The sequence below is a fragment of the Dromaius novaehollandiae genome, chromosome 8 (genome assembly GCF_036370855.1).
Source record: "Dromaius novaehollandiae isolate bDroNov1 chromosome 8, bDroNov1.hap1, whole genome shotgun sequence".
Classification (NCBI taxonomy): Eukaryota; Metazoa; Chordata; class Aves; order Casuariiformes; family Dromaiidae; genus Dromaius; species Dromaius novaehollandiae.
In genome coordinates this window covers 29,179,711-29,452,336 of record NC_088105.1, presented here as the reverse complement: position 1 = coordinate 29,452,336, position 272,626 = coordinate 29,179,711, and the positions used below count along the sequence as shown (strand labels likewise).

Sequence of the window (272,626 nt, the reverse complement as noted above, 5' to 3'; positions counted from 1 at the left end):
GATAAACAGCAAAGAGTCATCTACTAAGTGAGTCAGACTGCTGTGTATAACACATGAACAGCCAGACAATATCTGTTTTAGTATGAGCAATAGTAAACTGATTTACCTAAAAACAAAGAGTGACGGCTGCAAATATAAAACAAGGACTTTGGAAGCAGCGCCTCTGTGAAGGACTCGCAAGTCTTGGCAGAGGAGCACTTCTACGTGAGCTGCCAGTGTTGTTCTGGGCCAAAGAGCTGGGGAAATTCCCGAGTACCAAGTGCTGGCTAGGAGATCCCATTACCTCTGTGCTTGGCAGCGATGTGGCCATGCCTGGCTACAACGTCCAGTTCTGGTGCCCACACCACAAGGCTATTACTAAAGCAGAATGGCTTTGGAGTCTTATTAAGGGATCAGAAATGCCTTCTAATAACAGTTGGAGAATTGAATCTGTAACACTTTAAAAAGAAGATGTTACGGGTTAAACTGGGCATCACTGAATAATCCTAGAATGAGTGACAAAAATTTGATAGCTCTGCTGCTAAGCAGACAAAGTTATAACAGTATTCAATGGCTAGAGGCTGAACCTCCAGAAGTTTAGAGAAATAAGTTATCTGCTCAAATTCAAGTAAGTTCAGTTCTAGGTTTTCTGCTGTACATTTCATTCTTCCCTATACAATATGCCAAAGATGAAGAAGTTCTGCCCAGTCGGAAGCACTGCTCTTTTAGCTAAATCTCAGCAGGGTCATAATCCCTGCTGGAGGGCTGTGAGCCTTGAAAGGCGATATATATGACACATGATGAGAGGCAAAGATAACTGTAGAGACTCAAGCTGCCATGAGCGTGCGGTGGAGTTTGGCTTTTGTTGTCTGAAAAGTTAGACATGGGGAACGTCTAGAAAATTTGCTGTTTGCACTGGCTGACAAAAGAGTCCTGCAAATGCAATGGATGAAAGATAAGAAACTGGGACTTCCTGGGCATTTTCACAGCAGTTGTCCAAAGCCTGACCTTGGCGCATGCAGCACAGGATGGGGAGCACCACAAAGCAGGGAAGGATCACAGAGCTGCAGAGAGTAGCTGATTAAAAGGGAGTCTGCAAGGCAAGAAGGCAGCACAGCAGCCAGGGGAAGGCTGCAGGGCTGGGGCAAGGCCCCCAGTAGCAGGGCACAGTTGTAAGCAGCCTTAGAAACACCAGTTGTAAAGGTCTGTAGTGCAAGGTAATTCAGCATTTCCAAGTGAGGAGATTTGCCTTCTGAATGGCTGCCCACCAAGGCTGCAGCTTGCATCCAGGCCTTCCACCTCATTCCTTCTCTTTCCCTGCTCTTCCCCCATCCAGCACATTTCCAACACAGGGCCACCTTCCTCCAAGCTCTGCTCCCACCTACCCAGGCACCTCTTGAAGTAGAGGAGTCCATCAAAAGCTCTCCTGGAGGCAGGCAGGGTCCCATCCATACCTCCCATCTGTCCATCCCTTCCATGAGATCAGCCAGGACTGCAGAGGGGCACATGCAAGCAGAGAGCAGAAAGTGCCCAGCAGTTCTAGGCAGGCTCATCTTACCTTTTGGAGAGGAGTAGGAACATCTCTGCACCTTCCTCACGGTCAGTGCTGGAGGAGATGGCACCCCAGCAGCTGGTCCTGCCCTGTCCTGCAAGAGACCCAAAGGGGCGCAGAGATAAGTAGGGGCAGAAGTGACCTGGAGGTCAGTGGCAGATTTAAGTGCTTGACAGAGGCCACCTCACTTTGAACACTGACAAAACTGAGAGCACTAAGCAGGAGCAGATTCAGGAGACCTACAACCAGGCCAGCGTGTGAAGGGTGCAATACCGCGGTGGTTGAATAAGGAAGTGTTGGTGGCAAAGAAGTCAGCAAAGGCTGAGGAAGAGCATGCAGGAAGTTGCTACATGGGGTTCAAGAGCCGTGGCATACCTCTTTGCAGTGGTGTCAGGTCACAGCAGCATTTTCAGCACTCCAGCTACAAAGAAGTCACTGAGCAGAAGCAGCCAAGCATGAGAGAGCTTTGTCAGACCTGGAGCTTTAGGAGGCATCTGCTCAACCTTACTGAGGGGCAAGCAATAGCTGCAAAGACCTACAAACCAGAGGGGCTGAGTGGCTGACTGGGCATTTATAGCCTGCTTAGACACACCTGGGTTAGGCACCTGGGTATTTTGGGAGTCCCCATTAACACCCTTCTGCATATTTGAGTACCAGCATTAAAAAACCTGTCCCTCATGGCCAGAGGCTGCTATTTGACACCACGGGCTAAACACATTGTGTTGGTATTGTGTTACTTTTCAGGGTTGCAGTCAGTGTGGGGCAAACTGTTCATCTGTAAGTCTGTGAAGCCTACACAATCCAAAATGGGAGGCTGTTTGGTCTGGATGATCTGAGAGTATATAAACATGAATTCTGGACTGAAATCAAATGGAAGAAACTGCTAATGAAGTATTCATTATTGGGTGCATCCCCAAAGCCAGTGGTGGAAAGGAGAGCATGCTGTAGGTAGCACCGCACAGGCAACAGTGTCCATTGGCAAAGAGTCAGGCTGGTCATCAAAGAGCTTCAAACTGGGTCTTTGCTCACTAGCTCCTGCCAGTGCCTGGTCAAGCATCCTCTGAGGTCAAAGTAGGGTTGTCTCAGGCTCCTACCAAAGCCCTTCCAAGAGATGGTTTTGCAGATGTTGCCTTCTGAAATGCCTCTTCACCACTGTGTGGCAGCACTGGATACTGGATTTCTCCTCCCTGGCAGTGCCAACCAGACTGTACTCTGGTTTTATGGAAGTAGTGGTAGCACCCAAGGTGCTGCACTCACACTTCTGTACCTGGCAGGGACAGGTGCTCGCGCTTGGCAGATCTTGCTGGAGCCGTTCTCCTCCCTCTCACCACCAGCCAAAGCTGCAACAGTGCCCAGCTGTAGTTAACGCCCACAGGGACAGTTCCTAGTGGAGAGGGCGTACTGCAAATCAGAGCAGCAGCCTAATTTGCCTTCCCTGGTGGGAGCAGGGAGGGCCCTGTGCTACTGCTGCTTCCCAAGCTGCTGCTTAGGGGGTGGGAGGAGAAGACTCTCCTCTCCAGGGCTACCAGCAGTGCTTTTTGCAACAACAAACACACAAATCCTTCAGCTCTCAGCAGTGTCTCTGCTCTGAGAACGCAGGGTTGGATGTTATTTTGTTGGCAAGCCAGAACTTCAGACTTTTCTCCTACTTTTAACTGCCAGCAATTAGCAGTGAGTGAGTAGCAGCCTTGGCACGCATGTCATAGGCTGCTCCTAGCAGCACTTTTGCCTGCCATCGTGCTCTCATGCTCTGGCTTACCAGCCGCAGGGAGCCCCAGTCACTGCCCAAAAGTGCTTGCTGCTACCAGCACTTCTTATATCAAGCCTCATCTTTTCCTCTTTAACTTCAAGCTCCTTGCCCTACCATCTTCTGAGACTACGAGTTAATTCCCTTCCTTCATTTATATTGGTACCTTGAAGGTATTTATAGACTAAGACCGCATCCCCTCTGACTCTTGCCATTTCTAATTTATAAAACGTTAATTCCTTCAGTCTTTCATAACCATGTGCTTTATTCCTGATACTGTTCCTATTCCTTACCTCTATTTCTCCAAATCTTTGAGGGACATTTCCTGTATTATAAACACAGAATGACTTGCACTCAGGCAAATGGACAAGCAATATGAAATGCTGCCTGCACATCTGCTGCTCGGGTCATTCTCCCCATGATGGGGCAAGGACGAAGAGCTACATGCAAGAAGAACCGGTGCACAACCGGCAAGTGCTCTGGCATGATGGGGACAGCAGTGGGATGAGGAGTGGGGGGAATGAGGGAGCGTTCCTGACAGGGTCACACAGGAGCGCATGCTAATGCGGTCGCTGCCATGCACAGCTCTTCCCTGCTGCAGGTGGTGAATGGCGTCAGCTCTGCAATTAACTTAAGCTGCAAGATCATGTGGTGTTAGCTTAGCTCCCACCTATTAGCCTTGATCTCAGTGCTTTCGAGATATCCGAGCTATTTGGTATTTTCTCTGTAGGGTTACGGCTTGCTATTTATGAGTGCTGTATCTCATCTTGTTGCATTCAGCCCACTAGCCGTATTGTTTCCAGACTGCTTCGGATGCATCCTAGTTCATGCTTGGTGCCTTTTGGTGAAGCTGATGTTACTGATGCTACTTCTTTCTCTGTCTAATGAAACTTTAAATACAGGTGCCGGTTCTGGCTCCCGTGATAACGTCACTAAAATTGCTCCCATTCTGGAGTTTCATTTTTATGGTTACTCTCTGAGTCTGTGACTCATCAACCAATTTCTAGCCCACACCAAATTCTTTATAACTATAGAGCTTTTATCTAGTTCTAAAGAAAACTTTATTATAACACTACAACAAAAACTACTCTGAGTAGACTGGCCACGTGGGAGACTAAGAAGCTGGTTGCATAATAAGGACAATCTTTTCAAAAAGGGAAGACCATTTGTTGCAACAAGTAGGGATAGATAGGGTCAAAGCCAGTGAATTCACACCTCTACAACCTCCTGAATATCCCTTTGGGGTGAAGAGAGCATACAGCTGGGCACTTTGCAGCAACCGATTACAAAGCAGCTCTGATTACTGCAGAGGTCCCAAAAATGCAGATTGCTTGTAAGGCTCATGGTGCATCCCACATGGGCTTCCTCATTACCATATTTCCATGCATGTGACTTGCAAGCTCCTTGTGATTCATCCCTGGCGTGAGTTATGTGCAGCAAGGAGTTAGGAGAAGGGAAATTGCTCCATCCTCAGTAATCTTAATGCCACAGATTCCCCCTGCTTGCTCCCCAAATCCTACCAGCTCTTTCATACCTTCTGCCTTTCGCAGAACACAGCGGGCTGGGGAGGGAATTGCAGCCACTTCCTGAATGCAGGCTATGGAAATTCGTATTTTCAAGGGACTGCACTTGAGAAGACTGCAGGTTATTTGAGGAGTTAAAGCTTGAAAACAGGAGGTAGGGTTAGCTTACTCTGCTCCCTACTGACACCAACCCCCTTCTTATTTTGGAAAAAAAGACTCCATGTGCAGATGCAAAGGTGGAGTGCAAACATCCGCTCCTAACGCACTGGAAGGACTGAAACAAGGCTGTGTGTGTAGGGAAAAAACGAACACCATCAGCAAGCTGCTTTACCTGTGAGTTCTCTGCAGGTTTTGGAGCTCCTGGGCAAAGCCCGTAGGCTCTGCAAGGCAGTAACAAGGAGAAAGCAGGAAAGAAGGGGATGAGAAAAAATGGTTTGAAACTTGCCTGCCAGAGAGATGTGGGCAGGTGGTGGGTAGACTCCTGCGCAGCCTTCGCAACCTTGCTGATGATGGGAGGCCCACTTGGCCTTTCCCAGGCCCCAGAGAGCTCCTGCGATGAAGGGAAGATTATTTTTCAAGATTCTCTTCAGAGATTTCTTTTAAAATTCTCAGGCGCACTGTGTCTGGGCCTGCAGATTTACAATATGTAGGTTGAGTTTTGTCAGATACTCTTTTACCATCTCTGTGTTTATCCTTTGCTCTTGGCCTCTCCAGCTGCTCTCTCATAAATCCTCTGCTTCCTGCACAAGAATCCTCAATTTCTTCATTATCATTACTGAAACTAAGTGAAAATAGTTCTCTCAAACCCATAGCACCCTGGAGTCAGCCCAACTCAGCCTTCAGTTGCTGCAGGACTCGGATTTATTCCCTGATTCCTCTGCCCTTCTGTTCTTGTTTTTAAATAAAAATATTAATGCACAAACACTGCAGTGTGACTAGAGCAAAGCTGTCCACATGGAAGATGTTTAAAATGCAGTTCAAGCATGTTAATGGTAATGCTATGTATTATAAGTATAGATCATTTTGGTACCTGCTCATCTTTAAGTGAATCCGCTGTGCTCATACTCTTGACAGATTAATGAATAGGTCATGGTTCTGCCCATATTTATGGACTGCTTTCTTATTTCTTGTATCTTAACTCTCTCTTTTTTTGTTGCTGGATTTTTTTTGCTTTTCTAACTGTGTTTCTTGGCTGTCATTTTATACCTGTGGGTTATCCGTGAATTGCTAATGGGTGAGCTCTGTTCACCAGCACATCACTCGCAGGGTAATACGACATGCATGACATCCTCCCAGTAGTCCATTGCTATGAGTGACAAAACCATCCAGCAGCCAGTTACAACTAATTGGGGACAGGACAAAGGAGCTGGCCAACTGGCTTTGTCTTGCAAGTGAATGCATGAAGGTGGCACCAGCACCTCTCAGGCGTGAGGGGAAATCAGATATGCTGTTGCTGAGCACTCGTGATGTCCTCCCACCTTCTTGGAGATGGACAGCTCGCCAGCTCCACTTGCTGCTGTTCACTAGCAAAATGCCTATGAAAACTCCATGTGTTTCTCTCTTCTACAGGAGCACTTGCTCTTCACTTGGAAACAACAGTGATTCTGAAGCTTAATGGGGAGACCTTGACATTATTAACTATTTCCTGTTGATCCTGTGGGCTGGATTCAGCAGGATGCTGAGCCACAGGACAGAAAGGCAACAGAGAATTTGACCTACGTGTCCAACATAGGTATGTCAGGAATGCAGAGCCATTTAAGACACTTGCATATGTATTTTGCTGTGGGAAAGATTTGGTGCATAGCGGCTCCCAGAGTTGAGCCTTTTGTTGAACCCGTATGTATGGCGTGCTGGCCTACAGCACCTGGAAGCCCAAATGTAGATGCTGAAAAAGACAGTTTTATATTGCTGTGGTTCTGGAGATCACAAAGTGCTCTACAGAAGGGAACAGCCCAGTCTGCTCATCCCATGCCTCCACGGAAACTGGAGCAGGGCTGCTCTCCCAGGATATCCTCCAGTGCTTTCTCTCATGGATTTAAGCAATTGCAGGGTTTCTTTAGGAAAGAATATTCTGTGGTCTATTTTAATCCCTTTTGCTGTGGTAGATCTGACAGGACAGGGCTTTTGCTAGACAGGCACTGCAGAGTATCCTCCTTAGATATTCAGACTTGGTGTTTTGCACTTAGCTGTGCCTTGCACTCCCAGTCAAGCGCAGGCTGAGATCCCCAGTAACACTGTCTTCGGTGGGGCCATGGCTCTGCTACAGCACTCAAAGCGTAATCCATTTCAGTGCCAAATATCTGTCTAGATTTCCCAAGACAAGACCACACGTGGCTCCCTCCAGATCCGTAACAGTGTGTTTTCAGACAGTCCTGCAAAGAAGGGGCAGCCTTTGGACCACGAGCCCACGACATGCTTCGAGGGTCTTCGTCATCATGGCTTTAAGCCTTCCCAGTGCTTTCTTGTCTGCCTACGTAATGCCAGGCAATTTCAGGCTGCAGTAGTTCTCTCCTGAGGAAATACTGGCCATAGATTTAGGAATAGATATTGCCAATAGTATATTGTTTTCATAAATCTCTGTAGATCTGCTCTATATCCTGGAGGCTAGACATTCTAATTATTGCCTCTATTTTATCTAAATTGGCAACAAAGCCATCCTAGCTCAGCTTAGAGCCAGTACAGGTAATTCTGCTAGACCAAATTCTGACCTTTTAAAGTTCATTCTGAAGTGTCGTCTTTACTCTCTGCAGCACTTGCCTAGGTCTCCAGTTCTGCTTTTGCTGAACCCTAGCCCAATTTAAAATAGCAGTCACCATAGCTTCAATACGTCGTACCTTAAAGATGTAGGCAATTACTATGTGAAATATCTCAGGAGCAGGACTAATATCAAAGGGCATTCTCATACCCTTATAACATCCAAATAGCATATTAAAGATCTTGTTGAAGTTAGATTTAAGCTTGTCTCTTCACAGTTTATTTGCTGAAGCAAATGCCCTTCATTTCACAGTGATTTTTTTTTCCTTCTGAGAACCTACCTGTCATACAGTGGTTTCACAGAACAGCGTTCATGTGTCACAGCTGTATTTAAATAATGTAAACCAAAGTATCTCCCTCCTTAAGCTGGTTTCTCAATGACAGATACAGAATTAGCTCCATCTGAAATTTCTTATCCTTTCAATTACTCCCAGATTTTCTGTATTATGTTACATTTTTACTTCACCCATTAGAAGCGGGATTTTTTTGTTGTGGAGATACTACTGAAGTAACTGATCTTTTGAATTTAATGTGGTATTCCTTTTCGAGACAGTCTCAGCCCGACCAGATATCTGAGAATCCTCCCAGGCTGGGCCTATTATATCAAATGTTGTTCCTATTTTGCAGCTGAAATTTTTTTTTATGTAAATGACATTTTGTGCACCAACCTTTAAACTAAAGTGGGGCTTGACTGTTGCAAAGAGTGTGGAGTGGCACGGGGTGAATATCTCCCTGTGTGTCATTCCGTGGCATTTACATCAAAAATAATTTCACAATTAGGAGAGGTTCTCAAGTGGTGCATCTGGATATGATTGTTTGAAATGTACTACCTGGTGCTTGCTTAAAGACAAATGGTGGTATGTGTTAGTATTCTTTTTTATATCCTAGATGTGAAGCAACCTTTGCTCCAGGTTCCTGATTAATAAACTGTAGTCCCCTGTGCTGCTTTGGAACACTGATTTCCAAAGTACTTTTGCCCTTCCCTGGTCCCAAGCAAAGTTCACCCTCCGTCCTGCCAATGCAGGTCACATCCACCTCTTGGGAGGCAGCTACAGCTCTCGCCCCCAAACTCCTCGCGCCGGTGCGTGCTGAATGGCACCACTGCTTGGGAAAAGCTGGCTTGGCTTAACCCTGTCCAATGCTCCAGTTTCAAGGATATTTTTCCAAACTCACCTTCTCAGAAGCATTCACCGCTTCTGGCTGGTTTCTTTTTGGGGAAAAAAAAGAGCAAGTTTATATTCCACAAGGTTTCAGAGAAGGGCATTAAAACATGATGCAACTGCAAATAAGATAGTTCCAAATATGTGTTATTTTGGGTGGATGGAGGCATGGTTTTTTAACGCTTGGCGAGGTTGCTGACTTTTGGTGGATATACACCCTTTTCTTTATCTGTGCCTTGGAAAGTTTCACTGCTTGTGTTGAGTGGTTTTGCCCCTCTGAAAGGGCTTGCTCTGCTGTTATTCACTACACGTGCAGTCTTTTTCTCTTCCTTTGCTGCCAGAAGACACCCTGGCACGACTATGTCACTACCAGAAAGAATTATTTTCCGCTTCATTTATGGCACATTTGACTAAATATGGAACGATTTTTGCCTTGCTTTTTCAACAAAACTTAGCAAATAGGGATTCTTGTCTGTCAGAAAATGTCTTATTTCTGCTTTCTCTTCTTCACTTTTAGCTTTTTGTTTTGGAAACGATGCAGAGTAAATAGCTGCTTATTCTGCAGTGCAGGATTTGGAGCCCTGCATGTACTTGCTGCTGCCAGCCTCTCTCTCTGCTCGTCTTCGGGCGCAGGCTGTGTGCCGTGCAGCCCTTCAGCCGACCCTCTGCCCAGTCTGAATTTCTCCCCAAATGTCTCTGGCTCAGGTTCAGGTTATGGCAGTTTCTCACAGCACTCTGTAACTCATTTACTTAATTACATTCTACATACAAGGCTGTCTGTTATTAATGAGTCACTAAGTTTTCAAAAACCCTATGTTTGAGCTTTAAGATTTAAGCCTGTCACATGTGCATCCACTGATCCGCATCGCGATTAATTATGAATAAAAATGAGATTTTTTTTTTGCCTTCTACATAACATTTTTCTCCTTTAGCTACGGAGCCGCACATGTGCGCTGTGACCTGCACCAAATCTTCAGCCTCATGTGAAAGCTCTCCGAGCCTGCAACAGCGCCTGCTGCCCCGGGGGGCTGGATGGCAGCCCTGGGCCTCGCGGCCGATCCGCGGGACGTGCTGCATGGCCAGCAGCAGATTTCGGTCAGTCCCAGCGGCTCCTGTCCCGCAGACACAGGAGCAATGGCAAACATCTCCAAGTGCTCCTCGCTCTCGCTCCTCTTTGCTGAGCATCCACCTTGCAAGTTCCCCGGTGCAGGTGGGTGTTCGGCTCCTATCTGGCTTTGCTTCAACGCAGCCTCTGCTGCCGGGAAACTTGGTGAGTGCAGTCGGGCCGGGCTGGGGGGGAGGAAATCACATCCTGCTTCTCGAACCTTCTCAGTCTCCTTTTCTGCCATCTCCCAGATTTTGCTGATTCTGCTTGTCTTGCATGGCTGCCTGTGCTTTTGGGAAGCCAGGGCTCCTTTCCGCAGCTGCCCCTGCCGAGGCCCCTCTCCGAGTGGCTCCCCACCCGTATTTCAGTCACACAGAGTCCCCGCAGCTCCCTGCAATGCCAGCTAAATCACAGCCATCTTCATGCATGAGAACCTCTCATTCTTCCTGCCTATTCCCTTGGTTTCCAGCCTCAGTGCAGAGACAGCTCTGACATATTTTGCTTATTCCCTCTCTGATTCTTTCTCTAAGTTTCCTATTCTCATCACAGACTCATTTCCCTGCCCATGCAGGCTCAGAAACCCTCATGCAGAGTCCTAACTCGCTCCAACACCTCCCCTGGCCTCTTCCTGCTCAGAGCCATGGTGTGCAGGCACTCAACAGGGAGATTTTTCTAGCAAAGGAGAGGTTCTCGTTACCCAAAATGGCTCTGCAGTGCCACCCCAGTGACTTCCCCATGCCTGGGCTCTAGCTATTGCCCAGACAAAGACAAGTGGAAAAGCAATTTCATGACAAATTCCAATCTTGTTTCCATTTTGCTTGGTTCCAATGAAAGCTATTCTTTAATTTGCTTCAGTTTTCAAAATCTGAATCTAAATACTTTCTGTTCATCCTCCCTCTTTTTCATCCATCCACATTTTGTCCATCTGAATGTTCATGGATTTTCCTTTCACCCTTCACTTTTGCTTTTTTGAAAAAAAAAATCTGTTTTTCTTTTTCTAGCATTCCAGATCACCAGAATTAGTGCTTCTTTTTTTCCTCTTGTCACTTTTCCAAAGTTGAGGAAGTTTGGCCTGGTTCCAGATAGAAAAGGAAAAGTCACAAGGCAGTCCCCACCCACCATCCTTCTGCTCTGCTCTGGAGCAGGAACGAGCGAAGGGAAGAGATGGGAGAAGAGGGTGGGGAAATAACACACCAAACTTCCAAACTTTTTGATTTCAACAAAATACATACCTTTTCTTAAAAAAAAAAAAAAAAAAAAAAAAAAGAAAGAAAGAAAGAAAAAACAAGGAAAAGGCATCACTTCTAAACCACAGCATTTTTCCACCAAAATGAGACCCTTCAGCCTCTTTGGCTGCAGCCTCCTGGCCAGGAGCAATGTGCATGGTGGGGAGCCGTTGCTTGCGTGCTCGTGTTGCTCAGTTCACCAGCACTGGGGTTGGCAGGACAAGCCCTATCAGCACGTACGTGCTGAGACAGGCTGCAGCACCTTGCTCGCCTGCCAGTGGATGAAGGACCCTTCCCTGAGCGCGGTGCTGGGTCCCCTCCTCACGTCTGGCCCACTACCCCTTCCCCTGCCAGCTGGGTGACTGCCGACCGCATTGCACTTGCATTTTGGTCCATTCCCTTTCACAGTGCCTCTTGCAGAGGGGGACACACGGTGAGCGAGGTGAGGAGGAGGAAGGTGGAGCCAGGAAGGGAAGAGCGGGTGCCAGCGGGTGATGCTCCTGATGCACAGGCACTGATGTCTGTCATTTTGGGCTGAGCAGGGGTGTTCTGGTATGAACCTCAGGTGGGAATAAGGGGGTAGCAACGCCCTGTCTGCATTTAGGTAAGGAGGGCAGCCAGTTAATGCAGGGGCTGTGTGTAATGGCAAGAAGAGGTTGTCAGCCTAGAAGGCGACTCGCTGTCCTGTGCCAAAAAAATCTCACCCCATGGACTTTCTGCAGCTGATACTGCCTTTGTGGTCTGCTGCTTCCCACGTCCCTGCTACCCGGCAGGGCCTCGCAGGGAGCAGGAAAGAGGAGCAATGGCTGGAGCAAGCTACAGATCAAGGTGAAACTCTTTTTCCTTGTTGTGTCAATGCAAATTCACCGGCACAGGAATCAGAGAGCCTGGTGCACAACCTAGGAAGGGCAATTAAGGAAGCCAGGGGTACGATGACCTCTGCCTGCTTCTCAGCCCAGGTTGGGTATCTGTGCATCCTCCAAACTTTGCCAGCCCTGGAGAAGGCTGGCAGGGGTGCTGGGGAGGACTCAGGAGCCGTAGCGGTGCTGGGCGCAGCAACGCCAGGGGCTGCCAACCGTGTTCCCTTCTCGCCCTGCCAGCAGCTCCACTGCAAAGCCTGCGCTTTCTGGTTGCTATTAATAGTGGATCATGGTCCCACTCTCTCTCTGTATGAGTATGCACCATGTTTTATAGCATGAATATGCAACTACCGGCTTTGCCAGCAAGCTGGATCCCCATGGGGGATTTTGTTTGGGATCTGTTGTCTCAAATCAGGCAGCACCTCCCTCTCCATCCTTGTGTTGTACAGGCCACCGCAGGTGTCGGGGAGGAACAGCAGACCCTGCCATCTGGAGCAGGAATGGATGCCCTTTTGGCAGCAAGGGCTCAGGCGTTTGGTGCTTGCTGGGCATGGATGTGGCCCCGACCAGTGGGCCCGGAGGCCTGCAGTGTGTCTTGGCCAGCTGCAAGCTGGAGTAAAGTCCACTATCACATCGGATTGGCAAGAGGCAATCGGGAATGTGCATCATGGGTTTTGATCAGCTGGAAGAATCTCAGTCCTCCAGAGATAAACCAGAAACAGCTTTGTTCCCACGGCGAACAAGCAGCTGCCACTGCCCGAGGTCCTTAGGATGGCACGAATGGGTGAGCTGTGTCTGGACCATGCTTGCGTGGCCTCTGCCCTGACACCACCACCTGACCCAGTGCCGGCTCCTTCCCGTCTGCCAAACGCACCGGCCTCACAGAGAGTTTGGGGGGTTCCAGGCTGGCATGAAGCTGGAGGCTGGGTGATAAACACTGCTGTAATGCAGTGGTGAAAGTGTCATGAATGTCTTGAGGTCAGCACCAGCATCCTGTTGTCCCCTCTCCTGAGCACAATGGGGCTGCGGAGCCTCTCCCAGAATCCAGATTTATATATCTTCCAGAAATGGATTTGCTGCCTTCCCGAGCCAGCTCTTCCAGCATTTACTGCCCTCCTGCTAGCATCTTTTATCTTTTTCCCAGGATGAATTTTTCTAACTTCTGCATTCGGCTTTGAGCTCTTGTGTACTTCTCTGCAAGACTGAGACTACCAAACTGTCAAGAACTCTTCTCACAGAGACCAGGGCATCTCTCAATCTTCTCTTCAGCAAGCTGAACAGTGTGTACACTTCCAGTCTCATACCAGAGCTTGTTTTCTGATGCCTGGATTGTACATTTGGCTTTCCCTTGCAGAATTTCTGTGTTCTTTTTAATTCTGGACACTCACCTTGGAAATAACATCGCAGTGGTGCAATAACAGTGCCATGAGCAGAGGTGAGAATGCTCCCCTAATTCTGTTTGATATCTTCCTTTGTAAATTCAGGGAAGGTGTTAGCTGCTTTCAGTGTGGTGTTGAAATGGGAGCTCATGTAGCGGCAGTTACCTGCAATCATTCCCAAGACTTCTTCTGAGTTGCTGCTTCCCAAGCCCCATCTTGTAAATGAGGACTGCAGTCTGTGCTCCCAGGAGCCTTACCTTGCATGCAACTGTATTCAAACGTACCTAGCTGGATTATGGCCATTTCGCCAGGCAATTTAGATCACACTGGAACAGCAACCCGGCCTACTCGTTATTAACAGCCTTACCAGGCATTGCATCACCTGCAGACTTAGCCATCACAGATTTTCTATGATCATAGGATAAAAACATGTGCAGTGTTGTAACAGGGACCAAGTCCATGAGGGACTGTGCTAAGGACAACTCCATCCACAGTGTCTCCTCAGTAACAACCACACTTTAAGATCTTTCTGTGAGACAGATTTTAGTCCATCTAGTGTGTGCCCTAATAATTCCTTAAAAAGCATGTTTTTTAATCAAAATGTCATGTAGTAGTAAGTGAAATAGTTTGGAGAAATCCAGCTTTGCTATAGCAGTATACTTATCTTTATCAACCAGACCTATAATTCTGTCCAAAAAAGACCCCACAAAACCCCCTAAGCAGACCAGGTGATGTGCAGGTCTCTGGGCCATGCCTTTAAGTTTTTCTAAACACTGGAACTGCACTGACAGTTCTCCATTCTTCTGGATTTTCCCCATTTTTCCAAGATTTGTTAGACTGTAGCATTAGCTTGAGCTCATTCCTTCTAGACTCTTGAGCATCAGCTGTCCGGGTGATCTGCAAATGCTGAATTCGAGGAGATCATGCCTCACATCCCCCATTGTTACAGATGGCAGGATTTATATTCCATCCACAGTATCATCTGGAGATGAATATATCCTCCCGCTTCATTCCAAATACAGAACAGAAATATCTACTAAACATTTCTGCCTTTCTGCACCAGTCACCATCTGGCAAGAGCAGGGAAGAAAACGTAACGCGTGCCAAGCTCGAGTAGTCCCACGGGAAGGCTTGTCCTGTCCAGGCGAGCAGCACACCCCGGTGCACTCGGCCTCCCAGCACCCGGCGCTTGCAGGGCTTCGGCCCCAGGCAGAGCCCGGGGGGGCCGGGGGCGATCGGCGGGGGCCCCTTTGCTGATCGCTCTCCCCACAACTTTGCCCATACCAGCAGGCTAGTACCTAGGAGGCCTGGCAATACTGCAAATTCCCAATTTCACCCTGTGCCAAAGACCCCATTACCATGTAAATCCCTGCGTGACTGAGACCGGAAGGCAGCGAATAGGGAGCTGCCTCATGGAGGAGGCTGAGATAAGGGGGCTTTTATTTAAATTAAGATTTTTTTTTTCCCCAGCCACTAGAAGAACAGATTAAAGCCAATCTGAGTCTTGCACGAGACTGGCTGGGGGAAAATATTGCTAAACATCTGGACAGTGCTTTGAACGCGTTTTCTGGAGTGGAAGTCACTCTTTGTATTTGTCCAAGTCACTCTGTTGTTCAGCTCCCTGTCATGGCCTTAAGTGCCATCTCCATGACTTCACATGGGGTTGGCTCGCTGGCACTTTCCCTATTACTTCTGGTCGCTCCTGGCTGCAGCAGCGATGGCCCAGCGCGGGCGGCCGCATGGCCCTGCAAAGCCAGCCTGCGCAGGGAGCAGCAGCCCCGGCGCTGGTGTGGCACCCCAGCAAAAGGAGGGGACTCCCAGCCTTTCCTCTGATCCTTTTTTCTTTAAATCAATGATGTCCTTTATTTACTTTTTACTTCATACAGCAAATCCAGGGAGGGAGAAGGAGCAGGGGAGAAAAGAGAGGCATTTGTGCACATGCAAGTCCCTGCAGCGAACTCCTATGTGCTTTGGCATCGCTCCGAGGGACGTGGCGCTTCCCTGCTCCGAGCACCCGTCGCTGCTTCGTGAGCTGGAGGCTGCTCGGGGAAAGGCTTTGTTCTGGCAGAAAATTCACTTCCCCCAGCAGTCGCTGCAAAGACCATGGGTGCCAGGTTAGCCTGGCTGCGTCTTCCTCAGCAGCGACATGGAGAGGGCTTGCGATGGTAAGTCATTAATAATTAACCCGACGCGGAGACAGGCATCGCCTGTGTAACAGCATCCCGGACACCTGACACTCGCAACAGACTCCTCACCCAGGCTCCCTTGGCAGGGCCGGCAGCTGGCGCAGGCTGGAGACGTATGGCTCATGAAGGTCATTCCTGTGGCCCTGTCGCCTTCCCCGGCTGTGCCCTAAGCCTCCGTCACCCTCGTGCCTCCATCACCCTCCTGCATCCATCACCATCGTGCCTCCATCACCCTCCTGCATCCGTGACCGTGCTGCCTCTGGGGAACAGGCTGTGCAAAGGGCAGGAGCTTCAGTTTTGCTTTTCTTCCACACTTTGGGATTGCTCCCAGGGGAATTTGCCGCCTCCCCCGGACCTGGCTCCCCAGTCCCTCCGAACTGGGAGCCCACGGCTTGGCAGAGCGCTTTTCTCACCAGGGAAATGGCCCTGCTTCTCCTTGCTCAGGGCAGTGTCCAGGCTCACCCTTGGTGCCCGGAGAAGGGAGGTTTCTGGGGAAAACCAGAGCTGATAAGCCAGCAACGCTGCCAGTTGCCCGGCCTGCGGGGTCATCTCTATCCGCTCGGCCTCTCAGAAACCCCTCCAGCCCATTTTGAGCCCTGGGTCTGAGCATGGGAACGGGGCTGCTGGGCCTGGCCTGCAGGCCCTGCCTGCCCTGGCGTTTTTGGCACACTGCCCCCTCCACTCCAGAGCTCAGAATGAATCTCTGAAATTATGTCAGTGCCTGGTCAGGAAAAAAAGGATTATACGCTGCTTCCTTGAGGAAAGGGACTGCTGGAGGCGCAAAACTGAAGTGGCGACCTCGGAAGAGACCACCCAGGGGTTGCCAGACACGAAGGTCTCTTGAAGATGAAGAGAAAAGGTTCAGGTAGGGGATTAGCAGGTGGGATTAATGGCTCAGCAGCTCTTGAAATGGATCTAACCACCTTTTAAAACAGCTCCGTTGCAGCTCCGTGCAATGAGGAATTGCTCCTTGTCGGGTTTAATTATGCCTCATAACAATTCCTCGTTCGCTGCAAGCAGTGGCTGTCTGCGCTCGCCTCCCCCGGGACGGCCAGGCTGGGTGTCCTCGGTCCCCGCCGGGTGCTTGGCCGTCACCCCCTGGGACGCCGGCTCCAGGGCGGGGGGAGGCTGGAGCCGGGGGTGGGAGCAAAAGTTCATTTGGAAATGCAGAGAAATGCAACTCATCAATCAAAATTCTTTCATCAGTGAAGAGAATTAATTTTAAGCACCATTTGATTTTAAAGAGCTGGAGTCTGCAGCCACCAGAGACTCCAGATCGAGTGCAAATGCAGCTTCTCAAAAGCGAGTGATTGAGAGCTGAGAGGCTGTTATTAGGCTGTTCCCTGGCTCCTTCCCTCCTCGCTTTCCTCCTCCGGCCTCCCCAAGTTGGGGAGGGCTGCGGGAGCCGCTGCCCGGCCACCCTGCCGTCTGTGCAAGGTCGTGCCCGCGGGAGCGAACGCATTCCCGGACTTGATTCCCGAATTTTCCTGACGTTGCCAGGACACAGCGTCCTCACCATCCTCCTCCCCGGCCCTCGGAGGAGTGACCCGGCCACCAAGCACCATCTCCAGGCAGTCTGTCCCCGCGAAGCGCGCGGGCAACTCCTGTGTGGCCACACGTGGGATGCAGGTCCTCCCCGGGCCAGGACGACCCGCCGTGGGCCGCTGAACCCGTGCGCCCACCCCGCCGAGCCAGCACGTGGCTGGGGAGCCTGGGCTGATTTTGTGCGCGCCAGTGTGTCAAGCGACGTTAGCCAGCTATTTCCTTAACAAGTTGCGAATGTTCCCAAACAGTTGTGCTAGATCCCTGCGCGCTGGCTCCCGCGGCGTTATATAAACTGCTGACAGACACTGCAGAGCGGAGATTTCATGCCTTCCCTCCAACCCCCCGAGCAGCTGTGGTGCAGACGCGAGGTAAAGTTTAGCAGTATGGACAGTGCTGCCAGGAGCACCAACAGCTCTGATCCAACCGCGCTTCAAGGGCTTTTCACTTTGCTGTGACTTTTCACGGGTAGGAGAACTCCCAAACTCGCAGAAGGAACCGTGGTCAGTGTTCAAAGGAGCAAGCTCTGCCGGACGTTTCCCGTCTCCTCTCAAACACCATTAAAACCGGAAAAGGAGCTGCTCCAAATCTGACTCAAACGATCTGCAAATGGGACAGTATGAACATGAAAACAGTCATGCTGAGCTGGGCGAAGGCGCTGTGCAGACCTGTCCGCCGGTCTCTGGCTCACAGACAGGCCGTGAAGGAGTGAGCATGGGGCAGGTGTGCAGTGACCCCCCCCGTTGCTCTCCACCCTGCCAAGCAACCATGAGTTCCACAGTTGAGTTGTAAGGTGTAAGAAAATATTTCCTTTTCTTCATCTTGAACCCCTTGCCTAATCATATAATTGGGGTGCCCTTCTTTGTTAGCGAATACCGATGAAGCATGAGGCCACTGTCGGCTGGGTGGTTGCAACTTCACAGACCACTCTCGTGGCCCCACCAAGATGCCTCTTCTTCAAGCTGAGGAGTCCTAATCTATTTAATTTCTTCTCAAGTAAAAATCTCACCATAGCTTGCTCATCCTTGCTATCCTGGTCTGGGTGATGTCTGGCTATACCCGGGCCCTTACTGAGCCGAGGCCACCACAGCTGGATGCGCTGCTCTGGCCAGGAGTTCACTGCACCTTCACGTGGTGCTTGGTGGTGCTTCTGTTCGGTGTTCAATATTGCTGAACATCCCTTCCTTTTTGACCTTAGCTGATGCTTTCAGAGAAGAATCCACGGGAACTCCAAGATCTCTTCTCCGAAGGGCAATTTAAAGCCCTTCACTGTGCACGGGCACCGAGGGTTATTTTTTCAGCGTGTGTGCCGTTTTGCTTCGTCTGGTTGCGTTTCATCTGCCCTCCCACCGCCTGGTTTCTGAGTCCGGTGAGGTCCTTCCGCAGCGCGTCGCTGCCCCTCACGGCCGCGCGCTCAGCGGCACCGCGTCGCCCTGCGCCCCACGCCAGCACCCCGGTGGGGGTGAGGAGGCGAGCGGCAGCGGGCGCTCCTTCCCTGTGGGGCTGCCGCAGCGACAGGCTCCCAGCAGAGATCCTGCTGTGTTTTGGGAGTCAGTGGGAGCTGCAACGTGAATGCTCAACCGGTGCTCTGCTCTCATCCTGCAGCCCCACGTCTGCGCCTCGCTCGCCGTCCCTGCTCCCCTCTGCCGGGGCCTCTCCGGAAGGCGTCCCTGATGCATCTCCCTGCAGCAGCCTCAGATGTTTGTTTTTTTTTTTCCCCTTCCCACCTGGTTTTGCTGCTTTGCAGCCTCCCACCAGGGATCATTGCCTACCTCTTTGCCACCAAAGACACAACCGGGCCACGCGTGTCCGACGTGACCGCAAGGCATGACATGACCATGAGGTCAGGGCAGCCAGGTGAGCAGCTGCCCCGTGGTGCCAAAGGGAAAAATGCGTGTGGATTTTGAAAAGCTGGATGTTGAGCCCACAGCAGGGCAAGGGCACCTGAAGGCCCCTCTTTTGGGGGGCGCCGCTTCCCTGCGGAGCAGGGCGGGAGGGCCCCACATTGCGCCGGGAGCAGGGAGGGAGGGATTTGCACCGGAGGCACTTGCTCCTTGGGATGCCTGGGATGCCTGAGCCTCGGAGGCTGTTTGCACACCCCTCTCTTATCTGCGCCCTGGCGGCAGCGGCGCCGTGGGGCCCCTTTCCAGACAAGCAGGTTCTCGGAGGTAGCGGGGAGCTCAGCGCCAGCCCTGCACCCTCCCCGCAGCCCTGGCTGGGGCAAGGGCAGCAGCGCAGGGGCAGGGGTGACCCTGGGGACGGGGCAGCGCCAGCATCAGTGCAGCAGCGGGGCACTGCAGGCAGCCTGCGCCCAGCATCCTCCCGCTCTGCCTCCCGCTGCCGCCCTTCGCCCATCAGCTCCCTGACTGCACTGCTGCTTCCTCCCTGGGTTATTCCTAAGTGATGTGGCACCCGTTGCAGAGCCCAGAGGAGCCCGCCACTGCCCTCCCCAGGGACGACAGCTGCCCGTTCATCCCTCCCCGGCGTCTGTCTCGCAGCGAGCCTTTGATCCGTGGTGATGCTTTGCCTCTCGCTCCACGACAACTTAATTTCTATAGTAACCTCCTGTGCTGGATCTCGTCGAAAGGCCTTTTGAAAATCTGAATAAACTACGTTGAGTGGCTTTTCTTCTCCCGGCTCTTTCCTGAAGTATTAGGAGAACTCGAATGCAACACGTGAGGCTGGATGCTCCTGTGCAGAAACTGCGCTGGCTAAAGCCTGGCATATTGCAGGCTTCCAGCCACACTGGTTTTAATAACCAACCCAGCCAATTCGCCAAATGCAAATGGTTTCTCTTTCCCTGCTTCCTGGGGTTTCTGGAGACACGGTGTGTTTTCGCTCCTCGGCAGCTCCTCAGCGCCGGAGGGCTGGGGCAGGCGTGGGGCTGGTCCAATGCCTCCTCCCCGCCACAGGGAGACGCGGGACCTCACTTTCTCGCCCCTTGCTGGCAGACTGGCTGTGAGCCTCCAGAAATTGCGATTCTATTTGTACTGAGTATTATCATTCGCATCAGTCCCTGCATGGCCACGGGGCCGATTCGCCACTGGAGATGTCTCTTGACCTTGTAAAATGAAAACGCGCCGTGCCGTGCCTGCAGGGAAGCCCGGCCACCCTAGCACCGCCGGAGCACGGTGATGTGTTTTTGGTCGGTGCCTCGCTGATGCTGCCGGGCAGTGGCACCCCGGTCTCCCTCAGCCTCCGAGCGTCCGGGAAGGATCTTGGTCCGTGCATCCGTCCGCAGGGGCAGCGCCCACCGGGGAGCCATGCGTGACCCTTGCCCAGGGAGGCCACGGCGCGCCGGGACGGGTTTCGGGACTGTTGCTGGCTGCGCTGATCCCAGTGCCTGCATGGTGCACGCCACCCTCCCGGGGCACGAGCCTGCTGTGGGGACAGCGCCGACCCGGCCCTGGCGAGAGGGGCCATGGCGAAGCACTCCCACTCGTTACAAAATTTTAATTAATCTACAAAAATTTCCTGTCTGCAAATAACTCAGACCTTATGAAATTCCAATAAAACCATTTATCACAGCTGGCAATTTGATGCTGCCAGCAGAGCTCTTGGACGCTTGGGGAGTAATTGATAGCCTAATATAATTTTAAATTAGAGTTTGTGTTATTAATTTCAGTCCTCTGAAAACACCTCTTTGTTTGGAATAAATCCTGCGTTTCCTGCTGGCCCGCGGGGAGTGGGCACGCTGCTGGGGGCCGACGGCTCCCGCGTGCTGGGAGCGGAGGGGCCAAAGCCAGAGCAGGTTCCCGAGGCTGGGGTTGCCATGCACCAGGCACAGGCAGCGCGGACAAGGCGGAGTTATTAGTCGCATTCCTGGGAGAGCGGCTCCCGGCACCGCCACGGCGGCTCCTTCCTCCAGGCCGCGAGCCCGGGGTTGCTACTGAGGTGTCTGTGGTCCTTTCCAAGCTGCTCGACTTTCCTGTGCTCCCCCAACCGCTCGTGTAAACGCAGCTGGAGACCCCCAGTACCGCGCCGCCCTGCGGAGCCGGGACGTTTCCCCTGCAGGGTCTCGGTTTCAATCAGGAGCCTGGGCGCCTCGTGGCAGCCAGGCCGGGACACCCTTTGCAAGAGCCGAAGTGGTTAAATACTTGATCTGAGTAATTGCACCTTACGCATCCATTACCTGCAGGCGGATGTGGGATTCCTCTGCTCCCGTCCATCACCCACTGAGTAACATGGCTGCATGTTGCTAAACAGCAATTACGCCCTGCTCCGGGGCGGTTGCTTCTCAGAGGTGGGAGAAGCAAAATGATCCCTGTACTTACGTGGTCCTCGCTCCGTTGTGCACGCTAACGCTTGCAAAAGATGCCGAGAAAATGAATGCGTAATGACAACCGCGGTGTGACAGTCTCACAATCCCTCCGCTACAAGATGCGCTGGTAACTCATCCGGCAAGGGAAACAGCGAGGCGCCGGAGCCCACGGCTGAGCATTTCACACGGGAAGGGATGAGTCACGGCGAGGGCGCTGCACCCGGGCGCCGCGCGGGGCTGTCACAGGGCCCCCAGGCACCTCGCTGGGGGTGGCAGCGGCAGGCATATGCCAGCCGGCCGGGACAGTGAGTTGGGAATAGCGGGTAGCAAACAGAGAGGCTGGCAGGGCACAAGGTGAGAGCAGATTTGGTGTGGTGCATCAGCTAACAGGTGCACTGAGCTTCAAAAGAGCAAAGCACTAAGCAGGTGTGAAGGATCTCACATTTTCAATTCTTTATCCCTTTTTTCCTCTTTTTCTAAGTTGATTCCATGAGGAGCAGCTGTGTGTGGGGACACCAAACCCCTTCTCGGCGGTGCATCCCGCCCGGGCTGCTCTGGGCCCCGTGGGCTGGGGGATGCGCAGGGCAGCATGGCGGGTCCATGCCTGCTCGAGGCCGAGCGGCGCCCGGCCCCGCGGGGCTGTCGCCGAAGGGCTGCTCTGCTGCCCCCGGGGCGCCACGAAGGGCTGGATCTGCCCCCGGTGCAGAGCCCGGGAGCGCCAGCCGTGGCCGCTGCCCCGGGGGACGGTGGAGCGCAGCTGCTCGAGCCCCTTCCCGGGGACCATCGGGGAGCGTGCCAAACGTGTAATTGAGCTGGGGAGCTATTACCGTGTTAAAAATCTGGACACGACCCCGTAATGAGATTTGCAATTTGTCCCGGGCAGGCAGGCAGGCTGCAGTGTACTTTACCCATTAGGGGCCGCATGCTGTTAGCAATCACATTAGTGGGGCCAGGATTTAGCAGCAGGAGAGGAAAGTGCTCCCTGCAGACCTGAGCCGATAGCTGAGTAAGCCAGGCGTCCCTGGGGCGAGGAGCAGCTCTGCCCCCCAGCCCGTGCCCCCCGGCCGGGGCCAAGCTGCGCCGGGCTGCAGGATGCCGAGAGCTGGTCCAACGGCTGCTCGCAGCGCTCACCGGCAGCTCTGTCCCGTCGCAGCGAAAAATCTGCATTGCATTTCCAGTCTGAACGTGCCTAGCTGCAAACCTCCATCCCTTGGCTGTTGCTCTGCCTTCGGCAGGTCCCGTGCACCTGCAGGGACCCTGGCACGGCCCCGGCAGCGCCGCGGGCACTGCTTCCCCTCCCCCCCCCGCAATGCCACCTCGACAGGTTTTATCCCACGGCGGATGGCGCTGAGGGCCGGGAGGAGCCTCCCTTGTGGCCCCAATGCCTCATTTGCAGTTTTTTTGTTGGGATCTATCAGTTAAACAGATTTTAATCTACACAGTCTGGAGCTAGTGATACCACACGGTGCTAATTTGTTAACGCTCTGTCACGTAGGACAAAGCTGAACGCCAAATATTAACTGCAACACGTTGTGCACGACGGGCCAGCGCTCTGCCCCGCTGAGGCTCCGCATTTGCTTCCGCAGCCGCCCCCGCTCGCCGGGGCCCGTGGGGAGGCGGAGGGCGCCTGGGGCTGCTGCGCCCCTGCGGGGGGGCACCTGCCTTCGGAGCGCTGCACCTGGGAGATTATTTATTTGGTGAGTTATGACTTTGTTTTCCCCTGTGTAAATATCTGGGAAGCGCAGCTAATGTGCTGTGCACAGCGGAGGCAATTACAGCCCTTATCGAAGCGCCGCCGTCCCCCTCCATCCCCCTCATGCAAATCAGCCCCGGCTCCCCCCCATCTAAAGGCAAACGCTCACAGTAAATCAACACCATCGAACAGCCCCTGGCTGCCTGCCCCAGCGCCCGGCCCCCTGGCGGGGACCGGCACCCCCCTCGGCCGGCTGCGATTGTGGAGGGCTTTCCAGCTGTGCTGGGGCTGTCCAGATGTGCAGGGGTGAGCCTTCCAGCTGGTTGGGGGTGTCTATCCAGCTGTGCACAGATGAGCCTTCCAGCTGTGCCAGGTGCATCTTCCAGCCATGCTCGGGGCTCCCCAGCTGTTTGGGGGAGGCCTCTCCAGCTGTGCAGCATGGCCCTCCCAGCTGTGCAAGGTGACACCAGGCTGCCCCCCAGCACCCCACGGGAAGTGCCCCACGACCCCACGCAGGCCGGGTACTGACCCCGCAGGAGCTGAGGCAGGAGCGCGGGGCTGCTCCCTCCGGCCCCTCAACACCAGGCAGCCCCGAATCAGCTTCATTAAGAGCCATTGATCTGTTTCCTGCTTAATATATTTTTCGTTTCCAAATGTTTTTTTTTCCAGGCTCCATAGCGTTTGCAGCTTGTACCAATTAAGGCGGCAGCACGCAACGAGCGCTGCAGCCCATTAATTAAACTTATAGGGGGAGATTAAGTGCCCACTCCATTCGTCCTGGCAGCTCTCGCCGAGCAACAGGCGCCCTGGGAACTGGCGCAGGGCTGAGCGCTCGCACCCGCACGGCCTCCCTGCACCGTGGCACCCACGGCAGCCCGCCGGCACCGGCAGCCGCGTGATGCTGCTCCAGCACGCCGGACCGCGGGGCACCTTTCCCAGCACCGGCGGGAAACACGTCTATAGGGATGAGCCAGGGGAGCCGGACCAGCGCGCAGAGCAGAGCGCACGCTGTCGCAGCCCGTTGCCATGGAAATGCTGGCACTGCCGCAAACCAGCAGCCTCCCGCCCGGGCCCCGGTGCCCCCTCGTTGCCCCCTGTGCCCCGGCCCGGCTGGGGGGCCGGGCTTGCCGTGGCGGCTGGTGTCGCAGCCCAGCGCGGCGCCGGCCCTGCGTGCGGACGGGGCCGCGGCATCGCTCCCATCCCGGCAGGTTGGCCTGGGGCTGGGGCAGGAGCTGGGTGTCCTGGCGGAGATGGGCAGCGCCGAGGGAAGCGTTCACTGCGGCTGGGACACGGCTGGTGCCTGTCCCGGGTGGCTCCGCCAGGGTCTGGTAACGCAGGAGCACGTGCTGCAGCAGCTCACTGGTGTGTTTTTCCTCCACCTTCCCTCCTCAGCTCCTGAAACTCATAGAAAATTAATTCGTTTTGAGATCTCTGTCTCTCTGTCAAATACAGCTGAAATCGGATGGTGGATTTGGAAGTTATCAGGGCGCGAGGCAGCGAGCGGAGCAGAGGTGCTGACACTCGGCGGCTGCCTGCCCCGGCGGGCCACACGAGGACGCGGACACCTCGCGGCACCGGGGAGCCCCCGCCGCCCCCCACGAGGCTGCTGCTGCGCGCGGGCGGCCGGTCCCCGTAACCACGCAAGATGGTTCTGCTCACTGATGTCGCAGCCTCCCCGGTGCCCTGCTAAACGCCTGCCCGCAGGTGCAGCCGCCTGTGCCCTGCATGTCCCGAGAGCAGCCCCGGGCCGGCACCGGGGTGTGAGCATCCCACGGCACGAGCATCCTGTGGTGTGAGCATCGCACGTCACACGAATCCGCATCTTCCTGCCTCATTGCTTTTGATTTAGCAGTTGCTACAGAAACTAAAAGTTACAGTTTGGGGAGCAGCTGCATTTTAATTAGTAATTACCAGCAGCGCTGCTCTGGCCCAGCTGCTGCCTGCACAGTCCCGCGGCCACTGGGGCTGCCCTGGCTGCCACCAGGCTCGGTGCTGCCCCCGGGCGCGGAGGGGGCTCAGGCCGGTCCCGGCGCAGGGGAGTCCTCGTACGGCTCCGTCGGCACTGGCTGAGCTGCATTTGGCTGAGCCCTGCGTGGTCCCTCCGGCAGGGAGGCTGGGGTGCCCCGGGAAAGCTGGCCGGGCCGGCAAACCTGCTGCCTCATGTCACCCTCGTTGCTGCCTCCTCACCCTCCCGCAGCCCTCCCGCACCCCTCCTTCGCCCTCCATTGCTTGGGGCACCCTCATCCCTGGCCTGCTACTGTGGGGGGGGTCATGATGGGGAGCCACAGCCCCACCGGGTCCTGCCCCCCCAGCCCCACAGCTGTGGGGTGCAGGGGGGGGCGGGGTCCCCAGGAGCCCCCCCCCCCCGGTGCAGGTCCCTGCTCCCCTGCATGCTTTGCCGCCCGGCCTGCGGCTCCCGGGCCCTCTCCAGCTCACCGGGCCGGCGTTTCGCTTTAACAAGGCTTTTAGGCTTTAGTGCTGCTCGGTGTGACTGGGAGAAATTGATATTTTGAGAATGAGCTCGCGAGGCGCCATGAATAATTCACGCCAGGGGCGGCTCCGTTCCCATAAACAGGCTGCTGAAAAAGAAAGGGAAAAAAAAAAAAAAGAAAATACCGCTTAACCAGGAAACAAATCACCGTACTGCAAAGCCCCAGACCCCGCTCAGCCTCTGCTACAGCTTTAATCTGTGGCGGCAGCAGGGCTGAGGCACCGGGCAGGGCACAGGTAGGGGCCGGGGCTGCTCCGCAGCAGCCGGGGTTTTCGGACGCCGCCAGGCGCCTCTGAGCCCGGCCTGGGGTCAGCAGCGTGCCGGCTCCGCGTGGCCTCCCTTAAGTCTTTATTTCATTAGGCCCCTCGTTAAGGGCAATGCTGGGCCCCGGTTGCCGTGGCGATGGTGACAGCGTGTCACCCCGGTCCCATGGGGACCCGGTGCTGCGGGGACAGTGGGGACGTTGCCTGCTCCTAGGGTCGCGGAGGGGAGCAGCACAGACTGGGACCGACCACCACCGGGGGCTTGAGTCCCCGAGCAGCCCTGCCGCACCGCGAGAATTAGCGGTGATAAGTCATGATCATGCCCTGACGCCGAGCGCTTAACGCCTGCCAGTTCTGCTATCAAAGTGCCTCTTAAAGCCCGATCGCCCTGTCGATAGCAGTGGCGGGGGCTGATGGATCCCTGGCCGCCCGGCCGGGTCGCTCCCGGCATGCCGCAGGCGAGAGCATCGATTTCCCGCAGCGGCGAAGAGGCAAATATTTGAAAAGTGATAAATAAGGGGAGCTGCCGGCTCGGCCGTGCGCGTCAGCGCCTGGGATTAAGGCAACGAGGTGAGACTGCCCAATTAAATCCCAATAAAAATGGCTGCAAATTCAATTTTTCCCCGCATCCATATCCATTTTCAGTGCCGAACGGGGCGGGGAACGGGACTGATAACCTGGGGCTCATCGATTGTCACTGCCGGGAAGAAATCTCGCTGAATTCAATTAGTTTGGGAGACGCGCCGGGCTGCCCCCGCGGTACCCCCGCCGACCCACACAGGGTCGGGGCTGCCTATGGGGGCACAGGGGTGCCCGCGGCAGCCCCACGGGGACCGGGGCAGGATGCGGCCTCAGCGCGCCCCTGGCCCCGCTTCTTCCCCCAGCCCTTTGCGGGGGCGCAGCGGCGGGATGACCCTGCCCGGATGAGCAGCCCTCCTGTCTCGTCGCCTTGGAAACTGAGTGCGGCTCTGCGAAGCCTCCTCCTCCTGCGAGCAGAGCAGCCTCTCGTGCCGGCTTTACGGGGCTGCAGGTGGACACCCCGAGCCGCCACCCTGCAGCACCCCGGCCCTCGGGCCACGCTCGGCCTCCTCTTCCATGCAGCAGCCCAGTTTTGGCTGACACTGCTCCCCACATCCCTGCTCGCATGCTCCCTCCTTGCACCGGTTGCCCCACACTGCAACAGCTGGGGCATTCGGGGCCTGCCTCCACCACCGCAGCGGCCCCCCCACCTTGCTGGTGCAGATACGCGAGGAGTGGGGCGCTCCTGCAGCTCCTCGGCAGCATGGCATGAGTGGGGACCGCCCGATGCCCACAGCTGCGTGCCCCCCACCCGGGGCGCCTGCTCCGCCGAGCCCCCGGCTGCGCCACCCCCCCCCGGGGCCAAGACTGAGACTTGATATTCTGCCTGCTCCCCTGTGCACATCGGCAATTAGATCATAATTGTAATATTTGCATATTCATAACAGATGAAATTAATCGCATTTGCATAATGGTAATGAAAGGGACTTCATTAATTACTGCTTTTTTTCTGGGGATTTTGCATATAAATGGGTGCCATCAGGCAGGTTTAGCTGTTGCGGGCACAGGGTGGGACGGGGAGCAGCGTGGCCGGCCCAGGGCACCACTGCTCCCCGGCTGGGCATCCGGCCGGCACGGGCAGCCAGCACCATGGGAAGGCCCATTTCCCGAGGCGGAAAACCAGCCGGGCAAAACAGGGAGGGAGGAAGCACTTAAATGTGCGAGGACGCAGGGTGATGGGGAGCTGTTGCCGAGCTTTATCGAGCGGCCAGACCACGAAGCTGCCGTTGCAGAAGAGGCTTCTGCTGCCGGCAAAAGCGCCCAGCGTCCTGGTTGCAAGGGGAGGTGAGGGAAAGGATAAAACAGGAATGTAACGCGTAAGAACTGCAAAGCGGGCAGCAACGCGTGTAAGCTGGCAGTTGGCAAATACAGCTGATAAAAGTATCAATGAAACTATTAGTGGCTGGTGGAGTCACAGAGAGTAGGAGATAATTATTGACACAAATGAAAATGGAGAGGAAAACCAACTCCAAGCAATAGCCCCGTCTGGAGACTGGAGAAAGACAACAAAATCCTTGTTCAGCAGAAGTGGTGGGACCACAAAGACAGTAATCCTGCTCCAAGCGTGGCTGGGAAGCAGGCCGACATCTCCATCGCAGCGTGCGGAGGACGGGTAATGTCCTCCACAGGCCTGATGGAGCAGAAAGCAGCAACTTCCGCAGTTACCTCTTTTTCAATGGGCAGGAGCAGGTAAGTCACATCTAAGGATGCCAAGGACTTGGAGTACATCTGACTCCTCGGTGTCCAGCATCCTTCAAAACACAGAGGAAGGGACTTCAGAAAAGCCCTGAACATTGGTCCTGGGGACTGCAGCCTCATGCTACCAGGCACGTTTTTTTCCTGCTCTTCTTGCACAGGGTTCGGTGTTCGCCAGGTTTGGGAAAAGCATCTCTCGAGACGCTGCCGGCAGGCGTGTGACCTGCCATCTCTGCACCCTCTGCACACTGCTCCCACGCACAGGTAAGCGCCCGGCGCCGCTGGCATGGCCCGAAGCTGGGGTCCCCCGTGGTCCCCGGCCACCCCCGCTCTACCCCGGCTGGGAAGGCGCTTCCCGGGGAGACGGGGCTCCTTGCCTTGTTATTGATGGCTCCTTCCCTGCTGCAGCGCTCTCCAGAAGAGGCCTGCAGAATAAATCACCGCAAGAGACAGATTATGGCAGCTAAAGACTCCAAATGAGATGATAATTGCTCTGGTAATGACAGCGAAGACCCGATGCTGCAGATAAGGAAACGTCTCTGCCGTTCTTGGCTGGTGCTGGCGGGGCTCGTCCCGGCGCAGGCGTCCCGTGCGCCTGGGCTGCGCCGGGGCAGCGCGGCCCCCCAAGGGCCAGGGGCTCCCCGTGGCGGGCCGAGGGCTGCGCCACCCGCGGGACCCTTCCCGCGGCAGGGGCTGGGGCCGTGGGGCTGCCGTGGGGGGCCGGGCCAGGCCAGCTGCAAGGACAGGGCTGCCTGCCTGGTGTTCCCGCCGGCTGCGTGTCAGCTCCAATTAGGCAAACTCGTGCACTCGTTGCGAGCCCAGCCAACGGAGAATTGAATTTTAATGCCCTAAAACCACATTACAATCAGCCTGATTAATTAAGCGATGGCTTAACACGGCGGCTGGGCTGTGGCGGGCCAGCCCCGGGGAGGAGCACCGGCGCCGGATGGGCTCCCGCGCCCCACGGCGGCAATTCCCACGCCCCACGGTGGCAGCTCCCGCGGGAGCGCACGGGCGGGAGGGAGGCGCCGACAGCCCGATTGCAGGTGGCTGATAAAATATTTGTGCGGAGTGACAAAGCCCTGGGCTGGCTGGGAAATCGCTCCCTGCCGAGGTAGCTGTTACGGGGCTGATTGGCACCAAGATTATAGGGGTTCAGGCAACTGCTGGGAGCTGACAAAACAGTTGTGACACAGTGCGCGCGGCGCTCGCGCAGGAGCTGCCGCCGGGAAGGGGCTCGCTCTGCAGCCTCGTCCGACCGTGACACATCTATTTGGCCAAAAAGTGTCACCCGCAGCTGAAAAGTTGCTGAAACCCGGCCGGTTCCTGCAGCCAGCAGCAATAGGGACGCAGCGCATAATGGGTGGAAAAGCAGGGAAATTCCTAATTGTCGTAAAGGAGACGTTACACCCGGTAATGCACAAACTGGGGGGAAATGGATACAGAAGCCTCGTGCCAGGGAGGGCCAGGTGGAGCGGGGAGGAACGTCGGAGGCATAATAAGGCCAAAAGCAATCCTGGCACCGCTGTAACTCCTTTCCTCGCAGGAATTGTTGGAGCGCTAATGATCATGCAAGAAAAAGCCAGACACGTTTAACCAATATTTCTGCTCTGTATTTGGAAAGAAGCGGGACGACATGTTTGAATCATGCAAGAGTGATGAAGCCGTCTATTAATTACTGACGGGAATGTTAAACAACATCTGCCAACTCAGCAGGCCCAGGCAACGCGCACCGGCATCCGCAAAGAGTGGGAGGAGAGTTTGGCCTCCTCACTAATTTCCCATAAAATCTTGGAATATCGAGAAAATCCCAGAGACGCCAGGAAACTGGGAGCTGACCAGCGTCACCGCCGCGGAGGGTGCCGGACCGAAACCAGCGAGAAACGAGGAGCCGGGGACGGCAGTGGCATTGGTCCTTGCCGCCTCGTCTCAGCTCCGCCAGGATTTATGGCGTGTTCGGGCTCGGTTCAATACTCACTGATGAAGAATAGTCATAAAGCTGGCGAAGGTTGTGCATTCGTTTCCCATAATATGATATATAGATTTTTACCAAAGCGGTTTTTTGGAAGCTGTAACAAAGCAAGGCCTGAAAGCAGAAATGTGCTAATTAAAGCACCCCATAGACAGCTTCATTGAGACTTTTCGGACAGGGCAACGTGTTTCCCCACATTTCCCACGGGAAGCCCAGTTCCAGCTCCCGGGGAGAGGGGACCAGAGGGCAGATGGGAGACGAGGAGGAGGAGGAGGAAGGGCTGGCCCTGGCGCCAGCACCAGGGCGAACTACTGCATAGCCGCAACGCACCCTCTTCTCAGCCAGTTGCAGCTCAGTTTTGCTAGTGGAAACCCCCATTTCCAAGCAAATGCAGCTGTGTGGCCCTGGGGGAGGCTGTTCCTCTTTTATGAACCTATTTCTTGCCCGACAAACTCCCGCTCGTAACAAACGGAGCTGGAAAAGGTGGCGGTGAAGGGTGCACCAGACTGGACACCTGCAAAGCAGTCAACATCACAGCACAAAAGATGGTAATTAACACCCCCCCCAACTGCAAAAACATGCAGGTGCCGTAAATACCGGCGGAGCACTAAATAAGGAGGGGGGGTGGAATTTGCCCAAAGCTGGGCAGATTGCACCACAGGCTGCATCGGTCAGACAAAGAGCTGCATCCCGCGGGAAACCCTGGAGTGCCACCGCCGCTGCGGGCTGACACGCTGGGGCCCAGGGCGAGGGGCATCACGGCAGGGCCAAAAAGTGCTGAAATTTTGCTGCAGGCACGAGAAAAGGAACCCCAGAAATGAGCTGAGGAATTGTAAAATACACTTTAGAGGGGGATTTTAGCAGCTCGCTTTGAGGAGTTTGTTGGAGAGGAGGCAGAGCAGTATTACAGGATGAAAATACAGGCCAGAAATGAAATGAAGCCCCCAACCCTCCTGAACGAAAGGGGTCTTTATTCTAGGGCGAGAGACCGAGCACACCCGCACACAAGGCCCTCGCTCACGCAGTCGTGGGCAGCACGAGCACCGGGCAGTCAGCACCTGCAGGCTTGGCATGATTAATATGGATGCAGCCTTCACCCTGTCATGAAAATGGTTCACCGGCGCGGCCAGTACCGACTGGCCCCAAACCAGCAGCTTGGTGCTAAAACCCAGGAGACTGAACACAGTCACAGCTCTTGCAGCTGCCTTTGCAAGATGCTGGGTCACACTCGGAATACTTCTTCTGGCCTTTTTTATATACAAAAAGGCTAGAATTTGCTTGCACATAAAAGCTGAAATTCCAAGTCCTAGAAGATGCCAGGACAAGGTTTGCACATATTGCCAAATATTGGGGTGCTTTAGTGTGAAGAAGGGGAGACTGGGGAGCGCAAGACAACAGGCTGCCGCGGCCGCTGGCAGTGGAAGCGGGCTGGAAATCCCGCCAGACCCCGGGGTCCTGGCCCCAATGGCCCGCAGCAGCCGTGGATGGGGAGCAGGAGGGACAGGCTGCCGGGGGGTGTCACCCCCCAGAGTGCCTGCACCCCGGCTGTGGGGGGACCTCTTTCCCCATCCCGGGGACGATGCCCCACTGCCACCGCGGCCCTCAGCGGCCTGGGCACCCTGGCACAGTGCTGCAGCACCCGCGGTGCTGGCTCAGCTACCCCAGAGCCAGGGCAGAGGTAGTTAAAAATACAGAAATGTCAATTTAAATGAAAACGTTTCATAGAGCAAGAGAAGAGGCTGCCGGCAGCGCGGCGAGGGGGGATTTATGCGGCAATGAAGCAGCCCGGCGAGCTGCACAGCGCGGGATTGATGCCGGCCCCGGCCGCCTCCACGCCCCGGCTTGGCCGGCAGCCCCCACGGCGCCCGCCGGGTGCGGGAGCCACTGTGGCCACCCGCCGTCCTCCCCATCGCCAAGGCCAGAGCCTGGTCCGTGCCAAAGTGTCGGCACTGTAATAAAACGTGCAAAAGCTACATTTTCTTTGGGCCGATAAAATTCATGGCGAGCGGCAAAAACCCATCCTGGGTGCCCCAGGGCCGGCAGAGGCTGCAGCACCGGAGCAGGTTTGAGGCAGGCAGGGGTGGCACTTTGCAAGTCCTCGCGTCGGGATGGGGTGGGAAATCCCCGGGGTGACCGAATGCGCCCAGACCGCGGCTGCTCCGGGGGCTGAAGCCGGGCAGCTGCTGGGGGAAGTGCAGGGGCATCCTGGCTGCTTGCCCCGTCCTGGTTCGACCCTGGCATCTCTCATGGCCACTGCAGGGCTGCTGTCAGAGAGGGACCATGCAGCGATGGGCAAGAGGTGGCCACTTTGCCCAATTCCTTTTTTTGGAAGAGGCCACTTCAGGCCGGTTCATATCGCCTTCCTCGTCCTGCTCCTGCCTGCGGCAGGGACGGGCAGGGGGGAGGAGGCTCGGAGGAGGGTCGCTCGGGCACGCCAAGGCCCCGCTCTGCGCCCGGCTCCCCCCGGTACCAGCTGGCTCCTTCCCGAGGGGACAACGATGTGACACTTCTCCAGACAGCGTAACATCGCTCCAAGCCGCTGCGTTGCTCAGGCGAGTCTGCCAGCATCGAGCAAACCCACTGCACCCTGCCAAGCGAAGATGATAAAACACTGGACTGCAATGCAGGAACTGCAGTTATAACGAGAAAATCAATGAAATATATTATCGAGGATATAAAGATGCCATTAACCGCTTCGGCGTTTCACGCCGTCTGTCCCCAGCGCGGCTCGGCCCCTCGCCTGGCCCCGGAGACGCAGCCTGTGTGGGGACGCGTGGCCGCGGGGCGCCCGCGCCACGAGCCCTGGCGCTGCACGGCCGCCCGTCGCTGGGGACAGCTCTGGTTATTGCCGAGCAGCCGAGTCAAGCTTCCTCTAATTGATTAATCAATAGCCTTAATTGAGTAGAGACTCTTTAATGGATAGCTCCGCTTTCCCCTCGGCCTGCGCTGCCCCGGCCTCCCGCCGAAAACCCCGCGCCCCGGCCGGGCCGGGCCGCAGCCGGCGGCGCAGCAGGGCCCCCGGGCTGCCGCGGACCCGGCGCCCGCAGCGGGCCGCGGCCCGTGGGACGAGAGGAAGCATCTCCGCGTAACGAGGCGCCGTGACGGACAAGCTCCCCGGGAAACCAATTAAGAAACCCCCCTTCCCGGGAACACGCCGGCCGCGCCGCCCCCTCGGTGCAGACGGCAGCCCGGGCGGCGGCGGGACGGCTCCGCCCGCCCGAGCGCCCCGCGCAGCGCCCCAGGCCCACTGCCGCCACGCGGTGGCGCCGCGGCCCTGGAGGCGGGGCCTTCCCCGGAGGCCCCGCCCCCGCCCCGCGTAGCCCCGCCCCCGCGGCCCAGGCCCGCCATGGCGCTGCGCTTCTCGGCCAACGTGTCGTGGCTGTTCCCGGAGCTCGCGGCGCTGCCGGCGCGGCTGGAGGCGGCGGCGCGCGCCGGGTTCCGCGCGGCGGAGGCGGCCTGGCCCGCGGGCTGCGAGGCGGAGGCGCTGCGCGCGGCGGCGGCGCGGGCGGGGCTGCGGCTCGTGCTCCTCAACACGCCGCCCGGTACCGCCGCGAGGGGGACGCGGCGGGGGACGCGGCGGGGGACGGCCCCGCCCGGGGCGGAGGGGGCAGCCGGGGTTGGGGAGGGAGGCTGACCCCGCCCTGGGGGGGGCGAGACGCGGCCGTTGGGGGCTGACTCCGCCCCTGGGGGTGGGGCGTTAAGGGCTGAGCCCGCCCTGTGGGGGGAGGCACGGCCGTTGGGGGGGGCTGAGCCCGCCCTGGAGGGGGAGATGCGGCCGTTGTGGGGGGGGCTGACCCCACCGTGGGTCGGGGCACGGCCGTTGGGGGCCCTGGCTTCCCCGCGCACGGTGGGGGATGGCATGTGGGGACTGTGGGGTGCCATCCCCATGCTGAGGAGGGGTGTCCCCAGGCAGGAGTGGGTCCCGCTAACCTCCCCCCTTCTCCCTCCCACCCCGCAGGAGACCCCAACAAGGGCGAGATGGGGCTGGGGGCCGTGCCGGGGCGCCAGCCCGCCTTCCGCAAGGGCCTGGCCATGGCCGTGCAGTACGCCAAGGCTGTGGACTGCCCCAGGTAGGTGCACGGGGCGGCGGGGGAGCAACACACCATGTCCTCCTCGTCCCCTCCTGCCTGCACCCAGGCCATCACGGCCTAGTCGAGGTGGCGCTGGCCCTGGGCACCTGCAGGCAGCACTGGTACACTGTACCGCCTAGAGACAGTCACCCCCGACAGGGGCCGTCCCTTTGGGCATCGATGCCGCACTCGGCCTTCACGCAGTCCCCATGCTGGCACTGTCTCCCCCCTCCATCAGTCACTCTCCTGCCACCACGGTGGTTATTTTACCACCCCTGCTTGCGGCAGAACACTGTTCCAGCACCTCTGCCCACAAGCTGCCCTTTCTTTGGCTCCATCTTGAATCCTGGTTTCCTGGACAGCTCTGTCCTGCAGCTTACACAGCCATGCTTTTACCCCAGTATACATTTGGACAGCAGTTGAGGCCCCTGTTGAGTGCTGTGTTGAACAGGCCAACGTCTTTTTGTAAGGCAGACCCTCTCCCTGCTCCTGGTAGGTATCTCTGCTCCTCTCATACCTTAAAGCAATTAATCTTAGTGTGGGGGAGAGGCAGCAGGCCCCTGTTGGGCCTCAGGTGATTCAGGATGACTGCATCAAAGCACTTCTCTGAGTCACTTGCACCTACTTCAGCTGCCAGCCTCAGCTGTTCCTCTGTACAGGACTTGGCCTTTGTAGCGCTGCACCTTACAGCGCCCTGGGACACAGGGACCTTCCTGTGACGACGTGGCTTTTCCCGCTGTGCCAGCAGTGCCTCCCTTGCTGGGAACAGGAGCCAGTTCCCTTTGCACACTCCCACATGCAGTCCTAAGACAGTTAATGTTTTCACTCAGAGCAGTCCCAAAGTTGACCCTTCATAAGGGTCTATGCACTCATCTTACACTGTAATGCCTCCTGGAGGCTCTTGTCCTCATGTCCTCACAGTCCCCACACGCACACCATTTATACGAGTAATTTCCACTGTGACATCACAACAGTTGCTTTACTGAAGTCCTCACTGATCAAAGTGCAGTAGATACATTGCAAGAGATGCAATTAGTCTGGCACAATCCACTTCAGAAAAACAGTGTTCCATTTTTATTCCATTTACCTCTTTGCATCATTCTTTCCCTCAAAATGTAACCTAAGGCCCTGCCTACAGGATAAGTCAGACTGAGGGCTGCAGGTCATTTTGCTCTGTTAACAGGGAGATGATAGTTTGTTTTGTTTTCACAGTATCCCTTCACCAAATGGTTTAAGATCCTTGTTCTTGCCCTGCAGTTGAGCTTTGTATGCAGCCTGTTATAGCCCAGCAGCTGGCCACCTTTTCTCCTCCCTGTTCTAAACCTTTGGCTGTAGCAAACAACAAGACAAGGCATCCGATCTGCCCTGAGCAGAGAAAGCGTGCCTGCCGTCCATCGTGATGGCTTCAGGGCAGCTCCAGTAGCGAGACCCTATGAGAACTCTGATCTGAACTCTGAATCTCTGGGGTTGGCCTTAGCACGAGGGAGGAGGAGGGAGCTGACAAAAGAGGGAAGAACCAAGGCCTATGATTTGTCACTTAATAGGTTCAAAGATGTTCCTCTGAATACTGAAGGGGGATTGTACAGGCTTGTATCCCTGCAGCTCACCAGAGCCTTTTTTGCCTCCTGTGTGGAAGGGAACTACTTTTGACACATTCTGTGTCTGCTTCCCCATGCTCGCTGCATTTTCTACCTGCAGAGGAAGGTGCATTAGTGCTTGACGACTCAGTCTGGAGACTGCAGCTACTGCCCACGGCTGATCTCTCTGCAGGATCCATCTGATGGCTGGACGGGTTCCTGTGGGTGCAGACCGGGCAGCAGTGGCAGGCGAGATGGAAACCACGTTCATTGAGAATCTCCGATATGCTGCTGACGTCCTGGCCCAGGTAACTAGGAAACGGGTCCTGCTCCATGGGTGCAACTCTTAGGGGACTGAGGGTAGTGAGCCCCCCACCAGGCTGGCACAGGCAGGGAGTGCTCCTGGCCTGCAGCACAAGCCAGCAGCTGCCTGCTGCAGAGGTGACAAGATGCTCCATGGGGTGACATCACTGTGTTACAGGAAGACATGATTGGACTGATAGAGCCCATTAACAGTCGCATCACTGACCCCCGCTACTTTCTGAACACCCCACACCAAGGTAAGGCAGATATCTCTCCCAAAAGTGTCTTTCAAGGGAGGAGGAGGAGCCCCTACACGTTCTGACTGAAGGCAGATCCCTTGCTGCTGCTTGAGTGCAAAGCGAGGAGGTTGCCCTGCCTGCAGGGACCTGCTGTGGGAGCACAGCTGGTGAATGGGGGTTTCAGGGCTTCACCCTGAAGCTCTCAGCCTGGGAATGACTGGCACTCATCTCTTGCACCCTTAGCTGCTGCCATCTTGGAGAAGGTGGGACGGCCCAACCTGAAGCTGCAGCTGGTGAGTCAGCATCAAGCATCTCGAGGGTCCACCTTCCACCAGGGAACCTCGCTTCCCATGCGTAAAGCCAAACTCAGCTCCATGGTGAAGCTGGGTATTAGCAAATACAGCAAGCAGAAGGAGACACCCAGCACAGTGCTGTGAGGGTCACGGGAAAGGTTCAGACGCTTCAGGGCCTTGCAGCCCTGCTCCAGCATCCTCAGCATGTTGTATGCAGGGGAGCCCTGGTGGCTGTGGGCTTTGTAGCCCTTCTTGGAGGTACAGGGAGGGACAGGGACTGCTGCACAGACATCCCCAGCCACTTGCTGCTGAACAGCCTACACTGTCTCCTCTGTCATGCAGGACATCTTTCACTGCCAGATCATGGATGGGAATTTGTCACGCAACCTGGAGACATACTTCCCACTCATAGGTAGGGCACTGCGCCGGCAGGGGCTCCTACACGTACATGGGGCAGGAGTGGCTGAGATGGGGCCCTCCTTTCACATGCTCTGCAGTGGCTGGCTGGGGGTGAGGGGCTGCTCTCAGGTCACCTTGTCCCATGCCTATAGAAGGCTGCACGCACAGTGGCCCTGGGCAGAGCGCCTCTCATTCTCTCCCTAGGTCATATCCAGATTGCACAGGTGCCAGGGCGGAATGAGCCTGACAGCCCTGGGGAGGTGAATTTCCCCTACCTCTTCCAGCTCCTGGAGTCCCTCGGCTATACTGGCTACGTGGGGTGCGAGTATGCTCCAAAAGGTGAGTGGGCCTGCAGGGTCTGAACGCCACTGGCAGATCCCAGCACAGACCAGTGGAGGACTATGAGAAAGGCAGGCATGTCCTAGGGGAGCTGTGCAGGCACAGTGGGCTGGGGGGGCCCACCTGGGGATGAGTACCCTGCCTGCAGGAAAATCAGCTCCAGCTCGCCTGGAGGGGGCAGCAGAAAACCCTGTCTCTCACTGCAGGAGACACAGTGGAAGGTCTGGGCTGGCTGCGCTCGTACTGGGAGAGCCGAGGCCTGCAGCACGGAGAGACTGGAAAGGCAACAGAATAAAACAGAATGAAATCACTGGAATAAAAGTCAAATCAATGGCCCAAACAGAAAGGCAAGTCTGTTCCCTGTTTGACTGGGGTGATTTCTAGAGCGAGGTTAAGAGTTTTTATGTCCTAGTCACCTTCTTAACACACTCTGCTGAGATCAAGGCTGTTCTGCAGGCCTGCAGCAGGTTCTGCTGGGCCAGCACAGAAAGTTGCACTCTCTTCTTCACAAGTACAGTCTGACACAAGTCATATTTGGGGGTGGCTTAGGCAGCACTGGAGGTAACAGGATGACTTCAGGTACACAGGAGCACCTTCACCTCCTCAGTGGCAATTAGGAATTCCCCTGGAATCAGGGGAAGAGGGACGGGCTGTGGGCTTTGACGTCCTGCCTTTTCCATGCCTTGCAGTTCTTGAGGCTGCTGTTGTGCAGCCAAGACACTCATGTCAGAATGCCAAACGCTGCAGGCAGGTGGGGAAAGTGAAGCAACCAGCTGCCTTGCAGGCTCCCTGAGAGGAACCCCTGGTTCAACCTGGGGCTGAGCACAGAGGCCATGCCCCCAAACTGAGGTACCAGGCTTGAGCTGCCTTCACAGGGACACTCCATGCTGACAGAGGGATTGTATTACTGTTGCTCTGGAGCAAGTATGAGACTCCAGTGCAAATCCAGCTAGCCCCCTGCAGCCTCACTTCGAGGAGAGGCAGCCTGCAGGGTCAGGGTTGCCTCTGCAGCCCCTACGGAAGGCTAGCCAGCAGCATACAAGTGGGGAATCTGGTTCAGTTTACTTCACAGATATAGCAATGGCTTTAGTGTACATCTCCAAGAAAAACCTTTCCCCTGGTCCAGTTCACCCTTCCTGTCTCATTTGGTGCTCTCCTGATAAAAGCAAAGGGCCAGAAGTGGGCAGTGCCCAGAGCCCTAAAGTGCAGGAGCCTCTTCACCTAAGGTGAGGTATGCTGCTGCCCCATGCCAGAAGATGCAGCGTGCTCCTCCACTCCTTCCTGGCAGGCAGAACTCATCTGCAGATGCCAAAGCCATGTCCCTGAGAGCCGCTCTGCCAGGCTGCAGCAGCCAAGCTCCCGTCCCTGCAATTCAGTTCAAGTTCATTCAGTGCAGACCCACTGAAAAGCGTGCTGAGGGCCACACCTGCCAGCCAGTGAGCAGTGGAAGTGCAGCAGGGGCTGGAGCCCGAGGGGAGGAGCCACGCTGTCCTCGCACATCCCCAGGCTCCTCAGTTTGGTACCCGTGTGGTAGCGGTGCTGCCTGCAGTGCTGGAGCACAGGTACCAAGAGGCCTGTTCTTCCCCATCGTGACCATTGGCACAGACGTGCAGAGAGGTCCAGTACACGTGTCACTGCAGGACGTGGGCTCCAGTGCTAGAGCAGGCCTGTCCAGAGGTTGAAGCAGGCAGTGTTGATAACTGACTCCAGGTGATGGTACGTGGACACAAGCTGTGGCAGAGGGCTCTCACTGTTCTGGGGCTGCACAGGGAATGGCTCCCGGAAAACCACCGTGAGGCTCTGCTGAGAGGAAGGAGCAGGTCAGGGATGGGGTTATTAACCAGACAAGTACATACCCATGTGCATGGGCACTTACATGGCAGTGTCGGGCAGGTATCAGGAGAAGTCCTAACATGTCAGGGGCACTAAGCTAGTGCCTCCTCCCATGACAGAGCATGTTTAAGCCTCCTCCCATTTGTCCCAGTGAGAATTAGGTGTGAGGATATGCCCACTCCTTCTGCCTAGGCCCCCATGGATCTGCAGATATACAAACCCTGTGTCAGCTGCCTCAGGAGAGGAGGGGATCTTACTGCCTCCAGGGAAATCCGAGGGAAATTTCTTCTAAGGCAAAGAGTAGGAATGCAACAAATGAGGATGGGGAGGAGATTAAATGTAATAACTGCAATTCCAAAAACAAATGCTAGCTGCACCCCTGTTCTCATAATGACTATACTGACAAGGCCAGGCAAGGGCAGAAGTGGACAGAGAATGGGGTTCAGAAGAGGTTACAAAAACTGAAGCACAAGAAAAATGTGAGTGGCTCAGTGCACTCACAGATCAGTGTGGTGGAGGCAAGAGACAGGGGACTGGATGATCTCCAGAGCTGGAATACAGACTTCACATCCAGTAGCCAGGCTCTCCTAACAAACTCCTAAAGCCATGAGAAGAGCTGTGTAACTGCCAAACAGCAAGTGCACTGCCACCGTTTAAGAGGGAAGAGAAAGTGATCTGTGAGCCTGACTCCAACAGCATGCAAGGCTTTAGAGCAGGCCTGGAAAGAAAGAACCACAAAGTAAACGCAGCATTGTTTTACCAAAGCGATATGCTAACCCTAGAGTTCTCTTTGATAATGTAATATTTCTAGACAAAGGAATCATCGTATATCTTATCTGAGGTTCAGAAAGGATTTGATGTAGTGCCACATGGGAAATTTAGGTAAGCTGAAAAAGATAGGAATTAATGCAAAAATTATAAGGTGAAGATGGTAGTGCTGAAAGGGGAAGTAGTAGGCTGGAGAGAGGTTACAAATGGAATTCCTCCAGGATAGGTTTTGGGACGCCCATTGTCTAGTACTTCATAATGAATCTGGTACAAAGATGAGGAGCATGCTGATAAAATTTGAAGCACTAATACAAAAGAGGATTGGGATAATACAAAAAGAAACCATAGAGGCTCTTGAGAGGCCACAGGAAGGGGATGAAAGTTAAGCACAAAATACAAGGTTAAGAACATGAAGGATTTCTGTTACAAGATGGAAGTTCACTGAGGGGAAGTAACAGAGGTGGTAGAGGGTCTGGGTGTATCAGTGACCACAAGCTGACATAATCACCAGTGTGACATAGCCAGGAAGAGGCTAATACCACTCCAAGCTCTACCCAAAGTACCCAGCAGGGACAGGAAAGCAATGCAATTGCAGAAGGCTCTGGTGAGACTCCTCTGGAATACCAAGTGCAGTCCCGGACATCCATATTTACAAAGGCTGGCCTTTAATGAAAAGGGCTCTGAAGGACAGTGAAGTCACTGGGGAAGGGAAGGCCTTCCCTAGCAGTAGAGGCTTGAAGAGCTCAGCTTGCTTAACACAGCAACACAGAGGTAGGAGAAAATTCCACCTTCAGATGTGGAGGGGAATCTAGGGGTCAGGGGAGGACCAGTACCAGCCCAGTGAAGAGATGCTTCAGCTCAAAACTGCCACTAGCATGAGAGAATAAAACTGGCCATGACAAAATCTCAAAAGCCAGCACGAGATGGGAAGGGCTCTTTGCCATCAGCTGGCAGGGAGGCTCTGAGCAGCCTTCTAGCAGGCACCACCTCTTCTGTCTCTCCTATCCACTTTTAAGATGGAGTGCAACTTATTTACAAAGGGATCAGACATGCTGCATTCCTCGTGAGAGCATCGTTGTGGAACTGGATTTCCTGTGAGCCATCCTGCCCTCTGCCTGGAGCACAACTGATGGCAGAGAACTTTTGCCATCAATCTTCAAGCAGGCCAGAACAGGTGCAGCTTTGCTGGGACCCTCACAGTGCGGGTCCCCATCCCTTCTCCCCAGGTAGAAGCAGTCTGCAGCACTAGTGACCGCTTTTTCAGCCAGGCCCAAGTTTGGTCCAGCTTTGGATTGAACAGACAAGGACCTGGAAAGAGACAACTGAGAACATGTTCTAAAAGCAACCCTGTGAGGGAAAAGGGACTGTCAGATGCTGGGACAGTATTTGGGAAAGGTGTCACAAGCTGCTTGACTTGCTATTACTCTCCCCATGGGCACCTGCTCTTGGTCACTGCTGGATGAATTTAGACAGACTCCTGGTCTGAGCAGATATAGCTGCTCTTACATTCTTAAATTCTTACCGTCTTTCCTGAATGGGAGTCAAGAAACACAAGAACGAAGCAATCTGTAAATTTCTGATTAAGCACCACCTGTCAAGAGAGCCACAGCACACATTGGAAAAGAGACAGTAAAAACCCCAGGACAGGGAAAGGAAAACACCAACCCGGGGACGTGCTGACGTGCAGGACTGGTAGCACGATAGAGCAGTGAAAGTGCAACCCTGCCCAGCTCACGGGTGACACTGCCAAACTGTGGGGCTATACACTGGGCAACTGTGGGCATGGTTTTCTGGAGGGTGAAAAGTGACCAGCCTGTCTAGGGGCAGACAAGCAGACACTGCCACACTGCAGGAGCACACACACCACACTGCACCAGGGGCAGAGTGGAGAATAACATCATAGCAGCACCCATGCCCTCCTGACAGCACTCGCCAGGCTCACGCTGCAGGAAGCCACGGCAGGTGGGCCCTGGGCAGGGGCGACAAAGCTGCAGGCAGGTGGCAGACTGGCTCTTACCAGGTACTGGGTGCCGGTTTCAGTGTTGTGGAAGTGCCGACAGCTCTGGGGAAAGCGGCTCAACAGCACTTTAATGAGGCTCTGGTACCAGGAGACCGTCATGGTGAGGAAGCATCCCTGTGGGCATGGAAAAGGTCTGATCTCAACCTCCCTCCAGCCATGGCACCAGCAGCCATAATGCCAGAGCATCCAGACCCCTAAAGAGACATATCCCTCAGAGCTCACTGAGGCACTCTGACCTGGGGCCATTCACTCTCCGTACACAGGTCTGGGCAGCCTCCTCCTTCACCTGCTAGGAGGTATATTCCTGCCTCTGCCTCCTCACCAAGTAGGAAGAGACATGCCCTGCAGGGCCTTCACCTGCAGCCCCACTCCCTCCCCAGAGCACGGCAGCGACTGCTAGGCACCATGCCTCTTGGCCCTGCTGCTCACCAGCTGAGGGTCAACGTCAGCAATGGATTTCCCATGCACGGCGTCAAGCAGCTCCTCCAGCTCCACCAATGAGAGTTTGCCCAGCTTCAGCTTGTCAGAAGCCAGAGGCTCCAGAAGGAAGAGACGCTTCCAGAGGTTGTCCCTGCGGCAGTGGCACTTGGCCAGCTGCACCATGTTGCTGAGCTGCTTCTGGGCTGAGGCCACCTCGGAGGCCAGCAAGGGGAAGAGCGGCGAGGTATAGAAGAGCCCAGGCCCCAGTTTGACTTGTGTGCCCCCTGCATAAAACTCGCTGCTGTCCTCCACGTCCTGCCACAGCTCCCGCTCTGCTGGCTGCTGCTGCCCCAGGCTTGGCTCTGGCTCTGCTGCCTCCCACGCGGCCCGGCCCACCATAGGCTCCAGCACGTCCCGCTGCAAGCGTGGCAACTTCTTGAAGCGCCGCATATCGGCTGTGAGCCGGGGGAAGAGCTCCCGCTGGCTAGTCATGATGACGTAGAAACGCAAGCTGAGAGCAAAGAGACACTTGTGAGCTGGGAAAGGGCTGCTCTCTTCCCAGCTGGGCTGCAAATGAACCATGGGCCTCTCTGTCCCTGCCAGTAAGGGTGTTCCTCTGCCCAGAGGGACAGCAGTGCTGGACAGACACCACACTGCCCAGTCCCCTGCAAAGGAGCCTCCCCAGAAAGCATCACACCTGCTCACAATGTCCCAGACAAAGCTGGTCCCTTCCAGAGCCCTCTTCCCCAGCCAAAACCTTTGGTGATGTGTCCCAGGGCCCTCAGTTCTCACCGGAGCATGCGTCTCTCTGCCTCGCTCTGCTCCTCAAATGGTGCCGCACTGTGACACACCAGCAGGGACACGTCAAAGTCATCGTGATGACGCAGACCTTCAGAGTCCTTGTAGGAGCCCGAGCTGGGAGCAAAGGCATATCGGTGTGAAACAGATCTCAGTTCCTTTCCCCAGAGCTCTCAGCCACAACAGAATTACTGTGCATGAAGGACTGGACACAGCAGGACTCTTTGTAAGTGTAGCAACGGCATGTGTGTACATACACACACACACACACACACACACACACTCACTCACTCACTCACTCACTCACTCATGCACTGCCCCTGCTGGCCATCATCTCAGAAAATCTTGGCAGGACTGCCACCTGGCATTAGAGAGGACAGTATCAGCTTTGCTGGCACCTTGGGGCAGTCTCCCCCCGGCTGTGGGGTGCCAGCCAATCTGGGACAGCTCCAGGTACCGGCAGCAATGCACTCACCTGTTCCAGATAGAGACCAGTGCATATTCATTCTGCTCTGTGCCTGGTGCCCCCTTCTTGCTGTCACTGCCCGTGGCTGGCCGGGCCATGCGCAGGGGTTTCATGTGGTAGGTGTTGGCATGGTCAGCAATGTAGTTGTACAGCTGGTGTGCAGTGATCATGTTGGTGGGTAGGGCCAGCATGCCTAGCGGGGGAGGACATGTTGCTATCACAAGAGTTGCTTAGCACCTGTTACCTGGGCAGAGCAGTGTCCCTGCAAACTACTCTGGGGGACAGAGCCCTAGAGTAACCAGCATCCCCTCCACAACAGGGCAGCCCAGACTTCTAGAGCTGGGCACCCCATGTCACCCTCTCCCTCTCATCTTGCTGGATACTCCCAGGGTCAGGTTTGCTTGTAGAGCACCTGGTAACTTTCTGCCAAGTGTTTTTTTGCTGGCAATCAGCCCCAGACTAATCGCACACCAAGCTACTTACCTTGGAAAACATGGTTGCGGCCAAATTTGGGTATGTCAGGGTGGTGGGCAATGAAATCCTCCAGGAAGCTGGTGAGATGGTAGCCCTGGCGGAGGGTCATATGGGAGCCCAGCAGATACTGGTGCACTATACGCAAGTGGAAGTCATAGCTGAATGAGTGCACGTGCATGAGGTCCCGCACCTTGTCACACTCCTCCGTGAAGAGCATGGAGAGCTAAGGAGGAACAGAGAGTCAAGGCAGGCATGTTTCCAGGCACCTAACACCCTTCTGCAAAGCCTTGCTGACAGCAAGGTACAGCAGAGCTGTCGTGATCACCCTTGCCCCAACACCAGAGCAGGATGCAGCCCAGAAGCCATGTGGCACAGTGCAAATAGCAGACTTGCAGGCCTGGCCCCTGGACCAAGGGATCCAGCTTAGTGGCTCCTTCTACACTTGACCTTGCTACTGGGACAATAAAAACCCCACTGCTGGTCTCCAGCAGCAGCACAGACTGATCGGCACTGCCTTCCTTTTGGCAAGGGGCTCGTCCCCACATTGAGCTGGAAGCCACATGGCTGTGAAGGAGGACAAGGCCTCCTTTCAGCTGAGTGCTGATCTGCACTGCCTAGTCCCTGTGCAGGGATGGGATGCACCAGAGCTGGAGCCCCAGTAAGATCTAGATATACAGGTAGAGCGATTGACCCCTGAATCCCTCCCTCTTCCTAGGGCAGGAGGCAGCACAGGGACCTGGGGGGAGTGGTTGGACCCAGACTCCAGAGATGGGCAGTGACAGAGCTGCTACTGCCCTGTGCTCAGTAACTAGCAAGGGACCCAGGCTGGCTGCTGGGAAGCCAGATCCAGCAGCAGCTGGTGTGTCCTAGCAGGAGCTGCCAGCACATGGCCATCACCTCTGCCCAGCGTGCTAGTCCTTCACAGAGCATTGGCCTTCATGCACACTCCATGACTGTGTCTCTAGCACAACTGCAGCTACTGTGCCAGGGGACAGTGTCAGTGAAGGCCTTGGCCTTGCCCTCATGCCAGGAGCTGATGGTGCCATTTTGCTGTTTCTCAGCTCTTTGATCGCTTTGGGCAACTGACCCACACCATAATCCCTTGGTATAAGAATGGGGGCAAGCAGGGAAAACCAGCAGACAGGAGGCACGGGCACAAAAACACGCTTGCTCTCTGCGCTGCCCACATTGCTGCTGCCATGAGCACCCAGAGGGCAACCAGCACAGCCAGGACCAGCCTGGAGAGGAGCCTGCAGCTCTGACCCAGAAGAGGCAGAGTGAAGAGCAAGAAACACAAGGCGCTGCCCCTGCTGTCCCCATGTGAGCACCCAGGGCCCACCCCGTCCTCCTCCCGAGCTGTGCTGCCCACTGTGGCACATACTGCTACACAAGCCACCACCAGCACAGGAGGCAAGAGGCAGCTCTGGCAGCCAGCTGCTGGGGCAGGAGGGTGAAAGCACAGCCAGTGGGAGATTCAGCCCTGCACTGGCAAGTCCTGCTGTGCCCAGCATAGCAGTGGGAGGAGAGGACGTACCGCAGACTCAGAGACGGAGCTGGGTCCCATGCAGCTCTTGCTGCGAGCTCTGGCTGTAAGAGTGCCCTGATGGAGAGAGATGCACAGCCAGTGGGAAGGGGGACAAGGCACTGCCCAGCCCTGTCCCTGCATCCAGCCTGCCCAGGGTGGGACACAGGCCCAGGGTGGGACAAGGGGAGTAAAGAGGGCACAGGAGCCCAACTGCCCCCCACCTGAGGGAACTCTGGTCTAGTCCTGGCATGTGGGAAGGTCAACCAGGCCCCTGCAGCAAGCCCCATTCCTCTTGTCCACTGCTCCTAGCATTGTCCCCTCCCACTGCAGAACCAGGCAAAGCCTTCTCCCAGATCAGTCAGAGCCAAGACATTCCCTGCAACACTTGGTAATTCTGCCCTGTGTATAGGCAGGTTCCCTGGGAAAGGCTCAGCAGACCCTCAGGAACTGCCATGAAGCCCCAATGTGCTCTGGCTCAGGACAACCGCTCTTTGCATATGTAAGACGCAGTCTTGCTAAGAAGCCACCTTGGGAAGGAGAATATGGTCGTGCAGGACCTCCTGCCTCAGACAGACTGGGGGCAGCCAGCCCCTAGGCAGCCACTCAGTGCCTTGGGGACAAGCAAGAGAAGGTGGCACCTTGACACACCACAGAGAAGGGAGCAGGCAGCCTCGTGGTGCTGTAAAGCAAGGCATGGAGGTGTTAAGAACCAGGGCTCATGGTGCAGAAAGGGATCTCCTCCAGCAAAGGGCAGCCAGCCATGCTCACAGCCATTCTGCTTCCTCCTTGCTCAAGGGAAGCAGAGAGCTGTTGGCTTTCCATGCATTGACTTTTCTTGGAGCAGCCATCTGCCAGAATTGCTCCTATTCCTTCCCAGACTGCTCCCTCCTGTTCACCCAGCTAGGACAAGAGTCACTCTTTTCCCAAACTTCCCACATTCACTGCACTTTTGGTTTGCTTAAGCAGCACCCCATGAAGAGCAAGTGGCTGCTGAAGGCTCTGCGTGGTTCTGCTTTTCCAGGAGGGAGCAGAGCTCTCCAAAACTTGCTGCACCTGAAACGGCCACCCTGTCCCAGAGATCGCTGCCTCCCCCGAGGCAGCCGCTGGCCCTGAGAAGTGTCGGCTATGCCTGCAAAGCCATTACCTGGGAGTTCACAGACTGGCCCATGGGGATCCGCGAGCACTCCAGCGCATACTGCTTCACACAGAAGTAATAGCCCTGGAAGACAGAGCACACTGAGCACAGTCCAGGCCTCAGGCTTCTCCAGTGAAGGAGAACAGCCCCTGCCAGGCTGGCTGCACCCCAGACTGTGCCTTCACCATCTGGATTAGGTCCCAAACGCTCTTGCTCTGGGCTTTCTCTCCCCTCCTGTCTGAACCAAGCAGGTCCAGAGGGAGACCAGGCAACACGAGGCTGAGCACAGAGTACCGTGCCTGGTGCTCAGTCCTCACCTCTATGTAAGCCCCACCCCAGGCAACTCTTACTGCCCTTGGCCCTGCAAGAGTACCCCTTGTGGACCCACAACCCTGCAGGACTGTGGAAGAGGCAAGATGAGAAAGGGAGAATCACATGTCCCTGCTGTGCCCCTTCTCTTACCACTCACTCATGCTGTGTCCTTTGAAGATGTCCCCCCCGACCTGAGACTATATTTTGTTACTTGTTCTCGCTCACCTGGAAGGCCAGCTCCATCAGCACAATCCCACCTGGCAGAGCTCTCTGTAGATGATAGGTGGCAACAGCGGGGCTTGTGCTCTGGGAAGAGAAGGACAAAGCTGGAGAGGCTCTGAGGCACACAGGAGCAGCCATGCTCCAAGGAGGAAGGCAGCCCAAGTGCTAAGGAGGCTCTGTGGCAGAGGTGGGAATGGAGGTGCCTGGTCAACTGAGCTCCCTCACTGGAGGGAGAAGAGCAGGTATACCAGAGCTGGCTGTGGAAAGAATTCCAAAAAACTAATAAATAGCCTTCATGAGAGCACACTAGACATGCTCCTCCCTTCACCTCATGCCTACCCAAAACAGGGTGTCTCTAGGTTTCTGGGCTGTGGAATTGTGGTTAAGGGGCAATGCTGCCCGCAGAGCCTCACTCCCACCTCTCCCTGATGAGAGCTCCCCAGACCATCACACCCACATGAAAGAGCAGCTATTAGAGGCAGCCAACTCAGATTTAGAGATTAGCCACAAGCAAATTTGTCTGCCTCCTGCCGAGATATTCCAGTGAATAACTCTCTTCTCATTTTAACTGGAAGAGGTTGTCTAGCTCACAATCCTGTCAGCAACAACAGCGTAAGCAGGTGTCCAGGGAAAGGTCAGAACAGGGCAAGCAAACACGATGGTCTCCCATTCTCCCTTAGTGATTTCATAAGCCACAAGCAGCTTCTGTCTATCTAGTGATTCTAATGGATTCCTCTTCCATGTCCTTACCTATTCTCTCTTGAGCCCACATAAGCTCTTAGCATTTATAACACATTTTGACTGCTGCATGAAGGAACACTTCCTTCTACTCTGAGCTTGGCTCCCACTAGTTTCATCTGATGGCCTCTAGGTCTTGTATTGGAAAAGACATAGGAATCAATCCCTTTCCAGGTCAGCTGTGATTTGGCAGAACTCTATCCTGTCCCTCCCTGGTTGCATCTTCTCTAGAAATGAAGAGCCACAGCTTGCACAGTCCCTCCTCACAGTGGAGCCATTCCAGGCTCATCTTTGGCCTGTTGCCCTCCTCCTATCTCTTCAACTCCAGTTTCTCATGTTCATCTCACTCTGACAAAAGATCTTTCTGCCCCCAGAAACCTTCTCCCCGTAGAAACTGAGGCATCTCTGACAGGTAAGTCACCAGCATCCCACCCAAAGACAGCTTTCCTGGCCTCAGGTCACTCTGGTCCTCTTCCGAGCCCTCACCAAGTTATTGCCATCCTTTTGGGATCTGCATTGGTTCCACCCAATCCCACAAAGGGGTTCTCAGGGCTGCCCAAAGTCAGGCAGGAGGGGGAGAAGGTCTCATGTGGCCCAACATCCCAGAGATGGTGCCGGTCTAGACAGACCTTTCCTGCTTGGATCCTTTTGCTGCCCTTTCACATCCTTCCCACCTTAAACTGATTCAAAAGCCAGCCAGAACTACCCCACTCCACAGCCTGACTTCCATCCCAGTTCCACCTCTTTGGCAGCACATGCACTCACCTTTGGACTTCCCTCAGCTTTCGGCTTTGTGTAGGAAAAGGACCCTCTCCCCTCCACACCCATTGCTGCCAGAGCTCGGATCCGGCTTGTACTACTGCAAACAACAGCAGAGAGAGCCTTGAGCATGGGGCCAACGGTCCCTGCTGTGCCAAGCCAGGGGGTAGCTCAGTGTGTCAGCTGCTCTCTAACACTGGGACTCCCAGACCATTACTGACCTGCGAGTGGTAGGTGAGGGCGGCCGCACCTGGACCAGAATGAAGCCCATGCTCTGCAGGTACTGGATGTATTGCTGCAGGAAGGCATTGCACATTTCTTGCAGCCAGGGCTCCTCCTTCAGCTTGCAGGGCAGCGCTTCTGTCGAGTCACAGCTGTGGCTGCGATCCCTCCCTGAAGCTGTAGAATCATTTGAGCGGTGGCGCTTCTGGAAAAGAAAATAACTTCCTAAGGAGACCTGCTGCGACTGGCCCCAGCAAGGGACACTCGCTGGGATACCACCAGCTGCCCTAGTCAAGTGGAGGGCAGACCTTCCCTCTGCTGGAGAGCACTAACAGCTGTTCCCTTAAACACTGTCCTAGTGCGCATGCTGAACACAAGATCCAAGACTTACCTAGCCCCTGACTGACCTAACAGCACTGTAACAGACTGCAGAGAAAGGCACAGTGGTAGAAGGGGATAATCTGCATCTCCCACTCACAGAATGGCTTGCACAAAGTCTTACTGCCTCGTGACTGGCTCACCCAAGGCTCAAGAGCACCTCAGTTCCTGCTGTCCATGTAAGAGTCCAATCCCCTTACGAATCCTGGTGACTTCTCAGGATTTAGTGCTAGCTCAATAGCACAGTTACATGATATCAATAGTGTTTCCTTTTCAGTGTTTTCAGTTCCCCTTTTGATTTCTTTGAATACTCTTTCTCTTGTGCATGTGAGACACTGAGGTTGCTTTTGCTGATTTCCTTACTTCTTTGACATATTTCTATCTGCCCTTTCATTCACCTCCCCCAGGAGTAATCCCTTTACCTGGGTTCTCTCCAGCTACTCACTGACCATCTCTTGAGTCCCTCTAGTTCAATGCCTTTGTCACAGGATGCTTGGTCTCACACCTACTGTCCGGATGAAGACATTAACCCACTAGTATTTTACAAAAGCATTAGAGTATTATTCATAACATTAACACCCATTTCTCACATACTCTAAGTGGTTTGCCCTTTGCATGCAACTGTCCAAGAATTGAAGGGATCCACTGAGCTGTCTGCCCTGTTTGTACAGGTTCTGCAGCTAGTGTACAATACAGGAGTTCAAATTTCTCTCCATATCGTGCTGTTCTATTAGGAACCAAGTCCCAGCTGCCATAATACCACTCATTTCACAGGTTATTCAGGTCCCTCTCGAGTTCCTTGCAGTCTTTTTCTGTTCAGACCAACCTGAACAGCTATACAGCATTGCAAAACTTGGCATCTTGTATGTACTATGATAAATTATCTGAAGATACAGAACCCAGCACACAATCTTCATGCCCCTGCTGCCAGGCTCTTCATATTGAATAGCCAATTTTCATTTTGCTCTGTTCCAAGAACAAAGACAAGTTTTCATTCTGTGATGGTACTTTTCCTTTCTCTTGTGAGTGCTCAATTTCTGTAGCAACCTCTGCTGAAAGACCCTGTCAGAATCCTTTTGACACTTAGATTAATTACAACAGCCTGTTCTTCCCTTCTGACACACATACACAGACCATGAGCGACTGGGGCAGGATCTGCACTGGTTAGACTCTGTCGGGTTGCAACCTGCTCAGGATTCAGCTGGTTTGTTTCTAATTGTTCCAGCTATTTGCTGGGTGCAGGCGAGGTTTATCAGGTCTGGCTGCTGAATGCCTACAGGCAGGTTTTGCTTCCCCACTTGATCAGTACTAAACAGCACTCTCTGATGGCTCTGCTAGACTGAATTCCCTGGGCAGCAAAGGGAAGTCAGTCTTCCCCAGGCATGGCCTGGCTGCAGGAAAAAGGCTCTGAGGACTCAAAGATTTTCTCAGTCTCCATCTTCACCATTGTGGGAGCCCTGGGCTAAGAATGCAAATTCATCCTGTAGCACAGGGGTGAGCTCAGAGCGGTCCTGTCCTGGGAAAGGACTGCAAATCCATCCTTTGCCCCTGTGCACAAAGCCCAACTCCACTGACACTCACCTTCCCCTCCACCTTGCCCTGCTGGTCAGTCTGAATCTGCTGCCGGAAGGCCGGGTCAAAGAGCAAGGGGGTAGCACAGTAGTGAACCAGGCGCGAGGACTGCTTCAGAGTCTCCAGGTCTGCCAGCTGCTTGACACAGCAGAAGAGAAACATGGCTATAGCACACATCCCTCACCAAGCCTAGGAACAGGCGGTCTGCCACACCACCCTGCTGCTCGAGTGGTGATTAAGCTCTGCAGGCATCCCTGCCCCATTTTATAATCCAGCCAATGCTGGGCAGTGAGGTCCTGTTCCCAAAGCTCTGTGCTAGAGCCCAGAAGCCCAAAAAGTTCACGCAGAGCGCTCTACTCCACAGCCAAACACCAGCCCCAAAATGCACCCTGCTCCGAGCTCCAGTGTTTCCCCTTGTCACAGGAGGCCTGGTGCTCCTAGCACCCCACAGGAGGGCCCAGTCTGCCCTCTGCCTGCCCTGGTTGCACTCACACTGATAGGCATGTTGGACTGCGCCGATCTCTGCTGCCAGGTCACAAAGAGATTCTCAATCTTCATCTGTTTCTCCAGCTCTGGAGGAAAGAGAGCAGACACAAGAGTACCAAGCCACAGCCCCAAGTAGTGCCATTCCCCTTCACCCACATCCTGCCCACCTCACACTCTGTGTGGGCCATACCCCATCCCCTTACAGCACCCAGGTGGGAACAGCTGAAAACTGTCTCCACTGCCAGGACTCTTGTTCTGCTCTTTCTGAGCTCCTTTGACAGGAGTAGGCCTGGGATGAGGCAGTTAGGTGGGCTCCCATGACAGGAGAGCCCTTGCTTTACCTTTCCTCTCCATGCTCTTGATTTCCAGGAATTGGGCCCCATGCCGAGACACAGGGTCAGAAGGTCCCAAGTCAGGCCCATGGGGTATGCGCTTAACAGCAGTAACGTCCCGTAGAGCTTCGTCAAAGGGCACCACATCGGGATGGAAATGCAGAGATGGCAGACTGCGTGCAGAGCTGCTCAGCCAGCCTTGTTCCTTACTAGGTGGGGGGCTGGAGCTGCGGATCAGCGCATCCACCTCCAAAGTGGAGTTCAGGAAGGGGTTTGGCTCCTAAAGAAACAGACACAGCCATGAAAGCCTCCTTACTGCCAGCCTGGGAGCAAGGATCCACAAGAACAGAGTAAACCCAATCTTGGCCATCTGCAGCCATCTCTGTTGGCCATCTCTGTCACCAGCACTAAGGAGAGCAGACCATGCCCAAAGCCCTGAGCAGGCCTCTGCCCAGTACAGCCATAATGTGCAGCAGAAAGCCCATTCTGCAGCCTTGTCCACCCTAAATATTCCAGTCACACATGAGTGCTGGCAACAGCAGAGCCTGCATCCCTCTCTGCCACTGGCAGTCTCCTAGAGCAGACAGGAGCAGCCTGGGTGGGCATGGCCACAGGCGGACTTGTGAGCACCTGGGGATGCCTTGCCAACTGGCATGCAAAAGCACAAAGTGTCTGGAGCCTTCCTAAGATCACAGAGCTGCCAGGACAGGCCCCCCATGAGGGCAAAAGGACTGTCCTGCCTGGCAGGTTGCCCTACCTGCTTGCTGTCCTCATGCCACGGCGTGTCCATGAAGCAGTAGTGGTGGAAGAGTCCCAGCTTCTGGCTGAGCAGGCAGTGCACGATGTGAGACCGAGCATTCTGCCACTGCAGCAGGCGAGTGAGTGAGCAGTTCAGGTTAGCCCCCAGGTCTGGGGACCAGTTGTAAGTGTAGAGCGTCAGCTGGTGGGAGAGAGGAGGAGAAGGGAGGGTGAAGGGTCTGCTCAGAGAGGGCCTGCACAGTGACCTAGGCTGTGCCAGGTGCTCCGGGTGGTACTTGCTGCAGCTCCAGCTTGTTTCACATGGCAAGGTTGGGACTAAGATAGTTGCAACAGCTCATCGGCAACACTCCTGTTAACAGCCACAGCTGTGTGCTGCGGTGCTTCCTGTACTGGGCAGCACAAGTACCTAGGCTACCATGGCAGATACTGCATGTCTCCATGGGCCTTGCTATGGGAGGCAAAGGGCAATTACAGTCCACAGCTGGGTGGCTGGAATCAGCAGCAGAGAGGGCTGCTGCCTCCCCAGCACTCCTCACAGCACCGCAGGGAGCCCCAGCTCTGCTTGCAGCATGAGCAGGAACTTCCTGCCCAGCTGCTTAGCAGGCACCAGCCTGAGGGAGGCCAGCTGCCTGCAGCAGTGCTCTGTCCCTTGTCTTCCCAGCCCCATGCCAGTCAGGAGCGGCCTGGCTTTGAGGAGACAATATCATACACGCACAATTGTTACCTTTTTGTCGACAATCTCCATGAAGAGGAACCTCTGCCGGGGGGCCAGGTCTCGCCCAGAGAGGCTTGGGTCAGACCCTCTCTCTGCCGAGCTGAATTCCATGGCCTCGAAGCGCTGAAGGCCTTTGTGAGCTGGAAGAAGCCAGAGTTAGTATCCTCGGTACCAATCCATCCTGCTATTACATCCCACACACCACTGAGGCAGCATGATAGGACCTCATGCCTGAACAGTACTGTTCAGCTCACCACTCTCAAAGGAACATGGGACAGATCCTGACCTGCACCAGGCCTGCTATCACACAGACTGCCCAAGATCTCTCAGTCTATTCAAAGCTACATGGCTTTTTTGCCCCAGTTAGTCCTGCCTGAGGCTATTCTAAGAGCTAAGGGGCTATTGCTACCCGTTTCTTGGCATGGCCTACTACTATCTCCCCAACAGCCTATTTGTTACCATGACACAGCTACAAGAGACGTTTCCTCTGCAGTACCATTTGCAGAGATATGGACACTATGAAACAAATGCAGTCAGTGCTCAAAAGTATAAGGAAGTTTCTCCTTGCCGGTGACTGTGTGGAACAGCCTCTAAACAGAACTGCCAGGGACAGAAAAGCAAGCTCGGCCCATTTGAAAAGGGGGCCTACATTGTGATTGCAGGTTGTAGTTGTCATTCACTGACATCTGTGCTCTCCCCAGGTCACTTCTCGTGTGCCTAAATACGCTGAATATCTGAATAAATCCCAGCTTCCCAGATAACAGGTTTGGCTTCTGCTTTTTCCCTTTTCTTAAATTATTTCCACCATTCCCTGCACCACCTCTTAGCTGAAAGGCCCATCCTTGCTACTGGCTGGGCAGTTTCAAGCAACTCACCACACTGTCCACCTTGGCTTTGGCCCTGTTCTTCTAGAAAAAGCAGAGAAAGCAGAAGATACACCATGGCCCCAGCACATTTCTAATTTCTCCCATCCCACAAAACATCTCAAGTGTTAGCACCATGCAGACAATCGTGAAGCTAAACTGAACAGAGAAGAGTACAGCCCATCTGCCAGTTGCAGGCTTCTCAGTGGTGCAGCTTTGGCGTTAGAAAAGCCCTAGAGCAACCAGATTAGACCTGACTATGGTTGTGCACGGTGGGTCCTGCCACAGCATCACCACCTGGAGCCCTTCCACAGCCAGGCCATTTTGCTTGACGTTTAGGAGCAGCAATTGCTCAAGTCCATCACTCCAACAGCACCATGCTGAACAGGGACTTAAGTCTGAACCTACAAGCAGGCAGAACTGGCTGCTCCTCCTCACTGCTGCTGTCTGCAGGTAGAGACAACATTAGCTTCCCAGAAGAAGCAGTGCCCAGCTTTGCTGGACCAGGCAAGCCAGGCACTACCTGTGCTGGGACCCAGCCTAGGCATGAGAGAGAAAGGGGTCACAGCAGCGTGTGTCCCTGAGCATTTCCAGCTCAACATTTCCCAGCAGGGCAGCCCAGTCCCCCAACTCATGTAGCTACACTCCAGACAAGCCTATCTTCAAATCTGCTGTGCTCTGCCAATAGAGAGCAGGAAGGTATGAGATAGCACCCAGGAGTGCAGGCCACACTGGTTTCCAGGCTGTGAGAGGTCAGCTTGTCTTCATTAAGTTGCCAAAAAAGCCTCTGAGGAGCGAACAGAGCACAATAATTGGGGGACAGGAACATTCTTGTTCCGGTCCCATGCACACCAGGAAGGTCCTGGATTGCTGGTCCCCAAAAAAACAAAGACCCAGCTCTGCTGAGCCCCAAGCACTTGCAGTGAGCAGTGCCTCATTCCGCTGAGGACTGCATGCACGGCTCCCCCGAGCCATGCCCAAAGGAGGGGCTTGCTCTGTACACTTCTACTGACATACGGGTGGTGGCTGTCTTGTGAAAGACCAAGTCAACAGGTCAGGATGTCAGGCCATTGTCAAGACACCTACAAGCACCTCACGGGTGGGACAGATGATTCAAACAGCTTTCTCAGAAGGCCCGAGCTGAACCCATGGTGTTACATGCTGAGAGCTTACTAGTGCCCAGGACTTCCCAGGTCCAAGTGGTATTGGGAAGGACTAGCATAGGGGAATATACTCACTGCATCCATACCAAGGGATGGGAGCTGCAAGGTACCATCAGTAAGGTCTTTTAGTTAAATGTGACCAAAGGATTAAGAGCTAATACTGCTCCAGCATGGACAAATTTTGGGCTGAGCCTTTTCCATTTATTTCAGAAAAAGAAGTTCCTCCCCACCACATGGAAGGGGAAGATGGACAATTTTTGTGCCTCAAGGTTGAAACACAAAAAATAGAGCAGCTTCACTCACTTCAGTCCACCTGGACTGAAAGGAGCACCAAGCAGGTGGTAGATACAATGGGTCCATGCCAGCCGTGGCCTAAGAGACTTCAAGGGCCCTCAGTGCTCCTTGTGAGGAGCCAAGGAGAAGCCCCTCGACAGACAATACACCAGCAACGTTTGGCAAGGAGAGACAGCTCAAAGCCACACGTTAGGTACCTTGTTTGAGGCTGCATGCCTGCATGGCACCAGTACTACCCAAAGAGGTGAGCCATGCTTTACAAGCAGAGCACAACCATGCTGGAGCAATGTCTCCTCTCAAAGAGGAGCCTACAAGGCATGTCTAGTGAAAAACAGGCTGACAGGAAGACATGGACTATTCCTTCTGGGAAGGCTGTGCACTGACAGATAGATAGGATGCAGTTCCTGATCTTTCCCAAAGTCCAAAATCTCTCTAGGAAAACCCTTGAGTGGAGGAGGGACTGAAGAATGCCTTGAAATAGGCAGTCATAAGCAAATCTGAGAATAAGAGCAAAAAATCTGAGAATATCTGAGAATAAGGACACAAGAGCTGACAACAGACAACCTACTGCCCACCTCCAGTCACAGGCAGTCTCTGCAAGCACAGAGAGGCACCCTGCCCACATATCGCCCAACCTCAAAAGCCCCCAGCACCCAGCCCCACAGACCTTGGCCAGGTACTCACCCTGCTCAGTGCTGCAACGCCACTGGTGGAAGTTGCGCCCCAGCAGAATGAAGTGTCTGACGGCTGCGGGGCGAGGGCTGGCGCTCTGGCCAGGTTTATAGGGCAGGAAGGCAGTGCCCCGATGGTAACTGCAAAGGAGAGCACCGAAGACAGCTGATAAGCAGAGCCACAGGAGCAGAGGCTGGCGCAGCTGATCAGTGTGTGCTGGCCCTCAACAGCGCCCTACGAACCGCACAACTCACCAGATCCGCTCGAACACCTTGACAGTGGTGTCGCTTGCCAGGGCAGTGACCAGGCTCACGACTTCCACCAGGATGGAAGACAAGAGGAAACGGGACACAATCTCCACTGAGCACTGCTGCACCGATGGGCACCCTGCATGGAAGAAGCACCATAGGACAGGCACCAAACTGCCCCAGAGCCAAGCCCTGTCCACCTGGACAGTGGAGAGGGCAAAGGGAGCTGTCGCTGCAAGCTCCTGCCTTGCCTGGGTCTGAGGCAGGCAGAGCTGGAGAACTAGGACTGTATGTGGAAGAGCAGGAGGAAGAGACAGGGGCTAAAATATTCCCTAGTTTCAGGCTCTGGCCCATGAACTGGGACCTGGACCAAGCTCCCTGCATGCCCTGAGCATGGCACTTCATTCCCTCACCCTTTCTTCATTTCTCTGTGACAAGGACAGCTCTACCTGCCAGCAGGAGCTGTGAGAGCAAACACAGAGGTGAGAGGTACCCAGAAGGCGGCAAGGGGGCAGCCACACATACCCCAACCCTTCCACAAAGGGCATCCTACCTCTGTTTTGCTGCCTGCTTCCTCCTCCCTTCTGTATGGTGGGGATCTCCCACACAGCTCCACAGCTCCAGAGTACATTACAGGAGCTCAAACACTCGTCCCTGCTACATCTGAAGCTCTACAGTTACTGCAGCTGCCGCAGGGGTCCACCTCCACAGCAGCTGCTGCTGAGTCCAGCAAGCCCTGGACTTTGAGCATGGCAGATGCAACTATAGGCTTTAGTACATTTGTTCAGCTGCAAAGATACATGCCAGGACTCCTGCCAGGGCTTTGTAATGATGATGCTGGCCCTGAAGCCAGTGGGACTTGTGGGGTTTGGGCAGAGACAGGGTACACAACCAGGTAGAGATCAGCAGCGGATGAAGCGGGGTAGCTCAGTGCCGTAAGAGGACTCGCCCTCAGAGCTCGGAGAGAAGGGCCCATCCCCAGCCCATCCAGAGGAGCAGGGGCCTGAGATACATACCCAGGTGGTGCATGAATGCCATCAACTGCTGGCAGGTTTGATTGAAGAGTGGGTGCACGGTACCTACATCCCCTTCCTCCAACTGGCAGGCTCGGCGCCTGGAGGAAAGTAAGGGAAACACCAGGTCAAAGCCTGCAGTGAGAAGGCACAAAGGTGGAACAGTCCCTTCCTGTCACCAGGGCAGTGCACCCTTTTGGGGTTGTTACAGCCCTTGAGCTTAGTACCTCGAGGACAACAGGTGTTGTGTAGGGCCCTACAGTCTAGAGACAGGGATGTCTGGCATGGAGAACCAGCAGTGCTCCCACTAGCACCCTAGCAGAAGGACCAAGACACCTAACTAACTGAGTAAGGGAGAAACAGCAAGGAAAAGGGACACGGTCCAGAGGGATAAGATGCATATAGAGCAAGCAGGATGTCAGGCTGAGGAGCGCTGTACAGCAGGCAAAGGGGAGCAGCACCCCCACTGCTGGGCCCAGAGGCTGTGCTTACCTCTGCGCCTGTTCCAGTTCAGCTGTGGCTGTGGCCCGATCCTGGCTCAGGTGCTGCTTGACGCTCTCAGTCTTGTGCCGCCGCCGCGTGCGAGCCTCTTCTGGCCGCTCCAGCACAATGTCGTCAGTAGTCTTGGGGCTGCCCAGCTCTGAGGACTCTGCCTTGCTCTAGGTAGAAGGAGCGTTTAAGCCTCTGAACATCCACTGCCCAGCTGGCACCCTGCTCTCACATCCCCCACTCCCAGTCTGGCCTCCCTGCCCCAGCCAGCTCCCTACTCTCCATTCCTCCCGGCCTGATGCACCACAGGGGCCTCCAGGGCCTGCTTCCCCTCCATCCCTCAGCAATGTTACCAGCATGTCCCAGAAGCTGCGGCGTCCCAGCTTGCTCGTGGGTGTGACAGGCTCCCCAGGACTGGATGAAGGGGTAGAGGTGAAGTGCAAGGGTGGAGGACAGCCCCTGCCAACCCCACCAGCAGCCATGGCCAGGCCCTTGGTCTCTGACATGGTCCTCCTAAGGCCTCCTGTGGAAACAGTGCAAATCAGACTCTGCAGTCTCTCCTGCTGTGTTGTCCATCCACCCATGCCCCTGCATATGCCACTGTGGCTGGCCAGACCCTGGCTGGAGAGAAGCAAGCCCTTGGCAACATCTAGCAAAGTCCATCCTTATCTTGGAAAGCAGAGACAGATCTTTAAAGGCCTCTTCCAGCCCTATTTTCTATGACACTTCTGCCCCGAGACATCACGCAGCACAGCATGCACATGAGACAGTGGCTTCCCTCCTCCCGAGCCCCCGAGCCCCCCAGCCACGAGTCCTCCTCGGCACAGGCCCAGATCCCGCAGGCGGGAGAAGCAAGGCCTGCCGGGGAGCCGGGGTGGCTAGCCCGTCCGGGCTCTCACCTGCAGAGCCCAGCTCCTCCAGGTCCGTGGCGCCCAGGGGGCAGGCGACCTCCACGCAGAGCGGGGCCGGCAGCATGAGGAACTCCATGACGGCATCACAGAGAGCGTGGCGCAGGGCTCCACGCAGCTTCTCAGACAGCTGCAGCAGGCTGATGTTCCCCTTTTCCCAGATATCCAGGCGCACCAGCACACAGGGCTCTGCAGTGAAAGGGCAGTACTGCGCTGCTCTGCTCCCCACTCTCGGCAGCCCTTGCAGGGGCCCCAGGGGATGCAGAGGCAGTGGTGCACCAGCAGCTTGCAGCCTGTTTTGCTCCGTACCTGAATGCAGGGTGCCTGTCTCTGGCTGGTGCCGGCTAACCGCAGTGAGGCTCTCGAAGTCAGTGTCCTGCAGCAGGCCCACAATGGGGGAGGAGGAAGGCAACTTCGAAGGGTCAGGCCTCTCCCCATGGGGCAGTGAGGTGGGGCTGCCGTTCTCATCCACAAACGTCAGGGCAATGCACGCGATCCCTAAAAGGAAGAGCCTCTGTCAGCCCAGTGCTGGGCGCACCCCAATAAGTCCTGCCTATGGCTGACACAGCAGCGTGGGTGGCCACCCAGCACCTGCACAGTGGGACTTGGGATCATCCTGTCGCCGCCTGGGTTGCAAAGCTGCACAGTGCCACGGGCACACGCGCGCAGCAGGCAGGCAGGGCCCACAGGAGGGGACGCAGCCAGGGGAGAAGAGGCTAGCTGTGCCTATGGGGAGCGAGGGTAAGAAGCATGGTGTGCTCGGTGCAGTATCGCTGTCACTCCAAGAACATCTCTCTTGCAGCATCACAACAAGCTTTCACCTTGCTCTTCAGGAGCTTCTCTGGTTGCCCAACCCTACATGCAGGAGGGGAAGTATCTCTGCTCACTCCAACAGGGCCTTTATGCAAAGTGATTCCCCCCGCAGGATGGGGCCCACCATCCCTATTTTCTCAAGGGACAGAGTGCGGCCAGAGCCCAGATGCACTCTAGCAACCCTCTCCAGGCCATGCAGGACATGGAGTCCCTGTGGAGGAAGACTATATGCATGATGCCTTGTTGCACACTATCCTCATAGCCCTCTTTCCACTGCACTCCTGTACAAGGTTAGGTGCCTCCACCACACCTACTAGCATGGTGGGGTACAAAGCAGGCTAGCACCCTGTATGAGCCATGAGTTGTTGCAGAGTAAAATCCAGGCCCTGCCTACTGCCTCACTACACTAAGCCCCACACATGCACAACAGGGCAGTTTGGAGGCACAGAGCTGCAGTGGCGTGCTCGCTTTGCAGCCCATGTGCTGCACACCCTGGTCCATGCAAACAGGAAAAGCCTCAAGAACTCTCACCCAGTCCAGTATGGACCTTCTCACACCACACCTGGACAGCAGAAATAGGAGCTCACTCCCCATGACCCACTTGCTGGCAAGGGTACCAGGGGAAGCAGCAGCACTGTAGAGTTGTGAGGTCCAAACCTCACGCTGGAACCTGGAGCTAGATTCTCTCACTCCCCTTCAAAACCTCCCAACTGATTAAGCCAGCACTCAGGGGACTGAAAGGCAAAGCTGTCCCAACACTGCCAAAGCATGACATGTCCAGATGTGAGCAACCTTGGCCCCAGCTGAGCCCAGCCAGCATGGCATTGCTGAGCTCAGTCCCTTCTCACGCAGGGAACAAGAGCGGGAGTGGCATCAGACTCCACTGCTCCTGCACAGCTGCCAAACTGCACCTGGCCAGATTCACTGCACAGTGTGCAAGATGGGCACTCTCTCCATGCTGCGATAAACCCAGCCCCAGCACTGATACATCCTTGCTGCTAAAGGAACAGCAGCCTGTGGCTAGTCTGATGACTCTCCCCAAGACAGGCACAGGAACAACCCTTTATTCAGCAAATGACGGAGAAGTTTGTAATTTCCTAGATATCAATGGCAGAGAGGACTGGGATTTCACCCAGCCTCATTCCCCTTTGGACAAGGGCAGAGCGCCTCACTCAGCCTCTCACTGCAGCAGGGCACCTCTCTGGGATGTGGTGTCAGTGCAGTGCTACCAAGAGCAGCAAATCCATCTCACATCACAGCCAGTCTGAGCTCTTCCAAGGACACTTGTCCTCTTAAACGGTAAGGAGTACAAACTCCTCATCTGTCTGGCTTGACAGTCAGTCCCAGGCCAACCAGAACAACAGTGAAGGCTCATCAGATTCTTCCTCATGTAGGTAACTGCAGACCAAGTCATTCCCCCCTTCTCCTCAGGATAAGCTCCCGGACTAAGCCCCTTCAGCCTCCCCCTCTCTGGCAGATCGCAGCCATTCCTGTAACTCTGCTCTGCTTCAGTCCATCTTAAGTGAGGACAACCGAGCACAGCATCTCACAGCTCCCTCCTGCTGGGACACATGCTCCCAAGAGGGAGTGCCCACAGAAGTGCTTTCACAAGCAGGCTAGGTCAGCAGCCACAGGAGCAGATGCACGTGCTCCCCCAGACGGAAACAATTTGCCAAGCAAGCACCGAGCACACAGCACCCCGCCGCAGGCTCTGTCCCACAGGGCAGAGATGACGGCTGCCCCTGCCCTACCAACAGAAAGGTTCACTTCCCCCAAGCAGGGAACAAGGCTTCTGGTCTCATTATGGGAGCAAAGAGAAGTGGAAACGCAACAGCTAAATTGCAGGTAAGAAACAGCAGGACCCTTGGCAACAGAAGACACCTGCTGTGTGCTAGTCCTTCTCCCAAGGTACTAACCCTTACACCCCTTAGTATCCCAGTGATACCGCCAAAGACTGGGGCACCTGCAAAATGCACCCAAAGGGCTCAGTGCTGGCTGCTTTTATCATTTACATGGTGATACACAGTGTTAAACTGAGGTTAGGACATCTCTCTTGACAGGGTTTGGCCACTGGTAAAAGTGGAGAGCCTCACTTTACTGGGCTGTGACCACTCAGAACTGGCTATCTTGGAACACAGCCCCTGGGAAAGTTATGATGCTACTCCCTGGAACATGAAACCACAGCTGAAACATCAAGACCCTTGCCTTCCTCAAGAAGGAGATGCCTGTTTGGATCCGTGAGAAAAAAGGGTGTAGATTTTTGGAGTTCACTGCTTGCAAGCTAACAGGGCAGCACGCTAGCCTGCAGCAACCTGGGATGGCAGAGCTGCCATCCCAGGGCAGCAGAAGCTCTTTGCTCATTTATGCGGCCAGCAAGAAAGAAGAGGCTCAGCTGAACAGGGACACGAACGCGCACACACACAAAGGAGTCAGAGCTGAAGCCACAACATCAAGAAGACAAGAACAGCAGGGACCAGAAGGGCCAGGGAGCTGCATGGGAAAGGAAACCAGAGCAATTCCCGGAACCAGAGGTGCTACCTTGGAAGTGGGAGAGTGGAAAGAGATGGTGCACAAGGTCCGACATGGTACCTACATAACAGAAGAACATTCAGACAGTGCAAAAGGGACACAACAAAGGACACAATGACCAGGTGACAGGCCACGTTGCCTGGGTACAAGATGACAGGACAGCCTGCTGCAGGATGGGCCCTATCAACCCTTCCTCCAGCAGCTCACAAAAAAGGACAAGAGCACTGCCCCCACAGCTAGCACCTGGTTAAGCACAGCATCCAGCTATTCCTTCACAGCAAGGCTCCTGCAGCATGTGTCCCTGCTCCCACCTCCAGCCCCATGGCTTCACCCTCAGCTCTTCCAAGTCGCTGTGCCTCACACTTGCTGAGGTCTAGCTGCATCTTGCCCAATAGCTAGCACAAGCTAGGGCTCCTTCCTAAGCAAAAGGCCAAGCTCAGCAAGTTACTCCATGGGAAGCCTTAGCCCCACTCCACCACACATACAAGGGCACAGAGTTTCCCAAGCACACACCCTGCCCACCTCCCAGCCACTGGAGGAACACACTTCCCTGACACTGGCTCTCCTCTGCCATTCAGGGCTCTCCAGCGCGGTAAAGCAGCCCTCTGACGCACAGCCCCGTGCCCCATTCCAGCGAGGAGTTGTGCACAGTACCTTTGCCACCAGTGCCTTGGCCACCCGGCTTGTTGTACAGATAGAGGTCCTGGTCAGGGGTGCTACCACTGTTGTGGAAGTAGTGCTAAGGAGAGTAAGGAAGAACAGTGACAGAGACTAGAGCACTCGTCTTAACTGTAAGCAGAAGTCCACGTACATGCAGAGCTCACCCTCAGGCCTGTAGCAAGCAATCCAGACTCTCATAAAACATTTGCTAGCACATCCTTGGCCACTGCTGGGCAGACAGAACCCTCCTACAGCTCTGTCTGGAGTTAAAAGGCACTACTCATCTGGCCATGCTGAGGAGGTGGACAGCCACTCTCAAATGTATCAATCCTGACATTTCAGCCCTTAGACCTGAGGGAGCCATGCAAAGAGCTAAGCTCAGCCTTAAAAGGGGCTCAGCACTGAGAGACACCCTCCTTGGAGAAGACTCTGGACATGAGCTTGTGGCTGCTATTTTTTGCACAGCAAGTGATCACTTGTGTCAAAGCAAGGCATGTTCAAGTTTACAGGGGCTAAAAAGGAACAGCTCACAAGTCCTGCCAAATTCTTCCAGGCTTCAGTGCTTGGTTCATCCCTACCACTACATGGCACAGTCAGGAGCATGAGGCAGGTGGCTGAGCTGCCCCAGTTAATGACCCCAGGAGCAGGTGGAAGCTGGGCAGACCTCTGTCACACTCACAGCCCTTCTCACCTTGAAGTGGTGCTCCACATTGCTGTCTGTGTACTTCGGGGTGTGCAGGAAGATGAGCAGGTTCTGGCGCAGATAGTAGGCCACGGCATGCAGCCAAGGCAGGGCAGAGGAGGGCAGTGCAAACTGCAGGACCTCTGTGGGTGGCGTCCCAGGCGGCTGGATAAACTGCACAGAGGGAAGGCTTTAATACTCAGCTGAGACCTAGGAGCATGATCTGGGGCTCTGATATTGATCTGAATTACACCAGCTGGCTGCGCGAAGGGAAAGCGCAGGTTGTAGAACCTAGGCCCATACACAGGGTCCCGACGGATGTGGGCAGATGTTCCAGGGGTATCACAGGGAGGCCCTGCCACACTGCAAACCCCAGCAGAGGGGATCCCTCCCTGTCTTGGCACCCATACAGAATACACCTCAGCGAACACTCGCCTAAGCCAGCCCAAGAGCTGGGAGTGGGATGGAGCAGATTGCCCTGGCCTTCTCTCTCCCAGGAGAGGAAAGGGTGAGACACGTTACAGGCTCTGGGATGGGCAGAAGAGCTGTCCAGGGAGGTACCTCCACATCCGCTGGGGTCAGCTTGCAGTTCCGCACCAGCATCACAGTGATGATATCCAGAGTAGCCTCATCCAGGCGCCTCCGCAGCACTTTCACCAGTTCATCTGTGATCTCAGGCCCTGACAGGGTAGCAGAGGCATGAGTAGCTTTTTCATCCCACTAGGTAACAAGGACTACAGCCATCCCTCCCTGTCCAGGATATGCTACCCTTTTGGATACTTCCCACAGGGAAAACATCTTTCCCCACCATCAACTTCTTCAGGTGTCTTTTTCTACCTGTCACATAATCACACAAGACTGCTGGCACAGCAGGCAAAGGAGAGGCAGTCTGGCCCAGAGAAAGTTGGCATAAGCCACTTGGCCTGCAGGAGTTTCCATCCTGGGCCGTGGGTCCTTTCTTCACACCCCACCAAGGCAGAAAGGACAGCAGCTCTAGGCTAAGGAACAGCAGCTTGCTCAGGAGGGAGACACCCTCCTTGCTCTTCAAGCAAAGAGGGTAGGGACCAGAGTTGTGTTCCCCTGCTTTACAACAGTACAACTCATCTGCTGCTACGCACTGTAACACTTACCTGCTGGGGCAACACCGTGAACCATCAGCTGGATGTGCCTGTCTACCTGTCCCACAGGGCGGGCAGAGTCCACACTGCGGCACGAGGCTGTGTCTAAAGACGAACGAGAGCCCTGGAGAAGCAAAAACAGCCACATGGAAGCAGTTTCCACGTGAATCTTAGATCCAACATTGCCCAGGGCTGCCAGCAAGGTCAGGCAGAACCCACCCACTGCTGCCCCACTCCCCACATCTAGAGTATAAATCCTACCATATATAAAATCCAGGTTGCTGGAACTACTGAGGTCTCTGCCCCCGCCCAAATACCCACCCTTCTCTGTTCCAGGCACGTACCCTGTCACCCAGGGAGACTCATGTCTACTCCCGCAGAGCAGCAGGCTCACCATTAGATCCTCAGGGTAAATGGGCTCCTGGCTGCGTGTCAGTGCCAGTGAACGAGATGCTGGACTAAGGACGCTCTCTGCTTCCCACACCTTCCCACTGTAAGTGGTTTCAGTGAGTCTGAATATAGGAGAAATACATGTCAGCCTCCATTCCCAAAGTCAGTGGCACCATATCTTTGCAGACAATTCATACCCTTCTTGCCCTCCCCATGCACTTCCAGAGGATCAGTCCTTATGACAAGGCGCTTGTGCAAAAATTGCTGACTCCCTCACAAAAATCATCCTTTCTCCTCCCATGTAAAGGCTGGGCATAGGGAGAATAAGAGGAGCATAGCTCAGACTCATATTTGCTGCTTGGGTCACAGCAGGGTCCCTGACCCTGGGCAGATGCTTTCTGCCCTGAGGAGTTCACAGTGTAGTGTAACACATGCAGCAGGGCAGGGTCAGGCTGACTTCTTACCGGAGGTAAAAGACAGATTTAGTGGCACGTTCCTGGTAGACAAACATATTCTTCCTGTTCACCACGGAGAAGGCGTTGAGCACTGAACGAAGAGCCTGGATAGCTGTGGGCAACATGGGATGTTAGCTACACCACACACCCCTCTCTGTTGCACCAATCCAGCCAGAATCAAGGCCCTCAACACCAACCCTGAGGGAGATCCGGGACTGTACGCACCTCGCGAGACCCCCATATTGGGGCCCATCTTGAGCCGTGAATGCACATGGATGAGGGTGCTCCACACCACATCGCAAGCAAAGTGCCCTGGCATGAACTGCATAGTGGCAGCCAGGTAGTCCCGGGGCTGGTAGCTCTCCTCTACGGAGTAATCTACGAAGCAGATAACACATAGCTGGAGCCACAGCATGTAAGTCACTGTCTTTTTAATCTCATGCACAGGCAGTAGAACAACTGCTGAGGCATGGTCAAGGGGAGCACTCATACCATCTGTGGGCAAGGCACGCTGCCTATAAGAGGTATAGGGAGTTTCACTCTTCCAGATATCCTCCTCGCTCTCTGCCACCAGCAATGAGTTGCACACATGGCTGTCGTGCAGGTCCTGCAGCAGCAAACGCTGCAAAGAATGAGAAAGGATTGGATCTGTTGCTTGCACAGCCCACAGAAGAAGATGGCAAGGGAGAGGGCTTAAGGCCAGACTGGGCCCCTTCCACTCTGATCCCAAACTTGGGCTCCACCAGCTGAACTGGCTACATGGGCCCTGCTCTGAGCCGGGCCTGGACCAGATAATTTCCTGAGGTCCCTTCCCATCTAAGCTATTCCACGATCAGCAGCCCCGCCACAGCCCTCTGAAGATCTGTTACCTGATTAACGACCCTGCAGATTTCACTGATCTTCTTCACCACCAACTGGCTGAGACTCTGGCACTCCCCTGGCTGCTCCTCTCCTGTCTCTGCTGTTGCTGCCTTCTCCACACTCAGGCTGCTTTACAGGAAGAGTAAAGAGTGGCTGGTCAGCAGAGCATCTGAATGACACCTGTCCCTGCATACTGGGAGCAGGAATGCAGCTGGGAATGATGGCTACTTTCCCCATATGGAGCACCAAAGTCTAATCCTGCCAGCTCCCCACCCACATGGGGCAAGAAGGAGACCTCATCCACAGAGACAAGAAAGTGGCAAAAAGGTCCCAGTACAGAGAAGTAGCAGCCAGGCAGGAGGACCCTCCTTACCGTGTGTGATAATAGACCTCCACTCGGTCCTGCTGGATTTTTATGATCAGCCAGAAATCTGGCATGAGGGGACATCTGGGTTCCTGGTCACTCATCAGTGCTTCCTCATACTCTGAGTCACTGCTTCCCCCATCGTAACCTGCAATGAATCCTTGCTTCAGTCCCAGATCACCTGCTCTCAGGGCACAGCAGGCTCTGGGAGATAGAGCTGCTCACAAGCCCTACCCTCAGACCTTGGGGTCACCCCACAGTCCCATATGCTTGCCCGCTGCTGTTCCGGTGCCAGTGTCTGGCCGCATGCTGTCTGTCACCCTGCCCTGGGAGCAGCAGCAGAGCAGAGCCCTATGACAGGAGACTCACCCAGATGGTCAGAGTCCATGCTGCCCTGGCTTGACACCAGGCTCTGCACCCGGCTGGGACGCTGCTTGCTGGAACCTACAAAGAGAAGAGGAATATTACACCACACAATAACTAGCTAATGATGGCTGCACTGGGGATGTGGCTCACCCACATATTACTAGGGTCACCAGAGACTTCGCATCGTTACGGACATCAGTGCAGCAGCACAGCCTCGTACCCTAGGTACTATTTAGCAGCAAATTGCCAGGGCCCTGGTGAGGGAGAGGAGACCTCTAGTCCTGGGCACCTATTCTGGTATTCAGGGACTGGAGCAGGAGCAGCAATCAGGTTTTGTATGCTACAGCCAAAGCTAGGCCCTTCCCTTATACTCTGCTGCCAAGGCAGAGGAACATCCCACCCATATTCACAGCTCCTACCTTCCCTGCCCTGGGTTACAGAGTCAGCCAGACTTGCTGCAGATGGTGTCACTGATGGCGATTTCTCACTGTTGCCCTTTTCCGAGGATGAGGATGGCAAGGATTGTATGGTTGTCTCCAGAGCTGCCTCCTCTAGGGAGTCGTGGCCAGATGCTCTGCTCTGCTCAAGGCTCAGTGCTTCCCTTGGGACCTGAAAACAAACCAGGGCTGCATGAGTGACCAGGAAAGCAGGAGCTAAAAAAAGCCCCATCATCATCCTGCATCCTTCCACTTTCAGCTACTAGAAGTCCCACCCCTTCCCACCATGCAGACCATCTTTGTGTCCCTCACCTCATCCTGCGTGTGGCTGCCTCCACCTACAGGGTTTCCTGTGTCCGGCACAACGTTCCTCTCACTCTCCGACCACTCCCAGAGACCCCGGGCTTCCTCTGGGAGGACACAGCTTGCATGGGGTAGCTCCGAGCCCTCTGCCTCAGCTTCACTGCTCCCCTCTCGGCCTGCCTGGCCCAGAGCTGTCCTACTGTCCCCTCCAGCTGGCTGTTGTAAGCAGGGTGTCCCCAAAGGGTTTGGAGCTGCCCGCCTGGAATGCAGGCGGCTGATAGAGATGTAGTGATAGTCACTGCCTTCTGCATTGAGCACGTAGCCTGGCAGAGCCATTCTCCTGAACTCCTGCAACACAGGGAAGAATAAGCATCCTGCTAGCTGAAGGCATGGCGCTGCCTCAGGGCTCTCTCTTTACCTCCTTGAACTTCTCGAGAGAGTGCTCAGGTCCAAAGACAAACTGGAGCAGCACCACTTCGCTGTGGCAGCTGGGCCGCCCCTTGGAGTTATAGATGTGGGTGGCCACCCGGTGCAGGATGGCAGCATTGATGACTTGCGAGTGGCGCAGTGCAGACACAATTTCATCATCCAGGAGCCAGCGAATCTGAGAAGAGAAGGGACACAGAACAAGACCTAGGTGACCTGCACTTGCAAGGTTGCCCCAATTCCGACCCAAGTCCCAGCAGACCCAAAAGGCTATCCCTTTCATCACCTATGTCCCTCATCCCCTTCTGACTGTCCCTAAGAGAAGGGCTTCGAAGATGTCTGCCTGTCGCACCCCAACCGCAGCAAGAACTTTGTCAGGGTAGTCCCACACTTCTGGACAGCACAAGGCCAATGACTCTGTGACACCAGCAAGACCTGAAAACCACTTCAGCTGACAAAGGCTACAGCCTGGAGCAGGCTGCAAAGCGTGGAGCAGCAAATGTGTTGGGGCCAGGATGCTTCAGCTGGAAGCAAGAAGTAGGCAAGGTATGGCTTACCTCATTCATGGTGGCTTCAATAGCCTGTCTGTGCACTCCAGGGAGGTTGGAGAGTGCAGGGTGCCTAGGAGAGAGGACAAGAAGAATCAGCCATTCTCATTCATGCAGACACCTCAGTGCATGGGCAAGAGCCCATGAGGTGCTGGTTATCCCCACAGTGCCATACCTCTCATCTCCTGTAGATGGGAGCCGGTCCAAGTTGTGCATGATATCCTCATCTGAGCGGAAAGAGGACGGCTGCCCTGGAGAGCGGGTGAAGGACACACTGCTCTCCGAGGTGCATCTGCCACAGGAGAGAAAGTAAGCTGAACATCAGCTTCTGAGCCAGGAAGGAGAGAGACACAGGCTCCAGAGAGGGAGTAAGGGTTCCTAGAAAAGGTGAGCCTATCCTGGAAAAATCTTAATTTTCTTAGGGCTGTGGCAGGCTCTGCAAGGAGGAGAATCCCCAGAGTCTCAGTACGCGGAGCCTGCCTGGCTGGGAAGGGCAGGTGGAGGATGGTTGAGCAGCTATGCCTCTCCCAACTTACCTGTTGTGGAGAATGTCTGCATTCACAACTTCTATCTCCAGGGGCAGTGTTAACACAAAGATGTCCAGGGTCACACAGAGGTCCCCCAAGTCAATGGTGTTCAAGCCCTGGCAGCTTTCCAGGCAGCCCAAGACTTCCCCTGGGGAGAGATCCCAGATGAAGGGGATCATGCAACAAACAGCTCTGCTTACACATGTACTTTGGCCTGGTGGCAAGTACAGAGACCGCAAGAAGTGGCTGCCTGCACACCAGAACAGGCCACCATTCTTCACAATGGACAGTCTTCATGACTTGACCCACAGGAACTGGGAAGCCTGGTGAAAGAGCCCTTGCCCGATGTTGGGAGACACGGGACTCCAGCACAGCGAAGGCTGGCCCAAAGGGAGAGCTATCCAGGACACAGTATGCCTGCTCTGAAGGCTGCTTGCCCAGCAGGGACTTGACAAGGGCCCTATTGCCTCTTTCCTTCACAGCAAGGCTTGCTCTTACCTAGACAAGTGGGCAGGGACTGCACAGGCATGGAACTGTGCTGACTGCGCAGCTTCACTGAACAGGTGAGGTGCACAAAGAGTGGGGGCATCTCCTGCTCCAGGAACTCCTGCTCATTGAGCGAGTCCCCTCCCAGCACACTGAAGGAGTCATCATCCTGGTTCACCGTGTTGGAGTCTGAGAGAGAATCCGTGTCTGGGAACTCATGCTCCAGCTTCTCGCGATACTCCACCTCCAGCTCTGGGTCACTCTCTGTGGCAATGCAGCACCCAGACACAGTTCCTGCGAACACAGGATCCCCATTGGCAAACCAGGTCCCCAGAGACCCCTTCAGACACAGTGGAAGCCAAACTCTGATTGGTATTATCACAGTGGGACAAGAGACTTTTTCTGTTGCAGGGCAGAGCAAGCAGATTTTACCTTCCTCAGCCGCCAGTTCTGCCTCTGATCCCTCCATGTCCTCACTGCCTTTCCTGTCTGTCTGATCCCGAGATACCTCCTCCTGACAAGAAGAGAGGAAGTGTGCTGCAAGTAGGTACCAAAACCACACCAGACAGTGAATTAGGCCATCCCTGGACCCCCCAGCTGCTCAGTCCGTCCAGAGATCTGCCAGCCCAAAGTTCAGATCTGATGACAAACAAGGCCACTACTCTCCACAAGGAGCAGGTGCCTTGCCAAGGCAGCACCATGCCTACCTCCTTCTTGGCTGATGGTGGGCAGTAGAAGAAGTAGTGAGGATTTGATGGCACTGGCTTGAAATGTAAACTTCCAATTTCCAAGAACTTTTCCTAAAAGAGAAATGAGAACCCAAACATGAAGCACATACTCCACTCCACCCTCCTGAGGGAGCCAAGTTGAGCCCCCACATCCCTCACCTGGATAATTTTATGCAAGTCGGGGTGAGCCTGACAGGGCTGCCCAATTTCCAGCAGTGAGAGGGGAAACTCTGAACAGCAACTGGTGCCCATACTGCTCTTTGGCTCCTCTGTAGGGCTAGCAATGTTGTGGGAGTCCTGCTCACTGTAGTCCTCCATTTCCGCACTGACAGGATTGCGGACGGGTCAAGCAGGCAGATTGGGAAACAGGAATAGTTATATGTATTATCTGCCCAAGCATCCCACCTCTGAGTTCCCCATGACTCCTCTCTGTAAACATCCCTGTGATTTACATGTCACCCACAACCGCCCCTCCTACAGCCCCCAAAACCCTCCTCCCACCTGCTAACCCAGATAAGCAGATAAGCACTCAGGCTGTCTGAAGCCAGGCAGAGGCAGTTTAACCACGCTGATCCTGTGGCCAAGTACTCTACACCATGCTACACCCTCCTCAGGAAACAGAGACAAGTGGCTGAGTACAGGGACAGGCCTGGAGCAATCTGAATAACTAAATAATGTGGGAGGAGCAGTAGATTTGGGAGCAATGTGTCAGAAGCTTTGCATCCTTCAGGACTGTTTACACAGTCTGAGTTGGGTAGGTGAGCTGTAACATGTTATAAACCAAGAAAGGTTTCCATAGTTTTCCTCTAGCAAAGCAGCAGTTGAGAAAGACTTCGTCTGACTTCCAAAACACTGAGCACTTCTCAAAATCAGAGCATCATCTCACTGACTTACAATATGAGAGGATATAGGATTGGAGATTCCCAGCAAATGCTAGTATATTTCACATAAAGAATCAAGGATAATCGAGTGCAATCGGGGACAAACAACCTAAGAAGTGGTTCCTCTGACAGACAGCACACTGAGGCAGTGCATTATTTCCCCCTTAGTTTCCAGAAGCAACACAAACCTCAGAAATATCCTAAGCAATAGCAGTACAGAAACTTAGCATCAAGCATATTCCAATTCTGCCTTGATATTTCTCTTGTAAATGTGTTTCCAGTGTTTTAATCAAAAACTTGGGACTTTATTCATTAGGAAAACTTGCTATCACCCATCATTTCCATCAGTCCACAGCATTCTCAAATGAGTCAGGCAGGGGAAGATGAGTAATTTTTCCAAAAACAAACCCAAGTGTTACTTGCATACAAAACGTTGGATACCCTCCAGCTCAGGCCAGACTCAGCAGTAGCGAGCTAAGACTGCAAGAGTCAGGTAAAGGATTCATGTCACTGGGGATCATAAAACAGAGAAGTCCTTGCAGATACTGTACCAGCTTATAGGTGGCTCTGTTAACCCCTGCCCTACAACATTCCTTCCAGCAAGCAGCAGAGGATGCTTGAAGAAATCTATCGCAGACCAATGTTAAGAACAAAAGCAAGACCTAGGTAGGTCCCTACCTGGATTCAGAGACCAAGACACCCCGTTCCCTGGAGCTCTGCTCCTCTTCTTGCTCTATGCAGCCCACTTGGAAGGTGGCAGTCTTGTGGTGTGCTTGGAAATGTTGGTGGCTTTCTCGAAAGGAGCGCACATGGCTGCACACCGTCAGCAGAAAGTTGGTGATATCAATCTCTTGGAGCAGCTCCTCACAGTAGTCCATGGCTGTGAGCAGGTCCTGGGAACTGATGCTGTGGGACTGCTGAAGGCTCTTGAACAGCCCTATGGATCAAACACTGTGCTCGAGTGCCCCACTGCGAGGATGCAAGCCCATGGGAGTCACACAAAGGTCACGTGCTGTGCAGTGAAGACAAAGTCTTCACCCAAGTCCCAGCACTGGGTTGTGGTCAATGCAGGGGTTGGGAGGCAAGACTCAGCCAAGATGCCTAACGCCAGGTGTAAATCTGGGGCTGACCCACACCCAGTGTCCACCTTGAAGGTGACAGACAAGGCCACAGAAGGGAATCCCCCTCCACAGCACTGCAGGGCATATGTCCAGGAACAGCCTGTGCAAGGCCCACCGGGAACGTGCAGAGGTATCTTTAAATCCCTCCTTGCAGGAGATCAGTCCCACAGCTCCTCCCCTTGCCCAGTGTAAGATCACAGGAAAAATGAGACATGGCTTTCTTGGAAGAAAAATCTAGGGTCCAGCCCCAACCCTGGCTCAGTTCTCATCACGCTGCTCCTCACCTTTCACATAGCACTGGTGGGAGTGCTCCTGCAGCAGTGTGCAGTAACTCATCAACTCCTTATGTTTGTGGTCTAGCCAAGCAGCAGCAGGAGGACGCTCCAGAGACTGGGACCTGTAAAGAGGAGCCACAGCAGCCTTCAGCACAGTTAAGCACATTTTAGACTGCAAACAAGCACTGGTGCCAGCAAAGCAGGGCCCTGGGGCATGCATAGGCAGTGGCTGCTGTGAGCTAGAGAGGCCAGGCCAAGAGGACAAGGCAGGGCTTCAGTGAGTCTCTTTGTCAGGGATGCTCTTTTGCTTTCTGTCTGGGAATCAAGTATGGTTGGCATTACCTGAAAAAGATATCCCGGGGAGGACGGTGTGTCCGTGGGCTGACAAGCTGCTCTCGCAACAGCTCCAGAGAGCAGCTGTAGATGTAGATGGGGCAGCGAAATCGGCGGCACTCGCCTAGCTCAGGTTGTGAGTTCTGGCGGCAGAAGGAGATATGTATGTCTCTCCGTGAGGGGCCACCCTGTTCTCCAGAGTCACGGCCCACTTCTGCAAAAGAAACAATCTCAAATAAAACCTTTGATAGGTTCCTCATTCCCAGCCTGAGAGGTCACGGCCTTCACAGAAGCATCCACATGCAGGTACTGGCTTTAAAAGGTGCTCAACACCCAAACCCCAGGGCCCTTCTCCTCCCCCAGTGACCAACTGCCCAGCCCAGTGCCTCAGCCACACTGATGCCCTTCCCAGGCAGCCATGAGCATTCACCTCCACCACCACCCTCCACAGCAGCACATCTGTCCATCCCCAGTGCAGGTCTGATTGACAGCACCAGGGCTGCATCACCAAATCCCAGGTACCTCAAGACACTGCCTGTGCCCTTCTCCCTAATATGATGCACTGCTAGCAATGCCAGTCTGGATCACCACGTGGTGGTCGCTTCCTAGGCAATCCAGTACTGCTGTTCCCGCTAGCCTCTAACTACCTGCAACTTCCCTGCCCACAGAGAGTGGGCCCTGGGCCATAACCAGCAGTCAGATCACTTTAGATCCACCCCTCCATAACCCCATAAAAGTTGGCTGAGGCTTTCATGTCCTGATCCTGACTCTGCTGACTGCCAGAAAGAAGCTGATAGGCTTAATACTGTTACCCCAGCCTGCGCAATACCAGGAGTTCGTGTGCTTAGGAATAGCCAAGGACAGGCCTTGCCAGAGGGCATTAGCTAGGTGCTGCCCTGAGGCCAGTACCATGGGCTGGCGTTATGCTGAGGGTAGGTAATGGTGCTGCAGCATCCCCTTCTTCAGCCTCAGCCATGCCTCGCTCTGCACAGACAGGTCCCAGGATATCTGCTCCAGCTCTACTCTCATCTTTTGGAGGTCTGTCCAACCCACAAGCCATCAGCTTCTGTACATCTGGAGGAAAAAAAAATATCACCCTCTGCTCAGCGAGAACCATTTAACCCACCCATCCACATTCCCAAAAGGATAGAGATATCGGCTACCTCTGTGCATGGGAACAGTTCCAAAGAATGCCTCCAGCCACAGCCTAGCGGCCTCCACCAGCAGCTCCATGAGGCAGGGGAAGACAGGCCAGGCGCAAGGCCCAGAAACAGGGACTCTCCCCAGGACACACCACCAGTAGCCTCCTTGCTCCATTCAATAATCCCAGGCACTCCACATGGGAAAAGGGTCCAGTGGCCACAACCAGCAAACTATTCAGAGCCACATCCCCTGCCTGGAAGCAGTGAGCAGGCAGCACCACATACAGGGAGAGAACAGCAAGACATTCATCCTTTCAAACCACTCTCTGCCTGGCCATATGGTGCAGAAAGGCTTGGCCTAGACTGCTGTTCGGTTTTCCCTCCATCCAAGAAGAGCTGATTCTACTTTTGCTCTTTCCTTGTGGAGGTCCTTCCACCATGGCTTCCTCTCCCTCTCCCTGACAGCAAGCCTCACCTGAGAAGGTGGCTGGCAGAAAGGTGAGGAACACGTGCTGCGGGTTGACCAGCTTGGCATAGCATCGCCACTGCGGGAGAAAAAGCCCAGCAGTGTTACACCGGGTCACGTCGTCCTCAGGCAGCTCTGTGTTGCCCAGGCTCTAATGAAAGAGCACAGCTAAATAAGCTCATAGCACATGGTACAGGACTACCCTGGGGCAGTTAGCAACCACACAGAGGAAGTTCCTCCAAGACTGCTGGCTGACACAGCACTGAAATCACCTCAGGCACCCCCAACACCATTCTCAGAACACACTGGCTCCCGGAAATACCACACGCACAGTCTGGGGTTGCTGATCCAGCCTTGCTGGGGCTGGTTTTGACCTCCAGGCAATGGCTGCCCACGCTTTCCGAGCTCTTTACAGCAAATCATCAGTGCTGCTGTAGCAGGCTAGGCCCACAGCAAGTGCAACTGCCCACATACCTACAAGGCCCCTGCCTGCTATAGCAGCAGGCTATAGCTCAGACTGCCGTCAAGCATGGGGAGAACATGAGCCATTCAATCTGTTGTCAACCCTTATGCAAATCTTCCTGCTCTGCAACAGCAGCTGCTTTGTCCTCAGAGGGAGCTCAAGAGAGGGACAGCAGCACAGCGATACCTGCAGAGTACTTGTAGAGCCAGTCATATCCCTGGTGCCATTGCTGCCAGCAAGGTGATACGATGCAGAAGCATCCTGCTGCTCCAGGGTCCCAGAGGCTTTCAGGGTTTCTTCTGAAACGAAGCACAGAGAAACCAACCTGAGAAACACCAGCTGGGAAAGTTATCTGAAAGTAAGGCTTTCTGAAAGTTATCTAAAAGCAAGCTGGAGATACCCCAGCTCCCGATGCCCCTGCTGCCACACTCCTGGCCCTTACCTCGAATTACAGGGAGCATGAAGGGTGGCTGATGGCCATCACGGTCCCGCTGCAGAACCTGCTCCATGAAAGCCATGTGATCAGCGTCAGCCATGGGGATCTCCCGGTCACTGAGATCATGCTGCAGGCAGCCATGGAAGAGGTTTAGTAGCATTTCATTGGGCACAAACGAAGAGTCCTTGGTCACCTCCTCATTCTCTGCTCCAAAACAGAACCATGGCAGCTTCAGAGACAGCATCTCCACAGCCACCACCTGCCCAGGTCCCTGTGCAGCCCTTTGCAAAGAGGCACTTCCACACAGACAGAAGTTTCCTCCGGCACCTCTGCAAGGCTGACTTGGAGGATGCTGAGGAAGCCACACAGTGCCAGCATCATTTGCTACCCTGCCCTGACTCACTCTGCTACTGTAACTGTTCTGAAGACGTTTGGGCTAGAGACAAGAAACCACCAACACAGAGCACTGACCTAGGTTTGAGGCTTGCAGAAGCAACTGTTCCAAAACACACATCACCACAGGGAAGACAGCACTATCAATATATCCACACCACCCTGGGGCTACAGAAATGGGAAGAACAGCACTGAGCTACTGCTAGGAGGTACTGCAGCTCCCACACACCTGCTTCCCAGGGAGATATGCACAAAGAGCAGGGGGTCCATCCCCACAAAGGGAAGACAAGAGAAGGTAGGTGGTGACTTACCTTTTGTCAGCATTAGGAAGAACATTTCAACCTGCTGGCACCTCGGCAACAGCTTCATGAGGTTGAACTGGAATGGGATCTCGTGTACTCGGAAACCAGCACCCATGTCTGGATCTACAACAAGAATTGGGAATATAACATGCCTGTTGGCACTGCAACATAGAGCCCCACTCCTCGGTTCACCTCCATGCGCATGGTGCCAACCCTAAACACAGTGCAGGTAGCACAAGTGAAGGTACACAGCAACACTGCCCCAACTCCATCTGCTTAGGAGGGCAGAGGGACAAGAAGGGTGAATGTGGGGAAGGTCAAAGCCTAGCAGAGAGCGTAGCAGGCTGTGAGCTACCTACAGAGAGGTACCTTGGTGCAAGAGTCTCAGGGGCTTATTGCCACCTTCACACAAGAATGGCCTGGGAGCCATGAGGCCCTACACAGCTCAGGCTGCCTGCAGCAGAGCAGGACCCATGGCAGCCAGGGAACAAAGCACTTTACACCGGTGTTGCAGGGAACACTGCTGGAGAGCAATAAGTGTGCTGGGAGCCGGAGGCAGCCCACGTTACCAGAGCAGTCAAGTACAAGGCCACCCCAGCTCTCAGAAGAGATCTCCCATCCAGCAGGCTCTGCACATCCCTGCAGACATTGTCTGTTCTGTCTCTCAGGGAAAGAGTCTCTGTCCTCCATGCCCTGAACTTTCCTGGCCCTATCCCCCTCCCACAATGCCAGTGATGTGATCTGACGAGGTTCCTTCAGGTCCTTCCTTCAGCCTTTAGGATGATTCCAGCTCCCTCAAACTGAGTCAAAACCTGCTGTGCTTTCCAGCACAGTGCAAGCAAGATCTAGGATGGGGTGAACTAGTGACAAGAAGCTTAAGTAGTAGCAATGTTTAGGCTAGACATTTGGGAAAAGCTCTAAAATTAGTGAGGTATCGGAACAGACTGCCTGTCAATGGTGAAAACCTCCCATAATCCTGGAGTTCTCATTAAAATACATCAGTCCTCTCAGATGAGGGACACGATCCTGCCATGAAGGAGGAAGATGGACCAAACATTTTGAAGTTCCCTTCACTCTCTCCATGTGCTCACAGAGCACTCACAGAGTGTTCAGAGATGAACAGGACTGCCAGAAGGCAAGCGTCCCATGAACAGTTAAAGGATTCAGAGTTTCTGGAGAACAGAGAAGTTCTTTCTTTGCATTGTTCGCATTTCTGTATTCACTCGCTCAGGCATATCCTGCCTATCACTGCATGGGTGAGCTCATCTTTGAGAGAGGAATTCACTTTAGCAAGCCAAACACATGGAGACAGTGAACATAACAATTTTCCCTGAACCCAAATGCTCCAAAAGCCAGACCTATCCAGTCTGGGCAGAAAGCCTCAATGCTTTTTTGACCTTCACAGGATGAAGCCATCCCTCTGGCAGTTTATCACAAATGCTACAAAGTGGCTTACAGCCATCGAAGTCCAGAGTGTCATTGTCAAAATACCTGTTCAACCTCCCTGTGGCTTCAGCCACGCCCTGGGACATTCAGGGCTTAGCTGCCTCTTGCTCCATCAAACCTGCCTGGACAGATATGCTGGACTCACCTTCAGTGGCTTTGGCGTCAGAAGAAGGGCAGACCCACTCCTTGTTCTGGCACAACTGGCTGATGTACTCGAAGGTCAGCATGGTGGCAATGCAAGCAAGGTCCCGTGGATAGAGCTGCAATAACAGTCAAGGCTTAGCTGTACACAGCAGCATTATTATCCCCAAATGCAGCAGAAAGCAGTCTAAAGGCAAGGAGAGGAAAGGCCCACAACCCCATTCCCTGACCTCCCTTACTCTCACTCACTGCTCCCTCCCTCTCTTTCAGCTCTTCACCTCTTTCCACCTTGCTCAGCAGGTGTGTTGGCAGTCCTGTCCTGTCCAGGGACACCCCTGCCTTCACTGGAATGGCTCTTGACAAAGTAGTTCACTTTTTGCACCTATCCCAGAGCAGCACTGCACTGCAGAAGCAACTTCCACTCAGCGGCCCAGTTACCCATTTGGAAATCTCAGCCTCCTTTGTTTCTAGCACTCCCATCTTTTCTGGATCTCAGTAATTCATTTGCAGTGTTGAGGTGCACCTGCAGCAAACCCCTCTTCCTCCATGAAAGAGCCCACACCCTAACCCCTGCAAGGACTCACCGCTTTAGGTATTTTCTGGTAGGGCAAGCCATGGAGATGCTTCCAGTTTTCAGCAGTACTATGGACGTGGCCACTCTGTGGCTCCACCCAGCACTCAGTGACCAGATTCAATTCTGTGTCCACCTCAATGGCCTCCACCTCTGTATCATTGTCATCATCTGTGGAAAAGCTGAAGAAGAGGCACAGGATGAATCCTACAAGATGTCACAGAGCCAGCAGCCTACTGTAGCTCATCTTGGAGCTGGAAGAGCAGCGCACCAATTCCTGGCTTGCTTGCAGAGCCCCAGCTGATAAGCAGTCCGTGACAACTAGCTGTCCCCTCCCTGTGCTTGGCAGAGCTGCCTGGAGGCCTGACACCACAGCCACCCACTGGTGATTGTGGCTAAATGCCTGGGGACTCCCCCCTCCCCACATTACCTGAAAAGGTAAGCCTGGAGCCATGCCCCCCACTGCCAGCTCTTCCTGGGAGTCAGGTCATGGCCTCACCTGTCCTTGGTGGAGGTGGAGTGCGGGGGGAATAAGATGTACTGAACGACACAGGTGTGTTTCTCCCTGCTGCCACTGCTCTCGCTCGAGCCGTCAATCTGGAAGGAAGACTCATCATTAGCCTGGCCTGCAGCAACAGCCCACTCCTACTCAGTGCCCCATTACACAACATGGCTCCATCCCCCAATGCCATTTTCATTGCAGAGGACAGGGAGCCTGCACCTATCCCAGGAGTTCCTCCTGCACAGCCTGTCACTGCCAGCAAAGCAGCTCCCTAACAGCAGATGAAGACAGGAAAAGCCCTGACCCACAAGCTGCTTTTTTTCCCAGGGGAGCAGGCACATCTTCCTACATAAGTCAAGAGCACGTGCCAGGAGCTGATGGGAATCTCACCAGAGGGTGAATCCACCTCAGAAGAGGCAGCAAAGGATCCTCTCCATGCTCTTGCATCCAGGCTCACCTGTATTGGCAGCTCCAGCACCATGTTGATAATTCCTTCCCCACTGGATGCAAAGTGGAAACCCTCTGATAGACGGACTCTGGCAACAGAGAGAAGCAGTCAGAGTTGGAGGATTTCTCTACCAGTACTGCAAACCTTAAACACATGAATGACTGTACCCTTCACCACAAAGTGTCACCATTCCCAAGACAGGAAGGTACGCACAGAGAACGGGGAGACATGGCACTCTGCACAAGACAGCCTCTGTGAACACCAGCACACCCCAAGCACAGGAACACCTCCTGCCTTTTCATTTTCCTTCCAGGACTCTCCTTTTCCTCAACTGCAGCAATAGAGCTGGGTAAAGCACTGGCTGAAATAGCTTTAGAAGGTGTATATGGGATCTCTTTGTACCTCTCTACAAGCCTTCAATGGGTTTTCATAATAAGGCTTTGGATTTACCCTGCTTTCTCTGCACCCCCAGGACTGGCTGGAGGAAGTGCTCTGTTCGGGCATACAACTTACTCCGTGAGCGTGGAGAGGAGCTGGGCTACAGCTGTGAGGGGAACAGCTGGCGCCAGCCCTGACTGGACGCTCCAGATCCAACGCTGGTGATAGAAGTAGCGGGACAGTGAGGCCAGGGTGGAAGAGGCAGTACGGTTGGCCACCATAGTGAGTGGGCCAGACACTGGGGGATGCTCCAGATTGAGAATGAAGGGAGCGCGATAGTCAGAAGGCAGCTTCTCGTACCTAGGAGGTGAAGAAGTGCAGCTTGGTGAGGTGGAAAGGATGCCCTGCTCAGGGCTGGAGCTGTCTGGATTCACAGCCTGCTTGCTGGGCCTGCAACAGAGCCCTCCAGCAGCAGAACATGACTAGCCCAGTACAGGATCAGTACCCCCTTGAGAAACTAGGTGACTAAAATTTTTTCTGCACATAGTTACTAAGAGCAATAAACTTGCCTGGCCTGCAAGCCCCCCAGCTGCAAGTTGCAGCCCTCCCAGGCTATGGCCACCATTGCTAGCGTGCAACACAAACCCATCCCAAAAAGCACAGGCTTCCCAGCACTCCCATCCTGCAACTGGCATCATCATCCACAGACCCTTCCGCCCCCCTGCTCCTGGGGTAACAAGGAATAGGTTTACTCTGCAGAAGGCTGTGCTGACCACCCTGCGTTACTACCGTTACTACCTGATAAGTAGCTTTTCCAAGGGCTTGTGCAGCACTACGAGGCAGGGCCTATCTGAGAAGGCTGACTGAGCCCCAGCCACAGGTGGAGACTTGGAGGGAGAACTACTGCCAAACATTTTCCTCTTTGCTTTTGGAGTTGCCTCTTTGCTCTGGACCCTGTGGGGAAAGCGGAGCTGCAAGATTCGGTCCCGTAACTCTTCCACTATCTGTCATGGCAGAAGCAAAATATAAGTATGACCACCTTTGTCTCGAGACATCAGCTATTCAAAATAAGCTTCCAGGACAAGAGCATGACAAAAAGGTCTAGCACACACCTCAAATATACAGATGAGCAAGAGTTGAAGGTCATTTTACTTGTGAGGCACTAGCAAGACCAAGATCAAAATGCCACGAGGCTCTCATGACCATATTTCCCTTTCATCACCTTTGCTCAACACCTTTTAATTTCCATTATCACTGCAGGCAAGCAGGAGGACAGCAGCTTTCTACCTCTCTCCTCAATATCAGTTATTTCAGTAACTTTCCCCATCATCATTATCCATTTTCCAATGAAAGGACTATCCTCTTTCCAAGGAAAGGGCTATAACCCAAACAGTAAGCACAGGTCTTTTCTGCATTGCCTCCTCCATGGTTTCATACTGATAATATTGAACTGCTGATGGTGTTTAAGCTCCTAAATCCAATTGCACTATTTTGCAATTATGAACACTGGATTCCAGCTGCCCTCATACTGGTTTGGTCTCCACAAAGCCCACAGGTTTTCTCTGCCCTTACAACCTAAATGACTTGTGCCAGCTGCAGATATTCCCAGCTCACTACCTGCTGCTTTTCCAGATGAGTTTCTTATCCTTTAACTAATAAAAAGATTGGGGAAAAAACACACCTTCTGCTGCAATGAGAACAAAACATTCTCTCAATTCCCTTGCCTTGCTTCCAAGACAGTTCCTATTTATGACACCCATTCCTACTCCAATTTTATAGTTGCCTCCTATATAGAGGCCTGTAACAGGTCTTCTGAGTCAGATTGTACCAGGTGCTATCTTTCCATTAAATATTTGGGAAATTTTAACTGCTGAAGGCAAAAAACCTGCTCCCTTGTAGAAGGCAGGCTGAGTCCCACTGCCGTCCTCCACCCTGGGTAACTACTCAGCCCTCTGGCAGGCAAAAAATAGATTATGTATGATACAATTCATGATCTGCAACTCCTGGTGTGATGATCTGGAGCTTGCGCAGAGCTGCAGAGTGCCTATGTTACACATTCCCCATAAGGCAGGTGTTCGCTTGCACCTGCCAGAGGGAACTCCTTTGCAAAACCTGTCACTTGGTGTTACCAGCCTACGTGCTGGCTCAGTAAACAGTACCAATGCCTGCATCCCCTAAAGACATGAAAGGGCAGATCCTCCAGACTGCCAGAGCACTCAGTCTTATCTGGATTCATTCCCTCAAAAGAGATGGTCCTTCCCACATTTGTCAGCTTTTCTCCACACCAATCTAATGATAAAGCCGAGCAAGGCAAACTAAAAATTTATTTCATGAAGGCAAAAGATCAAGGTTTAATTACAAACTTCCTGTTTATTAAAAAAAAGTTCATAAAGGTTAATAACAGGACATCTTCTTCACATTTACTCTTTTACCTAAGAACACTTAGACTTGCCTCAACCATCAGAGCTGGAGAAACAGTCAATACAGTAATCTCGCCTTCTGAATCTGACTGGGGCAGCCCATTTCTTTTGATGCAAACGGGATTTTAAAAGCCTATCCAGCAGACATGCATCTCTTTAAAGCATTTCCCAGGTATCACGGTTCTTTCCCTCTCCACACTGCTCGTACAGGGCACTGTTTGCTTTTAACTCTAACTCCTCCTTGTCCTAATGATATAATATACATACACAGTTCACCACCTACTGAAACAGATAGCTTAGGGAACATGTAGCACATCCATCACAGAGGCTTTTACAGACAAGTCAGACAAATATCTGCTCTTCCTGACTGACAATATTGATTGTGCTTTGGTTGCAAGGATAGACTAGATAATCTGAGAGTCATTTCAAGCCCCACAATTCTATTAAACAGTGGCAAAGGCATTTGTTTGACCAGCTATTCTACTGGTCTTCAAGTCTCCAGATTTAGACCTTTCATAGACTTAACACAGAAAGCGTTGTCCAAGCTGCCCCTTTCTGTTACAATAAATTCCCACCCCTCTCAGCCCCAACATAGTAGTTAGTTGTTAGAGGATACCTGGGCACAGTATTGCCTGTAGACCTACCCACCACTTCCATTTCCAGAGCTACTTGCTCTGCTCCCACCCACACGTCTACATCCCCTCCCACCCCAGGAAGCAGTCAGCCACCTCTCACCTTGTTCCTGGCCTGCGCAGGTGTGCCAATGGGGAAGCCCAGCCGGAGAACCATGCAGGGAGCTTTGGAGATGATCCGCACCACATAAAATGAGGAAGGAGTAGGATCCTCAGAGCTAGGGATGAGGGATTAAGCATGGAATGAACCAATGAGATAGGACTGAAACAGAACAGATCTTGCTACTCTACAGTGTCAGACCAAGCAGAGGCCTGCTCCTCAGAGCTCAACAGCCCACATAACTTGGCAGCAACGTAAGAAACCACCAGCTAGCTTCTCTTTCTCTCAGGGATGTGCCTGGTGACAGCAGCAGCAATTCAGGACACACAGGGTTTCTTATCTGCTTGTGCTGCCCTTATCATCCCTGCCAGACATCTGCTTTTGGCCCATCAGAGCATACTGGGCTAACTGGATCTTTGGCCCAATTCCCCATACAGGACTGCCTTAGAGCCACTCACCCATGCATGAGTTTGACGTAGGAGTAGCCTTCCACTAGCACGAAGCTGCTCCAGTCCCGCAGCAAGGAGGTGAGTGCTGAGTGAGAGATACGGCACTGGATGGTGCTGTAGCGGCCATTGTTGCCCGGCGTGTGCAGGTGCTTGGGAACAGGCCTGCAGAGTGTGGCAGCAAGTCATTAAACCCCATCTCCCCAAGCTTACAGGGCACTTTGCCACATCCACTCCAACTCTTCCTCTGTCTGGTACATCAGTCTTCTGCTTCGTCCACAGCAGCCCATATCCAAGCATTTCCCCTATCTGTGCCTGTCAGTGAGGGTCACACTCCTTGGAAGCGCAGGGATCTTGCTCTCCAGTTTGCAGAGAGCACAGCCTTGTATGGTTTCCGTCTCCCTCCATGCAATACATGGCTATTATTCACGTAACTCTGCAACTAGGACCAGCCTCCAGAAAAGCAGTGCTTTGGGAAAGATGTTTTCCAGCAGCAAACAAAAACCTAAGGGATAGCTCCAACTGGAAAGTCCATACTCCCTGCAATCAGGGAATTCAACCCCAAAAGGGACTTGAAAAATAAATTTATCCTCCTGAGAACAGCCTGCCTCTTGACACTGGTGTTTTCCCAACCCACCATCCCTCTCGGATAAATGAGCCTTCACCATCCATCAGGTTCAGCTCGCAGAGCCTTTCCCTTGGCTACAGGCACCTTCAATACTTAAACTAAACTTCTGCAGCTCTGCAGCTGGACTGAATTGGGATACAGTTTCCACAGTGTTTGGCTGGACAAACGAATGCCTTGATTCCCCAAGACTGGTCTACATTGTGGGTGGAAGCTCAACCCTACTAGTTACATACGTGTCATGTTCCAAAAGGAGAACAATGCGATGCATGTGCAGCCACCTCTGCCAGAAGTTGGCATCCATGGAAAGGATAGGCTTCCAGTAGGAGGCAAACTGGGAATGGCTCGAGTCAGACCCACTGTGCTGCAGGGACAACACCTGAAAAAGTGAGAGGGTAGGTAGGAAGGCAATGTCCAGGAAGAAACTGGTCCCATATAGAGAAAGCAGGAGTTTCTCTAGGGGGTAAATTGTGTAGGCCTAGAAAGCTAGCCACATCCCTTTCAGCAAAATAACCGAACTTGTTCACATTGAAACAGCCAGTACAATAAGCAAAAATAAATTAGGTTCCTAAAATGTCAAGTAAATTGGAAAATTAACTACTAAGCATCAAGGAAATTACAGAAAAGATGACATAAGCAATGGTGTACTTAGTGATTGTGAGGAAGATACATGGCTCGTGTTAGCTGAGCAATTAAACACTGAAATAACTCACCTGAGAGCGTGTATGTAAACAGCGTACCAGTGGCACCGAGCAGCTCTAATGTGCTTGTATGGTAATACTGCAATTCCACCAACTATAGTACTGTGGCAGATGCAGAAATAAATGGGTGGCTAGCCATAAGACAGGATACTCCAGATATACTGTGGGATATATATCCACATACAGTGTAAAATTCACTGTGTAAACTTAAAGGAGTAAAGGACTTAAGGGACAAAATTTAAGGGACAGTTCCCGGGAAATGCTTTCTCTCCCTCATCACCCTGTCCTAGCTTTGATATCTGTTAGTCATTTTCTTCTGCTGATGCCAAGGACGCTGCCAGCAGGAAACAGACAATACGCTAGCACTTTTTGCTCAGTGAGTTTCAGTGAGTTCAAATTTCCCAGTGGAAACTGTTAGCTCATATTTTGTTTCATTTCAGCTATGTCAACAGCAAATCTCTCTGTTATACTTTTCACATGAATGCTCAGAGGCTATTAAAGAACATCCATTTAGCAGGTCCTATCTCCACCTGATGTTGCTGACATACACAACCAATGCACAAGGCTGTCAGCAGCAACGCCTCACAGGTGAGGTATCCACTGAAAAAGCACGGCAGAAATAAGCATGTCAGCCTCCCCATCAGTGTCACACATCACATCACAACAGGAGAAGGCTTCACAGCATGCTTAGGAGACTGCTGTGGGGCTTAGAGGAGGAGCTGCAGCAAAAAAATACATAGGGTGATACCTCACAGGGAATACAATGTTGGACGGGATATTCACAGAAACTGCATTGCACCTGAACTCTGTTACTAAGCAGTACAAAGAGCAAGAGATGAAGACTGCAAGTTACAAAACACCTTGATTGCCTGCTGGGACTCAGCATGCCCCAGCACAGTACAGAATAGGCAGGAGGGACACCCCATTCCACATGAAAGGGGACAGGGATGGGACATACCGGAGTGGTGGAGCCTGGGGGGATGTAGAAGAGGGGCACACCGTTCTTGGTGCTCTCAGGAATGGTGAAGTGTTCTGGGACGGTGTCAAAAGACTGCAGATGAACCAACATCTGATCTGTCTGGTTGATGCTGAAAGACAAGAGGCAGTTAGTCACAAGGGCCTGTGCTTTCCCCCTCACTGCCGCAGCCAGCCCAATGCCTACACACATAGCATGCTCCCTATGCACTGGGAGCCCCTCCACACCAACACAGCTTTCTAGCACAAAGCCAAGATTCAATGCCTGACTGTAAAGAGCACGTTAAAGGGAGTTCAAGTGTAACAGCCTAACATGCAAGTTGGATGATGAGAGTTGGGAAAGGAGCGCTAGGAAAGGAACCTGCAGAGTAACAAAGAATAACAGTCACCCTAGCCAGGAAAGTCTATACCCTGCCGGCCCAGCGATCCCAGGAGACATGAGACAGGTAACAGCTGTCCCTCTTAACGTGACAGTGCAGGCTAGCTACTGCCAATGAGTCCCTTGCACTGGCAGCCTTCACAGCAAGGCAGCATTGCAAGATCATAACACCTACATGAGATGGCAGGCTGAGAGTTAGGGTTGCATCACAGGATCAGGACTCAGGGGCAGCAATACCTTATCCATGGGGCAATTTACAGACTAGATCCCAGGCCAGTTAAAGTCTTTTTCTTGGCTAGCAGGCAGGCCTGTCACAAACAGTAACTCTTTCTCACAGCACACTCCTTTGGGACCTCGGGTGGGGATGGCTGACTGCACAGCTCATGCCACAATATGCCAAGAAAAGAATTTCTCTGTTGCACTGGACTATGGGAACTGCTGGGATGGTCTGGCTCACCTTTGCAAGGTGTTCCAGAAGCGCCGGATGACTGTAGTGCGGTACAGACTGGTGATGGGCTTCCTCATGGTGCAACTGATATCATGCAAGATGTCATAGCTGCCCTCCATTGTCACCTCCACCCATGTGCTGCGCTTCAGTGGGTCCAAGGGCCAGGGTGTCACAGCTAAGTATTCTATCCTCATGTTATGCTTCCAAAGCAGCACTAGTTTCACCTCCAGCTGAGACCCACCTGCATGGAAGCAGAGGAATAAGATCAAGTGCCTATTTTGCATACATCTGAGCTTCATCTCTGACCAGGGACTCCCGAGTACAGTGAGACTGCTGGATCACTGTAAGGAGAACAAACTAATGTAACAGCTGTCTGCTCTAGCTGAAGTCGTTCTCTCACCTCTCCAATAGAGGGAGGCTTTGTTTGCACAGTAGCATTTGGGGAACTTCTTTAAAATATACATGTAGTATCCCTACTGCAGAAGGCAACCGAAACTTGGAGAAGGTGCTGACATTTGCAATGGGCTCAGTTCTTCACAGCCTCAAAACTCTGTTGCTCTGCACTGATGTTCAGGACCTTTAAGCTACAAAGTTTTCTTGTGCCTACTCTGCACAGTTATCTATCCCATCGCAGAAACATGGATATCTGGATATGATGGGCCCAGATCATAAAGAAACTGGAAGATAAAGCCCAATACTTGAATTAAACTCCATGTTCTTCCTGTTAGGAGAGCACTTTGTGCAATCTTGAACTTCAAGCATGAAAGCTTCTTACAATGCTTTATCCTCTTCTCCTCTGGTGCTCCTGAAGTTAAGAAGTATCCGTTCATTCATCCGTTCTTCAAAATGTACATCTTTATCTCTTTCTTTAAACTCGCCATTTTGCTTCTAGCAAGGCTAATGGAAACACCTGACTGCAAACCTCACTGAGCCAGAAGAGCAGAAAACTGTCACAGTCCTGCTGACCGTGCCTGTGTATTTGTACCAAAACAACACAGTGAAACACATGACTTTCTATGAGTGCCACGCTGCTGTTTCAACTGCTCAATCATCTATTTTGATGTCTAGCCTGCTCTATAGTTTGCCGGACTTGCAGCATTTGTGAGATGAGTGATTGGATGTGCTGGAATGGTCCAAACAGGTCATCAGCCTGGATCCTATGCTTCCTGCAGAGTTGCATTTCCTGCTGTCACAGGCCCATCATGCCATCCCCTTCATAGGCTGATTACACTCCATTTTAGGGTCAATTTGCTTTTTGCTCCCACAGTCTCTACAGAGAGGCTGTCTCAGAGTGTTTAGAAGAAAATTTCCAGAGTACATGCCCAATTAATGCCTATTTGTTCTCTTCCTGAAATTGTTTTTATTCTGATAAACTTCATTTCCAGAGAACTGACAAAGAATGGACACCAGGGGGAGAAATCCTCTCCAAACTGAGCTCTCACCGTGCAGGTTAAACCAAGCCACAGTCATCAGTCCAGGACAGGCTATCTATTCCCCTTAACAGCTTCCATCCTGTCTGCACCTCAGGAACTCACCTTTCCTGAACAATGATCAAAGGTATAGGTGATAATTTCACCCGAGGTCTTACTAGGGTTTTATTTAAGGCCACTAATACTTTCCACAACGGACTCCCTGAATTACTATAAATGCATTTGCCAGGGTTGTGCCGTTTGTTGTTTCCAAATAGAAACTTAGTATATCAGAGGGGCTATGCAAGAATTTGTAGATTCATGTCTTGCATTTCATACTGTCAAACTGCATCTCATTTCTATTGCTCTAGTACTCATCCATTGCTTTCTGCACAATATTTTGGTTCCCATAACAAAGCCTCCCTATTTCATCAACAGCAAACATGATAAGTAAATTCCTACATTTTTTTGCCCAGATCATTAATGACAATATTTCCTACTCCCACCTGCATTTCCATTAGTCATCCTGGCTTTGCTTCTACCATCCAACACAAGCAAAACAAAAAACACAGGCAAAACATTTGCTTAGTTTGAGGCCATACCTAGATTAATCTTAGCCTGTTCTTACAGAAAAGCAGCCTATTTCTGGTTCCTGACTTTATAGCTAATAAAAACTCTTCCTGCTTTGATTTCTTTCATGAGGTCCAGCTTAGGTGTTTAGAAGTTTCACTTTATCTTCCCAAGTCCTGACCTTCACGACAGCCATTCTCAGTGGCCAGCTTGTGCCCAACCACGTTAGGTAGTGGACTGATTCATCAGGTCCAAAAACTGTCCTCAGGGCTCTCCTCATCTCCTCAGCACATAGTGGTAAAAAATGGTCAGTGAGATTTTGTTTGTTTGGTTGGTTACAAACAACAATCCTCTGACAACATCCCAGGAAGAAACAGGAGTGGTAGTGAGCTCCAATACACCCAACAGCTTCTCAGACAGAGCTTCCCTCTCTTCTCTATACTTCCCAGTTCCCCCCCTTTCACAAGAACTTGTGCATTCCCAACTATGGCAGGCTTTTAGACACCTAAATAACTGAAATCAAATAGTAAGGGGAAGCAGAGCAGTAATAAACACCACACACGACCTCTGGGCACCTCTGAGCACAAAGCTAGTTATTTATTCTGTTCTGCCCTTGGCAAAGTGAAGCAGAACAGTGACACTGTCAAAGTCCACAACAGCACTTTCCCCTCTTGATTCACAGCCACTTGCCTCCTTAAGTTTTGGCAAAAGCTTCTGGCAATCTAGGTTAATTAGCTGTTCTCTGTTATACACTTCTCTACAGAGAGGCCCAGAGAGCCCTCATTAGCCAAGCATGCTTTTCTTTGCAGAGATAGTGCTGGATGTCTAAATGTCCTGGTCTTTTATAAATTCTACTTTAAGATATTAGTTCAACCAATTTTTCTGATCACAGCTGGCACTTCCTCAGGCCCCTTTAGTCTTTCCAAAGTGTGAGTTACATTATCAACTACTGTTCTGAAGATTGTATAGCTCAGATGTTTCATTTTTACATTCCTTCCAAAAAAACTTTATGAAAACACAAAGAAACTATTTCTGGCTCAAGGAGTCCCCGAGCTGCAAACAGCTGGACAGTGCTCAAGGGGAGGAAAAAGAAAAGGAGAAAGTATGTATTGGGAGTAAACATGTATGTTTACCCTGTTCTTACTCTTCCCCATGCACCTGCCCTTAGTTACTTGTCACAGACAGTAACTCCAACCCAGTAAAGAACTTCTGTACTCTGCTCTTGTAAGATCAAAAGCCCAACTCACTCGGTCTCCTATGAGTAAAAGGAGGCAGTAGGACACTTAGGAAAAAGCACAGGAGCAGGGTAAATACGCAGTGATATTCTTCCAGGCTCCAGGAATTTGCTGCTTGAGTATATCCTGAGCCAGAGCTTGTACCTGTATCTTTGGGCAAAAAGGCATTTAATGAACCTCTCCTCCCACTGTCACCAATTTGTCTAATTGCTTTTGAAATGATTCACACTTGCACTTTCCTCCAGCATTTCTACATGGGACTTCGCAATCACCAAAAGCACTTCACCATTGTTGCCAGATTAAAGAAAGGCTCTTTCTCCACTGCCCTCCAAGCTGCAAGTGAATTGGTCCATAGAAGGATAAAAGGCACAATGATGAACACAGCTTGTAAAGGAGTGGACTTGTCAGAATGTTTCATAGACATTGCTAGACAAGGAGAGTGCCAGGAACCTAATCTGCCTGGACTTAAGCAAAGTATTTCATGTTGCACCTACAGGAGATTAGTGAAAGCGGTCTGCAGGCATTACCAGAAGAGCTGTCTCAATGAGAAATCTTAGTAGATTCTTACTTTCAATATAATCATCCTAAAACAAGAAATTCATGGTATTCCTGGAACATTAGCTTCAGAAGCTATCCCACTCAATATGATCATCAGCAAACTTTGGACAAAAACTAAATTTATATTCATTTAGTTTGTAAAAAGTATCAAGTCAGGAGGAACTGCAATCATAGTGAGTCAACTACGTAGACTGGAGCAGTAGATTGAGATGAACTTAAGAGTACTATTATGTGAAAAATTGCACAATTAGAGACTAACTAAAAAAAAAAAAAGTCCAGCAAAAAATAATGACTCATCAGCTGGAAGCAAAGGTGCATGAAAAACACAGGGATTTTTGAGCTAACAATGTAATGCAATCATGGAGAAAGCTCATGTGATTCCTGGTCTATCAGATACAGTATTTTACTTCAGAAGCAGGGAACTGTTAGCATTACTCAACAAGGCAATGATAAGACCACATTTACAGCACTCTTATCAACTGTTTTCAAGAAATACGAGCCCAAATTGTGAAAAGTGAACAACCAGGAAAAAAAAAAAAGTGCTATTAAGGTAAATGAAGAGAACAGAAAGCCTGCCCTTGTAAAAGGTGACAAAAACATTGGCTTGCTTAACCTGGCAAAAGGAAGGTTACAAGGAGAAAGGCTTTCTTCCTAAATATATTTGTACAGTGCCAGAGAAGGAGGATACAAACTTAATTCAAAATAATAAAGTCAAACATGTCTAATTTGGTCTGAATGAGTTTAGAATGCAAACCAGAGAAAGAACAATGATGTTCTGGGACAATCTTCCAAGCAGAACAGTGGTGCAAGACACTTCAGTAGTTTTAAGGTGGATCCCAGTAAATTCACACAAAACATCATATGGCAGGTTTGAAATCACCCTGGAGTTATAACACAGACCTTGATTTTCTGATATAAAATCTGTTCTATGTACTAATATCCTTGATATTAGTAGATAGGATACAAGGATATTAGTACAAAGGATAGTGAGGACCCTGGGTTATCATGTGTTGAACACATTTATACAGTGTTTAATGAATTACATCCCCCAGGGTTTCTGCTGGTCATTGCAAAGATCAATAACCATTTCTTCCTTTGCCTTGCAACTCGTAACTGGTATCTGGATTTTCAGATCTCCCCTTCAGTTAAAACACTAGTCACTATTCACAGCTGGAGATGGTGAGTTTTACTGTAACCCCCTGTTTGGGGTACTCAAACCCCTTGAGGGCCCTGACTAGTGGCTAGTTCTCTCACTCCAGGTGCCATAACAATCTCCATCAAGGAGACTGAATGACACAGGACTACTGAATGTTTTTATGTTCCTCTAGTAGCGGTCAAGATCCTGGGCATTTTCACCTAGCAATTCCCTTGATTCCCCCAATTTCTTCCCTTGGAACACTATAACTTGGAGATTTTTAATCTTTTGTACTAAAGGGCTCAACTTTGTGCTAAAATTTCGGAGTGTGTTCTGGCATAGGACTAGAGAAAGGATGAAACAAGGAAAATGAAGAGGAAAGCCCAGAAAAATGCAAAAACCCAAGGTCTGTTCCTTGTTTCCCTGCAATTGTGAGGACTCATTTCCGAGATGCAGAGGATCACAGTTTGTCTGTCCCCAACTCATGCACATGTAGCCACAGAGGATCAGCCCAGCAACTGCACAACTGTGCGACTGTACCGGGCAGTCCTGTGCCAGGCAGCTGTTGATAGAAAACAACCTGAACCACAGTCTGGGGAAAATGGCTCCTTCTTCCATCACACAGCCACTCTGCTGAGATAGCAGAGTGCTCTGCTCTGCGCAGCTGGGAACAGACTCCTATCCAAGCACCCAGCCCCCATCACAGTCCAGTCACCTTTTGTGATGTTGACCTCACGGATGCTGTAGCCCTCGCGCAGCCGGACTGAGACAATGCTCACAAGGTCAGCGTGCACCTCCTTTTCGGTGTGCTTCTTCCTCCTCATAGCCAGAGCGGGGTTGCTGCTTACAGACACCAGGTGCTCATTGAACAATCTGTGCTGCGACACTGCAAATCAACAACAGACAACGAGGTTCATGAGGGAGCATCTCCCCCACTCCTCTTCCTACAGCAATGGCTCTCCCAAGGTGCTTTACAAAAGCTGCCTAAGACTTACTGGCCTGAAGAACAGTGCATCCCTCAGGCACCACTTATACCCACTTATTGCTGATTCTGCAACACAGCAAACAGGTCTGCTAGTGTGACAAAGAGGCCTGGGAGAAAGACAGGGTGGAGTGACAAGCCCTGATACCTATGGGATGGCCTTTGCAACAAGGCATGCAGTTTTCCATTTAATCTAGACAGACAGGAACTGTACAGCTGTTGCAATAGCCACTGCAAACTTTTGGGCTTTAATCCTTTCCCTGAAAAACCTTAAGTTCCCAAGTGCTTTCTAAAAAGTGTCAGGATGTGGAAGCCTTTAGCCTAAACCATTAATACCTCGTCTTTTAATGATGCAACATTTCCAGCTCCCAAGCCAGCTCTCTTCAAACTTTTCACTGTATGTGGTTTCTGCTGCCAAGTTAAACAAAGCACAGATGGCATCAGAAATTCACCTAAACATGAAAGAACGCTTCCAGGTTTTACTTGTAACTAGTCTCCCTTGGCATACTCTCGGCCACTGATATGCACAAAATAAGAACAATCACGAGAGGCATTCTGGCTGGTTCTCAAGGGCCTAGTTTTTCAATCCAAATTGCCCCTTGCAAGCTTGATCAGGACAAACTCTCCAAAACGCCCCCATCTGTGAGCTAGCCAGTGAGGGGAAAAGGTTGGAACAGAGACTCTCACCCCTCCACGCTACAACGTAGCAGCCCTAATTGCAGTTTGCTGAGTGAAGCCCAAAGAAAGGGGAGTGGTGCAGAATGGGACTTTAGTTTTCCCCAAATTCCTGAACCCAGGAATCAGGAAGGAAGTCACTGATTAGGCAGCAGGACCCAGTAGCACTCTCAGCCTTCAGGAGGCATGGAGCTGTGGGGTCCAGTATGCTGAGCACTCCTCAGGACCCTCCTTCTCACACAGGCACAAGCACGCAACACTGCAACACTCTTGTCAAACCACACATGCTGCTGCCTTTTCCTCCTCTCCATAATACTCACGATGGCCCAGAGGGGACAAGGGGAAATATCAGCATAACCCAGCCTGTGGGGGTCACCCCAAAGAGAGGTGTTGCAAGACATCCATCTGCTGGAAGGAGGACATGCACACTCCTCACCGCAGTAGTATTCTGGATTCAGGGACTCCCCAGTACGCAGAAAGGAGTACAGCAGAAATGCCTTGTGATACACATTCAGATCGAGGCTTAGGGGATCCAGCTCAGGGCACGTGGAGAGGTAAGCACCAAAAGTGGCCATGGCGATGAATTTCATCAGTTCCACATTGGGAACGTGGCCAAAGCTGCAATCATACGAGTAGACACCGCCTACCTAAAAGACAGATAAAGAAAAGACCCGTGCAAATACTGCAGTGCTGAGGACATGGGAGAGAACATGTACAGGCAGAGACCTCAGACAGGGACAGGAGTCCCCTCTCCACCTTTGGAGGTGAACGCTACTGAGAGCCACTCACCTCCCTCCCTCTGGCAGGCAGTAGCCCCTCCACTCCCCACTAATGTTGGACATACCTGTACAAAAGAGCAGGCCACAGTGCCACTGCGAAGCTGGTTGAGTAGAGTTTCACAGACGGCCACATCAGGGACGCTAGTCACACCATCCGTAATTACTATTATACCTGCAAAAGCAGCAGCATCTTAGAGCATCTTTCACCTCGACCAGCTGCCACTCTGCCGGTACACCCACTTGGGCTGTGCAGATGACATTTAGGCCTGGCCAAGTACAAAGCAAAACCCTGTGGCTAGCTCAGACTAACACCAGCAGCTTCCAAGACTTGCTGGAGCTGGCAAACCTCCCGACTGGGTGCAGCAAAGTACTCAGCCTGGGCACAGCTCTGCACATCCTGCCCTGCCCTGAGCAGCAGTTGCAGCTGTGCTTCCTTGTAAACTCCCTAACGCTGACACATGGTGCTTAGCACAGCATTGCTCTCCTCATTCCCAAACAGAGTGCAGAGCAAAAGTTGCTGTTGAAATTTCATCCCTACCTGAAGGGTCCATGTACCAGTTCCTGTAAAACTCGTCTAAGCCTAAGACAGGAGGAACACAATCATCCACAAACAACTGGGCACCCCCAAACGCAGGGATGAAGCCAACCTGCACTGGAGTTGGACGGCAGCAACTGCAGCGCCAGGATACCCTGCCGGACCATGCTGACGAGGCCTACATCAGCCGTGACAACAGACACGCTGGGCTTCCTGCCCGATGGCTCCTGTGCGTCACCAGGGCTCTCTTGGCTCAGGGGCGACAAGTCCACCTGGCAAAGAAAAAACACATCAGCCAGACTTTAGCCTAGTTCTAGTTTTCATTCTCCCAAACAGCCTTCAGTATAGCAGCCCTATGGTCTTGCAGCCCTGGAGCACTTCAGCAGGCTCCACTTTTAGCCTTAATTTCAAGCCACTCTCAAAGTCCCAGTCATTTGGACTCCTTACAACAGTAGGACAGAGCTGCCTTGGGGGTAGAGGAATGGGACAACATACTCAGAGCTTTGTTATAAGCTTATTTTTCACAGTGGGCAAATACAAGACAATATGTGGTCAGTCAAGTTCATTTGTAGAGCTTCAGATAAAGCAATTCCCAACTAAAGAGATGCTGAATACCTCCTTTTCCCTTGTCATTTAGTAGAAGCTGCAGATATTCAGCATCTGCTCAGGTAAAGCTCAGGAATGCTCAAGGGACTGAGGCAACAATGTCTCACTGCAGCAGACGGGGTAAGGAGCTTCCAAACAAAGGACAAAGCCTAGTGCCTACACACTTAACTCTGTGCAAACAGCACTAGCCATGCAATGCTGATATAAGCAAATGCAGGTAGGCTTTTCCCCTGTCTTCTACAAAAAATGTCCCTCAGGCAAAGCATGAAATTTGTATAATTACACATGTGAGGAACCTACTGTGTTTACAGGCCCCTCATGTCCAGTGGGCTCTGGCAGTTCCACCCTGTAATAAGCTATTGCTCCATTTTTACTTCTAATTCAGAGAATGGGTAGGAGACCCTCCCTTGCAAAGGGGATCTGAGCTGGGAAAAAAAAGATCAGAACAAACTACATTTTTGTTCTGCACAAATGGGAAAAGCCAATGGCTGTGAGCAAAAACCTGACTATGACCATTTTAATTTGCTGGATGCCTTAAATTCAAGCACCTGTTGACAATGACACAATTGATGTAACTACAAAAGTTTCAGTCTCTGCCTTCCCCTGGGGCCTCCCACCTCCACCCACAGCTTATGGCAGGATCTGCCAGTCCCTCTGGCCTGGTAGTACATCTCTTTCCTCCATTTGCATAGATGTTATAGGGTAGTTGAATATATGAGAACTACTGCAGCAAGCAGGAATGCAGGAATAAGAAGCACTGCAAAACACCAGTTGGACACACTGCAAGCCTCTCTCTGTTCCATGACTGACAGAGTCTTAATATTCAGAGGTATAAATATTTTTCAGCTAGAAAATGAGATTTATATCACTTCGGAAATGCAACTGCCAGAGGTCATCACTAGCCTCTTGCTCATGTGATTTTGATTTTTTTTTTCCTTGAGCTCAAATTCTACAAGCTAATACTAATGGACTAAATAACCTCAATCAGGCCAGCGATGCCTATGACTACAAGAATGCCCATAGATATCACTCATTTATGTGAGCACTGCAGTATCACAATCCAATTTTTTCATTCTTTGTTTCCAAGATCAGGGGACGATCTTGATGAGAAACCCACAGACAGCTGAATCCCTACAGAGTCCTGCTTTAATTTTCACCCAAAGCTGTATTTTGTAGTGCTATCAATAACTTGCTGATACCTATAGCCTTGACTAATAAAAACATCTTCTACAAATTTCAAGGAGTATTTGAAACTCTGCAGGCTGTTTATTCACCTTCATGGTCAGTTTTTATGGTAACAAGGAAGTATTTTCATTCAAGATTGTAACAAGGGCCAACAGCATATTCACAGCTATTTATAGATTAATGATACTAGCGTAATCACCTCTCCCACCACCTTCTTCAAGCAGAAAGCAGCCCTAGAAGGAAAGAAATCCTACAACAAAGGAGTCAGGTTGCTTTACTATGCAATAATCTTGGACAAGGAAAATGTTCATGTCAGTCCTTCTCCTAAATGCTTACTGCTTCCGCTTCCTCAGAGTTCATTTCTCATTACTGGATCCCACAAAGTTCTCTTACAAACTCCTTGGTTGTTCCTTCTCCAGACCTACATTACTGTTCCTCTCATTGCCAGCCCACCACAGACGGGCCACAGAGTGCAGATCTCCAGTGAGCCAAAAACCACCAACCTCCTCTGCCCTCCTCACCTGTGGTTTCGGTTCATATTGCTGCTGGAGCATCTCCGCCACTTTGTTCTCAAAAGTACATAGTTGTGTGTACACCTGGTGCAGAAAGGCCTCTCGCTTCGTCTCATCCAGCTGACAGCCCTGGAATAGTACCTGGTCCAGGGATACACACAGCAACCAAGAAGATAGTGGTTTAGAGTACCAGCCCCCATAACAGTACATGGGAATGCAATTCTCACTGGGGCGTTCAGGCACATCCCTGACAAAGTACAGGTAAAGCACGTGCCTTTTCCTGCTTGGGGCCAACTGCCTGCATGCAGTGACGTTTCATGGCATCTGCAGCACTCTCTGCAGCAGATGCCTGCAACACACTCTGGGAATCTCATTCATGGGTAAGCTCTTTCTGCTTTTTTTTTCTTCTTTTTGCAGTGGTCAGGAGAAAGCAGAAGTCTTTAACTCTGATCTCATGTTTCTAAGGAAGGCCTGTTTGTTTTTATTTAACTCACCTATAGACTGAGCCAATTATCTTCCAGTAAGTGGCCAGAAAAAGGAACAGTTAGTCAAAATAAAGAAAATAAAAAACGTGACTGGGTGTTACAGAAGACGCTGAGTGATGTCAGAGACAGACACTGTCAACACAGAAACTCTCCAAGCTGACAGGCAGGATACTTGTGCATTGTGCAAGCTATCTCTGCCCAGATCCAAAGCAATGTGCAGACAAAGCATTCAACACATGGCAGGGATGCTGCTTGTTATTGTGACATTCCCTCAACCTGAGATGGGCACATAGTGACATGGGAAAAATAAACAATTACAACAGACACAGGTTTTCTTGGATGAGTTACACACATACATGCCTTTTCCTCCACAAAAAGAACACATAGCTTTTTCAGTTACGTCCAGAGATGACAGTTACTGGCCAAGAAAACGGATTTTGGAACAGATCTAAAGAATAAGAAAGTACCAACTCTGCGGTGCTCAATTCAGTGTAAATAGGGGACACACTGAGGCAAAGCATGGTGATGTCTGCAGGACAGCTGGGCAAGATTACACACAAATAATCATTGGCAAATGGGGAAATTCCTGCCACGCTTACTTTCACAGCACCTAAGAACTGACCAAGGGGAGGGCCATGCTCTTCAAGCGCTGTACAGACCATTAAAACTTGCAGCCTGCACAGAAGGCTTGGGCAGAGGTGGACCAGGGAAGGGAGAGGGAGAAAACAGATCCAGGTTAAACAGGATCATCTGTTTACCACCCATTTTCCGTGGTGTTAGCAATGCGATGAAACACACCATCAGAAACGGGAAAATGATGTGAAACTACGGCGAGGTGGAGGGGACTGATACAAGAAGGATAAACTTCAAAAATCCCTACTGGCACCTTAAACCAGAACCTGCTCTGTCTCAAGTAACTGTGAGATTACTGGGGCTGGGCTGCTCTCTCCTGCAAGGAGAAACATACTCATACTGGCGCAAAAAGAAAGTAAGGTTTGTAGGAAGAGGTAATTATCTTTGAATAAATCACTGCTACACAGTTGGAACAAGCAGACAAGCTTTTGGGCACACTCTCTTCTTACATGTTTCAAGCTAATTACAACAGGCCAGAGGAATTATTTAAACAGAAATTTGGAAAACAAAAAAAAAGCATTAGCCGCAATATGAGGGAAATATTCATTGCAACCTAACTCTGAGAACATGCCTACAGGCAGCATTCTCCACTGGGCCCTGCTCCCCCATGAGAAATCTCTGCTTCTTGCCCAGAAAAGTTGCTGATGTATATGCTTATTGCACTAGGCTGCATGTTTTAATGAAAAAAGTCTACAACAATGCATTTAACAGAGCCCAGCTAAACACATTCCCACTTCCCTTTGTGTTCACGGGCAAGCAATACAGCAAGCTGCTCATGTGCGGAGATGCGCCAAGGGAGAGGCTAGATTTTACCTGATGGGACTGCAGGCCAATGATGGAGGAATATGCCTGGATGGTCACAAAGATCTCTGGCTGGTAAATAATGTCCGAACCAGGGATACGAAAGGGTCTTAACAATCCCACTAAGCATCGGGAAAGAGCATGAAACACTTCATCAAAAATTATCTCCCCTGTTGAGTCATCCTACAGAAACAGAGAAAGGAAACTTAGCTTCTTCATCTGCCTGGACTTTCAATCTCATTGATGGCTGCCCAACCACACACACATAAGAGCAAACACCCTTCTGTAACAGTAGCTGGGCTAAAATGACAGCTCTCGGTAAGCAAAGGCCACACGTGAAGCATCCAGTAGAAATACAGGAACTGCCAGTAAGCTGCCCAGCTAGGAGCATTTCATGCCTCACTCCTGGGAAAGCAAGCCCTCTGCAAAAGCTAAGGCTGATGTAGAGAGGAATAAGCCTTCTCAGCAGAGAGAAACAAGTCCAGCCTTTCAACACAGAGCACCCCAAAGAGGCAATCTCTGCACTTACCACAATCCCTGTGGAAGGGCTCAGGTCAAGTTCAATCACAAACCGGTACTGGCGGGCCAGGAAGGTGACCCGTGTCGAGGGCACTAGGAGATAGGGCCTAGGCTGGACAGGCTCATCCGGCTGCCACCCATTAGGCAAGATGCTGAGAACATCCAGTTCATTTTCTGACTTCACCTATGTGGAAAGGTTAATGGTAAGTGAGAGAACATCAAGCCACGCCAAATGTATCAAAGCAAGAATCAGAATAAAGAACACGATTAAAACCTCCTGCAGGGCCTGGCTGCTTGTGAGTTGCGCAGAACCCAGAGCCAGCTGGCCACATCAAGATGTGCCAACACCCACCAGCTCAGGGCACCAACTCACCAGCTCCGGCTCAGGCACAGCCCAGATGACCTGGTGGAGTCGGCTGAGGACCCAGGCAAGACGCACGTTGCGGGAGATGCGATAGTCTTTCTTCATCAAGAGGAAGACATGCCCTGCTTCCTCCACCTGCAGTATGTGGGGCACAGCAAGCCCCCAGGTCACCCCAGGGCTCAGCCAGCCCCCCAGAAGAGGGACGGGGCTGGCACTTGTGGGGGCCGGCCACTGCAGACGCCCCCCAGCACCTCCTCAGCAGGCCTTTGCCAGCGTCCCGCATCCGCCCCCAGGCCTGCCTCAGCCCTCGCCCTCCCCACACTGCACCAGCCACACGTTGCCCCGCAGCCCAGCCCAGGCCCCCTGCTCCTCTCCGCAGCCCTGCCCCCTACACCCCTGTACCCCCACAGGTCCCGGTCACCCCCACCTCGGCCCAGCCCCCACGCCTCGGCCCCCCACACCCCGGTCACCCCCGCGCCTCAGTCCCGCCCCCCAAAGCCCCATTCCCCCCAGCCCGCCCCCACCTCCGAGTCGCCCCGCTCGGAGGCCGCCATGTCCGGCCGCCAGGCAGCGGCCCCGCCCCGCGCCCTCTGACCCCGCCCCGCCCTTCCGCGCTGCGCGCCCTGACCCGGAAGCGGAGCCCTCCCGTGGCAACCGCCGCGGCGCCGCCATGCAGGTGAGGGGCCCGGCCCGGCCCGGGTAGCGGGCGGGGCCGCTGGAGCTGCCGGTTGCGGCTCCCGGGTCTCGACTCTGCGCTTGTCGCCCGCGCTGGGCCCCGGGGAGGCGCGGGCCGTGGCGGCAGTAGGGCCTGGCTCGCGGCCGGCCGGCCGGCAGCCAGCGGGGGTCGGCCCCGCTCAGCAAGCGGCGGCTGCTGCTCCGCGTCGCCGCTCGGCCGCGCAGAGACGGCAGCGTGCTGAGGCGGGCGGGCGGGCGGCAGCGCTCGGCCCTGGTCGCCGCAGGCCAGCCGGGGAGCCGTGGGTCCGGGGCTTTGCTGCGGGCAGCCGTCTCTTGCTGCGTGTGTGTAGACTGAGCGGGCGTGCAGGTACCGGGGTCTCCTGCCCTCTTAGCAGCAGGTGCAGCCTTTGGTGAGAGTGGCTACAACAAGGTGGACCAAAGGTCCGTCTTACCCCTGCATTTGACGCTAGGCAAGGGGCAGGTGCCCAGAAAAAACTGGGAGCAGAGTGAGCTTGAGGCTGTTCTGTGCAAACTCTTGCTAGAATATCCCTTGTGTTTAATAGCTATTGACAAGCTCTCCTTCACAGAAAAAGGATCCAGTTACTTAGCATCTGTATGTCCAATGGAAAAGAGTTTTTAGCATCTGTAATGTCCAATGGAAAAGAGTTGCACAGGTTACTGGTAGGTTAACGGGCTGTAAAGAATCACCTTCTTTGCTTTGTTTGAGCCTGCTACCTCCTGGTTTCATTTAAGTCTCATAGTTATCATACTAGAAAAGAAGGTGAAAATGGATTGTTGTGCAGTTCCTCATATATCATCTCTCCTCTTTTCTGCCACTTGCACAAACTGGTCTTTTTTCTGTGTTTAGTTGCTGTACCTATAGAAGCTGATGCATGTCTTCAATCATTTTTGTTGCCTTTCTTTATACATTTTCCTACCATATCCTTTTTGAGATAGAGCAACAAGAGTTACATGCAACATTCAAGATGTAAATAAAGCATACATTTATACAGTGATATAATGATGCTTAGTTTTATGTTCCTTTCCAAATAAATCCTATTATTACTTTTGTTTCCTCCACTGATTTTTGAACTTTGGTGTAATGTTTTCAGAGGATACTTTGAAGATCTTGGTTTTGAGTGATAATTTTATCAGTTAGGGGAATGTCATTGTTTATGAAGAGCTAGATCCTTTTTTTCCTTTGTTTTGCCACATGTATTGCTTTATGTTTACCTACACTGAATTTAACCTTTACCTTCTAGTCACTCAGTATCAGGAGGTCCTTTAGCAATCCCCACCCTAAGCCCTAACTTTACTACTTTGGAGTAATCTAGTGTTGTATAACAAACTCCTTGAAGCACTGCTTGAGTATATTGTACGCCTGCAATAGGTACAGCGCTTTTTGGAAACACTGATCTTGTTGCATACATGCTTCACAGTGCTTGCATCTGCTTACTGCCCTTAATGGCTTTGGAGAGAGCCTCTGGAGGAGGCGCTGCTGTGAGAACAATGCGTGTGCAATATGGTTTCATCCATCCTCTTGAGGGCTTCTTGGATAAGCGCAGGCAATGGGCCAGATCAATTGCTTCAGATTCCTAATCCTGGCACCTCTGCAATAAAACACTGGCTATCAGCCCAACTTGTAATACAGTCATTGATTAATTATCTTGCAGAAACACAGTGCACACAACAAGTTACAGACTCATTTCTTAATGGCACAGGAACTGCCTAGTATCATCACAAGATGGAGGAGAACTATAGTGCTTTACTCTTCAGATACAACACCCAGCAATCCGCTTGCTTGGGATCGGATTCTACCAAAGTTGACTCAGCCTTTTTTTCAAAGGTGATTAAGTGAAGTGAAGTCTGGTCAGTGTTTTCTAAAGAAACGTTTTACGCTCTTGCTAGATTATAAATGAAATAGAATAATCTCACGTTCTCATGAATGTAGAACATACCTTATAATCCCTCCAGTGAAGCTCATGCTAGTCCAGTTCACTTAAACAGAACAACAACAAACCCCATAGCAAGCATGCAAACAGACTGATTCACCTTGTCTGCTTTCCCTTGGCATTTCCTTTCTATTATTTGATTGTACTGTTCCACCCTCCTAGTGGATTATTATTCTACAGTCCTTGACTTACATTAGCAGTTTATTAGGGCTGGAACTTTAATTATGTTTTGTCCAACTCTTCTGTTGTATGAAAAAGTAAGAATAGATAAGATTCTAAAGGGTTTTTGCAAGAGTCAAGGATCCGTCTTGGTATCTTTGGCAACAGATTCCCTGTGCTCTGATACTTCGTTTGTTAGCATCCTCCCTCACCCAGGGATTTTGGTGGAAAAGGTATTTGACGACTGCAGTTCAGGCAAAAGGCAGGAGGTGATCTGTGTGTGTGTCCAAGTTCTCTGTGGTCCCTGTTACAGCAGTGCCTCCCACAACTGCTAAGGGACAAGTAAAATGGGAGCTTCTAGTTTCTGTAGCAGCTAGAAATGGTACTTGGCAGGAAGAAAGTAAAGAATGAGGTGAAGTGTAGAAACCGGAGTTTTCAGGCCATGGACCTGATGCTTGTTTTGCAAATGGCCATTTTGGATGAAGACATTACTGTACCCATGTTTGCTAGCAGGAAGAGTTGGGTGAATGCTAATCTACCTAGAGCTGGGCTGGCTTAAACAGCTCACAAAGGTGGCATTAGCTAACTCTGATGACACTGTCTGAGGAGGTAAAAAGAAAATGCAAGTGGTGATATCTTCACTGTGCTCATCTGAATCTTAATGAGGACAGCCAGCTGAGGGTTTGTCTCTTGCCTGAGTGTTCTCACTGAAGGAGAAGAGGTCAGTGTGAGAATAGGATTTTTATCTCCAGGGTCTCTGCTTCCTTCCCTCAAAGAGGGTTTGGTGTATAGGAGGGCTGTGAATACATGCACGTGGACCCTGCTGGTCCTTGGAAAGGTGGCCAGCTTTGTCCTCATCCCTGTCTTTCCTGCCTTTTTTAGAGAGAGGAAAAGCAGCTGGAGCTGACCCTGGAGGCGCTCATCAGCCAGGTGGCTGACCTGAAGAACTCTTTCGTCAGTTTTATCTACAAGCTGGAGAATGAGTATGACCGACTCACGTGGTAAGGCCCCTTCCAGAGTTGGGGGCACAGTCCATCACTGCCACAGCTGTTTCAGAGTCTGCTCTAAGGACCACAAAGTATAATTAAAACCCACCAGCCTATTGTCAGTACGCTTAAATTTACTTTTCACACTTCTACTGGTGGAACCACTTAACCTCTTCCCCTAGCAAAACAGCTGTAAAACATTTATTCTGTGCTCTACAGGAATAGGGTCATGCCAAAACCTTTTAGCCTGGACACTTTTATGGTAACTCATGTAGTTGCTTGTGTCCACAGTGACTGGAAACTTCTTGGACAGAATATCTTAGACCTGCGTATGCTATAAAATGACCAGCTGATCTTTCTGTATTTCTTGACCTTTCTGACTTTTTCTGGCTCTGGTATAAACGGAGTTCTTGTACCTGTATGCTGGTTCTGCATGTTTTACCAGATAGTTTGAGAGACTTGCAGGGTCACATTCCCTTCCTGAAGGAGCATAAGGACGATGTATCTGCAGCTTAATAAACCATACAGCATCTTCCACAGTGTCTGTCACTGCAGCAGAGCTTCTTATAGTTAGTGTTGCAGAAGGCAGGAGAGGTGGTGAATCCCTGGAAGAAAACAAGCTGAAGGAGACTTCCCTGATGAGATTATACATTATTTTGCTTCATTATCTGTTAGTCTGAATAACCAAGCTAAAAATAGTATCTCTGCTCACTGTACTGCTTGGGAGTTAAATTGTCTCTCAGACCTTGCTTTAGGATCATTCTGGGAGAGTTACAGTGATAAGGAAAGCATTGCTTCTGTGTGTGCTACTGACATCCCAAACACCTGACCCTTCCAGTGGTACCCGCAGTGTCCCTAAGCTGTTAGCAGCATCGTCTCTGGGGACTGGGATTTGTCCATGCCTGCACATTCAGCCCTAGGTTTTACTCTTTACTCTCTGAAGTAGACTCACTAGAGGAATACTAATGCTATTTCCTCACTTCCCAGCTATTTGAGTGAAGAACGAGTAAAGGCCATCTCTAGTATCCCTTTCCATGTTCTGTCCTCTTTATTTATTTTCCCAGGCCTTCAGTTCTGGACAGCTTTGCGTTGCTCTCAGGACAGCTGAACACCTTGAATAAAGTGCTAAAGCATGAGAAGACCCCACTATTGCGAAACCAGGTTATCATACCCCTAGTGCTGTCTCCAGATCGTGATGAGGAGATCATGGTAAGAAACTTCTCTCTGAATGATGGCCCTGGCGTACCAGAATGTGCTTTTGTAGCTTCTCCAGCTTGCTATTCCTTGTGCTTGCCCTTTCCTCAGCTCTGGGTGTAGAAAAAGAAAAGATGATGAGCTGTTCTGCCTGGGAGCTGCTTTGCTGGGGAGCTTTCCCCTGCAAACATTTGCTCTGGATACGCTTTACAGGAGGTGTTCCTGTTCATAAATATGTTATTTTCATTATATCAGGGCCCGAGGAGCTGTAGTGTCCCCTTGTGTAACCAGGATGTCTCCTCGCAAACTCTTTATTTTCTCTGCCATAGTTGTGCTATTTCTGTCAGACGTCTGCACCTGGCTTTGCATTGTTTGTCATCAGATGAACATGGGGTGCATTACAGAACCTACAGTGTGCATTTAGTCTCTGACTGAGCATGAAAATGTTTCAACTGATTGTGGCTGTGCTAGCAGGCAGCAGGTGGGACAGCACTGCAGGCCCTCATGGGATGCTCTGACTAAATGGACACAGTGCAAATTCCTAGACAAATAGTTGAAACTTCCTAATGCTCCATGGATCAAGGTTTCCCCTGCAGCATGCTGCTAGCCTTGTTCCTGAATCATGGCCTGCACTCTGGTCTTGAGCTGTTTGAGTGCTGGGCTGGAGGAGGGGGCTCTGAGTGTGGCTTGTCCAACTATTGCAGCGGCAGACAGAGGGGCGTGTGCCAGTGTTCAGCCATGAGGTGGTGCCTGACCATCTTCGAACTAAGCCTGACCCCGAGGTGGAGGAGCAGGAGAAGCAACTGATCACAGATGCAGCTCGAATCAGCCCTGATGTGGCACAGGTAGGGGAAGAAGAGTTTGTTGCTTTTGTCTCTTTCTTAGTCCAAGGGCACAAAGTTCCCTGCTTCTCTGGCTCCAGTGTTCTGCCTCCTTCACCCTTCCATTTGACAGTTCTCTGTTTTCTATGTCCTTTTCTGTCTGAGATTTCTCCAGCTGACTCCAAAGCTTGGGTTTCTCTGCAGTCTCCCAAAGCAGGGGTATGCAGCCCGCTTCCTGTTCTGCAGGAGGTGCCATCAGACCAGTCAGAGAAAGGCAAAGGCTATCCCCTCCTTGTAGTCCCCTCCTGCATACGCTAGAATGGGGCTCTCGAGGCTCTGCTACTGAAATGCTAATGTTTGATTACACTGACCTTGGAGAAGAGAAAGCTTGTTCACTTACTTTGCTGGCTTGTACTGGGTTGGAGATATCCTGATGGTTTCTGATTGTTTTCATTTTGCAGAAACAGATCCAAAGTCTGAACAAAATGTGCTCAAATCTGCTGGAGAAAATCAGCAAGGAGGAGCGTGAATCTGAAAGTGGAGGTATGAGGTGGAAGTGGGGTACAGGGTCCAAGCAGCAAGCTTGAGAGAGCAATGGCAGAATGGGAAAAGCAGAGAGCCTAAAGCATGGGGAATGCAGATGAGCAGTACAGATGAAAATGTTCAGGAAGATGCAAGACTGGCTGTCCTGTAGCTATCTTATTTGAAAAGGCATCCTGTGGGTGGGTTGTGTTTTACTTGTTCTTAGCACTGTGCTCTGTGACCTGTGTGTGGCAGAAAGTCATTCCAACCCTTTGCCGTACACCTCTTCAGGGAAGTGATAAGTGCTATCTTCAGTGTTTATCAAGAAAACATCTTGATCAACATGGATTAAAATAGTTATGAAATTGCAGTCAAATGTTAGGTGGCTAACAGGTTTGCCTGTTCTTTGCAAAGCAGCAGTGAAGCTGATGATTTGAGGATATATGAATGGAGGCTGCTGGAAGCAGTCCTTTTGTTTAAAAATAGTCACTACCACATCACGTCTCCCTTTAGATATGGAGAGAAATGGCAGCACTATCACCGAGACATATATGATTAGTCCTGTGTTGCTGACCCAAAAGTTTTCTGAGCAGATAGCTCAGAGTTCTCCATAAGAAAGGGTTTTAATGCAGACCCACTGCAGGCAACATCAAACTCGCTGTCACAGCCCAAAGAAATATATTTGTGGAAAACAGAATTTAAGAGTCACAGGACACTCTTATAGACACTATGCTGCTCAAGAGCCACAGAAAGGGGATTGTTGCCTTTGAATATCTAAAACTCAGTGCTTATTACCTGCTATAGGACTCAGCATGGAAGAGCCTTTAGCTGAAGCATTCTTATGGGTGTAGAGGAGGTGGCTTCCTCTGCCCTCCTCCCCTCAGCAGTGTATGCCCTGCTCTTGGTGGGAAAGCTCTTGGAACCTCACTGTCCTTGGATTTTGCAGCTTCTTTGATCCTGCTGAGACTCTTGTGGGACAAACTGTTAGAGGCTGATCTCTATCACATGCACCAAACTATTGGAAAAGTAAATTCAGGAGCAGCTAAGCTAATTTTCCGCCTTCTTTGCCAGAATGCTCCAAAAACCATTTCTTTTTCTACAGGTTTACGACAGAACAAGCAGACTTTCAACCCTGCAGATACCAATGCGCTGGTAGCAGCTGTAGCCTTTGGGAAGGGATTGTCAAACCGTCGACCCCCTGGCTCGGGGGCATCTGTCCAGTCAGGTCAACCAGGAGCTGGTGCAATCATTGCAGGGGCTTCAGGCATGCAGCAGGTCCCAATGTCAGGTGCACCGGCTCAGCAGCAGCCAATGCTGGCAGGAGTGCAGATGACGCAAGCAGGACAACCAGGTAAATAAGTAGTATATCTGAGAGTGATAGAAATGTAGGGAGCAATAGCATATAGTAAATGACTGGATTGAATAATAGCACATTACATTTCTATTAAATGTGAAGTGAAACACATGGGCAAAAGCAGTTCAACTTTACATATCCGATGCCTGGACTCTAACCTACTTACTTGTATTTGGGAAATAGATACATGATATAATAGTTCTGTAAAGACACCAACTGGATGTTCAACTGGAGCCAAAAATGTAAACTGAGCGTTAGGAATTATTATAATATAGTCAGGCTGTTGTATAGATCTGTTGGGCACCCACATCCTGCAATATATGTAGTTCTGATCTTTTCTTTTTGTAAAAAAAAATATAATAGAACTGGAAAGGCTCAGGGAAGGGTGACAAAATGGTCAAAGGTCTGGAAAGGCTTTCATATAACGGATGACTTCAGAAAACTATGACATTTCATCCTGGAGAAGACAGAGTTTGGGGGTAGGGAGAAGAATGTATGGAAGTCTATAAAATCTCAAACTGTATAGAGCAGGTGAATGGGGAATGACAGTTCACAATTTCCCATGATACAGGAAGGAATTGCACCAATGAAAATACCAGCTCATGGGTTTAGGACAAAAAGGAGATACTTTTCTGAATACTAAATAATGAAACTGTAGAGCATATTGCCTAAGTGAGTGATAGATATATAAAGTTTATATGGAATGGAAGAGTAAGTAGGTACATTTCTGCATGAAAAATCAGTCAATGGCTTATAATCAGGATGACCTCATCTCTGACTCAAAGTCCCTGAGCCACAATATGTTGGAGGCTGAGTGAGTATTCTGCAGAGGCATCTCTACTGGCTTGCCCTCTTCTGGTATTTGTCTGTAAATATCCTCCATGAGATGCTGTCAGAAATGGGTTTGGCCTGGGCGACCTGCAGACCTAACCTTGTGTTGTTATTCTTATGTTCATGTTAATTGGGATTCTGGATATTGGATATTTTAATTGGTGTTTTCTTGCCTGCATAATGACTGCGTTGTTCTGAAATGAACTGGAGGAACAATATTAATCCTAAGTTAATGATGTATTTATGTTACAGTTAGAAAGTAATTTCCACTGTGATTTGGAAACAAAGAAGGCCCCTGTGATTTTTGGCTGTTTACCCACTGACATTGTCTCCAGGATGAGAAGACAGTTGCTTCTGTGCATTGAGCTGAGCACAGTGGTAACAAGAGTACTTGTCCAGCCTGTGATACTGTGGTGTTCCCTTTTGATAAAAGCAGCTGTACTGGGTTTGGCCAAAGGTCCCTCTATCCCATCATCCCATTCCTGATAATGGCCAAAAGTGGAGGCTGAAAGAATAAAAGAACAAAATATTCCTTGGGAGACACCTTCAGCAGTCACTGTTTAGGGATATTTTGAGCTAGAGTTTGCGTTGAGACCAGTGGGTATGGTAGCCATCAATTTCTGTAGTCGCTTTGTGAATTACAATTTTGACTTCTACAACGCCTGTGGCAGTATGTCCCATAGTTTTATTGCATGTTTTGCTTAACATAATTTCCTTTTTGTTTTTAAAACTTTTGCCTGATAATTTCACTGGTTGTTTCCTTTTTACTTGTGTTGTGAACAACAGCGAATAACCCTTCCTCATTTACCTCCTCCATACTAGTTTTAATTTTTTGGAAGTCTGTGGTGTTGTCTTCCCTTTGTCCATCTATTTTTTTTTTTTCAGCTAATGAATCCCAGTCTATTTAATGTGTGTTTGTCTGAAAATTATTATATAACTTGGACCATCCTTGTCACTCTTTCCTGCACCTTTTCTGTATGTTTTCAAGGCTGAGAGGACCAGAACTGCTCAGAGCATTCCAGATGTCGGTGAACTGTACAGTCCTGTTCACTATTCCTTTTGGAGGTCTAACAGTAGTTGTCTACTGATTTTTAGCAAGCACTGAAGTGATGTCAGATTACCTGCCAACTCATTGCAGGCAGTGACCTGCCTTGTATACGTTTGAAAAAGTTTATTAATCTTTATTCTGTTAGCCAGTTCTTCATCAAATCTTTTTTTTTTTTTTGGGGGGTCGTCACACTATAGTTTTAATTCTCAGAAGTTATCTTTTTTTTTCTGTTCTAATTTGGGTATGCATTCCACTTCCTGAAGGAGTGTCCTTTGAATATCCCTGTGTGCTGTTCCTCAATCACTGTCCTTTTGTTTATTTTTCTGATCATCTTAATTTTGTCTGGCATGGTACACTTACCCTAAGCTGCCTATATGATGTCTCTGAACACACTCCCATGTGTGACTGGTATCAGTGAAGAGTAGTAATGCCCAAGAGGTGAATGTGGTTAAGAGAAATTAAGAGATCTGAGAGAGGTGTAGTAATTTAAATATAGGCACTGACTATAAAGTTATATGGAAGAGAATACAGGTTCTTGTGTTTGCCTCTCTGAAATTTAAATGGGGAGCAGTCTGGGTTCTTATCTCAGTGCTGCTATCAGCAACTTCTGTGAGCCTGAAAAGTCCCACAGTCCTGTAGGAGCCTCCTGGCAATAAGAAAGGCTTGATTAGGATTAGGATGGGAGAAGGATAGAAATAAGGGGGGTGGAACTGACAGGAAATGTCAAGGCAATTTTTCAACAGATTTCTCAGTAATTTGTAGGAGAGATTGATTATGTTAGATGACAGACTGGAAGATGCTGCAGCAAGTAAGCCTAGTGTACTACCTGGAGTGGAACAGAAGCCTTGACAGGACTGTTGTGCTCCTTGCATGATTCTCAGCAAATGTTCTTTCTGATTCTGCACTGCTTTTTCTTTTTTATCTCTCCAGGAAAGATGCCGAGTGGCATAAAAACAAACATCAAATCTGCCTCAATGCATCCATATCAGAGATGAGCTGAGATGAACCAGACCCAGAGAATAGCAGTTACCAGCATTGTTCCTGCTGCAGTCACCACACCTGGATTCCTTCTAAGACTTCTGAGTGTCTTCACATACCCCCATGCCATATCCAGGGAGCTGGGGATTGTAAGACCCCTCCCTGGGTTTTATTTAGTGCTAGGTGGTTTGTGCAGAGCTACTGGTGGCTATGTCTCCTGGGGATGAGAACTCCCCTGTTCAACCAGAGCAGTGGGCTTTACTTCTGATATTGATCCCATCTTCTTCAGGTCTGGTCGAGAGGATTCCTCCTCTCTCCTGTTACAGCACCTGAAGAGCTGCATAGAGCACTCTTCTCCTGGTTTCTGTTTGTCAATTCAGAAAAGACGTTCCTACTTTATTGCCTCTTGTCAAATAAAGACCATGTTCTGTACACAGTATGACACTGGTGTCTGTCTCTCAGGTCATAAGGAGTCTCACTTCCCTTTGAGTAAGGCTATAAAGCATCTCCAGTCTAAATTACACAAGAAATGTTGGCAGCTGAGTGCTCGAGCTATGGGCTTATGCATACAGACCTGTTATAAAGTGAGTCAGCAGGGTACAAACACAAGCAGTAAACATCTTGTTCGTTGCAAACCCGTTATGACTATTCCCCAGAAAGCCAAGTACTGGGAAAGACTATTACAAGACTCACAGCAAGAAGAGCAGCATTTCAGGAAAAGCACAGAGCTTTTGTATTCTGATGCTGCTGCAAGTCTCAGCTGGATCTGATTTCACTTTCATAACTCTCTGCTTCTGTGTTTCTCTGCCTCTGTGTTCCTATAAAGTTTCTTAGCTACTTTAGGATTAATCCCCTTCTTCAGAGAGGTATTTCATTCAGCTCCAGGCTGTGCCACCCCTGAATTAGCCAGGCTGTAAAAATATGGCCCATTTCTCTTTGGAACTGGACATTATGAAGCTGTCCCTGTTCTACATTCTGTCCTTGAGCTGTAACATATCATCTGCCCAATAAAAGATTCCTCTGAGAATAAAGGGTGCAGATGCATGTCCACAAAGCATGTCAGTACATACAGCACTATCCTAAAGACAACCAGCTCGCCTCTTGCTGCTTTTGCCTGGGCTTTCCTTTTGACTTGTGGTGAAAGCCAGTACTGTATTTCACTCAATAGCATTTGTCAGCAGTCTTAAGGGTGAGGAAATCTCCACTCAGCAGATACAGCCAGTGGCTGCTCCTGTGCTGCTTGTCTCTGAGCTAATCAGATCTAGCTTATTTGTGGAGGCTGTGGACTGTTCTCCCAAATCTAAACCTTCCACAAAACTGTGACTTGGGCAGTAGCTGTCGGCCCATTTTGATTTGTAGAACCTAGAAATTGCCCGGGGGAGGCATGGACCTTGTAGTGAATTCAAGCCTGTTCACCAGGAGATGGCTTTGCTAGCTACATTTTGTGGCCCCTTAGAAGTAATCTTTGTTTTACTGAGGTTCTGCAGTTTGTATCTTGAAAAGCAGTGAGCCAGGAAGTAGAAACTTCAGCTGGAAGTACAAACAGCTCATAGGTAAGCAAAGCAGCTCCTCCACAAAGAGCTTGGCTACGTGTCCGCGACAGCAACAGCCCAGCCAGACTGATGTGACTATTTTTTGCTCCTGTCGCACACGGGCTCTCCTTGGAGCCAGCAGGGAGCTGGTATGAAGGCAGGGACACGCTGCTGGCTCTGCTGTGAGGCTTTTGTGCAGTGCTTGGAGCTGAGGAGAGCCCAGAGGAGCCCACCGAGCTGTGCCCTGTGGCAGGCTGAGCACCACGTGGATTGCTGTTCCCTGCTCTATGTCACATCCCTGCTGTGGCTGGGAAGGAAAACAGAAAACGGTCAGAGGAGCTTGTGTCACTCGTGGTCTGTGGTCTCCAGTCGTGCATGGAGTCACAGCACTGGGCTTCGCTTTGGCCCCCCAGACTGACTTCGTTACAGAGCCAAAATGTTTCCGAGACGCCTGTAGTAACCAAGGCCTAGAGCTGCCAGGAAGGGCACAACGCATCCGGCCTACTGCTCCTTCTCTGAATTAACGCCTTTTCCATCCTCCTGCTGCAAGCACGGCATGAGGCCAGCCTGGCGCAGCGCAGCCGCAGCGGGGCCGGCCCCAGCCAGCGGGGCAGAGGAGCCGGGGGGTCGCAGCACCTCTCGGGTGCTTCCAGCCGGGGTTTGGAGCTAGTTTCCCACGGACGCGGCCCCGGCGGATCCAGTGCGCTGCGGCTCTGCGGCAGGCGGGAGCTGCCTGCCGCCACTGCTAACCTGGTTCTCCTGAAAACGCCCCCGGCGGGGCAGGCTGGACCTTTCACACACTTGGCTGGGAGGAAGGGAAAGACGGGCAGGGTTTTTTCCGTAGATTAGCGAGTCGGAGCGGCCTGGTAGGCTGAGCCGGTGTCACTTCCTGCGTGACACAGGCGGTGGGGCTGCCCTGCAGTAATTCTTGTGTGTATCAGAGCACCGCGGTCAGGAAAACAGCTGATCTCGAACTGATATGTTTCTGCTACAGTGACTGCTAGGTTGTTCCAAAGGTCAATTACTGGCACTGTAAAATGCCTGCTCCTTATATTGAGGCTGTGTTTTTTTAATTCCTGTTAAGTGGCTGGCTCTTCTCAGCCAGGGAGGGGCCCTGGAGCTGTTGGTCCCACAGAGAGGAATTATTATGATCAAATAATACACGATGTTATTACGATCAAATTTTCTTCATCCTTTATGATAGACTGAACTGCTGGAGCTTCCGGAGCCTTTTGCTTTAAGGCATATTTTCTGTTTTCCAGTCTTTGGCTCTCACCCAAACCTCCTCATGTATCAGTGTCCTCTGGGAGCCGCGGACGCTGGACTTGGACGCAGCACTCTGGCTGTGGGAACAGGAATGTCAAATGCAGATTTGCCTCAACCTCTCATCCCATCTCTGCCAGCGCGTGAATGCGTAAACAGGGAACGTGAACAGGCCTTTTACCCAGGAGCTCACATTGGAAAGTCATGGTCTGCTGATTGTCACTGTGGCCGGTAAGTCCAACAGGGATGCACCGCTCCCGTGCAGGCACTGGGAGCACCCCCTGCGCGCACAGGACACCCTGCCGCAGCGCGTCCTCGCAGGGTCTTCCCTGGCTTTGCCTAGTCCCTCTTTAAACCTGTCTCTTCTCGGTGGGGTATTTCTGGCAGCGAGGAGGCTCGGCCCCCAGCTCAGCCTGCCTCTCTGGGCCGCAGGTGGGTTGCAGGAGCGTGGCTGAGAGCACAGGCTCTGACTTACCCAGCCGGGCTGAGTCTAGCTCCCCAAATCCTCCCCTTGGGCACCGTTCAGGCTCCAGTGCAGACAACAGACGCATCTTGCCGTGCAGCCCTGCTGCTCAGATGCTCCCAGCAGCTCCAGATCGCTGGCCTGGTGTCTCTGCTCCTGGCCATGCCCCGGTTCCCGGGACTGCACGCTTTATCAGTCATTCCTTCGTTTCCTTCCAGGGCTCTATGCTTTAGCATTCCTTCTAGAAATACATCGCCTGTGCCAGTTCCCCCGGGAGCATCTCCTCTCATAGTTGGCCAGGTCACAGATGTCCTTGTTCCTTGATCACACATGCTGCAGTACAAGTCAGATGTTTTTCAGATATTTAAGAATATAGAGTGGCGCAAAAACTATCGTGTCAGTTTGACAAGTTTATTGTCCGTAAATTGGTATTTGTATTTCTCTGCTTTAAGTCTTTATCAATACGGTCACATTTTTCAGACATTATTTTGCGTGGAATGACTGTCTGACACACCTGTTTACAAGGGCATCCTATTTACTCTTTACAAATGCTGGCACAATATTAGCTTTCTTCTGGTTCTCTGGAGCTTCTCCAGTTTTCCTTGCCGTATTAGACATCAGCATTAACAGTTCAGATTAAAAAAAAAAAGAAAAGATTTTTTTAAAACTTAAAGATGTGTGATACCTGGACCTGCTGAGTTTTTAACATTTGCCTTATGCATCTGTTGCTTAACATGTTCCTGAGTTACCATATCAGTGGAAAGCGTTTCACCCTCGTGACATGAGTGCTTCATCCGGCTTCCTCCCAAATGCCGGAGAGCGATTTATTGCCTTTCCTTCCTGCGCTGTGATCACCAGTCCCCCCAGTCCCACCTCGGACTGCACTCCACTGCTGGCTCATCCCTGCAGCCTGCTCTGATGCTGCGCTGCTCTGCCTCTCCTCTAGAAGTTGTGAAGTTGCGTTTATTGACATCATCTCAGAGGATCTCTCTGCCATCCATAAACAGCACAGCTAACATCTGCCATGGTTTGTTTTCTTGTCATGGCCCAAGTAAGAAGTGCATACAGGTGTCTCGTTTTGATAAAAAAAACCACACACACACACACACCCAAACACAAGTTTTTGTTTGTTTTTTAACCTACACATTTTTTAAGTAAGTGTGTGTCATTATATCTTTACAGTAAAGGTGAACTATGCCAGGCTTGAGCGGGGAGCGCGGGAGACTGTGCAGGCAGAGGGAGGGAGATGTGGCCACGAAGACCGGTGGGGCAGCTGAGAGCAGGGAGCTTTTGAAGCTGCTCATTCACAGCGCTGAAGCTAAGGCAGGGAGGCAGGGACTCGCCTCGGGCTGACGGGCTGGGTTCGAATATTTTTTGGTGTAATGATCTGACCTTTCTGACAGAAATGTCTGGAGCCAAAGGAAATGTATTCTGCTGATTGGGCGGAGGGAGTCTGATCCCGTTTTTACGCTAAGAGGAAAAACAATCATGCATATGCTGCCAAAATGCAAAAAGCTGAGCTTAGCATCCTCGTTGCTCCCAAAGCGGCTTCACCTGTGCCTCGAACAGGGAAGCCCAAGCCCACAGAAACATGGGCAGCGTGTGCCTCCGAAACGGGAACTGAAACACCCGAAAACAGCTCGTAAGTCAAAGGCACAAAATGAGAAAAAATGGCATAGTGGGGGAAGCATGAATGCCTGGGCCAGCTCTCTGCTTTTCCCTGCGTTCCCCTCATGAGCTTGGTAGCCCTGTGAAAGCCAGATTATTTCTTAAGGATAGCTGATGTCTGAAACCGAAGATACAGACACTTTGGAAAAATCCCATGGAGCTCGCCCTTTCAACCAGCTGCATCAATCTTCATCTACCTTAGAAGTAAAATGTCGTCACTTTGTACCTCACATAGATGCTGTGGTAGTATGTGCTCGAGAGATGGGATGTTTGGGTGTATTTGTAACATGCCATAGGAATAATTCAGACTGAATGTGACTCCTCAGTGTATTTATTGTCCTCATGACAGTGCAGCGTGCTGGCTGCATACAGGAACATGGCCTTGGTGCTAATCGTCACGTAAAAATTGATAACCTTCTGCAACTTGTTCAGGGAAAACCCTGTACATGAGGGAGTGCTCCAGACTAACGCAGAGTGTGTTGGCTGGCCTTTCTGAGGGAGATGCTTTTCTTTTATTCTTTTTTTTTAACATGCTGGGGAGTGTTTTGTGAAGGAGATTGCTGCATGTATTTTTCTGACTGAGACATATTTTCCAAGGTCAGGAGATCAAGAATTGTGTTTTCTGCAGCAAATATCTTGCCGATGCTACTCAGATACTATCACTGATTTATCCACTTATCTTAAGGCTTCTCCCTTTGCTATCTGAGTGTTGGAGCAGCTTCTGCATCAAATTAGCAGTGGTGTAACACCCTGTCGTGCTTCGTGGCATGACAGCTCCATTGCCTCTAAACAAAGACTGTGCTCCAGGGCAGTTTTGCCTGGTTTTTTTCATTGAGGGTTTGCTGGCCATGTTTTGGGCCAAAGAGGCATCATCACTCCTTGTGGGTGCTGTCCCCTTGCTGGAGTCAGGGTCCGGCCGGGTGGGACGTGAGCGAGCTCCCATGTTCTGCTCTGCTGCACCAGAGGTGGGACTTGGGTACCGCAGCTAATGCAGCAGCTAATATAGAGCCACTTGCTATCCCCCAGGCAAAATGCGTTCTGCTTAAGTGCTGCTGAGGAGCCATCACGCTGGCACGCTTGTTTTCATGTATTTATGTACCCACAGTCATTGCAGCAACAGAAACAGCCGCAGCTCATCATCGCCCCAGTTCGTTCTGCTCCAGTCAGCAGAACGGCGCGAAGGTCGCGGCTCGGCTGCGCTGGGCGGTGGGTGACCGTGCCACTGCACGCAGCCCCACGCCGCAGAGCTGCCGGGCTCGGCAGGAGCCAGGACGCACGGGCCCACGGCAGAGGGAGCCGCATGGTGGGACCGCGGCCCCGGGCTGCCGGACCCCCGTGGGAGCTGCCCGCCGATGGGGTTATCCTGCCTGGCTGAGCAGGGAATGACTCACATGCAGGCTCTGCTCCCACTGTCACTCCTAATCATTTGCACCTAGGGAATTAAAAAAATAGGAACGAACCTTGCGGCCTCAGCAGGCAGCTCCAACCCACACGTGGAGCACGGGGCTCCCTCTCCTCCACCTCTTGGTGCCCTGTGCACCCCACTGTGCCTTGCCTGAGGTCAGGCAGCTTGTCCCACGCACAGGGTGGGCATGGGGATATGCAGAGAGGCTTGTGATGCTCACCATGAGCACAACATTTTCTGGAGAGGTGACTACTTGCAGGAAGGAGAAAGGAGAAGGGAAACGCTGGGCAGGCCTGGGAGGACGGTGCCGAGCCACCACCGTCGCGGTGGTGCCCCACCGCTGGCAGCCTCCCCCTGCAGTGTGCAGCCCCGAGAGGCAGGCAAAGCCCAGCCCCGGCCAGAGCTATAGCATGGCCTCGTTTCATGGAGAAACAATCCCTCTTTGTGCCGCCTGCTCTCCCAGCACAATCCCCTGCCCTGACAATGTCCTTTCTGTGGCTGAGTCCCTGCGCAGCGAGCAGGAGCGGGTTTGGCCCTGCCACCCCCCGGCCAGGGCCGCCGCACCAGGGAGCCTCGGGCTGCGCAGCCTTTGCAGGAGGCTCTGCGGCTGTTTCAGGTAAACTCAGGGGCAAAGGCTTCCTGGGAAAGTCTCCTCCATGGCCTGGGGCACTTAGGAGGTGTTTTTCTTCCAGGTTTATTGGCTCCATAGCCATGCAGGGGGCTGTTGCACAGCAGGTGTTAGGAGGACAGCCCTGGGACGTGGTGGCAGAGCATGGCACGCTGGCATCAGGTCATCACACCTGACTGTAACCTAAACTCACCGCCGGGGGTGGAGAAGTTGCCAGGCTTTGCAAAGCTGCTCTCTCAACCTGGGACAGGCTGCTGGAGCCCTTCCACTCCTGTGGGCGCCACATCACGAAGACAAAATGAAATGGCTTCAGATGTAAAGGGTGACTCTGGGGACTACCCAGGGCTTTCTCATCACCTATGTTTTCTCTGGTCAAGTGCATTTATGTGCCTATGAGACACCCTTGAAAGCTCCTGCTGAGGGGGGCAGCTTTTGGGTCCCTCCAGAGCCAGAGCTCACAGAGCCTCATCTCCTGCCAAGACGTGTCGCATGTGGACAGGCACAAATGTTTGCACTGGCGATGAAGGACTCTGGTCCTGCTGCATATATTGAATTCCCAAAATCTCCTGACCCTTTCCAACCTCCCATCAGTCCTTTTTGGGACTGCAGCAATAGTCACTTTTGTCTGTGTATCTCACGGAGAAACCTTGCTCCAGGCGCAGATGTGGAAGAGCAAGCTTACCGCCCTCGTTTCACCAGGCCTTCAGTCTCCTGGCTCTTTGCTCCTGCCATGGCTCTGCTGCCTTCTCCCCAAGCAGCCCAGGGCAGCGCCATCCCCACCACACCAGCACCAGGACGCTGGACACAGTGGTCCCCAGGCCACGTGCGATCCTGCTGCCTCCGGCAGCCATGGCCATGTCACACCAGCAGCTGAACTCACGCAGGCAGGGCTCTGCTGTCAGCAGCCGTTGCCAGCTGGTTGTGCAGGGGGGACGAGGCATGAACTTGCAGGGCCATGAGCAGATGCTGCAGCACGTGGCCTGGTGTTTGCAGCCTGCCCGGAAAATTATCTTCAGAGGGGGACGAGCAGGTGTGTGCTTTGGGCATCAACATTATTGCACAAAGCTATTTTGCACGGGAACAAATGAAGATGCCTTAGCAGGCCAGAGCAGGCATGAGACCTGTCTGTGGAGGGCCCAGGGGTGTCTCATACTGCTTTCACACCTGTGGAGTTTGGTGTCAGTGTTTGTGCTGGGGATGATGTTGGCTTTTATGCGGCGGTTCTCATTCTGGCAGGAAACCACATAGCCACCTGTGCTACCCACCCAGGCTGATAGGCAAAGTCCGAGAACCAAATATTGCAGGATGAATATCTGCTTTCAAAGCATCTGTGCCCCAGGCACACCCCCACGGTGCCAGAAAGCTTCTGGGTGATGCTTTTGCCTTTGCTTCTATCTCACTGTCTGCCTTTTTCCAGGTGATGTTTTAAAGTGAAACTGGTGCCTCAGGTTACCCCAGGGACTTTGAGAGGGGTCATTTTATGCCTGCTGGCTACAAAAATGTTTTGAGTTGTTTCCTGGTAGCTTTAGGGGTTTTTAGTGACCTCTCATTCCAGGACTGAAAATATTTCCCCATCTTCTGACTGAAGGGGAAGAGGGTAACGTTGACAGCGATGGGCTAATTGGCCTGTACTGCCAGGATGATGTAATCAGGGTAAATAACAGGATGCAAGTTTGCACAGATGAGTCACTAATGTTGATATCAACCATGGCAGGAGGCTGCACATCAGCCTGAGCTTAGCCAAAGCATGTGCACTCCCCCATGCTCTATCTGCCCATCTGGGTTTGTTGAAATCGTGAGCCAGTATTATGGCATTTAATGGTCCTGCAGGCTCTGCATAGTGATCGCCTCCATTTTCAGTGGCGAGGGAAGCCTGTCCATTCCCTCAGTACTACACAGCGGTGACACAGGAAATCTGTGTGGATGTTTTTGAGCTGTCAGCATAATCAGCTTGTCATTTTTGGTCTTGGAGTTACAGAGAAGCTGTGCAGCAATGACATGCCGTTGATGGTGCTTTAGGGTCCAACCCTGAGGAGAAAGGGTTCAAACAGCATTGGAGACCCACTTTAAGTTCAGTGTTTTTATGGGACCACATGCAAAATCCCTGGCTTTTCAGGATTCAAAAGAAAAAGTTGGGGGAATCTAGAGATCATCTTTTCAATTCCTATGTATAATTAGGTAGGTGAATTTGCTAATTATGTGTCTAAGATACCACTGAAGAGTGCAGGACCAAGTGTACATGTGTGCTGACTCCACATTTATAATTGTCTTTCAGAATTTTGGAGTTGAATAGTGTCAATATTTTTGCTGCATGAGAAACTCATAATGCAAGTTTTGAGTATGTAACAAAATAAACTCATAGCTATGAGTTCAGTGAATGATAAGGAAATACAGACTTATTGTACAAATCAGACATGGTCTAAAAAATATTTCTGTTCCACAGAAATCCAACATCTTGAGAATTTCTGCTTCTGCAATGAAAACCGAGAAACCGCTCATGGAGCAGACTGGTTGGTTGTAGCACTGGTGGGGCCGAACCTTCCTCCCTCGGCCAGCTGTGGGTGACTCGCCGTTACCCTGCAGGACTGGCGGTGGCAGAAAAGGTGCAACACGGAGCTGCAGGTGCAGCTGCAGCAGGGCTTCACCCTCTACACAAGAAATTCTCCTCGCTAATCCCTAAGGTTGTAGCCTTTCACTGAACTTCATTCCTTCTCCATTGCTTAGTTCCTCGAGACCTTCCCGTCTGATAGTCTGATAACCCTCCACGCGGGTGACGGCTGCCGCAGCAGTGCCTTCAGCGGGTGTTGGCGCACACTCGCCCAGAGCGGCAAGGGGAGAGGAAGGGTGTCCGGCCCTCGAGGAGCACGGAGAGAGGCACAACAGGGCAGCGGGACGGAGGAGGGCAGATGCTCCCACTCGTCCGGTTGGCCTCCACGTTCAGAGGAGGCGGATAAGCAATGGGGGAAGGAGCCTAAATTCCCAGAAGTGGGAGCCCAGCGTCTGAGACAGGCTGTGGGCAGCCCCAGCAGCCAGGGCGGTTTGCGGGGAAAGGCTGACAGGAATCCCCTGTTTTGGGGGATTTGCTCCATTAGGTGCGTCCTGCTGCCGCGTTTCACCAAGGCCGGCCCTGGGCCCGGCCCCAGCCCCCTGGCAGCGCTGCCGGCGTCCCCCGGCCAGCAGCCTCGTTGGGGCAGGCCCAGATGGTGCTCATGGGGGCCTGTGCTGCTCGGGGGCGGGGCTTAAGGTGGGGTGGGCGGGGCATACATTGGGGTGGGTGGCGCTATGGGAAGGGGTGGGGCTTGTGGCAGGTGGGGCACACAGGGGCGGGGTTCTGGAGAGGGGGTGGGGTTGGGGGCAGGGAGGGGTGGAGCACTCATGGGATGGGGTGGGGCTATGGGGGAGGTGCAGGGTTTGCAGTGGGGCAGAGCACATGGGGTGGGTGGGGCTAGGGATGGGGGCACCTGGGCTGTGGGGCAGCTCGGCCCTGCTGGCCCCACTGGTGTGGGGTCGTTTGGCTGGTGGCTGTGGTAGCTGGTCCTGGGCGCTGGGGCCAGGCACTGGGCGCTGTCTCACGGCGCTGCTCACTGCAATGGGCAAGGCTGCTGCTGAAGGACTGGTCTCACTGCAACGTCTGATGGCCAACATTAAGAGATACAGCTGATTAGGCAGAAGTTTTGGGAGAAAGCCAAGCCACCAGTTTGGGGAGTGTAAAGAAAGCAGAGCAGTAACTTGGGGAGTCTGCAGGGGGATTTTGTGACTTTTTTTTAAGGGCAAGGACGAGAAAGCGGTGGCACCTATGGCAGCGATGGAGAGGACCCAAAGAGACAGCACAGGCAGTGACGCCAGCTGTCCTTGTTAGAGCACGTGAAGGAGCAGGGGGTTTCGGGGAAGGAGGACTTGCGAAGCGGCGGTGCTGGAGCTCCTGTGGCAGCCCGTGGCCCTGACACTGTGATGGGAAGGGGCAGAAAACTGAGGAACAGCAGCCATGCATTGAGCGTGTGAATGAGGAAAGGCAGACATCTAGACAAAGGTAACCCATCAAAGCAAGTGACCATGAGAATTAAAAATAACTAGTAGAGGAGAAATAACACGGAGAAATATATCTGGTGTATCGGAGAACTAAGAGGAGAAACAGAAGATGAGGTTGCAAGGGAAAACTGAAGAGCAAATGCCCCACAGGAATAATGGTGGAGAGAGCAGATACAACAGGGAAATAGAGTCCAAGGCTGTGAGAGAGAAGAGGATGAAACTGCATTCAGAGCAGAAGAAAAGTGAGCAACCTGGAAATCAGTGGCAGTAGCAGGAAGAGGCTTGGCTGTGTAATTTGGGGCTCACTGTCAGGGCAGCCTGCCAAGCCCGCCAACAAGGGTGGATCTAGGGGAGAAGGAATGCTTGTAGAAAGCTCAGAGATTTGGGACATGAGGTTGAAAAGTATCTGCTAGGGAGTGGGAAGGAATCCACCGGTGATCTTGCATTTCAGGACAAATGACATAGCAAGATTTTCACTGAAATGAAACAAGAATCGATTAAAATAGACCAATGGTTCAAAATAAAAGGAGGACAAGAAAGAAAAAGAAGTGGTGCCTGTATTTAAGAAGGGAGAAAAAGTGACCAGACAGCTGCATGCTTGTCAGTCTGCTGTTAATAGTATTCAATTAAAGAGTAACTCATCACATGAATGGGAAATGGAAAGTGGGTAAAATAGTCTATTATGTCTGACTAACCTGATAGCTTTCTCAGAAGAAGCTTTCTTCAGAAAAGGAAAACCAATAGGCCAGAAGTGGACTCCAGGGAAGCAACAGATCTGTTGGGAAACTTGGTGAAGATGGTAGGGGCAGAGATGAGTACAGGAATTTAATGTGATGAGGAGCTGGTTTAGGTCAAGATGGAAGCAGAACCTGGTGAAAGAGAGCACAGCGGGATGTACAGAAGGCTAGCAGTGAAGTTCTTCAGGCATGGTCTGATAAATTTATTAAGGACTGGCACAAATATTTGGAGCATTCTGATGAAATCTGCTGGAATACAACGTTGCTAGGCATTGACACTGTAGGAGAGCGAAGGAACACTGTACCACCAAGAAAAGGAATGAAAGTCACCAGGAATGCTGTTCTTTGTTTTTGCCTTGGGAACTTGTGAGCTGCACGCACCTGAAGAAGAGAAGTTAGGAGAGTAGCTTACCACAGAGCGCCTCTGAGCTGCCACCGCAAGGCAGAAATGATAAGGGCAAACGCTGCCTGTGGGTGTATCCAGATGGGGAAATCTCATCAGGTGAGTGTCAGTGCCCCTATGCCAGGCCTGGCAAAGCCTGGGAGCACTTCTGGTCACTCATCTTTGGTGAAGCGAACTTGAATAGCAGCTTGACCAGAGGAGTTACCAAGGCAGTAGGTACAGGGACAAGCTGGCTAATGAGAAAATGCTGGAAAAACTTGATTGTTTAGTCACCCATGTAAAGGCTGAGAAGAGAGAAGCTCGCTGTCTACAAACACATTGGAGCATAAATACCAAGGCTGAGGACCTATGTAAGATAAAAGACGATTTTGGCACAAGAACAAATGGCTATTAACTGGCTGTGAATCAATTTCAGCTGGGAATGTGAAGATGATTCCTAACAATTCTGGAACCATCTTCAGATCAAAGAAGCGAGAGTCAAAGCCCAACGTCTTTTTCAGATGAAGCCTGATAAGTGTGTGTAGCCAACACAAGAAGTGGTGCTGGAGATGACAAGCAGGCAGCCTTTGGGTCTTGAGAGTCCTTCTATTCCTACATGCTCGTGGTAGCCGGTGTGGTCCCACTGGGAAAAATGAGTGTGTGCACCATGTCTGTTGAGCTTGTTTCACAAAAGCGTGAAATTGGAAGAGCCCTCCTCAATCACCAGGCTCAGGGCCTGCTGTGGACACCTGGCTCTTGCTAAGACGTGAGGACCAGCATCTACAACTGCACAGGAGACCAGGCCCGGGCTGGTGAACCATGACCAGGCTGCTGCGCCGCTGCAAGCCGACGGGGACAGCAGTGCAGCGGCTCCCACCAGACGTGCAGGCAGCGCCCCCGAGCTGCTCCCCCCGCTGGGCGCCCCTAAAAGTCAGCCAACCCCCTCAAGCCCCCCCAAGCCCAGACACCCCCCCCCCATCCCCCGCCAAGAGCGGCGAGGGCGCCGCGCCGCCCCTGCCCCCGCGGCCCGCCCACCAGGAGTGGGCGGGGCCGCGGTGTGGGCGGGGCTGCTGCGCAAGCACCGATTGGCCTCTGGCGGCGCGCTTCGCCCTAAGGGGGCGGAGCGCTGCCCCCGAGGCCAATCGGCAGCGGCGAGGGGGAGGGCAGCACTATTTAAGCGCTGGGCAGCGGTGGCGCCGGTAGAGCGGGGTGCGGCCGGCGGTGAGTGAGCGCGGTTGGGGGGGGGGGGGGGGGTGCCGCGCACACGTGGTGGGGCCCTCCCGGGGCAGTGGTGCTGGACCCGGCCCGGCCTGGCCCTGGCTGCCGGGTGGGGCTGGGCTGGGTCGGGTCCCCCAGGCCCATGGGAGGGGGTGCTGGGGGGGGTGGGCTGCCACAGGATTTGGGGGGTTGGAGGTGTATCAAGTGCCTGGGAGGAGGCATCTGAGCTTGCTGCCAGGTTAAGGGTGTGGGATTTTCCTTGTCCACTGTGGTCGTGGCTCCTGTGCTTTGTGGGCCTTTATCAGAGGCAGCTCCCACCCTGCTAAAGGTCAGTGTGTGTCACAAAGGCCTTAGTGGGCTTTACTGTTTAGCTGCTCTAGGCTGGTGGCTTTGCCCAGCTGTGAAGGTGGACCCTGCCCTGGCGAGGCCATACGCTGCCTTGGCAGTGGAGTGTGTAGGGTAAATGGCCTGTGTGTGTGTGTGGTGGGTGTCTGCATGTCTGTCACCTGTGAAGTGTTGTCTGCTCCAGGGCATGGGAGGAGACAGGTGGTGTCCCCTAGACAAACTGCACTGACACTGTGGGTGAGTTTGTGGAGGGATGAGTTTGTGGAAGCTGTAGCCTTGTGGATAAGGAGATCTGGGTGTCGCAACCTGCCCCTGCCAGGTGATGAGGCAGCGAGTGGCGGGGTGGGGTGGCTGTGGAGCAGGAAGGGCGCTGAGCGGGCAGCTGTCGCCGCGGAGGGGAAGATGACTGTCAGCCGTGCAGATCGGCTCAGAGGGCCGGCGCCATGCGTGCCAGCCTGTGTCAGAGCAGGAGGATAAGAGTGGGGGGTTCAAGCTGCATCATCAGGATCTAGCTTCTCCCTGAGGCCGCTTCAGGGATCTGCAGTGCACCTCAAAAACAGTGCTCTGGGGCTGTGTGCTGCTTCCCTCAGTGCTGCCTCCAAACAGGAGGGATTATTTTATCCCCTTCCGGTGACAGGGGCCACCACCATTTGTTATTCCCTGCTGCCCTACGGCATGGTGGGGGCCCTTGTACTCCAGCCATCGGCTCTTGGCGTGGCCGTGCTGGGGACGGGGTTGTGGCTGCGGCCGGCACAGCCTCCGTGCTGTTGGAAAGGAAGGTGTTTGAGTCATGAGTCTGCTTCCTGTCCACTCTGCTGCATTCAGATATGGCTGTTATACAACTTCAGGGAAGGTAGAGCACTATCGTGTTTGTTGGCACTTCTCCTGAAACTGGAAGTGACTCTTAGAGGACTGTTTTAAGCATGTGCCGTGGTGTGCCGGTGTGGCCGGGGCCCATCCTGGTGCTCCGGGGGGAAGCAGGGAAGAGGCCATCTTCAGTGCTTGCCGGAGGGCGCCAAGGTTGTTGGAAAGGCCTGGAAGTGACTTAAAAGCAGTGGAGGGATCTCCCTGGGGAGGAGCGGCAGCGCAGGGCAACCGCGGCCCAGGCAGGGCCGTGGCGCCACGGGGAGCCGCTGCTGCGCAGGCTCAAGGCAGCAGCGCCGCGGGGAGCTGCCACTGTGGGGCCCGCGGCCTCCCTGGGGTGGCGGTGCCGGTGGAGCAGGGTGCTGGGCCGTGTTAGGCCCTGGCGGTGCCGAGGCCGGGTGCTGTCTGTGCTTCACCGAGTGGGGTGGGGGGGGGTGGTGGTGCTGGGCCTGCTGTGGGGAGCCCAGGGAGCGGCGCTGCGGGCTGAACTCTCCCTCCTGCCTCCCTCGCAGCTGGAGACACGGCGGGACACGGGGCCTGCGCCGAGAGCCACCTTCCCTGGGAGCAGAGCAGAGGTAAGCCCCGGCCCCACACGTCTCCCTGGGGTTGGTGGGGTGTGCAGTTGTGCCCAGGCTCTGCAGCCCGCTGCCTTGGTGCTGTCCTGGCAGATGCTGGTGCACATGTGCCCTGTGAAGGAGGCCCTGGCCTTCAGCTTGAGAGCTGGGGAAGGTATTTAATGGCTGAGAAGTGGTGAGTGGGGCTGGGCCAGGCATCTCCTCCAGCAGCTGTGCTGGGCCTGCAGCTGGGGCTGTGCTTGGCCTCGGTGTGGTGGGGTGAAAGCAGCCTCTCTTGGGCAGTGCTGGCTGTTTGGAGGCAGAAGAGCTTTCTCCTACGCAGCCCTCAGCATCAATGTACCATTGAGAGATTCCTCTTCCCTCCTCCTCTGGGCAGGATGGCAGTACCAGGCCTCCCCCACTGCTGCTAACACAATGTTAGCTTTGAGCGCCAGCTCGTGTAGGTGCTTGGCCTCCATCTAGTCCTTGTGCTAGAACATCGGTGGGAGGAGATCCTTGTCCTAGCACTGCTGGTGGCAGCAGCGCTGATGCAAGCCCACCTCCAACTGGTGAGTGGTATGTGGTGCTGCCATGCGCAGGGGTCTGTCCATGCTGCAGACTCTAATAACCATGACCAATGCTCATCTAGCCTCCCTGGGCAGTACTGGAATTGGTCTGTAGATCTGCTACATGGTCCTCCTTCCCCCTTGTAATGAAAGGACAGCTGGGAAGCTTGCCTCTCTTTGTCTGTGTGCTGTCTCATTACAGCACAGTTACAGCAATCATTGAGACAAGTGGGGAGGCAATGGTGGGGGGAAATCTGTTTGCCTCAGTGCCTGGACTTCTTCCTGCAGTCTTGTTCAGAGCAGTACACAGGGACTGCCAGGTGCCTCCCCTTGGGTGACTGTCCTGGTTCTGGTGCCTTAAGGGAAGGAAGAAGTGAGACCAGTACCCCTTCCTTCCCCAGGGCTGCTAGGTGAGGCTTGCTTGCTCAGTGGGCAGCCTGGGATGATGAGAGTGCTCTTACTGCTAGTGCATTCCCTCAGAGCATCTCTTCCCCACTTAAAGACAAGGACCATCTGTGCAGCAGCGCATCCATCCTGCTGTGCAGTCCAAAATTTTACTACCTGCTCTTCTTCCAGAATGCAGCCAGGGCAGATTCCTGGCTGGATTGAGCTGACCCTCCCACCAGACCTGCTGAGCAGCTTCTTGAGGACAATTTAGAGTATCAAACAGTTGGTTGCACCCTCAGGGCCTGATTGAGACAGCTGGATTTTATCCTTCCTAGGAAGCCTCTCCAGCTCCTGGATGTGAGCTGTTTCTGACAAGCTATTCCTTTGAGAAGTAGCACAATGCCAGCTGTTGCAGCAGCCTGTTCTTGCTGCATCTTGCTGAATGGATTAAGGCATTCCACCCATGCAGCCTGGGCCTCTGCAGTCCTGCTCTGCATGGTGTTCTTGCCTCTATTTCCTGAAAATATGGGGGCATTATATGGTCCTTCAGGGCAGAAATGAGAGGCATACTCTTCTTAAAACTAAGAATGGACTAGGGATTGGGAGAGTGAAAACTTGAATTTTGAGCTAGAAGTTTCTCACACCATGGTTTGTAGGTGAAACTAAGGGCTTATTCAAGATGTACTGTGTTGCCTTTTTGTCTTGGAGAAAAACTTTGTGCATTCTCAGGACAATGATGAAGATGGCTTCCTTGTGTTGCTGAATGCCTGACTTAGCACTGTCCTTGCTGGGTGAGGGTGAACACTTGCTCTTCCTCTCCTCTGTTGAGGTTACAACACAGTGAACTCTCAGGCTGAGGTCCTTTAGGAAGGAGTTAACAAGAGGTGTTGAAAGTGGTGCCTGAGATGGCCCAAGAGACCTTGCCTGTGTTTCCATGCTGTTGTACTGGATGTGCATTAGCATGTGCTTTACTAGTTGTCAGCTGGTGGGAGTACTTGGGCTAGAAAGTCTGGTTCTTCCCAGTCAAACAGGTGAGGCAGCCAAGCTGCCTTCTTGGAGCAGCTGGTCCCTGGGAGCCAGGGCTCTCTTCCCTGTGGGAGTTGTGGGGCTGCTGTTGCTGTGAGATGGCAGATGCCACAGCCAGCTCCCCAGCTCAGCCTGGCAGCAGGCCTGTGTCTGGATGCAGAGTCTTTGGTAGCTCACTGCTAGTGGGGGTGGTAACTGGAGTCTGAGGGTTCTTGACTTCTCTTAGCATCTCAAAGGGTATCTAATATCAGGTTGATCCCCTTCCCCTGAGGTGTATCAAAGTAGGAAGCTGTTGCTGAGGCAGCAAGTTCTCCAGCCTTGCTGCAGGGAGTGCTCTTACTGTGTGGACCTTAATTGGATCAGCCAGCTTGCTTCTTACAGCTGCTGATAGACAGATCCTACACTGGTGACCCCTGAGTTTGTACTTAGGCTTTTTGCATTGTCAGAGCAAATCTGTTAGGGGGACTTCAGGGATCTTTCTGAATCTGGCTTTGTAGACCTTTAATGTCCCTCTTGTCCTGGAGTCCATGTCCAGCTGATGCAAAGCCTCTCATGGGACAGAGCACAGTAATGACTGCAGACACTCTGCTGTGGGAGCAGAGTCAAAGCCTCACTGTGAGCTGCTTGTGTGATTACTGAAACAGCAGAGAAATACTGTGGTACCCTGTCTGCGTTGCATGCAGATGGGGTTGCGCTGTATTCTGCTAGAAGGCTTTGCAAGACTCGATGTGTTTCTACTAGCTGCTCTCAGGAAGCAATCCTCTGTGCCCTCCCTTCCTGAGTGCTCTCACCCTCCATGCACTGTGGTGCTACTGTGTGCTGTCACTTCAGAGATGAAGCCTAGTTGCCTCCATCTCCTTCCTTGCTTACCTGGTGCTCCATGAACCACTGACCACAGTTTTAATATCACAGGAAGGAAATACTTTATTGTCACTTCTATAGGTATCTTAGCCTGTTTTTTCTTGCTCAGCTCTGTTCCTTCACTCCTTTCTATGCCAGAGCCTCCTGATAATGCCTTTTCCCTGCTTGTTTCAACTGCTCTCATCTGAACTGATGCCAGTGCTTTGAATATGCAGTTACCAGTGTTAAATGTGGTAGGGAGTAAGCCTATCCTAACAATTTGTGTGATTGGAGACAAGTACCTCTCTGAACCAAAGGAATACAGCTGGTGTTATAGAAAATATGCTTGGGTATAGACCTCTTATGACAACTTGTGCTGAGACTTTGAAGTCTGACTCCCCGCCTTTGTACAAGGCTCCTGGTACCCTATTGCAGTGGGCTTGTTCCTTCTTCCAAAGGCTTGTGAGGCAATACTATGACTATCTAGACTATACAAAATTTATCTGCTAATCTGTAGTCTCCTCTCATTCCCTCTCCTTCCAGGGAACGTAGGAAGTGGAGATGCCATCTAAAGGCCACAGGGTTTTATAGCCAGTGTGAGATACAGTGGTATTGTATTAACACCCACCTGCTGAAGATGGGGAAACTACTTGCTTCAGACAGGTCAGTTCCTGCCACTTGGAGTCAAGCCTGCTATAGTGCCAAAAATAGTACCTAGCCAACTTGATTCCAAAACAAGTTGCAATTGCAGCTCTTGCAAGAGCTGCAATTTATCAAAGGTTAGGGAGTTTGTGTCCCTTCTGTGTGAATGTAACCTTCTTATACTGTCATCAGAAGTACACTGATACAGAGCATGTAGTATCAAGCTGTTAGCTGTGTCCTTTGATGTCCTTTCCATGTCCTTGGCATGAAACAACTGAGCCAGAGGCAGTGACAAACGGATCTGCGCAGTTAAACTGGGAATTTATCTGGTGGTGTCACCTGCGAAGTCTGTAAGAACTTCCTGCTGCCTCTTTGGCTGAGGGGTCTGGGACTGGTTCTTGAGCTCTGATCATGGAGTCTGTCACCAGTACTTGCAGCCAGTGTGTCAGGCTAGGAGAGCTCTGCTTTCCTGTTCTGTCCTAAAACTACCTGTGTGGTTTTCCATACTTTGAATGTAGCAGCTGGTGCTCTGCTGCCAGACTGGTCTCTTGTGCCCTTTGGGTGCACAATCTCTTTAGGCAGTGACTTTTCAAGAAAACAGGACTTCAGCAGCATGTCAATGACAGTACTTTGGCAGTCTTCAGTCAGATGGCTGAGATCATTAGCAGTAATATAAGCGTACTTGAATGCAGCTCTCCTGTTGAGTGCTGTCTGCTGTACATGCTTGAGCCAGCTTCATGAGATGCTCTGTGTGAAGCTGGCTATGTGCTGACTAGGCACAGGCCCTCTGTCTTGCTCCTTGGGACAGCTGCAGAAAGAAAGAATCTAAATCTAGTTATCTGCTCTGTGGTGAACTTCTGTTTACCAGCAGCCTAGCAGCAGAAAGCTCGTAAAGAACGGGGTGCTGCTCAGGACCGGCCAAGCTCCTTCTCCCTCTTCCTGGCTCGTCATGCCCTGTCTGCCTCGCTCTTGGGGCAGACCTGTTTGCGTCCTAGCTGTCTTGCTGAATTCATTTGTGTGTAGGCAAAGGAAAGCTTCTCCTGGGGCTGTAAGTGACAGCTTTCAGTGATGGTTTAAGGTGCCAGCCTGAATGCATGTTGTACACAGCCCTGTGTGTGCCTAGCTCAGGCACTGAGCTCTCCCACAGCAACAGCCATTTTCTGAACTGCAGCCCGCTGGGAAATGTGTGGCCCTGGCTGCCTGGAGCTGCATGCAGGCTCTGCTGGACTTTCTGGAGCTCCTGCACGTTGTGCAAGTACTGTGTTGGAAACCTGCTGTAAGGGAGCTGGGGGAGGAAGGGCTTAGAAGAAGCCCCTTCACTGGTGGTTGTGGAGCTCAGTGCTGCAGCAGGCAGCAAGCCTGGCTGCCAGCTGGTTATCTCCTGACCTTTGAGGGCTGCTACTCGCCTCACCCCTCTGGGGCTCCCAAGGCTGCTTCATCCAATTCAGCAAGGGCCTTGTGCCAGCTCTCTTGGGGGTAGCTACCTACCAGACTGTTTTGGTGCTGTTCATCATTAAACTAGTGGGGAGATCAGGGTAGCTTGCTTTCTCACCTATTGCAGGTCTGACTTCTGACTTGAATATTGATGAGGTAGTAGTGTTGGCTGCTAGACTGCTGGGGGAGGTCAGGGCTGAGCCTGTTGCTTGCAGGTGGCTGCTGTGTGGGGTAGGATGTGCTCTGTGAGGCTATTAACAAAACTAAATGGGTTGGCTCTGGCCTGTCAGTGTTATTGTTCACAGTGCTGTGCTCTGACTGCTCTTGGGCTGCTGGGACTTGCTATAAAGGGGTTTGCTGTTCTTGCTGAAGTTGCACTGATTAGCTGTAATGCTGTGGAGGTATACAGTCCACACATTGCTGAGTGTAAGCAAGTATCTAATCCTTGATGTTGGTTACTAGGGCAAAATGCAGCCTGGTGCTCTGGCCTGCGAATAGTGAGAACATGTTTCCTGAGACAGGGAAGCAGCACTCTGAGGTGGAGGGAAATGTTTGCAAGGTCTCTACATATTGTGCTTGATGTGTTCAAGCTAAGGGTTTCTGAAACTTTGGGATACTCAGACTGTTTCCCCCCCCACACTTGCCTTCAGCTGTTCAAGGCCTGTCTTTGCCCCCTGCCCCTACACATATGCATGCATGATCTCTTCCCAATTCCTTGCCCAAGAGGGTCAGGGCAGAAGAGTTCTCCCTCCTGTACCAAGGTGTCACCTGAGGAGCTGTGAACTCCAGCAGTGTGAGATGGGCACTGTACAATGGAGGGCAGTAAGAGCAGATGCCAGGCTGGGGAGTGAACCCTTCTCAGTGCTGAGGGGCATGAAATGCCAGTGTCCTGCACAGAGGAAACGGCAGGGGTGGGATCAGGTTCCCAGGCACTTGCTGCATTGTGCTGGAAAATCCATGCCTGCAGCAGAAAAGCTGGGCAAGGAGCCATTGTGGTTCAGGCTGGCCACTTGTGCCCTCTGCTCACATTCTCCTGAGCAGTGGAAGGTAACATCAGTCTGCTCCCAGACTCTTTGCAGCTCAGCTGTCTGTGCCAGAAGGACAGTGGCTGCATCCCTGGAGAAGGAAGGTGAGGCAGTCTGTGTGTGTGCATCTGTTCCCTGCATACAGCATACCTCTGCCTGCAGTACCTGTCCTGCAGGGCCATGTGGTGTGCCAGTGTGGCTTATTGGGTGTTGCAAAGGCCTGGAGTGATCTCAGGGAAGCCCTTGATGTGGCTGTTCTGTTAGCTGGATGTAGTAAGATGCTGTTCCACCTAGGGGAGCTGTGGAAAACTTGTAGGTCCTTTTTGTAAGGATCTGCAAGTGCGATTCTGCTAGTTCACTCCTGGTGCTCTAGTAAGAAGTCCTGGTGCTTGCCCAGAGGCTTCTGTCTTTAAAAGACAGAACTCCAGTACCTCCTCTCGCCCTGTGGCACTAAGGACTGGAAGTGCTGAATGTGGCTCTGCAGTAAGAGAAACTTGTTGCCATTTGTGCCAGTGAGGACTCCTGTGCCAATGCTGAGTGGGTGAAAATGAGTTTCTATAACTGTGGGGGGGATGGTTATGTGTTCCTTGCTACTGCAAGGATGGCCCTTGTGTACTGCATGCTCTGTGCAACCTTCACAGGGTCTGTCAGGGCAAAACTGCAGTGTGCGTCTTCTGATTCAAGTCTTGTGTGCTGGGACCCCAAACTGTTTTGAGATGACATTCTAGTTGATCAGGGGTGCTGGAGTCTTGCTGCTGGTGTCATGGTCATTGGAGTAATTAATGGTGCCTGGGCTCAAGCATCTCCCTCCTCTCTGCAGTGTGGGATGTAGTTCTGAGCTTGTGAGCAACTCTACTATCTTCCCATCCCAACCTGGCCAAAAGAGGTGAGTGCTCCTCAGAAGTCTTGTCTCTGCCCTGGACCTGTAGTAAGACTGACTCATTCAGCTTGATAAGAAACACAGAGCTTGAACAGTCAGGTACTTGTGCAGAGAACTAACTCTTGAGGAGTCCTCAAGCTAGCAAATAAAGGTGTAGCTGGATATAGTGGTTTAAAGCCAAGACTAGACAGATGAGTCTGGAGCTTGCTTTTAGTCTTGGAGCACCTTCAAGCTCCTGAAAGCTGCTGAGCTTTCTTAGAGCATTTCCCACAGCCAGTTTTTAAAGAGTAGCCTTCAAGGATGTGGTAGTTCCTGTTATGCTCTTCTGGGCTTTCTTCTATGTGAAGAGTAGGTAATCTCAGTGGTGCCCAGGACCTTAAACACTTCTGATATTATGGTGATCCTGCAAGTGAGTATTACTTGCTATTAAACCTTTCAACCTCAGGCTGGTAAGGGAGGCAGCGTGTCTGTTCTGCTGCTTGTGTTGCCAGATGATCTGAGAGATGGGAATCACTCCCTAATGAGCTTTGCCTTATTGCTGCAGCCTTCTCCAAGATGGTGTGAGGAACCTCATTTTGTGGTTTCTGGAGTACAGCAGAACTTCTTAGGCTCTGCTCCCTGGGGTGTATGGCTGTGGAGGCCTTCTCTGGAGCCTTGCTTGGAGGAGGAATGGGTATGGGGGGGTAGTGATAAAGGGGGAATCTGATTTACCTACCCACTGCTGTTGCAGAGAGGCTGTGTGGCATTCCCCCCTCTGGAGGAACATAGAGGGTATGACTGGGCCAGCAGTAGAACTGATTCCCAGGCTCCTTGAACTGTGAGCTAGGGTAGTGTGCTAGGCCCATAGCCAGACCCCTGGGAAGTGTTGCCTGTCATGCAGATGCTTGTAGCACCACACAGGCACTTGAGTCTTGCAGTGTCTGCTGCAGTCCTGCTTCCCCTCCCTGCCTGGGTCCCAGCTAGAGTAAAGAGCAGGCTGAGCTCCTCACTTTGCAGCAAAGCTGAAGGAGGGCTGCTTGGGGTGCCTGTACCTCCTGGATATTCCCAACTGGGATCTTACTAGGAGTAAGAAGGGGCCTGTTGGGTTGCTCTGGCTTCAACCTCCTGGCTGCTGGCCTGGGAGGAGCTGTTTCTTCCTGGTGGTGGCAGCAGTAAACCCCTGGGAGAGAGCAGAAGGTGGAAAGAGGTAGGTGGAGTGGCTGTTTGGTAGCAACTGCAGGGAACACCTTCCTCCACAGCAGGTGAGTCAGGGGAGGCTGGGCATGGCCAGGGGCATGTTCTATTTTCCCCCCCCATGGGCCTCTGCAGGGGGAGGCTCTGGGGACAAAGGGGATAGGGGTGCTTCTTCAAACTGGCCTGAAGCAGCAAGAGTCTGGGCCCTGCTTACTCTTCTGGAGAGCATCCATGTGGATTGTGTGGTACAAGCTCACAGTGAGGCTGTGCAAGTGCTCAGAGTGCCAGGCCTTCTCCCTGGGATCGCACATCCTTCTGCAGCTTTCCCTACTAATCTAGGGATACTGTGCCCCTCTGCAAGGGGAATGAAAATGCCTTTGCCAAGCAGTATGTACCTGCCCCTGAGGTGCTGGGTTATGTGATGGTAGTCCTTTTCAGGCCAGAGTGACCCGACAGGCCCATTCTTACACCTAATAAGATCCCAGCTGGAAATATCCAGCAGGTGCAGGCGCTGCAGGTCCTTGCTGGCTGGCACCAGTGTGTTTGCTGGGTGGGTATGGGTGGCAAGGGCACCCAAATGGCTGTTGTGGTTGAGCAACACTTGGCATGTATGGCAGGAGTGAGACTAAGAAGGGGCTGGGAATACAGCCTTGAAGTTGAAACCCCACCTAGATAGCTTGCAATGGTAAGATCCCTTCTTGGGGCAGGACTGCTGTTGGCAGATGGTGGTTTCCCAAGCAGCTCTTCCACCCCAGCAAAGCTGGAGAGCTGGAGCCAAGTGTGGCTGTGGCCAGGCTTGGTGAAGAGCTGTGGGGAGCGCATGGCTCAGTTGGAGAGCAGATGTTGGTGTGGGCTTTGAGAGAGGTGCTGACTGGATGTTCATGACTGAAGCTGTGCTAGAAACTGCCTGGCTGCAGCTGCCTGATCCTTTCCTCTGTCTCTCTGCAGAGCTACCACCACTGCCATGGAGGAGATTGTGACCATGTATCAGGACTTCATGAAGAAAGCAGGTGAGTGTTTGGCCCTGCCCAGCTGCAGGGTACTATGTGCCTTACTGCCACCAACACAGTGGAGGTGATCTGTCTGCATGTAGTCCAGGTCTAGCTGCATTCTGCCTCTGCCTTAACACAGATGCAGCTCTGGGTTCTTCAGGCTGCCTATATTATGAGACACTCTGGTCACAGTGCCTCTTAGAGCACTGCTGTGATGCTCTGGCCCTCCTGGGCATGGAGTCTCCAGGATGCTCTGCAGCATGGTTTTAGGCTGTACCTTAGTTTTGTTCACTTCTTCAGCCACTGCCCCCAAACTGTGTTCTGCCTGTGCTCCTGTCCTAGGAGAAGAGGACTTGCAAGCTGGTCCTTGCCTCCACTCTGGTAGTAGCATTGCTAGCAGCAGGGCAGGGAGGCTTACTGTTCTGCACCATGGCTCTCTCCACAGACCCCCGCATTGCTGACTACCCACTGATGCAGTCTCCCTTCCCTGTGATCGGCATCCTTCTGGCATATGTCTACTTTGTACTATCCCTGGGCCCCCGGCTAATGGCCAACAGGAAGCCTTTAAACCTGAAGAAGTTTATGGTGCTATACAACTTCTTTCTGGTGGGACTTTCACTCTACATAGTTTATGAAGTGAGTATTATTTGGTGTATGTAAAGCACTCCTTACCTTCCATGCTGGCTGCCTGTGTGATGGGAGGCCCTTTTATACACAGCTTTCTATCCCTTCTGAGGAGGGCTGGGAAGTGGGTGATGTGTTGGGCCTCACCCTGGTGATGCTGTTGTTGCAGTTCCTGATGGCTGGGTGGCTGACTGGGTACACCTGGAGATGTGACCCTGTGGACTTCTCACAGGACCCCAAGGCCCTCAGGGTGAGTTCTCTTCCTTCTCCCTGCAAGCAGGAATGGTCTTTAGTGCCTGTTTGGGCAGTGAGGTTGCAACTACAAGTCTCTACACCAAGGCAGGTGACTTACTGCCCCTGACTCTTAGGCTGACCCCAGGGTTGCAGTGTGAAGGCACTCAACCACTAGGCATGTTCACACCAAGATGAGCCTCTAATGTGTTCTGTTACAGATGGTCAGTGTTGCCTGGCTCTTCGTCTTCTCAAAGTTCATTGAACTGACAGATACGGTGAGTGAGATGCTGGGCAGGCCCTGTGCTTGGGCAGGGAAGGCACAGGGAGTTGAGGCCAGGAGGCAACTCCTCAGCAAAGAGTTGAGGCCCAGTGTGTCTGAGGGAGGTGCTTCCTTCAGCTCTTGCTGTCTGACCCAGAAAGGCTTTTGTCTGGTGTCACTGCTGGAGAGGTCACTTTGGGCTACTGCAGATGCTGTGCTTTTGGCACATCGTGGCCCTGGAAACTGAGGGATGACTAACACATGGTAGTGAGTTTGGAGTGAAGCATCACTGAGACTGGACACTGGGAGTCAGTGTCCCAGCCTGTTTCTGCTGTTCCCAAGGTTGTGGGTGCTGATGCTATTGGGCATCATTGCAGGTGATCTTTGTCCTGCGGAAGAAGAATGAACAGGTCACATTCCTGCATCTTTTCCACCACTCTGTTCTGCCTTGGAGCTGGTGGTGGGGAGCAAAGTTTGGTCCAGGTAAGACTGGAACTGGGTAGGTACACAGCTAGGGAAGTGATGGGGTTAGCCCCTGCATCTTGGGAGGGCTTTTCTGGCCTTGACAGGCTGAGCTCCTGGGAGCTCCAAGTAGTGGTCATAAAGAGAGGCTGTCCTTCAAGGAGGCACCCTCCTGTCCAACATCCTCCCAGAGCTGTGCCCTGGGTGTGAGGGATGATGTTTGGTTCCTGGTCTGACTGCTGCAGATGACTGACCTGTGCTAATGAACATCTGTCTAACAGGGGGAATGGGCTCATTCCATGCCATGATCAATTCCATGGTGCATGTTGTCATGTACTTCTACTATGGGCTCTCAGCAGCAGGACCTGCCTTCCAGAAGTACTTGTGGTGGAAGAAGCACATCACAGCCATCCAGCTGGTGAGTCTGCGCTGTGGGGCAGAGCATGTGCCCTCAGCCTCTGACATGAGGGGTAGGCCAGCACCTTGTACCTAGGGAAGGTGTAACCACAAGCTGTGGCTTCCTTCTACAGCCTCTTGCCTTGGGTTTCCAGCTGCTGGGGTCCACTGTGGGCCTCTGATATCCCTGACAGTCTGGCTAGGACATGCTTGCTCCTCAGCCTGCTGCACCTGGGCTGTGCCCACACTGGGAGGGTAGGATGCTGGTGCTGCTTTAAGTATCACTGTATCTCCAGTGGTTGTTCCCTTGTGTGGCTGCTGCCTGCCCCTCACTATAGAGGCACCATAGACTTGTACTTTGGGGTGAGAAAGGAGCTTAGTCTTTCCTCTTGGAAAGACAGTCTTTTGTGGGATCCTTGACACTGCTCCCATGTGTAACTTGTCCCTGTTTGCCCTGTTCCCAGGCACAGTTTGTGATTGTCTCCATCCACATCTCCCAGTATTACTTCATGCCCAGCTGCCAGTACCAGTTTCCCATCTTCATCCACCTCATCTGGATTTATGGGACCATCTTCTTCATCCTATTCTCCAACTTCTGGTACCAGTCCTATACCAAGGGCAAACGGTTGCCCAAAGTGGCTCAGCAAGCAGCCCGGGACAATGGTAGCAGCATCCATGAGAATGGCACAGTCACCAATGGCAAGGTCAAAGCCAACTAGAGGGCAAGGCCCTCCCAGAGCCAATGAGAGCCCCGGGGCAGAGGCAGCTGGGACCTGTTCCCCTGTTCCTGGGTGCCACTAGCCAAATCAAGTGCCTACAGACTGTTGTACCCCTGTGCCCAGCCCTGCTGTCCTCTGTCTGCATGCCCAGCCCCTCTGCTCTGAATAGCCATGGGCAGCTTCTCCTGCTGCTGGGAGGCCTCATGCTGTTTTTACTGTTGCTGAGCAGAGAGGCAGCTGCCTGCATCACAGCTGTGGGGCTGCAGCCCTCGTCCAGTGTTTCCAAAGGAACTTCCCCCAAGTGCCTGAATCTGGCCTTTCTGCCTGGGGCCCATTTCCTTCTGAACAGGACCAAAAGAAGAGACCGGCCCCTGTCCTGGTGCCCTTTCCTCTTCCCTCTCTCATCAGAGCCTGTATGGATGAGCAGACTTGTCCCTGGTTGCTTGCTGCTGCCAGCTCCTGCTCTACCATGCCTTGTGCCACCTTGTTCTGTGCCACGGTGCTGCATGTCCCTTCCCCTTCTGGTCCCTGTGTGCCCAGGTGGAGAGTTCTGCCCTGGTGTTGGTGGGCTCAGGCATGGCTGTGGAGAATGTAGGGGCAGCAAGGGTGGGACTTGAGGCCCAGAGCTGCCCAGTGCAATACACATACCCTGTGCCTAGTATGTGGCAAGGGTGGTGACAGCCTGAAATGCCTCTACCCCATAATAAGCCCAGGTTGCCTTGCCCTTCTGTGCCTGGGCTGGGTGCTCACGTGTGCTTTAGCCACACTTACCTGATCCTGTTTGGCAGCTGGTGGCTTGTTCCAGAGTGGGGGAGGCCAAGCTCAGCCTTCACTTAGACCATTTCCATTCCTGAAAACTCAAGACTTGAGCAATAATTGTCCCTATAAACAGCTCCTGGGTTATCCTGCTTGGGACCAGCCCTGCTCTGGCCCATGTGAGCACAAAGGAAGATGGTTGTGTCATGCCCTGCTGTGCTGTGTAACAGCACCTCTTGCCTCCAGGGATCCCACAGGGCCTGGGTGGAGGTGTACTCTGCCACACAGCAGGGCAGTGCAGCAGCTCTCCTGGGCCTGGTGCCCATCACCTGCTCTGGCTGTAACCAAAGCCATGTTAATGGCCTTGAGAATGAGGTGAAGGAGCCAGGCCCAGTCAGGCTGGGCTGCTCTTCTATCAAAAAATAAACAGACAGAAGGAGAAATGGCTGTGCCCTCTTGTTTTCCTGGCTTGCCCTGCTCTGAAGCTGTTCCAGGGGCTGCCCAGTGTGGTTGGAGGCAGGGCTGGGAGAAGCAGCTGGTGTAGCAAGTTTGTGTGTGTGTTGTTTTTTTTTTTGGGGGGGGGGGTGAGGAGTGTGATAGTGTGCTGATGAAGCAGAGGGCAGGATTGTTTCCAAATGCTTTGGTAGAGCAGTGCTCAGAGCAGGAAATGTGTCAAGGCTCCAGTTGTGAAAGTGGTTCCACCCTGTGAAAGAATGGCTGGGGTGGAGCATGGGTGCAGGCTGGGACTGGGGTGAGCTGGCCAGGAGGAGTTGCTGCTTTTCAGAAATCAAGTGGGAATGCTCTGGGAGGCACTTGGAAACCCAAGTGTTGGGGAAACAGCAGAGAAGGCCAATTAGTTGCTTTCTGAAGGGGAAGAAAAGCATCTGCTTAAGCAAAGCTGCTGGTCTGGGGCCCTAGCTAGGTCCTGCTGGCTGCCCCAGCCCACAGGCTGCCCCAGGACCAGGAGGCAGCTGCCTGCAGTGTGGATGTGTGTAGAAAGCAGCACAGGTGTGTTGGAGAAATGTTTCTATTGGCCTCTTAATCCTGCTAAGGCAATATATCTTCCCCAGCTGTGCTCTGCTCCTCTCTACCAGCTGAGATGGTCTTGTTTCCTTTCAGGGCTGCCAGGGTTGTGATGCTGCCTTCCCCTTTTCCTTGTGCCTCTGGCCCTGTCAAGCATGGAGGCCAGACCTAGGTGCTGATTTAAACCTGGGAAGAGGGGCAGGTAGCCAGCTGGGACAGTTGTGGCTAGGGGAAATGTAGCCCAGCCAGGGCTCCACTTCCATTGCAGGCTTGGTGGTGGTGTGGGAGGGCTTTACTGGAAACAGCCCAGCAGCTGGGCTTGGGGGGGAAGAGAAAGTTCTGCTACTCCTGCCTGAGCCACCCTGCACTTGGGGGACAGGGGGGGAATGCCAAGCTCTGAAACAGAAAATACCCCCCCCCCCCCAAGCATATTAAACTTTTGCTACTACTATGCCTAACTGCACACAGGCTCTCACCCTGTTTTACAGGCTTCACTGCTCCTGAACAGATGAAGTCCTAGTGGTGGGTCAGGTTTCAGCTCCATGTATGCTCTCTCTCCCAGTTGTTGCTGCTCCTCCCTGTGCAAGGACTGTCAAGAGAGCTTGTTCTGGTCCCTGATTTGGTGTGTAATGTTAATTCAGTGCTCAGAAGTTACTGCTTCAGGAGCTGTAGGAGATGGTCTAGCTGCAACTGAGCCCTTTGCTGCTTCGCCTCTTCCCTGCTGGCTGGCTCTCAGTAAAGACAGGACTGTCTTTGCCCAAAATAGTAACAGTACTTTAAACTACTTAGGCTTGGCATTCTGAAGCAGGGGCTGTTCCTGACATGTGCTCTGCTCTCCCTTCCTCCAATTGTTCCTGTCAGCTGTGATGTTCCTATGGGCCAGCCATGCGCCTGTCACTGTCTGTTTAGGCTGCTTGCTCCAAACTGATTTCACACCTTATATGGCAGCGTTTCCTGAGCTTGCATGGTCAGAGTCTGGCTCCTTCCTCTTGCTTCAGGGCACTAAGACCAGAATGTGACCAAAGGCAGAGTGCTGTAATAGCATCACCTTCCAGTAATAATCAGAGGACTTCAAAGGGGTATGTAAAGCAAAGTTGCTGGTGGGAGGGTGCATGTGCTAAGGATAGAGGCAAGACAGGCTCTGTCTGAGGCAGATAAACTGTTATTATGCTGGACTTTGTGGAAAAACTACACCAGCTTTCAGGCATGCAAAGCCTTTCTTCCAGGGTCAGGAACAGCTGATGAGCCACAATGAGTACTGGAAGCCTTAATCAGCTGTAGGGACACAGGATGAAGCTGTTTTAAGTCTAACACCAGTGTTAGGGCTGCATGGTGGGGGTGGGCTCCTAAAACTGCAGCTCAGCTCTGGGGAAGGGTCAAGCCTTGCGTGCAGGTTCCTGTTCCCTACCTGGATCCAGTTGCTGTTCTGGGATTTGCTTCTGAAGAGGAAGGACAGAGCTGTCTCTTGCTGCTTTCTTCCCTATGTCCAAATGCAGGTTGCCTGGAAGCCCTGTTGGGATGGTGCCTGGCACAGCTGCTATGGGCTGTGCTCTTCCTCCTACCCCCATCCCCTTCTCCTAAGGGTGCTGTGAAACTGGGTACACCGCCATGCCCCATATAAGCATTAGGCCTGTGGGACTGCTTTGGTGGGGTGCACTGGCTAGCCTCAACACAGCTCAGTACCAGCCAACTTAAACACCAGGAGCCAAAGCATGAGCCTGGTGCTGGGTACAGTGTGGTACTGTGCTGGTAAGGTGAAGGCGGAAGTGGTTAATAATCCACCCTCAGCTAATTGTAGGGTAGCGCAGGCTTTGTAGAGCAGCTTTGTACAGGCCAGGGTGCTAATCAAAGCTATCCAGGCTTCCCTTACAGCACCTGGCTGTGCTGGATTGGGTGTAGCATGCCCTGGTGCAGCTCTGTTCAAGCTGAAGTACGGGGTGGATGGGTCTGTTGCAGCCCTAGGCACCATGGCTACAACATGCAGAGCAGGATGGTAGCATCCTGGCTTTGGCCAGGCTGGCTCTTACCAAGTCAAAGAAAAGTTTTGACTGCGTGTACTGCCTTTCCACCCCCCCCCCCCCCCCCAAAGCAGGGAGAACAAGGAGGTGATCAGGGCTGCTTTAAAGATGCATAATTAAGGTGAGTGCACTGCGTTGCAATTGCTCTGCCCCCTGGGGTAATGTCTAGCATAATTGTCAAGCTGGATGTGACAATACAGACCAACACCTTTCATTTTTGCATCAAGCTTTATGCTTACTGTTTCCCAGCCACCCTCTTCCTCAGCACATTCCCAGGCTTTTACAGCTGTTGCCTTATTTATCCAGTCCCCCCTAGTATTTGCTGCCCCAGATTGCAACTGTGGGTCCCAGCTTACAACAACTAGGTACTCACTTTACAATTAAACTCATTCCACATACAGCTATTCCACCCTATCACTATAAAGAAGAGCCAGCATTGGACTTCCTGGCTGCAGCACAGCAGTTGTATATAGGAGACAAAGGCCCTACTAGCAGCATCGCTCAGACTGCTAAAAACAGCTCCCCAAATAGCTGAGGTAAAGATGATCTCTCCTGGTAGGTGCCTGACACAGGCTCACCAGGCCAGAGGCACCCCACAGCAGCAGTTAAGCACACATCCCTGCAGCTGGGGCAAAGGGCTCTGCCCTTTTAGTTTAGAGTTAGCTCTCTGCTTAGGGGATGCTGGGACTAGGTACCCCTACCACCTTACCCCCACCACCACCACCACTCTGAGCAAGGCAGCACATGGACTGGAGGAGCTTTGATAGTCTGTTAGGAACAGAAGGCTAGGAGCTTTCTCAGGCCCCCTTTCTAAATGAAACCAGGAAGAGTGATAGTAGTGGCCCTCTTGTTCATTAACATTCCTGTTTTTCTTATCAGAGCCAGGACACCTAAACTGATATCCAACCACTGAAGGCCAGGCTGTTTCAGAGCTTCTGGTGTGAGAAAGATTAGATATACCAATAAACCTGGTGTTTTCTGGTATAGCTTTGCTAAAGGAACAGCTGAGTAGGGAACTATACATCAGCTTCCTCCTAAGAGCACTTACTGCTGCAAGCAGAGCATCCAGACTTGGGTCTTTCAGTGCTGCTGCTTCATCATAGGGAGTAGGGGTAAGCCATAGCACTTCAGATAGGGTTGCACTTGTAGCATGAACATCTGGCACCTGACAAACCACTCCTAAATGAGACTGAAGTACTCCTGTCAACATAGCATCCTTTCTTTCTCAGGACTGAGGAGCTGTGCTAGGCTCACTCTGCCAGCAAGCTGGCCTTAAAAGCACAAGACAGCTCAACCACTTGCCGCAAGCCCCATCCTTTAGGAAGAGTTCTTGATACCATAGGCTACAGCCCTTTCTTCCATTAAACTCCATAAAAAGAGTATCAAACTGAAGATATTTATTAACATTTAAAATACTGTACAGTATAGGCCCATTTCCCCCCCTTCCAACCCCAGCAGCACTGTGCACTCATCGGATGCCCTGGTGAATGATGCTGCTTTTGGCACTGTTTGCCTTCTCTTTTTCCTTCTTCTTTATGGGGTCCATCTCAAAACAGCGCCAGAGCCGCAGAGTTTCATCAGCGGCTGCTGATGCCACTGTTGAGCCATCTGGGCTCATGGTCAGATTCAGGACTCTGGCTGTGTGACCTAAGGAGACATTGTGCAGTCAGGGCTGGGCTGATGGCACTCCCTCTGGTTCTATAAGAGTTGCATTCACCCCACATTTTGCTGCCACATGCTCACATAAGCCCCACCAGCCTGCTGCAGCTTGCATAGCTGTCCCCCCCACCATGCCAGGGCAGTATAGGTTCACACCCTAGGCATGCACCTGGAGCACCAGTCTTTCTTCAGCATCTCCTAGAGGTGCCTCCCTCTAGCAGCATTCCCCTGAACACTATTCTGCATCACTGATAGTCCAGGCAAGACCACAAAAGTCTGCTCAAACCAGAGATCACAGCAGCCTTTAACCTATGGCAGCCCTTCCCTTCCTTGCCCCAGGCAAAGAGCCCAACCTACCTCGGAGCTCAGTGACCTTGGCCATCGTTGGATACTTCCATACCACCAGCTGATTCTGTGCAAAACCATGGCCTGAAATAAACTCCTTGTAGTTTGTTGACCACAGAATAGAGCAAACCTGGGAAGAGGCAGTAATGCAGGTAAGAGGCAAGCTGTTCATGCAGACACTCATCACCCAGAGACAAGCCCCTGATGGTTGCCTCCTTTCCCATTCCCCCAGACCTCAGGAGTTAATGCCTCACCTGAGAATGGGCATCAACAGCATTGAGGCAGGTGCCAGAACACACATTCCAAATCCGAATGTGTCTATCACTAGTCCCGCCTCCAGTGGCTAGAACATTTGACTGCCACGGACACCAGGCCACAGCCTGCAAGAAAAGTGTTAGTTTTAAGACATGCAAGAGGCAATCTACTCCCTTACTGCACCTTCGAGAGCTCAAGCCCCAACAGCACCAGGGCAGCCCCTCTGTACACAACAGTCTCCCTCTAGGGAGCAGAGAGGTACAGCATATCCAGCAGCACACCAAGCGCTGCATGTCTGCCTTGTACACAGACATGTACCATAGCACACCTCACCCACAGCAGCCATACACTCACCTTGACAGCACCCTGGTGCTGAGTGAAGGTCTGTACAGCAGCAAAGTCCCCACTGTCCCCTTGGGTACATGGCCAGATATTCACCAGGTTGTCATTGCCCCCACTGGCCAGGTAGCGTCCATCTAATGACCACTTGAGTCCACAAACCTCCTGTGTGTGGCCAGTAAGTGTGGCCACATGGTGCTCAGCCACTCTGACATCATGGTGGTGGATATGGCCAGTCCGTGCCCCACTGGAGAGAGAAGGTAGGTTTGCAGGGTCAGGTGGGCACATGTTTTCACTGCAAGCCATCTGTGTTTGTGTTGCTAGACTGCCTTAGGCACTCCTGGATTTCAGCTAGCATTACCAACATCCTGTGACATGAGTCAGTAAGGCAGCCACAGGATTAGCAACTTCAGCACAAAGGGCAAGGGAAAAGAGAGCCCTTCTACACATGATCCCAATGGAATGGACTGAATAGGAATCCCAAGCCAGGCCAGAAGCTCCTCCAAGCCATCCCTAACCCACACTATGCGTGGATCTAAGATAGGAATCTGCAACAGCTGGACATGCTGTTTGCCCCCACACCCCTACAATCTTACCTGGAGAGGATGTAGCTGTTCCAGCTCAGGGACCCCACGCGCGAGGAATGACTGATCATATTTCGGAGACGTTTCTGCTGCTGTATGTCCCACAACTAGAGAGGCAGAGCACCAAGTTCTCCAGTGTGCCAGAAAACCCAGCCAATAGCACCCTCATCTTTACCCAGGGAGCCTTACTGCACAGGCTTTGGCATTCAACCTTTTCAGTGTGGGAACAGATAAAAATTTGTACCTCATGCCTATGGAACAAAAAATAAATCCAGATGCTGGAAAACCCCAAAGCCAAACACTGGCTGCTGCTGCTAGTCACTGCCCATAAGTCTGGCCACAGCTGGATGCAGACTCCCCACTAGGCTTTGCGCCCTCACTAGCCAGGGGTACAACCACTGGTAGACAAGACTGCAGAGAAGAATCCCACTGCAGTGAAAGCCACAGCCAGCCCACTGAATAGTAGCAGCAGATAGCAAAGACATGCACAGGTACTTTGAACTTGTGCCACTTCCTGCTGATATGCCTAAGGATTCTTTCAGATAATACATGACATGGCAGAGTATGTTTTCCTCTGAGATGTTCTGTGCATTCCTCTATCACAGGTCACTCATTTCACTTGGCAGCTTCCCATCAAGGCTAGCAACTCATTACTTAACTAGGGTAAGGCCCACACACACCCAACATCCCTCCCACCTATGGGGCGAAGACAAGTCAGAATGACTAGCACCAAAAGGATACAGTGCAAGACTTTGTTCAAGGTCCACATCTTCAGCAATCTCTAGACAACACCTCTAGTTCTATTCCTACACTCACCTGGACCTCAGCATTACTTGTGCCAACAGCAAGGTAGTTTCCTTCTTTAATCCATGACACAGAAGAAACGTAATCATCTGGATGCTCCATCTGCAGCAGCTGGATGATCTCCCCAGAAGAGTAATTCCACAGATATACAGAGTTGTCCAGAGCCACTGCCAGGAAGTTCTGAGAGCTCCAGTCAATGAGATTCAGATCTACAATTTGGAAAAGCAATGCAGGGGACACTATGCTTAGCTGCAGAACCCTGCCCACACCTCAGCACAGCACTGCAGCCAAAAAACTTTCACCCAGTGCTGTTGCCACATCTTCCACCTAAGCCAGTTGTGTGTGCGCAGTTAAGGGGCAGCCTCCTGGGAATCACTGTGCCCAGCTAGCAGGTCACATAGCCCTGATTCAAGTCATTTGCATGGCACTCTGGACCACAGTTCCTATAAGGCTGCACAGGGACACTCCACAAGTGGTCAGTGCCAGCCTGGATGCATAAGACACTGAACCAGCCAAGTTAGCTTCAGTTCTTAGAACCACACTGTCCTATTTGCTGAAGAAAACAGGTAGCCAGTGTTTTTCTGTTTTCATTCAGATCTTCTTGCTTAGATGTGGGGATCATAAGCTGATCTTAGGCTTGGTCAGACTCATGCGAAGGTTTCAGCAAAGAGAATAAAGCTTAACAAAGTTGCACTTAGACCATCTAGACAAAGGGAAAGAGTGGTAAGGAGATGCAATGGCTAATAAGACTCCTTCAAAGCCTTATTCAGAGATAAGTATCTTTTTGATGGGACAAGGAGCTCGCAGACGCCAACAAAGAGCAAAAGTGGCACTAAACTGATCACTAAATTGCCCATCCAAACTGATCCCAACTGCAGAAGTGAGGCAGGGCTGATCTAGCCTCTTAACAAGAGAGCAAGAGAAAGCAACAGACACCTCCTAGAGGCACTCCAGTGCAGAACAATCTCAACACCCACTCACCATTGCAGCCTACTTACAATAGTCATTGCGAATTTCCGGTGCATCAAGGATTCGGTCTGGCATTGAGGGAATGTATCTACCATTCTTCCTGCTGGACCCAGGTGTGGTCTTCTGACTATAGAGCACTTTCAGGTTATTCTGATAGCCTGTGTGCACAGGAACAACTTTGTTATTCTAACTTACTGCTTCCTCCTGACTGATCACTGCTCACCCAACGAGTAGACCCTTCCAATGAAAGTCAGATCTTGATCTGAGGGAAAAGGTGAGTTCTGCCTAGGAGAACAGTGTGCTCACACTGCAGGTGTCAATCCTATATACAGTCAATTTGGCCTTGCTACTGCCACTAAATCAACATCATTGCCCATTAATAGCTGAACCAGCGTAGGTTCCAGTTCCCTAATACAAAAGAATGCGTTTAGCTGAAAAGCACACTGTTTCCTGTATCCCACCATGTTTAAAAAAAGTTAAGCTATGAAGGGTGCAGTACAGTTTGAGGCCTTTACAGACATCATGAAGATTTGCCATTTGCAGTATAAGTTAGCAACTGGCAGTCACTGCTCAGCTTTCATAAGGAGTTTCAGCATAGCTGTTTCACCAGACCTCCAGCTTCAGGAAAGCTAGGAGGGAGACACCAGCATGCAAGAGCTCTGAGATAGTCAGTTGTTCTGTCCCATGTCTAAACATGGGGGCTGATTTACAGTTCCCCTCCCCCAGATCTCCCCAGTCAACTCACCATCAGACCCTGCATCATACCTTCTGGAGCATTCTGTGGCTTTCCACTAAGACGAAGGATCTTTGCTTCTTCTACATCAAAACCATTCAGGTTCACTGCCCAGGCTTTCTGTTGCTCCTAGAGAGAGACAAAACACCTTCAGCACGACTCATTTGAAGTACAAAGCCCATGCTGCATCTCAGACAAAACTGCAGCTGGTGGGGCATATGCCCAGCCTTCTTCTCCCAGAATCAGAAGGTACATGGCTATACTGTAGGAGTCAGCTGCACATAGGCAGCTGAAAGTAGTTTTTCCTTAAACCTTGGCACTGTGTCCTGCTCATAGCATTTTCATACAGAAGAGGGGCAAATTCAACAATTCTCATTGCCAGAGGGAAAGCCACAGCCACAAGGGACCATGTGCTTCATAAACAGATTTCAGAACAGAGTGTACACATTCCAGAATAGCTCCCTATGCAGACATTGTCCTGGAATAGCTACCACCAGCAGTTTCACTGTGTACAGGCTCACAGCTTTGTGCCTCTGTAGCAGCCTGCTCGATTTAAAAGCCTCATTAGCCTTTCAAAGTTAAATTTTGTTACCAGAAACTGCAGACTAGAGTGCAAACAGAGGTATAAGGAGGCTCTACACTCTTTTCTGTACCTGAGGAAGCATCCCCACTGAGCAGCTATGCTCAGCCTCTTGTGTGACAGCTGTGCACTGGCTCCACTTAAAGCTATTACAGCTTCCACTTCACCTCAGACTCCCGAAGCCCAGAGCTGGAAGCTGTGGTAGCTGGGGCCATTAGCCTCGCAAACCCATTCATGAGACATTACAGTTTGCTTCTCTGGGAAAGGTCAAGAAGGATTAGCTGTTGCATAATGCTTATTATAATGATCATAATACAGCCAGTAGCATGCTCACCTTCTTGGTAGGTGAATCCTCAGCAGGGTCATTCTCTTTGGTTAGGAGGAAATTGGCCATCTCCATCTGCATAGTGCTGCGGTTGGGAATGTAGCGGTCCCCCCCAGCCTTTGTTGGGGTGCTCTGGATTTTGGATCCCGATTTACCTGTATTCACATGCCATAAATATTGTCTTACAGCTGTCAGACAGCCTGCATTAGAGCTTTCAAGAGATGCAGCAAAATTAGCACTCTAAGAGTAATTCTACCAGCAATAGACTACATAACATCTATCAGATAAGTGGCATGATCATAGTAAGACTCAGAGCATCATTACACATTCTGTACAAGTTACAGATAACTCATATTTCTGGCCTCTATACCTCACTGTATCCTGGCAGTCCCCAACCCAAGCTCAGTACCATTACATATATCCTTAGGTCTAGTGCAGCAACTCCAGTGCTTCCAGCTGGAGGAGGATGCCAAAACGCTGTTGAAGCATGCAAAACTGTCAGCACACACACTCCCACACGTGCCACAACACAGAGCTGGGCCAGCCAGGCACTGCTGGGGGACAGCAGTTCACCCAGACTCAGTGCACAGAGACCTGCCCACCTCGTGCCCAGGAAGACAGGGCAGGTGACCCGTGGCACCGCAACCAACCCCCTCCCGCCCCACTAGCGGTGGGCCATGGCAGCCCAGCAGAGCCTCGGAGCCTCAGCGCCGCAGGCGGGCAGCACGGGCACGCTCCCCGCGCCGCGGGGCAGCAGCCTGCCACTCACCGGGGGTCTTGGACGGCGTCTTGCTGGCGCTGTGGGAGCGGTTGGCCGGCTTCATGGGCGACACGCCGGCGGCGGGGCTGGGCCCAGGGGCGCCGCTCTCCTTGGCCTTGCGCTGCCACCGCGCGGGCGGCGCGTTGGGGATCGGCGTGTCCAGCTTCAGCAGCCCGTGCAGGTCCGCCTCGAACACGAACTGCGCCATGTTGCTGCGGGCCAGCGGGCGGCGTCAGCGGGGGCTCACGCCGCGCCGCGAGCCTGAGCCAGGCAGGCCCGGGCCGGGCCCTCGCCTCGTCCCCCCTCCCCCGCCACCTTCCCATCAGGACCCCCTTCCCCTCGGGCCCCCTCCCCCAGGTGCCGATTTCCTCCTCCACCCGCCGCCGCCGCCGCCGCCGCCGCCGCCGCCGCCGCCGCCGCCGCCGCCGCCAGCTGCCTAGCTCCCCCTCACCACCTGCGCTCTCCGATCGAGGCTCCCGCAGCCCCGCTCCGCGCAGCACTTAAACCCTGCGCGGCCGCTTCTCCCATTGGCCGCTTCAAACCCAACCGCCGCGCGCTGCCATGGCGACCGCCGCGCGCCGCGCCGCGATTGGCTGGACCGCGCGGCGGGGCGGTGCTTTGCCCCGTGGGCGGCCCCGGGGCCGGCAGTCGGAGGGTGGTGAGAGGCTGGGGAGGGTTGGGGTTGCATCGTTGTGCCGCTTCGCTCCGTTTCCGTGGGAGCCGGTTCCGTGCTCGGCCGGAGCCGCCGGCCACTGCGAACCGGGGCCGCTGGGGGCAGTGTGGGGCGGCGGGGGGCAGAGGAGATGGGGGGGGACCTGCGAGCGGCCAGGAGCCGTGGGCGCCGCGAAGGAGAGGAGGCCGAGTCCGTCTGCGTCTCGTTTATGGCACAAGCGGGGAGGCGAGGCAGCCGCGGGCCGCGCTCAGGGCGGCCCCCGCGGCTCCCAGCCGCTCATGAGGAGATAGGACTGGTTGGCGATGTCCGTAGTGGGCGCGGGGCGCTCCGCGGAGCCCCAGGGCGTGCCCTGCCTGGCCGGGAGGCCGCCGGGCAGCCTGCCGGCCGCGTACTCCTGTGGGGGGTCGCAGGCCCCCTCCCGCCCCGGCGGCCCCTTGGGTGGCGCGGCCAGCTTGGTGGCCCGCCGGTCCGACAGCACCTCCAGCAGGCAGGGCAGCACGGCATCCTCCGGGGGCTGCTTGTAGAAGGCGTTGGCCTGCGGGAGAGAAGGGATGCCGTCAGAGCGGCTCTTGCAGCACGGTTCCTCTGAGGTGCCTCTGGGGTGTCATGTTGGGTCCCTTGAGGTGCCCCTGGGGCGCCATGTTGGGTCCCTTGAGACGCCCCTGGGGAGCCATTTTGGGTGCCCCAAGGTGCCCCTTGAGGAGCCCTGTAGGCCAGTCTGGTGCCTCCATAGCCCTGTCCCTGGAGCCAAGCCATTGCCACAGCTGGGCCCTGTGGGCAGTCTGGGGGCTCAGGAGCTGTTCTCTGGGCCCTGTGCACTCTTCTCCAGCTCCTGGAGGGAGGCTGGGAAGGTGATCATCTGGTTGGGATTGCTGGAGAGGGCTCTGCTGTAGAGCAGAGAGTGTCACTGGGAGGTGTTGGGGCCAAGGCTGCTCCCCACCCTGGGGACCCTGCTGCAGCCTCCTCACCTGGCTGTGCTTGCTGCTCTCACTGAGGAAGTTGCCCAGTGCACGGTGCAGGTCTGGGACAGGTGGCCAGAGCTTCTGCTTCACACTGCTGGGTGGGAAGAAGAGGGGTGTCAAAGGTAAACCCCAGTTCAGTCTCCCTGGGAAGAGCCCACGGGATGGGGTGCTCAGGCCTCATGCAGGCAGGACATGCATGCAGGTCAGGCCTTACCTATACAGGGAGGGGAAGGTGCACCTCAGCCCCAAGAGCATTCCTGTGAAGAGCAGTGGCACCACCGCAACACTTGGGATGATCCAGCCTGGGTTGGAGGAGGAGCATTGAGAAGGCAGAGGTTCCCAGGCCTACCTTCCTGTGCCCCTCGCAGCCCTGTCACCCTCTGCCCAGTGCTATACATCCCATTTCCAGCATCCTCAGTCTTCTGCCCTATGGCTCATCTGGCTACAGCCTCCGCTCCTGCTCTACCCCTTACCCGCATCAGCCGTGGCATCAACCACAACAGGTTTGGACCAGGCACTCCAGTTGCCCTGGTACCATGGCCCGCTGGGCTGGGCTCGCACCTGGACAAGGTAGCGGGCGCCAGGGCGCAGGTCCAGGACTTCTTTCCTGGCTGCCCGTGGGACTTGCAAGACCTGCAGGGCAGAGCTGAATTAGAGATGACAGCTGCTGTGGGCCTGCAAAAGGGCAGAACTGTGACTAGGGTCTACCCTGCCTCACCCCACGCAGGGGCTGAGTACCAGCAGCAGAGGAGGGCCAGGGCTGCTCGGGGGAGCCCCAGCTGTGGCAGGCAGAGGGTGCCTGCCCACCCCGTTACCTTCCAGTCGTGGCTATTCTCCACGGAGTAGCGGAGCTGATAAGCCAGCTGCTCTGCCAGCTCCTCCAGGGGTGGCACCCACTGCAGGCTCAGCCGGCCCTGCACCACCGTGGCCTGCAGGAGCTGTGGGGGGTCTGTGAGCACTGCGAAAACAAAGACATGTCACTGCCAGGGGACCCTGCTCTCTTGGAGTCTGAAGGGCCTCCTGCCAGCCAGCCGTGGGCAGCATCGGTGCTGGGACTCACCAGCCTGGTGCAACCAGAAGGGTTCCCTGAAGTAGCTGAGCGTGGGCCGCGCGTGGGGCCAGGTGACATTCACCAGGACAGAGATGGCACTGCCAGCCCTGGGCTGAAATGTACAGGCATGGGTGCCCTGGGCCCCCATGCTCACCGCCTCGCACCGCTGCCATGCTGCTTCCCTGCGGAGGGAGTGGGGAGCACGTCAGCCCCTCAGCTGCGGTGCTGCTGCCCTCACCCTCTGTCAGCCCTGCTCTGCTGTGGGGTTCTCTCCGGGGCAAAGCCACTCCTGTCCTCAGGCCAGCGCTGCCTCACTCCTCTTGGCCTTGTCCAGGAAAGCCAGGCCAGCCCCAAGCTGGAGAGTCAGCAGGGCCCGACATGGTGGTGGGAGGTGCAGCATGCGTGGGCAGCACGGGACGTGGCACAGTGTGAGGCAGATTGCAGCATGGCAGGGCACGGCTGCGTGAGGCAGGGCACAGCATGGGGGGGCGCAATGCCGGACACGGCACCGTGCAAGGTGGCAGTCCCCAGGGTGTGCTCCCCCTGCCCATGAGCGCCGTGTCCCAGCCATGCCCTTACCTTTTGCCAGCCCTGCTCTGAGGTGCCCGGTAGAAGAGCTCATGGGAGCTGCTGGCATCTGCGGGGTCCCAGCTCCACTCGCAGCGCACGTGCTGCAGGTCAGGGGTGGTGCAGAGCAGGCCGATGTCTCCTGGGCAGGCAAGAGCACAGGAGCCAGGGCAGGGAGAGGGCTGCTTCCCCTCACCCTGAGCCGTCCAAGCCCTGGGTGCTGCACCTCACCTACCCCCAGACCCCCCAACCATCACTCCCCTGGGTTGTACGCGCCTTCCCCGCTGAGCTCAACGCCATGCTTAGTCCGGTGTCTCACGCAGAGCTCTGGCAGGGGGAACAGCTGCTCACCAGAGGAATGGGGTGTCTCTGCAGCCACTGCCTGTGACCAGGGGCCCCACATGCCATCCATGGAGAGGCCATCGGGCTTGCTGCGCACCTGGATGTGGTACCTCCCCCCAGGCCGCAAGTCCCGAAGTAGCACCCAGCTGTCGGTCTGTACCAGTCCCTGCAGGAGAGGGGTGAGGCTGAGGAGCAGCTGTGGTCCCCGACCCCCTGCCCAGCCCTGGCCCCTGTACGTACTTGCCCTGCACCTGGGGAGGCTGCAGCTCCTTCAGGGGTGGGCACCTGGGTGCTCCTGGCCTGCAGGACTGATGAGTCCTCAATGTGCTGCCTGCTGGGGTCCAGCGTTACACTGCACGGTGCCTCCCCAGAGCCCTCCATGCAGTAACGGACATCATAGAGGAAGAAGTTCAGGTAATCAGTGAGTGGGGGCTGCCAGGTGACCCACAGCTGCCCTGCCACCCCAGTCCAGGTGGCCGTGATGTTCCTTGGTGGGGCAATGAGACCTGCAAGAAAGGTGCCAGAGTGTTGGCCCTCCTGCGGCAGCCCCTGCACAGGCACAGCCCCACTGGGTTGTGCTGAGGAGCTGGAGGACACCCTGCTGCCGCCCCAGGGGCCACCTCCCTGCCAGGCCTCATCATGCCGGACCCAGGGTATTGCCAGCTCCTGTGGGGACTGCTGCAGGCTGGCGCCAAGTGGAGCTGGTCCAAGCCTGCCCATGACGAGGCCCATGGTGGGCAGAGGGGCAGGGAGGATAGAGAGTGGGGTTCAAGGAGCATCCTGGAGCCCAGGCTGGGGCCAGCTGCTGCTGTGTGGGTGCTGCACCACGGGAGGGACTCACCCACTGTGTCCACACTGAGCTCCCGCGAGTACTTGGTCTGGTTGCTGGTGGCGTTCACGACGAGGATAGAGAGCTGGCTGAAGAGCCGCACATCCTGGCTGGGGAACACACAAACGTGCCGCATCCCGCTGGCCCCACGGCTCTGCGTGGAAACTGCACACGCCTTGGGCACCTCCCTGGGGAACAGATTGTCAGGGACCCTCCAGCACCTCCTGCCTGAGGCCAGGCCAGAGGAGAGGGATCCTGGGACATGGCACCAAGACCTTAGCAGCCAGAGGTGCCACCAGCTCCTTCTCTGCACCCCAATCCATCACAGGGCACCTTTCCAGTGAGGCTGAGGCAAGACCTGGGACACCAGCCCCACCGAGAGCATGCAGTAAATACCCTGTAGCTTGCAGCAGGCTCTCCAGCCTCTCCTTGCACCTGGAGGATGGCCGTGGAGAACCCCAGCGCAGTGTGTGCTATGGGAGCTGGGTGTCTCGGCGTGTGCCAGGCTGGGCCAAGGGGAGGCTGAGCAGCATCAGCACCATGTCCTTACCTGCTGTACCAGTAGTAGAAGCGGCACTTCCCGCTCGTGTCTTCCTCCTCCTCTTCATCCCAGAAGCACGTGAGGTCCTCAAAGGAGCGGGAGAAGCAGAGGATGTCCTCAGGCACCTCACCCAGGAGTGCAGCATCTGAGAGGAGCATGGGCATGAAGGAGCCCCCGGACACAACCTCGTGCTGCACGTGTACCCTTCCATGTCCCGTGCCAGCTCTCCCCCGAGGCCCATCTCTGCAGGGAGCTCGGGGCAGCAAGACTGTGTCAGCGCCGGGGCCAGGGAGTGCGTGCAAACGTCCTCCCTGCCAGCCGTGACACCGTGGGAGGGATGTAGCACACGGGCCAGCTTGCCAGTTCGTGCAGGGGTGCTGGCTGGTGGCACAAGGCCCTGCTGGCCAGGCCCCACTGCCCCCCCTTCCTCAGCACACAGGGTCCTTCGGGACAAACAAACATCCCAAAATAGCTCTGCGGTTGGAGCGAGACTCGGGCCCCGGCCCAGGCTCGGCCGGGCCTGGAGATCAGTGGGAAGCACCCCCTGCCCTGCTCGCACTGGCGATAGCGCTGGCTGCGGAAAGGCACGCGGAAGTGAGATAAGGAGGAGCAGCGCCCCAGGGGAGAGGGAAAGGGCCCTGGGGCTGGCGTGGGGGTGCATGGGGCGGCTGCCTAAGCTGCTCCCCAGGCAGCGTCCTGAGCACGGGGGCTGCTCGCACACCAGTGGGGGGCAGCTCAGTGGGCTGTGGGTTTCTCCAGCCCGCTTGGTGAGTGACCCTCCCTGTGGTTGCAGGGATAAAGCAGAGCAGAGCCCGTGTGGGACCCCTCAGCAGGGAGCGTTGCAACCAGCAGGACCCCCCCCCCCCGCCCCCACGAGCCCCGATTGTTCTGCTGGCATGCCGAGGCCTGTCCCCATTGGCATGGAGAAGGGGACAGCCCTGAGGGATGCAGACGTGTGTCATGCAGGGGATAGAGCCGACGCAGCCTGCCTCACTGCTTCCCCATCACCACTCCAGCATCCTCCACCTTTCTCATGACTTCTGGCCCGGGGTCTGCCCCAGCCTTCCTCCTCCTGGGAAATGCCCCTTTCCCCCCCAGGAGTTGCCCTCAGCTGGAGGATACCACAACAAGCTGTGCAGTGTCACCTGACCCTGCTCCATGTGCTGAGTGTGCCTGTTCTCTGCTCTGGAGCACCCTGCACAGCTCTGCAGCTGGACGAGCCACTGCGAGACAAAGGGAGTGAGCACAAGATCAAGGACGGTCCCTGATGTCCTTGCCACTCTCCCAGTGTCCCCCTTTTCTCCCTTGCCCTGGCCCCCCGGCCCAACTCCTCCCTTCCTGGCCTGGCATTGCCTTCCTTGCTGAGCCCATGTCCCTCACCGCAGACCACAGCCTCCTCACCGTAGTTCTCCCTCCTGCCCTGCTCCTCCCTTTCCACACTCTTCTGCGCCAGCCTGCCCTGCCCAGCCAGGCACCCTGCGTCTCATGCCAGCAGCGGGCCTTCACTGGCCACGACGGGCCATGCAGGGGCATGGGGGACGGGCCCCAGTGGCCTGGGGGCACAGGGTCTTGCTTCTCTCTGCTCAGACTCCAGCTCACTGTGCTGGTGGGAGCTCACGCCAGTCCTATGGAGCATCTCTGCTCAACGCTGGCAATTTCTTTCAGCAAAACTCACTGTACAGCATGGCAACCCATGTGAATGGTGATTAGACATAATGTTGTTCAGCCAGCAGTGGTCTAAGGGCAAAACGACCCTGCCAAGGCTACAAGCAGAGAGAGGATGAGCCCTGTCCTTCCTCCCACACCTGCCCCAGGCTCCTGTGGTGTCCAAGTCCAGCCCTCTTGCTCAACTTCTTACAGCCATAGTCAGTGGCTGGGACAGGCCAGGGGCTGCAGTTGCTTGCAGGGGAGGCCCTGTGCGTAAGGGAGTAACCTAAAACAGCAGTTTGGGCCAAGTGTCATGTTCCTGAGTCTGCTGTAGCAGTCTGGCCAGAGATCATGTGTGGGCTCTGAAAAGATGAGTGCAAGAGCAACAGAATTTCATTCAATTAACACTTTTTATGATATTATAGAAAGTATTAAAAGGTCTAAGGGGGATGGGGTGGGTAGATCCCAGAAAGTTTGGACAGACCTGAAGTATAATGAAGTTGCGAAGCTGTACTGCAAAGCAGCAATGAGCCAGGCTTGGGAAAGCTAAAGGCAGAATCAAAGAAATTCATGTAGACAGTAAGGTCACATCAGGCCAATAGCTCTCAAAGCTGCTACGTGCTGCAAGGCCAACACGTGGGCGCTGGGATTGGCCAGGCAGGTGCCTCTGTGTCACCCATGGTCTAGAGTTGTGCCTTCAGATTTTAGACTGAATTTTATTCAGACCTTGTCATTATAACACCAAGAGCCTTGGCTTGGCTTGAATGAGCAAAGAGCTCCTTTCTGTTACCTGCATGAGGCAGCGAGCAGCGTGACTCCAAGTGAGCCCGCGGGGCTGGGAGCCAGGCCTGAGGCTGTGTGCTGCCATCTGCAAGGGCTGTCCTGGGGCCGCCCGGTCCTTCCCACAGGCAGCAGGGACCCCCCTCTTCCTCCAGGCACACCAGGGTGTCCCGTGGGTGAGATTGGGGCTCCACTGCCCTCCCCAAGTGCCACCCTAGCTCGCCCTCTTTGCTCCCACTCAGGGGCCACAAGCACCCTGCAGATACCCTTTCACCCCGACTCTTGCACCTGGCCATCTGCACAGCTGCAGCCCCACTCACGTCCCTTAAAACCCTTCGGTCAGGTGCCAGGCCACCCTCTGCACCCTGAAGTGCAGAGCAGGAGGAGGGTCCCTAATCCTGCACATACCCCACTGCTCTGGGGGCGCTCGCTGCCCCATCCGCAGGGACAGCACACCACATCCCTCTGGCTCATCCTTTGCAGAAGAAAGCAAGCCCCCAGAACTTACCTTCAGATGTCACCAGCTCAGGGGATGAAGCTGGACTGAGGAGGCTGAGCAGGACCTCCACGAGCAGGGAGAGAAGCCACCCCTGGCACAGCCAGGTGGTCATCCCTGCCCCACGTGGAGCTGCCCCGGGGTGTGGGGCAGCGCGTGCCCCAGCTCCGCTCTTTCCAGCACCCCGACTTGCTGTTGGAGCTCCTACAGGCGATACCTTTATCTGGGAAGTGTCAACTTTGCTGTTCAGGAAGCCTGGCTGAAAGGCTCCCTCCGCCCCCATTGCCGGCACTTCCCCGTGCCTGAAACCACCGCGCCGCGGCCTCTCCGCCAGCCGCAGTGCCAAGAGAGAGTGCTCCTATCAGATAGGCAGCACGTCCTGCCCTTGTGGCTACCGGGCACACTGGGAGGCTGGAATAGGAAGAAAAACAACCCCCGAGAAATGAGTGAGGCCCCTGTTCAGGGCACGCGCAGGCGGCTGGGGCCATGCACTTTGCGCCGCCCTTGCTCCCACCGGCACGCGGGGACCATGGGGCGAGGGACGTCTGTGTTGTCCCACTCTGCGCTGCCCTTTGAAGGGCCTTGACACCACTGAGCTGGGTCTGCTCTGTGCAGACCAGCAGCACCATCCCTGTTGCTCTCCCAGGAGGAGGGCTACAGCCATTGGGAACATTGGCAGGGCCTATACAGACACTCACGGTGCCATAGCACATGCAGGGATTGGGACGCCATGGCCCTTATGCCGCACCACAGCTGCAAGAGCTGCTTGAAGCACCTGGGCAGAGCCCCAGAGCTCCTCTCTGCTCTCCCAGACCCAACCCTGCATCTGTTCCCAAAGCCAAAAGCAGCCCTTAGAAAGGGAGGGGAGAGGAGCCTCCACCTCGGACTTGCAGTACAGACACCACCAACATACACACACACATGCACATACACACACACACATGTGGGGCACTGGCTACATGCACATGACACAAATGCAGGACCACAGTAGGGTCCCACAAAGCCACCCTGCTTTGTGTCCATCTGCCACTGCAACAGGGTGCTGTGCAGCCAGGCCACAGGAGGGAGAGGCCACGGCCGGACCAGAGAGGTGTTTAACCCTGCCACCGGCTGTGGCGTAGGATCGCGATGTCCCTGGGAAGCACCATCCGGGGCTCAGGGACTGCCGCCTCACCGGAGCTCGCGCAAACCTCCCCGCTCAGGCTTGCTGCCTTCTCCTGACCCTGCAGCAGCAAGTGACAGCACCACCAGCCCCAGGGCACAGAGGGGAGAGGAGGAACAGCCAACACCAATTTGTCATGATCAGATTTTTGTCAAACCAATCCCACTTCCTTCTCCATCCGGCTAATGGGCTCTGCAGTCAGAGAAGCAAGAAGCATAATCTTCATTTCAGTGGAGGCTGGTGGCACTGCCTCACACGCCATTCCCCACAGTGGCCTTGGCTCAACAGGGCAAGAGGAGGTGCAAGGCCAGCAGCACGTGTCATCGGGCTGCACAGCCGCATGGGACCTCAGGAGCCAGTCTGAGTTACCATTTCACTAAGGACCTCAATGATGGGGGAAGAGAAGATGCTTGTTAATGGATGCGGTTGACACCAAATAGTACTGGAGGCCAGCATGGGAAATCACAATGGTATCAACACATTTGAAACATGATCTGGGGAAAAAAAAAAAGATTATTTCCCAGACAGACAAATGCCAGGTATGGTACTTAGGCACCTACCTTGGGATGGGATAACAGGCTCTGGAGGAACGGCCCTCACTTTCCACAGACTGTAGAGGATGACTAGCTTGACTGCACACCTATGGCTCAGGAAGCTAAAGTTAAAGACCAAGCCCAGCTGCAGTCAGTATAACAAACTGCACAAGCGCAGGATGAGGACTGCCTGCCCAGGCAGGAGCTCCCAAGGGAGGCATCTAGCATCATAGCAGATCCCAGGCTAAACTTGAGAGAAATGTGTTGTTGCCAAAAAGACTCACGTTAGAGTATGGTGTTCAAACAGGACAGTCACCTAGGAAGATGCACGAAATGACTCTACAGCTTGACTCAGCACTGGGTGGGCATCAGCTGGCCCCCCAGGTGAGGAAAGTCCAGGGGAGACCCACAGCAACGCTCAGGGACACAACCTACGCTGCAGGGAAAGGCTGGAGGAACTGGGGTTGTTCCCCATAAAGAGGGGCCAGCTGAGGGGAAGCTGCAGTAACAGTTTTCAAACATGTGAGAGGCTGCTGCACAAAGGAAGGAAATAATTTGTTTTCCATATCCTTGGGGGACAGGACAAGTCATGGTCTTAAATCGCAGGTGGGGAGATTCCAGTTTGATGTTAAGAAAAACCTTTCCCACTGTGTAATGAAACCTGGGGCTTGTCTGGGGGCGCTGGGGAATGCGTGCTATCGGAGGACCCAGACAGTCGACAGGATCCCAATGAATCACCACCGCAGCAGACTGGCAGGGCCCCAGGTCCCTTCCCACAGGGCCTTCAGTCATGCAGATCCAGTAACCCACCTCCCCTTCTCCAGACTTTGGGTGTCTGTTGTACTACGTTTATTGAACGGAAAGCAGAACTGGCAATCTCCAAAGGGTTGGGTCCAGCGGAGCTGGAGGCCATGCACGGCTAGCACCATCCTTTCTCGCACTCCAGGGCTGCCTCATCTCATGCTGGCAGCAATGTTTACAGCCTCACCAGGATGGTGCTCAGGATCTGGCACTGAGTCAGACCCTGAGCACACTGAGACCCTGTAGGGCAGTGAGCTGCCAGGTCTCTGCTTCCATCTCTCACCCCAAAGGATGGGCATTTATGTCCTTATGCATAGGCCAGCTCCCACACACTGACAGAGGTCTGGGCTGCAGCATCTGCCAGCTCCTAGGAGTGCCCTCCTCCTGCCATAACTGTCGCAAACGCCATGCAGGGAGTGCAGCCAGGGTCTTGTCCTTTGGGGACATTCCAGCACATCCCCCAGCTGTGTGGAAACACTGTCAGAGGCCAGTGGCATGCCAGCATGGCCCACGCACCTTGGGAGGCAGCCAGGGAGGGGACGGTGCAGTCCTGCTGCGTGGAAGGGCACTCTCAGGAAGGGTCACTGGCGTTCGGGGCTCTGACCCAGGGGGGACAGCCAGCCCCTTGTTTCCGCAGCATTATCCCAGCAGGCTGGGGCCAGTGTTGTCCCTCTGCAGCGGGGCCATGAGCCGGCATAGCTGGGCAGCCAGCTGCATGGTGCTGGGCGCAGCCTCACGCCTCCTCTGCGGTGGCATCGATCCCTGCGTAGGTGAAGTTCTCAAACAGCGCCATGTTCACGTAGGCCTGCGCGGGGAACCCAAGTCAGGAGCAGGTTGTGACAGAGTCCCTGTCCCTGACCCCCATCCCGCACCTAGTGGCACACTTGCAGGTGCAGCACCCCGGGGTGCAGGGCTGGGAGCCTGCGGAGCTGCCAGGAGGAGTCGCTGCACTTGGTGGGCTTCAGACGGGGATTGGTGTTGGATGCCCCCAAGCAGTCCAGGGAGTTCCCCAGCCTTTGGTCCCTGTGCAAGAGGGGCATCTCTCTAGCACTTCTCAGGGAGCCAGCAGTGCCCAGAGCCCTCCATGCGCAGACCCCATGCCCAGCCCAGGGCGACGCAGGCACCATGCACCGAGCCATGCCTTCACGGACACTCACCTTCCTGGCCTCCAGCATGCGGATGAGCTGCATGGAGATCTGGGCAAAGGGTGGGCGCTCGTAGGGGCGGTCACGCCAGCACTGCCGCATCAGCTCGTACCTGGGTGCAGAGACCCATGCCAGGTCAGCATGGGGGGCAGAGCGGGGCAGCAAAGCTGTTTATGTGAGATGGGGAGAAGCAGGTGCAGAAGCAAAGCATGGAGATGGGTGGCTGGGACATGTGACCCCAGCTCTTTTCCTGGTAATGGTGCACAGGCAGACCAGCCAGTGAGAGCCCACTTGGGTGGTGGGGAGCACAGGGTGGCATGGACACTTCTATCGAGCCAAACCACAGCCTAGAGGGACTGGCCCAGTTGAGCACAACAGCCCTGCTCTCAGGACAGCGCATCCACTGAGCTGGGGCTCTCTGCCCACTTACACCTCATCATCACAGTTGCGTGGCTTCTCCATGCGGTAACCCTGAGGGAGCTTCTCATAGAGCTCGGCACACGTCATCCCACAGTATGGTGTCCCCCCTGTGGGCGAGAGACATAGATGTGGCTGTGACTGGGACAGTTTCCTCATCCCCCAATGCAGAGCCCTGGGCAGGCCTCACATGGTACCACCTGCCCATCCCTGGGGCAATGCCCGGGTAGCATGGCGTGCCCCAGGCCCCCAGCCACCATTCCTCAGGGCTCCCAGGGAGCCCCTCCTAGGCTGCAGAAGAAGGGCTCTGCCAGACCTGCAGGGACCCGAAAGGGCATAGGGGAGTAAGAAGAACCTTACCCAAGCTGACAATCTCCCAGAGCAGGACACCAAATGACCATCTGAAATAGAAGACCAGGCTGTGATGCGGAACTGCTAGCTGTGTCCCACTCCTGGGCATGGGCATGAAGCCAGAGGGGTTTGTGCTGGGACTGGGACAGGGCTAGGGCTGAGCTGCAGCCAGGAGGGCAGCCAGGGGAGTGTGGGCAGCCAGACCTTGGGCAGAGCCAGCAGGGCTGCATTGGCATTGCCTTCTGCCCTTGCCAACACCTAATGCAAGAGCAATGCTGCACCAACTGCCCTGGTGGCACAGAGTGCCTCAGGGAGGGATGGAGGTGGCCATTTCTGTGCCCCCAGCCCATGTGTTGGTGCCTGCAGGACTTACACATCACTCTTGGTGGTATACACACTGTAGTTCAGGGACTCAATGGCCATCCAGCGAACTGGCAAGCGACCCTGTGGAAACAGAGAGTGATCATCAGGGCGGGGGCATGCCCTGCAGATAGAGGGCAGGCTGAGCAGTGCAGGGATCTCTGCCAAAGACCAAGCAGCAGCAAAGGCTCTGCTCAGCCTTGAGGGGGGGGCAAGAGCAAAGGTCAAGCTGAGCCAGGATCCATCCCCTGACCCCCAGCTCCAGGCTGCTAGTCCCAGCATGGTAGGTGTTCCTGCTGCTGGGGAGGGCTCCTGCCCACCAGACCTGTGCAGGCCCCATGGAGACTCTTAGCTCCTGCCTCACCATTGTCTTCTTCACGTAGACCTCCTCCCCTCTGGAGAGCCCGAAGTCGGCAATCTTGGAGGCCAGATTTTCTCCCACCAAGATATTTCTGGCTGCCAGGTCCCTGTGAATGAACTGAAAGAGGCCATAAGTGAGCTACACCAGCTCGCCAAAGTCATGGTACTCTGAAGATGTGGAGGGACAAAGTTGTCTGGGATGTTTCTGCTCTCCCTGGACCTGCCAGGCATCTGCTCCTGCTCCCAGCAAATCCTCATCAGCTTCCTGAAACTCCAGGGAGCCTTGTCCTCTCCTTTGACAGTGTAGGAAGCAAGCAGTGGAGAGCTAAGCTGAGAGCTGAGACTTGAAACCGAGACAGGAGGGACCAATGATCAAGAGCCAAATTCTCCATCCTGCCAATCCCAGGTGTCTTGTGCTCCACATAGGAGTCACCAGGCCCATGGTGAAAGGATGCTCTGGGCTCTGGCAGGGTTTGCCAGAGAAGTGAGCAGAATCTGTAGCCTTGCATGTCTAAGTCCTAACACATGTTCAAAAGGAGCCCAGGGCTTGGTCCCCAGGCTGTGAGCAATGCAGACCCCTGCCTGGGAGGAGGTGGGGGCATACCTGCTTCTCACTCAGGTACTGCATTCCCTTGGCCACATCTGAAGCAAACTGGAGGAGCTGCTGGGAGGTGAGGGTGGATGCAGTCCCATGCTCCTTGGCAAAGGCTGGGTCAGTCTCCAGGACTCGGCTTTTGCGGAGGAAGTCAAGGAGGTTTCCATAGGGAGCATACTCAATAGCAATGTACAGGTAGCCTGCAGCAGGGAGGAGGAGGCAGAGGTTATCGGATGCTATCAAAGAAAGAGGAAAGCTCAGCTAGGCAGGGGACAATGTGAGGCCAGAGACACCAGCTCAGCCAAGAGAGGGGGGCAGCCCTCACCCTTGTTCTCACAGGCACCCAGTAAGTTGATGATGTTGGGGTGATGGCCCAGTTTACATAGCACCTCCAGCTCCCCAGCAAAGTCGCGATGGTCATTCTCCGAAGCAAATTCTGGAAGCAAAGCGGGAACAGACTCTTCAGTCCTACATTAAGGGCCTTCCTGCTGATCTCCTGTGGCCCATCTCTTCCCTTCTCTTCAGCCAGGAGTGGTGCTCGGGATGCAGTCTCATAGGCGCTGAGCGTGCAGAAAGATGGAAGCTCCCTGATCTCTACCCCATCCTGCCATGTGCTTCTTAACCTGCCCTGTACCATCCCACCTCTGAGCTGACTGAATTGTGCTAAACTGGCCAAAAATCCACCCCACAAAGAAGTGAGTATTTTTGGCTGGCTTGGTGAGTTGACTTCCCTTCCTGTGTGCTGGAAGGCCAGCAGGACAGTGCCTAGGAAGGTCTGGCCTGGCAGCAGGAGCCCTGGCAGCTACCCCTCACAGTGCAACATACTGTCAGGTCAGACGGTCACCCCAGCTAACCCCCAGGTTCAGCATGGTGATAGAAAGTGAAAGGCTGGCACTGTTGCAGCACTTCCTCGGAGACTCAATGGGGACCGCAAGCTTACAGACTTCTCAGACTGCACCATGTGGGTAGCATTCAGGAATGCTAGAGGCTAAGAATATGGACTTATGGACTTAAGACTTAGGAATATGGGGGCTCTGCCAAGCTGTGAGCAGTGCTTCTGGGCAGAGACAGGGAAGGTCTGGAGGGGTTGACACAGATACCCCCCATTTGAGCTACTCCCATTCAGACCCAGGACCAGAGGTTGGAAGCCTGGCTTGGTGCTGACAGGACTTTTGCCACTTCTCAGTGTCATCTTCGGATAAGTCCTGGGGTGAGGAAGGGCAACCAAGACCTCAGATGTCATTCTTAAGACCAAGCCCTGGCCATGACCGGACACTCGCCTTTCAGCATCTTGATGGCTGCGTTCATTTTCAGGCCATCCTTTTTGATCATAGCCCTGATGACTTGACCAAAGTTCCCCTCCCCAATCATATCTTCAAACTTGATGTCTTCCCACTCCAATATGGGGTAGCTGAGGGGCTCAGGCTGTGGCTTGGGCCGGCGTGTCAAGGTCAGGGTCCCTGAGTTGAACTGCAAGATGGTCTCTTCCCCCTGGAAAACAGGAGTGGGTGAGGTTAGAGGCACCAGGCACCCATCTGCCCTTGCGGCAGGCCCGGCAGGGCAGGAGTCATGGGCAAGGACAGGCTCCGCACCCTCTCCACGTGGAAGTGAGGCCTGGCTGCATCCGGACTGGAGGCTACAGAGCGTGACCTGGATCGGGCTGGGACGTGGGGAGCTGGGGGCACAGTCCTGGTGGGGCAGGCGGCACTCACCGAGCCAGACTGGTACGTAAAGGTGCGGCGCCGGTGGAAAAAATTCTTCTTGATGAGGAAAAGTGCAAGGAGAGCAAAGAGGATGGTGAGGCAGGTGACAGACACAGAGCCGATGATGGCCAAGAGCAGCTGTTGGTCTACTCCCGACTGCTCGGTGCTCTGGCTGCCCAGGCTGGGCGGCACGCTCAGCGCTCCTGCCAAAAGAAAGGATCAAGGATCTTGGTCCATGGCTGAGCCCCCATGGCTGAATCAGCCTGACAGCTAAAGCTGTAGAGATAGGCCAAGCAGCTGCTGCCAAGCTGGGCTTCAGAGACCCCGTAGCCCTGCCTCAGCATCCCAGGGTGCTGCTCCCAGGCACCCACATAAACACCAACCACAGATGCACCCAGAGGGCAGGGTGGCATGGAGGTGAAGGTGTTACTGCCCAGGATCCCACTGCCAAACCCATCAGTTTCTGGACTTCTGCCCAAGCTCTGCTTCCTCCATGCTCTCTTCCAGCTGTCAGCTCCTCCCTGGTACCAGCTCTGCACTGCTCCTTTAGCCCTTTGCACACTGTGTCACCCTATAGCCAAGGCATAGCTACTCTGTGGGTGCTGTGCTGTCACCATGTCCCCCTCGCCCTGCTCAGGGCCTGGTGGAAGAGGATTTCTGAAGAGGCCCGCAAGTGTTTTAGGCTTGGGTTGTTGCTTCAGAGCAGCTCTCTGAGATTACCATGAGTGCTCTGGTCTCCCTTTGCCAGCCCAGGCACTGAGCCCAAGCTCCAGAAGGGCCTCGTTAGCCACCCTGCCTGTAGAGAGGCAGGCAGCAGGCACGGCCGTGTCCGGGGGACCCAGATGGTGCTGGGATCGCACAGGCAGGAGCACCAGCCAAACAACTGGGTTGGTGCAGGGAGGCCCAGACACTGTCCAGGTGTGTGCCCTGCTGGGACGCCTCACTCACCGTCCCCCAGGGTCTTAGCTTTCACAGGCTGGCTCCACTCTCCTGGCACGTGGGAGTTGGCCCGGACACGGAACTGGTAGTTTGTGCTGGCATTGAGGCCCCCGACGGTCTTGGTCGTCTCTGCGCCGCTGTCTGTGTCAATCCACTGGGGTTCACTGGTGCCCCCCACCTGCTGCAGCTCCACTATGTACTTGGTGATGCCCCCATTGGGGTACTCAGGGACCTGCCAGGAGAGCCTGACTGCAGTGTCAGACAGGGACTCTGCGGAGAGTGACCGTGGGGAGGAGGGGCCTGGGACAAGGAGAGGAGAGAGTGTCAGCCCCTGGCTGGGGGGTTGGGGGGCTCTGGGCTCCCAGCACTTGGCAGACTGGGCAGTGGCAGGAAAGCCAGACCCCTCCAGTCACTGCAGACAACAATGGCAACCAAAGACACGTCAGGTTTGAAGGTACCTCCAGAGACCCCTAGTCCATGGTTGCATGGAGGCAGCAAGAGGCAGACAGGCCACCGCTGCTGGGAGCTGCTCTCAGGAACCTCTGTAGGAGATGAGTTTATGGCAACCCGGGCACCCGAGGCAACACTCACCTCTCTCAGAGCAAGCAGAACCACCAGCTCCTTCCTGAAGCAGCTCTGCTGTAAACCGAGAGGACTTCTTGTCCATCCCTTGGCTGCCATGCACAGCAAAGATCACTGTCCTCTTTCTAACAACCCTGCATAGGCTGGAAGATTGCTTTCAAGCTGCCTTTCAGTCTTACCTTTCCTGGGTCTACTCTTTAGGAAACATGAGGGCACCCATGAGGGTCAGATTACCTCCCCAGTGTCTTGCCTCCAGCAGTGGCCAGAAATGGGTGGGTTTGTGACAGTGTAACAGTGGGGCAGGACCAAACGCTTTCCCAGCCTCGGGGACTCTCAGGCTAGATGTCTTTGCATTTAATAGCTCTCACGAGATTTTTCTCTCTTCAGCCCTTCTTCACACAGTGTTTTCTAAGCATCTTATAGTTCACGCTGCCTCCTCTGAACCTTCTCCAGTCTGTCCATACGCTTCTTAAACCACCTCCTCCCCACCCTGAGTTACACAAAGCTCTTACAGACACAGAGTGCACAAAAAATTACATCTTCCAAGCTTTATACGCAACAGTCCTCCTAACGCATACCAGAACAAGATGTGTTTTACTGAAGTCACAAGCCTTATGTACTGCTTCTCCCTTATCTACCAGGCCAGTTACCCTGTCAAAAAGGGAAGTCAGACTGATTGGACATGATTTGTTCTTCCCCAGTCCACAATGACTGTGTTCCACCTCCTCACTATCTCCCAGCTCCATGCAGGTTGACTGTTTGTTTGTTCCACTGGAAAGAGTGACTACAGATTTCTCTCAGTACAAGCCCTAGCGACCATCCAGTGAAATTATCAGGCATCAGGATTAAAACAAATGAAAGGAAATCATTTTTTACACAATGTGTAATTATACCAAGGAACTTGTTGCTACAGGATGTTGTAAAGCCCAGAAGTATAGATAGTTCAAACAGGGCTTGGACAAGGACACGACAGACAGATCTATTTGTGAGCAACACTCGTGACAGCCTAAAGATAATGCAGAGCTTAGGATGTTTCCCAGCTCCTTGGTGTTGCAGGCTACAAGGCATAGTGAGGAAATTAAGACTCTTTTTGCCACGTACCTTTATCTGTCCCCAAGCAACAGTTCATGCACTTTCAGAGATGGGATACAGGAGTAGCTGGACCTGTGGCCTGGCTCAGGGTGGTTGCTGTTATGTTTATAATTGATTTATCATTATAATTCTCTGGATTCTTCCCTTCCTCATTTCTAAAGACTGGTTCTGTACTTGATCTCCCCCCAGTTTCCAGGATCTTCCCCTTTCTCTGTGGGTTATGAGTAGGAGACTGCTCTGCTGAAGCCCTCTGTGCTTTGGCATAAGTGTTACTGTGCCCCGAGCCCCACCATCCTGGCCTGAGCTGGGGGATGTGCATGTCCCACGGTGCCTACCTTTGCTGTTTATCATGACCTTGTAGAGGTCAGAGGGGGGGCCCAGGCTTGTGCAGTGGTACACCAGCACCTCCAGGCTGTACTCTGTATTGAACTCCAGATCCTCAATGCGGGCAGACAGCACGGATATGGATGTGATGTTTTTCTCACACACCAGTCTCCTTGCAGAGTCAAAAAGACGGACGATGAACCCATGCGCTGGCTCGTGGTTATTTGGCAATTTCCAGCTGACATGAAGTGTGTTTTTCTCCTCTATGGACCAGCCTTCAATCACAGGCTTGACTGTGGGCTCTGTGAATAAAAAGGCAGCAAAAACTCATCGCCTGCAAGCCCTTAGCCCTTTGCAGGCCGTGAAGGCTTTCAGCCCTGCACCATGGTGCTTTCCCTGGCTACGCGCAGCCCATGCTCCCACCAGCTGCACAGGGGAGGACTCACCAGGAAGTTCAGACGAGGGTTAGGGCTAGGGTTAGGTTTAGGGAAACGGGGGACTTACCTATGCACTCAGTCACCATGACGGCTTCAGGCCCCTTGCTGCCCTCCCCACCATCCCCCGGCCGAGTCAGCTGCACCTTGACGACATAGGCGGTCACCGGCCGGAGGTTCATGAGGGTGATGTTCTCACTGTTGTCAACTGTTGGCCAAGAGGACATGTCAAAGCAACACCTCCAGCCCACACTCTGCCCCGCCATGGGTGTCCTCCTCAGCATCACCCCAGACAGACCCAGGGGCTCCTTGTGAGCAGGATGGAGACCTCTGTCCATGCCAGCAGGCTGGGATAACTGGGACCCCACACTGACTCTGCTGGGACCCCACACAAGTATCTGATGCTGCTGCAGGGCTTCTGGAGCCCAGGTGAGCATGGTCCAGCAGGGATCTCTGTGCAGGCAGCCCAGTGACAAGCCCAGGTGGCCTCCAAGCAGCATCAGTGCCTGCTGGCTCTACCTGCTATTTCAGGATAACCAGCTTCTGGGAGCAGTCTGCAGGGGCACCTTGGGCTTTCTCTGCTCTGCCTTGCCTAAAACAGGTGATACCGAAGAGATCCAGACTCAGCTGGTGCAGCAGTTCAGGGCCCTGTGAGCTGGGACAGCCATTCCCTCCACCCAGGTCCTCTCTGTGCCCTCTTAGCCCCGGTGGACACATACCCACAATGGATGACCACACTGAGGTGTCGTCCTTGGGCTTGTAGAGCAGCTTGATGGAGACGACGGGTCCATCACCAGAGAAGCAATCCACAGGCGACACCACAAGCTGCCGGCTCTGCTTGGCCAGCAGCCGGGGGGGGGTCAGGGGTGTGGGTGGCACTGGGGGCAAAGGAGGGAACAGAGCCAGTGGGACTGGGAGTAAAGAGGAGCAGAGTGTGGGAATATCCACCACATCTTGGCTCCCTCTAGCTTTGTCAGGGAAGGGCAACCCCTCAAAGTCTTTTATCAGCACCCACACCTGTCTGCTGGCACCATGACACATGAAGCTGCCACTGCCCACCAGTGTCCAGCACAAAGGGCAGGCAGCTGGGGCCTTTCCCCTGGCCGCGTGCAAATTAGCATGCCCACACCATGCCATCAGCCTCCCCAGTGGCCCCAGGTCATCCCACTCTGGCTGCTGGCCTTCCCTCACCTCTGATGTTGACTTTGACTTTCCGGCTGTCCTGCCCCCCAGTTGTGGAGACTCTGCACTCCCAGAGCCCTGCATCGGCCTTGGTCAAGCTCAGCACCTGGAACTCGCACGTGATCTGCCCGGGCTCAATGATGGCTTTGATCAGCTGCAGGCACAGAGGGTGCTGTTAGCCCACACCAGGCCAGGCTAGAGCCCATGCCCTGCTCCCCATGCCAGTGCTTGCAGATTTTAACTCACTGGGCCTGAGAGCAGCCAAGATTAGAGGGAAGATGGGTGCCTTTGGGGGAGCCTGCAATGTGGGATGGGGCCAATTGCCCATGGTTTGTGGTGGAGTAAAGAGGCCAGCGTGCTGGGCAAGTGTGGGGGCAACAGGGCAGGGTGGGGGCAGCGGAGAGAAAGGCGCCCAGCGAGCAGGTGGTACCTTGAGCACAGTGCCGTCAGCCTTGCGCATCTCCACGCTGTCACTCGCGGGCAGTGGGTTCCCGGTGGCCACACAGCTGATCACGGGCTCTGAGCCCAGGTTGAATTCCAGCTCTGAGGCCAGTCTGATGATCTGGGGGAACCGATCTGGCATAGAGAAAGCAGTGTTAGGGCAGACCCTGCTCCTTCCCAGGCATGTGAGAGGCTCAGATCTTTCCCAGGGAGCCAGTCCCCAATCTCAGACACACGGCCATAGACGCAGGTGCCCTGGTGCAGGCTGGGTGCTGAGGTCTAACTGCAGCAGTGCAGGGCCCAGATTGCCAGCCCATGTTTCAGGCTGAGCAATGCAAGAGCACAGCTAATTTGGAAGGGGCAGACCAGATATTCCCCTTACAGCACCATTGTTTCCGTGGCGCTGGGGACTATTTCTGCAGGCAGGCCTAGGATGACGTTGGTTACTGATTTGGCTGTCGAGGTTAGTAGCCAGCTGCCCATAGGGTTAACAGTGAGGAAGGAGCTGGAGCTCCTTCCTGAGAGCAAGAGACAGGCACCCGCCTCAGCCCCTATGCCAGGCTAGGCCAGCAGCAGCCTCACCTGACTTCTCGCAGTACTGTCCGTGCCAGCCTGACGGGCACAAGCAGCCACTGAAGCGGTTACAGCTGCCTCCGTTTCGGCAGGAGCACCCCAGGGCGCAGTCTGGGCCGTAGTATCCTGGAGGACAGGCTGAGGGAAGAGAAGAGCTCGCAGTTACCCCCCAGACTCAGTGCAGGGTCACAGCCGGGGGCTGGCGTAGAGCAGGACCTGTTGTCCAGCCTGCTGGAAGGCTGAGACCGCGGGCAGTTGGTACGTGCACCAGGACTGCTGAGCCAGGAGAGCCTAGTGGATGGCAGGCAGTAGGGAGAGCAGCAACAGAGCGGGTGACATGGTCTCTCCTGTAACCAGAGAGACCCCTTGTCCCCAAAGCCATCAGTCAGGTGCTATAGGCAGCACCCAGGGCAAAAAAGAGGGGCGAGTATGGGATGGAGGTCTCCGTCCTGCACCATGGGGACCACTGTCTAGCTCAGTTGCAGTGCAGAGTGAGGGACAGGGTGGAGAGACCTGGCAAGTGGTGATGAAACCAGCTTGATGTGGCAGTGGGCAAGACTATGAGCGATTTGCATGGGTGCTGCTGTTGCTGGAGAACAGAGCCAGGTCCTGGGGGAAGCCCTGGCCTTATGCAGACAGAAAGGATGAGCTGACCCTGTGCTGGACCAACCGGCTGAAGGGCTGCCTTCGTTGGGCAGGGGTGGGCAGGTGGATAGCCAGCATCCCAGTACCTTGGTTGCAGCGGGAGCCACTCCACCCGGAGGCGCAGGAGCAGCCGTAGGGGTCTGGGAGGCAGAAGCTGAGCCCCTTGCAGCCCTGGGCTCTTTGGCACGTCTCCTGGCAGTTACGGCCAAACTGGCCTTCCCGACAGGCTGAAAAACAAGAATGTCATCTACCCTCACCAGCCATTTGCTGGGCTTCCTTCCCAAATACACTCATCGTCCTCCTGGGCACTGCTTGTGCAGGGACATGCCGCTGGCTCAGTGTCCCGGGGCTCCACAAAATTGTCCCAAGAACGCGAGGGGCCCCCACACAAACTCACTGCTCCCCCGTAGCCTTGTCGTGCAGAGAAGAGGGATGGCCCCAGCCCTGCTCCAGAAACAGGGGCACCAGGGCCAGGGAGGCATGTGGAGTTTCTGGCCATGGTCTCTGAGTGCAGGGGCTCAGGAAAGGTCCCCGCCAGTGCCCTGGGCACTGCTCCTGCTGCTGGGCCCCTGCAGAAGCCAGACACCCTACCTCTCTCACAGCGAGTGCCCATGAACCCAGGAGGGCAGATGCATTCGCCAACGTGGTCATGGCAGACGCCTCCGTTCAGACAGTCAGGACAGTCCTTCTCGCAGGAGGGCCCCCATTTCTTTGCGGCGCACGCTGCAGAGAGAGCAGGGATGCCAAACCCATTGGCTCCCAGTTTGCTGCCCCCAACCCCTCAGCCTCTCTGTCACTCCGGTCAGGTCCATGGGCACCTTCATCGCCCGTACCTGCACCTGCTTCCACTGCCAAGACCCAGCAGCACGCCAAGACCTGCAGCCCCAGTGTCTCCTATTCTCCTCCCGGATGCGGTGGCCTGCTGCGCCCCATCACAGCCCTGGCCCCGGGGCAGCGGGGGAGCCCAGGGGCACAGCTGTCCCTCACCACCCCCGGCCCCTCTCACCTCTGACGATCAGTCTGTAGAAGGCGCTCCACAGCGGGCTGTCCCCCATAAATGTGGCGCTGTAGACACCGTTCTCGCTCACGCTCACATTGGGGAGCGTCAGCGTGAAGAGGTTGCCCCGCACCTCGCCCCGGTCTGTGGTCTGGTAGTAGGTGCCTGCAAAGGGGCAGAGGGACCGTGGTGGCCACCGAGGTGCAGGAGCGAGCCCTAGGGCTGGCCCCATGGCTGGCGTGGGCCACGTTGCTGCAGCCCCCCACCTCCCCGGGGGGGGTCCCCAGGTCACTTGCCATTTCTTTTCCACATAACATCCATCTCCTTCTTCTTGAGGACTCTGGCGGAGAAGGTGGCTGGCTCAGCGATGTTCACGGACTGCGTGGCCTTCACAGGGAATAGGTGGGCTGCGAGAAGGGAGAACATGCTGAGCGGTGGGGTGGTCGCACCCCCACCCGAGCGCAGTGCTGGCCCCCTCTGCACCAGCTCACCGGACACCCAGCCCAGCGCCACGTGGCACCCGCCGCACAGGCATCTGCAGCCTCGCTCAGGCTGGGGCACCCAATGCTTTCGCACAGCACCGCAGCTCATCACCTTAATGAGTCCCGTGACATCGGGGTGCCTGGTTAACGCAGCAGCTGCCCAACTAAACACGTGTCAACTGCCGTCCGCGGCAGCTATTTATCATGCCAAGAAATGTCAGAAAAGGTTCCAAGAGCTACAGATTTTGGAATGGCAAATAAACAGTTTTGCCTGCAAAACTTGGATTTGCCCCCTCTTCACTGAGGGTGGAAGCAGAGGGCAGGCGACACTTCTCAGCAGATCGTGACCCTCGGGTCGGGGTTACAGAGCAAGCAGTACAGGCAGGCAAGGAGCCGTGAACTGAGGACCTGTGCACCACCTTGTCTTCCAGCAGCTGCCCCTGCCTTTACCAGAGTATTCGGCTACCGCGCTGCCATAGCTAGTGTTTCCCAGGCATTCAGGTACGCAGCAGCAAGGAGCTCTCATAGCTATACAGTGAGTCAGCCAGAGCCCTGCTTTGAGCATAAAGCAGGCTATAAATATGTTAAGGACAGAGGAACCAGGCCCTGGGTGTGCCAGGACAGACACAAAAAAGGGCACATTTGGGTTCTGGCAGTCGCAGCCTCCCAAAGCGCCAGATCGCACACGTCGAAACCGGCTGCGCTGAGTCAGACCAGAGGCACATCCAGCTCTGCGTGGTGTCTCCAGCACCAGCCAGCAGCGAGGAGGAAACGGGGCACACAGCGGAGGCCTGGGGAAGAGCCTAGCAGGTCGAGCATGTCCCAGTAATTCCCCAGAAGAGCCTCCAGGCTTCAGCAATTTTCTCTCAGGAACTTCCTGAGTCAGGTATTAACTTTCTATTTGATATGCCCCAGCTGAGGTTTTTCCTCCACGCATTTTGCAGTTCCTTTTGAAATGCATACAAATTTAGCCTGTCCTACCCGTGGCTTGGCATTCCAGAGGCTAAATACCGGCTGCATGAGGAGCCACCTCCTCTCCTCCCTTTTGCACCTGCCAATTACTACTTTCTTGTATTGGCAGTGGGAGAGAATAAGTGATTGCTTGGCACCCACTCCCGGACACTCAGGATCTCATTGACCTCTATCATATCCCTCTACAGCCATCTCTTTTCCAGCCTGAGGAGTCTCTCTGCCTAACTGATCCTCACGCTGATGCTGTCCCACACCTTTAGTCGTCAACATTGCTCTCCTCTGAACCTTCCTTAGGTCTAACACAGCCTTTTGGAGAGTCAGGGTTTTCTGCTGAGTGTTCAGCTCATACCTACAGAAATTGCTGTTGCAGCCCTGGGGTCTGACCGCCGAGAGTGAGAGCCCAGCATTTTCCAGGGGAAGTGAGGGGTTCCCATGTGCATCATTTTGCATTTACCTCCACCAAGTTTCCTCTGACTATTTATCACCTGCCATTCAGTTTCTGCAGGTCTTTGCAGAATTCACCCCTCCTTGTTCTCTCCCTGATTAGCTTAGTAACACCAGCAAACATGGTCACTTTTTCAGTCATTTATGAATACATCCAGTAGCACAGATCCCTGCAGAGACACTGTGCGACTCTAGTGGTGTCTCCTCTGCATGGCAAAAACTGCAGATTAACTCCTATTCCTGTTTCCTTTCTTTTAGTCAGTTACTGATCGATGTAAAGACCTCCCCTGTCACCGCATGGTGGCTTAGCTTCTTTCAAAGAGCCTTTGGAAGGGAATTTTCTTAATGCTTTCTGGGAACATGAGCAGATAGCGTCAACCAGATCTCCCACATTATCCTCGCTACTGACTCCTCCGAAGAAATTCAGCTACAGGGCATTACCTGCCTTTATAAAACATCCGAGGTTTCTTTCCCAGGTTGTCATGTGCCTACTAATTCTGCTCTTTATTACAGTTGCTACTGATTGTCTGGTTGAGATTTATGTTTACAGGCCTGTAATTCCCTACCTAGAAACCCTTTTAAAAAAGCTGGCAGCACGCTAGCAACCTTGCAGTCAGTCCTCTGGCACCAAGGTAATTTTAAGAAAGAGGTCACACACCACAGTCAGCAATTTAGCAATAAGATACTTCTCATGGCAACACAGTCCTGCCAACAAGGTATTGTTCATTTTGGCTATTTATTCCATGTCCTCTTCTACCAGCACTTTCTGACAAGCCTTCTGACAAGTTCCCCTATAAATTAAGGTTTCATTGTGGGAATTTCCCCAAACTTCTCTATGGTGTACATAGATGCAAAAAAAATTAATTATTTCATTTTTCTGTAGTGGGCTGTCTGAGAGACTTTCTGCCCCTGAGATTTTGAAAAATAACGTGTTGTTAATTTTAAACCTTTCCTAAATTGCCCCTTACATTCTTTTTTGGTCTCTTTTACTGTGATTTTGCATCGAACCTTCCAAAGTTTAGGATCCTTCCTATATTCTTTTTTCTTTTTTTTTCTTTTTCATTTGTGCACAACCTTTTGGAAGATACCCGCTTGCTTCTAGCAATTTTCCCTACCAGCTGCTTAGCGATCCACGCACACTTTTGTGCTTTCTTAGCCTTTTTATGAGAGGTGACATGCACTTGAATCTCTAAGATGGTTTCCTTACATGGCCCTCACTCTCCCTGCAAAGATCTAACATTTTTAGTTACCTTTTCCTTTGAACAGTCTTCCTCATTTTTAGTTACTTCTCCTTCTCTAAATTAAATGGACCAATGGCAGCTTTTTTGGCTCTTGTTACTCCTGCAGCGGTTTTGAACCCAGGCACGTAAGAGGGGGTGTCAGTGGGCAGCTTGTGGGAAGCGGTATTGTGAGCCAGGTCCCTGTGGTGAGCCAGGGGCCAGCGCAGAGCAGCTCCATCTCTGCAGTCCCAAAGGTCTCGTCTCCCTCCATGGCTTTCACCAGGGATGTACAGGGGCCTGAAGCTCCCCACCGTGCTCCTGGCCCCCTGGACCTTCACGGCCAGCAGATAACCCTACCACAGCCCTCTGCCTGCTTTGTCCTGCCAAGCGACAGGGAAATCCCGCAGAAAGGCATCCTCTGTCGCTCACTGATACGGTTAGTTTCTAAACCTGATTTGACTTCAGCCCTTCTTTAACATACAATACTATTCTTTGAACTTCACAGCGGACTCAGTCTTTCCTATACGCTTTTATGTCTGGTATTAGCATATCCCCCTGACTCTGTTTGTCCTCTGCTGGCGCCTCTTTGGCGCTCTGTTTGTCCAGACTAGTTGTCTCCGTTTCCGATATGACTGCTGCCATTTTCAGGTCAAACTTCTGGCCAAGGGCACAGTCCCAGTCACTGCTCTTTGGAGGATGCTTGGACCCCAGAGGCCTGTTCCTTATCGCAATCTGTGTTCCACAGCTTGGAGATATTAGAGCTGCTCAAAAAATTATAGTAAAACTGTGTTTTAACACAGGCAAGGGAATATGTGGTCCCCTCACTTCATTCTCAGCAAAAGGTGCTCTGTTTTAGCTGAGACTTTCTAAAAAGGACCCAGAAAGCATCTTAAGGCAATTACCTAATATAGAAAATTTCAGTCCTGATAGTCACAATTTTGCAGTCTCAAGCACCTGAAAAGGGGAGGTTACAGGGAGTAGTGTTGGACAGTGTTAAACCTGGACGTTACCCTTGCTGTGGCCTAGCCCAGGGCTGCCCTTTAGGCTTACAAGGCATGAAATAGGAGATGAAGTATGAAGGCAAGAGCCCAGTGCTCACCATTGCCCTTAACTGTCTGCAAGCCCTTGGCAATGCCTCTTGCCATTGCAGGAGGCCGTGAAGTCCCGCTGCTGTGAGGAGCTTGGCAGCCCTGAACTTGCCAAAGCCCATGTTCAGATCTGGAGGGCACAGCCTTACTCCCAAGGAGACTGAAAGGAGGTGTATCGCTGCACAGGAAGCTGCTTTGTGCACCCTCATGCTCCTCAGGAGCCCCAGTACAGCTTGTTCCTTATACCTGCTTCAAAGAGCCAGTTAAGATCCGAAACATGCAGGTGAGAGTCCCCTCAGTGCCTTTTCTTCACTCTGACCCTGCAGGCTCCTTGGCACCTGCTACTGCAACATTCCCATTCACAGGCATGGTGCTGGGCAGAGTCAGCCCCTTTGCAGTCCTCCCGGCACGAGGCTGGACGTGCTGCTCTGTGATGGGCTAATCTCCTCGTTAATGATTTCCAAACCTCACTACTAGAGACACTCTCCTCCAGATCCATCTGGCTTCCTGTTACTTGGACCTTGGCCTGATCTTGGGCACAATTCCCATCTCAGCCAGCTGCCTACAATGTGACTGTTGCCCTTCCCCACAAACCTCCTTGAGGCAGATGCCCCACAACTCTGCTGCAAGATATGAAACGCCCTTGGAGTTCAGCCATGCTCCTCAGCTGAAAAACAGTCATCCCATATCTTTGGGAGGGTGCAAATGCTACTTTATTGGACTAGGTGTCATCTCCTGTATGTCACAAGTTAATCTGCAGCACCATACAAACATCTAACTGAGATAAATGCATGCTGCTCCTGACTGGTGCTTGAGTGAGACAAGCCCCACTGGTTGTCAATCACCTCTCCCATGTCATGCTCAAGTGCTAGAGGTGCTGTGGCAAGGTGGTGATTACCCACTGAGCAAAGGGCTTTTGGCCTTCTAGTGCCAGCAGACCCTAAATCTGGCTTCAAAGAGTGAGTCATCACTGTCCTCCCACAACACCTTCCTCTGTTGCACTAGGACTGCAAAGCTCAGAGTGTGGGGGAGGAAGCCTGCAACTGCTCACACGTGGTCTCCAGCTCTCATGTGAAGGAGCTCCCAGGGGGACATGCCAGCGCCCTAGCAGCCCCCAGCCCACTCACCATTGTGGCTGTTGTGCACATAGACCACCTGAGCCTGCTCTGTTGGTGTGCGCCCCAGGCAGTAGAGGATCCCCACCAGGTCGGGCATGGAGAAGCCCCTGGCCTGGACGTGATTGCTGCGGTTGCGGTAGTTCTGGAAGCCTGTCTTGGGGTGTGTCATCACGATCTTGTTGTCCCTCTCGATCTGCAGGTAATTCACATCGCGCTCACCCATGACACAGGAGAGGAAGAAGTCAGAGTGGGACAGACTCTGCACGTTGGCAATTAGGGTGATGTCCAGGATGGCCCCTAGGATGGGGAGCACAAGGGCGTGTCACGAGCCGTGGCCTCATCCTTGCATGCCAGATAAGAGCACCAGCCATCCCAGCCCTGCATCAGGGTCAGTCATCGTGACAAACCCCATAACCCAGATGTAAACCTCTCCTCCTCAGGTCTTCTTGCCCCCTGCACAGCTCAGGAGCTGTGCTGGGGCACGGGGTGCCCCCCTCCCTGTCACCAGGTCGATACAGAGCCCATTTGGACAGCAGGGTGGGTATTTCTAGTCTCTTTTTGGGGAGCCCCACCCTAATGCCCCAGGGGCACCTGCATGAGCACAGCATGCAGCCCAAGCAGGATGAGAGGTCCTCGGGCTCCTCTTCCCACTGGCCTTTCCTCTTGCGAGCTGGGCACATTGTGCCAGGGGAGAGGCAGGTGGGACAGGGCAACTCAGCCCTGAGGTTTGGTTCCCTTACCCTCAGGCCCTGAGAAGATATCCAAATTCCCTTTCACAAAGGGATGCTTCCTTCCTCCAAGCCTATCTCTACACACAAGCAGCTCTGAAGAGAGCAAACCCTGCTCCACCCCAAACCCCAGCACTGCTGAGTGCCCTCTATTGTGTAGTCCCACAAAGCCTCCCTGGGGACGGAGCTGGTTCCCCTGGGGCAGAAGGGAAGAGGGAGAAGAATTTACCTGACAGCCATGGGAGGAGAAGTAGAAGATAAACCCGGAGTCCCATGTCCTTGAAATGTGTCCTGAATTTGGCACGGGTCAGAAAATCCCAGACATGTCCCAGCAGCAAGAGAAGGAGCCAGAAGGCTGCTGCTCCCTATCCGCTCCCCACGAGGGGTGGTTCAGGACCCTTGCTCTCTGTCCGCAGCTCCCATCTCGCCTTCTCACTGCTGCCCAAGGTCTGGAGAAGCCACAAGGCCGTCCTGGTGTTCATATTGCGAGCACAGCAAGGAAGAGGCTCTCCATTCCCTGCCTGAGGACAGCGCTGTGCCCAGTGCCCTGCTCAGCTTCTGCCAGGATCTCAGCCAGCCCTGGGGATCGGCGCAGGCAGCCCAGGTGATGATGGGAACAGAACAGCACAAGCAGGTCTTTGCGGCAAAGAAGCCGCCGAGGCCTGTTCCCCAGCTGCAGATCTGTCGGGCAGCAGGGACCCCGTTCCCGGAGGAATCACAGCTGCGTATTCAAGGCACCCAGAGCCATGCTGACTCCTCCAGTCTGGCAGGGAGGCATCTCAGCCCCCTTCCTCACCCGCAAGGAGAAGATCTCACGCCGGAGCCCGTTTGCACAGCAGTATTCTCGGCCCTTCAGCACGCTCCCAACGCCTGTGGGGATGTCTGGCGCGAGAGAGGCGCCGGGGAGCTGGGGGGACTAACGGCTCTGGGAAGAGCTCTCTTGAGCAGGGCTCAGCAAGGGAAAGGAAGGAGGCCAAGGGGCCGCGGCTGGCGGCGGTGGAGCAAAATCCTGTTTCCCATGCAGCGTTTCCTGCTCTCCACCCATTGTTCTGACATGGCCCTGACTCCCGGAGACGGGAGTGCCTCGCCGCGTGGCGCGAGCTGCCCTGCAAAGCCTATTCCCTGGAGAGTGGCAGGCAGAGACACTCAGTGCTTACCTGTTTCATAACACTGCCCATCCAGGAAGCCCCTGAAGCCTTGGCCTCCCGCTGCTATGAGCCAGGCTGCCAAGACACGAATCCACCTGGATGATACAGGAAGGGGCCCAGAGCCCACACAAACCAGCACTGGCAGCGTGGCACTTCAGCACTGATTTAGAATGGAGCCTGAGGAACTGGAAAAAGGTCCAGAGATGAACTACAAGTGCCTGAAGATCAGGAAAAGACTCTTCACAGCAGCAAGGTTTCAGAGGCCATCTGTCAATAGCTCATAAAGCATGTTGACTGACATGGCAATTCAGAGCTGGTACAAAGGCAGACTTAACCATGAAGGCTCAGGGGATTCAGTCTACAGCTCTATTCAGAGACTTTCTGCGTGGCTGTAGACTAATGTCCTGGACTGCAGTTTTCAGTGCTCGAACTTGACTGGAGTCAGTGAAAGTTTTCTGTCCACAAGCCCTGAAGAAAGAAAGCTTCACTAGGGCTGGGCCTGTAACAAGAGGGTGACACTGTCCCCCAGCCCCTGCAGTACAGGGAAGAGGCCAGTGGTGCTGAGGACACCCTGACAAGGGCAGTCCTGAGTGTGCTGGAGCTTCCCTGAGAGGCTTAAAAATTGCTCTAGGTCCTAACTCATTCCTGACTGCTGCCTTCCTAGGCAAAGGGACACCCTCTCTGTCACGTTCCCATCACTAGTAGAAATATTACCAAGTGGTACAAAAAGCTCCTAAAACTGCTCCTGTCCATGTCCTTCCCTTGCCACCTTCTCCCATATTTCCAAGTGACTGCGCTGAGCTCCCACCATATCAGATTTTGCCAGCACAATGTATATGGCAGATATATAGACCTTCATCAACCCCAGCGAGGTCCCACCATGCCATGCAGCTTGGGAGCACTGCTGATAGGAAGAGGAGGAGAGGGGCCAGCTCGCAGGCCCCTCGTGGTGTGCCTCACCCTTGCAGCTCTGTCAGGATCTACAGGGAATGAAGAAGGATCCCGCTGACACCTATTCAATAGCTGTTTTGGAGAAATCTGGGTGATGGGCTGTCTTCAGCATTCTCTCCCCCTGAGCCTCCTTTCAAGGGACCTCCTGGAGACACCTGAGCAATCTAAGCATCCAGACTGACCAGCAGGGAAAGGCGCATTGCACGTGGGACACATAGCTCCATCTATGTCCCCAAGAACATGCAGGACCTTGGCCTCCTGGAGAGGGGTGTGGGGAAGGGGTTGGGGCGGCAATGCACACCAGAAGCAAGCAATTACCCAGCCCTGGACTTTTCCTGGGCTGGGTCTACACCTATGGGAGATTGCTCATGGACACAATCCCCATTACACCAGTGGCTTCCCCCCAGTGGATCAATCAGCCATATCAGGCCCAAAAGTGGTGTCTGGAATAACTCAGGGAGGAGATCCCAAAGCTGCTCTATCTGCAGAGGCTGTCTGTGCGGCAGCTGTCTGGTTTGAAAGCGGCCAAACAAGAGATAGAGCATTCGTAGCATGAGACAAAGCCTGAACAGGAGGGCGGAGTTGCCTGTGGAGAACAAAAACCTCTGCATCGCAGTAAACATGTCTGGGAGGAAGCTGAAAGCAGCAGAAAGCCCAGATTTCCTTGACTTCTTTCCAGCCTGCCTCTCTCTTTCCCATTTCACAAACGGCCTGTCCTTGGGCTATATTCAGGAACCTCTGAGGCCCACAGGCAGCATCCCTGTGCACGTGGTATGCTCTGCCGCAACGTGGTCCCTGGCTTGTTGCACGCCATGCACAGCCCGCCACACACAAGCACGCACACAGCTGCCGCTCGACAAGGCTTGCAGGCCTGCTATGCTGCCGTGGGGGCACGTGTGCCTTCCCAGATTGTATTGGGCTCTCCGGTGAGACAAAGGTGACATCAAAGAGGGCTTTGTGTGCCTGGGGTTAACCTGACATATTAAGGCATTCCTGGGGAAATCACCATAATCTTCACCTACTAAACTTCACACTGTTTCTCAAACAGTGCCCTGAAGTGTTCCCATGTGAAAACCAGACCTGCTGGGGAACGAGTCTGTGTCCAGAGCCCATGCAGTATCCGGTCAAAAATCTAAAGAACACATGGACAGGAAAGGGAAATCCATTCATTGTTTCCGACTATTTACGGTGCACTCTGGGGACGTACAGTGCCCCTGAAGAGTGTGGAGTGATTAGAGCAGACAGGGTTTCTGCCACACCATTGCCGACTCTTCGCCCTGGCGCAGGCTGCTCCCACACACTCCCATGAACACAAACACTGCAGCCAGCCCAAGATGGAAGAGATGAAGAGACTCCAAAAACGATGGACACTGGATTGTAGTTGTCCACATTTGTCTGGAAAACTAGTCATGTTGCTTTCCTCATTGAATTACTCGGGTGGGCATGTGTAGGCAAGGGGCTCCATCTTTGGGGACCCACAGAGTATTTGAGGCTCAACTATGATTTAAATAATCAATGTGTTTCCAGAAGTAAGGATGTCACTGAGATGGACAGGCACAGGCGGAGCAACTGAGACCTGTTCCTTTTATAATCTGTATTCTCCTGTCCCTCCGCATTCCTGTGAACTGCCATGTCCTTGTTTGCCTATGAAATCCAAAACTCGTTTGCAAGTTCTTTGGGTCAGGGACTCGTCCATACATTCAGTACAGCTGCAGGAAGGTGGGTAGATACATGAATACATAAATAAATGGCTTCTTTCCCCCATCCCATTGTTCACTGACTGTAGAGGTCAGTCATGCTTGGTACTATAATTACCATTGTGCTATCTTGTACTTACACATATTGCAGCTAGATAAATAATGAGAGAGCAAGCTCACATTCTGCAATCACTTAACAATGCAGCAGTACTAATAAAACAATAATTTATGATGTGTTTTGTAAAGTCTTGTCCAACATGAAAAATCCTTTTGATGAAGGGATTATCCACATAGTACAAACAAGCTCCATGGAAAGGCTTTGCAAACCTGGGCCTTGCAGTATGCTCATACAAAGAGCAAAGCATGGCTGTCATTTACTGCAAGAAATGGAACCAGGGCATTGCTTTGATCTTTTGGGGAATTGGATCCATATAGCCATCAGGCGATGGCTAAATTAGGTGATGTCCAGGAAATCTAAGGGATACATCAAGGGATCAAACATAGCCTGATTTGTCCTGTTGCTTTTTTTCTAGAAACACCTAGATAAGAGGTTTCTATTTGTGCAAATCCGTTAGGTCAGAAGTGGGGTAGGAAACTTCTCTTGGGGTCCATGGGGAGACTCAGTCAGGCTCCCACAGCTCTAATTTAACCTGATATTCCTCTGGAAAAGAAACCAGTGATCCTGGGTTAGCTATGCTCAGCTGAAGCAGCCCACCACACTTGCTCACTTCTCCACTAATATGGAAAGTGCCATTTACCCGACCCATAGCACAAATCTCACACCTAAATGCTTTTTCTGTGGCATTAACAGACCAAAACTTTTTTTGCTGGATCATCATGAATTAAAAGCATTAGTGACAAAAATACTCCTTTTCGGTGTCATTTACACATTCTGATCCAAGGTATCACACGCCAGAAACCATAGTGCCCTGATACATTTCCTGATAGGAAATGCAAACACCCTGCTACCTCACCTACAGGATGCCTCAGCGACACTTTCTAGTCTTACTTTTCTGGCCATTTGTTTAGTTTTATGTTCATGGTGCCAGTCCTGTACAACAGGAACCAGGTCCACAGACATATACAGAAACATGCCCTCGGGGAGGCTGCTGAGGCTTAACAGCCATCTCTCCCGTTGCTGTAGGCTTGTGCGGGTCCCTGGGACACAGGCCGGGGAGGGCCCTGCAACACGGTGCTGAAGGCTGCAGCCGCCAGGCTAGGAGCAGCCCTGGAGCGGGGATGCGTTCAGAAGAGCTGGCCACTTGCTGGTGCGTCGTGGGCCGGTGTCCTCTCCGTGGGCCCGGCATCCCCAGCCCACCCAGCTGCCTTGGCAGAGCATTTCGGGAACAGGGTGGAGAAGGGCAGTAGTGGCAGGAGCGGGCAGGGCGTGTGTTTGTGTTTGCACTCGTTGCACGTTTGCAGGAGCAAGGACGAGCTGGGAAACACTTTTCCCGAGGAAAGGGTGGGGACCTGCAGCGGCGGAGGAGCCCCTGGGCAGACGGGGGAAGTGGGGCCTCCCTGGCCCAGCTGCCGCCGGGCTGGAAACGGCAGAAATGAAGATTTGTTGTTAGCAGGCGGCTTCCTGCCGCTGCTAGGGAGGAGGCGCACTCCGGCAGCCCGGGAGCAGGATGCTGCCAGCACCCTCCAGTGCCCGGGCAGCCCCTGCAGCATCCAGGGCTGCTGCATGTGCATCCAGCACTGTTGCCTCTGCCATGGGATTTGTGGTGCAAAGAGGCTCTCACTAGCGCCCTGCTGGTGCGAGACCGGCCCTGGCATCGCTCAGCACTGGCCCCAGCTTCCCTCCCAGCAGCACATGGCCACCTGGAGCCAGACATGTGGGACCCGGCTGGCTCTGGCCTCCTTCAGCTCTGGCCCTCTCCTCTGCCTCCCACGAGCCCAGGCATGGAGCACATCCAGCCAAGTCATGTGCCAGCAATGCCAGCTCCTGGAGCCAAGATGTTTCCTTGAAATAATTTCTCTGAATTTCACTGACTCCGTGGGACAGTTGCCTGGTTTGTGGTGGCTCTGGGCTGGGGGTGCCGGGGGGTCCCCAATCCCCTAAGACCTCCACAGGAGCCCTGGAAGCTGCTCTGAGAAATAGCTCTTTTATTAGTGACTCACCTGTGCCAGAAAGCCAGCTCCCTGAGCCGCAGCCACGTGCAGGGCAGCTTGCTGCATTTTTCAAACACTTTTCGGCCTGAAACACAATGAAACTCTCATTTCCCTGTCGGTCACTTGCCTGCAGCCTCAGCCCCTGCTCCTTGGGCTGAGCCTCGCCGGGAGCCCTGCGGCGTCCGGGCACAGCGGGGGCATAGCGGGGCGCTGCAGGGTCCCCTGAGCCCGCGGCCGTGCTGAGGGGCTGGCTGGCGCCTGGGGGACGTGAAACCCCCCACGACTGCCTCCCGCCCTCTGGGGCCAGCGCGTGCCTCCCCGGGCTGGGCGGCAGCGGCGGCGAGTGGAGGTGGTTAATGTGTAACCGGCTCCGCCACCTTTCCCCGCCGCGGCGCTGGCCTCCGCACGCAGCCCCGCGAGGCAGCACAGCGGCAGCCAGGCTCAGCTCCCAGGTGAGCGGCGAGGCCGGGGCCCCGCGTTGCAGAGGCCGTGGGGCGCGTGGGGCCACATGGCAGCGCGCATGGTGGGCAGGCCTCGGCACCGGGCCAGCGGCCTCTGTGGGCACATGGGGCGACGCGGTGCCCAGCCGGCCCGCGCCACGGCCATGCTGGCAGCAGACGCTGTGGCGTACGTGATGCGACGCGGCGCCTTGCCGGCACCTTTTGCTGCAGGCCGCAGCCAGCGGCGCGGGGCGATGGGTGCATCGCAGCCGTGGCTGCGTGCCGGGAGCAGCAGAGGCGGCCGCGCCATGGCTGGAGGCAGGGATCTCCACCGGTGCGGCCACGGCCACACCTCGCCCCGGCGCGGCCAGCTCCACCAACTTCCCCACCCGCCCCTGCAACCTGTTTTTCCGCCGTGCAGCTTCCTGGAGCCCAATGGCTCCTGCCTGCGTCCTCGGCGTCTGCAGCCTCCTGTGGACCTGGGCGGCCGTGACAGGACACCTGTGCAGCATCGACAGCCAGGTAGGGGGCAAAGGAGGCTCTGCGGTGCGTGGAAGCGGCTGGGTTCAGGCAGGGCAGCCCCGGGCGCCGGTGCCACCAGCACCAAGCAGCGGAGCCATGGCGCCATGCTCCTGCGGGCAGCAGCCCCCAGCGTGCAGCTCCCTCTCTGTATAACCTGGGACACGATCCAGTGAAATGAACCCCCCACCACGAGAAAGCAGAGTTAACTGGAGATCTGTGCTGGTGGACACCGGGCATGGAGGTGGTTCCTCCTACTCTGTCTCCTACTCCGGGAACCTCTCAGCGACCCCAGCACTGCTGCCCATAACCTTGTCACGAGCACTGGGTGCTGCACCGAAAGCAGCAGCGAGGCATGTCCCTGGGTGGCTTGCAGCCAAAATCCGGTGAGGAAAATTAGGCAGTGTATCATGGCCTGGATATTGGGGGCCCCTCAGGCCCTTCTCCCATGCCCGGTGATTCTGCGACAGAAGCCAGGGTCAGGACGACCCTGGGCATCAGGATCAGTAAGTACTTAACCAGGAAAAAGAAATATAGCTGTAAACCATCATGAGGGGAAAAAAAGGAGAAGGCTGAATGTGCCAGGAGGCCTTGGAGTAACAGCAGGAGTCAGCAGTTCGGCTGCAGCAGGCAGGAGTGAGAAAGAGGGCAGGAGAAGACTGTCATGTGCAGGAGGTGTTACAGCACAGCACTTACCACTGAACTCTCAGATGTGCCCTGAAAAAGTTTTAACGAGGAGATTGTTTTCCCAGCTTCCCCCACCCTCGCACGTGGAGACCTTCGAGCTTGGGATGGGTCCTGTGTGGGGCCACCGAGGCTGGGCCTCACTACACCCCAGCCCTCAGCAGCCCAGGTTTATCCCTTTCTCTAGTGAGCAAGGCCTGATAGGAGAGCTGGGCTGAACAGAGGATGAAAGGAGAGGTGATCATGCAGTTGGCAAGGAAATGGAAATGACTGCTAGCTAGAAAGCAGCCAGACCTGGGAATCTGAGGCTAAGGACCACAGTGAACTTCCAGCACAGCACCACCAGATACGTTACTACTAATGGGAAGGTCAGAGCCAACATATGACATTGAGCAACAGCCCATGATTGTTCAAACTGTTAAATTCCTACCTGTTAAATGGCCACCCTGGTTTTGGGGGGCAAAAATTTCATCCATTTAGATGGATCTGTGCACAGCCATGCACTACTGGCCTTTTGGGACAGAGAATGGTCCCCGGTCTGTTTTATTTACTAGCATAGACACAGCCAGCATGTATTAAGTCACTGTCATTCTCAGTGCATCTTCAGAAACATGCAAAGGGCTGGAAGCTGTGAATGCAACATTCCTGTACATGCCCTGAGGGAGCAGCTCTTGACATGGGTTGCAAATCTTCAGGAGATAGGGAAGCCGGAAACAGTGCAAAGGACAAGCAAAAAAGAGCAGGGTTCACTGCAGGAGTGGCTCAGAGTGTGTGTGGGGTTCATATGTTGGGACATGTCATCATGGGAATCATAGCTTCATAAATCTTGCACTGCATGTGCAAGCGGAAGAGGTAACTGTTCCTCCTCTCCAGGATCTGCATTGTAAGTCCCAGCAGAGTCCCTGTTTCTCCTGAACGTATACAAGACCCCTTAGAAAGGTCAGTGAGGTGTTGTGACTGTGCTGGATACCCTTTTGCTGTCAGTCAACCATTCCTGCTACCACGTGGCTAGCAAACTAGAAACCACCGGTGAGTAGAGGAGTGGCTTGGGCTGAACCAGCAGGACCTAAGTGATGTGGCTGGAAGGGGAAACCTCTCACAGCCCAGCCAGGCCACTGTCTCTGCAACCCTGCCGTGGCAAATGGCTTGCACAAAGTGGCACAAAGTCTCTTCTCTATTCCACTTCTCAGCTTTTCTTAATTTTCAGTGTAACTGATGGCTCAGCAAGACCAGGTTTTGCTTGGTGAGCTGCTGTAGGCTTGTCCCCTCTGCGAGCGTAGGAAGAGACGTGGGAGTAAGGAGCCGGGCAAGCTGCTTTCTAGAAGAGGCCACCTAAACCCAGTCCAGAGCCTTTTTGAAGAATCCTACAAAACTGCCTTTTTGAGGGAATTTCTCCACTAGAAGCAACTCTTACAATTTGATCTCCCCTTTTATTCTCCAAGCCCTTCCCAACAAACAACCCTTTCTCCAAACAGAGTATGGCTTCCACAAAGAGATATGCCAGATTGTGTTAAATTCACTTAGGACACGACTGCTATTGGCACTAAGAGAAAGGTATTTAGCTGTGGCAAAGGAGGGGAGCTGAAAGTCCTGGCAAAGACAGACAGACAGACTTGCACATAACAGACACCCTGCAGGCACAATGCTGCTGGACAGTCGCACAAGCGTGGTGGATGCAGCAGTCCTTATTATAAGTGAGTCCTCGCAATCCAGCAGTGACCTTCTTTGCAGAGTCCCAGAGGCGACCGGGAAGGGGCTTTGAGAGGGTCCCTGGTTCACCCTTCACTTCCACCACATCTGTCCAGGTTTCCTCCTCCAGCTCACTGCATTTCTCCTTTATTTCTTCAGTCTGTTTCTGTCCTGGGCTGTCCCACTCTATGCTCATCTTTCTCCATTTATCCTGGCCCACACCAGACTGGCAGCTCATGTGCTTTTACACCTCTCTGTGTCATTCCTTCTTTCAACTCTGCAAGGAGTAATTAATTAAGGCCTTTGAACTTCTGGAGAATCTCAGTCTGGAGATCCTCCACAGTACAGAGAACCCATCTCAGACAGTGACCCTTTTTTCCAGGGATGGGCCAACTGCAATGGGAAGAGCCTTCTATATGCTCCAAGTTCCCTTCCGAGAAACATCACCAGTTTGGACCTCTCCTTCAACTCCTTGGTCATGCCCAGTCATGGGACACTTTTGATGCATTTTCCTTCCCTGCGCTCCTTAAATCTCTCTAGCAATGCTTTGCTCACGTTGTATCCAGCAATATTCTCCAACCTCGGTGCACTACGCCTGCTGGACGTGAGCAGCTGCAGCATCTCCTACCTCCACACAGAAGCTTTCAAGGGCTTAGCAAACTTGCACACACTGCTCCTAAAAAACAACAATCTCCAAGAGCTAGAGGTCTCTCTCTTCCTGCCCCTTGGGGCTCTTTTCCACCTGGACCTGCAGAACAACGCACTGATCTCTATGGACACTTTAGTCCTGCGGCTGACGGAGGCAGTCCCACAGGTCCAGCTTGAAGGGAACCCCTGGGTCTGTGACTGCACCGCGTATCCTTTGCAGCAGTGGCTCCAGCATAGAAAAGGTGAGAAGATGCGGGTGGGGAACAGGCGTCAGGGACATTTTGGTTAAGAGGAATCCTAGATGTAGGAGTCATGTTTGATCCTTTTGTTCCAACCGCTTTGCAGGCTCTGAGGCTAGTCTTGAGGGATTTCTGATGTCCCTGTTGAGAGATAGCAAATTGAAATGTAATGTGTCAGTTCTTTACTTGCAGTTACACACAATAGCAAAGATTTCTAGGAATGACACAGGTAATCCTGTGGGAGTACGGTTCATATCAGTATCCATGAGTTTGGCACTTTCCAGTAAAAAGCTGCCTAATCACGGTCACACACTTGCACGGTTCTGCTTGTTGCTGATAGTTCCTTGGTCAGGGATTTTTTTCTTTTATTGTGCGTTACAGTGTGCTGAGGACTGGCTAGGCGGGAGGGCAGCACCAGCAGCACTCTGCTCCGCTTCCTATCACGCCAGGAGCAAGTAGAGGGCGCTTTTGCTGAACTGGGGAGGGTAAGGATGAAGACCCCCTTGTCCCACCTTAGGCTGTGTATCTCCCAGCTGTGCAGGTCACCTGCGCATCGCCTCCAGAGCTGTGGGGGCAGGACATCACAGCTCTGGATTTCCAGGACCTGGGCTGCAAGAAAAAGCAGCGGTTTCCTCGGGCTGACAACATGACACTGCCACTGATCACAGCGACTCAGAACAGTAAGTTGTACAGCTACGGAGGCTGCAGTAAGGACTAGTGCCCTCCTTCACTTGGTCACCCCCACAGGCATGTCCCTACTGCAGGCATAAACCCCTGCCGCTCCCCTGCAGGCCCAGGGACTCGCACTGCCTGCGCCACCCATGGAGCAATGGCTTGGCGGGGAGGATGGCTGTCACCTGGAGGTGTTTGCTGGTTGGCCAGGCTCTGTGCAGGTCAGCAGAAGATTTAGCAGGAGCCATACAGCTGCACCGGGCACACACTCCATGGTGATGGGCATCAGTATCAAACAGCTGCCCAGCAGTTTTCTCCTCAGTGTTCAGGCACCCTCTCCAGTTCAGTTACGTGGTGCTAGCTCTTGGTGAAGCTCTTGGTGCATTTATGTTGCTCTTAGTGAAAGCAATCCAGTGTTTACTGCCTAAGACAGGTGTGCACATGGCAAGCTACTGAGAAGAACTTGGTATGCTGCAGACTTGCACCCTGGCTCCCCTAGCAGAAACTGGTTTATGGAGCCATATTGAAATAGAACTGCAACAGCTACAATACTTCTGAAAAGCTGCTCTTAAACAGCTTCTCAGCATTTATTCTCCCAATAAAACTTGCAATGAGTGAGCAGAAGTCTTTGCATAGAAGCACAGTGGTGGGTCTGCCAAGTGCACTCAGTGGGCTGTTGCTGCCAGTCCCCCCTTGACAAGGTGAGGGGCACATGATGCACTGACATGCAGTGCCCTGACACATGATGTCCTGGCACACAATGTCCAACACGCGATGCCCTGACATGCCTTTCCTGTGCTGCAGCCACCACACCACCTGCAGGAAAGGGGGGAAGGAGCTGGCCATACCTGGTGGGCTTCCTGGTGGCAGCCATCAGCATCTCCATCCTGGTCGCACTGGCTGGCAAATGCAAGCTCTTCCACAAGAACTTTGCTAGCTACCGCCACCGGCCGCTGCCCGACACCAGCTCAATTGCAGGCAGCCACATGGAGGAGGGCACCAGCTGGGACAGGGACACCTCAGGCCGGGGGGACAGCGAGAGCCACCCCATGCCTGGTGCAGCTGGCTTGCACACTGAGGATGACGATGGCTTCATTGAGGACAACTACATTCAGCCAAGTGAGCAGATGCAAGAGGAAGAAGAAGAAAGGCAGTCACACCTTTCCATCTGAGACCACATGCCAACCACCTCCACTGCAGGGTCTCCAGCCCCTGCCCTGTCCCCTTTCCACCCCCAAAATCTCCACTTCCTTTCTCCATTTTCCACCTTCCCTTGGACGCTGGCCCCATGGCCTAAGTTGGCAGCAGGAAAAAAGGAGTGGAGAGGAGCAATGAGAAGAGATCAGCTGGGAACGGGGAGAGAAGCCGAAGGCGCCTGGCCCTGTGGTGGCACAAACAGCAAGAGCTGCCAGGCCCCCGCAGCCTCCCGGTGTGACTCCAGTGGAGCTGTGTTGGCACTGGGAGACACCAGACCCCCTTCTCCTCTCCCAGGCTTGCTCAAATGCTGAAGATGAATGAGACGGTGCTGATTGCAGCCCAAGTGGCCTGGCAGGGTGGGAGGACGAGGCTCAGGGTGCCTGCCCTGGTGCTTCCTTTGGGGTCTTAGGCACTGGCCCCACTGCCCTGCAGCGCTTGGCCTGGCCATGCTCTGTGCCCCACTCTCTTGTCACTCTGGGGTGACTCTGTTGTCACTCTGGGATGTGATTAAAGTGTGATTTAACCCCCCACTTCTGCTTGCAATGGTTTCTTGGGGCCCAGGCCCTCCCAGTAGTGGTGCCAAGATGAGCCTCCTGAGCTCCACAGCTGGCCCGGGGGTGTGTGGGGCAGCCTGGCAAGGGCCTCCAGCTTTGTCCTGGCATGGGGGGCTGTGCCAGGCCAGCATCAACAGGGGCTTTGCCAGGTCTTCCAGCAGATGAGAACTGTTTATCTTGCTTTCCCTCTCCTGTGATAGGGACACGGTGTTATCTCATTGTTAATCTCTGATTAAATGTTTGAAGCATCACTGCTGGTTAAATTTGTGTTTGACAAAATCTTCCCAGTCCACAGGAGGAAAGTTTAGGGTTGTAGCAGATAGCATTGGTTAATCCTTAATTATTTGACTAGAATTTGTGTAGTTTTAGTGATAGTCAATCTTTTTGTATTCCTTTTAGCAGAACTCCATACCTGGTGCAGATATTGAGTCATTTCTCCTTCATTTGGTCATTTGGGTCAGACCCATAGAGAACCTGAGCAGATCAATGAGTCTGAGCTTATGTGATTTTCTGATTCTCTTTTGTGCCTTTTCCTGCTTGACAGACTGCACTTTTTCATATTTGGGAGTGAGGGAAAGATCTCTGAATTTGCATTGCCTTGCACCACCACTGCCATGCTTGGGTACTCAGACCAAAAAATCCTGGTGCTTTGAGAGAAAGGGTGTCCAAGCTCTGCTGAGCATCACTGAAGAGCCACAGTCTGCTGAGCTGTCTGCAAAGAGAGGAATGTGTTGTAGGGGAGCAGATTCCCCTCTCATGGACCTTGTCTGTCTCCTTCTTTCCTTCCCATGTAAGCCTGTCTTTGTCTTGCTGATGTGTTGGTGTTGGTGTCTCCCTGTAGTGGAGACCATGGCAGAGCCGTCAGATGAGCCCTGAAGTAAACCTGGATGCTTCTCTGGGATTTGTATCAAGATCTCAGTAAAATGGGGCAATGGTTCAGACAGCCATGCCTATACCAGGTTTAATCTGTGAAGTTTTTCTAACTTCTAAAATCTTCTGTGATCTCTATACAGTGCCAAAGATTCTCCTGTAGTTGCATACTTACTGCCAGCAATGCCTAGAGCTGCTTGCTTGTGGTGGCAGCTGAAAACCACTGTGCCAGCGGGTGTCTCCAGCTGGAAAACCAGCTTTTTCATCAACGGCCTCCTGGAGTTGCTCTGGATAAAACTTAATCAGGATCTGACTTATACATTTAGCTCAGATGGCCAATTCTTTTCACAGCTCTCTCTCGTTGCTTAGATTGCAAAAATTTCTTGTGTTAGTCTCTTCACCCCAAAGCTGTAAAGCAGGAGGAACTTCTGGCTGAAGGATGCAGTGCTGGCATGAAAGTCCTGCAGGAGCTGCTCTGCTAGGCCCACCAGCAGGAGGCACCCAGCTGCCTCTGCAACTCCCCTTTCCTCTGCTGAAGAATTTGAAGGTAACACAGACTCACCCTTGGATGCTGAGGAAGGCTCCTGGTCCAGCACCTTTCAGCACTAATGAGAAGCTTCCTGCAGTATGGGATGCAGCCTGTGTGCAGCTATGCTTTTGTGGTGCACATGTGCCTTTCCCAGGGAAACTCTGAGATAAAGCAGTACAGTGATGACGGGCACTTCCAGCAGCCAATCCCTCTGCTGACACTGAGTTTTTAATGTTTTTCACCCCATGGAAACACTGCAGCATGTTCTTTAAATACTTACCACTTCTGCCTTACTGTGGATGGCTGCCCAAGCAGCAGCTGAAGGGCTCTGAATCCCCCTCTACCTCCTACAAGAGATCATCCGTAGCTCCCAGTGAGGGGATGCTCTGTTAGGTCGCCTGTGTAGCTCTTCAGGTTGGTGCAAAGGCAGACTGAAGCCAACAGATGAGGAGAGGGGAGGCTCTTTCTCACTTGTTTGTTGCTCTCAGCGACTCCAAGGAATTAATTGTTTCAGGCAGCAAGAAGCTGGCTGTTGTCATCAAGAAGCCTGGTCTGATCCTTTGTGTACCAGCATCACATTCATTCCTCACACAGCCGTTCAGTGTTTGAGTCGATGCCTCCAGCAACATCTGTGGTTGATCAGTTCAAGGTTCTCATCGGATAGTAAAACAGGAAAAGTAATGCTGAAGAACCAAAGTGAACAGAGAAGACCCCGTGTCCTCGCTATGGATAACAGGAGTATCCTGTCCTTGTGTGGGAATATTGTTCTGTCAACAGTGATCACTTCTAGCCTCATGTGGGGAAACAGGGCTGGGTGCCCAAAGGAACAAGTTCTGCAGCTGTTCTGCATTCCCAAGCCTTTGTGTCTAATGGGCCAGAGTAACCCCCTTCCTGGCCTCTGTTGTCATCTCCACATGTATTAAAACCCTTAGCCCACATAGTCACAGACTACAGAACTGAAGTCTTTGGGCTCTAGGGGTTTAAGTCAGACAAAAATTAGGAAAACTAGGAGCAAAAATGAGGTCTAGATTGCCAAGCTCCTTCCTCCATTCCAGGTAAAATGTTCATTATGGAGTTGGGAAATTGGCACTGATGGGTGATAGGTGCCTTTCAGCTGTATTTAACTAGGCTGTAGTCCTCCTGTCTCCAGCAGGGCAGTGGGATACCATAAGGGAGCACAGTAACTTGTGGAGATCAAGGGTTCACTGCTCTGTCCCACAAGCATGAGGCGGTAAAACTACAAGCTGCAAGAACCTTGTCAGAGAAAGGGAGCCAGAGAGGTTCACCCTGCTGTGCTCCAGCCCCGGCTGCAGACCCTGCCCCATGGCCAGAGGCAGGGGCTGCTTTGGATTTGTTCAGATGTTGACTGTCTCAGCCTAATGCTTAGGCATTTGATGCAGCCACCTGCTTTCATTGACGAGCCAGTTTGTAAAGCTTATTATTTCACTTTAAGAGACTGCAGGTGTCTTCTAGCTCCTTGCTAAAGAAGCAGAGCATGACCTAGCAATGAAATTTCGGAGTAGCATGTTACTCATGTAATTTCTTTCACATTGGTTTAACACACTGACAGGTACATTTTTGCATGCACTTTCAAGGACCGAATAACACAATGGTAGTCTTGTACACATACAAATCTGTTACTATAGGATCTTGTACACACAGTCCTTGTGCATTGCTGCAGGGTTTCTGTGTACATTTTTCCAGAACTATTTCCTGTTGTGTTGCTTCTCTATTTTCCTCCTTCACTTGTTAGACTTGCTAGAAAGGCATTTACCTTTCCCATGGCTGTGCCTGTGAACACAGCTCTCTGCAAGGCCGAGCCAAGCTCTCGGAGTGCTCTGCTCCCAGCGTCAGGCAGGCATGCGCTTTGGAGCGAAACGGCCTTGTCTCAAGGGGTTGATTACAGACTCATCCTAGTATCTGTATCTCTTACCGCGAAGTTATAGTATACATTATAATTTTTGCATTCCTGTCATCTCTGTGGTCAGATAAGCAGCGCATGAGACATAGGTAACTCAAAGTTGTTTCTGCTGAGGCAGGACCACAGCCAGCCATGTATATATGGGTCACGCTGAAGTTATATGAGCTGAGCAGCAGCAGCAGCCTCCTTCCTTAGCAAGTGATGGTCCAGCTCTCTGCTGGAAAGGTTTCCTTGGGAGCAGCCTAACTGTTAATCTTCCTGGTAGTTTGGGGATATCTCTGTTGTGCTGTGGAGCAGGATGCTTCATCACAGGGACTACATGTCTTGCAGCTCTGCCACATCACTCATTCCCCTGCACTCCATTTAACTGTAAACTTTTTGCTTTATTTCTCTAGGTATTAGGATATTTATACCCCACAATGTATACAACAGCAAATAATACATGTTGGAGAGCATAAACCAAAGGGGACTATTAGATCACGTGTTTGATGTGTAGTACAGGCTACATGTCTTGCCCAGTAACTTAAAGCATCTTCCAGAGAAGGAACTTATTGTCTGAAACCATGAGGAGACAGAAAAACAGTTGGTTTGTTCTAACGGTCAGTCAGTTTTCTCTCTTAAAAGCCATATTTCTAAACTGAATTTTTCCTGGCTTTAGTTTTGCAGTTGCTGCCTCATGTTTTGCCTTCTGGGCTCATCTTAAGAGCCCTTTACTACCTGTGCCACTCACTGTGAAGATATAATATATGCTGTAAGTTTTGAAAACTTCTTACATCCTTCTGGCAAAATGTAATGGGAGACTTCAATCTGAGGGCTAGAAAAATGAATTTCAGTTATCTTTCAGACACTTTTTTCTGGGGTTTTCAATATGCTTTTTATCATATGAACACGTGTGTTAGATGCAATATTTTAGTTTTGGTCTCACTGATGTTTTTAAAGAGATTAAAAATACAGCTCCTTCCCAGATTTATTTATTTCAGGATCTCACTTACTCTCTTCCCTCAGTATCTAACGGTGAGCCCCTGTCTACTTTGACGCTATTTGTCAGCCCATGAGTTTATTCTTTAACTGAGCAGAAGTGGCTATTTTTCTGATGTGCAAAGTGTATAGGTCCCACGACAACCCCTCTCTACCACATCCAGGCAACTTCAGTGCAAACCCGTGGGTGCCTGGCACCAGTTGCCTGAGGCAAAAAACCGTGCATCTGACTTGCAGAGTTAGGGATATCAGAGGGCCAGAGCAGAAAAGGAGGAGCCTTCTCAAAGCAACGTATGGAGTGGTCATCCCAGGAAGCTGCCGAAGGACCAAAGTTCACGCTGGCGGATGTGTACAGGAACAGAAAGGTATGCGGGCAGACTGGTTCCAGGCTCGCTTGGAGGCAGCAGCTGCCGCTCAGGGTGAAACAACTTGTGTAAACAAACGAGCCAGCACCATCACGGGCAGGAGGCTTTGCACACTGCCTGTGAGCTCCCTTCAGCAGCACAACAGCAGCTCGGGCTCCTAAACCAGAGGCAAGAGGGGCCTGTTATGTCTAAGTCCTGTAGCAGAGGAGATGCATGCACATCTGGAGATCTTGCATAAGGAAATACATATGTGCATTTGGGGAACTATGGAGGTATTGCCATGCTGGCTGATGAGCTGGAACTGCAGCCGAAGGATGGCCCCTGGGCTGCCGAGATTTCTGCCCTGAGCTCAGCCTGAGCAGAGCTCAGCTCCGCACAGCCCGGCAAACTACCATTCCTGAGAGAGGCCCACACTGAAGTATGAGGCTTTGACACAGTCGACTTCTGCAACACTTTATTATGCTTTTCCATGCACAACAAAGGAAACAAGGGAAAGGAACAAAACAGTAATGCTGCTGCAGGAGGTGAGTCAGAGACTGGCTCAGTACAGGCCGTCCACATGGGCAGCCACATTTCCAAATCTCCATCTTCAGAAACAGCCTGTTTTTATCCATTATTTCCTTGGGTTGCTGACATGGTCCTGAAGCATCCTCTTCTGGCAACATTCATGTGCACTTAAGGCACATTTTGAAGGGTCTGTGGAGGGGCAGATTCACATTGACATGCAGACAGCATGGAGCTGCAGGCCAGGCGCAGACATGCATGTTCACAGAAATGTGCAGATGTGCAAAAGAGCTGGTGCACAGACAGCTGCGACCCAGTCCACACATGGGCAGGTCAGGGAAGCTGGGAATAACTGCAAAAGCACTGAGGCAGCCTGGAATAACTGTGCACACAGCAACATAGATGTGTAGAGCAGCAGCTGCGCAGGTGCAGCAGTGTTGGTGGTGCAAAAGTGCTGCCCAGCTCTGGGCTATTGCTTCATTTATAAGCTCTGGACTTCCTGCCGAACCTGGGGTTAGACTGGGGAAGGACTGCCCTTTGCTACCCAAATGTGGAGTGTTTAATGCAGAAGGACCTGATCTTTGTAACACCCTCTTAGTTCTTGGGCAGATTCGGGGAAGTAATGCAGTGAAAGGAGGAAACAGCAGTTTAATAAAATCTACAGATGATATGAAACTGGCAGAGGAAAATGTAGAAATATCAGAGATACAGAAAACAAAAAACAAAATAATGTTACTTTAGAAAAAATAATCCAAGACTTCAGGAGGAAGGAAAGTCAGTAGGAACAGGGCAAGAGTGGATGAATACAGAAGTGCTCTCATGTGATCTGAGTGCCTCAAAGACAGCATGGGCAAGAGCTGCAAAGGGATGAAATCCTCATTGCCCAACATACACCTGGTGTGGTTCACTGACTATGAACCTCTGACTTTGCTTCCAGGTGTAACATGGACAATGATTCATGCCGTTACTAAGGGAATGAGCTATGGTCCTCTTTAAAATAAATTTGATGCCAGACCCCCCAAAAGACCAGTTTAATCTAATTGTTCTTGCTCCATTTCAGTGACCCTAGTTCTCAGAGGGATCATCACAAATAAAGAGCAAAAATACTGGCTGAGGCAGAACAACTCAGGTCAGGGGGAGATGAGAGCAGGCAGGAAGATGAAGAGAGAGAAGCAAGCAAAGGTTGCTCAGCAACAACTTCACCAGCAATGCAGGTTAGGTTCTGCGTCTATGGAAAGGGCAGGAGCAGTGAAATGGTTTGCAGCTCTTACGGACAAAATGAAAAATTTGACAGGTAAATTAGCCTAAATTCAAAGGAAAAGTTTCCAAGGGTGAGTTGTTAGCCTGCCTCTAGGACAGGCAGATAGATATTCTCATAAACATAAAACACCAAAAAGGCTCACAGTGAGGCCCAAGTGGCAACAGAACAACTATTATATGCCAAGCAGCAACAGGCTGCTGCCACACTTGGAGGACAGCGAAACAGCACAGAAAAGCTGCTGCGCTGAATCTGCTCCCAGCAAGGATGGAGGGGAACTACGTGCTTCTCACAGCAGTGGAGGTGCATCTGCTTGGGAAACTAATGTAGGAGGGCTACAGTGCTTCCCCTTCCCCTCCCTCACAGAGCAGGAGCTCTCTGTGCAGACCAGCCCCAGGCCTGTAATTCCAGCAGCCCTTCATCGTGCTCCTGGCTACTGCTCCTTGCTGTTTGTGGATTGCGTGCTGGAGCATGCCAGTGTGATAACAGAGCCTCCTCCGACACTCAGACAGTCCAACACTGAAAACCCATCAGGGTGCTAATGCCAACAATTTGCCTCCCCCTTTGATCAAAATGCAGAAGACCATGGGCTGCAGAAAGGTAATAATGGAAAATCTCCTGGCATTGCAAACGCAAATGGCATTTCGTGTGCTATCAAACCATGACTGGCTCAGACACAGACTCACGCACAAATCCCATGCTCACTCCCACAGACATACAGGTGCTTTCTCAAGGGGAAGCCCCTCGCAGCTGTGCTTCATACCTAGCTCCCTCTGCTTGCATTCAGCACGCCTGGTAACACTCACAATATTTCCTGTCATTTATCAGCTGTCACTACAGGCTGTTCTTATTTTCAGGGCTCCTGAAAGCTGGCAGGAAGAGGGGGACACACAGCACAGGGCATCACAGTATGCTTAACTTGTACACACCTTCACACACTCAGAGGCACAGATTATGAACTGCTTACAGCTAAGACATGGGCCAAGTCAACAGCTCTGCAGAGAGCACAAGGCGATTTTACACCACCAGCAATCACAGCCTCTCCTGCCATAGGATAACATGACACAGTGCAGGGACCAGCAGGAACCGAGCAAGTACTGGGGTCCCCAGAGGTATAGGACAGGCTCACCTTAACTCCCTCTGTGTCAGCGGGGCCACAGCTGGGCTGGCTGGGCAGGCAGCAACTGTTGCAGGAGGCTTTGCTGAGATAAAAAGCAGAACAGGCCAGCACTGTGCCTGTAAAGCTCCAGCTCATGAAGCCTGTCCAGGCAACTCGGGGTTCCTGCCGCACTGTTAGCCTGAGGTAAAGCAAATGGCAGTCATCTCTGAAAGAAACATAAGGCACACTGCAAATCTCGCCCTGCTTTGGGAAAAAATGGTGAGGACAGGAGGCACAAGCCCCGCTGATGAGTCATATCCGGTAAGCCTCGCACAGAGGTGTCCTGCCGGCACTGGTGCAGCTCCGATGGCTCTGGGTCAGATCAGGTTGGCCATGCTGGAGGTGGGAGGAAGTCGCCTGTTAGCAGCAAGACGGCCGGAGATGGTGAAGACACTGATTTCACCTGTCTCCAAGCTTCGAGGAGCAGCTCGGCAGCAGGAGGTGCACAGCAGATAGAGCAGCAGGGAGAGGAGGATGGCACTGCCAGCAGCCAAGAGGATAATCCCACTGGTGAACATGCTGGCCAGCGGCCGGACAGGGCTGAGCTGCATGGTCGTGGTGGAGAGGATGGTGAGCACAATGCCACAGATCAGCAGCACCAGGGCGCTGAGCAGCAGCACCAGGCAGTCTGAGAAGCCCCCACTCTTTAGAAGCTCAATCTGATCCCGACTGCGGATGCAGTTCATATCCTGGATGGCAGAGCTCAGCAGCTGCTTCAGCAGCACGAGCAGGGCCAGGAGGCAGAGCGTGGTGCCCACAGCCAGCCGCCACTCCCCAGACCGGCTGCTGGTGCTGTACAGCAGAATGATGCCCCCAATCCCGCAGGCCAAGATCAGTACCACCGCCATCCCATAGCACAGGATGGACTTCTTGGGGTCCTGGAACCACCAGAGCTCCACGTGCTCTTCCAGGATGTTCCTCTGGATGTGGTCAGCGTCCGCAGGGGTGCGGGGTGTGCTCAGCTCTGCCAGCTCTGGCATGGTGAGTGCCTGGGTGGGGAGGGCACAGTAGGATGGTCACACAGATGAACCTAGACCCTTACAGTGAAGGGGAGCGTCAAAGCGGTGGCAGTTGTGAAGGCAGCAGCATTTCTCAAGCGGGGATGACTCTGTCTCATTCTTTGGTGCCCAGTGGAGCTCCCTTCTGTGGTGGCAGTGCCACCCAGAGAGCTATGGTCCGTGTGCTGGGTCCGAGCCCTGCCTCCAAGCAGAGTTCCAGAACATGGTGGAGCATCCCCAGAGCAGCACTGTCGGGGAACAACCGGGGCGCAGTCCTTCCTTTCCTGCACGTTTCATCTGAAAGAGTCAAGAAGAGAAAAAGATATCATTAAACAGAGTAACAAGAAATCCCCCGCCAAACCCTGAGCCTCCGTTGCTCAGGGCTGGTTGACAGACTTTCCCCTGCCTCCCTCACAAAACCCCCATGCCTTGGAGCACTGGTCAGCCACGCATGTCTTCCCAGGAGAGCTCCACACGCTACAGCAGGGACCTCAGCCTTCCCCTGCCCCAGCAAATTCCCTCTGCAATGCCCTTGCCCAGTGCACGTCCCTGCCTCTCCAGCCCCAGGTGCCCTGTGCAGAGGCTACTGGCACATCACTGCCTGCAAGGCTCTGACTCCAGCTGGTGCTGGCAGCAGGGCAAGGACGGAGCAGAGGCTGGTCGCTCCTGGGATAAAGCCCCATTCACAGCTCTGGCTTTACATGCTCCCTCATCAGCATCAGCCTCTTGTCACCAACTGGTTCTGCTGCCTAGAAGGACAGCAGGAAGGTGGGGGTCAGGACTGGGGCTTAACCCTTCCAGTCCAGTAGCTGAAACAGCAAGTGCTGCCCTTGCTGCTTGGCCTTGGTCCCACTGCAGTTCCTCAGCCTTGTCCCTATCCCTGCAATCCCTGTCCCAAGTTTCCTACAGAAACATGACAGTTATTCCTCTGGTGGTCTCAGCACTTCCCTGGAAAGAGCCCCACAAACAGCTTGGACCTTGCACTTACCAGTTTTGCTCCTCTCTCTGTTCCTCCTGACCCCAATGTGCCTTCACCATCGGGAGGGCAGCAGAGGAAAGTCACTAGTGGCTATGGGGTTGAGGCAAACCCTGTGGAGCTGCAGTTAGCTGGCTGCCATTCAGCAGAGTGCCTTTCCTCAGCCCTTAGCCCAGCTCCCCAGGGCTCATCACCTCCTCTGCAAGCACATCCAAATCCTGGCTTGCTTTCTGGCCCTTGTTACTGCTTATCTGGGCAAAGTCTTACACCAAGTACAGAAATCACTTGTATTTTCCTCACATAACCTCCTGCCCATAGTATATGAGTGCTCTGGCTGGTCAGAAGCACCAGAGTGGCCTCACTAGCCCAGCTGATACCCAGAGCAAGGAGCTGGTGGGGAGGACAGCACTGGGACATCTGGCAACACTCAGGTATGGCTGAGCCCTGGAGACATGGGGCAGACCTCAGGGGCCCCAGAACTAGGCTCCCTGGTCACCTCCCAGACACGTCAATGCACACCCTCAGTGTTGCTCCCATGACAGCACAGGCACTGGCTGCCAGAGACACAGACACAAATTGCCCAAAGTCCCACAGGAGTCAGAGCCAGGACCAGGCACTGATGCAGACCTCCAGTGTCTGTCAGAGCTGTGTCAGAGCTCCCAAATGGAAGAACAGTCACACAGTACCCTACCTGCTAAAAATGACTCTCCAAGAGACTATCAGCCTGTGCCAAACATGCCCCATTTGTCTTTATGCCACACTCAGCATAATGTTGGGATTCAGCCCTCATTTTTGGGCTCATTAAAAGCAGGCAGTGACTTTTGCACATGGCAGCCCTCCGCACTCCCGGGATCTTTTCTGATACAGCTCCTTTATTTCAGACAGTCTTCACAAACGGCATCCCCTTGTGCCAGTGCCTTTGCTACCTGCTGTAGGTAATAGGAGTCTGCCCTGATGCACAGACCAGAGTCTGGGCAGGCTGCTACAGACAGCTCCAGAGCATGGGCTGAGGAGAAAAATCATCTCTTTGGCATCTTCAGCAGGGATGCCTAGAAATCCCTCTTCATCAGGGACAAGCCACTGCAGGGTGGGGGAAGAGGGAGGACAATGAGACAGGGGCGCCTGAACCAGACACAGCCTGACAGTGTCAGGCCAAACTCCTCCTGAGTCACTCCCCGGCTGTGATGGAGCATGAGGTCACTTTGGACGTCGCTCAGGGCAAGCCGCCAGCTGAGCTCACGTGTCCAGGAAGTCTCTAACCACTGCTCATTTGCAGGCCTGGGACCTGATGCACTGCATGAGTTGTGCACTGTGTTATTTCCCTGCACAACTGGTGGTGTCGGCAGGGACTGGACTGAACTGAAACACAGAAATCCATGCTCCAAAGGGCACACTTGTTTGCAGGCTCTTGGGAGGTTTGCAACTCCTGGCTGTACCCAGAACAAGTAGAAAGCGTGAATTAGGGGAAGAAAAAGCAACTGAGCATGCTGATTTTGTGTCTGCAGGGCCCAGTTCACTTAGGCATGAGACAGCAAAGACACCTCTTTCTGCCTGCAAAGCGGCATGTGCCCAGGACACAGGCACCCAAGAAGGTGATGATTTCAAGGGGTACTTCAAAGTAAAGGGGTGAGAAGGTATTGAGCCTGGGGCATTTCCCCAGCTCACACTATAGCTCAGCTTGCCCTGTGTTAAGCACTACTTCCTCCTTGCCTTTCCTTCTCCAAGCACAGACCTGCCTTATCTCTCCTCATGGACAAAGGGGTGAGTCTAGTAGATAGCAGGTTTGATGATAAGATAAAGATTTTTGTTCTAGTGAAGCATAAAATCAGAAGTGCAAAGTCTGTGGCCTTCTGTTGCTTGACCAAAGTTGCACTATAATCAAGTTGTGCTCCAAACAGTAAACAAAAACAACACAAAGCAGAAACCACAATGAGGGAAAACACGATCAAAAGTAAACCTATAGCATTGCATTCTCATGCTTTTTTAAATTTAATCACTTCAATTTTAATTTGCCCAGAATAAGGTCAGGAGCAATATAAAACTGTTAGCACATCTGACTGCAGAACATAATAAGGTAATGTCCTCAACAGGCACATATTTTCTAATATTTTATTAACCTTTATTAAGTGAATGATTTGGAGCAACAAAAACTTCCATGCCTCCATGTTTTCTTGAATCTGTTTGAAAATGTTCTGGGAATATAATCTTTTGCCCTATAAATATCCATATTTGCTTGGGGTTCTTTAGACTGTGAGGATTTGTATCACTAGTTACAGTATTTTTACTCATAGGATCATTCTTCAGCTTAGGTCTTTTGCCTCCTATCCTTTCACTGCACACCTCTTAAGAAAAAACTGGCTGTCTTTCTATTTTAAATTCAAGTAGCCCTATCCTGGGCTCTCATCCACCACTCTTTGGAGAAAGGATGAAAGTAGACCTCATCATAACACAGACCCTCTGTGAGTTTAAGCCAGTTAACCCATCAGATGAGCCAGTCTGACAATTGGTGTATAACAGGTCATTAATGTCTACCGTTTACCTTGTACTGAACCCAGCACCTTTAGTGCTGCCATCCTTGTATGCAAGATAAAAGGAGGAGAGGTCCAGCCCACTTGCACAAAGCAAGTCAAAGGCCACATTTCAGAACAAAATTTACAAGCTGTTTTCTTCCACACTACTGTCTGGCAGGCGGGGAGGAAAAACAGTAAAGCACTGGGAACTCAGGAAAACCAAAATGATAGTGTCTTTCCTTTTCTTTTCTTTTCTTTTTTCCCCACTCTAACAAACATTAATTGAGCATTGGGAGTCATCAGCTGGTTTCCGACCATCCCTGGCAGCAGGTGTGAGAAACAAGCTCCGGCCAACTGCCTGGAAACAGGTATATGCATTTACTTATTTATACTCTTTTCATGGCCTGTTACTGTCTGATATCTGACAGATGGTCATGGACTGTACATTAATTAACACTTTCTTTTCAGAGCCACATACAACTCAGCCATTGAAATATTCCTCACTTCCCTCCTCACCCCTAACCCTAGACAGTCATGAGACAGTGCTTACCTACAGCATTCAGGAGAGAAAGCCTTGTGGTGGGACAGGCTCCTGCAGTGCTTCCAGCCTTTGGAGTGATTTTATGCAATTATGTGAGCATTGTGAAGACTGGGGAAGACTGGCAAGATTTGCTATAAAATAAACACAGAGACAACAACATGATTGTCATGAGCTATCTAGATGAGATTCAACAGAGTCTCTCAATCTCCAAGACATACAAGCCATCTTCTTCCCCTCTTTCCCCAGGTCTGGCCACGGTATGTTTGGGACGGACTTGTCACCACTCTGTGCTTCATGTTACCCCTTACCCAGCCCCACAAGCCTGTATTCCAGAATAGACATAAATATTTTCCCATCCTTTCATGCACTTTTTCTAACTCCCCAGGAGATACAAAGAGAATTAAATTCATCTATGTTGTTTTATATCTGAATAGCTGCCAAGACACAAAGCAGAAGCTCTGAATATCATGGTGCTCAAGGCCCTTCTGTGCCCCTGGGATCAGGGACACTGCTGATTTGGGACACATATGATTGACAGCCTAGAGGCAGGTAGGGCGCAACTCTTCTACGAATTCAGGAGTGGGGGATAGAGGAATTTGCTTGGAATGAGAGTATCAGAGTTTTTCAGTGGCATCTATCTGTCTCTCCCAAAACCCTGATAAGAGATTCATGCTCTCCTCCAGCTGCTACATCAGTTATCAGCTCCCATTGCTTCTCTTTTCTGGGGCAAAGACCAGGCAAACCTATGCTGTCTAACATGTGTCTTTGAGGAAAACCCACCCTTTTTGCCCTACAAAAGGGATAATACTTTCCCGTAAGTGAACATCTCTCCTACCAGCACTCTTGCCACCAGACATCACTCTGGAAGCCTCAGGGAAGCCCTGGGTGATGGTAGCATCCTCCCTTCCTTTCACCAAGTCTAGGGACCTGGGGACAGGGGATGGTTTGTCACAATAGGGTCCGTGTACAGATGCTTTTTATAGAAATCTAGATGGCTTCGGCATGTTGCATTATGAAGGTTCCTGATTGCCATCCTTTCCATTCAGCCTCCTAACACCAAAAAGCCTGTCCCGATGCACCTGTGCCTAGGGAGGCCTGTGAATCCTGAAAGAACATGAAACACCCAAGTCTCACATGACAAGAGGAAAGACGAGGATGCAAAGAAGACATGTGGAGGCAAAAGACAGGACCTCTTAAGGAACTTTTCTGAAGCAGTCGACACACCTGTCCATGGGTACTGATGAAATATGGCCCTTCCCTCCCCCTACACAGGTCCCAGAGCCCTTCCTTGAGAAGAGTTCACTCACCTGCCGCTGACACGTTGCCCACACACGATAAAGCCCAGCACTGTTTCCTACAGAGGCTCCTGGCTGGCAGCAATGTGTTTTCCAGACTTTCCTTCCACTGGATCAAGCTAATAAAGGTGCTCAAAGGTAGAACCTAGTCTCTACCCTTCCTCTGGCATCTACCTGCCAAGCAATAGGTGTTCCTGCCGGCGTCCCTTCCTGGTCCATCACAGGCGGGTTGTGGCCGCCGATAGGCTGGCTGCACCGCGCTCGCCTCTCGCTTGGGCAGGTGCATTCCCCAGCAGGGTGGCGTCTCAGCAAACCTGCTGCTGGCCTTGGAGAGACTCCAGAGACGTTTCGGTGCGCAGGCCCTACCCCTCCCTCCCCGAGCAGGATCTCTCTGCACGCCGGTCCTGGAAGGTGCCTCATTTCCTCCCGGGCACAAGTGAAGAGGTGCCAGATTTAGGGAGACGCTCCAAGGCAACAGGTGAGAGGAAGTTTGCAGCCAAGTTGGCAGCACTAGGGAAGATTCAACGTATTAAGCAAGTATTGGGTGTTACGTGGTATTAAATAAGGTAACTCCTGCACTATTGGCTAGGCTAGGACCATCTGACCACATCAGAAATGGATCTCTGTACAGCATTAAGCCACGCAGGCAGGTAAGTCAGGCAAGATGTCACTGCCATTTCCCCTTGGCCAGACAGCCCTGGTACCCCATTCCCTGGGAATGTGACAGCTTCCAAATTTGTCAGTGTAAAATCTGACAGAACTTGTGAAACTTGTGCAATATAATCTATCTGGTGCTTGGTGTCCTCGACCCAAAACAACAAAAGGGATGTGGAGGGTTCCCCTGTACAAACACTCTTGAACAACGAGCTTACTCCTACCAGAAAAAAACATCCTTTTGTTGGGCCAGTTAACAAACACATCATTCAACAGGAAACCTTGCGCAGCTTTAAAGATGGCCACATGGTTGCTTTCAAAAGTGGCCTGTAACTTTACAAAGTGTAAGATGTTCACCAGCAACTTTAGAGAGGGAACAAGAGGACAAAGCAGGAGGTGTCTTTGCACCCTGAGAGAACTTTAACCCATCCGAAAGCATGAGGAGGTAGGCAAGGAACACCATACAAGCATAATGTTTTTCACCACATGCTTATCTATCTAATATTTACAAAGGCCAGAGCTCTTTTGAGTATGCTTTAGCTAAACAGCAGGACTTGGAAATACACTTCAAGAACAGGCACCAGGATGGAGCTCTGCACCCAACAAGCAGCCAGGGAGGCCAGTGTCTGGACACTGTGAAAGCTTTATGATACACTGCTTAGGATTCAGAGCAGGCTATTCAGCAAGCAGGGCTCCATAGGGATCATTACCTAGTGTTGGAGCAGACACTAGCTGAAACATTTTGAGGCTGGATAGCATCTGTTCATTGGTAACACTCTTTCCTCATGGTAAGTTCAGTGAGTTTAAAAGTAAAAGGCAGATATCCTCAGTAAGGGTGATTCACAAAGTGCCATGGCATAAAGTGGGATGGTGATGGCTACTCTCCATTGAGGAATATAAATTTTTAGCTACTCTTGTAGCTTTTCAGAACAAAGGTATCTCTTGATATATTATAGCAAGTAATTTGCTGAAACTTCTACAGATAAGAGATTCAATACAATTCAGAAGACCATCAGCATTCAGAATCATAATCCAGTTACAACTTAATTCTGAAAACATTTCCGCAGCATATGCATGGGAGATTGACCTTGGCCTTGTTTTCCCAGTATAGAAGTGGTCAGTACATCTATTTTGCTTCCAGTGGGTCTCTGATAAAACTCAGTTTTAACATTCTGCTGTGTCTGACTTTTAACATTCTCCCTTATAAACAATACTTTAGTTGCCTCTCTCCAGCCAAGATCAAGTTCAAAATCCTCTTGAATCCTGTTTGCCAGCTGTGTACCTAGGCTTCATCCAGCAGGCCGTGCATTGTCTTTAAAATTTTATCTTTCTAATGCGGGTGACACATGGGCATACTTTTAAGCATATTAATCACCACTCAGAAATCATTCTTCACTTGCATATTCTTTTTCCTTTTATTAGGACAGGGTTCTTCTTTTTTAGAAAGATTGATTCCATTTATCTAAACCACATCTATTAAAGCAGTGGCTTCTACCACTCAATTTACTCTGACAAAGTGAGGGGAAAATTATACCACATGGGAGTCTAGCAAATTAAAATGGGTGTGTTCTGAAAATTTAAGAGGGAACTAGTTTCTAAAATATTTGATAATTACATTAATTACATCCTCTTTCTGTATAGGAAGCATCAAGATGATTATACGGGGGGGGGGGGGGGGGGAAGAAGAGTGTTAAGCTTTCCCATTAAGAGACCAATTCCATTTTTACTTCTTCCTTTTGTTCCTGTCAAACTTGAGCTTCATCAGGTTAAGGCTGCAAAATAAAAAAGTAGGACTAAAGAAACTTCATTCTGCATTCATGGGCAAAACATTCAGCTCACATCTCCTAGGCTGTAGCAGCTCACGGAATCATCTGTTTTACCACAGCATTAGCCTGGAAAGGAGTCTGGCATCTCCGATGTTAACACAGCTTACATGTTATCCAGTCTTGACACCATGATCTTCTGTAAAGTATTATTAGGAGTATGTAGAAAGCACTTGTCACTTCTCAACAATTCAGAACAGGAAATGGAAACAATAATGCACTGACAGTTAAACACCATATAGTTCCCATCTCAATCAGTAGCTTAAACTTAGGATGTACAAGTACTATTCCTCAGTGAGGCAAGTGTGTATCATGCACTGACAACCAAAGATGCAAAAATTCACTTTCTTTTCTCCCTAATTATTAGGTAGATAACTCCTTGTCTTTTTTTATGCATGAGTATACTGCAAAGTAACTTTTTTAGAGGAATTTCACTGAAGAAATAAACTGGAGGGGTAGCAGATGTTAGAAAGAAGACAAAGATGAATTTATCTACATAACAGGAGAGTTACAACATAAGGTTTGGACTTCATTGCAGATTTTGGAGTGTGAAACTGGGCTATCTTTTTGTTCTACAGAAATGATTATAATAGATGATACAATGTGTCTCTAGATATGAGGCAGGGGCTTGAGCAAGGGCTCCAGCTCAAGTGTACTTGACCACTAGATAAAGGCTGCCTTCACAGGCTAATTATTTTTAATCTGTGCCTGGATAGCTGCTTGGAATAACAGTGACATCTGTCTCATATTATGGGCAGTCATGTGTATGGATAGGCAATTCAATGCTTGCAAATAAAAGGCTGATATTGATTTTTGCAGCACGATATAACACCAAATAAGAATTCTAGCAGAAAAGGTTTACAGAGCTTGACTAGCTCTTTTGGATAAGGACATGGTATTTCCCAGGAGAGAAGTGTGCACCTGACCTAGCATGAAGGCACAAAGATCAATCTTGCATTAACATAAGTTTATTTGTTTTTCTCTTGGCTCCTAGGCAGCAGGCAGGTATCAGGCCATGCATATTTAAGGGAAAGGTAAGTCCTCATGGAAAGGGTAGATTCCAGGAAAGAAAGATGGAGAGAAGGCAAGTGCCTTGTGTTTCAGAGTAGTGAGTACTGCATAAATGCTTTTGTTGGAAGAGTACAGGACAGGGCAAGTCTAATCAATGCTGTTGGACTTCTGATCTTGCCAGGAGAATATAGTAACGTAAGGTGTTCTTGAACCAGGTCATTCTGGCTATGTCCTGTGGCTTTCTTCCAGGTTCAGCATAGGAAGCTTTCCATCTGAAAGAGGCTGAATTGCAAGGACCTGTCCCTTCTCTTGGATTTGGTCTCGCAGGCGTTGAATTTCTAGTTGCTGCATTTCTATGATTTTTTCACTTTCTTTCTCTGCATTCAACCTCAGCACAGCTGGGCTGGACAGCAGTTCACTGGAGGGAGCTAGAAGACAATATCAGAGAAGAGAGAGAGCAGAGTAACAAAGATCCCAGCTTGCAGAGTTCTTGGGAATGAGCAAGGAAAGGTATCTTTAAGGACTAAAGGAGTAGAGCTAAACAGTAAGATTCTGAAGTATTTAGCAGTTTCTATGACTTACACTACAATATAACAGATACCACCAGGCAGACAAGCTGGAACTATGCAGAGAGAGTGACAGAACTGTCTGCAGATAACAAAGAGGGCTTCTGAAATGAAAACTGATAATATGGAGACATAGAAGAAGCATTATTCACCTGGGTCTCGAATTACTTGCTTTTTCTTGGTTAATCCTAGCGTTGACTGGAGGTCATGTACCTGGGTGCGGGTCACCTTCAGTTCTCGCCGCAACTCATTAATCTCCTTAATCAGACTCACATTTTCCTGCAATAACAATATGCTCTATGACGAAAAGCACAGGTACTATCTGCCTTAGCAGTATGTATCTTCCTATCCATGGCAGGGACACTAGACAGCGCAGAATCAGTATCACAGGCAGAAGATAGTATATGCTTACTGAGCTAGGGCTATCAATACACCACACAGTATTTCAGCAAGGCTACAGTACAGATTTGATGTAAAACATGACAGTGTTCTAATCACATTCCTCAAGAGGCTAGCATTTGTTTTGCTTTTCTGACTGCAGCTGCACTTTAAGATATCATCTTCTTAGCCATTTCCACAGTGAAGCTCAGGTCCCTTTCTGGGATGGATTCAATTAACTCAGAATTAATGTGAAGAATTCCCATTTCTCCCTCCAGTGTGCATTATTTTGCTTTTCATGTGCCACCATATGTCTGTTCACCTAAATTGTATATATCTCCTTGTATTTCTGCAGAGTCCTCCTCATTAGTTTTGACTAACATCACTTTCCAACACCCCTTCCAAATTATTAAGAAATATATAAAGCATATGGATAGTTGATATACCTACCGCTAGCATTTTGCTACAAGGAAAAGTTGGCCATTTAGTCATCTTTCTTTCTTTTTTAGTCAGTTTTCAATCTATAACATATCAACCCTATAATGCCTTAATAGCCTGCTACAAAGTATCTTGCTGAAATAGTTGTGAAAGTACAGATGAATGTAATATGGTTCTCTTGTACCCACTGTATTGACAGATAGAAAGACTTCAACAATAACAGTATGGAGCTGATACTAGTGAAGGATAATAAAACTTGCCTGTGAATCAGAAACAGGGGCACCATTAACTAGATATTTCTGTTCTGAATTCAAGAGAAGTGGAATTGTATATTTGTCTCACACAAAGACAATGAGCTACCTTATCATATCAACAGCAAGTGGGAATGTTAAACAGCTGCTACCATACTTGTACCAAGAGCAGCAATGATCTCAACTACCTGTGGTGTTTTTTCAGACATTTTAGAACACAGCATCATTCCAGCCTCCGGAATTTCACCAAATACGGACATATTTTAAAAGGATAAAGGGCAAAAAGGCAAGCATAGGCTGCCTCATCTAATATCGATCCCAAGCAACTGAGAACTCAGCAAAACATCAGGAGGTAAGAAAAAAGATTTATGACATTTTCCTACGAAAAAGGTGTCTTTTCAAATCTTGATTTTTTTGATGAGATGACAATTTTGGTTGATACACCTATGTTGTGTGAGATTTCTGTAAGGCACATAATTTGTTTCTATACAGTATACTGATATAGTATTAGTATCATACAAGAGTCAATGTAGTTCAGATGGACAACTGAGAACTGGTTAGTAACAAGGCACTGCACTTACACTAATTATCTGTACACAGATGCGCTCTAGGAATTCAAGCCAGCAGCAGTAACTCAAGGTGCATGTGTGTGGCAAGATTCTAAATACCTGACACCAAGGAAAGCCTGTGCTCGAGTTTCCCCTCAGCTAAAAGTCACCCATTCACAGAACCAGACACAGAGTCAGATTGTGGAATGTGTTAAGGTCTGAATTTGTTGGCAAGAGCAGTTGTTTTTGCAGTGATTGTTAGATTCTAGATGCAGAATGAGTCGATGAGCTTCTGAAGCCTGCTCTAAAATAAGTAAACAATAATATTGTGTAGACTCTGACTTCATTAATTCAAGTCTTTAGACACAGATGAAATTTGACAACAGTGCATTTATCCCAGAGCTTGATCCTGAAAGGAACACATGAAGAGGATAACTTCCAAGGCTCAGTCAGGAAGATTTTATTTTGACCAGCTTTCAGGATCATGGCACACTATTTCTGTGTAGGTGTACTTCTTTGGTCATGGGTCATAAGTTTACTTTGGGCGACTGACACAGCTGAATGCCTGCTATCAATTCAAGATCTTGCTTTAGGTCCATTGCACAGCGTAACACCTCTCCTGTATGAGGTAGCCTGGGCTACGTAGAATTGTCTTTTCTGGCTTGCTGTATGCCAAAAGGCTGCTTGTTGACAGTGATAGTATTTTTCTGCAGAGGCATGCTATCTGGAGAGATAAACCTTTATTTCAGCCTTTGCAGTTTGACAGAAAGCCTGCACTGCAATAAAATGATCATGCAGTGAATTAAAGTAAATGTACACTATAAAACTTACTGTCAAAGGATGTGGCAAAGCAGAAATTGTTTCAAAAAATGGATTGACCAAATGCACGTAGGATGAGGCCATGCACATGATGTCTGGATGCAATCTACAGCCTAGGAAGTCCCTGCAGTGCTGACTGCCAGAAACAGGTAGAACATATTAAAGAAAAGATCATGCTATACGTGCTTCTTTCTTATACTTTACAAGCACTGCTACTTCAAGATTATTCAGTACGCCTGTTCTAATGTATCCAGGAGACCAAAGAAGCCATTATGAATATAGAAGGTTTGGAGGGAAAACTAACACACTAACAACAAGCAACTTACCAAGTGGTAAGAATAATTAAAATTATCTTGACAGTTCTAATCACCTGTTACAATAGTCAGTAATGAAATGTACCTACGAATAGTCACTCAAAGAGGAATGCGCAGCTCTGAAAATGTAATTACAACTGAGAACTAATAGAAATACAGAGCCTGAAGGCCTTCAAGATGTCATTCACCTGTTCAAAGAAAGCCCTGACAGAAGTTCATCTAAACTAGTCTTAAAAGACCACTGTGAAGGACTGAAAGACCATGATAATTCCTCCTGGCCATAAAGACTCATTAATCTACAAGACTTCAGAGAACTGCCTTTTCTTTGAAGAAACCAGGCTGGTTAGAACCTTTGATATCTTCATCTTCCAGATGTTTTATTAATTCAGTTTTAATCATCATTTCATGTTAGGCTTACTGATCCAAGACATCAAGTATTATCATTGTAAGCACCATCTGTCACCCTATTCCAGCAGGGAAATTTTCCAGGTTATTTTTTGAAACCATCTCCTTTCATGCCAAATGGAAATTTCTAACCCAGAGAAGGAGTACAGAAATTAAAACAGGGCCAAGGAAGAAGATCACTGCTGCCTGGGCCTGAAGGAGGGCTATGAAGAAAGAGCAAAGAATAGAGGACTTAATAAGGGACATAGGTATAAAGATCCTGAGGAAGCATAATAAAGTAACAATGAAGAAAGGGCTAGTGAGGGGAAAGGGAAATGCTGACTGAGCAGAAGGAGATCATGGTAATAATAGACTGTGGGAGTGTTGTCCTCCCAGGAAGTTAGCTGTGGGGCTTTAGATCCTCTCACTCTAGGAGAAAACACATTGGATCTTTGGCCTCAGTAGTTGTAAGCTTATCTTGCCCTGTAAGGAACGAGGATTCTGAACAAGATGTCTTGGTACTGATAGGCATATTCATCATTTATTTTTGAACTTCCTGTGAAAACCTGGATGTGAAAAGCAGAAAGTTTTTGAATTCAGACAAGTGGATGTGGGACTACATGGCCAAAAAAGTCAGTCCACATAACAGCAGCAATTTCTTGCTTCAGAGACCTTGGGGTTTTTTGTCCAGAAAACTGTAGAACTCCAGTAGCTCAATGAATATTACCCTTGAATGGAAGCATTTGAAACCCCTAGGAATATCTGGCAAGGAAGCAAATAAAAATTGTTTCAAAGTCTTAAGAAACTATAGCAACAAGGCTGCTAAAGTCTCTTTTGTGCAATTGCTTCCTTCTTCCCTCCCCATACCACAGGGAAAAGGCTCGTTACCTGCATGATGCGCATGTAATCGGCTCGGTGGATTTCATTTTCCTTCACCACCTTCTTTTTTAAAGTTGCAAAATTCCTCTCAAGATACTCTCGCTGTCTGATGTACTCCTGCTGCAAATCTGTGTCTAATTCTACAGTCTCCACCTGAGAAGCGACAGCATGTTGCCTCAGTAATTACACTACCAAATAAGCTCACCTGCAAGGAGAAGACAAAGGCCTTGACTCACCATGTCTGTTTGACGCACATACTTGGTGTAGAGCTCACAGATCCTATCCTTCAGTTTTTTGGAATCTTGAAGGAAGCCCACACAGTTATGAAGATCTGTTTTAAATCGTTTGATGACAGCTTTCATATTTTGTTCCTGCAAGAGTTATGTAGGTACACTCTTATCTGACTGATCAGAGCACTTTACATTGTGCAATACCTTGAAAGTCTAGTTGAATTGGTGAAAATCTCTCTTATGCTTTAAGTACACTTAATTTTTTAAAATATGTCACTAAAGAAAACCTGTTCAGGCTGAGTACTGCATGTGGAATACTAGTGACAAGTTTTAGTAATAGCACTTAACCCATGATACTTGCATTAGGTAATGCCAGTGCCAGCACCCAGAGACCTCAAGTGAAGAACAGCAGCGTTATTATCACGAGCACTATCCCACAACGTCCTTTCCCAAACAGCCTACATTCTTATTTAGAAACAAGATGCAAACAGTTAATGAGAGATGGCAAGGGACAAAGGATATATCAGACGTGCATAACTTGATAATTTCACATCAAGATTCCCTTCTCACTCTTATTTGCTTTCTGACAGTCCCTTCTCCCTTCTTTCCCAGTCCTACACTGTCTGCTAAGCTCCTTCATCTTTGGTTTCAGTTCTTTTTGCTCTCTCATGTCTGAGCTGCTTGTTCTCAAACACAAGGAGCCCTTGTCTCCACCATGAATAAGACCACCCTTCATTTCATCCTACTAATGCCTGCATAGCATTGTAGGTGCTAGCCTAAGTGTTGCTCCTACTTGAGTCCACTGTCCTGAGATTTCAAGCTTGGGCAGGAAGAAGTAGTATGTTAGGCATCTGCCTCACTGCTCTGTTAAACCTGGGAGAATATATGTGTTGACCTTTTGACAAAACTTGCATATAAACAGCTGGAATTCTTTAATATCAACTCTCCAATCTGGTTGCAGGCTTGGAAGTTTTCTGCCTTTGTCCCCACTTACCAGATACTCTCCTGTTCACTGGACCTTGTATAGAGGATCCATGAAGGAGCATTTTGCTCAGATTAATGCTTCTGCAGTGTCCCATCCCCACAAGCTTAATTCTGCAGGAACTGTGGACCACTGCACAGTGGTCACACCCCATACCTTCTGCCTCTCTCTGTGCACCTGGCGATCAGTTGCCTTTAGCTTCTGTTGCAGGTCTGTGATTTTCAGTTCCAACTGTGCGTTCTGCTTGTGGAATCGTTCCAGTTCCCCCTCCATCTGAAAGGAAGCAGGAGGAGGAAATCAGGACTAAAAGTAGACATTACTGAAAAAACAACATGAAACAGGAAATCCACAGAATTAAAGTACAGACATGAGGGAGTAGGTCCCCCTTCAGGTTGAATTGCAACTCAAAACTTCAAGTCAATTTTGGAACAACACTGCCCTCTGTCAGAATATACAAAAAATGCAAAACTGGATAGTCAACTCCCTTTTCCGTGATGGGTATTTAAGTGATGTCCCTTCATTCGCCTGAGCTGAAGTGGAGCTGTACTGTTCCATCAGAATAAAGATGGGTGGAGGTGGAAATTAACAGTCAATACTGGAATGAATGAGTGCAGCAATGAGAAGAACTCAGTACTGAAAAGAAACAAATGCAGGAAAAACTGTGACTGCTTATACAGAACAGGTGGATAAGAGGCACTAAAGATACTCCAGCATTTACTGATGTGCGTTTGTGACCAAAGGAGAGGATAGGACTTTCATCATGCTAGTCTGACAAGACATATTTATTTTAAAAGGCTTTCTTTCTGAATAAACAGACTTATGAAAACTGGCAGGCCATTGATTAGCTATGTCAACATAATCCTAATCTGGGTGTGTTAAAGACACATCAGTGGAGAGATTATGGTAAGTTGGTATCATGAATAAATTGCCTCAATGAATTTGCTGCAAGCTATGTATGAACAGATGGAAAGTTTCCATGGAGCAGGTGATGAGTGGTAATTTGTCCATGTACCTAACCTTTAAATTGGGTTAGGTTCACAGAAATCTGCAACATTTTCAGGGAAGAAATTCACCTTCTCTTCCTCCAGACCAGGAAAGGCAGTATCTTGCAAGCTCTACAGGGTATGTGGAGGCAACCACATGTGGATGAGAGGTATTTTTGATCAAAACTGACATTGCTGAAGAGTCTGGCATTAAATACTGAAACATGAATTTAAGTAACCATATCCATCACTGGTAGCATGTGATACAAAACTAAATAGCAGCTACTGTGCATAAGTATTCTTATTAGGCACAAAGATACTGAATCAGTGCTGTATTATCCTTCAAAGAAGTCAAGGACCAAATAAGTTAGAGTCTTCTAAGGGATTTGCCTGGCCATCTTTGTAACTAGATAAAGGGCTGAGTAGCAGAGGCCAACCAAATGACCGTGTTGCTCACCTCACGGATCTGCTCCTTCATTACCATGATATCATTTTCACGTGGTTGTATTTGCTTCTTAAGCTCCTTTATTTTGTAGTCCAGTACAAACTTGAACTTTTCCAGTTCCTGATTTTTCTTTTTTAGATCATATATCCGCTTCTCCTGGGGGAAATGGGTATGGAGATCTGAATCAGACATAGCACTGTTGAACAGATTCCTTGGTCAAGGCACAAATATAACAGAGGCAAATACAGCAGGCATAGATCTTGTGGAAGAATTGACTTTTGTCACACATCTTGCACAGACTGCAGGGAGAGGAGTGTCAAATAATGCAGAGAGCCATATACAAATCCCAGAGCAGGGGACAGGAAACTCAACAGCCTGAACTTCAGCTCCCCAAGGAAAGCTGAGAATGTGGGGAAAACATGAAGTTCCCAAGCTAAAGATGTAAACTCTTTAAGTTAAAACTGAGCTTCCAGTCATGTCTGGGACAGAATAGATACTACAAATAAGATACTGGATATTATCATAACACAATACTATTAATATAAATACCTGTATTAAATTAAAGGAGGGTGACTTTGATCGGAATCAATCGTCCTGTTTCTCACCTTGTCTTGAATAGTGTCATCTCTCTCTTGAATCTCCCTCTTCAGTGCCAGGATGTCCTTCTCCAGTGATGTAATGATGCCTTGCAGCTTCTGCTGCTCCAGTTTCATTTCTTCAATCTCACTGTTTCGGTCTTCAATGTCTTTCTGTAGGCTGTTGAACTAGAGAGGAAAACAGGTAAGAATTTAACCATTTCCAAAAGCCATGCAAAATTTAACCATCTTGCTTTGTAAGATATGTTGTAGACAGTGTGGGAGAAAGGATACGAAATTGAGAGACTACAGCATTTAGTTATCACTGTAGGAAGGGCTTTAACATGCTGGACTGTATGGAATAAGCAAACAACTATTTATAACACCAAACTATGCAAGATAGCAGAAAATATACTAATAAAACCACCCATGCTCTATCATCTCTCTTCTTTCTTTAGTCCTACCAGCAATACAATCGGCACACAGCTGCTGCTTCTTCTGCCCAAATATTGTAAAACATGCAAACTGATATAAGAAGAGGCAATTGTTCCCATATGTGACAGAAATGTCAAGAATTTATGGACTAAATCAACAAGCCTTGACATGTCACAGATCACATTCAGTTCTCAGCTATAGGTCTCCATGAATAGGTCTGATCTTATCACAGAAAAAGAGATACCCTTTTCCTCATGATTCCTGTTTCTCCTTTCAGTCGCAGGTTTGATTCCTTTTCTTCCTGGAGCCGTCTCTCATATTTGATTTTGATTTCCTGGATCTCTTGGTCTCCATCATCTTCAATCTGTTTCTTAATTTCTTCATATATGTGAAGCTGCTGCCTGATAGTCTCCTCTGTCTGCAATTATGGAAAGCAAACATTAGAGAAGACAAAGTACTAGTTCAATAAAGAAGAGGAGAATTCTTTATTTGTAATTGTGTTTCTCCTGAGACAGCCTGTATTTAATGGATTCTTCAACTTCAATTGCAGCAATATTGTTTAGACTAACAATCTCTTAGGGAATTAAAGTCACTTTAAAAACTGTAAAAACTGTAAAAAATAAACATAAACTGTTTTTAAGGACTGGATGCTCTAAGTTAGGGGGAAATACATACTAACTTAAAGCTCAGCAGTGTTGTGCAATGTAAGTACAAAGACTTAGGCTTACAAGCCTGAAAACTTGGCCCAAACACTAACACCAAAGAGATTGCCTTGGCAGCAGAAAATGCAGACATGAGTAAGGCTTGGGAGGATCTTTTAAAATTGCTGTTTCTGGTGCATTAAGACCCATAAACACTTAGTTTTACACCAGTCTCTGTATCCCTCTCTTCTCACATTCTCTCCAAATTGGTACTGCAGTGAAGGGCTGGAAACAGTAATGCTGACAGAGTTTACTGACATTGGATATATCTGTATGAGGTACTTGGATATCAGCATCAGTTACCTGGCTGCACTTTAGGCTTTGGCATGGAGTGCACTGAGCTACAGTCTTTGACTGCAGTGGGCAGGAATTTTTCACGTACTCAGGGTTTTTCTCTTTGCTCCTCAAATCACAAAGGCAGGATCCTCAGGGACTTAGTGATGTTGGCAATTTCAAAGACCAGGAGTTGATGCATCACAGAATTCACCACTGCAGAAGTATTATCTCTTCACCAGAACTAGTGATTGACTGAATCTCTCTTTCTCCAGAACAAGTGATTGACTGAATCTCTCTTTCTCCAATTATAGTAAATATATCAACTACACCATGTTAATGAGCAGGAATTCTTGCACCCAGGGGAAAGAGAGGTGAAGCTAAGAACACTCAAAGATTTTCTTCTTAGAAGACTACCTACTGAAGGCATAAAGCCCAGATAAGTTGGTAACTCAGCTGGGGTTTTCCTCATTACTATTCTATCTGTCAACATATTTCCCTGTTTACAAGCAAATTAGGATTTGCATGCAGAGAGCCAACTTACCCTGCCCTGGGGAATATTTTATCACAGTTGGAATAAAAATATAGTCAATAATTCAGATTGCAAATCAAGGTTCCTACCTCTTCCAACAAAACAGATTTCTCATTAAGTTTTTCTTCATAATATTCTGTTAGCTCCTCCAGAGCCTTGCTTTTGCTTTCCTCCAAATCATGCAATTGTTTCTCATATTCCTCCTGCATCCTCTGGGATTTCACTTGCAGCTCCTGGTATTTTTCATTTTCCATTAACAGTTTCTGATTATTGCTAGATTCTGGTGACATTAAACATACGGAACTGATAAAACTAATAGCAAAGAGGTGTATCCTATCTTTCTACAGTTACTAGTGTCTTGTTTTCTGCCCTGGTCTTTTTGACAGGTGGTTGCAATCAGTTACCCTAGAAGCACCTCCTCGCTTTCTTCAACAGATATACAGTGGGTTTAGGCTGTGTGACAATAAAAAATTTTACATCAGAAAACCATATCTTGAGTTTCCTGCTCTTTCTTCTACTTATGACATCACTAATGATGCCTGTTCCAAAACTGCCCTTCACCTCTCTCAGCTGTGTCTCCGCATACTCCACCATATCACTGCTTGGTGCCTCAGAACAGAAGGTTGTTCTGTCCCAGCCTGAACAAGTGCAAAACCTGCACTGAAATCTCCTGGTCTGCCATTACAAAAAATGAATACCAGCCTGTCCATGCACCCCCTTGATAAAACAACCATGATAGAGCTGTATAAGCACAACTGTTACAGAGTATGAGCAGACAGTGGCCTCTCTTACTGTCAGACTTCTTTTTTGGTACTAATTTTCAGCATTTCTGATTTTTCTTGATTATGAATCCTGGGCCCAGATATTTCCATGTTGTATGCATTGTACATTGGCCTCCTTGCTGAACTGTAAGACATTGCTATTTTTACACAGTCAACTATGAGATAAATGAAGAAATCACTGATCTCAGGAACCAGACATCTAAAATACAATGCCTCTGTGCATGTTCTCATGGACATGTATGCACTGCAGTTTAGACAGACTTTTAGTCTGCAATACTTTTACGACACATATGCCACCCATTTTTCCTTGTACCTTGCACTGTGGTCACCTCTCTCTGTCTCCTTACTTGCCTTGAATCTAATGCACCTTCTCGAAATTCTAGTTATAAACATATGTTATAGTCTAACCTAGGTCTTGCACCTCTCTGGCCTGTTTCTTCATCAACTCAAACAGTTGATATTGGTGTTGCAGCTCCTGTTTTTCTTTTTCTGCCTGTAAAATCTGAAAAAAAATAAGAAAAATAAGTTTTGATTTGAAAATAGGCAAACCAGTGTCCAAATTCTTTGTGTTCTTGCCTGTGGTGGGTAACACATACATGATGAAATTTGTATCTTTGAAATCACTCACCAAAAAAGGCAGATGCTATGCATTACTAAGCCACGTTTTCCCTGAGAGTAGTTCGTTAAGACAGGTTGCAAAATTAAGGAAAGCCAAGAGAAAGTAGCAAATGGTGTTCATATAATACAGAGCATCGTATATTCATTATTTAAACAAAAGCCTCAAAACCCTCCACTTCTTTGTGTGTGCCTGCTTGAGGAGTATTCACAGTTTCACAACTTGTTTTCCAGGTATTAAAATCCAAGCTGCTTCTAACTCACTTGAAGCACCTGCAAGATCCTAAAACACTGATCCAGGCAAAAATGAGACTTGAACTCCGTTTGCTTGGAATATCCTACTAACACTTAGAATGACTTATTCTTCTAAAAAGGCACAAAGAACTGGAACAAGAAGGTGAGTAAGCAATTTCCCAGAAAGTTCGGAAAGCACTACCAGAGGTACTGCAATGTTTTCGACTTTCTCCTCATAACAACTGTACGGCCCTCGCATCAGCAGAAATACTCTTTTTGCCTGTTGGACACAACAGCTACAAAGGTTAGTGACAAATCTGTCCAAATCTGTCATTGTTTAATTTTAACACATACTGATATCCAAATAGAAAGTGTGATTTACTTGCCTAGAACTTTTATTCACCTTCAAAGGCACTTGTTTACAAGCCTATAATCAACAAGCCTAAAGAAGAAGCTTCAGTGTAGCTGAGATCATTAAAACTCTATGGCCAAGCACTACCCATGGAAAGGCTTGAAGAAGTGCAGAAGAAAACTGGCATAGATAAAACGCAGGAATCTGTAAGAAGCAAAAAGGCTTCCTTCTGAAAGCTCAAGCTATACAAAAATGAGGAAAAAGAAAAGGGCTCAAACTCTGGCTACTTAAATGCAAAAAGCACAATGAGAAAAGCCAAAGAGCAAAACAGCCTGAGCAAAAACTTGCAGCAAGCACAAAAATTAATAACTTCTTGAAAAACTTTAACAGCAGAAGCCTGCCAGAACATCTGTAGGGTCAAGAGACAAGAAAAAGGTATAAAAGGAGCACTTACAGATGACAAGACCACAAAAAACAGAGTAACTAATTTGGCAAGTTTTCACACTGGACTTCTTTATGTGGGAGTCACACTGAAACACTGGTTGAAGGGATTACGGTACAACCTAACAAGAAAAGCCATAACAAAGTACCAGGACAGGATAATATTCATCCAAGAGCTCAAAAGGAACAGAAGGATGAAAGAACTGAATCATTAACTGTGATATATAATCTCTCACTCCAAGCCATCTTACTACCAGTGATATTGCAATTGCATCACCTGCCTTCTAATTCTACAAAGGGTCCAGAAATACAGCAAATTACTAATCAGAAAACTGGTGTTTGTTCTAAACAGATGCATAGATATTTATAAAACAGAAATAGTGGACACACAGATAAACAAGACATTAGGAAGAACTATCATGGTTTTTGAAAAAGGAAGTCCTGCTCCATGACCACAGAGAAATCAACAAGCACATGAATAAAAGAAATCCAGGGGAGACAGTCTGCTTCTGTTTTCAAAAAGCTCACATGGCACCTCACCAGGTGTTTCTGAAGAAGCTAAGCAGTCAAGGCATAAAGAAGACGGCATTTAAGAACAATTGCTGGATCCTGCAGCACCTGCAACTTACATGTGATGGAGCTTTAATGGCATGGTCCCACTTCTACTAAAAAGTCCTGACCCTTAGTCTAAGGCAGCATTCATTGCTGAAACTGTTTTTATGTGAAGGTACTTATAGCCTACCTGGGAAAACTCTAGCATCCCCTCAGTACTTAAAAATGTACTTGGCTCAACAGATAGTTTTATGCTTTAGAAATACCCCAAACACCTTTATTGGAAAGGAATGCTTGATTTTTTCAGATGCTTTATGGCATTCATGCATATATAATGTAAGCTTGAATTTAACCCTTTAGCAAAAGTGAAAGACTTCTTGATATTTACTGCTGCAATATGAATCATACCTCATGTTTGGTTTTAAGACAGTCTATTTCCTGGGTGAAAATCTCTTTTATTTCCTTTATTTTTTCATTACAGTTGATGTCCTTGAGACGTAGCTGGTAATCATTTTCTGTCTGCAGCTCTTTCACACGAATCTGCAGGTCTAGCATCGCCTGACCCTGCAGATGGATGACAAGATACTGTTAACAGAGATACTATTTGCCATTAGCAAGTTTGTTAAGGATGTTATATCTACACATACATATTTATGAAAGGCAACCATTGCAGAGAATTTTCAGACAGATAGATCAAGAAAAGGTCAAGTTTCAGAAGTAAGATTTTTTTGCTATCTTATGAGATGGTTCACAGAAAAGCAACTTCAGGCTTCTCCACTCCATTAAAACTGCTTTCAAGGGTTTGGAGAAAGTATTAGAGAAAAGAGTAGACTTCTCTCCATCCTCACTGGTCCTAGAATGCTGTCTGTACATTGACGAGCATGTCCAGCTACTTACTGTAGCCTATTCTCATGAAGAAAGTTATGCCAGCACTCTTAGACAGAGGGTCACACAGGCACAGCCAGTCACAAACATTTCACAAATGTAATTCATAAGCTGTAGACTAGGAATCCTAGAGTTTATGTTCACAGGTTTCTCCTCCTACCTTCTCTTCTATATCTGATCTCATGATCAGTACTTCTTCAGCATATTCAACTTCCTTTTCCCGTTTCAGTATCTGACCTTCTTTATCATACACTTTCCAGATCAAAAAAGAGCCATCCTTTGAGGCAGTCAGTAGAAACAGGTCATCATCTGTTACGGACATCTTAGAAGGAAGAAACGGCAAAATGATAGTAGAGACAAGGAAAAATGGAGACACAGCTTGCTTTTACACCAAATTTTTTTCCCCCACCCACATATTTCCTGTCATTTCTACTAATGGAAATACTAAAACAGCCCTGCTACCACCATTTTGATCATGCCCTCCACTCCTGCTCCACCCAGGTCCAGACAACATGGAAAGAGAAAAAGAGAAAAGGAGAACACAGGAAGACACCAGATTCACTTCTGTTCTCTAAACTGTAGGAAGATTTTCAAAAACCTGGAACAGACAAGATCTTCTAGATAATTAGAGCCCAGAATGGCAATTCATATGACAATTCCAAAGGTCCCTAGCCTTTTTCTTGGAGAAGCTCGTTGCACAACAGACAAATTAATGTTTTCTTCTGAATCTGCAAAGAAGACCACCAAGAGCTACCTAGTAACAAGTACTGTCACCTCCTCCAGATGTCCTTTGTGGCCTGGCACAGAGCATCTGGGAGCTGACAAGGCTTGTGGGAGAGGTGAAAGTAGGATTCCAAACATTGGAATTCAGATCCTAATGTTGTACCATGTGGCTGTAAGTCAAGGTCCTGTATTTGACAGTGATACTTAAAATGCCAAAATTATGAACTGTTTTAAGAAGACAGAACACATGGCTTTCTGGAGAAAGCATGCTGAAACATTCCATAGCTGGAGGCTTCACACACCTTATCTCCTATCTGTTAGATGTTGTTCATTAGCCTTTAAGAAATACACTATGGTTAGCTGATCAGTGTTACAATCTCTTCTGCAATTTACCCTGGCAGCAAATTGCTTAATATATTTATCTCATTTCCCTTTCCATTCTCACAAGAGATTTTCAAGCCTGCACAACTTTATTTTCCTCTTTATGAGCTGTATCAAACTTCTTCATCAGAGACATGTCACATTAGGTATCCTGTTCAAGCTACTGCGGCCTCCTTCATGACTTAACCCTTTACCTTTTAGCCAGCAACAGCTTATTCAGTAATGCCTGTCTCTATAGACAGGACTTCTATGAATGTTTTAAACCTCATTCTCCACACGCAGGCTTAACCTTAGTTTTAACATATTATACTATCAAAGGAGAAGCACAGTGCGAAAGGAGAAGCGTGTAACTGGCACGGCAAGGAAAAGAACATATTCTACTTTACCTTTGTAACAGGACCTGCATGGGCCTGATACTCATTGAACTCTGTGGGCAAAGGCAACGGGTACCTCATAGTTCGGATTGTCCCCAGGGATGTACCAATAAATAACATGTGCCCAGAACGAGAAACAGCTATTGCAGTATAAACAACATCAAAAGCAGGCACTTCATGCAGAATCTAAAAAACAAAAATTACACTATGTTCCATAATACTGTTACTTAATGTTAAGTAATTATGCAATGATTACTTATTGTATAACCAGTTGTCATATCACTACCTGAAGCAAAGCAGTTAAAAGAATCTGCATACCTACAGGACTAAAACCATAAACAGCAATTGGTATTAAGCTTTATACATGTGCACTCTTAAAATTTTAAACTGAGTTCCATAAGTTAATCACTTCTGAAAAATCTGATGTTTATCACATACAATTTACTATTGTTCTGGATAAAAAAATGGTAGCCCACAGTAGTAGATGCAATAAATTTGGATTTCAGCAAAACAGTCAATACAATATTACAAAGTTATTTGGTTAGAAGAAGTAGAAGATTTTTAGGGAAATCCAAGTAAAGTTACAGATATGAAACTTCAAAAAATTCTCAAGTATCATAAAGGACATCAGAATATTATGATAAAGAAAAGTGTCAGTAAATACTGCAGCTATCAAAAACTGGCTGATTCCTATTTGTCAAGTGGATGATGATTAAAGCAAAGCACTAGTCCTCTTCCCAGGGAACTCAGCAAAATCGTACAATGTTTGTTAGCTCACCGAAGACTCTGAAATTTCCTTCAGTGTTTGGTCAGATCCAACAGCGAAGATGATTTTGGCAAAGGGAGACAGGGCAATACTGCTGTAGTTGCAGGACCTGAGCACACACTCTGACTCCCTTTTACCTGTCAACAAGTTCCACTCATACACAGCACCATGTGCATCACAGGAGACCAATTTAGCATCATCTGCACTCCATTTAACTGCACGTATCTAGGGAAATCCAATGTTTAAGTTACAGACATATAGGAAGAAGTCATTTTACTGGGAAATACATGATAGCTTTGGAATCATACTTCTAAGTTTTATTAAAAAAAAATAGACGTTTCTCAACTAGCTGCCTTTTACCATTAAAAAAAACCAGTAAGCATTACTTTATGATCACAATGACAGACAAAAGGTTTCCCAATAATGATCAATGCATTTTTTCTTCATAATTTATTATTAGGATACTTTATCCTGGTTCTGCTACCTGCCAACCTTTCTCTTTCAGTTTAAGAACAGACTCTTTATATGCATTTAGTGCATTCATATGCTGAGTATTAGTTGATCTCTACACAAAGAAAACTGACCTTTGTATTTCTATTCTGAATTTTTGGACGCATTTCTGATCCAAGATTGTACTTTTCCTTTTCAAAACTTTTCTGAAGTTTATCAATTAGTGCTTATTTAAACCAGTCATATTTTATAGGCTTTGTTTACTGACCTTCCCACTATGTCCTTTTAGATTATTAGTATTTTCAAAAGTGGTGGTGGAATAAATGTGAATCACATTTCCATTAACTGCAGCAAAAAGATGGCCTCCATTACTGAATGCACACTACGAAAAGAACATTATCACCCATTACTGAAGACATAGTGGATATAAAAAATTCATGCACTGAATTCCACTGACATCATCTAATATCTGAATGCTACACAAAAATAAAATTCTATGATACAAATCCGCCTCTTACTGCTTTCTTAACTGATGCTTTCCCCTATAACATTCACTCCTTCAGTATTTCTGAGCAGGCCACCCCTTCTACAGGTTCCCTGGTCCACAGTTCTGCATCAGTCTCCAGGCTCATTTTCTCAGTACTCAGAATCCTTTTCTCTCTGCTTTGATATCCTAAATCTTATTAGGATCTATTGAAAAGGATCCTATCTCCTATCACATTCTTCATCACTCTGCTCCCTATAACTTCTGGAACTACCCAGTATCATTTTTGAATCACTACTTACCTCTCTACAACCTCTTATAGTGAATTCCTTAAAAACATGCATGTCCTCATACAGTAGACTCATAAGTCGTAGTTTGTCAGAAAACCCAACCAAACAGAAAAGGCCAGTGGGGTGAAGTGATACTGTGTACGCTTCCTCCTGATATTGCTTATACAGCTCCAAAGTGCTGAAAGAGAGAACCATCACACAGTATGCAACAGTACGAACTCCCTATGCATGCCTGATGGGACAATATCTCGCCCAGCAGGACAACCGCAGCTACAATCTGACTCTGCCTTATCCTTGAGGAAATGTGTTGCCAATCAGTTAAGTTATGATCACAGAGATGTTACAGGAAACAAAGGCAAATCTGAACTCCCTGGCTGACAGAGAAGGTGGGGAAAGTGCAACAGCAAATACTTGTTTATTGTAATAAAATGAAGAAGGTGAATGAACTTTTGGTTGCAAACATACATTCACAAATGCCTGTTCTAAGATGTCTTTCCCTCCAAGGATCCTTAAAATCTGGACTCATTTTGCTGAAGAACTAGGGCCATGAAGCAGGAGACAGGACAACAATATCAAGACAAAGTTGAATGAAATGTTCCTAAAGAATTTTCTTCCAAAACATATGAGAAGTTTGACACAAAAATGGCATAACAGAGATACGCTTTGATTCTGTTCATATTGCTCTTAAAGGGACTGTATATTCATACTCCCAAATCATGTCAATAAGACCATTTGTATCCCACACAAGAATTTTACTGAAACAACACAGTTGTTCATATATGAGATTGCTGCTGTTGCCTGCTAAATACAATATCCAGAAAAGCAAGAGATGATAACAAACACAAATAACTCTTTACTTGGTCTTGTAATTCCAGATGCGGACAGATCTGTCCAGGGAACAAGTAGCAACAATGGGTTTCCGAATACAGCTGTCCAGACCAGTGATCGAATCAGAATGTAATGGGAAATTCAGATGTATAAAATGAGCTGACTTCTCCTGAGAAGCAAGGAGAACATAGAAAAATCATAAATATGTCACTGTAGGCAGCAAGTCAGGTGAGAAGTCTATTATAGCTCTTTGAATACAGTAATCAAATGGATTTGAGGAAACCACCTAATCCTATCACTGTACTAGTCTGAACAAAGCCCTAGGAACATAACAGTGTTAGAATCAGATTTAACTTTTTAATTAGTAATCCAGAAAAGTGATGTAGGGAAGATGTAGCTTGGGTAGGTCTCATATACTAGTGAAAGCAGAACATAATTGCAGGTGTCCAAAGAAATGCAAGTTAGATAAACGATAAAACTGGACCTGCAAGAATTCAGTTAAGACACTTCTGTTCTGGTTAGACAGACATTTAAAAACAATCAAGTGATGAATAATAAGGAAATTAATCAGGATGCTCAGCTATAGCATGCTGGAAATTAAGAGCCAGTAACATTTTGGGCTGCATGCACAAGAAGATCCTGTAACTACATAACCCCTTTCTGTAAAGATCTTTTTGTATGACTGCATATAGGTTAGGTACTTAATTCCATGCTAGTTAATTCCATTACACTACATTTACCTCCTGTCCTTGTATTTTTCAATTCTTTCAGAGTACGGAATGTATTTCTTAACTTGTCCTTCACAGTAGGATTTCACTTCTAATTAGTACTTCAACAGCTACTATTTCAGAGTAACATAAGATTCCCATGGCTAACTTTTGGCTTTTTCATTACATTAACATTTCTGTATATTACAGTGGAGCATAAACTCTACTATAGTTTCATTAAAAAACCCTCTTAGTCAACTAATCAACTGCTCCAAGTCACATGCACACTGAAATGGTCTTAACAGTGTTCTTTACAATTTTACTGAATAACATCAGGTATTCAAATGCAGGTATGCTTGAGCAAGGGACTTGTGAAATATAGCTCTCAGAGAAACATGCAGACCACTCTATACCACACAGGTTCAGATCCTAGTCAATGGATTTTAAAAGAACACATTACAGAAAGTGACACTGAATAGCCTGTGCAATGACAATACATCCCTTACTGGATGTATTGCTTGTGGAACGTGGTAAGATTGTACTCACTTTCATAATCTCAGTGGAAGGCATAGTAAACATGTAAAGCTGATTTTTAGTTGTGCTAACGATCATCGTTTCCTCAGAAGGGCTGAAGCATATACATATAATGTCCTCTCTGCCTGACTGTTCTGGTTCGCTGTTGCAAAAGTCCCGAGGAATCTGCACAAGGAACGCATCACATGGGATATTCCAGGTCTCTGTATTCTAGCAGTAGGCACACGCACACACTTTTCATGCAATGCTACTCTAATAAGCATACACATAATATCAGTAAGAAAACTTGGATATTAAATAGTACATAACCTCTGTGACAGAATATAGGACAAAATAACCTAACTGTATCTATAGCAATTAAAGTTCAAAAAGTTCCAGTGGCCATTTCAGCAGTAATCTTAAAAACTGCATTGATCTACACAAATCAAAATGGCAGCAGAAGAAAATGGAGCAAAAAGCCTAGCGAGTGTCAGAATTAAAAATGCCTGAAAATTGTAATCTCATAATAACAGTTCTTTGCAGGCTATCATTCAGGTTGATAAGAGTCTTATTTCAAGTGTCCTACATGCAAAACATTCCTGGTCAACAGACCACAGGGGCTGCACATCCACTTGAGATTCATGAGCTCTTCCTGTTTTAGACTTGGGTTCCTGAGCTCCAGTCAGCCAGTGGATTCCGATCCACAGATTCCGATGTCAAACCATGCATAGCTTAGAGGCATGCATATACACACCTCGAAACAAAGCCACGTCACATGCCTGGCAGCATGCCTGTGCCCTTGCCAATTTGAGGAATGATCTGCTATGGAAGGAGGTGAGCTCGCTGTGGCTGATGGTGCTGGGCTATCCCAGAACCCATCCCTGTCTTCTCTCCCAGTTGAGCCAATGAGGAAACATGCATTTCCTGACCATTCCTAGGACTTCCCTAGGCCTCAGAGGTATGCAGTAGGTATGGTGTGACTCAGTCCTTGGAAAGTTTTGATGTGCAGCTTATATTTTTGTAAGACTGGTCAAAAGGGAAAGCCCACTGTGAAGTCCATATAAGTGGTATCTAAGAAGTTGCAGTCCCTGTAATCTCCCCTATACCTTCAAACGAAAAAGAGGCTGTGCACACACAGACCAAAGAATACATTTTAGACAATGCATGCACTCAAATGGCAATAGCAAATTATTTTTTATCGAGAAAGATAAAGTGCACGTAATGACCTAATATTCAAGGCAACAGTGCTAGACAGATTAGACCATTGGCTCCTTCACTGAGGAGCCCAAGACAAGCTAGTCCTATGAAGCTTGGGTTTCAAGGCAGTAGGCATTCCAGACCTGCCAGGGTCATCATCTGAATGGAGACATCTAACTCAGACTACACAGAGTAGCTACCTTGACTTGGGAGAAGAAATCTGCTACTGTGATACTGCAGGGGACCGGCTGAAGGATAGAGACATGGCCAAATCCTTTATGGGGCTGGAGGAAAGTTACAAGGATCAGTTCTTGCATAGAGAATAATCACTATTTTTTACGTTTCACAAGATTACCCTCTTGCCCAACTAAAACAAGCACTTCAGCTTTGGCATCTTGGTGGACAAATGCTGCCAGCTGAACTGTATCAGTGTCACATACTACCAAATGAAGCCTTCAGCATTTGACACAGAAGACAGTATGGAGAGCCACAGCACATCTAATCAGTGATATGGGCTAACATTACATTCTTACTGTATATGAAATCAAAGTGCTCACTGCCTGGAGCCTAGGTTACCAAGAAAATCATTTACAACTCCAGTATGAATGTTGTAGTTGACAGCTCCTTTGCTGCAACAAATTTTTGTGTAACAATGGAAAAAATTTTTCATCTGGAAAAGAAAGCTTTCCTGAGGACTAGTCTAAAACTATGGAACAATCCTTCCCTTCTACTTCAAATTTATTTGGCTCGGCATTTTTAAAGTTGCATAACACCATGTATATTAAAAAACGATTAAAGCAAACTGCATTGTACATACATATTCCCCAGAGAAAGCACTAGAAATAATCAATTTACATATGGTGTACTGCTAAGACACATCACATTTGTATGTATATTCTTGTACTGCTTATAATACAGAAGGATGAACTAATGCTTCCATAGCCCAGACAGCTTCCAGCATTTAGGAACTGGTAAGGGCCACCACCATCCTGGTACTGAAAAGCCAAAGGCAGGCAGAAGCAGAATGAAGTTGTTCCTTCATAGGAACAGTGAGACCCAGGCCCTAGTACATGACGGTAATGTACTGTCGTAACAGATTTCAATTTCCTGTGGCAGAGGCTTGGTAGTTCACAAAGACGTACCAAGTATCCATAGGCGAACAAGGCTTTGTCCTAGTGATCTAACTTTCAGGATCTCAAGCAGAGGGAAGATCTAACCCATTAATACCACAGTACAAAGGCATGACCAGATCATCACAGAATTAAATGATCTTGTCCAGGCAGTTCAGTAAGTAAATGTATACACCTCGCTATAGAACAGTTGGAAATCTTGCTAGATTACTTAATCTTTTAAGAGTGCATAAGTCTCATTACAGCCATAATAAGAAAGATTTGAGGGGAAAAAAAGCTTTGCCTTGGAAAAAAACAAGCAGCCCATTTCTTCAGAACTGATGTAGATTACTTCTCAGCTCAAAAAAAAAAAAAAAAGTTTCTTAAAGGTTTTCTGAAGTTCAGCAAACTCAAAGCCCATTTCTCATGTGGGAACATGCAGACCTACCTTGCAAAAGGATGACTGTCATTGACTTTCAGTGCGACCTCTGACGAGTCACTTCCTTTCTGCATCACTAGGACAGTTAGATAATGTTTACAGCGTGCTTTAAAGCTGTGCTCAAATTTATTATTAATAATTGAATCAGAAGCGAAAAGGAACAGGCCTCAGCTGCATAATTGTTTGGAAAAGCTTTTCTTCCCCAGTCATGGACAGCCACCTACCCAGATTTCTTGAGTCTCCTTGTAGACTTCCTTTTCCTCAGTCTTCTCAAACACAAGAACAACCCCTGGGCGAGATGAACATGCAAAGCCTTTGGAATAAGCTGCAACCGCACATATTTGAGGCAAAGAATCCTTTTGTGAGCCATTATCATCAGCGACCAGATCACAAGAAATATCAGAATGGAAAGCAGAAAATGAAGTAAGACTTAAGAGGAACAAAAAAAGACAAACAAAACAAAAACTTGTATCAGCAGCAACCAAAATATTATAACCCATTCATAAAATGAACAAAAGGGAAATAACTGAAAGACCTGCAAGTAATTTTCATGCACAAGCATGAACCTATTAATAGTGGTCTCAGAGACTTACCTCCCAGGTTCTTTTGTTGTTGTATCTTCTTCTAATTCCCTGGGTGGTATTTTGTACTCAACACTTGTCTCCCAGCGCACCTCTCCACTTTCAAATATGATAAGTTTGCCTGTATCAGTGCCACATACAACTTTCTCTGCAGACAGCCAGGCATGGCACAGGTAGTTTTGTAGCTCTCCCTTTTGTAAACCCGTTGTCTTCAAAGTTCCTTCACTATATTTAAAAAGTTTAAAAATGCCATTTCCAGTGATACAAACCTGTGCATTGTCTTGAGGACTGAAGCTCACCTACGGAACAGGAGAGGGAAATTATTTTGCACAACTATGTACACTCTTAGAGCTTTACAAGCAAATAAGCAAATATAACACCTGTTCCAAAGACTTTCAATATCAGATACAGGAAAACAAGCTAGTGAAAAAGGTTCATAGAAACAGACATCTGAATCACAGTGTAATACGGAAGAGGAAGTAGATTCTTCCCTTGGGGATCAAATGACAGAAGTATGGCCGAAATACATCTTTACAGCTGATCAGCAAGTTTTCCAGGTGTCAGGCTATTCATTCTTAAAGGCCAGATGGAATTTCTGTATCTCAGGAGAGGCAACTTTTATCCATTGTGCATATTAATTTGTATAATGAGGTGTTTATTGGTAAAAACAGAGGAGCAGCCATCTCAACATCTAACATGAAAGACAGCAGGGGTAGAGAGACCTAGATTTTCATGCTTAATGGGATTTCAGACAGCAGTTCAGACAGCAGTGATCTCCACAGTCAACTTTCCTCTCTTCAGGAACACAGCTCATGAAGTTAGTATTTCACTCAGCTTCTGCTTATAGCTGTACCCCAGCAAAGATGGCAGCTAGGGCCCAATCAACCCACTTAACTGAAAGTCTCTTATGTCCCAAGAAAGATACTAAAAAAAAGATACCCAAACCAGGATGTAGGAATTGTCTGAGTGCCATCACTCTGCTCTTAGTCGCTCCCTCTGAGGTAGTTCTCAGATCTGGACACAGAACAGACTGCAGGAAGGAGGTACATGAGCACAATGCATGAGTTCATGGTGCATGATCATGCCCAAAGCTGCCAAGATGTGTTAGGCCTACTGAGCATGACCAACATATTTAATGGGTGTTTCAGCAGGGACACAACGGACACGCTGCATATACACAGATCAGCAGCACTGCCCACATACCACAGATCTATGATGTCGGAACATGTGAATGTCCATAACACAAAAATCCATTTAGCCCTGTGTTCTATTGCTGAGAAAGGCCAACAGCAGATGCCAAGAAAGGCTATGGAAGCTGTATATAACCTACAGCACAGACCCCTTTCCTCCCTCTCATGCCTAGGAAAGAAGCCATATGACCACAGGAAAACTCAGGACCCCCGATCTAAACAAATACCAGTTTCTACGTCAGTGATTATACTATGATTATCTATCAGAATAAGACCAGACACAGGACTTAGCTGAGTTGTTTTTTAGTTAGAAATTATCTTCACAATCTCTAGAAACTTGAAGTATACTCTGGCTGGTGACAGAATAACACACTCTGCCCATATTCTTCAGACTGATGTAATTTCCACACATTATAGTGGAATATTTAAGGGGCTTTTGATCTTAATTCTCTCAGCTGATTTGCTGTCTACAAGAAACTTTGTTCATTTTCAGAATGCTAGCTGTAGCTATTCTAGATCCCTTTTTAGAATCACAAAATCATAGAGCAATTTAGGGTGGAAGGGACCTCTGGAGGTTGTCTGGTCCAGCTCCCAAATGAGAGGAGGTCTTACTAGATCAGGCCACTCAGGGCCGTGTCCAGTCAAGTTGTGAGTATCTCCAGGGATAGAGACAGTACATCTCTCTGGGCTGTTTTCCAGTGCTCCACCACTCCCATTGTGAATTTTTTTTGCCTTGATATCCAGGAAGGAATTTCTCTTTTCGGCAGTTTGTGACTACTGCCTCTAATGCTTTTGCTGTGCATCTCTGAGAACAACCTGGCTCCATCTGCTTTACAATGCCCTCACTAGGGAGACAGCAATCAGCCTTTTCTAGGCAAAACGCCCTGACTCCCTCAGCCCCTCTTTACAGGTTAAGTGCTCCAGTCCTTGCATTCACAGCAACTCTGAGCTGGTCCTGGCAGCTGTGGTAACCCCTTTTCTTTCTCTAGGTTTTCTTTTATGTGTCTCATGGCAACTTTTGAGTGTTGCTGTCTGGCATGTGGTACTTCTTAATCTGAAGTTTGATCTTTTTTTCCCTCCTTTTTGAAACGGTGCAACAGGCTCCGTTGGGCCAACTGCCAAAAGAACCAGTCATCTGTGAAACCCAATATTAACAATGAGTGGCGGAGGCACTTCCAGGATAACACAGCATTACTCTGACTCGGTTTTAAGAGCAGGCTTGTGTGTATCCCTGGTCTCCCAGAAAGGACGGGGGGAGCTGGAAAGAGGCCCTGGGCCCGGCAGAGCCCTGATGCGAGGCCCACAGCCATTACCTGGCAGAGGCTGCTGCCCAGGGCCTCGACGCGGACTGCTGCCATCAGCCGCTGCTTCTCCCAGAGCCAGTAGGTGAGGTGCACCTCGGGGGGGCCGGTGGCAGCCACCAGGTAGCGGGAGTCAGGGGAGAAGGCCAGGGCCACGAACTCCCGCGCTGGGAGCTCGGCGGCAGCCAGCGTCCTCCGCCGCCGCGACGGCACCAGCGACACCTCGTACACCGTCAGGGCCGGCTGCTCCACCACCGTCTCCGAGACGGCCAGGTACCGCCGGTTGGGGCTGATGGCCAGCGCCTGCATGCCCTGGCTCTTCTCGGAGCCTGCGGGGAGGAGAGGGGTCAGGGCGGCGGCGGGGCCCAGCAGGGGCTGGGGCCGGGGCCGGGGCCGGGGCCACCTGGGATGAACTTCTGCCACTTCTGCTCGATGTGGAACTGGACGCAGCTCGCCCCCGCCGCGTACAGCAGGATCTGCTCGTCGAAGAAACAGAGGCCGCCGGCGACCTGCGAGCGGCAGCCGAAGATGGCCACGGGCTGCGCCACCACCGCCGACATGCTGCTGCCGCTGCTGCTGCCACCGCTGCTGCCGCCGTCGCCACGGCAACCGCGGCCCCGGCCCCGCCGGAAGGGGCGGCGCGCGCGCGCGGCCGGAAGCGGCGGCGGCGGCGGCTGCGCGTGGGGGCGGCATGGCGCGGCGCGGCTCCCTCTCGGACTCGGTGTCGGAGTCGGGCTCGTCGGCGGAGGACTCGGCCCTCTCGGACTCGGAGGTGACCCGCGGGCGGGGGCGGGCAGCGCCGCCGCGGCCGGGCTGGGGCGCGGGGCAGCGCCGGCCGGAGCCCGGCGGCGGCGGCGCGGCCTGACCACTCTCCCCCCGCAGCTCCAGGAGGCGTTTTCCAGGGGCGCGCTGAAGCCGGGGCTCAACGTGGTGCTGGAGGGGCGGCCGCGGCCGCCCAACGACGTGGTGAGCGGCCCGGGGCTGCGGCGGGGCGGGCGGCGCCCTGAGGTGGGGCCGCGCCGGGGCCTGCTTCCCCCGGGGGCCGGGTGTGGGGCGCCCCGCGGTGGGGGGGCGGGGCGGGGGCCGCGGGGCGAGCTGGCGGCAGCCGCGGTCGCATGAAGGAGCTGCGGCGTCCGCGGGGCCGAACCCCCTCGGTGCGGCAGGGCAGGCGGGGGAGGGGGCGGAGGCCGCACCTCGCGGCTTGGGAAGTTCGGGCCGGGTGTTGGGACAAAACCCCGCACGTGGGGGTGGTGCAGCGCTTCAGGGAGTTACTCAGGAGCCTTGCACTCTCCGTCCTGGGGGCCTTAACGACTCGGCTGGTAAAGCCCGGGTTGACTCCATCTGCTGTTTGCTTTGGTCCTATGTCAAGTGGGCATTGGACTATGTAGTCCCTGGAGAGCCTTCCAGCCGGTGTCGCTGTGATCGTATGGGGTACACCCCAACTGCCTCTGAGCACTAGCCCACTTTGGGGCCTGGATGTTCATTTGTGCCAACCTTGAAAAGTTTGTTTTGTGCCGTGATGTTGAGAGCAGTGCTTCCTTTTTGTAGGATGGTTTGAAGCAGTGTCTCTCTGAATTCAAGCGGCAGCTAGCTTGGGTGGAAAGGCTGGATGTGACTTTGGGTCCGGTAACAGACGTCCCGGATCTAGCCTCAAACAGCACTTCTGACAAAGATGCCGTTGACCCTGAGAATGACTTCCAGAGAGAGATGAGCTTGTAAGTGTAAAAAAGAGATTTCTTGGAGGGTTTCAGCATATGCCTGCTTGCTTGGAGTCCCTTGCCTATACACGATTCTGGTATCGCTTCACTGTTGTGTTTCACAGTATCCCACAGACTGCCATACTGGCTGTCACTGGTACCGTGTCGCTTTTGCTCCATGTTGTGTGCGTGTGTGGCACAGTATGTAGTGCTTTGTGGTGCTGTCATGTTGTATGTGTGACAAACTGAGCGAAACACCAAAGCTTGAAATCTCACCTCTTTGTTTTCAGCAACTTTACTGTATCAGTTACAAGTAAGAATGCTAGTTCAGAATTAAAAAGGCTACTTAAAGTAGTTTATGCTCAAGTATTTTTTATCTTGCCAAAATGTAATTGGGAAACTACTTTGTTAATATTAAATAGTCGTGTAATATTAAGTAATTAGGCTACTGTTCCCTTGAAGTCTGCCAGTCTATTTCAGTGGTGGGCAGCAGTACAATTCCCTATAATGGATTTCTAGAGTGTTTTTTAACCTGTTCAGTGGTCTTGGATTGGAGCTGTAGTTGTTCACTATAGGAATTCTTGATCGACCAGTGTAACAATATCGTTCAAGACGACTTTATTTCAAGGATACTAAAATGTGGGTCCAAAAACACTGTAGATTATACAAGTATTTTACATTTGATTATGCTGAATTTTTGGCAAAATAACTACACACTGATGCTTTTATATTTTCTTTGTCTTGTGATGGGAAATAATTTCCCTCCTTATAGCAAACTTTCATCACTTGCTGGAAATTTTCTTTAGAAAGTTCCTCTGTTGCAGCGCTGTGGATGTGGATTTTTTTGCATGGATGTGTTTTGGTGTTATGGCAATTCTCTCTCTTTTTTTCCTTGCCTTGTACAATACAGTGTGTAAAAACTGTAATTGAAAACTGGATAAAGTATAAGTGCAAGATATCAGTGTTAATATTGTACTGGCACCTAAGTTACTTTTAGTATTAGTACTTAATGCTGTAGGATACAGAATATTGGTACAAGCCTGGGATGTAACAAAAATTTATGTAGTATCAGCTAGCTCATATGATGAGAATGTCTGTCACTGTCGTGAGATATGCTTGATACCGAGCGACATTCAGCTGGTGCGTTGTCTCTCTAGTTACCGACAGGCTCAGGCCGCAGTCCTGGAAGCCCTACCAAGGTTGCATAAGCTCCAGGTTCCTACCAGAAGACCAGATGATTACTTTGCAGAGATGGCCAAATCTGACCAACAGATGCAGAAGGTACGTGGTTTAAATGATGGCGTTCTTTCCCGTGTTACGGGTTGGTTTTAGCTTGCATTAGGTACTAACTTTGAGATTTGATTGTGTTCAGTGAATAGTTACCTTCATTTCTGTGGCAAAGGCCTGCGATCATGTGTTTGAAATTTTGTTTGTGGTAAGACATTTCTTGTTATTTAAGTATTCCTTTGGAATGTGGGAGTTTCCATGACAGGCTGGAACATAAGGTAGAAGGGTCTGATTTATAGTTTCTTCCAAGTGTAAATAATTTTAAAGATACAGAGACTTTTTCTCCATGTATGCGAGAGTGCCCTAAGATTTGTGGTCAGCTGTGGCACTAACCTGTGATCTTTTTTCCTAATTTAAGTATCACTCTCCATTTATACTCAGTGTATTTTGATTCTTAGTGATTCTAAACAGTATGTTATTCAATTAATCTATCATGGGTAGTAAGTGGGATTTGGTAGTAGTTTTGTAGTAAGAGGGCTGCACAGCCATCGTAAAGTACTCATATTTTCCTTTACATTACTGACTGATTTTGTTTTTTTAATCCTCTAATAAGATTCGACAGAAGCTTAAGAGTAAACAAGAAGCAATGGAGAAGTCTGAGAAAGCAAAACAGCTCCGTGCACTGAGAAAATACGGCAAGAAGGTGAGATGGAGCTAGAGAAGTGACCCATCTGTGACAAGAATCTAGAGCCTGACTGGGGAACATAGAAATTGAGACCACATGAGGCAGGCTAAACTGTATGGAATCTGTTTAGTCTTTTATCTAGCTATTTTGAAGGGAGAGAGAACAAAAGACGGGATACCTAAGAAAAGTCTTGGATACTAGAAGGAAAAACACTAATACTCTGTCTCTAATCTCAGGTACAAACAGAGATTCTGCAGAAGAGACAAAAGGAGAAAAAATCAATGTTGAATGCTGTCAAGAAATATCAGAAAGGTAAAGCTAACATGCTTAAGAGAGCAAGCGTGTAATCAGAAGAATAGTGGTGTGTGAGGAGTGTAAGGCACTGTGTTGTGTGGTGTCAATCTGTAGTAGTGGGCAGTGAGCTTGAAAGGCTGCTGCCGTACACCAGTGGCAACAAAAATCCTCCCGACTAGCTGCCCTCCAGTGAGGGTGACTTGTTGCTCTTACTTGCTTAGACTGAAAATTCTTATGTTGTGTGGTGGCAGCTGAGCAACTGTTTTGTCTTTGCTCTTGCAGGTCTCTCTGACAAGCTGGATTTCCTAGATGAAGAGCAGACTTCATCTCAGGGGAACAAGAAAGGCAGTGGAAGTCAACGGATAAAAAGAGGGTGAGACTAGGAAAGAAAAATACTAAGGGTAGAATTAGTGATTTTTCCAGTCTTGTCAGAGGTTGTTTTGTGGAAAAATGAAAGCTGTTTTAATCAATATTCCTTAACAGTAAGTCCCAGGTAGCTTTCTCTCTCTGTAGAGGAGGATTGTGGACAGAATGGAGAGGAGATGGAAATATGCTAATTTCTCCCTCTTCAGTAAGAGGGGAAAGGTTTATGCTAGCTGAAGGGAGTCTATCAACAGATACATGTGCCTCTTGGGAGCTTCCTGTTGGGTTGTTTTTTTCAGACCAAATGCCAAACGACGATACAAGAATCAGAAGTTCGGTTTTGGTGGGAAGAAGAAGGGCTCAAAGTGGAACACAAAGGAGAGTTTTAACGATGTATCCAGCTTTCGGGCAAAAGTGGCTCACAACAAAGGCCCAGGAAAAGCAGGGAAAAAAGCCCTCAATGTAAGTAAAATGTTGCATGCAAATGATTGCAGTTGGCTGAGAAGCCAGCCCTGGCCTGGTAGGGCAACCCGAGTGCATTGTGGTGTCTCCAGGAAGTGAGAATGTCTGTCACTGGGAACTGAGCATAATTCAATGACAAATAGTGTTGAAGATGGTGGTTTGGTGTCTGAGCAGGGAAATGAGCAGAGGAGTGAGCAGGTACTGTTTGTTGCTACCTGTGTCCCAAAACCTCCCTCTCCAGAGAGACTGACGAATATCCCCTCCATGGTATCTTTCCCACACTCTAGAGCTAGAAGAAAGTTTGAGGGCATGAAACTAACTGAACCTATATTCTTTTTGCAGAAGAGACCTGGAAAGAGAGCAAGGCAGAAAATGAAGAGCCGAGCACGCTAAGTGGACTGTGCTCTCCAGTGGGGTTCCAATGTCTCTGTGTTGTAAAATGTGTTTCTGCTGTCTTCAAGTATCTAACCGCAGAGCAAGCTAGATGCTTCCATGTGGCATGAAGAAAGTCAGTGAAAACTAGTGCCTTATCAATAATTTCTTTTTTTTATTGTGTTTCCTGAAGGATTGTTTTCAACTTACACTTTTGGTGCGTGTGAATTCATTAAATCGTTTGCACAGAACTCCTTCTATGCCTAATCCATGCTTATCTTATGAACAGTGGCTGAAATCTGTTCCCTTCAGTTCAACAGCTTTTTCCACAGCTACTGTTGACTTGTACTTGCTGCACTTGAGTTCTGGGTCACGTTGCTGATGTTGAAATAAGAATTCTGAGACTCGTCAAGGAGCTAAAGCTTTTTTTAGTTTCTTTGTGTAGATGGTTTTGGAAACAAGAGCGAGACAAAAGCAGCAGTCTTACAAACAGGTTTATTTCTGTAACTGTTGTCAGGCTGCAAATTTGGCCGGGCTGGGATTCTCTGCTCACTTTTCTCATTACCTTCCCTTGAGAGAAATCGACCAGAATCACTTAATAACAAGCAGGGAGTAACCCATTAGATGGATGTCACTAACTGTTTCCATCTAAGTTGTGTGCCTTTGCCACACTATTGCAGGTTCTCAGACTGCTCCTTCAGGCGCCAAAAGGCAGCCATGTATCTAGTGATCTCAGTGCTCCGGCGTGGGAAGTGCAGTCTGCAGTCAGTGCGGTCCACAGGAATCTGGGCAAAAAAAATTATCGTAGCAGGAGTAGTCATGTGCTTTTACTATCAGTAGTAGTAGTATTCCCTCTTGAGAAGAATAATGCATGGTGTTCACCGCTGCTAAGAAATGCCCAAATGACTGAAGAGCAAGGTACTACTTATTTTAGAATACACTGTTTCATTACAGTAGGATTTGGTGAAAAAGGAAACAACATTTCTGAAAAATTCACTTTAAAAGCAATTGTCTGGAACAGTATCATGAATCCTGACTTCTAAAGTATAACTCAGCTTCCTGCACGCAGGAACTTTTAGTTGCTTCTTTCCTGCCTGGCAAATCCAACAACTAGTGTCTAAAGGCTTAAAGCCGTGCTGGGCTGCCTGGCTCTAGGCTTGTCAACAGTAACTAGTTTACCTGAAGACTAATACAAAAAGTTGTGGAAGACTAATCTTATTTTACAGTTTTCTTTATAACAGGCCAGAATTAATCAGGTCCTCTTTTGCCTTCCTGGAAACACTAAACTGTCTATAATATCAGTCATGGTCATAGCTATTCATTTGTCAGATATGGTCAATGTTTCAGCTTGTTGATAAGATCCCTTTTCCTCCTGATTATTCCCCCTCCTGCAAATGAATCCTTGTTGGTAAATTTTGCCTGGGGTGTACTTAGCTGACTATTAAATTTCTGGTTCTGCTTTCAATTTGAAAGATACAGTACAGTTTGTACGCTTCTCGCAGTACTTATGTATGACACTTCATATTGCTCGCTGTTTCTCTTGGCTGAATAATTTCATAAACAAGTGTGAACATGTCGCATTTGGATATATGCCTGGGTTGACTGTCACTGTAGGTGTTTTGCATGCAAGTTGTGGAGTGGGGGAGTCTGCTGTTTTTGTGTTCAAAGCCTATGCAAGTGTGAGAGTCCTCATAGTCTAAAAGCTCGCTGTCCACGAACAGTTCTGCTCTTTCCTAGTCATTCCTGTTTTCTGACTTTGTCATAAATTGTTTTCTGGCAGAAATGTCCTTTAATATGATGGGCTGAACCACTCTGAATCGTGCAGAGAGTTGGTTCCTTAAGCACCCTACTTACCAAAGGTGTTGTGTTCCAGCCAATTTCCTGGCTTTCAGTTTGTGGCTCTGAGTATTTCTTTGTTGGCTCCAGTGCTGCATGGTGGATAAGATTCAGGAACTTGGCTGTTGGTTTAAGAGAAACAGACATAAATGAAAGAAAGTATGTTTAAAGACTAATATCCACATGATTGGTCTTTCCTTTATATGTAAGAAAGGGAGATCCTAACCCTGCCCAAGTGATAGCAAGGAGGCCAAGGTTGGAGGCAACTCCTGTGCTTCTGTGAATGATCTTCTACGAGAAGGCAGGGTGACATTTCTACTCAAATTTATCCTGACAAAGTTTCAAAATTTGTCTTTCTATGCTGTCTTGTTAATTCTGTCCTCCTTGTCTACTACATAGTAATGTCTTACTCTTCTCATGCCATATCTGATGCAACCAGACCTCCCACACTAACCGTCATCTTTCTCAGTTGCCTGAAAACTGCTCCCCCTCTCTTTTTCCCCTAGTCCTTGACTACAGCAGACCAATTTTAACCAACCATCACATTTTTAGACAAAGTTAGCCTATAAGAAATAAGGGAGCAGTTGCTGTAAGAATTCCTGTTATTGGTGCTCTAAAGCAAGACTTAACTATTTCAGCAGTGTTTGTCATGTGCAGTTGCTAGGTAGAATCTGCAATAACAGGCACCATGTATGTATAAAATGTTTCTAGATTTTTTCCCCTGAATGAAGTTTATGTTCTCAAGCAAAATTATAAGGTTAATAATAATTTAAAAAATCACATGAATTCAGGCTTGTACTGATAATTAAAAGTAATGGGCAGGACCTTAAAATGGAAAAAATGCCTTATTTAATAAAAATCATGAACATGTTTAACTTTCTTCTACTGTCACAGTGGTGTTTCCATGTATGTCATCTTTGAGATTAGCTAGAATGTTTTAATTATTGGTCATTTCCTTATTTAATTATCCCAAGCTGTTCAGAGGTTTCTTACCATCTGCAGGCTCTTCTATATTGTCATGCCAAGACATAGGCTTCCTGGCGATCATGTGAACTGGAGAGAAATGATGGAGGTGAATGGCTTTAATGTGTAACTAGCATCACAACTTGATAAAGGATATGTATTGTTGCAAGTGATGGTGATGTATCATTGCAAGTGGTGGCCTGCAGAGTGCCAGAATTCAGGAAACCTGTTTCTTTGATTTGTTTTTGTTTTACTGTAAAAGCTAGAGCTGAGTGAATTTATTCACATTACCCAGATCAATGCAGATTGTGCTGTTCTATGACTGTGGAGTGGCAGGTGGAAATCAGCCTGGAGCTGAAGAAACTGTGTTTGAGCTCTCCACCCTGTCTTACCTCTGAGGGGTTTTTTGCTCAGGGTCCTTGGATCCTACAGCCTAAACAGTTGCCTCACTTCTGCAAAGTTTGCCAAGGCCCTGTTTAATCTGGGCAAGTTGGTCTTGTCTCCCTTGTGTCTGGAAGCGTGCAGACCGGTTTCTGAGGGGGAAAGAAGCCCGCTAGCTGCTCTTTCCAGGCCTCTGCGGACGCTTCTGGGTGCCGCTTGTTTATACCCATCCCGCTCGAGCGCCGGGGGGGGCAGCCCCCTTTCCGAGGGGCTGCGGGCAGGCCGGGTCCCCATCCCCCCGCAGGAGCTGCACCTTTCCCCGGCCCTTTAACAGCTCCCGGCGGCCCCCCCCCCCCCCACCGGTGTGGGGGGAGGCCTCCGCCCCCGCCCCGTTGGGGCCCGCCCCGCCGCGCCCGCGAGGCCGGCTCACCCGGCCTGAGCGGGTTCACGCCGTACTCCGTGTGCAGCCGCTGGCGCTGCAGCTCCCGCCGCACCCGCTCGCGGAAGATCTGGTTCTGGTGCACCGCGTCCGGCGGCTCCTTCTCCCCGCGGAGGGCGGCCATGGCGCCGGGCGGCGTCCCGTGTCCCGGCAACGCCTCACGTGGGGCCAGGCGGCGCCGCTAACTGGCCGGGCCGACGCTCCGCCCCCGCCGCCGGCCGTTTCTCCCCTCGTCTCCTATTGGCCGTCGAGTTAAAGCCCTCTGGGCGCTGATTGGCCGCGCCCGCGGCCGGCCGGTTTGAATCGCCGGTGCTCGACAGCCGTGCGGCCGGGCCGGGGCGGCGATGGAGGGCGCGGAGCTGCGGTGCACCGTGGCCGTGGAGGAGCCGCTGCCGGGCGCGCAGGGGCCGCGACGCCGCGTGCTGCGCGACGCGCTGGTGGTGCTGGGCCGCAACGAACTGCGGGAGCCGGTGCTGCGGGTGATCGGCGGCGGGGCGGCGGCGGCGCCGCTGAGCTTCGCGCTGGGCGGTGGCGCCGCGCGGCTCTTCACGCGCTTCGCGGGCGAGGGCCGGGCCGCGGTGCGGCTGGGTCCCGGCGGCGCTCAGCTGCTGCTCTCCAACTGCCCGCCCGCCGCGCTGCGCCCCTTCCTCCGCCTGCTGCGCCTCAAGCTGGCCGCCGGCCCGCGGGGCGCCCCGCGCGGCCCCCGCCTGCTGGCCCGCCCGCCGCCCGCCTTCGCCGCCATCAGCCCGCTGCAGCAGCGCGACCTGCCCGGCGGCGGCGAGGCGCGGGGGCGCCGCCCGGCCCAGGTGAGTCCGCAGTGGGGCGGCCCCGGGTGCCGGCCCGGCCCTGCCCTCACCGCACTTGCCCCGTCCCGCAGGCGACCGGCGTGGCGAGGCGGCCCCAGGCGAGGCTCTCGGCGGAGCAGGACGCAGTGCTGAGCGCGGTGTTGAGCGGCAAGAGCGTCTTCTTCACCGGCTGCGCGGGTGAGGGGCTGCAGGCGGCCGCCACCGCAGGCGGCCTCGTCGCAAACTGGTCTCCTTGGGGCTGTGCGGCCCAGGCCCCGGCGACTCGCCGCTCTGGGGGGCCACGCTGAAAGGGGTTTCTCTGTTCCCCTCCCAGGCACCGGGAAGTCGTACCTGCTGAAGAGGATCGTGGGCTCTCTCCCGCCCCAGAGCACCTACGCCACGGCCAGCACGGGAGTGGCCGCCTGCCACGTCGGCGGCACCACGCTCCACGCCTTCGCGGGTAACGCGGTGCCGTTCTGCCCCTGGAGCGGCCCGCAGCCACCGGGCCCCGAGCGCACGCTCCCCTCCTAAAGGTGCAGGAGGGATGTGAGCTTTGCTTTCCTCTCCCCACACAGGGATCGGCTCTGGGAAGGCACCGCTAGAGCAATGTATTCAGCTGGCTGAGAGACCTGGGGTGCGTCAGCACTGGCTGGCCTGCCAGCACTTAATTATCGATGAGATCTCCATGGTGGATGGCAAATTCTTTGATAAGCTGGAGGCGGTGGCCAGGTGAGTGATTGTCAGGTCAAGCAGCTCCAACAGAAATAACTTTTTCTAAGTTTCTAGGTTGCTTTCTTCCTCTGGTTATGTGAATGGATGCAAGGTAACCACTGGCATAGGACTGGAAGGAAGCCCAAGATCATGGCCAGCAGCTAGGCAGACCTTTTTATCTTGAGACTGGTTTTGATCATGTCTAACACACCACTTGTAGATGTACTGGTTGCTGTTTCTATCTCTGGAGTCAAGTTTTGTCCACAGAGCCGAATACAGAACATGTGTCCATTTGTGCCATGCCCAGCTGTTCTCTCTTGCTTCCTGGACCAAGTTCACTGTATTCACACCCACTCCAAGTTGGATTTCAGCTTGGGCTCCCTGTGCTTTCTGACTGCATGTCATAGTGTAGGAGCTTGTACTGTAAACCAATCAATGGCTTCTCATGTGGGACAGTGAAAATGTATTACAGTGAATACACAGTAGTGGAACAGCTAACAAAGTACAAAGACTGGCAGTGACATCTTGGGTAATGAAGATGTCCAGGAAAAAAAATGAATAATTACTTGAACTGTTCTATAGGAAAAGATAATTACCTTCAGCTGTGTCAGGTGGTGTGTGTTTAAATATATTGACAGACTATGAAGCAATTTCTGAGACCCCGACTATGTCTATGTCCTGGAGAGCATTCAAGGCTTCTTCTCTCTTCCCTCCCTCTCAGGGCAGTAAGAAAAAGGGATGAGCCTTTTGGAGGAATTCAGCTAATCATATGTGGGGACTTCTTGCAGCTGCCCCCAGTTTGCAAGGCTAATGAAGAAACGAAGTTCTGCTTCCAGGTACAAAACTATCCCTCAGATCACCCTTGCATTCCAGCTCTACCGGCTTCTTAACAAGGGAATGATTTGACAGGCAAAAAGCTGGAGGAAGTGTATCCAAATAAATATGGAATTGACTGAAGTGCGGAGGCAGACCGACAAGACCTTTATCTCGCTCCTCAGTGCAGTTCGTCTAGGCAGGTGAGGAAAAAGTCAGCTCTTTCTTGTCCCTGCTTCCCACTGATGGAGCAGTGAGCAGTTGTTTGTCTTGCTACAGTCACATCCCACCAGGGATGTAGTTGGGGCAGTAGGCATAAATGTTTTGGCTAATGTAAGCTGGCTTCACGTATGCTGCTCTGGTAACAAAGACACTTTCTAGAGTCAATCTTCGCAGCTTCTGCTAAGGAATGCAATGGATGGTGAGCTGGTGATGGCTAGGGCAGAGCCTAAGCACACACTTGCACTGCTCTCCTGCTTAGTGTAGTTATCTCTCTCCACCCTTCTCTTGAGAGGTCTGGGGCTTGCTACAGCTCAATCTGGTTCTTCCTAGAACCAGCGGTGTGTAAGCTACTGCTGCTCAAGAATGCCTTTCCTTGTCAGTTTCAGCAATAATCTCCTCTTTCTGGTTACCAGGTGCACAGAGGAGGTTGCCAGACTGCTGATGCAGACAGCTACTAACAGGGCTGAGCGCGATGGGATCCTGGCTACTTGGCTCTGCACCCATAAGGATGATGTAGAACTAACTAATGAGAGATGCTTGCAACAGCTGTCAGGTGAGTTCCTTGAAGGAAGCTGCTTGTTTCATGGCTGAGCTCTGAGTGGATGCAATGGGATTACTACAATGCTAGGGAAGAGGGAACTGGCTTCTTTGTTTGCATAGCACCACCAGTCCAAGCTGTGGATTTTGGGGGTGTTGGAGCAGAGCTGCCTGGGGAAAAAAATTGCACAATTTTTTTGCTTAGAAATCACCATTGTTACTTCTCAGTGGGTAATATGCAGTGAGTTCATACCTTGTTGTGGGGTAGGGTCGATCATTAATGCCTCCATACCCCTGGTTCTTCCTTTTCTAGCATCTTGGAAAGACCATGTTTTCATCAGCCACTGCCAGAGTTGTGATTTCTCCCATTTCTGCTTCCCTGTCTGGCCCTAGGATTCTTCCTTAGTCCTCTTTGGAAACCTAGTGTTTGCTGCAAGCAAAATTGGCTGTATGCACAAAACAGCAGCTGATCAGTTACTACTAACTAATGGCCTCTGATTCCCAAACCTTGTGCTCTGGGAGGTATGGTGGGATGAAAGGCAACAGTGAGTTTTCTGCTGGAGGCAGGGAGGGAAATGGCTCTGTGAAATAAGTGCTGAGCTTCCTGCAAACACTTTGTAGCTTATGTTAACTGGCCGTAATTTGTCATCTCTTTCTTTCCTTAATAGGAGAAGTGCACACTTTTGAGGCTTTGGACAGTGACCCAGTGCTAGTTAAATTAATCGATGCTCAGTGTCCTGTGGGTAGTAGAGTTGAGCTAAAGCTTGGAGCTCAGGTGAGTGTGTGTGGGAGAAAGACCAGCAGACCAAATGGCTTAAGAAAAACAAAGGAATAGCAGATAAATATAGAACAGACTGATAGTTGTATAGAACAGTTGTGCCAGGCAACAAAAGGCTGTATTTCATATCTCTCCTGCTTGGAACCTGACCCATGCAGAGAATTTAAGCTCAGTACATGTACCCTGCACAGTGGTGACCACTGACTTTGATGCATGTCTTCCACCAGGCCCAGAAGCTTCCAGGAAGCAGAGTACACTTCTCTGGAGTCTCAGCTCCAGCTATAGCAGCCCTCCTGACGTGTAAGAGCATGGCACAGATTGCCAGCTGTGCAGTACTGGGTACTCTGGATCCTTGCTGTGAGCTATCAAAGACTGCAGGATGGCTTTTAGCAGCAGCAGCACTATTTACCTCAGGAGGCTGTTTCTCAGCTGTTCCCAGGATCTTTAGGGCTGTAAGCTTCTTGGTGTTCAGGAGGGGCAATTTGTTCCCTAGGTCCAAGAGGTGTGGCTGTGAACAGAAACAGCTCAGCAGAATGATACAGCTGGGAATCCTAGGAAAGAAGGGTTGTGAGATGGCTTCAGTCAAATCAGAGGCTGTGCTCTGATGCTGGGCCATGGCCACATCAGCCTTGCTGTACTTGCACTGTTTGGCAAAAAGGTTAGGTGAAGTGTGCTGAACAGGTTGTAAAGCCAGGTCACTCGGTTTCTTTTTCCTCCTAGGTGATGCTGGCTAAGAATCTGGATGTGTCACAAGGGCTGGTGAATGGGGCACGAGGAGTTGTTGTAGGGTTTGAAAGTGAACAGAAAGGTGAGTTAACTCTTCAATAACAATAATAAGACTTATTGTTGACTGCTGTTAGTTCTGTTTCTGCTGTTAAAACTGAAGGGAAGCAGGAAGAAGGTCTTCTCTACGGCCCATGAGAATCATAAACTTGCTGTAGTGTCAAGCCTTGCATCAGCTGCAGCTGTCTACAGTATCTCCTGTGTTTGCTGTTTTCCTTGTTCTCTGGTTGTGCATGCTCATTCTCTTTTGCTGTCTGTTTAGCCGAAGCGAATCTTGATTATTTTTATCTTTTTCCAGAGGACCGTGCTCCCCTACCTTCATTATGTATTTTCTCTGTATATCTACTGATAACTTATCTGATTTCTTTTTTTTCTTTCCTTTTTATGTGGCCCTAAAATTCATAAGACTGACATGGGAAGGGGAAAAAAACAGTTTTTAGGCTGCTGGCTTCCTGGCCACTGAGTGTCAGGAGAACATTCCTGTTTCTTTCCTGCTCCCATTTCTACAGGGCTGCCTAAGGTGAGGTTTCTCTGCAGGGTCACAAAGGTCATCAAGGTGGAGCGATGGGTCTTCAAAGGGCCATCTGGAGTTTATCTGAGTCGTCAACAGTTGCCCCTAAAACTGGCATGGGCCATTTCCATTCACAAGAGTCAGGTGGGTATAAAAAGTCTGTAGATAAGTCTCATCTGGGTGAGCTTGTATGGCTTGTAAAATGGGAGGGCAAAATGAAAAGGTCCTTGTTGTGAGGGAACTCTAGCGCATGTGCATCTTGAGTTGTGGAGAAGGCAGCATCTCTTCTTCTGTTAATGATGAATTTGTCCTGAGAGTTCTCATAAGGGTGTTGGCATCTGCATGGTCAGTGCTGGACTGTAAAGCAGTATTGCTTCTCACTGTGGGCTGATCAGAGCGGTCTCTCCCTGTTAGTGACCAGCATTACTGACCCCTGAGGCTTGCTTTGTGTACCTGGGAAAGCTGCAGGAGTCCCAGCTGTGCTCTCTAGGCCAGACTCTCCCTTCAGTAGAGTCTTTTTTCAATGCAAGTAATATAGTTCCTGCCTCTTCAGAAGACTTCATACATTCTGGTGATAAATTCTTCTCTTGGTAATAGACCTAGAGATTTGCTCCTGTGCCACTGTTTAAATCAGGCCATGTTAGAAATTCCATTTCCTCTTGGAGACTCTTGGTGCAGACAGGGCTGGCTGGGCCTAGCCTGAACAGTCTTATATGTCTGCCTAAGGACTGCTGGGGACTGGCTGTCCCTCCAGTTAATTACAAGGACTGAAAATGGCAGATTTCTTTCCCTGCTGCGTTGGATGTGCAGAAACCCCTGAACCTCATGTGAAGACAGACTGAGAGTTAGGGGATGCTACTCTGCTAACAACTTACAATGGAAAACTTCCCACTTATTTCATCTTTTAATCAGTTACTTAGTCACACAAGGGACCTCCTTTCTTATCAAGTTGGTATACTGGGGACTACCTCTGAAAGACCCACAGGATAGGCTGCTGTTGATATAGCATGGTTTTCTCTTCTGTAACAAATTTTCCCTGTTTCTTATAGGGCATGTCTTTAGACTGTGTGGAAATCTCCCTCTCTCGTGTCTTTGAAAATGGGCAGGCTTATGTAGCCCTTTCCCGAGCCCGTAGCCTTGCAGGTCTCCGTGTTCTGGATTTTGACCCAAAAGTTGTGAGAGCAGATCCTTCTGTGCTGCAGTTCTACAGACAGCTGAGAAGTCATCAACTTCTAACTCGGGTAAAGAAAAACCTGTGCTATCAAAGACTGCCCTGTGCAACCAGGATCAGAGATGTCTGGGTTCAGATGCTCCTTTGTCTTCCTGAGCAAGGCCATTCAAATAAAAATGAGTAATGGCAGGAGGGAGGGAAGGTGGTGGAGTGGCTCTTAAGGTGTGTGGGGGGTGGTTTTTTTGTGTGTGTGGTTTTTTGTTTTGTTTTTTTTTTGTTTTTAGTAGCTGGTGCGGTATCTGGATGGTATGTTACTGCCTGGCCCTCTGGGTGAAAGGGAGGGTTTGGGATGCTTTGATCCATGTCTTGTAGTAAGGACCAAAGGGGAAGTGGTACACCAGAAGTATCTTTTCTCCCCCTCCCCCTTTCTCTCTCTAGGATTCTCTGCACACACGTTCAGAAGTTGATGATGAGAAGGAGAATAGGAAATGCAGCTGAGAATGCCCTTCTGGCCTCTGTGAGGCATCAGCATAGACTGCTATGTGGCAGCAATCTTGCTGTTGAGCATATCTGATATCATAGGTGAAGTTGAATTTTTTTTTTTTTTAATGGGTGTTTCATCCAGCTGACTATGGATGTGTAGAAGTCTCCCTGTACCATGTCTCTGAAAGTTGGGAGGCTGCTGTAGCCCTTTGCTGGGCCTACCATCTTGAGTACTTCTGTGTGTCACATGTGACTCTAGCAAAGTAACTGACTGAACAAGGATGCATCTGAGGGACCTTCCTATGGTTTTATCCTGCTTGCCTGGAGGAAAGACTGCATTTTATTCTCCAAATATGTAGATGGTGAAACTTGTCTGCTTTTCTTCAAGTATTCCAGGGTTGAGAGGTGAAAGGCTTGTGTCCCTTTGTCTGGATGGATTGGACCAGTTCACTGGAGCTGTTGACAGGAGAGAAGGCAGTGCTGAGTACCTGTAATATATGCTTGGCTCTCTTGCAAGTAAGGAGTTGCCAGGAGCTAGGCTATCACTTCATAGTATGCTATGGAGTTCTTGTAAAGTACCTGACTTCCTCATGTTTGACAGCAGGAAGCTTTGCATAACTTCATCCAGAAGCAGAGGGTTGTACCTTGCCTGTTATGCTGACATATCCTTGTTGTTAGCCTGTTACATACAATAACATGCATTTTTTTAAAATCTATTTTTATATCTTTAACCTGGTGCCTCCAAAAGGAGCTGATGCTGTTAAAGTTAGCCCTATATTATATTCCCATAACCATACAACTGCAAGAATCATGGAGCTGCATTGCTACTAGAGCAAGAAGTGAATGAGGAGAGGAGTGCTGGTTGGTGTTCCTTTTGTTTAAACACATGAGGCCCCTCTTGAATGGGAGGGAGGGTCTGCTGGGAACAGCACTAATGCATTGGAAGTTGAATGGGCAATGGGGAATGATGGGCGAAGAGCTGCTGAGGGAGCTGTTTATTTCCAGTGAGCTATAGCTCCACACGTTTCTGTAAAAGATGAGCTAACATACTGTCTTATTAAGGACTTAATAAAGGAAAAACCTTGGCCTTTTAGTACGCAGCTGAAATCTTCTTTTACATTATTTGTGCATTAAACATTTAAATAGCATTGCCCAGCTGAACTACCTCTGTCTTGCAGGGCCCTGTCTCTGTAACAAAGCTGCTGCAGTGTGAGCAAGCTGGAGGCTACTTCTTGGCAGCTAGGGAAGGATGTTTGAACAGCCAGTGGCTACCGTAACAAAAAACAATTGTTTGGTGGGGCTCCAAAACTTACTTTTCAGTGGGAGGTTGATTCTTTCTGGGGTTGAGGGTAAGGTCCTGGAGCAAGCAAGAGTAGAGGACAGAAGCACATGAGCCTGTCTCATGTCCCTGAGAGTTAGTCAGAGGTGCTAACATTGCTCTAAAGAAATTGGAGGGTGGGGGTGAAATAGCTAGGTGGTGAAGCTCAGATGGTGTTGCATGGTCACCTAGCCATGGGAGTGTGGCTTGGGGAAAGGCAAAGCCCTTCCCCCTGCCATGCAGGTATCCTGGTACCTGGCCTGCTGCTGTTCTCCTCCCTTAACTGCCTCCTCAACCCTGTGCCTCCACTGCAGGGAGGAACTGAAGAGCGCTGCTCCTCTGCCTGGGGCAGGCTGGTGCCAGTGCCCTGAAACATCACTGCTGCCCGCAGGCCCTTGGGGCAGCTAAGCACCGAGGCGAGCAGGAGCCACCTCGACTGGGGGCTACCAGAGCCTCTGCCAAGCCCTGGCGGGGGGCTGACCCGCTGTCGGGGCCCGAGGAGGGGCAGTTGTGCGGCCTGCTGGGAGCTGTAGTGGGGCAAGGGGAGATGCCCCGTGGGGGGCCAGTACAGATCTGCCCCAGTGGGGTTGGCTGGGTGGCTGCAACTGTTGGGGCGACTGTGGTGCTGGGGGCCAGGGCCCGGCCTCACCCCAAGCTGCCCCTCTGTCCTGCCCCTCCTGGGCCCATTCTCCCGGCATGGGGGCCATCTGTGCCCCGTGCCTGTGTCATACCGCTAGTGTTTCGGGTACCTCTCGGCACGTGTCCTCCACCTTTGCTGTTCGTGGATTGAGCTCCTGCTTTCGTTCAGCTTGTTCTGCTGGCTGGCTGCTCACGCCATGCCTGCCTTCCCCTCACGCCTCTTCTGCACATGATCAGAGGCTGTGGGCCACCTCATCGTCAGGGGCACGGCTGTGGGTGGGGAAGCAGGGTGGGTGACCTAAACATAACGGGTAACTCAGAGCCAGGGAGCTGCAGCCCCTTCCACCCTCAGTGTCCATGCAGTTTTGTTTTCCACATTACACTGTTTTGCCCTGTAGGGTCTTCCAGCAGTGTCTGTTTTGCACTGACTGTGTCAGCCTCACTGGGGGTTCCTATGCTAAGGCCTTGCCTGCTGTCAATCCTGTGTCTGACCTAGCTGCTCTCAGGTCCAGTTGGCCTTTTGCATCATGCTGATCCCTCTCCATGGGCTGAAGCTGTCGTACAGTGCTGTGTCACCTGCACTCGCAGTCCTGGAGCTTCTGCCTATCCTGGAGGTTGGGGTATGGGACTCTGGTGAGGGGAGAACAGGGCGTTCAAGGAATGCTGTAAAGGTTACACATTTACCAAGAGGAGGTGTGGGATCGGAAAGGCTAGTGAATGTTAAGGTGAGATTTACTAACTATTATGGGTAAAAAAAGCAATAAGAATATGCTAGACACTTTTAGTTGTACAGAATATATTGATTTATTAGCAGGTTCTGTAAGAGGAATGAGTTAATATAGGTTGAAATCCTTTAACATCTTAAAAAAAGTTTCTGTACTACTGTGAAGACAAGATAGCATATAGAAAGACTGATTATGTAAAATGCAAATAAACAGGAAAATAACTTAATTGTGGACTTCTGATACAGCTAACTTAACTGCACCTTTCATGTATTTAGGGACTGAAGTATTTCCAATTGTATGTGTTTTTTGGTGCCGATTTGAGGTTTGGGATTAAACCACAGCAAAACTTAAAGCTGGAAAGGGTAATACAACTATTTACAATACAGCTGGAATTAAACATACATGAAATGTGGTGGTCACCTGCTCAGAGGTGGAACAATGGGAACAGAATAGCAATGGCTTTTGAAGCGCTGGCAGCTGTCCTGAGGCTGAAAAGGGTCAGTTCTTGTAAATTTTGTATGTTCTTGCACACTTCTAGCTAGTGTAGGGATGGGATTGGGCGCTGAGGCAGAGGATTGCTGCTCAAATGGTAAAGGGAGCAGTCAGAACATATCTGAGTTGTCAGGTACTGTCATGGCTCCATTACAATCAGTTAGCATTGTGATGAGGCCTGCTTATAGAAATGTGCTGCCTTACATATGAGGTAAAAGTCCTGTATTGCGCACACAATTCTCTGTTCTCTTGAATACTTCTTAAAATGCTAAATAGATTCATAGAGGTGCATTAATTAGCCTACAGCCAGAACACAGTAGACCAACACATGCAAAACTTTTTTTTTTTTCCCCCCTAATGACTGTATTGGAAGACCAGAGCTGCTTATGCTCTGTTCATTAGTGAGAAGATGAAGAAGAATCTGAAGAGCAAGAAGCTTTTTACAGAAGGCTACTGCAAGGTATCTTCAAAACTTCCAGTAATACTACTGCTTTCATCTCCTCAGGCAAGGAGGTCTTAGCAGGTTGGATTTTTTCAAAAACAATGCACATGGCTTGTAACAAAGCCAGTGTTTGTGATCTTCTCAGGTTACGCAGTCCATGGCTGATGTATAACAGTAGACTAAGGCTTATGTACACTAAGAATTTTGGTTTTAGGTAGTTAATCTAGGTATTGTTAGTAATTGCTAGGATTTATAATAGGCACAAGGAAGTAGAGTGGTTTCTGAAGACTTGTTACATCCTCAGCTTCTCCTTCCTACAGACTCCAACTACTAGCTTTTCCTCTCCGGTCGTGTGTTGTACCCTTAGGACTGTATTTTTGGCATTTGCAGTGTCCATATGGAGCAGTGGGGAAACAAGGAAAGACAGTAGAAAGATCCTTTGTTAAGTGTCAAGTGTGTTAATGTCCACTACCTTTGAAATAGTATCTCTATAGATATTCTTAACACCTGGTAACGCTAGATTCAGAGTTAAATTTCCCAGAATATAGAGGTGACACCAGAGGTGCTGTGGTATCTAAAAATGGAAATCCCCTATGATAGAAGAACTGCTATTTCTATGTAGTGGATGATAGGGTATAGAGAAAGGAGAGGGAGTGAGACAGGAGGAGTGCTGTGAGGATGGGGTGTGCTGGAGAGAATCAGAGATTTAATACTTTGCCTGCAGGTGTGGCTGGAGTGCAGTAAAACTGAGAGGCAGGCCAAGAGGTGCATAGCACTGCAGGCTTCATCGCTGACAGTGAATGGTTGGGATTTCATTATTACACTCTGATAAATATGAGGAAATAAATATTGTCTCTCCACTTTTATAAGCTGAAGGGAAAGTATTTAAACATGGCTTTTGCTTTAACGTAACAACTGTAGCTATAATTAAATGAGCTAAACTTTGGGTTTGTTCATAATTGGTTTTTCTATTACCATGAAATACAGCCATGCTCTTTTCAAATACATTAAACCATAAGAAACTGGTTTATATCAGGTAAAGTTTCATAATGCAATTATGTGTTATTGGAAACAATTCACATGTAGAGTGCTATTAAAACCTTACCAGCTTCCAGTCAAAATCTTTGTATGATGATTTAACTCACTTCTCATTTTTACCTGACATTTTCATAATAATTAAATTGAACATGTCCTTACAGTTTGTATGCAGAAATTCTGTGGTGAGTAGAGAAGGGAGCAATATTCCTGCTGGTCTCAGATGTTTAATAGAATTGTGCCCATGAATCTAGAATTGCTCTGAATAGCTCCAACAAATACCACCCTGAAGTAATGCCAGTGTGGTTCATCATAGAGTATGCTATGATTGCTAGTAATACAAAGCGAGAAACTTTTAGCATCTGTAAGAAAAATAATATTATACCGCTCTATGACATGCAATTGTCTTCTGCCACTAATTCTAAGCAACTGTATTTTAAACAGGAGAGAAGACCCGAATTACTAGAGACTGCATTTAGGTCTGTAAAATCCATCTCTCCATATTTTCTGTATGCTTATTTAATTTTCTATTACAAATTACAAGTAGCCTGGGTGGATTTTTTTAGCTAAGCTGCTGAGTAGTATTTAATTTATGAAATTTGCTTATACAAGTAAGTTGGTAACAAGACTAATAATAAAGTTCTTTGCTTTTAATTATTGAATATCACACAATCTGGGTTGGTTTGTTTTTTGTTTTTTGTTTTTTTTTTAACCTATTGTGGTATTGATGCAAGGGGTTGTCAGATATGGCAAAAAACCCATGAGAGACTTTCTGGAACGGCAACTGGAGGCTAGGTAGGTACCAAGAGCATCTTAAATAGTACCACATGCCTCTGTGTGAGCAACTGAATTCAGTCCATAATGTTCCAAATTTAACCTTCCTGCACATCTTTATACTAAATTGTTTATTATGATCTTTTTGCAAGAATGTAGAGCTAACATAGAAATGCCTCTGACTGAAATTTGATTGAGATTTTTTTTGCTATATAAAGTCTAGGGAGTTGGGGGGGTTGTTTTCTAAAAATGTATGGGTTTTATCAAGTGGTATGTGAATATATGTATGGATCATGTCTAACATCTACTCTTCCCAAGCTACTAGACTATCAATTTTCTGTAGATAATAATTTGAAAGTAGGAATATTATGTATTATCAACACCCTGAGAATGATGGGGGATTTGGCCAGCCTTTCAATTAGAGGCTGGAGGCTACTCCAAGTCTTCAAAGATTCTGATCCTGCTTTCCTTATTGGAAGATTTGTGATTCCATATCATAAAATATCAGTTTAGATCAGATAGAATGTGTTTTGCAGTAATGTCAGGCATTCAAGCAAAAATATAGGTTAGGCTTCTTAAGATTATTTTGATAGCTAATCATTCACAAAGGAGAGGAGATGCACATCACTTAATATCTCCAAGAAGGCTGGATATCTCCAGTATCGCCAAGAAGGCTGGACAGCTTTGTTAGTTGACTTATTATATTCAGTTAAAACACTTATTTGCATTAATATAAGGATAACTAGGTTTAAAAATAGCTTTTAAGATTTGTAATATATATTGGAAGTCAGACATTCACAGACAGTGATCTTCTGGTCTTTAACTTATTCTGTGAAAACATTCCAGGTAAGCTGCCTTCATGTTTGTCTTGGATTAGTAAGTCACTCTGTTATAAAATACTTAACCATAATAACACTAGATATTTTCCACTGATGCTTTGCGATACAAAATTAAATAAAAAAAAATATGTTGAATTTTGAGCAATGAGCTAGTATCTAATTGCCAGAATTTCAATGCATAGTGCATTAAGTTGAGGGTTGTTGACAGGATGAGTTTAATAATCAAGAAGGACATTTTGAAATAGTCTGTTTTTCATGTCTTCTCGCTAAATGAGAGAGATCTTAAAATAATCGTAACCATTTTACTTGGGATAATAGCAAGGCATGTCTACTTTTACATAACATCCACATAGAAAATAGAACACATCAGATGATCCAGTCAGGTCAAAATGGCAAATTTCCATAATGTCTCTTTGTTGTCCTTATTAGCCATAATTACTGTCAGCTAAAATAAAACGTTTTGACAAATATTCATGTGTGTCTTTTGTTTTAAAAATAAAGGATAAAAATTACTCAGTATACAAACAATTTCAATGTCATGTTACAGACAGAATATTCCTTTTGACAGACTGTTATGCGGTCCTGTACACTTCGAGGTCTCAAAGTCCAAGGTCAAAAAATACTGTCTGTGATGACCTGTCATCTGTTTTAATAGAAATATTGTCAAAAGAAATGATAATCTGATTTTGACATTTGTCCTGGGAGTGTCATCAAGAGTAACCATAAAATTTAACGTATGAAAAATGCCAGACAAAAAGACTCATAAGCATAGCACTTAATATTTCCACAACGTTTAGATCATCTCATTTATGATGCTTAGTTTGGGGATCAGGACACTAACATAAAAAGGAAGTATTGGCCCCCTGACATTCTTTGCCATGGGTTTTGTTAGGTATCTGATCATCAGTCTGACTCCAGAGGTATTTCAATGCGAGCTGAAACTAGGGCTAGAGGGAGCCTCAAGCACTAACACTGCATTTACTATTGCTTTTCCTGCAGTAGAAGGAGTCCCGAAGGAAGAGGCAATTCAGAATCTTCATATCAAGTTGTGACATGCCCAAATAGGGTGCCGGGAGCAGAATGTCAAGCTAAAGTGAGAAAAGCAGGAGCTGAGGTGAAGAGACCATGTGGCATCTGAAGGACTCTGTCTGGAACCTGAGAAACAGTGATAAGGAATATGTCCAGCTCAAGGCATGCAGAGGGAGTACAGTGATTTATGAGCATTACCAAGTATATTTCCAGATTTGATGCTCATCTCTCCAAAGCCCGTGGGTCTTTGTGATAACAACAGAGATATGGCATGAGCAGAAAAGTATCCGAAAGAGCAGGGAAAGTTGCAAGACCAGTACCATCCTTTAGCACCTTCACTCTTCTCAGGCAACAGCTAGAGGTATAACATAATAACAGAGGTAATGATGCCTAGGGCTAGGAGCAACGCTGAGGCAAAGCCAGTTCAGTAGAGCTTGCAGTGCTTCGATGGGCACAGAAGGGAGATGAGCTCAAATAAAAAGGAGCTTCTGGCTGTGATCTCTGCCATTGAATGAGTTTGTCAGTTCACCTTTGAGTACCAGATGGACATGCAGTCTGTTCAGAAATCGTTGGGAAGCATTATGATGAAGCTAGCGCTGAATGCAGCCAAATGACTATAACCCTTGTTACAAATATTCCAGTGCAATGAAGTGATGATAAGGTACTCCCCAGGAAAGTGACAGCCAGTAGCAGATACACTGTGTAGGGCACGCTGTCCAGCTTTTTGGAACAGAAGAAAACCTACCAATGTGCTTCAGTATATCTTTTTTAGCAGTCATGAGCTCTAGTGTGCTAGGATGGGCTGTTTAAAAGGGGAAAATGCAGTTTCCCGGTCATTTTGAGAGGTGACATAAGATAGATGCTACATGTAGGTACATAAGATACTTGATATGATGGTAAAATGTCCCCAGGGTGGTTATGTATCAGTAGATTTCAGCCCAAACCTTGGAGAAAAAGACATGCAAAAGAGTCAATAACCAAAAGAAAGAAGTAACAACCAGAATAGAGCCTACATGGAGGAGCAGATGCTGCAGAGGAAAAGGGTTTGAAGTCTGTAATGCTACCTTTTCTTCAAAAGGACATAGTTTACTTTTATAAGTATGGAGCCCTGTCATTTTATTTCCAGAGCACAGGTAGAAGCAGCATGGTTTTTCTTTTCCTCTTGCTCTCACTGAAATATTTGCTGGAAATCAGTGAATCCTTTGCTTAGTGTGCTGACAGGGAAGAGAACTGCTTCACATCTGCTTCTTTCCATTCTCTTGGGCTTGGCTGTAGTTTCCTTGCTTATTTTGATATACCAATAAGAGACATCTCAGAATTTCAGAAAGAATATAATACTGCTAAAAAATAAGTATGCTTTCTACAGCAAAAAGCAATATATTTTCAAAATTTGTTTTGCATGTTTTCTAACAACTCTGAGAAAAAGAGCTATCTAACAACAAATATTTTGGTAGAAAACTGCTCAGGGAATGGACTTTGCAAAGCAGCTTTTCTTTTGCAGGGGAATAGAAGCTGATCTGGTGTTATTGAACTCTAAAGTAAACAGCTGATGTTTACTTTTAAAAAAGAGTAGGATTGCTTGCTATCTCTAAGACTTGCAGTTTCATTAAAGAGAAGATAATTGATGATAAAAGCATAGGGAGAGTGCACATTTGGATCTTAAATGCTATGCAAGTGACAAATACTGTCAAAAGAAAACTGCATTGCCTACTTCATTTAGCTGCATATACTTTGATGGCAAGCTGGAAGCTCCTGTTATTTTCTATCAATTAAGAGATGGCAGATTTTCAAAGATCAATTCTACAGCTTATAAGCAGTATGGAAGCTTAATTGTTTCCTTATGCTCCATTCTACAAATACACTAAACATGAACAATCAATTAGCTACCAGTGTGCCAGACCGTTTCTTAATACAACATGTTGGCTATGTCTTAATTTTTGCCTTGAATAGGTATTTTCACAGAGCTAAGTCATAAAATCTTACAGTCTCAGTGCAATCCCAACTCACCATTTCAATATTCAGGCCCCTGACTGCCTCTTGAAGCTCCTTTCTCAAGGAGTTCCTTCATATTGTTTTAGGGACTGTGAAATGCACCTGGAGCTGTACAGATGCCAGTGTGAGACAAGTAATGTGCAGTGCCTGAAGGATGCAATAAATGTTGTATGCAGTGCAAATTCTTTTGACAGAGGTATCCAAGGGAGTGTGGAATTGTTGTCTAGCTTTCTGAAGGCCCTCATATGGAAATGAACTACTAGTAGGACCGTAGGAATTGCCATATTGCATCAGACCATCAATTTTGATGTCTTATTCTTGGCAATGCCTACTGTTTTATAATCAGGTTATTTTGAGAGTGAAGGACTACCCTTCTGCAAATGTGTCCAAGTCACTCAGAAAGAAGGGATACTCATTTAGGGAAGACAGGTAAATTCCCTGTTGATTTCTGCAAGCAGTAACCTAGTTCCCTGAAAAGTAAGATTACAGCATCCTTGTAAGACTGACACTTTGACAAAGCCACTAACAGGTAAAATTATTGCACTTTTTGTAAAAGTTCTCCAAATACTACTACTACTGTGTGTAGCCAATTTCTTTAGCTAGAGTTGGAAAAACTTTTACCTGATCCATCTTAAATGTCCAGATCTTTAGTTTATCAGATATGTTCTCTGTGCATTGAATACACCAGCTGAAGAAGAACATAATTTTCTTACCACATTTCATATTTAAATGCATCAGTTAAAATCCTTTCTTTAAGCTGTTTAATGTGACTAGTTCTTTTGCTGAGATATAACCAGTGTTTAGCCATATTTACCTTGTTTATTTTAAACTAAGCAAATGTAGTCTCAATGTAGTTCAGCCATCTACTAATTAGGTCCTCTACAAAATAGAAATGTTCTGGCTAAATGACACATGAGCATTCCCTGCAGATAACAAAGGGAGCTTTGCACAGGCATTTGCGTGCAGTTTTATGATCCACGGTGAACATTAGTCACATGCAAATTTTAATGGCACCACTACTAAGTTGTCTTATTTTAGGAAAAGTTGTTCATTTTAAGTATCTTTGCTTGTCTTGGATGATCGACCTTTGTGTTCTAATTATTACTTTTTCTTCAATTTATAACAAGGAACATTTATGACACATTGGACCTTTAGTCCATTTCATCCCATCTTATGTCAAAGCATGTGTGAAGATAAATATATAAGAATCACACTTCATAAATACAGTTTTCACTCAGAGTTTTCACTAACATGTATTTTAAAATGGTAGTAGCCAGTGAGAATGAGCAGAGACATTTGGAAGTTAGGGCCCACTAAATACAGTGTTGAATAAATCTATTACAATGTTACTTCCTGATCTGGGAACTTGCTCAGCCAGCCCTGGAAAAGAAGGGAAGACATAGACACCATCCTGTCGTTATTTTCCGTACTTGGATCTCATGCATTCCATCCCCAAGGTTCAGCAGTGCATTTACACTAAAGCTTTATCAGGATCTGTGTTATTGAAAGCATGTCCTGGACAGATGCTCACAGCACATGAACACAGAAACTGCCCTTAGCAGTAGAAACTTATATGCAACTTAGTTGCATAAATATACACATAAATATAAGTAAAACTCAAGGCAGCTACACTCTGCAGCAGGGGCAGCTTAAAATAACATATTCATAAACTATTTAGCTCCAGTAACAACTGATAACCAGCACTAACCCACAACACAGCCAAGTAATTATATGCATTTATCCTTTCTCCACAAGGAACCAAAAATACTGTTAACTTCGAAAATCTTCCACTGTAGTATATGAGACTTGACTAGACAGTGGAGTGATAAGACAAACTGTTTAATTGGGGCTTTGGTACACTAGCGACTCGCTTGGCACTGCACTTGGGATTCAGTGATCAGGGAACCATGGAAAATTATCTTTTCTAAGAACTCCTTGGAAATGTAATGTTCCTTTCCACTTGCTTTCCTCTAATCCTCTTCTTTCAAATATCCTATTTACTTTCTAGAATGTCCTTGTTTTCCTCAGTGTCCAGTTTCCAAGGGGAAGCTTATCTTAAAGTCATTCACCAAGGTTAAATATATTGCCTCCATCTCTTTCTCTGGCCAGATGAAAGCCTCTATTTATCTAAATGGGGCTGAAGCTGTATTAACCTGTGCTTTTTTCTCCCTCTACAATACACAGCCTTCATTCAAAAGGCAGCTATGATCAGGGAAGCATTGGGAGATCACGCTTTAAAGAATACAGTATAGGTCATACTGCAAAAACAGAAGCTAAGAATTTCATGTGGCTGTCCAGTGGTTCATACAGTTTCTGGGAGTATCATACTTTCTAGATGTGTATGCTCCAGCTCTTATTAAGTGATAGGAAAAGATGGAGAGATTCATCTTAAAAAAAAAAAAATGGAGAGCTACAAACTAGTTCTCTCTCCCAGTCTTATGCTCTGCATCTGATGCTGCTGCTTCCCTGTTACAGGCCAGTTCTCTCAGATTATTTCCGCTAATGGAAAACAATGATCACAATAAGGAAGCAATCCTAGGGAGATAGCAGCAGGACACAGCCAAGGGCGATGCCTGCTGCTGTATGGTCTTGAGGATGAGGAAGGGTAAAGGAAAGGTTAAAAAAGAGGTTAAGCATTGAATATCTCCAGTTTGACAACATAGTCAAATACGCTGAAATACGCTGTTTTATTTTTACGCATTTGTGGAGATTGTTGTCTGAGTCCTGAGCCTAGAGCTTATTTTGTCACAATGGGGAATTTACAAACTGAAAGGACTTGTATTGTAATTTTTGTCTGGTGCTTAATATAAACATATTTAATTTCTCCTTCCTGGACACCAAAAATACCAAGCTTTTACTCACATTTTCATTTTGTTTGCTAATAGGAAAGAACAGGGGACTGACATGTTTTTAGTTTAGTAGTTATTTAATATTTTAATACTATGTATGCTGCAAAACGGAGGGTCCTCTTGACAGAGTTGTAGTTGGCAGTGTGTAAGGCAATTACTAAGTGAGGCTGTAGAAATCCTCTTGAATCAAGACTCTGCAATAAACTGTCATATTTATAGGTACTAGAGAGAATATATTTCACAGTAAAACAAAATTTATGTTATTTATGCAGATTTGGAAATTGCCGAGCAGCTGGGCAGGCGAGCTACAGGGCTGTGCGCATGGGTACCTGCTTGTGCTTTATCTCCTGCAACAGTGGAATTCCTGCATCATCCATGTGCAGAGATGGGTTCTACCAGTTGGAGAACATAACAACCTTCCCTTAGATACTCCAATCAAGCATCTGTTCAGCAGTCACCCTAAAAATCCAGCTCTCAAATGTTACTGTATTGCACTTCTTTTATTAGTTTTTTTTCCTCTCCACAAGCACTTCTCACCCCTGGATTTTTACAGTACTGAATTTTATTCCTTTTTTGGAGGGGAGACACAGAGGGGATTATATTTTTTTGGCTTCAACTGGTTTTCCTAGAATGCTTGACTTTTACTGAAAGTCATTGTCTTCCATTCTTTCATCCTGCTGGTAGCTTTTCTGTGCCTCAGGATAATCTCTAAATCAAAGGACCTGATATGCTGATGTACTGATCTCCTACCATTCCACCTGGCTTCAGCTGGCATTGTGAGTGCTCAGCATTACTGAAAATTAGCTTCTGTGGGTGTAACTGGTAGCATGTGTTCTTTGTTAGCTTAGGTTCTGGCCCCTTTGTGCTGATTTGCTGCTTTAATAGCTTTGAACTTTCTAAGGTCACTAAATCACAGTTAATTTTGCCTTTGAGTTTATGCTTGTATGGAAAAAGCTATACCTGGTGAGAGACAAAGGCAAAGAATATACTGGTTTTGTGTTGCTATTCATTTTGCCCTCTCCCTTCCTGTCACCCTCTTGAGTGAGTAACCTAAAGGAAACCTTTTCCTGAAGGAAACAGGTAAACTACTAGACAGAAGAAAAATATTTTGTTTTAAATGCCATTTCCTTAATGCAATGAGCTGCCTGCTACTAGTATTTGTACAGGCTTGTTGCATTTGAATTTTGAGGACTAATCTGGGGTTGAAATTCTCATCCTGTATTTCCCCTAGCATGATTGTCTTATGTGTCCAGCCAGATCTCCACCACGTTTTAGGTTTGATCTGTAACTTAAGGTTGAGTAGGATGCTTTCTGGATCCTATTGGCTCAACTGTGTAACTGCTCATACAAACAAAGATCAATGTCATTTTGCAGTAGACAGGCCTGGCACATCAAGACCATCTCTGCAGTTCTACTGTGGGCATGTAGCGAGGTTACATGAGCTGGAAGCCGTCTCTAGGTCTAAGCTTCCTGAGCCAGTTACACAAGATTCATTTTTCAAGTCACTTTCCTAGTTACCATCTTGTTGAGAAATTTCTTCTTGGGCAGTTAAGATGCCTCTTATAAGAATGGTAACTGGACATAGCTGAGGATGCTGGCTTCTGCTATCGGTGCTTGTTCCTGGAGGTCAGCATGTCTCAGGAAGCTGGAAATTCAATGCAGTGACAAGTGCTGAGGGAGAAAAAGGATTCCACAGAATACCCAAAGGTGATGCTGATGAGAGCAGGATGGCTCTCAGGCATTACCGTTTTACAAGGGTGTCTGGAATGCTGTGAGGGCAGCACAACGAAGGATGTTAATGGTTATAGCTTACCACAACATTGGCATAGTAGTTTATCTGAGTTTGGTGGACTTTTTCCAGCCTCTCAAGAGCTGTTAGAGGTAGTCAGGCCTATATTTTCTAGGGCACAGAAGAGAGGCCACCAAGTCCCTGCATTTGACTCAGGATAGAGGAACTTGCTGGTCTCTCTGTAGATCTTTTAAATTCAGCACCAAAGCAGCTGTCCAGCAGATCGTTTCCTTAGCAGCAACCTGTTCAATGGCAGAATTGGTATGGTAAAAATCCCCTCTCCTCTACAGTTAAGGGTATTATTAAGTTGACAATTAAGAACATAAAAGCAAAGAATTTAGCTCTGCATTACGAGTTGTCCTAAGGTCCTTGCGAGCAAAGGCTACCTAAGAGGAGGTATGACAGCTAAGCCAGTCTGTCTGCTTGTCTCAGCTATATAGCCTTGTAATCCAAAAGTCTTGTTTCTGCAGGAGTTAGTTGTTTTGGCATGCTACGTAACTGCAGCATTTTAACCACAGAGCATAGAGGACATAAACTAATGGGATTTGACATTTTTTCAGTAAGGTATTACTGAAAGTGGAAGACCACCGTAAAATGGCAGTGCCGCAATTGTTGGTAGCTATATAAAAGATATGGTGGGATGCACAAGAGCTCTAATGATTGCCTATTGAGTATACACACACAAATATAATTCATCCTTACAACAACTTTTGCCTATGATGCAAACAGGTTAAATTATGTTGCTAACATTGCTCAGACAGAGAGATGGCACTGTAGTACTCTATCTGTGAGTGCCAGTAAGGACACACTGTGTAGGGGCTGTAAAAAAACCATCCTTTAATTACTATCTTATCCTTTGTACTTATCTATTTCAGCTGAGCGCAGTGCCTTCTAACTGAACCAAGATAATTTCAGAATGGAATAAAAGCTGTGTGGACTCAACTGAATACACAAAAGGTGGGTTGAGGTTCCTACACCATAGAAACATGTTGTGAAAAAGTGTTCTGTCCCATTTATGTTTCTGCTCCCCAACTTCCCCCCCACCAACCCTTTACCTGCACCAGATGGGCTTTCTGCTGTAGTATTGCATGGTCTGTGATTAACTATTGAAAGAAAAAGCTACAGAGCACTCAAGTCGCAGGCTAAAGTCAATGCATCAGGTACAGCAGTCTGACTATTTCTTGTGTTCCACAACTGTTTGTGGTGGTAATGATAAAAAAAAAATCTGGCACTTTCAAAGAAATTCATGTCATCACTGTTCTATAAAAACAATTAATTAAGCCTCCCCAGGAAAAACATATCTGTGTCTTCCACCTCCCGCATCTTTGCCTTTTGCAGTCAAGTTTTCAGCCCTGCAGATCTGGAAGACAGTTTGTATGAAAGATGTTGGGAGAGGTTCTGCTACGTAGAAGGTACAGCTGGCAGGGATGGAGTAAAAGGTCTTTATGTTAATTTTTCTACAGCTTTTTGAATGGATCAAAATTATCCATAAGGTAAATTAGGGGCTACTTTGATGTATGACTGACTCCTCAGTGATTTTCTGTCAGCTACTTTGTGGTCTAGAGCTCTGATGATATTCAGCAAATGCAGCCCCAGCTGTGCCAGCCCTGAGTAATATCTGGCCCTAGGAACTGTCTAGGTTTGTTTCATCTGTCCTAATTAGCCCATTTATTCAGAACATTTTCTTTCTATGTGGTTGGAGCTCCTCTAATAGCCTTTTATCTTTCCAGAGCAGGATGTGAGGGAGTGAGCTGGCATTCTTATGTATAGCAAAGTTGTCTTTGCTGAACTTGGGCAGTTTCTAAACTTGAATTTGAATGTGACATTCTCACAGTAGCTCTAGGGAAGTGGTCAGCACATTACATTGTCTGCAAAGTTTGATTAACTAAATTAGATTCCAATTGTCTATCCTGATTTTCTAGCACATAGCTTAAATGAAGTTAAAGGTGAAATGAAATACTGAATAGAGACCCAGCAGCCACTGCAATAAAGAGAGATGAACTTGCTTTGTGTAAATCTAGCATGACTGAAAGAGGAAGCCAGTACATATACAGAGAGAAGCAGGAAAGGAAAAGAAAGCCTTGATTTGAGGAAGTAACATAAATGAGCCACTTGGACCAAATTTCCAGGCTAAATCTAACTGGAATTCAGAGATAATAGATTGCACAGAATGAAGACTCAGAGCCACAGAGTTAGATATCTGACTCTGGTGGTAATAAATGAGAGGTACATGCCTAAATGCCTTTGAAAACCTGGTCCTTAAAATACTTAAATGTTTATAGCAGTTGTAGAACTTGGAAACTTCTGATAATTATTAAAGAATTCAGCAGGTAGGTCTTCTAAAAACATTGGCTTTGTCAAAACAGCTGCAGAACAGAAACTTAGGCTAAGCTGTTCACAGCTGCCTCCTGATGGCCCAGGAAACAGCAGACTGGTTTCTTTATTGCTAAATACTTAATGAGCATGTTGACCCTCCATGGGTGTATTACTTTAACCCAGGTGAGACAGCTGCTTTCTAAATGGGATAGCTTTTCATTTGGGGGATCACAGTGAGGAGAATAGAAGGGCTATCTAAAGCAAGGGCAGTACAGAGGATGCAGGATGTGCTTGTCAAGGTTGGTTCACAAATGAAACTGCACAGATGGGGTATTATTTGTAGTGTTTCTGTTCTCAAAGCATTGTGGGTGCAGTGCTGCCTTCCTAACACTAACGTGTTTCAGAGTATGCTTCTCACTCTAGTGGGCTTTACTGACTCTAGAGCAGGCCCAGATCTCTGTGATGTCTGCATGTCTTCCAGTGGATTTGGAACAGCAGTTAAATTGATTTTTCATTAGCTTTGCTTGGGCTTTGTGCCAGAATCCCTTCAGAGGTGATTCCGTCTTGGTGCTGTTGACTTTAGGTGGCCTGCAGGTCCTGGCAGAAGGAACCCTGTTTCATGCTCAGTCTGCAATCAGAAGGTAACTTTTGTGATGACTGAAGCTGTGGAAGTCTTTCCTTTCAGTGAAAGCTTGAACTCAAGGAATAAATCCTAAAATGTGATCTCAAAAGTACCTTTGCCTCTTTTAGTAAAAACTGGTGGCAATGTTCGGGGTAATGAGCATATGCTGTATTTGTGTTCCTTTTTCAGAACTGCTTTGTTCTTCACAGTCAGTAGAAATCTTTTGTCTTTCTTTTAAGTTATTGGACTAGTGTGGACTTTGAAGTGTTATGTGGATTAGTTTAAATATTTGTACAGTGATTTGAAAATGTAGGGTGGTATCTAAGTGTTCAGATTCAAATGCATTGAATTTCAGTGACCGTGTGTTAGATAACACTGAGTTTGCCACCGAAAACTTTTGTGAGGTATGAGCAGTAGAGAAAATTTCTTAATGATTTTGTAGAAATAAATAAGCCGTTGTTGGGTTTATTGATACTTACAAACTTTTAGGGCTTAAAGTAGACTGATAGATTTAAACAGAATATTTAAGGGTTTGTGATAGAATAGCAGTTAAAGCCAGAGTCACTCCAAACTAATTTGGCTTGTGTCTACTTCTTGTATCATTAGTGATGCAAGGAATAATTTACGCTTCATGTTTTCTGTTGTTTTTAATTTTGAAACATGTTTAAAAAAAACAAAAACAACAAAAACAACCCCCAAAACTTTACTCCGTGCACTAGAGCCCCGAGGACAAGGAAGTACAGACGGAAAAGTTGTAATTCTCCTTTTGAAGTTGATGTTGTTCTGTGAAATTCTATTGCACGGATATAGTGGGGTTAAGGAGTTCTGCTAAATATGTTACCAAATCTCCATAAAACATGACAAATTATTTGAATTTTCTTTGGGTAGGATTACATTCAGTGTTGTCTTCTGTGCAGTAGGCATAAAGCCCATCCTGCAAATTTCCTTTTATTAATAAATAATGAAATTATAATGGAAACTTAATACTGTACGTGCAAAAGGATTGATGTGTTTTTAATTGTTGCTATTGAAGTAGAGACCATTTCAAAGACTGCCTGAAAAATAGTATTGGTGACAGAGAAAACATCTTAAATGTTTATTGTACATTCTACAAAAGAGTCAACTTTGCAAACAGACACATTTCAGGTGGTGAAAAAAATCTAAGTATGGAATGTCTTCTGGCTTGATTTCCCCCCCCCCCTCTTTTTTTTGAAGAACTGAGAACATTTCAGATTAACCTGGAATTAATTCCGCACTTTTTTTTTTTTTTTTTTTGTTCACCAAGCAAACTCACCAAAATCAATTATTTGCACAGCCCTTATCTTAATGTGTATCATCTGCTCTCATATTCACAGAAAGATGCTACTTTTCCTTCTCTGAGGTGCCTGCACATTTGCAGACAGCCAAAGCAATAGCTTATATCACTTTGATTCTGTGACTTATTATTTCAACATAAAGTTGAAAGCACATCTGTTTTGTATCTGTTTCTGCAAAAAACTGTTTCATGTAACAGTATTTTACTATACTTGATCTGACATAGTCATCCTTGTAACACATTCTGGGAGTGGCATGCTGTAAAGATGTTTTAAAAGAAACCAAAAATTTGTTCTCAAAGTGACCAGTACTTCTGAAGAGAATGAAAGGCCAATGAATACTTGTTTAGGATTTCTGTCTCCTTTTTCCTCTACCTTTCCCAAGAGATTTTTGCAAGTATATTTTGATAGAGCATAGTTATAAGCCCTGTGAAACACGGAATAGCTATAGCTTGCCAAAAGTGTGATGGCATTGTGTAAAAGCTGTCAATAACAAGATGCATTTCCTATTCTGGAGGATCTCTTAAAACATAAAGCAAACATTTAAATTTTTGATGCAGTGCAGGCCTAGGCATGATTTAAACACTACTTTTGCTGATTAGCCATAAAGATGGGTGTATTGTGTGAGAGTGTGCTGGATAGTAAGGAGAACCTGTAACAGAGATATGAGTGTTGCTGCATGAAAACATCTAGACATGGCTTATGCTGGGTAAGTGTTACGTTTGCCAGCAAAGCCAGGTATCAAAATAGGGAGAACTATATATTGCATGTGTTTGTACTGGTTAGGGTAGTTTTTGATCTCATGATAATAATGGATATTTTTTCTACAAACCAGAGGCTTAGATTGCTACTTAGTTTCACTATAAGGTTTGAGTTTGAAGTTACCAATTGAAATAGATGATCTGATCTGGTGTGGTCTGCATGTGATAGGGAAGTGTGCCCTTTATAACGCTTTGGCATAAGGTATCTGGAAAAGGTGGCCTGTGTTAAAGCCTATCTTCTGTTTCGCCAAGCAGTTCATTCAGATGCTGGTTGAAACAAGCTGCTTCATGGCCCTGAGCGATAACAGGAGAGAACATAATTGTGGTAAATGGGTGACAGTGCAATTGTTTTTTTCCAGGCTCTTGCCTGGCATTCAGTGCCTTAGTATTTGACTGCTTCTCACACATTAAATAACTTGTATGCAGCATGCCTTGCTTTGCCAGCTGGAGCCAAAAATAAAAGCTCCTATTGGAAGCACTTATGGGAAGATGTGAACACTGACTAAGCTTCACTGTTGCATGTAGGTGACCTTTTCACACATCCTATCTTAGCTTTTCAGAGTAAAGCACATAGATTTCAAACTCACTCGATCATTCAAGAAGGTCTGCAGGAATACCTAACTACCTTAATATGTTACAGAGAAGCATGGTGGATATGAAGAAGGTATGAATTTTGATTTCTTCTGTTCATTCACTTATTGTCATGCAAGCCATTATTATTTACTTCCCAGCAACCACTAAATTGCTGCACAGTTTTAGCTATCTGTATTTACGTTAATGTGTCTAGTTAATACTGAATTACCCGAACCAGTATTCGGTCATAGCCCAGCTTCCTGCTAGTCTCGCACCATGTTCAGATAGTCACGGCAATAGTGTTGCCATGTTTCATATCCTCCCAACTTTGTGAAAAGAACAGTCATCCTTCAGAAATCACAGCACCTGATTCAAAGCATGACTTTGGCTACTGAAGGCTGAGTGTGGTTGGTTGGTTTGTTTATTTTTAAGCACATCCATTTTTCTATGGTGTATCTCCTAAGGTCTCTGAACACTTCTAACAGACAACATCAGATGTTAGGCCAGAAATGGGAAATTCAGGTAGATGTGCCCATTCCAATATTTCAGTCCAACAAGAAATAGACTGGTTCTTGGCCCATGTTCAACATGCTACTGCTATTTGCTCTGAGACACCTGATATCTGTCTTTCCTCTATTTGTTCTCCTCTTGAGACTGGTTTCAAAGTAAAAGAAGATAGGCGTGGGTGATCCTGCTCACCTCAGTGCGGCCCAGACAATTTTTGCTCTGTGATCTTCTAGCCATGCCAATATGAGTAAATCAAATGTGTCCAAGACTGTTCTCTGACACTGAGGCCAACTGCACAGCATAACCCATATCCATACTACTAAACTCTTGTAATTCTCAAAAGAAAAAAAAATGTTGGTTGGGCCACAGGTAATATAGGAATACAGAAGCAATGTCTGATTTAATTATCATTCTCTAGATTTCTGTAGCAATTTTTAAATATAAAAATACATAATGTTTGGATTAATCAGACTGATTTCCTATCTTCTGTGCTCTCAGAATGCTGCGCTTGAGACTAGGCTGGAAAGGAGAGCAGCAAGGTTATAGAGGACAGGTTAGAAAGCTTTGCTGACTCGGAAAAGTAATTGAATCGTCTCACCTGGAAAGTCTCTGTTAAGTGCAAGCTGTGAATTGCACTGTTGTAGTTTTGAATGGTATTTAAGAACTGCAGTGAGCTGTTGTACCCAACCAAACACCATGAAGGGGAAGGGAGGTCACTGTGTGTGCCTGGATGCCTCTTAAATTTATCAGTTTAAGAAGTATAGATTCTCTGAACGCTGCCACATGCAGTTATGCTCCTAAGCAAAAGTCTCTATCAGGAACTGGAGGTTCTGATGCTGAGAAGCTCATACTACAATGTTATTTTATCTTTCATTGCCCTCTTGCCTCTGCTGAAATCCTGAGCAAAGCATACCTCTTTTTCCATGGCAGTGGTTTGCCTTTGAATCCACAAGAGGAAAGCCACAGCTAAAGGCTGTTAGGGTTAGAGCACTTGCTCTAAAAGCACAGAGCAGACCCATCACAAACAATCTCCCTTGGAAGTCATTAATGCCAGCCTCTAGTACTGTTCTCATGCTCTGTTATTACCAGAATACTGTTGATTGCAAATTCTGTGATATTTTTAGCAAGGTCTCTTCTTTCATACTTCCCAACACAAGCAAATCGAGGAGTCCACTATTTGAGTTCTTACTTTGTCACATATCTAAGCCACTACAAAGTCTGTGAGACAAATACTGTCAAATAATTTTGAAAGTTACTGTGAGGCAATCAAAACATGCACAGAGAAAGTCACGGAAAAGAAGCTAATAATGTAAGAGGCTTCTATATACATATGCTCACAGATGCGTGCGTACACACACCCACCCACCCATACTGGTGACTAATTATATTGCAAATCATCTAGTAAGTTTGACTCTTTCAGAACTTGCTTGACCTCTGGGTTGCAATGTCCAATTAAGAATATCTTATCTGAAATATGCCAGTCCAAGGTAAAGAAACAAACCCTTCTAGCTTGTTGTGCACCTGGAGAGATTTTTGTGTGCATGCTACATGATAGCGTCATCCATATTTCACATTTCAAGACACTTTTTAATTAAAAAATGTTTATTGCATCTCTTCTCCCACAGTTCTCTCACTTTTTGCAGAATGATGGTCACGATGTTGTGTAAATGTAGGTGTCAGGCTTTCAGGACTCTCTTTACTCTATCTGCAATGTACTGTCTTGTGCCACATAGCCATGCCAGCCTGCTCAGCCTCTGGTCAGGAGTCTCTGTACTGTGTTTCATAGCAGTACAAAAATCTATCGCAATGCCATTTTATTTTCCAGTTATTTTCCTGGCTCTTTCCAGCTGACAGATGGGATTGTAACTGTGATTGTGTTACAGTTTCTGTCTTGTCTTCAAATCTGACATCGAAATTTCATTCTGCATGATGCCAGGTCTTGTGAGACAGATCATCATCTTGATCATGTTGCTCTGATTCAGCTGAAAGCTTAATATTAAAATGTGTTCTGCTCATTTTCAAAAGTGGACAAGGAAGCAACAGTGCCATCCAGCAGTGCTGGCTGATATCAGTCTACCAGAACTGAAATTTAGGCCAGTATAATTTTTTTTCTTTGTAGCTTATGCTGTCCCAGGAGTTTAATGCCATGCCAGTGTTTACCTTGGATGCATGGCTTCACTTTCTTCTCTTGCATTATGCTGATTGTCTTTATAGTTATTATATTGCATTTAGTGATGTCCTACTGTCTATTTTACATCCAATTTCCTCTCTGTCTGCTGAGGTCATGTCTTGTTCCTAATCTGAGCATTAAGTATATTTTGCTGGCATCATGTCCGTTTTTCTTACCTGCAGAGTATCATTTATTGAATTATTGTACGACTCCTTTATATGGCACTCTTACTTTCGCTATCACATTTAGGTCAAGTGACCTCATACTCAGAACACTTTCCATTGCTGTGTTTCTTTCCATAAATCATAATTCCCATGAGTGCCACTTTGCATTTACTTTACTACTTCTACTTTGTATTTGCTATCCAATTTTTGTGTCCCCTTTGTCCCCCCTTTCTCCTCTCCTCCTCCTCTTTCTTATAGTATTTGGTGAAATAAGAGTCTGCTCCATTTATTCTCTCCACTCTGCACATTTCTTGATTAAAACTCTTGCAATCATTCCAAGGGTTCATGGCATTTTAAGCCAATCTAAATCTAAGCTGTCACTGTCCTGTCCCCAGAGCCCTGCCTCTACATTTCTGCTCTCCCCTCACATGCATATACACACTTTTTCTTCACTGACAGTCGTACTCATGCAACCAAGAGCCAGCTTCTGGAGTTGATCTGGCTGAAAACTAATCCTAAGGTGGGGGGCGGGGGCAGGGGGGAATTTAGATCAGCTCAAGCTGCAACGGAGCCATGGTTTGAGTATGATCATTTGCATCTCTTGTCCTTACACAAACCCGTTATGAAGTTGGTTCTTCATGTATGTATGGGGAGACAGTTTCATGCAGTTTGCCAGTCTACTGTCTCTGTGACTGAGGAGAGCTATTTAGAATAAGAACAATTTTTGGATTGAAAATTGATTTTATGTGGATCTTCCTGGTCTCCTGTTCAAATGTGCCAAACTTGGTACATAGCAGGTAATGGTGCAGCTGCTTTCTTACAGCTTCCTTTCTGCAGTTCTTCATTCTTTACGTTGACCTGTAAGGGCTTTTCAGGAGCTCTTTTGTGTCCGCTGGCTTGGAACAGGACTCTAATCCATACCTATTGTTTCCATTAAGAACCTAATTCTTAGTTTCTGTTTTTTCCTACGTGCAGGAACAGTTCCTTTCTGACACTGCCTGAACACAGAAGACAGAATCTGCATCTTCACTGCTCACTGTGTCCTGTTGTCCCTCCTCAAGCACTGTCTAGCAGCAGTTTCATGTTTCACTGCAGAGCTTATCAGACTAAGGTACGTGCACCGCTAGTACAGCATGAAGGCTGCCCAAACAGCTGACTAAACAGCAGCTGCTGCTCTTATTGAGGGTGTTGGATATCTGAGTTCAGGAGTCCTTCCAGCCCTAGAAGTGTATTAACGTGCTGCTGTTGGGAAGGTGTCAGCTGGTACAGAGGGGACAGTTTTATAACTCGCTAGGAGAACTGGTAGCTATGCATGAGTCATCCCAGCCCAGAGCACACTTAGATCCCACAGCAGGCTACAACCAGCCTAGTGATGCTCTAGAGGAAGAGAATGAGTGTGGTTCTTCACTTTCACCAGTTTTCTTTACGGTTCATGGCATAATGACAAGTAGCACTGACTAAGATTAGCAGGATTTTTTCCCTGTTTTTCTTTCATTCCTTCTTAAAAATAACCCTTATCTTTCCCCAGAACAAATATTTCTTTATGTGATTAGTTGGTGGTGATACTGTATGGAAGAATCTAGAGCCTATGAGCAGAAACAGGAATGAAGGATTTTATCATGCTTGGGTGTATCGTGGATAATCCAGAGCAGAATATTTCATGGAAATGAGAATCTGCTAAGGGTAAAGCAGAATAATCTCTTGACTAGGGTATTTGCTGTTGAGGACAAGTGGCTCTCCAGATGATGATCTAATTAACAGCTTTTATGCTAACAAATCCTATCAACTATATGCTTAGTAAAATTACTGGCTCTTGCACTAAGTATACTCCAGTGTCGGTGAAAGTAGTCACCACCACTGATTGAACTGCTTCACAGGTTTGTGCAGGTAACCAGCTGCACCCCAAGCAGCACTGCTCTTCAGCCATGCCTTGAGCAGTTGGTTGAGAGTAACAAGCAATAGCACAGGTTTGGGATAAAAGGGTGTTAAATAACATTTTTTTTTTTATGATAAAATTCTGCTCTAACAGTGCAAGCAGAGATTCATTAATAATGTTATTTACCTCACTAAAAGTTGTCACTTATTGTGAAATGGAGGATGACATGACCACCTGGTGGGGCTTATTTTTGCAACCTGTAGTTCTGAAATTTGGCCTTTTTTGTATTGAATGTTCTAATGCAGAAGTCGCAGCCTGTAACAAGAATTGAAAAGGCCAATATAAGCATGAACCATTTCTGATTTCATCACATCCAGTGCAGTTAGCCACTAAATTTAGTGTCGTATGTTCCTAAATTGTTTGTGAACAGATCTTGACTTTTGCAAATAGTGACACCATTTTATGGCATGTTTAGCGACTTCTTTGTTTTCCTGAGCAGTCCTGAGTGTTTGCTCTCTTTGTGGAATTAATCATGATAGTGTTTACTTCTATTTCAGCCATAATTAGGAAACTTTCTGACTAATCTTGAAATAGATGAATTTAGACTTTTCCTGTAAACAGCTCCATGTTCTGCTTGAGAGAATTTTTCCAGTGATTCTTGCACATTATTGAAAACTCTTGCATGACTTTGGAAGCAAACTGCAAATACGTGCTAAACACTTGAGTAAACATCTCCTAAAAGTGCTTTTGCTTTATTCAGGGCTCACTTTATGCCTGAGGAATGCTTACAGGGAGTCAACTGTTTCTTTGAAAAACAGCTGAAAGTTTGTATGCAGAGAGAACATAAATGAATAAGGAAAAGACTTAAAGCTTTAAATCTCCATCTGTCTCTTGGTGGGATCTGGGCGTAAATGACCTCCTCCTTCACCCTTCTCTCTCAGGCTCGCAGAGCCCTGAGTTATAGTTTCATTTTGTCTCTTGAAAGTTTTCTCACTGTTCTTGTGAACTGTAACAAGCAAGCAGTGAAGCAGAAATGCTGGCTTTCTGGAGATTGTTGCTTGCTTTCCAGCCGAAATAATTTCATTTGAGGACCTCTCCCTTTGCTCTCTCAAAATTGCTGTTTTTCAGCACTTACTTATTTACCTGAGTACATTAATGTGGTACTGCCTAGGCAATTTCCAATGCTCTTTTAGCTTGGCTCTAGTCAGCCCTCCTTGCTTCTGCTTTGGGCTAGTTTGGAGAGAGGAAGCGTGGGGGTCGGAGAGTGAGAGGGGGGGAGGAATCCTGCATCTCCATCTTTGCAGCTGCTATCAAAGGGAGACAAAATATCATGGTAAAACTCCCAAAGCTTTGTTCAGAGTGAAGCAGGGTAGTGTCTGAAATGTATTCAAAGCTAAATTTTCCTGCCCCTCCACCGAACTTGTTTTGTATAGCAGTGTTTGTTTTGACTGTGCATGAGAAAAGCTTCAAGCAATGCAAATGATGGCCTTCCTCTGAAACCCAAATAGAAATAAACTGGGCATTTGGCAGGAATGTAAATGTGACTGAAATCTCT

General features: G+C 50.3%; 13 protein-coding genes and 2 long non-coding RNA genes across 38 annotated transcripts; 8 read left to right on the top strand and 7 right to left on the bottom strand.

Moving 5' to 3' along the window:
- Window positions 1-9,639: 9,639 nt before the first annotated feature.
- LOC112981286 (uncharacterized) lies at window positions 9,640-19,636 on the top strand. 5 transcript variants are annotated; one of them, XR_010390250.1, is made up of 5 exons: window positions 9,640-9,985; window positions 11,769-11,874; window positions 13,051-13,341; window positions 15,172-15,450; window positions 15,558-19,636. It is a non-coding gene; the product is annotated as an uncharacterized LOC112981286 (long non-coding RNA). The 5 variants fall into 5 exon arrangements; XR_003258664.2 differs by having other exon boundaries at window positions 12,356-13,341; XR_010390251.1 differs by lacking the exon at window positions 11,769-11,874 and having other exon boundaries at window positions 9,640-9,925.
- Window positions 19,637-33,276: 13,640 nt separating this feature from the next.
- On the top strand, window positions 33,277-37,533 carry HYI (hydroxypyruvate isomerase (putative)). The gene is made up of 8 exons (XM_064516083.1): window positions 33,277-33,509; window positions 33,926-34,037; window positions 35,808-35,922; window positions 36,096-36,174; window positions 36,400-36,449; window positions 36,792-36,861; window positions 37,053-37,187; window positions 37,394-37,533. The coding sequence occupies exons 1-8, from the start codon at window positions 33,314-33,316 to the stop codon at window positions 37,480-37,482; spliced, it is 846 nt and encodes a 281-aa protein (XP_064372153.1). The 5' UTR covers window positions 33,277-33,313; the 3' UTR covers window positions 37,483-37,533.
- On the bottom strand, window positions 34,998-100,073 carry SZT2 (SZT2 subunit of KICSTOR complex). 8 transcript variants are annotated; one of them, XM_064516077.1, is made up of 73 exons: window positions 99,996-100,073; window positions 99,481-99,606; window positions 99,118-99,291; window positions 98,601-98,771; window positions 96,679-96,810; window positions 94,479-94,638; window positions 93,897-94,003; window positions 93,489-93,699; window positions 92,111-92,281; window positions 86,498-86,729; window positions 85,645-85,774; window positions 84,222-84,364; window positions 83,373-83,525; window positions 82,918-83,032; window positions 80,561-80,766; window positions 79,898-80,122; window positions 79,394-79,472; window positions 78,934-79,031; window positions 78,448-78,616; window positions 77,868-77,982; window positions 76,286-76,399; window positions 75,588-75,788; window positions 75,332-75,444; window positions 74,692-74,833; window positions 73,984-74,148; window positions 73,084-73,288; window positions 72,751-72,863; window positions 72,024-72,282; window positions 70,624-70,789; window positions 70,444-70,536; window positions 70,169-70,250; window positions 69,749-70,030; window positions 69,260-69,398; window positions 68,899-69,015; window positions 68,733-68,796; window positions 68,168-68,353; window positions 67,759-68,097; window positions 67,429-67,618; window positions 67,013-67,087; window positions 66,653-66,791; window positions 66,288-66,408; window positions 65,911-66,040; window positions 65,644-65,796; window positions 65,428-65,530; window positions 64,968-65,085; window positions 64,586-64,697; window positions 64,017-64,135; window positions 63,465-63,629; window positions 62,768-62,852; window positions 59,081-59,269; window positions 58,763-58,960; window positions 58,217-58,386; window positions 57,867-58,033; window positions 57,378-57,475; window positions 56,368-56,500; window positions 56,126-56,253; window positions 53,131-53,261; window positions 52,405-52,587; window positions 51,657-51,927; window positions 51,322-51,401; window positions 50,839-50,964; window positions 48,879-49,084; window positions 48,664-48,757; window positions 47,164-47,244; window positions 46,636-46,710; window positions 45,501-45,566; window positions 43,976-44,189; window positions 43,502-43,685; window positions 43,021-43,143; window positions 42,238-42,739; window positions 41,806-41,922; window positions 41,311-41,379; window positions 34,998-38,990 (listed from the first exon to the last, which is right to left on the bottom strand). In XM_064516077.1, the coding sequence occupies exons 1-73, from the start codon at window positions 100,023-100,025 to the stop codon at window positions 38,844-38,846; spliced, it is 10,989 nt and encodes a 3,662-aa protein (XP_064372147.1). In that variant the 5' UTR covers window positions 100,026-100,073; the 3' UTR covers window positions 34,998-38,843. The 8 variants fall into 8 exon arrangements, with proteins under 8 accessions (XP_064372147.1, XP_025952532.1, XP_064372149.1 ...); XM_026096747.2 differs by having other exon boundaries at window positions 34,998-38,987; XM_064516079.1 differs by having other exon boundaries at window positions 66,288-66,405.
- MED8 (mediator complex subunit 8) lies at window positions 100,063-110,430 on the top strand. Of its 2 annotated transcripts, none has more exons than XM_026096801.2 (7): window positions 100,063-100,147; window positions 103,140-103,258; window positions 104,308-104,452; window positions 105,142-105,282; window positions 105,720-105,801; window positions 106,883-107,131; window positions 109,944-110,430. In XM_026096801.2, exons 1-7 carry the CDS (start codon window positions 100,142-100,144, stop codon window positions 110,006-110,008), a joined length of 807 nt encoding a protein of 268 aa, XP_025952586.1. In that variant the 5' UTR covers window positions 100,063-100,141; the 3' UTR covers window positions 110,009-110,430. The 2 variants fall into 2 exon arrangements, with proteins under 2 accessions (XP_025952586.1, XP_025952584.1); XM_026096799.2 differs by lacking the exon at window positions 100,063-100,147 and adding an exon at window positions 101,859-101,992.
- Window positions 110,431-112,427: 1,997 nt separating this feature from the next.
- On the top strand, window positions 112,428-121,620 carry LOC135329050 (uncharacterized). The gene is made up of 3 exons (XR_010390248.1): window positions 112,428-113,017; window positions 119,394-120,042; window positions 120,720-121,620. It is a non-coding gene; the product is annotated as an uncharacterized LOC135329050 (long non-coding RNA).
- A 1,638-nt stretch (window positions 121,621-123,258) lies between these two features.
- On the top strand, window positions 123,259-137,937 carry ELOVL1 (ELOVL fatty acid elongase 1). The gene is made up of 9 exons (XM_064516076.1): window positions 123,259-123,319; window positions 125,038-125,100; window positions 134,001-134,062; window positions 134,490-134,680; window positions 134,838-134,918; window positions 135,121-135,177; window positions 135,539-135,644; window positions 135,905-136,041; window positions 136,484-137,937. Exons 3-9 carry the CDS (start codon window positions 134,017-134,019, stop codon window positions 136,736-136,738), a joined length of 873 nt encoding a protein of 290 aa, XP_064372146.1. The 5' UTR covers window positions 123,259-123,319; window positions 125,038-125,100; window positions 134,001-134,016; the 3' UTR covers window positions 136,739-137,937.
- Window positions 137,938-141,917: 3,980 nt separating this feature from the next.
- CDC20 (cell division cycle 20) lies at window positions 141,918-148,420 on the bottom strand. 2 transcript variants are annotated; one of them, XM_026096761.2, is made up of 11 exons: window positions 148,340-148,420; window positions 147,898-148,100; window positions 147,138-147,283; window positions 146,256-146,352; window positions 145,520-145,648; window positions 144,534-144,730; window positions 143,730-143,824; window positions 143,149-143,380; window positions 142,794-142,919; window positions 142,552-142,669; window positions 141,918-142,182 (listed from the first exon to the last, which is right to left on the bottom strand). In XM_026096761.2, exons 1-11 carry the CDS (start codon window positions 148,414-148,416, stop codon window positions 142,004-142,006), a joined length of 1,599 nt encoding a protein of 532 aa, XP_025952546.2. In that variant the 5' UTR covers window positions 148,417-148,420; the 3' UTR covers window positions 141,918-142,003. The 2 variants fall into 2 exon arrangements, with proteins under 2 accessions (XP_025952546.2, XP_025952545.2); XM_026096760.2 differs by having other exon boundaries at window positions 148,343-148,420.
- Window positions 148,421-148,737: 317 nt separating this feature from the next.
- On the bottom strand, window positions 148,738-156,068 carry MPL (MPL proto-oncogene, thrombopoietin receptor). Of its 2 annotated transcripts, none has more exons than XM_064516075.1 (12): window positions 155,789-156,068; window positions 152,863-152,998; window positions 152,325-152,500; window positions 151,724-151,989; window positions 151,493-151,649; window positions 151,154-151,283; window positions 150,584-150,756; window positions 150,339-150,481; window positions 149,997-150,156; window positions 149,738-149,825; window positions 149,530-149,614; window positions 148,738-149,096 (listed from the first exon to the last, which is right to left on the bottom strand). In XM_064516075.1, the coding sequence occupies exons 1-12, from the start codon at window positions 156,057-156,059 to the stop codon at window positions 148,809-148,811; spliced, it is 2,073 nt and encodes a 690-aa protein (XP_064372145.1). In that variant the 5' UTR covers window positions 156,060-156,068; the 3' UTR covers window positions 148,738-148,808. The 2 variants fall into 2 exon arrangements, with proteins under 2 accessions (XP_064372145.1, XP_025952566.2); XM_026096781.2 differs by having other exon boundaries at window positions 149,530-149,617; window positions 155,789-156,067.
- Window positions 156,069-158,297: 2,229 nt separating this feature from the next.
- Window positions 158,298-178,618, bottom strand: TIE1 (tyrosine kinase with immunoglobulin like and EGF like domains 1). Of its 3 annotated transcripts, none has more exons than XM_026096770.2 (23): window positions 176,694-178,616; window positions 175,746-176,033; window positions 170,709-170,819; window positions 170,422-170,577; window positions 170,007-170,138; window positions 169,502-169,642; window positions 168,780-168,908; window positions 168,187-168,332; window positions 167,766-167,910; window positions 167,294-167,452; window positions 166,645-166,782; window positions 166,152-166,442; window positions 164,152-164,442; window positions 163,093-163,406; window positions 162,781-162,991; window positions 161,826-161,936; window positions 161,510-161,700; window positions 160,910-161,023; window positions 160,559-160,629; window positions 160,195-160,235; window positions 159,848-159,944; window positions 159,430-159,529; window positions 158,298-159,077 (listed from the first exon to the last, which is right to left on the bottom strand). In XM_026096770.2, the coding sequence occupies exons 1-23, from the start codon at window positions 176,737-176,739 to the stop codon at window positions 159,006-159,008; spliced, it is 3,495 nt and encodes a 1,164-aa protein (XP_025952555.1). In that variant the 5' UTR covers window positions 176,740-178,616; the 3' UTR covers window positions 158,298-159,005. The 3 variants fall into 3 exon arrangements, with proteins under 3 accessions (XP_025952555.1, XP_025952556.1, XP_025952557.1); XM_026096771.2 differs by having other exon boundaries at window positions 163,213-163,406; XM_026096772.2 differs by lacking the exon at window positions 170,007-170,138 and having other exon boundaries at window positions 176,694-178,618.
- Window positions 178,619-182,741: 4,123 nt separating this feature from the next.
- Window positions 182,742-193,300, top strand: C8H1orf210 (chromosome 8 C1orf210 homolog). The gene is made up of 5 exons (XM_026096773.2): window positions 182,742-182,824; window positions 183,234-183,334; window positions 186,087-186,594; window positions 187,125-187,271; window positions 188,068-193,300. Exons 2-5 carry the CDS (start codon window positions 183,248-183,250, stop codon window positions 188,433-188,435), a joined length of 1,110 nt encoding a protein of 369 aa, XP_025952558.1. The 5' UTR covers window positions 182,742-182,824; window positions 183,234-183,247; the 3' UTR covers window positions 188,436-193,300.
- An 817-nt stretch (window positions 193,301-194,117) lies between these two features.
- TMEM125 (transmembrane protein 125) lies at window positions 194,118-204,465 on the bottom strand. 4 transcript variants are annotated; one of them, XR_003258662.2, is made up of 4 exons: window positions 202,931-204,465; window positions 201,633-201,754; window positions 196,569-197,893; window positions 194,118-194,373 (listed from the first exon to the last, which is right to left on the bottom strand). XR_003258662.2 is itself a non-coding variant. In XM_026096726.2 (3 exons), exon 3 carries the CDS (start codon window positions 197,576-197,578, stop codon window positions 196,916-196,918), a length of 663 nt encoding a protein of 220 aa, XP_025952511.1. In that variant the 5' UTR covers window positions 197,579-197,893; window positions 201,633-201,754; window positions 202,931-204,465; the 3' UTR covers window positions 194,118-196,915. The 4 variants fall into 4 exon arrangements, 3 of the variants coding, with proteins under 3 accessions (XP_025952511.1, XP_025952513.1, XP_025952512.1); XM_026096726.2 differs by having other exon boundaries at window positions 194,118-197,893; XM_026096728.2 differs by having other exon boundaries at window positions 194,118-197,893; window positions 201,637-201,754.
- Window positions 204,466-206,347: 1,882 nt separating this feature from the next.
- CFAP57 (cilia and flagella associated protein 57) lies at window positions 206,348-231,974 on the bottom strand. Its single transcript, XM_026096804.2, has 22 exons — window positions 231,737-231,974; window positions 231,346-231,662; window positions 228,855-229,141; window positions 228,486-228,690; window positions 225,550-225,702; window positions 224,326-224,465; window positions 223,481-223,646; window positions 222,963-223,076; window positions 222,257-222,469; window positions 221,491-221,664; window positions 220,161-220,322; window positions 219,524-219,679; window positions 217,330-217,423; window positions 216,229-216,419; window positions 214,878-215,051; window positions 214,229-214,387; window positions 213,636-213,779; window positions 212,352-212,468; window positions 211,220-211,354; window positions 210,993-211,136; window positions 207,125-207,251; window positions 206,348-206,834 (listed from the first exon to the last, which is right to left on the bottom strand). Exons 1-22 carry the CDS (start codon window positions 231,891-231,893, stop codon window positions 206,632-206,634), a joined length of 3,732 nt encoding a protein of 1,243 aa, XP_025952589.1. The 5' UTR covers window positions 231,894-231,974; the 3' UTR covers window positions 206,348-206,631.
- EBNA1BP2 (EBNA1 binding protein 2) lies at window positions 231,956-239,149 on the top strand. Its single transcript, XM_064516072.1, has 9 exons — window positions 231,956-232,105; window positions 232,216-232,299; window positions 232,882-233,048; window positions 234,188-234,311; window positions 234,871-234,960; window positions 235,179-235,254; window positions 235,519-235,609; window positions 235,899-236,061; window positions 236,404-239,149. The coding sequence occupies exons 1-9, from the start codon at window positions 232,025-232,027 to the stop codon at window positions 236,452-236,454; spliced, it is 927 nt and encodes a 308-aa protein (XP_064372142.1). The 5' UTR covers window positions 231,956-232,024; the 3' UTR covers window positions 236,455-239,149.
- Window positions 236,915-240,343, bottom strand: CFAP144 (cilia and flagella associated protein 144). Of its 4 annotated transcripts, XM_026096779.2 has the most exons (4): window positions 240,044-240,237; window positions 239,263-239,322; window positions 238,288-238,391; window positions 236,915-237,218 (listed from the first exon to the last, which is right to left on the bottom strand). In XM_026096779.2, the coding sequence occupies exons 1-4, from the start codon at window positions 240,174-240,176 to the stop codon at window positions 237,105-237,107; spliced, it is 411 nt and encodes a 136-aa protein (XP_025952564.1). In that variant the 5' UTR covers window positions 240,177-240,237; the 3' UTR covers window positions 236,915-237,104. The 4 variants fall into 4 exon arrangements, with proteins under 4 accessions (XP_025952564.1, XP_064372143.1, XP_025952565.1 ...); XM_064516073.1 differs by having other exon boundaries at window positions 236,915-238,391; window positions 240,044-240,238; XM_026096780.2 differs by lacking the exon at window positions 239,263-239,322.
- On the top strand, window positions 240,320-247,939 carry PIF1 (PIF1 5'-to-3' DNA helicase). Of its 2 annotated transcripts, XM_026096767.2 has the most exons (12): window positions 240,322-240,858; window positions 240,930-241,035; window positions 241,172-241,297; window positions 241,413-241,566; window positions 242,270-242,384; window positions 242,458-242,564; window positions 242,997-243,136; window positions 243,789-243,895; window positions 244,619-244,706; window positions 245,191-245,336; window positions 246,242-246,433; window positions 246,802-247,939. In XM_026096767.2, the coding sequence occupies exons 1-12, from the start codon at window positions 240,397-240,399 to the stop codon at window positions 246,859-246,861; spliced, it is 1,803 nt and encodes a 600-aa protein (XP_025952552.2). In that variant the 5' UTR covers window positions 240,322-240,396; the 3' UTR covers window positions 246,862-247,939. The 2 variants fall into 2 exon arrangements, 1 of the variants encoding a protein (XP_025952552.2); XR_010390247.1 differs by lacking the exon at window positions 246,802-247,939 and having other exon boundaries at window positions 240,320-240,858; window positions 245,219-245,336; window positions 246,242-246,377.
- The last annotated feature ends 24,687 nt before the right edge of the window (window positions 247,940-272,626 follow it).

Excerpts from the sequence above, each read along its gene's own strand:
- MPL (XM_026096781.2), bottom strand. The coding sequence starts at position 156,059 with ATGGGGGCGGAGGGAGCCTTTCAGCCAGGCTTCCTGAACAGCAAAGTT. Across the intron at positions 152,999-155,788 it reads TGAGCTGGTGACATCTGAAG|ATGCTGCACTCCTGGGTGAG; the intron begins GTAAGTTCTGGG and ends TGCTCCTCTCAG. Across the intron at positions 149,618-149,737 it reads ACCTTCCCCTCCCTGTATAG|CAGTGTGAAGCAGAAGCTCT; the intron begins GTAAGGCCTGAC and ends CTTCCCACCCAG.
- ELOVL1 (XM_064516076.1), top strand. The coding sequence starts at position 134,017 with ATGGAGGAGATTGTGACCATGTATCAGGACTTCATGAAGAAAGCAG. Across the intron at positions 135,178-135,538 it reads TCATTGAACTGACAGATACG|GTGATCTTTGTCCTGCGGAA; the intron begins GTGAGTGAGATG and ends GCATCATTGCAG. Across the intron at positions 136,042-136,483 it reads ACATCACAGCCATCCAGCTG|GCACAGTTTGTGATTGTCTC; the intron begins GTGAGTCTGCGC and ends CCCTGTTCCCAG.
- C8H1orf210 (XM_026096773.2), top strand. The coding sequence starts at position 183,248 with ATGGCTCCTGCCTGCGTCCTCGGCGTCTGCAGCCTCCTGTGGACCTGG. Across the intron at positions 186,595-187,124 it reads GTGGCTCCAGCATAGAAAAG|CTGTGCAGGTCACCTGCGCA; the intron begins GTGAGAAGATGC and ends TGTATCTCCCAG. Across the intron at positions 187,272-188,067 it reads GATCACAGCGACTCAGAACA|CCACCACACCACCTGCAGGA; the intron begins GTAAGTTGTACA and ends CCTGTGCTGCAG.
- PIF1 (XM_026096767.2), top strand. The coding sequence starts at position 240,397 with ATGGAGGGCGCGGAGCTGCGGTGCACCGTGGCCGTGGAGGAGCCGCTG. Across the intron at positions 240,859-240,929 it reads GGGGGCGCCGCCCGGCCCAG|GCGACCGGCGTGGCGAGGCG; the intron begins GTGAGTCCGCAG and ends CCCGTCCCGCAG. Across the intron at positions 241,298-241,412 it reads CACGCTCCACGCCTTCGCGG|GGATCGGCTCTGGGAAGGCA; the intron begins GTAACGCGGTGC and ends CTCCCCACACAG.
- CFAP57 (XM_026096804.2), bottom strand. The coding sequence starts at position 231,893 with ATGTCGGCGGTGGTGGCGCAGCCCGTGGCCATCTTCGGCTGCCGCTCG. Across the intron at positions 217,424-219,523 it reads GTCTTAAAACCAAACATGAG|ATTTTACAGGCAGAAAAAGA; the intron begins GTATGATTCATA and ends ATTTTTTTTCAG. Across the intron at positions 214,388-214,877 it reads CAGGAATCATGAGGAAAAGG|TTCAACAGCCTACAGAAAGA; the intron begins GTATCTCTTTTT and ends TTTCCTCTCTAG.
- HYI (XM_064516083.1), top strand. The coding sequence starts at position 33,314 with ATGGCGCTGCGCTTCTCGGCCAACGTGTCGTGGCTGTTCCCGGAGCTC. Across the intron at positions 33,510-33,925 it reads GCTCCTCAACACGCCGCCCG|GAGACCCCAACAAGGGCGAG; the intron begins GTACCGCCGCGA and ends CCCACCCCGCAG. Across the intron at positions 35,923-36,095 it reads CTGCTGACGTCCTGGCCCAG|GAAGACATGATTGGACTGAT; the intron begins GTAACTAGGAAA and ends ACTGTGTTACAG.
- CFAP144 (XM_064516073.1), bottom strand. The coding sequence starts at position 240,176 with ATGGCCGCCCTCCGCGGGGAGAAGGAGCCGCCGGACGCGGTGCACCAG. Across the intron at positions 239,323-240,043 it reads CGTGAACCCGCTCAGGCCGG|TTCACATGATCGCCAGGAAG; the intron begins GTGAGCCGGCCT and ends ATTTCTCTCCAG. Across the intron at positions 238,392-239,262 it reads TATAGAAGAGCCTGCAGATG|CCAAGTTCCTGAATCTTATC; the intron begins GTAAGAAACCTC and ends TTAAACCAACAG.
- SZT2 (XM_064516077.1), bottom strand. The coding sequence starts at position 100,025 with ATGGCGGCCTCCGAGCGGGGCGACTCGGAG. Across the intron at positions 68,797-68,898 it reads CCATCTACAGGAGATGAGAG|GCACCCTGCACTCTCCAACC; the intron begins GTATGGCACTGT and ends CCTCTCTCCTAG. Across the intron at positions 56,254-56,367 it reads AAGGTGTTCGAGCGGATCTG|TTACCATCGGGGCACTGCCT; the intron begins GTGAGTTGTGCG and ends TCTCCTTTGCAG.
- TMEM125 (XM_026096726.2), bottom strand. The coding sequence starts at position 197,578 with ATGCCAGAGCTGGCAGAGCTGAGCACACCCCGCACCCCTGCGGACGCT.
- EBNA1BP2 (XM_064516072.1), top strand. The coding sequence starts at position 232,025 with ATGGCGCGGCGCGGCTCCCTCTCGGACTCGGTGTCGGAGTCGGGCTCG. Across the intron at positions 232,300-232,881 it reads CGCGGCCGCCCAACGACGTG|GATGGTTTGAAGCAGTGTCT; the intron begins GTGAGCGGCCCG and ends TCCTTTTTGTAG. Across the intron at positions 234,961-235,178 it reads TGAGAAAATACGGCAAGAAG|GTACAAACAGAGATTCTGCA; the intron begins GTGAGATGGAGC and ends CTCTAATCTCAG.
- CDC20 (XM_026096761.2), bottom strand. The coding sequence starts at position 148,416 with ATGGGAGAAGCGGCCGCGCAGGGTTTAAGTGCTGCGCGGAGCGGGGCT. Across the intron at positions 147,284-147,897 it reads GACGCCGTCCAAGACCCCCG|GTAAATCGGGATCCAAAATC; the intron begins GTGAGTGGCAGG and ends ATGTGAATACAG. Across the intron at positions 142,920-143,148 it reads AGCACCAGGGTGCTGTCAAG|GCTGTGGCCTGGTGTCCGTG; the intron begins GTGAGTGTATGG and ends CTTTTCTTGCAG.
- TIE1 (XM_026096770.2), bottom strand. The coding sequence starts at position 176,739 with ATGGGACTCCGGGTTTATCTTCTACTTCTCCTCCCATGGCTGTCAG. Across the intron at positions 166,443-166,644 it reads CATGGTGACTGAGTGCATAG|AGCCCACAGTCAAGCCTGTG; the intron begins GTAAGTCCCCCG and ends TTTTATTCACAG. Across the intron at positions 162,992-163,092 it reads CTCACTTCCACGTGGAGAGG|GGGGAAGAGACCATCTTGCA; the intron begins GTGCGGAGCCTG and ends CCTGTTTTCCAG.
- MED8 (XM_026096799.2), top strand. The coding sequence starts at position 101,891 with ATGGAGGAGAACTATAGTGCTTTACTCTTCAGATACAACACCCAGCAA. Across the intron at positions 105,283-105,719 it reads TCAGCCCTGATGTGGCACAG|AAACAGATCCAAAGTCTGAA; the intron begins GTAGGGGAAGAA and ends TTCATTTTGCAG. Across the intron at positions 107,132-109,943 it reads GACGCAAGCAGGACAACCAG|GAAAGATGCCGAGTGGCATA; the intron begins GTAAATAAGTAG and ends TTATCTCTCCAG.